Source organism: Schistocerca americana, chromosome 3, assembly GCF_021461395.2.
Source record: "Schistocerca americana isolate TAMUIC-IGC-003095 chromosome 3, iqSchAmer2.1, whole genome shotgun sequence".
In the NCBI taxonomy this organism is placed as follows: Eukaryota; Metazoa; Arthropoda; class Insecta; order Orthoptera; family Acrididae; genus Schistocerca; species Schistocerca americana.
In genome coordinates, this window is record NC_060121.1 from 610,814,907 (window position 1) to 611,103,264 (window position 288,358).

At 42.3% G+C, this 288,358-nt stretch overlaps 2 protein-coding genes across 2 annotated transcripts; one reads left to right on the top strand and one right to left on the bottom strand.

The window, feature by feature from the left end:
* Positions 1–49,544: 49,544 nt before the first annotated feature.
* On the bottom strand, positions 49,545–179,986 carry LOC124607436 (hyaluronan mediated motility receptor-like). The gene is made up of 5 exons (XM_047139765.1): positions 179,846–179,986; positions 121,341–121,513; positions 82,648–85,667; positions 55,331–55,589; positions 49,545–50,979 (listed from the first exon to the last, which is right to left on the bottom strand). The coding sequence occupies exons 1-5, from the start codon at positions 179,883–179,885 to the stop codon at positions 50,650–50,652; spliced, it is 3,822 nt and encodes a 1,273-aa protein (XP_046995721.1). The 5' UTR covers positions 179,886–179,986; the 3' UTR covers positions 49,545–50,649.
* Positions 179,987–180,060: 74 nt separating this feature from the next.
* Positions 180,061–227,772, top strand: LOC124607437 (tumor suppressor candidate 3). The gene is made up of 8 exons (XM_047139766.1): positions 180,061–180,228; positions 182,700–182,872; positions 182,981–183,098; positions 183,179–183,319; positions 201,917–202,057; positions 202,288–202,438; positions 223,741–223,906; positions 227,466–227,772. The coding sequence occupies exons 1-8, from the start codon at positions 180,130–180,132 to the stop codon at positions 227,479–227,481; spliced, it is 1,005 nt and encodes a 334-aa protein (XP_046995722.1). The 5' UTR covers positions 180,061–180,129; the 3' UTR covers positions 227,482–227,772.
* Positions 227,773–288,358: the final 60,586 nt, after the last annotated feature.

Sequence of the window (288,358 nt, forward strand, 5' to 3'; positions counted from 1 at the left end):
AGCAGGCTTCTGGAGACTTGGTCTAATACTCGTCTAGTATAACGGATTCTTTCTCTCACCAGTGCCCTGCTTGCTCGTTGTTTAATTCTCCTGGCCTCCACAGAGTCCACATAATGGGTAAACTTGGCGAAAGTTGGTGTAGTTTGCTGGTCCCGACATCTCAGTAAGAACGCGAGAGAGCACAACAGTCTCTCCCTTTTGTTGCGGAGTTTATCGAGCTCACATACTGCGTTAACCATCTCCTCCCCGTAGAGGTACCAGATGTGCTGTTTGAGGCTTTCCCGGCGCTGCATCTGCTTGATAGGTTCCCGGGACTTGGTCTTCGATGACGTTATGCCCCACTGGCGCCTGCGCTGTTCTAGAAAGCCAGCATATAAATTGGCGCGTTTCTCACTCACTCACGTACTGCGTTAACCATCTCCTCCCCGTAGAGGTACCAGATGTGCTGTTTGAGGCTTTCCCGGCGCTGCATCTGCTTGATAGGTTCCCGGGACTTGGTCTTCGATGACGTTATGCCCCACTGGCGCCTGCGCTGTTCTAGAAAGCCAGCATATAAATTGGCGCATTTCTCAGCGACGCGACAGTAGCACCTGAAGATGGCAGGCAGTTGTCTCGCTGAAATATTGTGCGGTTTCTACAATATTATCCGGCGTAAGTCCCGGGAACCTATCAAGCAAATATATTGATTCACTAACATTCTTAGTTCCATAGATTTGGACAACTAGTGAATAATACATACAGGATTCCAATACTGAGAAGTCCATTCCAAAACATGTGCATAAGAGCATGAGTGCAGCACAGTTTAATGTAATTTCTGTTTCTTGACAATACCACCACTCATTACTGTATCCTGCAAATAACTACTTTGCAGATTGCCCAGAGGGTAACTGATTCAGTTATATAGCACCACACAGATTCTCATCAGGTAGGAAAGAATGTATGCAATTTGAAGCTCCAGGTGTATAAAACAGAATTCATGGAGGAACAGAACTGCAAATTGCTTGAGCTATAGGTGTAAATTTCTGAAACAAAGGTGATAAATTTTCTAAATCTCTTATCAGTATATTTTGACTCATCCACCTTATGACTGAACAAACTGCCTTTACTTTTCTGACCCGTCACCACTGAGGCAGATTGAAAATCCAATGCGCTTTGTACTGGCATTATCATAACCGAATGGTGAGAAGATGCTACTGTTTACCTGCATCAAACAGTCCAGGATTTCTTATCTGGATGCCTTTAGTTGCAATTATGTTTTGTAAGCAAGGCATCTATCAAGTTTGTCTCTGGCATCTCAGTAATCTTCCTAGAATACCTGTTGTACTCTTGGATTTCTGTAGATTTGTGCAGTAAGCTGGCAGGTAAAGAAGATAAATGAAATTATAAATTGACTTGTTACATCCTTTTGATATGGAATGTACTCCTGCACTCCAGATAACTATCTTTGTGGCTCTGGTTATCATTCAAAAACTTTTTTAATTCCTCATAATTCACTAAGCATATTTGGAAGATTATTTAGATATCAGTGTAGTATCATCAAAGACTCTGAAAACAAAAAAAGCTCATCATAATCTGTCTGACAGTGCTGGACATCAAGAACCACTTTCCTTCAGACTGTGACACATCCATATTTGAATGATGGTGGAGAGGAGGTGGCGCAGCACTTGCCAACGTTAAACATACGTCAGTCAAAACGAATGACACATACTGTAAATTTCCAATTCAAGCATACAGAGAGCTTAGTTTTGAAAACCTATTGAGTTTACTGAAAGCACTCCAGGACATTTAAGTCTTCTGTTTCTTTTCTTGCCCCTCTACAATAATGTAGCAACTTTATATTTTCAAATTTGCCATTTGGTTTGGGAAATGAATAGCTGATTAAAGTTCAGTATAGCACAACCTAAACAGACTAGTTTCCTTACTGCAGTTCTACTAACTGCTCAATCTCCACTACCTAAGTTTAAGAGTCAGGTTTATTATCCACCTACACAACAAGGGCCTGCATATCATTTGAATAATAACTGTACAAAGAGTCAAAAATCATTACTTGTAATCATCAGCTCACTTGCTGACACCTCAGTTCTGTTTGCTGGAAAACACTGCCTGCATGCAGTAATCCATAGAACAGTAAGCTTTTCGAGGAATACGGTAAAGCCTGAACTGATAAAATTAACTACAATAAATCTTTTTACATTCACACTCTAAGCAATACAAACAGCAACAAGTGGCACATTTATGATTGGAAAATATGAGACTTTTACAATTTTTGATTCTATTAATTGAAATTATTGTTGGCTGGTTAGCCCAAAAGTAAATCTGCTCATCCTAAAAGAGGAAAGTTCTACAGGATTGCTGCAAGTTTCCCTGATTTCCACACAAGTTTTAACATTTTTCCTTGGCATGTTTTGAGATCTCAAGGGTAAGTCAGGAAATAAGTTGACAATCTGTCTTTGCAGCTATGATACGAGAAGCAATAGTGCAAATAAGGAGATATCTGAAAAAAAACTTGCAAGCAGATGGTGTTTCACTATGTCAGCAAAAATCTTAAGTACTAACGTCAACATCTTTTGTAATGAACTGTTTTTAGATGGAGAAAGCAAGTCAAATGATATATTTGTTTCATTAAGACCATGGATGCTATTTTATTTCAGTAAAACAAAACACATTTGGAGTTGCAAGACGGATTTAAAATACCTTCACTGATTTCAGAAAAAACCTCAGAAAAAAGTAGGCCTCTTGAAAGAAGTGTATAAGGTGATGAAGAATTGTGTAAACCAACACTGTAGGTGACCTCCAATAAAATTTTGGTTCTGCTATATCCATTATTGTAAGTTATATCTATTATTTTACAGGTATTGTGAGATTTTTCTTTCAAGGAATATATGAGTACATGGCATAAAACCTGTCAGCGACTGACAATATTCTTCTTCTTATCGTCCATACTTTCTAACACATAAACTACTTTTGAAGTACCAAAATGTACTAGAACAAATAAAATGTCCACACTGTACAACATACCTGTGGTGAGACAGTCACAGTTCCTGAAATCCTTCACCCATGGTATCTGGCTTGCAGAGGAGCACCATAGTCCTGGGTCCACAGATAATCCATGAAAATCCACTGCATTATGCCATACACAAACAGACCCAGCCTGCAGGCAGATCAGTGAGACTAGATCCAATAGGCAGGGCCTGCACATTAGTGGGAACCATATGGCTTCGTATCAGCAGGCCTGATCCGTTACAGGTACCCACAGAAACGGCCTCCGGTTTTGGCCCATCGTGGAAATACACTCATGTGGCCAGCTATTCACAAGCCACAGACAGCATGTTGATGAAATGAGACAACGGTGATCAATCCATGCAACAGACAGGCATGTAGAAAAGACAATCACACTCTCACAACTAAATTTTCAGCCATAGCCTTTGTCAGAAAACAAGAGCGCACACACTCACACAATCACTCAGACACAACTCATGCACATGTGACCACCGTCACCGGCCGCTGTGTCTACAGTCTATGAGTATCATATCCAAACAAATCACTCCTCATGCCTCCCTGCCTCTTGTCGGCAGCTGCTAGGCTAGAAGCAAGAAGTGGTGGCAGCACTGATTGCAAGCTGAGGGGAGTGGTAGAAAAGGGAGCAGCTGTAGGAATGAGGGAGTAGGGAGGTGGTGCACTTACTCAGCTGCACCCAACCAGCAACGATGCATAATATCGCAGCAAACAAAACATCTCATCTACTGAGACAAATTTCCCTGATATTTCCCTGACATGTTTGAAATTCCCTGACATTCCTTGATTTCCAGAACTTGTGGCAACCTTGTTCTAATACTCCACTTGCCATGAAGTTTCTCATACAGGCAGTGCACAAAAACTTCAAAAACTTTAAAGAAATCTGAGCTACATAAATCTGCAAGTCACTTCTTCTAGTTATAAAAACACCACTTGAAATAATCAATTTCACATAGTCCCTTCCACAATATGACATTTACCAAAGAACAGTCATTCAAGGCATGAATTTGAAAGTTCTGTAATAACAACTTTGTGCACACTAGCATGGATGGATTTCAGGTGTCTGGCATAGTTCGGCCAACTGCTTCAGAATGATTTCAGTGTTGCCCATGGGTGCAGACATGGGACAGAACACTCAATTTTCTTAAAGTAAGCTCTCTACTAGAGGCTAAGAAAGACACTTGCATCATACAAAAATCTAAGTAGATCTCCCAGTTGCAAATATAAGTTCATGCCAAATTTTTTCAGTCGTGTGAGGTTTTCTTGATACCATGAAGGTTTTTATTAGCCTTTATTCCTATAATCTTGGAAGTTAAACTTCTCAATGGAACTGTTGCATTCTTTTACTTCCAAAAGAGCCATTTCAAAAGTCTCACACTATGAAGTTGTGCTGAAAAGTAACGTCCTGAAATTTTTAATGTGAAAACTCTTAAAGCTTTTTAAATAAAACAAATGCTATTAGTGTTTCACAGCTTTAGTCTTCATGTCTTTGTATTCATTTTTCAACAACATTATGAAAAGGATAGAGTGATACTCACCATAAAGATGACACGTTGAGTTGCCACTCGGCATGTCATCTTTACGATGAAGAGCAGTCTATCCTTTTCATAATTTTGTTGATATTCGGAACTGGACTTAAATTGTTTTATTTGTTTCTCAATATAGTCACCCTGGCAATAAAGCATTTTCCCAATGAGAGACCAGTTTGTTGATACCCTCACCATAGAATGTTTGACTTTGTTGACAGAACCACATCACTTCTGCTTGCACCATTCATCAACATCAAACTGAAGTCCTCGAAGGTGTTCTTTAAGTTGGAAACTGATGAAAATCAGATGGGGCCAAGTCAGAACTTATGGAAGATGACTGTTGACAGTGAACCCACGGCATCAAATTGCTGCAAATGTCGCAGCACTCATGTGTGGTCTGGCATTGTCATGCTGAAGGAGTGGGTGCTCCATGTGTGGACAAACTCTTTAAATTCAAAACTCGATTACAGCATGCTGTTTCTCATACCCCAACATAACTATGTTACACACCGCCCTGTTATACGCTACAGTTTGGAACTCTCTAGTGGCAGAGGGTTGCAAATATGTCAACATGAAGAATAAAGATGTAGAATGAAAGTAACATTTGGTTCAATTAAAAAGCTTTAAGAGTTTTTACATAAAAAATTCACAGGAATCACATCACATTTTATAATTATGATTATGAAAATTAGTAAAGATTTCTTGTATTACATAATAACAATAGTACTGAAATTTCTAATCTATACGGTGAGCCAAAATGGCTCATAATCTGTAACCTGCTTTTCCAATTTTCATATTGCACATAGATATTTTACTACAGTAACTTGGAAAATACTAACTGAAAATAATTAATTTTGGTTTCAAAGCTGGTGTTTCCTTGCCAAAAAACACTTTCCATTAAGATTTTCTGTTTGCAGCATCTGTATATTGTCAAAATTTAAAATTATGAAACAAATATTTTTTCTTAAATCATTAGTTATTGTTCTAGCTTCAAACTCGGAATATTTTACATTTGTACACACCTGAACATATTACATTGCATTTTTATATATGTTAATCAACTATAATATGAAGGATGTGGTATTGTGGAATAATTAAATGCCAAACCTGAGCAACATTCATATGGAGATTCCAGCAAATTGGAGGGGAAGGCAGAACCCCACTCTGTCAGCAATAAGGTGAATCATCATACTGACGATGCACTTAAGCACACTTGCTTCCCTACAAACTCCTCTTAAATTCTTCACTTAGTTCTATAACTTCATTGTTAATTCATTCAGTTTAATTAATGTTAAGGCCTAGTTTAAAACTTGCTCTGTTAAGTTTTTCTATTACTCGTTGAAGTATATCTGTATTATAGGAACAAAGTAACTTAGAAGTAGTTATCCATGGTGTAGTGAAGCAGTTTAAAACTTTGATAAAGACAAGTCTTCCGGTCCAGATAGCATACCAATTAGGTTCCTTTTGGAGTATGCTGATGCAATAGCCCCAAGCTTAGCAATCATGGACAACCCGCCACTCTACGAAAGATCCACATCAAAAGTCTGGAAAGTGGCACTGATCACACCAATAAGCAAAAAATGAAATAGGAGTAATCTGCTGAATTACAGATCCATATCATTGACACTGATTTGCAGTAGGATTTTGGAACATATCTTGTGTTCGAACATTATGAATTACCTTACAGGTAATGGTCTATAATTCTTGTGAAACACAACTAGCTCTTTATTCTCATGAAATAATGAATTCCATCAACAGGGGATCTTAAACTGATTCCATACTTCTAGATTCCCAGAAGGCTTTTGACACTGTTTCTCACAAGAGACTTCTAATCAAATTGCATGCTGACGGAGTATCGCTTCAGTTGTGCAATTGGATTCATAAGAGTAATTTCCCGTTGGAAATGTCATATTACATAGTGATAGATGCAAAATCATCACATAAAAGAGAAACAACATCCAGAATTCTCCCAGGGGTTGTGTTATAGGCCCTCTGCTGCTCTAATCTATACTTTTCTAAGCACCACTGTTTAGGATAGGGAAAATTAGCTTTGTGCAATATTCTGAGCACAAGGTGCAGCCAGGTGTGGACCAGATTGCAGTGAGTTACGCATACCAACAGTTGTGAAGTAGAATAGAGGCCATAGGTCAAATTGCTCAAAGAGTATACGTAGCAGTTTTGCACGTCACAAATCACAGGCAGAAGGGGCCCACTGACCTACCTAGTGTGTTATGAGTACATGAAGTGAAGCAGCGCCTATGGCAAAAGACAGGTGCACAGCCACATATAAATAGGTGTGGGTTTCTAATGAGATTCATTCAAGTGTGGCAGTTCTCCTGGACAGTGGGGGGGGTGTCATACCACCAGCCACATGCAGCAGCAGATGGGGCACCAGTGTTCCAGTCCACAGCGGGTCACTGGTCCGACCCTCTGAGGCTGACGAGGGGTTCGTAGCCAGTCAGCGGCGGGCCACTCCACAGCTCACTACTGCGGGCAGTCGTCCTGGCTTCCAACACACACCGGAGGCATCCCAAGGCAAGGGCCACAGATTTGGACACTGGTTGTTGGCGCTTGTTGTCCCCACTATCTCAGCCACGCCGGTGAGAAGGACGCAGCTGGCTACCTGTGGCTCACACCGAGCGACTCTGAGTAGGCAGGGATGCTGAACTCAGAGTCGACTGCCAGCATCCTGATGACGAAGCAACTCCACTGGCATACAAGGCCAACACACAGGGTGTGCACGGGTCGCTGAGACAGCCATTCCACGACAAGCTGTTTTCAAGACAGCGAAGTGGTGCCCTCAGCATTGCGGGATCCGGTGATGCAAACCAAGGGCAACATGGCACTGTAGTTGGAAACAATAAATCACTTGGAAAACTCAGACGAGTCTTAGTACGGTGCCTTCTACCTCTTCCCACTATATTTGGTGTTGCTGTTACATTCGGTGGCAGAAGATGCCACTACAATACTAACGCTTTTAAAGACAATCCGAGCAGCTCTCTCAGATTGCTTGCAGATGATGCTGTCACCTAACATCTAGTAAAGTCATCCGACAACCAAAACCAATTGCAAAATGTCTTTAAAACAATGCCTCTATGGAGCAAAAAAACGACAGTTTTCTCTGAATAAGGGAAAGTGTGAGGTTATCTACATGAGTAAAAAAGAAACATTAAATTTCAGATAGACGATAACACACTCAATCTTAAAGGCTGTCAATTCAACTGAATACCTAGGCTCTACTATTCAAACAACTTAAATTGGAATGATCACACAGACAATGTTGTGGGGAAGGCAAACCAAAGACTGTGTTTTATTGGCAGAACACACAGTGGAAAGTCAAAGTTGGAACATCGACAGTTATGGAAAGGATAGATTCTTACTCACCATGAAGATGACACATTGAGTTGCTGACAGGCACAATAAAAATACTGTTACACATTAAGCTTTTGACCAAAGCCTTCATCACAAAAGAAACACACACACGCACTCACGCAAGCAAGCACATCTCTCACACAACTGTGTGAATGCGTATGTTTTTCTTTTCTGATGATGGCTTTGATCAAAAGCTTAATGTGAAACAGTCTTCTTGTTGTGACTGTCTGCAGCTCAATGTGTCATCTTCACTGTGAGTAGCAATATATCCTTTAAATAATTATTGGCAGAACATTCAGAAGATGCAACAAGCCTACTAAAGCGACTGCGTACACTATGCCTGTTTGTCCTCAACTAGAATGTTGCTGTGGGGTATTGTATTCTTCCCAGATAGGATTAATGGAGGGCATCAAAAAATCCCAAAGAAGGGCAGCTCATTTTGTATTATCATGAAACAAGGGAGATAGTGTCACAGATATAATAAACAAGTTGGGGTGGCAATAATTAAAACAAAGACATTTTTGTTGCAGTGAGATCTTTTTATGAAAAATCAATCACCAACTTTCAAATCTGAATGTGAAAAAGCAGCAAACGGAAATTTTGCAAGGCTGTGTTTATTTAGCTACAAAACAGTACAAACAGATGATAGTAAAGTAGAAACAATGTAATGAATAAAGAACATAAACAACTGCAACATGCATAATGGTAGACAAAATTGTGCTTTGTTTTTTCCAACTTAACAGGCAATAACACACTTTCTTCCTGGAAAGCTGCTCGCGGTTTTGGAGAGTGGTTGGTGGAGGCCGACGTTATGCAAGCTGTTTCCCTAGTGCATCCTAGACATGCTCAATGGGTTTCAAATCAGGAGAGTGAGCAGGCCGCGCCATGCATGCAATAGCTTCCATTCCCAGAAAAACATCAGATACCTGTGCTCTATGACGTTGAGATGTATTGTCTATCAATACAAAGTCTGGGCCCACAGCACCTCACAACACCTGCAAATGAGGTCCCAAGATCTCATCACGATACCTTACAACAGTTAACATTTGCCAAACCACCCATACAATTTCTTGAAGAGCAGTTTGAGTGGTAAACATAATCTCTGCCCACATCATTCGGGATCCTCCTCGATATTGGTCTCTTTCCACAATGTCTGGGTCCCAAAATCAAGTTCCACATTCCCCCCAGATGCAAATCCATTAAGAATCACTCTCCAGACTAAACTGGGACTCATCTGTGAAAAAAACATTGGCCCACTCTTTGACCGTCCATATGGCATATTAATGAACCCACTCTTGATGTTCCCTTCTGTGAAAGCACATCAGAAGTAGACATAGAGCAGTCTCTGACTATAGAGGCCACTCTGCCAAAGCCTTCTGATCACCGTTTGCTTCAATACGACATGTCAAGTGGATGCTGCAAAGTCACATGCCAGTTGCCTAGCAGCACTAAGGTGGTACTGTCATGCCCTTACAGCCTAATAATGGTTCTTTTTTCTGAAGTCACACGTGGTTGGCCCTACCCTGGTCTTCGGGATACATTTCAGTTTCTATACACTGTCACCACATCCGAGAATAGACAGAATGATTCACACTAAACCATCAGGCCACGTCAGTTCATGACTGTCCTGCTTTCTTTCTTTCTTTCTTTCTTTTCTGGCCCTCCATCTCAGAGTCTGGTAGGCATCTTCTCTGTGTCATACTGCACTGTCTGTGATTGTGTGCACTGCAATTGTGGATTTGGGGCTACCCGGCAAACACTATCTTGTCTCTTAGGTGCCCTGATGTCATCGGTGGCATGGTTGTCTGTTGACCGGAATGCCATCTTCCATGCAGAAAATGACCGTATGGACATCTGGTTGACAGTCTGTATGATTACATCATGAATTAGACACAAGATGGGGAAACAGTGGTTTTTTGCTTAAATTTTGGACACCAGTGTATTTTACAGTTTCCAATGTACATAGGGAGAAATGATCACCATAATAAAATAAGAGAAATCAGAGCTCATTCAGAAAGATTTAAGCAATAATTTTTCCCACATACTGTTAGAGAATGGAATTGTAGAGAAATGGTCCCAAAGTGGTTTGAAGAACCCTCTGCCAGGCACTTAAGAGTGAACTGCAGAGTACTGATGTAGATTGAGATGCAATTCTGTCCATAAAATCTAGCCTACTTAGGTAGTTCGTGTCAGTGGCTTGTTTCTTGATTGGTGCTGCTACAGATTTTGTTGAAACTGACTCAAAGGTTTTCTCAAAATCCAAGAACCACATACAAATGGCAGTTAATATTTATTCCTCCAATCCATAATTTCTGTAAAATGGTCCATTATGCTACACTCTGCCTTGTCCTTTCAAAGGAACATCTCAGATAACCTGAACCTGGTTACCCAGACATAGTTCTGAACCACTGTTCTCCTGAATACAAGTCCATTGTCTTAATCACTGTACCATCGTAACATTCTCTTGAGATGTAGAACAGTTACATCACACAGTCTTTCAGTTATTTTTAAGGGACAGTTTACTTTCATAAACATTAGGTTAAGTTTTGCAAGCCCCTTGTGTACTGTTTATCATTTGGATTTAATCATTTCTAATGACTCTCTTCCTTTTTTCACACTTGAAATGGTGTTATACACCTCATCTGGCATTATTTTATGAATGTCAATGTTTTCATTTTTAATTACGTGTGTTCTTGTTCATCTCCTGAAAGAAACTCATATTTAAAGACTTAGCTGAATGCTTGTGTCATTTGTTCATTGTTTTTAGTTACTGTAGCCTGTATCATCTTAAATCATGAAATGTGATTTCTACCCAATATAATTTTTTGTTTTGTTTTCTTCATGATTCAGCCGTTTTCTATCATTCCCCTAATAAAATTTTCAAAATGTTTAAATAGTAAGTTGTGGATCAACACAATGATTGTTAGTATTATAAACCATACAAGCACTGGTACAAGTAATAAATGAACTAAATGATAGCTCTAGAACATATTTTTGTGATACAAGAATAATAAGAAGCCTCAAGGAGCCATTTTGGGCCTCTTCTTTTTCTTCTGTATACAAACAACCTAGATCTAAACTCTGAATCACAAATAAATACCTTGTTTGCAGATGACATTAGCATCCTTCTTATACAGAAAACCCGAAGACAACTATAAGCAAACATAAATAAAGCGGCAGTTCAGCTAATGACTGGTTTGAAGCTAGGCTTCAAAATGATTTTAAATGACACACACACACACACACACAAACACACACACACACACACACACACACACACACACACACACGACACTGAAGAAAGTATGCTACAACCTACATTTACTCACGCTTCCACACTGAACTGCATACTTTGTCGTTCTGCAGTATGGGATTATAATCTGCAGTAGCACAACTGCTAGCTTCGTCATCATCTTGACCCAAAAAAGAGCTATAAGAGCAATGCACCACGCATGACAAGTGAATTCCTGCAGACCCCACTTTTACAAGTTTTCTATTCTCCCATTCTGCTGCATTTTTAGACTAGAAATAGATAAATACATGGAAAGTCCCCCATTCGGATCTCCGGGCGGGGACTACTCAGGAGGACGTCGTTATCAGGAGAAAGAAAATTGGTGTTCTACGGATCGGAGCGTGGAATATCAGATCCCTTAATCGGGCAGGTAGGTTAGAAAATTTAAAAAGAGAAATGGATAGGTTAAAGTTAGATATAGTGGGAATTAGTGAAGTTCGGTGGCAGGAGGAGCAACACTTTTGGTCAGGTGAATACAAGATTATAAATACAAAATCAAATAGGGGTAATGCAGGTGTAGGTTTAATAATGAATAAAAAAATAGGAGTTCAGGTAAGATACTACAAACAGCATAGGGAACTAATTATTGTGGCCAAGATAGACACAAAGCCCACGCCTACTACAGTAGTACCAGTTTGTATGCCAACTAGCTCTGCAGAAGATGAATAAATTGATGTAATGTATGATAAGATGAAAGAAATTATTCAGGTAGTGAAGGGAGACGAAAATTTAATAGTCATGGGTGACTGGAATTCGAGAGTAGGAAAAGGGAGAGAAGGAAACATAGTAGGTGAATATGGATTGGGGGTAAGAAATGAAAGAGGAAGCCGTCTGGTAGAATTTTGCACAAAGCATAAATTAATCATAGCTAACACTTGGCTCAAGGATCATGAAAGAAGGTTGTATGCATGGAAGAACCCTGGAGATACTAATAGGTATCAGATAGATTATAAAATGGTAAGACAGAGATTTAGGAACCAGGTTTTAAATTGTAAGACGTTTCCAGGGGCAGATGTGGACTCTGACCACAATCTATTGGTTATGAACCGTAGATTAAAACTGAAGAAACTGCAAAAAGGTGGGAATTTAAGGAGATGGGACCTTGATAAACTGATTAAACCAGAGGTTGTAGAGAGTTTGAGGGAGAGCATAAGGAAACAATTGACAGGAATGGGGGAAAGAAATACAGTAGAAGAAGAATGGGTAGCTCTGAGGGATGAAGTAGTGAAGGTAGCAGACGATCAAGTAAGTAAAAAGACAAGGGCTGGTAGAATTCCTTGGGTAACAGAAGAAATATTGAATTTAATTGATGAAAGGAGAAAATATAAAAATGCAGTAAATGAAGCAGGCAAAAATGAGATCGACAGGAAGTGCAAAACTGCTAAGCAGGGGTGGCTAGAGGACAAATGTAAGGATGTAGAGGCTTATCTCACTAGGGGTAAGATACATACTGCCTACAGGAAAATTAAAGAGACCTTTGGAGAAAAGAGAACCACTTCTATGAATATCAAGAGCTCAGATGGAAACCCAGTTCTAAGCAAAGTGGGGAAAGCAGAAAGGTGAAAGGAGTATATAGAGGGTCTATACAAGGGCGATGTACTTAAGGACAATATTATGGAAATGGAAGAGGATGTAGATGAAGATGAAATGGGAGATACGATACTGCATGAAGAGTTTGACAGAGTGCTGAAAGACCTGAGTCAAAACAAGGCCCCGGGAGTAGACAACATTCCATTAGAACTACTGACGGCCTTGGGAGAGCCAGTCCTGACAAAACTCTACCATCTGGTGAGCAAGATGTATGAGACAGGCGAAATATCCTCAGACTTCAAGAAGAATATAATAATTCCAATCCCAAAGAAAGCAGGTGTTGACAGATGTGAAAATTACCAAACTATCAGTTTAATAAGTCACAGCTGCAAAACACTAACGCGAATTCTTTATAGATGAATGGAAAAACTGGTAGAAGTCGACCTCGGGGAAGATCAGTTTGGTTTCTGTAGAAATGTTGGAACACGTGAGGCAATACTGACCTTATGCCTTATCTTAGAAGAAAGAGTAAGGAAAGGCAAACCTACGTTTCTAATATTTGTCGACATAGAAAAAGCTTTTGACAATGTTGGCTGGAATACTCTCTTTCAAATTGTTAAGGTGGCAGAGGTAAAATACAGGGTGCAAAAGGCTATTTACAATTTGTACAGAAACCAGATGGCAGTTATAAGAGTCAAGGGGCATGAAAGGGAAGCAGAGGTTGGGAAGGGAGTGAGACAGGGTTGTAGCCTCTCCCCAATGTTATTCAATCTGTATATTGAGCAAGCAGTAAAGGAAACAAAAGAAAAATTTGGAGTAGGTATTAAAACCCATGGAGAAGAAATAAAAACTTTGAGGTTCGCCGATGACATTGTAATTCTGTCAGAGACAGCAAAGGACTTGGAAGAGCAGTTGAACGGAATGGACAGTGTCTTGAAAGGAGGATATAAGATGAACATCAACAAAAGCAAAACGAGGATCATGGAATGTAGTCAAATTAAGTTGGGTGATGCTGAAGGAATTAAATTAGGGAATGAGACGCTTAAAGTAGTAAATGAGTTTTGCTATTTGGGGAGCAAAATAACTGATGATGGTCAAAGTTGAGAGGATATAAAATGTAGACTGGCAATGGCAAGGAAAGCGTTTCTGAAGAAGAGGAATTTGTTAACATCGAGTACAGATTTAAGTGTCAGGAAGTCTTTTCTGAAAGTATTTGTATGGAGTGTAGCCATGTATGGAAGTGAAACGGACAATAAATAGTTTGGACGGGAAGAGAACAGAAGCTTTCAAAATGTGGAGCTACAGGAGAATGCTGAAGATTAGATGGGTAGATCACGTAACAAATGAGGAGGTATTGAATAGAATAGGGGAGAAGAGTAGTTTGTGGCACAACTTGATAAGAAGAAGGGACTGGTTGGTAGGGCATGTTCTGAGGCGTCAAGGGATCACAAATTTAGCATTGGAGGGCAGCGTGGAGGATAAAAATCGTATAGGGAGACCAAGAGATGAATACATTAAGCAGATTCAGAAGGATGTAGGTTGCAGTAAATACTGGGAGATGAAGAAGCTTGCACAGGATAGAGTAGCATGGAGAGCTGCATCAAACCAGTCTCAGGACTGAAGACCACAACAACAACAACATGGAAAGAATTTAAGAGAGATAAATAAAAACTTTAATATACATAAAGATTATACCAGACAAAAAGAAACAATCCATGACTAGCCAATAAAGATATCAGCCTTTAAAACCTCCACTACAAATATTGCTATACAAAGGTACAATGGTCTGCCACATAAAATAATAGTTATTTCTTGTTTCACTGTTTTATAATTCCTTAAGGGCATTTGTTTTAGATCATTGCTTCTATTCAACGGCAGAAACTTTAGACCATGTGAACCATAGCAGACTTAGAGCAAGAATATGCAAGAACTGCTACTGTTCCTAAAGCACCATTTAATAGAATTAATTTATTGCATTATTACAATAAATTTTGATTTTAATTATAAAATTTGTGTGCAAAGGTGGAGAGAGGGATGTGTGTGGGAAGGAGGGGGATGGCCTTCTTCTGGATATAAAGTGTGGATGCGTAGTATTGGTTTTATTGGCTTTTTCCATGAACTTTAAACACCCACAAAGAATAAAAACAAATTATGGAGATGACAAGAGATGACATAGGACAAAAAAAGACACAGACAGAGACCAGCACAAACGTCTGCCTGAGCGGAGTTAGAAGCAGGCAGTCCAACAAGATGTGGACCACCGTCAAAGCTGACCCGCAACAACATAAAGGAGGGTCCTCACGGCACAATAAATAACTGTGCGTCATCCAGGTGTGGCCAATGCGCAGCTGGCAGAGGACAACAGAGTCCTTGCAGGAGGCTCACAAGGAGGAGCGCCACACACCAGTAGCCTTCTTGATGGCCCGAAGTTTGTTGGGTGAAGGCAGGGTGCGCCATTCTTCACCCCAGGTGCCAAGTACCTTCTGCCACAAAACTGACCTGAGGTCACTCTCCAAAAGGCCAATCTCCAAGGCTGGTGCACCAATAGCCTGTTTGGCCAGCGTGTCAACACGTTCATTTCCTGGGATGCCGACATGACCCGGGGTCCACACAAAGACCACGGAGCGGCCACAACGGGCAAGAGTATGGAGGGAGTCCTGGATAGCCATCACCAGATGAGAGCAAGGAAAACATTGGTCAATAGCTCATAAACTGCTCAGGGAGTCATTACAGATAATGAAGGACTCACCTGAGCAGGAGCATATATGCTCTAGAGCACGAGAGATGGCGACCAGCTCAGCAGTGAAAACACTGCAGCCAGCCAGCAACAAGCATTGTTCATAATGATCTCCCAGAGTAAGAGCATAACCGATGCAATGAACAACCATTGAAACATTGGTATAGTCCACGTCACATCCTCAAAACGCGGCAAGTATTGAAAGAAAGTGGTGGCAGGGGGCCTCAGGAGGGACTGACTCCTTCGGGTCCTGTGCCAGTTCGAGCCAAAGGCATGGGCGGGGCACACACCACAGGGGTAGATGTAGAGGGGCCTGGAAAAGAGGTGGAAGAGGGAAAACCTTAAGCTCAGAGAGAAGAGCACTGACACGAACCGTGATTGTACACCTCGACCGGGGCCGCTGTTCCGGAAGAAGGACGATCGAGGTGGGGAACAGCAGACGGTAATTGGGATGCCCGGGCGAGCTACACACGTGGGCAGTGGAAGTGGCGAGTAATCGTTGGCGCCGGATCTGCAATGGAGGGGCATCAGCCTCCATGAGCATGCTGTTGATAGGGTTTGTCTGGAAAGCTCCAGTGGCGAGTCAAATTCTGCTGTGAAGGATGGGTCAAGCAACCACTATGCAGAAGGTGATGCCGAACCGTAAGCCTGGCTCCCATAATCTAGGTGGGACTGAATTAACGCCTGATAAAGACGTGGAAGGGTAGACCGATCGGCACCCCAGCTGGCATGACTCAAGCAACAAAGAGCGTTAAGATGCCACCAGCACATATATTTAATGATGCGTCTCCACCATAGCAAGGGGTTCACTGTCAAGATAACAGGTGAACTGCATGATGCTGGCAGAAATGCATAACGCAGGTCTTGGCAGTCGAAAACTGGAAGCCATGCACTACAGCCCAAGACTGCGACTTGCAGATGGCACCCTGCAGCTGCTGTTCAGCAGCTGCAATGCCAGTGGAGCTATAGTATAGGCAGAAGTCGTCAGCATACAAGGAAGCTGAGACAGACGTTCCCACTACTGCCGCGAGCCCATTAGTGGCAGTTAAAGAAAGACACTTAGGACAGATCCTTGTGGTATCCAATTCTCCTGAACTCAGGAGGAACTAAGGGAGGCCGCAGCTTGCATGCAGAAGGAACGAAGCAACAGAAAATTGTGTATGAGAATCGGGAGCAGACCCCGAAGACCACAACCATGAAGCGTAGAGAGGATGTGATGTCGCCATGTCATATCGTACGCCTTCCACATGTCAAAAAAGACGGCGACCACATGTTGACGGCAGGCAAAGGCCGTATGGATGGCAGACTCCAGGTACACCAGATTATCGGCGGCAGAGCGCCCCTTATGGAACCCACTCTGAGATGGAGCCAGAAGGCTGTGAGACTCAAGTAGCCAGCTCAACCTCTAGCTCACGATGCGTTCGAGCAACTTGCAAAGAACGTTGGTGAGGCTAATAGGGTGGTAGCTGTCCACCTCCAGTGGGTTCTTGCCAGGTTTCAACACAGGGATTATGATGCTTTCCCGCCATTGCAACAGGAACTCATCCTCAACCCAGATATGGTTGAAAAGGTCTAGGAGTTGTTGCTGGCAGTCCACAGAGAGGTGTTTGAGCATCTAACAGTGGGTGTGATCTGGCCCGGGAGCCGTATCAGGGCAAACAGCTAGGGCACTTTGGAATTCCCACTCACTGAACAGAGCATTGTACGATTCAGGGTGGCGCATGTGAAATGAAAGGCTTCAACGTTCCAACTGCTCTTTCAGGGAGCAGAAGGCCAGCGGGTAATTCGCAGAAGTGGAACTCTGAGCAAAATGCTCCGATAAGTGGTTCGCAATTGTGTCGGAGTCAGTACAGACCACTCCATTCGGCGAAAGTGCAGGTGCGCTGATGGGGGTCTGATAGCCATAGAGTCGCCTAATCTTGCCCCAAATCTGCTATGGAGAGGTACGGAGACCAATGGTAGAGACATACCTTTCCCAGCACTCCTGCTTGTGTCGACGAATGAGGCAGTGGACTTGAGCACAGAGCCATTTAAAGGCAATGAGGTGTTCCAATGAGGGATGCCGCTTGTGACACTGGAGAGCCTGCCTGTGATCTTTAATCACCTTTGACCTTAGCGATCACGGGCGACCACCAAGGCACAGTCCGCCGCTGAGGGGACCCAGAAGAACAGGGAATGTCAGATTCTGTGTCAGTAACCATGCCAGTGGTGACTGAGTGAACCACTGCATCAGTGGCGTCATTGGAAAGAGACTCAATAGTGGCAATGGAGGTGAACAAGTCCCAGTCAGCCTTATTCATTGCCCATCTACAGGGGCGCCCAGAAGAGTGATGCTGTGGCAGTGACAGAAAGATTGGAAAGTGGTCACTACCGCACAAGTCATCAGGCACACTCCATTGGACAGATGGTAATAGGCTAGGGCTGCAGATCAAAAGGTTGATAGCTGAGTACATGTTATGCGCCACATTGAAATGTGTGCAGGCACCATTATTTCAAAGAGAAAGGTCCAGCTCTGCCAACACTTGCTAAATGACGCTGCCTCGACCTGTTGCCACTGATCCACCCCAAAGAGGGTTATGGGCATTGAAGTCGCCCAGTAACAGAAAAGGTGTCGGCAACTTGGCTATCAGCGCAGCCAGGACATGCTGCGGGACACCACCATCTAGCGGAAGATATAGACTGCACACAGTAACAGCCTGAGGCATCCACACCCAAACAGCGACAGTCTCTAAAGGTGTTTGTAGAGGGACACACTCGCTGTAAAGAGAGTGAAGGACATAGATGCAGACACCACCAGATACCCCCTCATAAACTGCCCAGTTCTTATAATAACTCCGGTAGCCACGGAGGGTGGGGGTTCGCATAGCCAGAAACAAAGTTTCCTGAAGAGCAATGCAGATGAAAGGGTGAAGGCTGAGAAGTTGGCGGAGCTCAGCAAGATGGTGGAAAAACCGCTGCAGTTCCACAGGAGGATGACATTGTCCATGGCCGAGGAAGGCGTGAAGGGACCGAGGAGCAGATTACACCGCTGGGTCACCTGCTGCCACCGATTGAGGGTCTGAGGGACTAGCTAGATCTAGGTACTCAGCAGATGCCAGAATCTCCACCCCATCCTCAGACGCAGAGCTTGTAGGTAGCAGTGGGGTGGATGCCGCCACAATTTCCTTGTTCTTAGGGATCTTTGACTGCAATTTCTCGTGTCGTTCCTTTGGTTGCCCTAGCTGGGAGGGCTTTTTTGATTCAATCTCCGAGACCGAAGAGGGCTGTGCAGCCCTGTGACCAGCAACCTGTGGCTTCTTCTGCCACTGGTGGGTGTCTGTCACACTGTCACATGTGAAGGGAGTGACCCAAGGAATCCCTTCCTAGTGAGAGAAGCTGAAGAAGACTTACGCTTCTCTGGCTTAGAAGTGGGGACTGGTGTCCCCGATAGTGGTGGTGGTGGTGTTGTGTGTGTGTGTGTGTGTGTGTGTGTGTGTGTGGTGGGGGGAGGGGAGCTGCTCCCCCCCACCCCCACCCCCCACGATCAAGGGGGCAGGTGTAGATTTCCAGTTCTGAGAGGTGATTGTTGGAGGTGGAGCTGATGGAGCTAGAACAGTGGTAGCAGCGGCATAAGTGATAGTCATGCGAACAGGATGGAGGCGTTCAAATTTCTGCTTAGCCTCAGTGTAGGTAAGTCGGTCCAGGGTCTTATATTCCGTGATTTTCCACTCTTTCTGGAGGATCCTGCAGTCTGGCGAGCAAGGTGAATGATGCTCTCCGCAGTAGACACAGATAGGAGGCGGGGCACATGAAGTATTGGGATGTGATGGGCGTCGGCAATCTCTACATATGAGGCTGGAAGTACAGCGGGAAGACATATGGCCGAACTTCCAACACTTAAAGCTCCGCGTCAGGGGAGGGATATAGGGCTTGACGTCACATCAGCAGACCATCACCTTGACCTTCTCAGGTAATTTATCACCCTCAAAGGCCGAGATGAAGGCATCAGTGGTAACCTGATTATCCCGTGGATCCCAATGAACATTCTAGACGAAATGTACGCCTCGCTGCTCTAAATTGGTACGCAGCTCATCATCAGATTGCAAAAGAAGGTCCCTGTCCAGTGTATACTGGACCATATTTAAACTCTTATGGGGCATGATGGTAACTGAAACATCCCCCAACTTATCACATTCGAGTAACCTTCGTGACTGGGCAGAGGAAGCTGTTTTTATCAGAACTGAACCAGAGCGCGTTTTGGACAAGCTCTCCACCTCCCCAAACTTGTCCTCTAAATGCTCTACAAAGAATTGAGGCTTCATGGAAGCAAAGGATTCCTCATCAGCTCTCATACATACTAGATAGTGGGGCGAATAAGCTACACTGTCATCCTTAGACTTGCGCTCCTCCCATGGTAAGGCCAGGGAGGGAAACGATTTGAGGTCATACATGTTCGCATTAAAGTGAGCCCTGGAACGCTTAGAGACTGCTGGCGGCTGGCCACCAGCAGGAGATGATGTACCACACTTCATTGCGTGTCAACCTAATGCCACCCACTCCAACCAAGGGCCCTCCCCACGGATGCTACCTAGCCACAGCAAGGGCCACCTGGCAGGATGGCCATTGCCGGACGTCCCGATGCCCCAGGAAGGTAGGCATCTACTCCTTAACATACATGGGGAGTTAAGAGCGCAGGCATCAGTAGAGCGATCCCCGTGTTGTCAAGGAGCTACAACCAACAGGGTACATGGTGGCCCCACCACAACAGACTGGCTACCGTGCTTGATATTAAGTGCAACAAAGTCCATGGTCGTCGTCTCTGCAGAAAGCAACACTGCACAGTGGATGGTGGAAATCGCACCCAGGAATGTTTCCTCGCCCAAGAGATGGAGAACGAGCGGGACTGCAATGCGATGATGAGAAAGCAGGCTAAAGGTCTCAATGCACTATGGACACAATGCACCATTTAAGGCGCACTTCCCCAATTGGCTTGCTCTTCAGAAGAATTTGGAAATATGGAGGTCAAACTCGAGAGGGGTCCATCACATATAGGCCGAAATGTTTGAGACACCTTTTAGTCATCTCTTACGACAGGCCTATTTTAATCCCTGAACCCACAGGGGGGGGGGGGGGGCTATTGGCATGTCAACTTGTTGATTCTTGGCTAAAAGGAACATGTTCCACTATACATCCAGGCTCTTTGTGCTAGTCATGCACAAAATGGTAATGCAGATCACTCTTCAACTTTCTCCAGGAAAAAAAAAATCTTAGGCTTTTCATAATTTTCAGTGTTTAGGTTGCCAATACTCAACATTGTATTAACCTTACTGGATAAAACCAGATCATCTCATTTTTCTTTTGGTTGTAAGCCACATTATTAATACCTCCAGATTCAATGCAGGAATGTCTTTCCTATCACCAGTACTGTTGGGATGTGGTATGAAAATACAGACACAAAACGTAATCACAAACAACTTTATTCACAACTCACTCTACAGAGAATCACACAGAACTCAGAATCACAGAACAACATATTTGAAAACGTGCATAGTGACATCAATAGACACCAAAGAAATTATGTAATGGTAAAATTTGAATCACAGCACACCCCTTCAGTTTTTACAGACAGGTATAAATTAATAATTGAGTCATAAGTTCACGGCTCTAGGACTGAAGGCCAAATCACATTTCTCATTCTTCAGGGCAGGAAGAGCCTTCATCAGTACATCTGCTATCATATATTCAGTTGGCCGATATACCAGTTTGAGTGAATGCTCTTGTGAAGTTTCATGTATGAAGTGGCATTTTATATGAACGTGCTTTGTGTCTGAGTGAAAAACTAGGCTGTGTGCTAACTACCGAGCTGACTGGTTGTCACTGAACAAGGTTATGTTTGAAAGTTTCCCTAAATCCAGCTCCTTCATGAATATTGACAGGTGAAATGCTTCCTCTGTTGCTTCAATGAGGCTCATGTATTTAGCTTCAATCAATGAAAGAGCAGCATTTCTGTGCTTGCATGAACACCATGAGATTGCTGTTATACATAATGTGAAGTTATATTGTGTATACGACTTCCTATCAGTATCAGAACTCTCCCAATCAGTATCTGTGAAACCGAAGATTCCTCCATTATCCTTGAAGTAGATCAGTTTCTTGTCTATGGTTCCTTTGTGGTACCTAAGGATTTGCTTAGCCACTTGCCAATGAACAAAATTATGGCTGTTTTTGTACTGGTTTAGCTTACTGACTGCATAGCATATATTGGGTAGAGTACCACTGACAATATACATCAGTCCTCCAACCAGTTCTCTGAATGGATAATGAATGCCATCTTTTGCATTCATAGTTGTGCATCCAGTTTGCTCCCAGTTGCCACGGAAGTGCTTAACTTCTTCCAGTCATCCCTACTGAATTGGTGTAAAACTTATGACATAGCCATTTTCACATAATGCAGTCTTGTCAACAGAGTTATTTAGTTCAATATCCATATAGCATCTTGCAGTATTCTTGACAGCAAATATGGCAGACAACTCCTCCTTTATTTGTTTTGTCCTGCTGAAATGATTATAATGTCATCTACATAAATGAGTACAAAGACTAGTCATTTTCCTAAACTGTCTACAAATAAACCGGATCTGCATTTGTGGGTTGCAATCCAATTCACGTTAGCTTTACATTCAACTTGGCATGCAGTGTCAACCAACTTGGCATAGCTCCTAAATGGCTTTTCAAAGTGTATGCACTTTATCATGGATTTCAATGTTAAGAGCATATCACTTGCCTTCTTGCCTACATGATTATCTTTCTCCATATCTTTCATATCTATTCTTGTTAGCCAGTCGACAGTGTCCAAGGTATCATTTTTCACAAGTAACCTGATTTCATCACGTATTGCCTCGAACCACTTTCTATGAACTCAGCCACGTAATGCATACTGACATTGATCTCCACTGCATTTACAATGAAGTTTGTATCATAAATTTAAACATATGATGATTCTACATTCAACACAAGCTGTTGAGCAGGTGGGTGAATGTTTCAAGAATTATTTTGTCTTCATCACATGGTAAGTTATCACACGGAATGAATTATAGGCCTTTAGTGGTTCGAAGCCCATGTTCTTCAAAGCTGCATGAAATTATTCATCACCTGACGATGGCTCTGATTCAGTGTCTGTATCACCACTGAAATCTCCTTCCACAGAATTTTTGTTGGTGCGTCCACTTTGGTGATCATTTGGTTCATCTTCAAAGAAGCCTGCATAACTTTGTTTGGGCCCAAAACTGTTGTGGTCATGGAACCTCACTTCTCTTAAAATGTACTGCCTGTGATTTCTTGGTACCCACACATAATAGAGTTCCAAACAGGGACTAGTCTCCAAAATCCCTTCTTTATCTTGTGGATTGAACTTCCCTTTGACCGTTTACCCAGTACAAGAACCTTTTCGTCAAATACACGATGATTGTTACAGGTCAGGTTCTCTCTTCAGCCACTTCTCATATTGAATTCTATCAGATTGTCCTCTAGTTAACCATAAATTTCAGATCTAGTTAGCTGTGTTGATGACTTCAATCCAAAATGACTGTGGTATTCTGACCCTAGCAGCATGCAATAAGCCACTTCGATGGATGGCTGATTCTTTCATTTGGCAACACCTTTCTGCTGCAGTGCATATGCAACTGTTAGACGCTACTGTATTCTTGTCTGTCTGAGGACGGACCCCATTCTTTCATTGTAATACTCCTTACCACTGCAACAAAGAATTTAATGTTTAATGAGCAGTCTGATTTTAACTAGGTTTTTAAATGCAACAAATTTGTCGACAACTTTTCTTTTATGTTGAATAAAACACACTTGACACCATCTGATGTGGTCATCTACAACATTGCAAAACAAATCTTGCATTACTTTGCAAGCAGGTCCTTTAGATGAATAAATTTGTTCTAGTTTAAATTGTTTCTGATGTGATGTAAAGCTATCTTTTACTTACTTCAGGTCAGTGGGATCTTTTGATAAAAACAAGTCTTTTGCTTTTCTGCCTGTTTCTAGCTGTGCTTTGCACGCAGCTTCTGCAACAGCTAGCACTACACCTTCACTAGTCACTGAACATTGAATTAGGTCTCCAGATATGTGTACCCAAGTGTTTTTCCATGGCAAGTTGCAACTCATGCCCCATTTTGAGAGGGACCTCAACTACCCAGTGGGATCCGAAAGACCTGCTACTTTGTCTCCCTGTGATCATTTATTTGCTCATCTAGAAATTGCGAATGAGGTGCAAGATCTTCAGTAGCAGCAATACGCCACATAATGTATTTAAATTTTTCTTGAAATAACTTTTGCAAGTATTTTGCAGAAATGGCTTATTGATGCGATGGTTTAGTAATATTCACCTCATCAGCACATGCTTTCTTTGAAATTAGGATTATTTCATTCTTCTTGAACCAAAAGAGTATTTCACTTGTCCCAAACTGGAAGGGTTCTGTCATGATTGGTTTTTCAAAGATCTTACTTTTGAGGGCTTGTTGTCTACCTTACATGTCTTCTTGTGAGCTAGGTCTTTCAGTACTCAACTTCTCCTCACAGTATATCACCAACACAACTTCAATTACTTCATGTTCCCTCTCCACAATATCTGTTTCCTTTGTATAGCTCTTTTATGCTGAAGAGCCACGGAAATTGATACACCTGCCTAATATTGTGTAGGGCCCCCATAAGCATGTAGAACTGCCACAACACGATGTGGTATAGACTCAACTAATGTCTCAAGTATGAAATTACAATGAAATCCAGACCATTAACTGCTTAGAGGCATTGATAAATATCGATGAGAGCTGTTGAAAATTTGTGCCCCAACGAGAACTCGAACTCGAGATCATCTGCTTACAAGGCAGATGCTCTATCTGACTGAGCCATTGAGGACACAGAGGATAGTGCGACTGCAGGGACTTATATCTGGCAAGCTCCCCATGAGACCCACATTACAAATGTAGTGTGTGGACAGTAAGTCTGAAGTGCCCCTGCCCACTTTACTCATAACTCATAGCAGTCAATCTACTGATTCCCATAAGAGCTTGAGCAATGTGAATGCATCCGCACTGAAGAAGATCATTGGCTGGTATGCCTTATCTATATGAAGATGATAACTGTTCTTTTGGACATGTCCAAAAGAACAGATACCATCTTCATATAATGTCTGAAGTAGTGCTGGAGGGAATTCACACCATGAATGCCGCAGGGCTGTCCACAAATCTGTAGGAGTACGATTAGGTGGAGATCTCTTCTGAATGGCACACTGCAAGGCATCCCAGATATGCTCAATAATGTTCATGTCTGGGGAGTTCGATGGCCAGCGGAAGTGTTTAAACTCAGAAGTGAGTTCCTGGAGCCAGTCTGTAGCAATTCAGGATGTGTGGTGTGTCACATTGTCCTGCTGGAATTGCCAAGTCCATTGTAATGCACAATGGACATGAATTGACGCAGGTGATCTGACAGGATGCTTCCATATGTGTCACCTGTCAGAGTCTTATCTAAACTTATCAAGGGCCCCATATCACTCCAACTGTGCACGCCCCACACCATTACAGAGCCTGCACCAGCTTGAACAGGCCCCTGTCGACATGCAGGGTCTATTGATTCATCATTTTGTCTCCATACCCGTACACATCCATCCACTTGATACAATTTGAAACGAGACTCATCCGAGCAAGCAAAATGTTTCCAGTCATCAACAGTGTCGGTATTGACCGGCCCAGGCAAGGCGTAAAGCTTTGTGTTGTGCCATCATCAAGGGTACATGAGTGGGCCTTCGGCTCCAAAAGCCCATATCGATGATGTCTCTTTGAATGGTTCCCATGCTGACACTTGTTGATGGCCCAGAATTGAAATATGCAGCAATTTGTAGAGGTTTGAACTTCTGTCATGTTGAATGATTCTCTCGAGTAATCTGCGGTCTCATTCTTACAAGATTTTTTTCCAGCCGCGGCGATGGCTGCGATTGGACGTTTTACCGGATTTCTGATATTCACACGACACTTGTGAAATAGCCGTGCAGGAAAATCCCCACTTCACTGCTACCTCAGAGAAACTGTGTCCCATCACTCATACACTCCTGGAAATGGAAAAAAGAACACATTGACACCGGTGTGTCAGACCCACCATACTTGCTCCGGACACTGCGAGAGGGCTGTACAAGCAATGATCACACGCACGGCACAGCGGACACACCAGGAACCGCGGTGTTGGCCGTCGAATGGCGCTAGCTGCGCAGCATTTGTGCACCGCCGCCGTCAGTGTCAGCCAGTTTGCCGTGGCATACGGAGCTCCATCGCAGTCTTTAACACTGGTAGCATGCCGCGACAGCGTGGACGTGAACCGTATGTGCAGTTGACGGACTTTGAGCGAGGGCGTATAGTGGGCATGCGGGAGGCCGGGTGGACGTACCGCCGAATTGCTCAACACGTGGGGCGTGAGGTCTCCACAGTACATCGATGTTGTCGCCAGTGGTCGGCAGAAGGTGCACGTGCCCGTCGACCTGGGATCGGACCGAGGGGACGCACGGATGCACGCCAAGACCGTAGGATCCTACGCAGTGCCGTAGGGGACCGCACCGCCACTTCCCAGCAAATTAGGGACACTGTTGCTCCTGGGGTATCGGCGAGGACCATTCGCAACCGTCTCCATGAAGCTGGGCTACGGTCCCGCACACCGTTAGGCCGTCTTCCGCTCACGCCCCAACATCGTGCAGCCCGCCTCCAGTTGCGTCGCGACAGGCGTGAATGGAGGGACGAATGGAGACGTGTCGTCTTCAGCAATGAGAGTCGCTTCTGCCTTGGTGCCAATGATGGTCGTATGCGTGTTTGGCGCCGTGCAGGTGAGCGCCACAATCAGGACTGCATACGACCGAGGCACACAGGGCCAACACCCGGCATCGTGGTGTGGGGAGCGATCTCCTACACTGGCCGTACACCACTGGTGATCGTCGAGGGGACACTGAATAGTGCACGGTACATCCAAACCGTCATCGAACCCATCGTTCTACCATTCCTAGACCGGCAAGGGAACTTGCTGTTCCAACAGGACAATGCACGTCCGCATGTATCCCGTGCCACCCAACGTGCTCTAGAAGGTGTAAGTCAACTACCCTGGCCAGCAAGATCTCCGGATCTGTCCCCCATTGAGCATGTTTGGGACTGGATGAAGCGTCGTCTCACGCGGTCTGCAGGTCCAGCACGAACGCTGGTCCAACTGAGGCGCCAGGTGGAAATGGCATGGCAAGCCGTTCCACAGGACTACATCCAGCATCTCTACGATCGTCTCCATGGGAGAATAGCAGCCTGCATTGCTGCGAAAGGTGGATATTCACTGCACTAGTGCCGACATTGTGCATGGTCTGTTGCCTGTGTCTATGTGCCTGTGGTTCTGTCAGTGTGATCATGTGATGTATCTGACCCCAGGAATGTGTCAATAAAGTTTCCCCTTCCTGGGACAATGAATTCACGGTGTTCTTATTTCAATTTCCAGGAGTGTATGTCAACTGTAACACCATGTTCAAATTCCCTTAAATCTTGATAGCCTGCCATTTTAGCAGCAGTAACCGAACTAACTACTGCGCCAGACACTTGTTTTCCTATATAGGCATTGTCAACCGCAGCGCCATATTCTGCCTGTTTACATATCTCTGTATTTGAATACACATGCCTATACCAATTTCTTTGGCACTTCGTTGTACATATTAATTCCACCTTCCAGCCTCTCCTTTTTTACTCAGCAATGGCTTTTCAACGAAACTCTTAATATTCATACAACTGCTTCTCTTTTCTTTAAAAGGTTTCTGTAATTTTCCTGTAAGCGGCATCTGTCTTTCCCCTTGGCAGGAATGCTTTTACAGCTTCCATTGGTTGTTCTTACTTAACGATTTTGCACTTTCGGTCTATCTCATTTTTTAGACATGTGTATTCCATTCACTTGCCTCATCCTTGTACCAATTAAATTCAATATCCCTTGAATTATCCAAGAATTTGTACTGGTCCTTGTCATTTTACCTGTCTGGTCCTCTGGTACCCGCACTATTTCATCTGTCAAATTGATCTATTTGTCTTCTCTTGTATTCCTTTCCCATGTTTCAGTCAACTGTTGCCTCTGAAACTGCCAACTGCTGATTCTTTAGATCTATTCAGGTCCCCTACCTCCTTAATTCCATTTCTTTCTACAGTTATTTTGCAGTTGATAACCAATCAATTACTGACTGATTCCACATCTGCTACTGGAAATGCTTAGCATTTTATAATCTAATTTCCAAATTTGTCTTACCATTACACAGAGCTGGCAAAAAAAAAGTAGCGCAGAAAATATTTATACAACTTGGCATTGACCCTTGTTAATTAACAGGGGAACTGTCCATAACAGAAAATGCTAGACATCATGATTTCAATGCGCTAATTGGTTACTGCCAAGACTGCAAATGCACATGTCTCACATGATTTGTCTCAAAGTGCTTCACTGTGCCATTAAAATTTAAGTGAGAGAGAAAAGCAAATTGTCAGAGATCAGTTGACTGCAACACAATATGGTACTCAAGAATTTGTGTGTTCATTGTCAAGCGTTATGCAAAGCACCATTCATGGTAAATGTGTGGAGAACTTTTTGTGCAAGAGTTTGAGACTGAAAGTGCTTTGCCACAACCTCCACGAAAGTCTGCAATGCGTAACTTAGTGGCAAAATGGTGTGAAATAGGCTCTGTAGCTTAACTATCTGTAAAAAGAGGTCAAACATCAAGAAACATCGGTCAAATGAAGGACAGCCTATAACAAAGTCTGAGATCTCTCCACTATATCTGAGTAAGTGAGAATTAAGAGGTCATCATGTCTAAACATTATCAAAAAGGAATCACATTCATATCTTTACAAATTTATTATTGTGCATGAGGAAAACATCCAGACACACTTTTGCATGACAAGTTGAACTGGTGGTGTCCATGTGAAGTGGAATCAGGACCTTGTTTTCATTAAGAGAGAGACCTCATTAAGCCTGTCAGGGTACAAATGGTTCAAATGGCTCTGAGCACTATGGGACTCAACTGCTGAGGTCATTAGTCCCCTAGAACTTAGAACTAGTTAAACCTAACTAACCTAAGGACATCACAAACATCCATGCCCGAGGCAGGATTCGAACCTGCGACCATAGCGGTCTTGCGGTTCCAGACTGCAGCGCCTTTAACCACACGGCCACTTCGGCCGGCGTCAGGGTACATGAAATAGCATAACATGCACCATTATTCATCAGAAAATAAAACTTTTAATGGTAACTGATATGTCCAGAAACTGCTTGTTCGTATATTGAATAACTGACATAAGGTAAATGACTGTATGGATATTTTAAGCAAGATGAAACAACATCTAAGACTACCTTGACAACCTTGTCAGCAGTGCACACGGTTTTCAGTGAGGAGAGGACAACTGGTGGAGGCAGTGAAGTCTCCCTGTGGGGTGAACTAAAGTATCAAGTGTACTCATATACTCCCCCACATTGGAAGAGCTACAGCAGAACACTGAAAACACTATTGCTGCTAAATGTGTGTCACAGATAAATTGAGCACAGCACCGCATCAACATCAATGGTGGCCATTTCCTGAATCTCCTGTGATTGACAAGGGTCAATCCTTTATCAGCCTTACCGTAAATATTTTCTGGCCATTTTTATTCTCAGCCCTATACACTCTACCTGATTTCCGGTACCTCTATCTGCCAATATTTTTATGAAATTTCAAATGATAATTGTAACCATATGGCAATATGGTCATAACAATACATTTAGTCTTCAAGTAGCTCTTTTCTTCTAGTCTGCCAAGCTCTTTTGACAATATTCTTCATCACCATTTCAGAACTAGAAACAGACATTATCAATCTCCTTCAATAGGTTTTCAGTGAAGCAACCTGCATCATATCTTAGTCGCATAAGAACCCGATTATTCCAGTGCATCACTGAACATTAAGGCATTTGGTTATGGCATGAATGCTAATAGAATCTTCTTTTCACATTTCCCGCAACTTTCATTTCTCAGTATAAAAGGTACATTATTTAGTGAACCTTTGCAGATAGAAAGGTGAAATTTGCTACAGACAGTACATATTGTAAAATATTAACCAAGGGAACAAAATTTTTCAAAGAGCATTACTGCCAAATTTATTTAAATTTTTGTGAAGTAAAAATTCCTATGTATCCTACACACAAATTTAAAAAAGCATTTTGAGAATTGTAAGACTGATAATAAGAAACTGGTACACAGATTTATTTATCTAATTACTAAAAATAACCTATCATGCAGGGAAAGTGATAAAGTATCATTTGAGAAAATGTTACTCATGTGTGTGACTCTAAATGCATTCAGCAATGTCCTTAAAAACCACATTATAGCCAACAACCTAATGAAAACCTGAGCAGATGCTTCTCTGATGGCAGGAAGTAACACAACATTGTAAACAAGAACCAAGCTGTACAGGAAAGAGGGTTTGGCGCTACTACTTGTTATTATAGAGACAGACTTTATGTCATTTGTAGCATGAGTTGTTGTTCTTATTCCTCTTCCTCCTCCTCCCTGTGCCTTTGTCCAGCATCCGCATATGGATAGCAGGGATATTAACAGATTTGGCATGGTTAGTTTAAGGTTTGGCAGGATACCCTTCTTGTCCTATCCCTGGGACAGAATGCATTCCCCAATGTCTCCATGTAGTGTCACTCATGTGGAAGCTAGTGAAAGTTTCCCAAACGTATGTGAATAGTGGAACAGAGACAGGACTTTGGTACCGGCCTGTTACTCACCTAGTGGGTTGTAGGAAACTGCCTAAAAGTTACATTCAGATTGGCCAGCATGCCAACCCCCATTCCAACATCCTTTATCAATTCTACTTACACCCACCCTCAACAACATATTGGCAAAAAGGGGATCATATAAAATGAGACATGACTGTCAGGAGTTTATGGTAGCAGTTTGTGTATTGCCACAGTATTGGGTTCACGTCCTCACCTCTGTGTTTTCTGAAAAATTCCAGGACTTTCTAACTAATTTAATAGAAGTATGTTCTGTGATAATATGTGTTATGTATGTGTAAGAGCTCTCTTGAGAAAGAGTGAGTTTGTTCCATTGTGTAAAAATGCTAGAGAACATAGGCCATATCGCTGATTCGAATGCATTTCAGTACTTACTTATTCATCTAAAAATCACAATCACAGCAAAAGATCCTTGACACCATGGAAACATCACAGCAACAGCATACAAATGCAAATACTGTGCACTGAATACACAAAATTTAAATGTTTACAAAAATTTAGAATTGGAAACATGAAAAACATTAAGCATGCAGCGAAGCTTACACGCAGCATTAAAACTCTCTCTGAAATGCATTTTAGGACAATTTCTAGTCATAAATTGTCCAAAATATGCTAACTATAGATTTCTTTTTCTAGTTAGCTGTTGATGTTATTTTGTAGACTATGAAACAGAAAGAAGATACAATATGTAAACTTTTGGCTAAGTGATACATGGCACTGGAATGAAAGTCACCATTAACTTTCTACTTCACATAATCTGCAAGGATTGGAAAGCAGAATGAGATGCCTACAGCTGATGATGACCCAGTAGCCATGCTAAAATGCATGCGACTGCCAGCCAACTAAGCCACTGTGATGTTAGCAATGCTCCTAGCAACTCAATCCCCTAAGTAGGAAAAGCACCCCCAAATCAGGCAGTTATATTAAGAGATGTATGAGAGCCTAGCTTATAGGGGAACCTCTTCAACCTTGACATAATCCTTCAAATTATCTGTAACATCAGAATATGGCAGAGCAATTTGGATGGTGTCCTAGTTCTTGTGAACTGCCACTCCTCAAAAAGGGGACGGAGAAGAGAATTTATAAAGGAATTTCCTTCTTCAGTTGTTGCATCTCATGACGCTAATCAGTCAATAGATTGTCATGAGCCACTCTAGTTTATAATCCACAGAACATTGTAAACGAGTAAAAAAAGATGTACAGAAATAAGTTATGATTAGTACATTTAGGTACTTCACTGTAAAACTACTCTAGTAGTATTCCCTCTGTTAGTGCATGCTGCTACTTTTCACACATGGGTTGACAGTATTCAACAAACTGATTAGCTGTTTAAGTTTTATATGAGGATTCTGGTATTCTTTCCAGCAAGTGTGAACAATTTGTTTACAATCTAATGATAAACATAACAGCTGTAAACAAGTAAACAACTACATGAAAATTTGATAGTGCAAGCACATAACTGGATATAACTCTGAGATAATTTCTGTTTGGTTCTTTAAGAATGTGTGTATCCTTACTGTTATGACTCGCCGATCATTCAAAGCGCCGCCGCGCAATTACGCGCGTCCTCTACGTGCGGCGCTGTCTTCCAGCCATGCAGCAGCTGCGCCATCTAAGCGGCCAGCCGAGCAGCGGCCGCTAGACTGGAACTCAGTGCTCATTCGAATGTGTACACATGTCTTGCTTGTCAACTTACTCTGTGACTTATATGTGTTGTGTCGTTCTGAAATATATGGGTTAAACTTGACGTTGTAACAATTGGCGACGAGGATGGGATTTTTCCTTTTCACCGTTGACCCACAGGGTTCCATGGCTACTGTCGAGCAACTATTGCAAAATCTCCTTGAAGAGCAAGCGCTTCTAATAGCGGCGATTCGCGATTTCATCGCGGTGTCAAATGCGGGGTGTTTCTCGTCATTGGCTATACCTCCGTTTCCTCCTTACGACGAGATGGCGGAAGACTGGTCTGATTATGAAAACCGTCTTCGACAGCACTTCTTGGCATTTCATGTCACGGCCGAACAACCACGTAAGTCTCTGTTCCTTTCCTGGATTTCATCTCAAATGTATCGGTTGTTGTCACAATTGGCTCCTTTGAAGGATCCTGCGTCTTTGTCCTTTGCTGAAATGTGCTCACTTCTGTCTGTCTATTTTCAAAAGCAAATACATGTGGTAGCCTCTCGTGTTGCCTTTTATCATTGTCAAAAACAGCCACATCAATCCTATCGCGCTTGGGCTGCTGAATTTCACGGCCTCAGTCGAAAGTGTCAATTTGTTACTGACGTTCACAAAGAATCCTATGCCGACTCCATGGTATGCGATGCTATTATCCGGTCGGCGCCCGACAAAGAAGTTCGGCAACGTGCCCTTCAGTTGGTGAATCCGACTCTAGATGAAGTTCTCTCCATTGCACAGCCTTTCGAAATTTCTCGCGCCGCTGGGGCGCAAATAGAGGCGTGGGGTGATGTCGGGGAAATACAACCTTTGTGCGCTGTTGATGACGCGTGTAGCACGTCCCCGCCGGCCGATGTGGCCGCAATGCGCTCCCACGCGCAGCCTCGGCCTAGCTGTAAACAACCCGCTAAGAAACTGCAGCAAAATCCCCAGCAACTTCCTTCATGTCCGCAGTGTTTTACGAAACATTCACGCAAGGTTTGTCCCCAACGTTGGGCTGAGTGTCACAATTGCAAAAAGAAAGGTCATGTGTCTTCCGTTTGCTAATCCGACCGCATACATGATGTTCATGAACATGACGCTGATTCTGATTCTGTGTTGTCTGTCAATTGCACTTCTTCCCTTTCAGAGAAGTTATTCCTCACTGTCCAAATCCTTGGTCGAGATGTTCGCATGCAAGTGGATACCGGTTCTTATGCCACTATAATTAATTCTCAGATGTATCTTCAGTTGGGTTCTCCACTACTGTCACCTGTCACTCAGCAATTACGGACGTACAACAAACAGAAGATTTCTCTCTTGGGACAGTTTAATGCCGAGGTATCTTACAAATCTGTCGTTCCCACTGTACCCATATTTGTGGTCGACCAGAGCAACGCAGAAAATCTTTTTGGTTTCGATGCCTTTCGCGTTTTTCGGTTCTCCATAGATGACTCTGTCATTATTGTCTCTGATGCTATTCCTTATGCTCAACTGGATTCCTTGTCGACGACATTTTCGTCCCTTTTTTCTCCTGGGTTAGGCCGTGCAAATGACTTTGAAGCTCATATCACGCTCAAACCCACTGCTCGGCCTAAGCTTTTTCGGGCTTGGCCCATTCCTGTGGCCCTTGCGCCTCCTTCACCAAGGGCACTGGGGTGTGTCTCGCACAAAATCTCTGGGGTGCCGTCATGTGTACTTGCCTGGCATCGACTCTGAAATAGCACACATGGTCGCTGCCTGCGGCCCTTGTGTGTCACAGGCCGCTCCTCTGAAGTCATCTTTGTCACCGTGGCCTTCGCCTAAGAAGCCCTGGGAGCACATTCATGCTGACTTTGCGGGACCCTTTTTAGGTACTTATTGGCTCCTCGTAATTGATGCCTACTCTAACTTTCCTTTCATTGTCCGTTGCACGTCGCCTACCACTGCGGCAACCACCAGTGGTCTCGCCCGCATTTTTTCTTTGGAAGGCCTCCCCTCTACTCTTGTTACTGATAATGGTCTGCAATTTGTCTCTTCCGAATTTGCGGATTTTTGTGCTTGTCATGGCGTTATGCATGTCACGGCCCCGCCGTTCCAACCACAATCCAGCGGTAAGGCTAAACGACTGGTCCGCACATTTAAGGCTCAGATGCGGAAACTTCTGACTTCTTCTGCTGCTGATGATGCGCTTCTCCAGTTTCTGGCGTCTTACCGTTTCGCCCCCATGGGCGGCCACAGCCCGGCTGAGCTCTTACATGGCCAACAGCCCCGTACGTTACTTCATCTTCTGCGGCCTTCCACCTCACGGCCGCGGGTGCCTTCACTTGGCCGGTTCACCACCGACGACTTCATCTGGGTACGGGGATATGGCAGGCGGCCAAAATGGAGCCCGGGCCGCATCTTAAGACACCCTGGCAGACGCCTGTATGAAATCCAGACAGGTACGGATGTTGCAGTGTGTCATTCGGACCAGCTTCGGCCTCGTGTGCCAGCAACGCCTGTTCCGAATGCCGCTACACCACCTTTGGCTCTACCTGACGGTCGGGATCTTGGCATCTCTCAATACTCACAACGCAGCCCTCTCACCATCATCATCGCGATGCCAGCACAAGAACGGACGCCACCAGGAGACGTGCCCATGCAGGAACCGGATGACCATCCTTTGTCAGAGCAAATCTACTCCCCTCCTCCTCCAACGGACGCCGACACATCGCCCATGTCTCCTGTCATATCAACTGGACTTGCCACAACGGGCAGATTGGTGCATGGGGCCCCAGCAGATTTGACCCCTACGTCTCCTGTCATCTCGACCCGTTATCATCGGGGACACTTCCGTCTGTACGGGAAGCCTCCTCCTCGAGACTTTACGGCAAGTCAAACAACGCCTATGGATGTTACCCATCTTCAGGACACCTCCATCAAGACCAGTGCAACAATTTCAAACAGGGGAAAAGTGTTGTGACTCGCCGATCATTCAAAGTGCCGCTGAGCAATTATGCGCGTCCTCTACATGCGGCGCTGTCTGCCAGCCATGCAGCAGCTGCGCCACCTAAGCAGCCAGCCGAGCAGCGGCTGCTAGACTGGGACTCAGAGCTCATTCGAATGCTAACGTGTACACGTGTCTTGCTTGTCAACTTAGTCTGTGACTTATATGTGTTGTATCATTCTGAAATATATGTGTTAAACTTGACGTTATAACACTTATAGGCCTCAGTTTAAGCATGTGAGGAAAAGACCTTACCAGTAATCTTTTACAGCCTAAGATGAAATGGTCATGGGAAAGGAAATTCATGAGAATATGTAAGTGACATTTCTATTTTCAACAGAATTTTTTCTTCCCAGAGTGGCACTTTCACCTTTCTTGAGTACTGTTGCAAAACATTTTGGGGACAGTACAAACTTATTTCATACTGACTGTATGGACTGACAAAATATACACAGACAATTTTCTTGGTTATACCTACATTTCCAACTTACCACACGAAATTCTCAATTCTCCTTTGCCACAAAGCAAACATACAAATGAAGGTTGTACTTGAATTTCAAGTGCACGTCTAAGCCACTTTCCATAAATCCTAAATGGAACTCCACTTTATATCTACCTAAAAATGAAGTTATTTATTAAAAAAAAAAAAAAAAAAAAAAAAACGAACTATCTCCCTCTGCAGCAGAGTTTACACAGTTACTACAAAGATTCCTAATGAATTAAAATTTAATGCTTCATTGGAACACAAACTGAGATCCGAATCTTTGAGGGCCATGCTCTTACCAAGCTACCCAAATACACTTTACATTGTTGACTTAACACTGTTTCTCAGAGTTTTTTAACTCCGTTTTAACTCCGCTGAGGTTTTGGAGTGAAATCTTGAGCTGTGTTTTGAAAGCCATCAGCAAAAGCATTATCTGCAAAACACTAAGGTTTGGGTTTGAGTCCCAGACCAGTACATAGCTTTTATCTTACATGAAGTGCCACAATGAAGTTTGGAAATTGCTTTGGATCAGAATGATACGCTTTGCACACTGGATACCTTTGCATAAAGGAATACAAAGTTTGATCAGATGTAGTCATTAATGTTACTGCTGCTGATGTTACAGATTTATACTTCAAGGATATGTTGCATACAGTTTCTAATATATACATCTAACAATGACTGTGAGAGCTATGCCTGTTCGCTAATAATGCTGATCATAATGCTTTACATGTCTTTGTCTGGAGAAATTCTAAATAATTAAGCTGTGATAATATAACACCAAAAACAATCAATTATTGAGAAAATTATTTAATTGGACAGATAAAAACATCTACTCACCAAGTGGCAGCAGAACATACACACAAAAAGACTGCTGTGATTGGCAAGCTTTCAGAGTCAAGTGGTTCCTCCTTCAGGCAGAAGGGTTGAAGGGAAAAGAAGAAGGGTGAAGGAAAGGACTGGAGAGGTCAAGGGAAAGGGATAGATTTTGGGAAAGTCACCCAAAACTGCAGGAAATGCTTTCCTTCTCATCCCATATGGTAAGTCTCTCTTGACCCATGGTTCTGGGTGACTTTCCCAAAGTTTATCCCTTTTCCTAGACCTCTCCAGTCCATTTCCTTGACCCTTCTTCCTTCCCCTTCAACCCTTCTGCCTGAAGGAGGATCCACTGGTTCTGAAAGCTTGCCAATCACAACAGTCTTCTATGTGTGTGTTCTGCCACTGCTTGGTGAGTAGATTTTTTTTATCTATCCAATTAAATAATTAAGTTATGAGTTATTTAAAAACAATATGGCATATCACTCATGAGGACAAGTAATTACAAAATAAAATGAGAAAATATTATCTTAGCTTTTCTGCTAGAGGAGTTGATACTTGTCATGGTTTCTTGCTGTGGTATCCCCTTGTGTACGAAGTAAGCATTGATAATACTGCTTCGAAAGAAGGATAAATATATGGATTTCCCAAGCCCTCCCACCTACCTGTTAGTTGTTTTGTCACTTTGCCCCTGTGTACTTAAAGTGTTAGCTTTAACAATCTCTGGATTTTGATGAGGTACCTGAACAATTCCTCCAAAATATTCATTACTACATGACCCAAAGACCAGTCACGAGATCACTGTATCTAAAACAACATGGTCTAAAAGCATTTATAAAGTCACTAGAAAATAACTCTTGTGTAAATGGTAGGACAGCATCAAAGATGGAAACCTGGAAGTAACTACTGTAATTGAAATAAAGCCAAAACATTGTTGCTGAGGGTGTCACATGAGACTTAAATCCTATTCAATATTCAGACCTTAGAACAGGACAGGAAACTGAAAATTTGTGGCATTATGTACCATTGTGCTGACAAACAAGTGGGCAAAATGTATAATACTCTTGTGAAACTTACCACTCTATGTACTAAGCAAGAAAAAGTATATACAGAACAGCACAGAATAGATATACAGCACTAATTACACAGATGAAGTATGAATGAAAAAAATATGATACATTTCCTAATCAATCAGATTATATTAATGCAAACATGTGTAATATTTGCTACTATCAAGTTTTACATGCATGATACAATCTTCTGTACTTTTGCAGATGAATAGTGTGACCTAGAAGATGTATTTCCTAAATTTGTCCTTCAAATTCATAAAAAAATATTAACTGAGAGATGGTGAGGAAGCTGAACTAGATTCTAATACAAGTTTACTTATTAAATGTTATTTGTATACAGGGTGAGTCACCTAACATTACCGCTGGATATATTTCGTAAGCCACATCAAATACTGATGAATTGATTCCACAGACTGAACGCGAGGAGAGGGGCTAGTGTAATTGGTTAATACAAACCATAAAAAAATCCACAGAAGTATGTTTTTTAACACAAACCTACATTTTTTTAAAAATGGAACCCCGTTAGTTTTGTTAGCACATCTGAACATATAAACAAATACATAATCAGTGCCGTTTGTTGCATTGTAAAATGTTAATTACATCCGGAGATATTGTAACCTAAAGTTGATGCTTGAGTACCACTCCTCCGCTGTTCGATCGTGTGTATCGGAGAGCACCGAATTACGTAGGGATCCAAAGAGAAAGGTGATGGACCTTAGGTACAGAAGAAACTGGAACAGCACATTACGTCCACATGCTAACACCTTTTTATTGGTCTTTTTTACTGACGCACATGTACATTACCATGAGGGGTGAGGTACACGTACACACGTGGTTTCCGTTTTCAATTACGGAGTGGAATAGAGTGTGTCCCGACATGTCAGGCTAATAGATGTTCAATGTGGTGGCCATCATTTGCTGCACACAATTGCAATCTCTGGCATGATGAATGTCGTACACGCCGCAGTACATCTGGTGTAATGTCGCCGCAGGCTGCCGCAATATGTTGTTTCATATCCTCTGGGGTTGTAGGCACATCACGGTACACATTCTCCTTTAACGTACCCCACAGAAAGAAGTCCAGAGGTGGAAGATCAGGAGAACGGGCTGGCCAATTGCGGAATGTGCAGGTGCACCATTATGCTGATACCACATACGTCGACGCGTTTCTAGTGGGACATTTTCGAGCAACGTTGCAGATCATTCTGTAGAAACGCAATGTATGTTGCAGCTGTTTGGGCCCCTGCAATGAAGTGAGGACCAATGAGGTGGTCACCAATGATTCCGCACCATACATTTACAGTCCACGGTCGCTGTCGCTCTACCTGTCTGAGCCAGCGAGGATTGTCCACGGACCAGTAATGCATGTTCCGTAGATTCACTGCCCCGTGGTTTGTGAAACCCGCTTCATCGGTAAACAGGTAGAACTGCAACGCATTCTCTGTTAATGCCCATTGACAGAATTGCACTCGATGATTAAAGTCATCACCATGTAATTGCTGATGTAGCGACACATGAAATGGGTGAAAGCGGTGGTGATGCAGTATGCGCATGACATTACTTTGACTCAGTCCACCGGCTCTCGCAATGTCCCGTGTACTCATGTGTGGGTTCATGGCAACAGCAGCTAACACACCAACTGCACCCACTTCTCCTGTGACGGGCCTGTTATGGATCCGTTTGCGCGCTACGACCATACCTGTTGCATACAGTTGGCGGTAGATGTTTTCCAATGTGCGGCACGTTGGATGCTCTCTGTCTGGGTACCGTTCTGCATACACCCTGCAGGCTTCAGCTGCATTTCGTCGGCACTCGCCATAGATGAGTATCATCTCCGCCTTTTCAGAGTTCGAATACACCATGGTCACAGTTCCTACAACACTACACTATCAGAGGCGTCTGGTAACACAGTGTGCTACACTTGGTCTGCGTGCGGAGATGAATGCAGAATAACAATAGCTGCAAGCGCTACATGCGGACACTGCGACAGCTAGACCAAACCACAACAGTGCACTACAGCCACACTCATAAACACGGTCTTCATCGTAAACATGTCCCTGCAGATGATGCTTGCCGACCGTGGCCCATGTTTGTTACAACACGCAACTGAACGTCGGAGGTTTCAAGCGTCAACTTTAGGTTACAATATCTCCGGATGTAATTAACATTTTACAATGAAACAAACGGCACTGATTATGTATTTGTTTAAATGTTCAGACGTGCTAACAAAACTAACGTGGTTCCATTTAAAAAAAAACGTAGGTTTTTGTTAAAAAACATACTTCCGTGCATTTTTGTATGGTTTGTATTACACAATTACACTAGCCCCTCTCCTCACGTTCGGTCTGTGGAATCGGTTCGTCAGTATTTGATGTGGTTTACGAAATATATCCAACGGTAACATTAGGTGACTCACCCTGTATAAATAAATGTAAATTAACATTTTCACTACCATTTCAAATTGTTTTGAGTATATTTCGTCCATTGTTTGTCCCAAACATTATTTATTTAGTCGGCACACTTCTCTTGGCCCACCACTAAAACACTATGTATAATAAATACACTAAAACAAAAAAAAACAAAAAAAGTTAGAATCGTGTATCTTTTTAAGGAACATTGTGATCACCCCTATCAATAGATAGTAGGGAGGGGAAGTTACTGTATGCTTTCAATCACTTGCACATTCAATCTTAGACCGTAAACTAAAGCCCAGATCAATCTAAATTGTTGCATTTCTATCATATAATAATAATAAAATGTTTTTTAGTAACTGCTAACATTTACAGGGTGAAGTGAAATTCGCGCACTCGAGTTTCACAGCATGACTCCTTACATGCCAGCGATAAAAATGCCTCACTCAAAATTTCGTCTGATGCCTACATCTGGAATGAAAAGGACGTTAAAGACTGGCAATCTGGCAACACTGTAACCACATGTATGGTAACTATCTGTCAACATGTATTAGTCATGCTCTACAGTTGGTCCAGAGGATATAGTTTTGGGTTAGCATGCAAGAGGTTGATGGTTCGATCCTGGGTTGAGGCATATGTTTTTTATTTGGTAAATGTAGTCCAGGTGGTACAGTATCTGGCATCCTAATCATCAACAGCGATTGCAGCGAGTCCTCTAGAAAACATTTGCACTTACATACAACAATCATAGAAACGGAAGATTCGTCAGCTTTGACAGAAGCCCTTTCCCCGTCATGAATGTAAATTTATTTGGACCACTTCATCTATGAGATGCAAAACCTGTTTTCTTTGTACCCTCCTTCAACGGTCCCAAAGATTAGTACAAACTATTATTCTTGCCTCATTCAGGTCCATCACATTTCATTGGTGCCTTACATAACCACTGGGACTTGCAATGTGCTTTGCAAATAATGTCCAAACTTGGTTACTATTTGTATGTGTTATCACCATGGTCCCACTAGTTATCCCTTTCAACACTAAGTCTGGTAACTGCATACTATTTAGTACAGGGCGTTTCAAAAAGAAAGAGCAGATTTCAAACATTTATTTCTCAAAAACTACAAATGATAGAAACACAATTCCAACGGTCCTTCACTCAATATGAGTACCAAATGTTACACAACAAATATCAAAACTGTACCTCAATATGAGCACCATTTGTTACACGACAAATATCAAACCGGTATCTCATTTCTTGCCACACACGACGCAACTGGTCTTTAGTTACCGAATTCACGGCCGCAACAATTCGATGTCGTACCTCTTGAAGAGTAGCGGGCATAGGTGGGACATAAACACAGTCCTTTATGTACCCCCACAAATAAAAATCGCAGGGAGTAAGGTCTGGTGACCTGGGAGGCCACAGACGATGACATTGATCTTGTGCTCCTGCTCTTCCAATCCACCGTCCTGGAATGGTGTTATTTAGGTACCGTCGTACAGGTTCAGAGAAGTGTGGTGGGGCGCCATCTTGCATGAAGATGAAGTGATTTGAATCTTCCTGAAGTTGAGGAAATAGCCAGTTTTCTAACATGTCCAGGTAAATGGTTCCTGTGATAGTTTTCTCCATGAAAAAGAAAGGTCCATAAACTTTGTTTACCGAAATTGCACAAAAGACGTTAACCTTTGGTGAGTCTCTTTCATGTTGAATAACGTCCCTCGGAGTTTCACTCGCCCAAATTCGTACGTTATGCCGATTAACTTTACCAGAAATGTGAAACGTTGATTCATCTGAAAAAATTAATCGTTCGGCAAAATTGTCCTCTTCCATGTCCTGTAGAATTGCAGTTGAAAATTCGAACCTTTTGTTGTGGTCGTCAGGACGCAATGCTTGCAATAACTGCAGTTTGTACGGCTTCATGTGCAGACGGTTACTCAGAACGCGCCATACCGTTGTTTTAGACATGTTTAGTTCGTGACTTGCCCGTGCCGTGGATTTTCTAGGGCTCCTTTCGTAAGCTGCACGGACACGCTCGACATTTTCATCCGATGTGCGTGGACGACCCGTGCTTTTTCGCTTGCAGATGCAACCATCTTCTACGAATCTGTGATGCCACTCATAAATTTGCTTATGACGAGGCGGCTGTTTGTTGAATTGACGGCGGAATGCACGTTGCACACCAACAATGGACTCTAACTTTGCAAATTGCAGCACACAAAATGATCGTTCCTGTGGTGTCGTCGCCATTTTCCTACAAACAAACGCCAGCGCCACTGCGGATTTGCATGGAACTTCTGCGCGGACCATTGAAAAACTTTGAACCTTTCTCTGACAAGAAACGTTTGAATTGTGTTTCTATCATTTGTAGTTTTTGAGAAATAAATGTTTGAAATCTGCTCTTTCTTTTTGAAACGCCCTGTATGTAATCTCAATGTTCAATGCATCATCATCATCATCATCATCATTATTATTATGTCTTTCCTTTCTCAGACGTTATGTCTGGTTATAAATGGAAAGTGACGCAGCTGTTGATGAAGCGTGACTTCCTTTTAACTGTACGGTATATGTTACAATGCATTTAGGAACTTTCCGGTAATTGAACATGTATCAATAATTACGGATTTCTGTAGTTGTATGTATAAGTTTGGATGTAGCTGTATTGCATTGATGTACTGGTGGATATTGTGTGGTATGACTCCTGTAGTTGATAGTATAATCGGTATAATGTCAACTTTATCCTGATGCCACATGTCCTTGACTTCCTCAGCCAGTTGGATGTATTTTTCAATATTTTCTCCTGTTTTCTTCTGTATATTTGTTGTATTGGGTATGGATACTTCGATTAGTTGTGTTAATTTCTTCTTTTTATTGGTGAGTATGATGTCAGGTTTGTTATGTGGTGGTGTTTTATCTGTTATAATGGTTCTGTTCCAGTATAATTTGTATTCATCATTCTCCAGTACATTTTGTGGTGCATACTTGTATGTGGGAACGAGTTGTTTTATTAGTTTATGTTGTATGGCAAGTTGTTGATGTATTATTTTTGCTACATTGTCATGACCTCTGGTGTATTCTGTATTTGCTAGTATTGTACATGCGGTTGTGATGTGATCTACTGTTTCTATTTGTTGTTTGCAAAGTCTGCATTTATCTGTTGTGGTACTGGGATCTTTAATAATATGCTTGCTGTAATACCTGGTGTTTATTGTTTGATCCCGTATTGCAATCATGAATCCTTCCGTCTCACTGTATATATTGCCTTTTCTTAGCCATGTGTTGGATGCGTCTTGATCGATGTGTGGCTGTGTTAGATGATATGGGTGCTTGCCATGTAGTGTTTTCTTTTTCCAATTTAATTTCTTCGTATCTGTTGATGTTATGTGATCTAAAGGGTTGTAGAAGTGGTTATGAAATTGCAGTGGTGTAGCCGATGTAGTTATATGAGTGATTGCTTTGTGTATTTTGCTAGTTTCTGCGCGTTCTAGAAAGAATTTTCTTAAATTGTCTACCTGTCCATAATGTAGGTTTTTTTATGTCGATAAATCCCCTTCCTCCTTCCTTTCTGCTTAATGTGAATCTTTCAGTTGCTGAATGTATGTGATGTATTCTATATTTGTGGCACTGTGATCGTGTAAGTGTATTGAGTGCTTCTAGGTCTGTGTTACTCCATTCCACTACTCCAAATGAGTAGGTCAATATTGGTATAGCATAAGTATTTATAGCTTTTGTCTTGTTTCTTGCTGTCAATTCTGTTTTCAGTATTTTTGTTAGTCTTTGTCTATATTTTTCTTTTAGTTCTTCTTTAATATTTGTATTATCTATTCCTATTTTTTGTCTGTATCCTAGATATTTATAGGCATCTGTTTTTTCCATTGCTTCTATGCAGTCGCTGTGGTTATCCATTATGTAATCTTCCTGTTTAGTGTTTTTTCCCTTGACTACGCTACTTTTCTTACATTTGTCTGTTCCAAAAGCCATATTTATATCATTGCTGAATACTTCTGTTATCTTTAGTAATTGGTTGAGTTGTTGATTTGTTGCTGCCAGTAGTTTTAGATCATCCATGTATAGCAAATGTGTGATTTTGTGTTGATATGTTCCAGTAATATTGTATCCATAATTTGTATTATTTAGCATGTTGGATAGTGGGTTCAGAGCAAGACAGAACCAGAAAGGACTTAATGAGTCTCCTTGGTATATTACACGCTTAATCTCTATTGGCTGTGATGTGATATTATTTGAATTTGTTTGGATATTAAGTGTGGTTTTCCAATTTTTCATTACTATGTCTAGGAACTTAATCAATTTACGATCTACTTTGTATATTTCCTATATTTGTAGTAACCATGAGTGGGGTACACTATCAAAAGCTTTTTGGTAATCAACGTATGTGTAGTGTAGCGACCTTGGTTAGTTCTAGCTTGATATGTCACCTTTGCATCTATTATCAGTTACTCTTTACATCCTCATGCTCCTTTGCAGCAGCCTTTTTTGTTCTTCATTTATAATTTTGTTCTGTGTTGTATGTGTCATTAATTTCTGTGTAATGACTGAAGTTAAAATTTTGTATATTGCTGGTAGGTATGTTATGGGGCGATATTTTGCTGGGTTTGCTGTGTCTGCTTGATCTTTAGGTTTCAGATAAGTTATTCCACGTGTAAGTGTATCAGGGAATGTGTGGGTCTGCAATGTAACTGTTAAATAATTTAGTTAGATGTGAATGTGTTGAGGTGAACTTCTTTAGCCAGAAATTTGCTATTTTATCTTTTCCAGGGGCTTTCCAATTGTGAGTACAATTAATTGCTTGGGGGACTTCATGTTGCAAAATTATCACTTCAGGCATTTGTGGAATCATCTTGTATGCGTCTGTTGCTGCTTGTATCCACCGTGCATGCCTGTTATGGTGTATCATCATCATCATCATCATTATTGTTATTATTATTATTCTATTGATGGGGCCATGGAAACATCACGTCTATTACCATTGGGAAAACTGTGTAATTTGAAATGCAACACTTCACAATTAGCGGTGTCAGGATCAATCATGCAGAACAATATCTGTCGGAGGATTAATATGCCTTAGGTGGAACAGCACGTAGGACTGCGTATACTGCATGCGAAGTCCACCAGACGGACTAGTTGCAAGTGGAGTAACACAACTACTACGGACTCCAATGCACATGTGTACACACACAAAATGTACTCACTGTACACCTCTAAACCAGTGTGGCACACACATGGCATACACTAACAATGAATATGTGGATATGTTTCTGGTCCTTGGTGTGTCTGACAACCGGGCTGATGTTGCCGCTCATGAATATGCTGCTAGACATCTTTGTCAAAGTCATGCAGATAAAAATGTGTTTCGTCATCTAGAGCCACGCCTTCAGGCTCAGGTTCTCTTCTTCCACCATCGCATGACAGAAGTCATCCAAGGATTCGTCGTACTCCAGCTACAGAGGAAGCTATTCTGGAGGTCATACACCAAGAACCTCAGCGAAGTACGCAGTGTAGCAAGGCAGCTGTGTGTCTCGCAATGCACAGTCATTAACATGCTGCACGAGCATGGGGTGCACCACTATCATTATGCTTTCACGCAACACCTGCATCCTGCAGATTGCCATCAGGGGATGCAATTCTGTGAATGCTGTGAATGGTTACAACAACAACAACAGGAAGTCAACGATGACTTCATGATCACTGTATTATGGTCGGATGAAGCAGCATTCACTTGTAAGGGTGTCTTCAATATGCACAATGCCGACCATTGGTGTGAAATTAACCTGAACATCACCCGCAACCATGGATATCAAGTTTGCTTTGGTATCAACGCCTGGGCCGGAATATTGGGTGACAGATGTTTGGGCACCTAATTGTTGCCGGACTGCATGAAGGTACCATGCATTCCTCCATAACTATCTGCCTGATGCACTGGAAGATGTTCCACTACATGTTCAGCAGAGGATATGGTTCCAACATGACAGTGCACCTCCACACTCTGGAATTAATGTGCGACAGTATTTGGACAGAAAATTTCCAGACAAATGGCTCAGACATGGAGGTCCAGTTGTATGGCCATTGCATTCATTCGCCTGACCTAAATCCCCTATATTTCTTCCTGTGGGGATACCTAAAGGAGCACATGTACTCTACTCCGCTGACGAATGTGGAAGAATTTGTAGCGCATGTTCATGCTGCTCTTGTTACGTTGGACGCAGCTTTGCTGCGAAGGGTTCAGAGCTGTATGATCTGGCGGGTTGTGCAATGTTTGGACATGCAGGGAGATTGCTTTGAGCATCTGTTATTCTGATGGCAACATATACTGTTGTGAATGTCATGTGATCATTAATATGGACATTATTATTGTCGTCACTGGTTGCTAATGTGTGGCATCCGAGCACTTGTATTACATTTAGTATAAATGACAAGTAGTGTTGTGTTATTGTACTGTGCTATAATCTTTACTATCTCAAAATTGATATTGTTTTTGTAGTCATTCTGTCCTATGACAGGTCATTTGTTTGAAATGTCTTTCATATTCGTCTGACCATGTATTTGTTATGTTCAGCATTACAAAATGTTGTAAAGTTAGAAAACATGTGATGTAAGAAACTGTGTATATCACAGTATGAAATGTCAGAATGAAATTGGGGAAAAAAAAAAAAAGCACCCAAATCCAGGATCTAACCCTCGACCCTCTGCATGCCAACCAAAACTATCTACTGCACCAACTTTACAGCACAACTAACACGAGCTGACAGAGGTAGTTACCATACGTGGTTACAGTAGGTTCATATGAGGAGTTGCCAGCGGGCTCAGGCGCATGCGCAGAGCTGATTTCGCGTATGAGCAGTGCCTCCCGCTTCTGGCTACTTGGAGCGTGGCTGTTTGGTGTATGAGCAGTAGCAGCAACTAGCCAGAAGCTACCCGGAAAAATTTTCCTGGCGCACCCAAGCTGCCAGATTCGCGCATGCGCAGAGCAAGCTGAGTTATAGTGGGGGGGGGGGGGGGGGGGGTCGTTCCCCACGTGACCCATGGCCGTGTATGTGTATGTGTTTCGTGTCTTTGTTTACAGCTCCCATGTCAAATGAAAACAAAACAGATTTCTGCGGCCGGGAGCCATCAAGTGAATTAATATACATTCTCATAACCATGAAAGACCAAAATAAGTTAGTAGTTTCAATTTTCTGATTTTATATTATTTCCACGTTATTAGCAATCAACCATTAATATCTTAATAAAGCTATTTCTGTCTGTTTTATAGAGAAATTTGCTTCAGTTAATTCTTTTTTTCCGCTGAGGCAGTTAGTTTATTTGAAACGAAGTGTTTCATTCCGTGCTATTGCCTACTTTCAACCTCGTTCAATTTAAAGTGCAAATTTTCACTTTCTGGGACGAATGACGTTATACCATAATAAAGAACCAAACATGAGAATACAGTACTGGACCTCCAAGAAAATTGGTATCATGAGAACCACATGAAAAGCTGAATATCATGTACTTCAGAGTCCATCTGGACATAGAAATGAGCAATTAGAGCTGAATGAAGCATTTTAGTATGGTTTATGAAATTCCGATGCTGCTGAAGTAGTCTCTGATTTCGTGTTCCTTTTATGACACTGAAAGCTCTCTTAATGCTATATACGTACGAACATACGTAAACATTGACTTGAAACTACGTAGGCAAATTTTGTCAGTAGTCTTGAACTAAATATTTTGTTTCAAATATAATGACAGCTGTAGCAGAATTTTATAGATCCGCCTTCTGTGAAAGTGTTTTTCGATCACAAGGCACTTGTCTTGTACTTCCTCTGCACCTGAAGGTATTTCTTAATTTGTGTTTACATCTTAAATTTATAGAATGCCATTCTATGCTAAATTTTAGACTGGCAGCATACCATGTTTTATTGTTTTAACTCCCCACTTGGCCTCATATTTATTCCTAGAGTAGAATATAAACTGAATAGAATATAAATGTACAGTTTCTTTGCCTCACAGACAACCATGATAATTTTTTCACATTTTGAAATAGTAATGAAATTTATTGTCCTTTATTCCGGTGTAAGCTACACAAGAAACTGTCTTTTTTTGTTGCAAGTAATTTGTATTCCATCCTAGTAGCTTTTTGCAGTGCCGTGTAGATGTAAACCTGTTGGAAATGTTACATAGCAATAATGCAGAATGCGAATTAAAAAAAAAAAATCTGTCAATTTTATGGTACTTCAAGCTGTGGAGTCTAATTTTGAAATGATATTTTGCCAAGAACTGCATCCTTTATCTGTTTGGGATATGATAAAACAATTGCTGTAAGTACAACTCAGTATGTCCTATCAACAACATGCCGCACGGCTACACATGGTCACGTGATGCCTCACCAGAAATACGACGAAAAGCGTATGAGCAGAGCAAGCACCAAGCACGGGCTGCCTACGTCATCGTAGCTGCGCATGCACACTACAGCCTGTTGTCTGGCGCTTTCTGGTAACTGCTCAAACGAACCTAGTGGTGCCAGACTGCCACTTTTTCCTTTTTCTGCCAGATTTACTCGCCAGTCGAAATTTTGTGACTTTTTTTTTTTATCGCTGGCGTGTGGGGAGTCACACTGTGAAGCCCGAGTGCACAAATTTCACTTCACCCTGTAGATCGCATCAATCAAAGTGTTCTATACACATTAGCCATTAATAGAAGATTTTGATTGATGTGGTCCAAATGTACAACAATTATCTGCTTATACTACAGGAAGCAGTAAACGCTTCTGTTCTCGATTTTTATTTGTCCAGTGAAAAACACTTAAGCCACATACTACAAATAATGTAATAGCAAGCAGACCTCTCACTTGGTTATGAAGTGCTCAGATGTGACAGACTGGAGACTCACAAACCCCATTCACTGTCTGTGATGTACTCCTGAAGAATAAGAAAACGAAGAAGAAGAAGAAGAAGAAGAAGAAGAAGAAGAAGAAGAAGCATTTATCAGAAGGTTAGTGTTTTGCTAAAAAAAACAGCAGTAGTTTTAACGAAGTACATTTATATTCACATTAAATAAGATTAAACCACATCTTTCAAATAAGCAATAAGCTAAATGGAATGCAAGTGTACTTGTGAGAGTTACGCCTGAGAATTATGGAATATCCTCATCTTTCGTCTTTGACGTCTGCTGCAGAATATGCAAAATATAATTACATTTACAACTTTTATGTATCTTACACGTGAAGGGGAAAAGCTAGAAAAAGGTTTTTTAGTAGCATATTTTATAGAACCTTCTCTTACTGATGTTCAGCTATTGCAGGCATATTATAAATATTAAATTAATCACTTCCAATAATAAACAGAACACATTTATTCAAATGGAGAATAGTTAGCTATGTAATGAACAACATCTTTGATAGACCAGCTGGTAGATGTCAATGTCTTAAAAACAAAATACTGAATTTAGTTTGATACTGGAATAAACAAAATTATAAACACCGAGTCTTCCCACAGAGTCCTCATCCAAAGATGCAATAATAAGACTAATTGGGAAAGATTGTGTGTGTGTGAGCTCTTAAGCATGACTTGTCCGAAAGGTTAGCAGTGTCCAATTTGTTTGTGAGCTTGTCCAACAGTTCAGTGCCTCAACTTCACTCACCTAAGTGGTTATCTTGAATATTTCCATTATTTTCCATTGGCTCTAGTGATAAATGGGAGTACTCAAGTAAGTGTGGTTACAGAACACATTGCTGTGGCAATTCCACCTTTTATAAACTGCTGTCATATAAATCTAGTGAAATGATGTAATTCTTTTGCAGCCTCTGACATACTGCTACAATTAAAATGAAATGTGTTGCGAACAGCAGCATTCGTACAGACATTATGTCCCTTCTTCTTTTTCCTTCTTTATTGAAAGCCAAGAAACATTAGCACACATTATGAGAATGGACTGTTATCACAAACCAAATGACCATCACTGTAATGTGACTTAACAAAGGTTTGATTCTCACTCCCAGACCACACACAGAAACAAGATATATCAAATAAAAAATACAAAGACTCAAAAAATTGTATACACTGATGTCACAGCCAATACAGCTGTGCATTCAACAAATTTATTACAATATAAAAATAAAAACTTATCACACTATGCTGGAACTTTTTCTTTGAAAGGGCAGCCTCCAGTAAATGTTACATTTGAACGTCCATGATCACTTAAATGTACAACTATCAATACATACAAATTTACTAAAAACCAACATTGTAGGTTTGTCTGATGCTAAAATCTTAACGCCCATTTACAAGCTTCAAATGACAGCATCAATCTCAGTAAAAATATGTGCCACTATGATTTGGTAAAGACAGCACAATGCAGTCAAGTATTTACACAGAATTCTTACACACTAATTTGGCATATAACAAAACCAGTTGTTACACTGGAATGTAAGGTAAATGACAGAGTAAATTTATGGAAGCAAGTTGTCAGTCTTTTTTCCTTTAAACAAACAAACAAACAAACAAACAAACACACACACACACACACACACACACACACACACACACACACAGTCAGATAATTCTAATATTAAAATTACACCACACTTTAAATATTTTGCAATTGGTGAATTGTGGTAGTTACTCCATTTTTTTATTTTTTTATTGAGTATTTGTTTTCTTCAAAGCAAATTATTCTATTGCTAAGCCAGGACACCTCACTTCTTTTGAAGAATTGAGTCATAAATTTTTGGCAACCAGAGATGTTACAAGAACTGTCACCTGAAAAGTACAAAGACAGCCAATTGCTGAATGAAATCGCTAACGTCTGCCTTCTTTTACAAAAACAAAATCATCCATTAAATTAAATGAAATTTTTAGCACTAAGCCACCACAATTCAACCTCAGCAACTGAATAAAAATTAAAATAAATAACATTTGCGGGCAAAAAAATTTACACATCAAGTGCATGATACAAAATTGATAAGCTCAGATTACTTTTAGGCATTATTTCCTCTGTCTACGAATGCTTTCGGTGTAGACGTTGCAACAGGTGACATGTTTGATGAACCATTTTCTTTACTTCTTACAAAGTTAGTATGAATGGGGCTGTTCTCTTTTCCCACAGGTACATGCCGTGCAGGACTTACATCACCACCATCTTTTCCCTTTGGAGGTTTCTTCCCGGGACTGTTATCCCTATTCTTAAGAATTTGCCTGGCTGCAGTAGTAGTACCCACTTTTTTACGGGCTGAGGCTGTCAATTCAGACTTCAATTTGTCCACTGTAGCCTTCTGAGCACGAGCCTGTGATCTCAGTTTCTCCACTTCCTGTAATTAAAATGATTTGCATATGATACAGTACACAAAAGGAAATGATCTGCTTATGACACTGTTGTATACCTTGAGACAATAAAATATAGCTTAAGCAGCAAGTGAACTTATCTATCTGCACACACCTTCACATTTTCATTGACCTAAATTTGTCGACGCCATTCACTGGAATTTATCACACACTGTGAGCCTGATATTCAGAGCTTCCTTATTCTTTAATTCCCCCATTGTTGGAACTTGCATTCCTCTCTCAACTCCATCTCACATGCATCCTCTCATCAGTCCTATTACACACTACGTACCACTTATTCCCTTTATCTTTAAGTGTTTCAAATTACAGACCAAAAGTTCATAATACAGAGGTTTCATTTTCTGACATTGTCGGATTTCTAATTTTATCTGGTGATGCTGTAGATTGCTGATTATATCCTTCAATGTTTCTACGTGTGTATCTCTACTTACTTAATATAGCTTTGGGATACAACTTCATCTACTAAATTACAGAGAAGTCCTCACAAGAACAGCCACAACTTGCAAAGACATATCAAGTGGCATGTGTTTGCTGTAGACAGAGTCCAGAATGTATGTTCAAACACTGCCCAACAGATTCATAGTCAGTGTGATTCTTAAAAGAGCTCAACAGCAATGAAGGGTAGGGGTCTGCATTGCTGGGAACCTAGTTTCCTGAAGGATCATACAAAAAGTGTGGAAAAAACTGCTACATTTCCACTGGAGGATCACGCTATCAGTATACAGTGAGGGCATGGAGGGACCAAGAAGGCAGGTCATGCCTCAGGGCCACCTGCTGCCACCACCTACAAGGATACAGTGTCAATGCACATTGGTTCTAAACCAAGGCTGTGTGTGTGTGTGTGTGTGTGTGTGTGTGTGTGTGTGTGTGTGTGTGTGTGTGGGGAGGGGGGGGGGACAGGCACCAGTAATGCCATCGCTGGGATGGCGGCAGAACAGGTGGCATAGAGGCCACCGGGACCACCTCTTTCTTTGAGGACTACTACTTGTCCTTCTCATTAGACGATTTCGCTGTTTGCGAGAGCTTGTCTGCCACAGAGGAGGAACATGAAGTTCTATGACCTCCAAACTGTGGCTCCTCCTGCCACTGGCTGGCATGCTGTTGCAGATCAGTAGATTACTGGGAAGGGGGCATCCTGAGGGATCCCTTCCTCATAAGAGATGTTGGAGGAGCCTGTTGCTTCTCTGGCTGGGGTTGGGAATGACATTCCCAGCAGGTGGGGAGTCAACATCGCATCATTCTTATCAAGAAACAAGTCATCTTCAAAGGCGAAGAAAGCTCCAGTATGAACTATTGTCCATTGGCCCCCACTGCACACAATGGACAAAATCCATGCATTACCACTTCAAACTGCCATGTAACTCATCATTGGTCTGTAAAAGGAGATCATGGTTGAAGGTGATAACCTGTATCATACTGGGAATCTTATGGGGAGTTATAGTTACAGGAATGGCAACCAGCTTGTCACAGGCAAGCAGCACCATTCACTCAGCACTCAGCAAGGGAGACTGTTTTAATCAGAATGGAGCCACTTCTCATTTTTGAAATTGCTGCTATGTCCCCAAACCTGTCCGCAAGGCGTTTCTTGAAGAAAAGTGGCTCTGTAGTCAAAAAGGAATCCCTGTCGGTCCTAGAACAAACTAAATATTGGGGACAGTTCCTCAGCCATACGTTCCTTCCATGGAGTAGTCAGAGAAGGAAACATTTTGGGGTCATATACTCCGTGCTACAGTAAGTCTCACCTTCAGAAGAGACTGCTGGTGCCGTGTGGCCACCAAAAAGGAAAGAAGGTTTTATTTGGTTCATGTAAGAGTCTTCCTCTATGGTGACACCCATTCCAAATGAGGGCTCTCCCCACAGGCGCCACCCAGCTACAGCAACAATTACATTGCCCAGGTTCCCCGCACCCCACACACAATGGGCACATACTCCTTGGCATGTGTGGAAAGTTTCCACCTCCGACACCAAAAGGGAGCGGGCACCAGACCTGTATGGTCAGAGGGCTACCACCATGCAGGTACTTGATCACAGCCCCAAACCCCCTTCCCACAATGGAATGGCTACCATGCTGGACACAGTATCTTAACAAGAAAGAAAGGGTGCGAAGAGAGAACAGAACTGAAGGTGAATGAGCTCCTCTGTTAAATATATCTAGTTTAGATCCCTCAAACAAAAAAAATTGTGCCTATTAGTTAGAAGAAAGCACACAACATAACATCTACAAAAAGGGTAGCAGAAGCGATCCACAAAATTACAATCCAATATCACTGGCATCCATGTGCTGTAGAGCCTAAGAATATATTATGAGCTCAAACACAGTGAGGTCTCTCTATGAGTGATTGCTTTGTGTATTTTGCTAGTTTCTGCGCATTCTAGAAAGAATTTTCTTAAATTGTCTACCTGTCCATAATGTAGGTTTTTTATGTCGATAAATCCCCTTCCTCCTTCCTTTCTGCTTAATGTGAATCTTTCAGTTGCTGAATGTATGTGATGTATTCTATATTTGTGGCACTGTGATCGTGTAAGTGTATTGAGTGCTTCTAGGTCTGTGTTACTCCATTCCACTACTCCAAATGAGTAGGTCAATATTGGTATAGCATAAGTATTTATAGCTTTTGTCTTGTTTCTTGCTGTCAATTCTGTTTTCAGTATTTTTGTTAGTCTTTGTCTATATTTTTCTTTTAGTTCTTCTTTAATATTTGTATTATCTATTCCTATTTTTTGTCTGTATCCTAGATATTTAAAGGCATCTGTTTTTTCCATTGCTTCTATGCAGTCGCTGTGGTTATCCATTATGTAATCTTCCTGTTTAGTGTGTTTTCCCTTGACTACGCTACTTTTCTTACATTTGTCTGTTCCAAAAGCCATATTTATATCATTGCTGAATACTTCTGTTATCTTTAGTAATTGGTTGAGTTGTTGATTTGTTGCTGCCAGTAGTTTTAGATCATCCATGTATAGCAAATGTGTGATTTTGTGTGGGTATGTTCCAGTAATATTGTATCCATAATTTGTATTATTTAGCATGTTGGATAGTGGGTTCAGAGCAAGGCAGAACCAGAAAGGACTTAATGAGTCTCCTTGGTATATTCCACGCTTAATCTCTATTGGCTGTGATGTGATATTATTTGAATTTGTTTGGATATTAAGTGTGGTTTTCCAATTTTTCATTACTATGTTTAGGAACTGTATCAATTTAGGATCTACTTTGTACATTTCCAATATTTGTAGTAACCATGAGTGGGGTACACTATCAAAAGCTTTTTTATTATTATTATTATTATTATTATTATTATTATTAATATTATTCTGTTATTCACTATGAGACTTTCCTTTAAGCTGCTGCGGGCACTCTGCAGTACATTCTTTTACACAGTCATTTGGACATAATCTACTGATTATTCTTTCCTTTAAATCTTTCAGTGTAATAGACAGTAACTGATGTTGTCTACATATTTGTATCTTTGTATTCCATATAATCCAGAATTGAAAGCAAAAAGAAATATTTTGCTAGCTACACATTTGCTTAAATGTATCTGCATACACTAGTATGGAGCTTTTATGGATGGTCATTCATTTGTTAAAATAATTGTATTTGAGATTACTATGAATCTTACTTCCTTTTTATTATGGGCACCAGATAAAGAGGGAGGAAACATTAGCCCTTCTCATTCAAGCATTCGAACAATCAGAATGAACGATTTCTTTTTCTCTTCCCTGCACTTGTCCCAGAAGGAATGGTCAACATTCAGATATGTATGGAATGATTAGTCACAGGAAACATGTGTAGTAAATGGACTCAAATGCATACCTTAAAAGAGCTACGAGCACTTGTTGAACAGAAAAGATGCGTTTCACAGCAGCAACAACGAACGAGTGCTCACAGCCCTTGAACGAGTGCTCACAGCCCTTGAACGAGTGCTCACAGCCCTTGAACGAGTGCTCACAGCCCTTGAACGAGTGCTCACAGCCCTTGAACGAGTGCTCACAGCCCTTGAACGAGTGCTCACAGCCCTTGAACGAGTGCTCACAGCCCTTGAACGAGTGCTCACAGCCCTTGAACGAGTGCTCACAGCCCTTGAACGAGTGCTCACAGCCCTTGAACGAGTGCTCACAGCTCTTGACATATGCATTGCAGAGCGCATGTTTACGCCACTTTTTTGCTTTGAATGACACAGCCCTGAAAGCTGATCATTCTTGTTGGGACGCTTTGTGTATTAAGAAGCTGTATATTCATGGATATTTAATATTGAACATTAAAATATACAGTAACATGATGTAGCAACTTTATGAACTCAAGATTAATGATCATCTTACCTCACGAAGTTCCATATTCTTCTCTTGTAACTGAACAACATATTTTACTTTCTGTTTGTGATTCTGATGACCAAGTAGATGAGCGTATTTCAGAGCTAGATTTCGCAGTTCATCCTCTGTTTCATCTTTTCCTCGTAGAATTTCCCCTCGTTCTGCCAGAAAACTCTCCAACTGCTTTCTGAATGGTCCCACTAGAGCTTCTAGCTGACAACACTGTCTCTCTGCACGTAGAGCTCTTTCTTCATATTCTTGCAACTGCCTGAAAAGTTAACACTTATTTTTGAAAAGGAATGAAAACATACAACCAAGAATTTACAATTCTCTGTTGGGAAGTGCATTATTTACAAATATTCTCATTATTCATGGTGACAATATGATACTGGAAAGTCTTGAATAGAATACAAATAATGCAATGAGTAAAGCTATACGCTTTCGAAAACTTTGAGGAACTGAGCAAATAGCCACGGATGTATACAAAATGGAAAACATTGCAGATCCTCAAGACAAAGTGACCCTTCAAAATTAACTGATGCAACAAAGGCATGCAAACATACACATGCTCACGGTATGTTTTCCTGCTGACCTGTTTTTTCAACAGTTAGCTCAGGAGGAAGATATCGAAGCTCAGCAATAATTTTCGGCCTTGCTTGTGCACCGTCAACTGCTCAAAGACTCAATAGTATGGTGACTGGGTATCTTTAATACTTGCATTATCTACGAATAGCACACATAGGTATCATAAAAAAAATCATACGAACATCGAGTCTTTAATTGTAAGTGTCCAAAGCAAACAAAAAAGCATGAAAGTGTCAAAACAAACTTGTTCATCTGACATTTCAAAATTCTAATTAATTTATAATTACACAGAATAAAGTTCAGATACAGGTATGTTGAGTAACACTGATACATTATTGTGCAGTTGTTTGTTTATATCCTCGCTGACTCCCTTTCAGGTTTCTTCAGGGAGCAATTGCATCACCAACGTTACAAGAAAACGTCAAATATTTCAACACAAAAAGAGCATGAGAAACCTTTGAAGACAACATAAAGAGTGAGAGAGAGAGAGAGAGAGAGAGAGAGAGAGAGAGAAATTTTTAGAATGAGCTCCAGGCAATCTACAGGGCAGCATATAGCTAACTCATAATTTAAAGAAGAGAAAAGGAATATCTAGAAAAAGGTAACAATTAGGAGGCAATAGACAGGGAAACAAGTATCAAATGCATGGAAAAGGTGGAAGTAAGATGTAATACAGCTGAAACATGAACATTTAATTTCAAGAAGTTGGCTAAAGTGACATTAATTGCTGTGTGTCCATAACAAAAGTGTATTTCATTTTATCTTTCTCGCTGTTTTAACACAATGACCACCTTCTTGATGTGCCACATATATTACAGAGGGCAACATGACCTAACAATCTTGCCCACCCTCATGTGTAAATCCTGATGTGGAAGCTGCAAAAAGCATATGTAACTGACAAGTTACTCTGGCACTAAAATAGGTATTATACCCACTTTTATATTTATCACAGGTGTTTTCGGATTAGTTACGTAAAATTTAACTAAGCATGTCTTATTTATTTTGACAGAGAGGAAGGCATTTGCAATTTGAATGAAACCACGATGAAGTTTTCTCAGGTTATCAGCAGAGTCAAGGCATCACCCTGCAGCAATTTTTCAACAAGTTTCCTACTCGTCACCTTCAGGGCTGAAGCTGACAAGTAGCAAACTTGTCGAAATGTTTCATCAGAATGATGCCTTGACTTTGCTGATAACCCAAAAAAAATCTCAGATTCGTTGAGAAAGCCTGCATTCTCATTGAATGAAACCAGTAACCACCACACAGACAAATACAACAATAGACCACAATAAAGAACATTAAAATAAAGGTTTACTGCAAAATTTTAGTAGGGGTACCTGGAAGAATGACTCTGTACAGGGAAAAAATCTAAGTTACTGTTACGTACCAAGAATCCCAAACTGATATTCCTGTTTACAACAGGTTTCATGTTTTTATGCTACTGCCTATGATTTGCAGTGACACACACTATCTTTCTTTACGAGCACCAGATATCCAGTTTTGCTTCTGTTTTTCTTGTTTGCTATTGATGATGCATCTGACTGGTTGCCTACAATCCCTTACTTCTGCTGACACTCAAAGCATTCCATGTATTTTAATCATTGAAAATTAAATGGTTTCTTAAAATGAGAGTTTTTTTCCATTTTTATAATCAGAATGGATCTCCTTTTACCAAAACAAGTGCAACAAAGAAATACAACGAACAATCCAACTTGGTCGAACCCCAATGTTTAAACTCACTAAGACCTGGCAGAACCAGGTAATATCCAAAACAATGAAGCTGCACCTGCTGGAATCGGTGTTTCCTGTGTTCTTGTATAGTTGCAGGACTTGGATCATGAAAGCTAGTGACAAGCCAAAATGACCATTAGCAAAGAAGAACAACAGGAGTAAAAATGGAAATGTGGCGCTCATAAAGAAAGGTGGGGAGTGCCTGTGAGAGTAATAGGCAGTACCATAAAAACATGAAAGGTATTGTTAATATTAATATAGGTTTGTGTTGGCAGAAAATTTTACACGTATCACGGACAGAAAGAACCAATGCTTCCACTACAGCAGAACTTAGCATCACAAGAAGTTTATATTTCTGTATCACACTGCCAGTTCCTGTGGCACATTTTGAGAAGACATGGGAATAATTCAGAAGAAACTACCTTGCAACACAAACTCAAAGGCAGAAGACCACAGTGAAGAATGGTATGTAGATGGTTGGATAAAGTGAAGAAGATTACCAGGCTATTACTTCACATCACATTAAAGAGCTGCAGATCACTGGATGGAGATGTCTAGTTGAAAATTCACTTACTTAAGAAATGATTACAGAAATGAGATCACGACACTCAGAAATGAGTTAACCTACAAATGATGAAGATGACGACGATGACTAAAACATTCGACACAAGTAGATGAGTTTTAGCATTAAAAATACTTCGTAAAAAAAAAAGCTCACTCACTGAAGAAACAGATCACAAATCCTGGAAGGGAATACACACATCTGATATCCCAAATAAATACACTGATTATGATGACAGAAAAACTAAGACAAAAACAAGGATCCACCACAAGGGAATTATCCAAATGGGATGGAATTCAATAGATGTGATGTAGATGTGCAGGCAAACAAATGATTATAATTTCAGAAAAAATGGATGGATATTCAGGAGCAAGAACTTCACAAATTGAGCAAGTCAGTAAAGCACTGGTCCCCCTCTGGCCCTTATCCAAGCAATTACCCGACTTGGCATTGATTGATAAAGAGTTGTTGGATGTCCTACTGAGGGATATTGCACCAAATTATGTCCAACTGGCATGTTAGATCATCAAATTCCTGTGTTGGTTGCAGGGCTCTGCCCATAATACTCCAAATGTTCATAATTGGGGAGAGGACTGGCATATTTGATGGCCAAGATACTGTTTGGCAGGCACAAAGACAAGCAGTAGAAACTCTTGCCCTGTGTGAGAGCATTACCTTCCTGAAATGTAAGCCCAGGATGGCTTGCCACGAATGGCCACAAAATGAGGCATTGAATATTGTCAACATACCACTGTGCTATAAGGGTGCTACATACGACAATCAAAGGGTTCTGCCATAAAAAGAAATGGCATCCCAGACCATCACTTCTGATTTTTGGTCCATAGGGCAGACGACAGTCAGATTGGCATCCCACCACTATGCAGAGCGTCTCCAGAAACGCTTTGACCTGGAATCTCTGACTGGAGTAGAACTGTCTTTAGTGATGAGTCCCACTTCGAACTGAGCCACAGTGACCACCAAAGACGTGTGTGGAGAAGTCCCAGACAGTGGTTGGATACCAATATGACTGTTGCTAGCCATACAGCCCAACAATCTGGAGGGGTGGCCAGGGATGCCATTTCTTTTAACAGCAGGACCCTTTGGTAGTCATCCGCAGCACCCTAACAATACTGCGGTATGTCAACAATATTCTACACCCCGTTTTGTTGCCCTCCATGGCAGTCCAAGCACGGCTGACATTTCAGCATGATAAAGCCCAAAACGAAATACACACACACACACACACACACACACACACACACACACACACACAAAGTGAGAGTTTCTGCTGCTTGTATTCATGACTTCATAATTTACAAACCTTACCTTGGCCAGCAAGGTTGCTGGATATCCCCCCCTCCAAATGAGAGCATTTGGTGCATTATGGGAAGGGCCCTCCAACCATCTCGTGATTCTGATGCTCTAATGCGTCAAATTGGACAGAATTTTGCACAGTATCCCTTGGGAGGACATCCAACAACTGTCAGTCAATGGCCAGGCCAGTAAGTGTTTGGATAAGGGCCAGAGGTGAACCAGTGCATTATTGACTTGATCAATCTGTAAAGTTCTTTCTCTTGAATAATCATCCAATTTTTCTAAAATTGAAATCATTTATTTTCTGTACATGCACATCACATTCACTGATTTCCAAAGCATTTGGATAATTCTTTCTCGGTCAGTCTTTTCTTCACTTTTTTTCTTTTTCTTCTCTCTAACAGTGTACTCTAACATTAAATATCAGAGTATACAGTAAACTTCAGTTTCATAGCAGAAATAAGTTCAAAACAAAAATACTTGTGCAGATCACAACTGAGGTTAACCAGTACAATTTTATTTTGATAAAATATTTAAAATACTGTTCCTGCACCAAGTCCAATTCAACAACTTATAAATAAAACTTTGTCAAATCAGTTTTCTCTTATTTTTTATGGTGGTTGGCATTCTCATTTTGTTACCCATTTTTTTCCTGGGAAATCACTTCTGTTTCAATTGTTTCTGAATGCAGGATAGAATATCATTGTCCTACGAAGTTCTATCTGAACCTCACAGAGAGACTTCTTCACCTTCAGCTCACCACTTGCCACATAATCAGTGCGAACAATGAAACAGAAACTCTAACACAAGAAAGTGCCTATTGTTGCATGAATGTTCATAAGGACAAACTCCAACTAGAACTAGGTTTACGTGCCATTAAATTCCTGCTCAAAGAGATTACACAGGGACGTAAAATTGATTGTAAGATACAACACAAAAGTGGTAGGACCTGCAAGTGACATTTTGTGTGTGTGCGGCTTCACAGTTCATGCGTGACATTTGTGCTTGATTTGGCCACTAGAGCCCCCCTGGCCTGCTAGTAGACAGCAGTTATGTGCACAGTTTGTCAGCTGTGCCCCCTGTTGCAACTAGTTACTATATAGGTTGGACTGCAAGGTTCTGCTGGCCACTTTTGTGTTGTCTGTTGTATATACTTTGTCTCTCACGTGTTTTATGATTTTTCGTGTAATAAAGTTAGTGTTATTGGGTTAGGACACTTTGGCGATGGGGACAGGATTCAATTCTGCATGTTCCACTTCCACCATTGGTCCTTTGCATTTAATTTGGAGGCAGTACTTAAATCTCTTCTTGAGAAACAGCAAGCACTGACAGTTGCTATTTCCAGTTTAACAACTACACCAGTACAACATGTAGTGCCACTAACAACATACCTGTCACCATTCCCTGCATATGACTACCATAATAAAACTGACGATGAGCTAAATGTACTTACCGATACCATATTGAAGACAGAAAAACCAAAAAACCACTACTATATAGCTATGTGAAAATGTTGAAATGTCAACTTTTATATACATTTAATGTAATTACAATGATGATTATGGACTTTTAAAAAAAGATAAACAATTTTTCAGTATTTTGTGTATGAAACTTATGTTCGAAAGATCATTTTGCAAAAATAGATCAATATATGATGATAATTTCTTTGCTACTTGTTGTTAGAGGTAAATCTTTGTTTTTTAATTCAGTTGGTTATATAAGTTTGAAGTGCGAGGGTGGAGTACAGGTTGTGCTTGTTTTGCTGATTCGTATTGTGAAGTGAAATGCCTGAAAATATGTGTAATCCTCCAGAAAGTCCACCAGTGTACACACAACTTTCATAAAAGCAACCCAATCATCCTTTTTAAAAAAGAAAAAAAAAGCTAAACCAAAGAAAGGAAATAGATATCGAGCCATCACTCCACAACAAAGAAGAGCAACAAAAAAGATGAGTATTATTAATAAAACCGTCACTATCTCTCACTGCAGTGTCTCACTGTGGCAGTTGCTATGAAAATGAGACCAGCTGCCCAAATTACTAACTTAATTCAAAAATTAATAAATCCATTTTGGGTAACAAGAGGATGGTGATGATCAGACCATGCAGCAGAAGACTGGGATGCTTATGAACAGTGCACGTGACAATGTTTCCAGACATTTAAGGTAACAAATGTAAACTTGTGCAAGGCTGTTTTTTGTCACGCATCTCACCTCGTGTGTATCAGTTGTTGTGTCAGCTCACCCCCTTATAAGAACCTTCAAGTCTCTCTTGATCAGATGTGCAAGTTACCTTCTATCTATCACAAAGTACTCATGTTACTGATGGTCGTGTGGGGTTTTACCATTGCCAAAACAGTCATGCAGGGCACAGGCAGTAGAACTACATGGACTTAGTCATCAACAACATAATCGTAATTTTGTGACAAATGTTCGTAAGGAATCCTACAGAGATCAAATGATTCGAGATGCAATCTTACATCTTTCTCTTGACAGGGAGGTTCTAGAACAACCTCTCGTGTGAAAATCCTATGCTCACGGAGTAGTAAATACAGCTCAGTCATGTGAAGTTTCACGCACTGCAGGTAGTCAGACAGGAGCCTGGTCCACAGTTTCAGAAAACAGTTCATCTGTCCCCTTCCAGCAATGAGTCGGTTCACAAAGGAACAGAGACACCATTGCAGCAGTCCCCGAGACATCTCAGCATCATACAGGTAATCGTCGTCCGCAACAACAACAGTCCGCATCATAACAGCCACAGCCTCGTGCTCCGCTGCCTTCGTACCCATACAGTTTCATTCAACACGAATAGACCACATGAACCAAGCACCAGGGAACTTATAATAGGTGCCATAAAAAAGGGACACATTGCTTCTGTGTGTAACTCTTCCAAACCTGAGTGAGGATGAAACGAACATGGGTGTGAACTGCATGTCAGCAGTGATTGTGTCTCCAAGCAAGTGCAAACTGAAGGGTGTGTGTTTAACAAACCACTAAGAATGCAGGTGGACATTGGTGCGGTAGTAATTTTCATGAATTCTCAAACTTATCTGGTTTCTCCCCCTCTGGCTCCAGTGTCACAGGGCTGGTGAGTTATAACGAACAATAGATTCCCATTCTTGGACAGTTTTCTGCACCTGTGACTTACAAGACTGCAATTCGTTTATTAACATTCCTAGTTGTGGACTATGCTTACACTGAATATCTATTTGGTTTGGACACATTTAAACTTTTTGGGTTCTCCATCAATGACGAAGTGCATCTGGTTTCTGATCAAGTTTTATATTGACATTTAGATGCTCTCTGTGCAGAATCTCCCTCCCTATTTTCTCTAGCACTGGGTTGTGCAACAGAATTTCAGGCTCGTATTACAATTAAATAGTTTGTCCGCCTCACTTTTTTCAGGCATGCCCAATACTAGTAGCTTTATAGGATCAAGTAAAAGCAGAATTAGATCATCAATCCCTTGATGATGATGATGTCCCATACTCTGAGGAGCGTAGGGGACGATGTAGTAGACCCGCAACACTGTACTAGGCAAGGTCCTAGTGGAGGTGGTTTGCCATTGCCTTCCTCCAACCGTAATAGGGATGAATGATGATGATGATTAAGACGACACAACAACACCCAGTCATAACGAGATAGGAAAAAAATCGCTGACCACACTGGGAATCCAACCCGGGACCTCGTGCACGGGAAGCGAGAACGCTACCGCAAGACTACGTCTTTCAAATCCCATTGATGTTATTAGACCCATTTCTTCCAGTGGATGGTACAAAAACCTACGGGTAAATTACACCTCTGTGGAGATTTTTAAAAATCAATTAATGCACAGTCAATCATTGATACATATCCTTTACAGCGCCCTGACAAGCTGCTAGCAATATTATCGGGGTCATTATTTTTCAAAGATTGACTTGGCAGTTGTATATTTACAGCTGCTGCCAGATGAGCAATCTAAACGCCTTCTACTTATCAATACATCATCTGGGCTTTATCAATACTAGCGTTTAACTTTTGGCGTGGCAAGCACACCAGCTTATTGCTTCCATTCCTGGCTGTGTCAACTATTTAGATAACATTGTAGTGTCTGGTGCCCCTACAGCAGAACATTTGCAGCATCTTGTGTTAGCCAGGCATATCTCAGTTCAGTCTTGGCGCCATCCTTGCTAATAAGTATGTGGAATGATCAGAACGCCCTACTGGATACACCTCCAAACCTTAAATTCAATGCAACAAGATAGATAAAGAAGCTTTAGCAATCTAAAAGAATTTCATGTTTGCTATTCGGGTTGAACTTTCACCTGATCACAAGCCACAAACCACTGGTGTCTCTTTTTAACCCTTCTACATCCTTGACAGACAAAGCTGCACATAACCTACAGTGATGGTCTCTCTTATTGTCAGGATACAATATGATGTACATTTTCAACCTATGGTGCAACATGCAAATGATGATGCTTTGTCACATTTGCCAATTGGTCAGGATCGAGAATTTGATAAAGAGGAACTGGGAAGCTCAAAAATGATGGTGAAGGTTTTCCTTTTACTTGCACTAGAATTGTAGCCGTGGATCCAGTTTTAAATGAACTTGTTTCCTTTGTGCAACATGGATGGCTGGTCAAACCTCCAGCAATTGCTTTTGATCTTTTACGAAATGATTTTGTATTACAATATCGTTTTTCTGTTTGGGACGTAGTTCTGCTGCCACCTACAGTGGACACTACTCTCTGGGTTGTATTCCTGTCCGCCCTTTGGCATGAGGTCGTGTGTTTATTACTTTTGGACCTCTGGGGTCACACAGGCATGTTTTTTGGCCAGGAATTAATGATGAAATTGCATGGGATGTTACAGCCTGCCCACAGTGTACCATACGTCAGGTGGCCCCCATGCATCTTTGTCACCATGACCAGCTCCACAGCAGCTTTGGATGCAAATTTATGCAGATTTTATGGATCTTTTTGGAATTTCTGCTAGCTTGTTATAACTGAAGCATATTCTAAATTTATGTATGTGGTGCATTGTCTGTCTATTTCTGCAGCAACAACAATTTCAGCTCTGTTGAAAAATTTTTGCAATGGAATGTCTTCTGTATACATACGTTACAGACAACGACTCCCATTTCGTATCTCAGGAATTTCAAAATTCATGCAAAGAGAGAGAGAGAGAGAGAGAGAGAGAGAGAGAGAGAGAGAGTGTTCATCTTGTCATGGCTCTTGCTTTCCATCATGAATCAAAGAGAGAATCACAACAACTAGTACACACATTTAAGACTCAGATGAAGAAATACATTTTGAATGTGTCACCAGAAGTGGCTCTTTACCACTTCCTCCGTTCTTATAGGTTTACTGCTGCTTGAAATAAAGAGTCCAGCAGAGGTTTGCACAGCTGTCAGCACCGAACTCTGCTACATCTGCTTAACAGGACACAGGGACATCTACCAACATCAGAGCCACAATGCTTTTGGCCTGGCATAACCATTTGGTTCGCAGTTTTGGCTACCAACGGGACCGGGTACTGGCGATGATCAAGAGTCACTGTAGCCTAGAGCCCTGCATCATCCACACAGCTGAGGAGAGGGCATTGTGAAACTTCAACCAGCTATGACCTGGGCAGCTGCATGCCAGGAGCACCCTGCCACCCTCACATCCTCCATCTGCCTGGCCGTCTCCTACATCGTGATTTGGTGCCTTCGCCTTCTCTGCTGCAGGTGCCTTTGCACCTCTCTCCTCTGCCATGGGTGCTCCCTTCAGCTGTTGGGGGCCAAGGTAGGATCCAGCTCCTGTTCCGTCGCAGTGGATGCCTCTTCCACTGCCACCTCCATTGCAGCCTTCTTTGACAGAGTTGGACTAGGACTTGGAAATGGAAGCCGCAACATTATTACCTGTCCTACCATATGGTCTCTCACAGTGGAGCATGTGCCGCACCTGTCCACGCTCATGTCATTTCCAGTCCTACGTATCGATGGCAGCACGTTAGAGAACTCAACAACCAACTTCGACGACAGAAGAATGGCCATGAGCACAGTGCACATTTCTTCACAAAAGAAGAGGACTGCTGTAACTACTAAATTTGGGAGTGTGCCACTTCACAGTTTGTGCGTGAAGGTTGTGCTCAATGCAGCCACTAGACCCCCCCAGCATGCTAGTAGCACAGCAGCTGTCTGCACAGCCTGCCAGCTGCACTCCTTGTTAGAGCTAATGACCACATTTGCTGCAGCAAAGCAAGTCTCTGCTGGACACTTGTGTGTTGCTGTCATATGTACTTTGTTTCTCATGTGTTTTCTGCCGTTTCATGTTATAAAGTTAATGTTCCTGGGTTAGAACAACAAGGTCATGTAACTTTCAGAATCTCACTTACAAAGTGTTTCTTCTGACACATATTCATAGCAACCTATTCTTCCCATTATAAATTTGTGTCATATTTTTCCATTTTCCATCAATCAGTAAAGGATATAGTAATCATTAACAACAGATTGCTGTACCCTTTACTACTTGAAATAAATACATTCCCTGGGCACAACTGTTTCATTATGGAATCAAACCTAATGTTTTTCTATTTCTCCCAAGTTTCCAACTTCAGAAAAAAAGGGTTTTAAAAAAAGAAGGGGGAGGGGGGAGGTGGTCTGGAAGTTCAGGATTAACATGAGGTTGCTGCCAGCCTCGTATTAAATATCTTTTATAAACCCATGTTTTGTGGCCCTTGTTTGGCATTTTGCATTTTGGTAATTTGTATGTGTTAATCTACCAACTCACATGAACATAGTATCTGACATTACTGTTTCAAACTGCAAAGTTGCTTCCCACAAGCTATGCTCTTACTGACTGAGCTGTCGAGAGCTGACTTATTTGCCTCTAACTCGCATAAAATCTCTCTCCTACATTACAAATTTTACAGATTTCTCCTGCAGATCTAAGCCCAGGCTGTGTCTCCTCAAACAAGATTTTGTATTCACTCACAATGTTGATTTCACTAACACTGATTTATATGGATTTTTGTATTTTGTGAGTTGTGTGTTGCTAACATCTGAATAGACTGTTCCCACATAAATGCTATCACATTCACAAACAACAAATAAAAATAAAAAAAATTTAAAAAAAACAGTCAGCAGCTGTGACTGTCCTCATACACAACTATCTCATCTGCTTAGGAAGCAAAGATGTATAAACGTATAACAGACAATGTAGCAGCTGCATGGGACTTTTTACTTTAACTGCATCATTGTTCTGCTAGTGGATCATCAAATACAGAAATCTAAATAATGCAGCAGTGGTCAAACATAGCATCGTATGTAAGTACAAGATCTCATTTGGAGAGACATGTTACATCCAACACTTCAAATTACAGGTACAAGGTGTCATCAAAAGAGGCCATGAAAATTAGATCCAGCCACTGCAACTAACAGATGTGGGGCTACAGAGACAGCAGCACATGGAGGCAGGCGCTTGATACTGGGAGGTTCAAATGGCTCTGAGCACTATGGGACTTAGCCACGCGGGATTAGCTGAGTGGTCTAAGGCGCTGCGCGCGCGCTTGTCCTTAGGATAATTTAGGTTAAGCAGTGTGTAAGCTTAGGGACTGATGACCTTGGCAGTTAAGTCCCATAAGATTTCACACACAGTTGAGCAAACAACACTATGGGACTTAACATCTGAGGTCATCAGTCCACTAGAACTTAGAACTACTTAAACCTAACTGACCTAAGGACATCACACACATCCATGCCCGAGGCAGGATTCGAATCTGTGACCGTAGCAGTCGCGCAGTTCCAGACTGAAGTGTCTAGAACCGCTCGGCCACTCTGGCCAGTGATACTGAGAGGCTACACAGGAGTATATACTTTATTTTATACTTTGATGAGAGCAATGACACTGTTGACAATGTATCATGATTGGTTTGACATCACGAGCAGGTCAGTCTGGGGCCATATTCAGCTGTCTGATCATATGCACTACCCTCTTGGAAATATTATGGAGAAACAGACGAATACTTCCACATTTCCTTTTCAGGTTCCTCACAACAGCAAAATCTTATGCAAACAATATCAAACACTTCTTGCAGCTGTAGCTACTGATTCACCGCGCACAAATCATGCGTGTTCCAACTAAGACAGTACTTCCAGTTGGTCTGAAAGACTTAGCAGGAGTCACACATTTACAGTACAAAGCTGAAATGGTGAAACTCAGTAGCTTTCATCCGTGTGAGCTGCTTGCTATCTGCAACTAAAACATCACTGATTCTTCGCTGCTAAAAAAGCAGTCCTTATAAACAAACAATGGAAAATACACGAAGGAATGTAACAATATTATGAAAAGTATAGTTGCTACTCACCATATAGCGTAGATGCTGGGTTGCAGATAGACACAACAAAAAGACTGTCACAACATAAGGTCATAGTCAACAAGGCCTTTGTCAAAAAAAGACAAAGGTGCACGCAAGGGGGGGGAGGGGGGGGGGGCATCACACACCACACGCGGGGGGGGGGGGGGGGGGGGGGGGGGGGGCACGGCACGTTGGCACAGAGTACTGTCCACAAAAATTTAAGTCTCACAAGTGATGTGCCCACTGTGCCAAATTCACTGACAGAGTAGCAGATGATCAAGTGATTGGACAAGTGGTAAAGACAGCTAGAAAAATTCAGTAAAGTGCACAAAGAGCCCGCACAACAACAGTTTTTGGCAATGAGACAAGGTCATACACTATGAACCTAAAACAACATAAGAATACGTTGTCACACTTTCCTAAGAAAGGCCTGCCCACCAATATTAAACATAATTGCAGCTGTGGGTTCAAAATGGTAAACATCTACTTCCAGAAAACTAGCGACATCTGACCATCATTCCTGAATGAAATTCTGCAAGAAGCTAGGACTGACTGATTCCAAGAGCGATTCCAAAGAATGGAAAAGAGCCTCAGTGTTCTTGGAAATCCTTTTCTCAAGACAGTGTCCAATTTATTTTAACTGGTTCACAAAACAAGCTCCTGTCATGGCCTTCATATCACACCACATACTGCAAGAACACATGGAACAAATGAAATGACTTAAGAAAACATGAATAAACCATTTTCTTAGAAAAACAGTCAAATGTCAGAAGTACCATTCTGTTCATCTTTACATGAAAGAGCAAATGTCACATAGAGAATGCAAAATGCAGTCACAGAGACCTGTTGCTTCACCTCTGTTAAAGTGTAATCTTGCAGCTATTAAGTTTCTAGTTTTGTTGCACTTTAAATTGATTTTTCTTGCTAGTGTTCAGCATGTCATATTGCCTGAAGATATGTTTCGGACCATCCACCATGAGCAATGGAGGATAATTCTTTCGTACTTTGAAATTTCACCCAGTGTCTGGTATTCTCAATCTAAAAGCCAACAGTCTAAGGACACTAAACTAACATCAGCAGTACATCAAGAACTGGCTGTGAAAGTCTCAGTCATTACATAACTTTCAGCTTGAGTCAACTATCGATAATTTGAAGTGTATAAGGACTTTAGAGTAAGTTCAGAAGAGACTGAGAGCTTGATTTAATGAAAGTTTAACTGATCAAGAAGGAATCGTGAGGAATTAATAATATTACTGTAGTTTCAACAACATTCATCCTACTTCACTAAAAAACAAGTAAAATGCACAAGGAAGTTTATTTTTGTGTGTTTTATTCAGTTTTATTTATTTTAACCTTTCAAACGACAGGCATGTACAAATGTCAAAATATATTAAAAAAAACTTCAATTACATTTTGCACAGAATGCTGATCTTTTCCTGCCTTAGTGACTTCCAGTATATTTTGTCAAGCACATTTTCAGTTGCTACCAAATCCAGAAGGCTGCAGACTCGCACATGATTGTCAAAATATATTAAATCATCATGTCACGTTTTCTCCTGAGTCAGGAAGAAGGTCTCAGGTATTGAAACTAGTCCATTTCTCCACCCTCCTTTTCTTGCAGTTGATTGAATGGCTCCATGATGAAGCCGCATTTCGTGAAACAGTTTGAAATCGTCATCTGAGTAACATTCTTACTTGCTTTATCAGGCATGGATATGCACTGCTGAAACTGTTCTGTTAGGCCTCTTAAATGCTATCTATCACGATCACCACAATTTCTTGGCAGTACAAAGTTTTTAAAATTCTATATTACCTCTTGGTCAAGCAGTTATAATTTTGAAGTGATGTTCCCCAGGGTAAAAAAAAAAAAAATATTTTATAAGATTCCACATAAACCAAGCAGTGGGGTATAGCGAATATATTACTGTCCGGAAAAAGTACCCTCTTTACTTTGTTTTTCATGTCTTTTTACAAGTTCAACAGACAGATATGAAACAGTTCTGTTGCCAAACACTTTTTAGTTGCATCATTAAGACCCAGAGGTTGATATACAATCAGGAAGTCACTTGAAAACAGTTCCATTTCTTCAATATTTAAATCATTGTGTGTATTGTAATTTGCCAGCAGGCTTCCTAGTTTCCAAGCCGGATAACTTGGGTCAGCAATGCTCTCACTTTCTCCACAAATATTCTTAAAAAGTAAGTTATGTCTTTCTTTTTTTAAAAAAAAAAAAGAAGAAGAAGAAGAAGAAGAAAGAGAGAGAGAGAGAGAGAGAGAGAGAGAGAGAGAGAGAGAGAATAAGTGTTAATGGCAACAAGTCCATTAACTGAAGAGTCTGTCGCAGGGGAGCCAAAGGAGGACAGCTCACCGAGATACGTGTACAGTGGGGGGCCTGATACTGAATGAATTTAATAGTATAAAATTTGATTTTTATTTTTCGCTTGATGCCTATCAGTGCCTTCTGCCTGGTGGCCAGTTGCCGCAGATCAGTCATGTTCCAAAACTGGACAGAACCACTTTGAAGCTGTGTGTTGAACCATCAGCAGCTAAACTCACGTGTTGCTGATGAGGTAATGCTACCGAACGCGCACCTACAATTTGGCCGACCAATAGGGAGGTTTGGAGGTGGTCGCATGGGGGTGGAATCACGACCAGCCACCGGGAGCGGACACACTGTCTGCTCTCTTCTGCTGGCAGTTTCTGACCCGACCAGATGCTCTCCTCTTCTGCCCTCTTGTGCAGCAGCCCACTCAGTTTCAGCCCCTTCTCTAGGCCTGACTTTCCTTTTTACAGAATTAAACATCCATGCATTTAAAATATGTTTGATTTTTCACCTCAAAGGGTGCCCACTGCTTTCCCTTCCTCGCCAATCCTGACACGTTAACACCTGGTGTCAGGGAGGGAAACAGCTCACCGTTAGGCCCGTCTAACTGCCATACCCAATGGAGCTGCCAGTAGTGCTTCATGCTTGATGCGACAGATGCAATGTGCAATAAGACACGCATACGTGTTTGCCACGCAGTCTTTAGCCGTCTCGGCGTTCTTTCCAAACAGCTGCCGCAGCAAACCTCAGGTCGCTTGCGTGGCCAAGCACTTCGCTGCACCACACAGCCAGCGGGCAGTCGGCGTCCGAGCCGCTCAGATGTAGCGTGGGGGCATGTTCTGGCCACGTGCCACCATTCAGGAAACTTGCATGTTCCGGCTGACTACCTGAGGCACATTACACAGCTGTCGACACTGCCAACATCACCTTCACCGCTGTTTCCTGCCACTGTCATCCAACGATGTGCAACCATAGATGACCTACCACTGCCGCAACTATGGCTCCTGTAAGTTCGTCACTCAGTTTTTCTTCGGCGCTGCCTCCTTGCTGTCGAGTATAGGCCCTTTTTTTTGTGCTCTCATTGTAAAGTATTTGGCGAGCACCACATGTCCTAAAATTGTAACCATGCCTCAAACCCATAGTACCGCCACTAGCAGAGGGAACTCCCCACCTACAGAAAAACCAGACACAGTAGCTACCCTCCAAGCAGAAACAGAGAGATTAATGTTAAGGAAGATAGAATCAACAGAAGAATTTCAAAATTTGGCTCAAACCAAGTTTGCCAATATAAGTCAGAAACACACCCTGCTGCGCCACAAATGATGGCTACAAGCACCTCCAGTAGCATAGTACCCCAGGCATACATTACAACTTTGGCTAACAGTTTCCCTGCAGTCAACTTTATCCCGACGTTTTCCGAGAAACCCAATGAACAAATAAATTCCTTTCTATAAACTGTCCGAGATGGTGGGTGCGCTTGCGCTTGGCTAAACGATTTCCTATTAACTGTACTCCGCCTTAAATTGTCAGGTGACAACCGTACCTATATCGAATCAGTTCACACCCTTAGGGACACCACCTCTTGTCACGTTAGAAGCTGGGTTGAAAGAGAGATATTTGGACAGACGTGACACCCGCTATTACAGGGACAAGTTGTTCATCCTCTGCCAGAAACAAGGGGAGGATGTAGAGGCATTTGCTGACCAAATCCACACTGTGGCTTGCCGCACTTACACTCTGGATTCAGATCCCGTCCATAATGAGGTGTTAATTGAGCAGGCGGAAGCCCACTTGATTGACTTATTTATACATGGAATCGACCCATATGTTGGAGGAGAGGTAAAGATACCATCACCTGCCTCGTTGCATGATGCCACACAACTCGCGAAGTTGCAAGAGGAGGTGGTGCATTTTATTACCAGTTCGGTGCATCCAAACGAACAAACGCATCCAATTTTTTAATATGAGCAGGCATGCCAAGTTGAAAATCGGCCCCTTTTGACATGAATGTAATTCGAAAACAAAGGCGAGATTTTGACGTCATCCTGGGGAGTGATTTCTTCCACCACTATCAGAGTGTAGTAGATTACAGAATGCAAACTATCCGTCTCGATGAGGAAACCCACCATTATCAGGGTGTATACGTGGACAAGGAAAAAAAATTCCCGGATTTCCCGGTTAAAAACACACTTTCTCCCGGGTGAAAATACACTTTTTTCCGTGTTAAGTGACAGTATACTCTTCCCGGAAGGTTTACCAGAAGATAGAATCCTATGAATGTTTATGGTTTTATATACCGACGTAGAATTTCTCGGCACTTTAGAAAACGAAACTCAGGGCGAAAAACACGTTTATACCTTTGATGTGCAGCAACATGTACCCTGCATATTTTCGTATTACAATGGTATAAATTTGAATTCCAACAAACAACGCATGTCACTTTCCGAAGCATTGAAATCGAGACTGCGATGCGCTTTAATAAGCGTCATAGCTCATTTACGTGATCTCACCAGCTGATGACAGCAATAGACACATGATGTAGTCAGCCAATAGCAAGATCACTCTTAAGTAGCGGGAATACACAAATAACTTAATGGCTTAAATTAATATACATAGCATTCACATATAATATTGATCTCAAAGATTAATAAGTTGGAAGAGAAGCTAAGCTTCCACATATAATGTTGATCTTTTTTGCGCATGTTACACTTTAAGATACATCACACAAATGTGCCAGTAAAATTTTTAATAACGACGCAAATGTCTCATCTTCTGGGCTATAAATTCTTCTAAATGGTCGTCCTCAAATAGTTGACTTTTAAATTAGAGTCAAGCACTTTGTGATTTAAGAAATTCATCGTACATTCTCGCACATAGTTCATCTTGCGTAAAAGAAATCTGCATTTAATGCAATGCTTTTCAAACCACCATTCGCAATATCTTCCCACGACCTGTTAGAAATAGGTTCATTTCAGCAGTTGCAAGAAAGCGCCAGATAACTGGCATCACCACGCTTGCGCAGCTACAATGACGCAGGAAGCCCATATGTTCTTATGTGCAGAACATTAGAAGATCTTACATTATGTCATAAAAGAAACAAGACATCAAAGGATACTTCAAGAGCGTCGGGATTTCGCAAACCATACTAAAATGCATAATTTGGCTTAAAATGCACACCCGTATGTAAATTTTCTTGGAGTACCAGTACTCACGTTTGGTTCTTTATTATAGCATAATGCCATACGTGCACTTGAAATGCAGGGAACAGTTGAAACTAGCCAATAGTGTGAAATTAAACACTTCGTTTCAAATAAATTGACTGCCTCAGTAGAAAGGATTAATAAAAGCCAAATCTCTTTAGCAAATAACTTCATTGTTCTGTAAGGCGATTAATGCCTGACTGTCAAAGGTGGAAATAAAATCTGAAACTATTAACAATTTTAGCCTGCCATAATTATATGAATGTATTTTAATTCATTTGATAGCTCCCAGCCACAAAAATCCGTTTTGTTATAATTTAACGTGAGAGCAATAAACGAAAAGGAAACAACAAAATCACTCAACATAAATACAGGTCATGTCGAGACGACCCACCTCCCCACCACAACTCTGACTGTTCTGCGCATTAGCCCCGGATCTACGATATTTCCGAACAGAGGCAATATTAAGAAGCGGCGCCCAGCCACACTATCGCAACCAGAAGCGGGAGAAGGTACTACTCATACGCGACTCAACTGCGCATGTGCAAGAGCCCGCCCGCATCTGCTCAAATGAATCTAATTTAAACAGTTGTCACGTCACGCTCATCGAAGGCAATTTGTTCTTATAAAGCATTGCATAGTGTTCCTAAAGCCTTTCACACATTATACTGTTGGCAGATGATTGTATGAGCACTGTGTTGTATATGGCGCATTTCCATTGGAACTTAAATTTTATTTTCGTTGCCCTCCCCCCCTCCCGTTCATGTTTTGTTGTTGCAGTATTTTTCTGCAGTTGCGGGATACAATAATATCCTCTGTAAGCATACTGGTTCTTACCATTCAAAATCACAAAAATTTAACTGAAAACTAAAACAGTGAAAAATTCCCGGAATTCTAAACAATTCCCGGATTTTTCCCAGTTTTCTCGCGGATGAGAAAATTCCCGGGTTTTTCCTGTATCTCCCGGGTCGTATACATCATGCATTATTGACAGAGAGGAAACACCAATTGGTTACGCATCCTGTCAGCTGAACCAGGCAGAAATAATTACAGTTCTGCGGAGAAAGAATTGCTGTTTGGAGTCAACTATTTTAGATGCTATCTTTATGGGAGAAAGTTTACAATAGTAACAGATCATGCAGCACTTCAGTGGCTATTAAGTTTAAAAGATCCTAGCAGCCCTCTCACCCGCTGGGCTCTGAAACTGAGGGAGTATGATTACCAAGTGCTACACAAAGCTGGAAGATTGCACCAGAATACTGACACCCTTAGTACGAAAGTGAGAGTAGCTCAAACAGGTGATGTGTTAATTGACGAATTAAAAGACTCACTGGAGAATGGCTCAAAATATCACCAGTATCACTCCCACTTGTATTTTGTTACATAGGATGAAATTCTATACTGCAAGACACCCCAAGGGTAAACGTATATTAATACCTAAAGACTTACAATCCAGAATTATTGCCCAATGCCGTAACAGCATCCAAGCTTGCCCTAGTGGACAAAGAGCTACAAACATCCGCATTGCCACAAAGTATTGGTGGGATGGCGATATGTTGCCAAGTATATAAAAAAATTGCCTACCATGCGTCCCGAGAGCACCACCCCCACGAATCAAAATTCCCTTACAATCTCTTCCTGAGGCATCAAAACCCTTTCAGTTTGTAGCTTTGGACATAGTCAGGCCACTTCCCGTAAGTACACAAGGAAGTAAATATATCCTATCCATTATTGATCACTTTTCCCGATACCTTATTTTGGTACCCATCGCTGACATTTCTGCTGAAACAGTAGCACGAGCTTTTGTAGATCATCTTGTCCTTCTTGGAAGCCCTGAAGCCATCATAACCAATCAAGGAACCAATTTTATGTCTGCCTTATTTGTCCAAGTCTGCAAATTGCTGAGAACTAAAAAATGAAGAATCACCCCTTTTCACCCATTGCAATGTGAAACAAAATGGTTTCCTATTACATCAACTCAGTCCAAAGTGACTAGCAAAGATACATTAGGTATGTGGCAAGTGCGTACAACAGCCGTTTCCTTTAAGCCACTGAATGTACCCCTTATGAAATTGTTGAGGCATTCGTGGCCACTTGTTGACAAACTGCCTGTTGGCTTCTGTCTCGGGTTCTTCGGCCGACGTTCATCTAATGATTTTTCTGACGTTTCGCCAGCACGAGTGGCTGGCATTGTCAAAGCTTCACCCTCCATTGCCGGTGGTGAACTGGAGCCGAGCTCGCGGGCGTAGACTATATGTACCTGGCGCGCCAACGTCTGAGGGCTTCTCCACAGTCATTTCCGGTGCGGTTCTCCTCTTGCTACCTGCGACGGTCGTTCGCTGCAGTACGGGCAGCCAGGATCCGTTTACCTTAAGGCTTTCCTCTTTCTTGTTGAAACTGTTCGCGTGTTTTTGGATTTCTACAGCCTCTCTGAACAAGCGCGTGTGATAGTGCTTCTCTACAGCCAGAACTTCCGTGTCGGCGAATTTTATTACGTGGTCGGTCTCACTCAGTGCGTGCTCTGCCACAGCCGATTTCTCCACCTGCCCCAACCTGCAATGTCGCTTATGCTCTTTGATCCTGGTGTTAATTGATCGTCCAGTCATTCCGACAAACTTATCCGCATGTGCATGGTATACGGTATATTCCCGACATTGCAAGTGGGTCTCTTTTCTCCTTCGCCGATCTAAGACACTCTTTGATCTTCCTTGTCGGTTTGAAAATCATCTTTACGCCGTGTTTGCGCAACATACGGCCGATTCTGCCCGTCACTCTGGGAATGTATGGCAGAAAGGCCGTACCCGACATTTCTTTTTCTGGTTCCTTACTTCGCCGATTGTTTGGCTCTGTTACACTTCTAATGTAATTTGTGGAGTACCCATTGCTCCACAGAACAGTTTCCAGGTGTTGCATTTCTCGTTTGAGATGTTGAGGCTCACATATTCGTCCTGCTCTCATTACGAGCGTACTAATCATGCCTCTTTTCTGGCTCGGGTGGTGGTTTGACAGATTGTGCAGGTATCGGTCCGTGTGTGTGTGTCGGTTTCCGATACACGCTGTGTCCCAGGTTTTCGCCGTCCCTTGTGACTAGCACATCTAGAAATGGCAGTTTCTTGTCCTTTTCTACTTCCATGGTAAATGTTATGTTGGCATGGAAGCTGTTCAAATGTCTCAGGAATTCACCGAGCTGTTCTTCACCACGGCTCCACACCACGAAAGTATCATTGATGTACCTGTATCACACCTTAGGTTTGCAAGTCGCCGAGTCCAGTGCCTGTGCTTCGAATTGTTCCATGAAAAAGTTGGCCACCACTGGACTGAGAGGGCTACCCATGGCGACACCTTCCAGCTGTTTGTAGAAATCGCCATTCCACGTGAAATAGCTCGTGGTGAGACATGCATGGAAGAGCTTTTTGATGTCTTGCGGGAACATGGAACCGATGTGCTCCAGAGCGCCACTGAGTGGCACTTTCGTAAATAACGAAACAACATCAAAGCTGACCAGGATGTCGTTTGGTGCAAGTTTCAGTTTCTTCAGCTTCTCAGTGAAATGTCCTGAGTCCTTAATGTATGTGTCGGTCTTCCCCACGTGCGGCTGGAGCAGAGAGGTAATATATAGCAATATTTTTCAAAGTTTACAGAAAAATTCAATAAATTAGCTACATTTTATATGCAGCAACATATGACTTAACACGCACCAAACGCAAATTCATAGCAACCTCTATTTTTCACTGCAAACTTTCCGAACTTCTTGCAGTATTTTACTTAATCCTAAAATATCACAATAAATATGCCCACTAACAAAAATGACAGACAGTTCATCATGAAGCAATGATATGTGGATGAATCAAATTTTTTACCACAGTTTTTTTATTTTTTATTTTTTACAGTAGTTTGAGAAAGACTGCGGTTTGGCCAGATTGGCACCTTACCATTCATGGAGTCACACCAACCAGCAAGCTTCTGCCCCATATCATACACCATGATAGAGATTCAGCATGTGTGAGAGGGTCTTAACTCACCCTCCTACAGATTCATAGCTCATGGTGTTACCTATACCTGGCAATGCTGAAGGAATACTTTTGAACAGATGGACTCACACTCCAGTAAGGCAAGAATAGCAACAGCCAGCCCCAGCCCACCAAACATCGCACAGACTATTATTATTATTATTATTATTATTATTATTATTATTATTATTATTAATATTATTCTTTCTTTTCTCAGGCGTTATGTCTGGTCAAAAATGAAAAGTGACGCGGACCTTGATCAAGCGTGACTTCCTTTTAACTGTACGGTATATGTTATATTGCATTTAGGAACTTTCGGGTAATTGAACATGTATCAATAATTACGGATTTCTGTAGTTGTATGTATAAGTTTGGATGTAGCTGTATTGCATTGATGTACTGGTGGATATTGTGTGGTATGACTCCTGTAGTTAATAGAATAATTGGTATAATGTCAACTTATTATTATTATTATTATTATTGTTATTTACACCAATAAATGCAAGGAACCTTCACTTGCGACCATACACAAAGGGAGGTGAGCGCACTTCAAACAGTTCTGTGATGCTCAATGAAATATGACACACAGGATTGGCAGACTGTCCCTACCACATGTGAAGCTGAAGAGATTCCTTGCCTATAAAACCCTACATTTTTTGAACGGAGTGTAGACTCAGGCAAGTCATGCGAATGTCAAACCAGTGACTATCTCCAATGCAGAACTTTGGATTTCTGCAGCTTTCCTCCCTGCAATTAGGCCTGGTAGCACTACGCCTCTCATAGGACTTTAATCTTTTTGTGGAGTCCCTCTGCACCACCTATACTCTCTTAACAGTTGCTGCACATCTACTTAACTTCAGTGTTTGTTCCTTGGTATTTCCTTTCTCTGAAGGTTCCTTTGATAGCGTAGTTCAACATGTGTCCCCCCACCATAGAACACTTGGCCATCTCAGTTTTCAGCACTAACTTCACAGTAGTTAATAGGTGATTACCACTTGCACTACCTAAAGGTGACATGCAAACTGATTGGTTACAACAGACTGCATCTATTACAACTTCAATGTTAGCAACTGGCCTTCCACATCCATACAAAAATTTCCTTCTAAACAAGCAACAAAACTGAAATACTGTGAAATTTACAGAACATGTCAGCAATAACTCAAAATAAAGTCAGTGCCGAATGGCAGAGAACACTGTCTCATGCTAAAAACATAGCTCTTCTGTCTATTTTCCTGAAACTACTGAAGCCACGAGAAACAAATTTGTTAGACAAACATTTACTGTTATTTTGTGGTAATTTATTTTGTTCCAAGACAACTCTGGCTATTTTGCATGCCATAGTTGCTTATTAGTATAACTGGTGAAAAATAAAATTCATAACCCCTAAAACAATGTTTGTACATATGGTTTGAAATTCCAACTTACCAGTATTATTTGAGAAACAAGAAGTTTCCACATTCTCTCCTTTCAAAATATGTAAACAGGTTCACAAACAGAAATACAATCTTACAAGACACTCAAAGAAGATTTTAACCTAATTAAAATTAAGTGTAAACAATGACATGACAAACTTGTTTGCCCTTTTTGTGAACTACATTGGAGTGTTGCAAAATGCTCCAAACCCAAATCACTGTCAATTGTCTAACGAGTGACGATTTAACTAACGAGATCAGGAACCAGAAGCCAACTTCCACTAGTAAGGTAAGTGGTTAACTTGTTTCAATCATAACTGTGATGAAAACTAGGCATAACTCATCAATAGCTACATTGTCTTTCAGAGACAATGTGAGTATATGAATTAAGCTGTCAGTTGAGACAGTGTCCAGTTTGCTTTCCAAGTAATTCAATCACTGACATATCTTCAAGTTCAATATATTAACTGTGCCCATATCTTAAAACAACAGTAAAAGCTTTAAATCCATGTTCTTTGAACATTTTGTCCTGGGCACTTGCATTAGTCATTAGTAACATTTATATTTTCTGCGATGTATTTGGGTTGTGTTGTGTTGTGTTGGTCCGACATTCTCTGCAATGTCGGTTCACTTTTCGGTGTTGGTCGAAATTCAAGTACAAATACTCTGTGATGGGCACTTCACTCTAGAGGCAAGGCAACTGTGTGAGAAGCTATATGCCTATTGTTACTGGACTTAAGCAAACACTAAATTTAGCTGTTATGAACATAGCAAATACTTCGTAATCTGTTTAGAGGAGAAAAGAAGGGGGAAAAAGGTGTATTTTGCATCCTTGTCAGTGGCTAGTCAAGTGGTCTTGAGAACAAGGGCTCCCCAGGAAGCAGTCAGAGCTGTGCACAAAACAGGTAAGCAAGTGGTTTGTTACTCTAATAAAAGAAAGAATGTACCATTTGGCTTTTACTGAATGACAACTGCTCAATTTCTGCTTGTACTGGATGGTTACAATTAAAATGTAGCAACTCACAGAGGCCCAGTGTGGGCTGTAATTATTGTATGGCAGCAAAACTTGGTATATATGCTAAAGCATTAATGTGCAACTGATTTATGCTGGGAAAAAAGTTAGTCCCAATTTTGGTCACCAGGTGCAAGTCTGGCACTGTACACAGTTTGTATGACAGTACGAAGTCCATGCCGTCATTTTACACACCATAAATGAGTGAACAATATAGCTACTGAGAAGAGAGACTGTGCACTGTTAGTGATACTGTTAAGTGAATGGCAGCAATTACAGTAATGCACTGTTAGAGTATTGCCGACTAATGTTAATAAATAGTTTAAACAAACAATTCTGTTGGAAGAACATACGCAACTGAGCATTATATCAGAGGTTGAAAATACTGCTTCAGTTGTAAATTTCTTTTATAAAAGAAATTTATAACAGAAATTTACAGCTGAAGCAGTATTTTCAACTTCTGAAATAGTTTAAAGAACATGGCAATGAAATTTGAATACCCAGGTGAGCTTCATGAGGCACCTAGAAGAGGAAGGCACCCTATCCTGGTGGAAGTTATTGACGAGGTTGTGTTTCTGTAACTGACTGAAGCATGTGACCTGAGGAGTAATAGTGATTGCACTGTGTCACTAGAATTGTCCATCCCATGGTCAATAGTACAGACAGGTTTATGAGCTATCTTACACTGGTACCTGTACAAAATCCAGACAGTGCAGCAACTGAAATCCCATGAGCTGCAGCAACATTCTGAACTTCCTGTTTGCTTTCTGGTACAGGCTGACGTTAATTACATGCGGCCAAGCAACATTTTATGGACTGACGAAGCACATTTTACGCAACAGGCTGCAATAAGTACACAGAAGTGCCAAATTTGTGGTACTGTTAAAGTGCTTGTTGTGCACAAAGAGCCACTGCACTTGCAGTATGTGACTGTGGTGTGGATTCATAAGCACCTTTATTCTTGGTCCATTCTTCCTTGAGATAATACACCCAGAGCACCTGTCAGGTGTACTGTGACATCTGCACATTATCAAGACCTTACTGTACAGCATATGATTACTGCTTTGGGAAAGTGCAACTGTGTGGAAGCCACCATTTTCATGAGAGATAGGGCAACAGCTCTTGTCAATTGAACAGTGAAAGATCTGCTTAATATAACCTTCCACAAATGTGAGGTTATCCGGTTGCATGGTTGCAAGGTCACCTGATCTGCATTTTCGTGACCTTTCACTCCAGGTAAGTAACAAAGAATGCATTTACCAGGGAACATTCAATCTCTACCTGATCTGAAGGAAAGTATACAGGAACACATTGCTCAGATTCTACCAGAACTGTTGCGAGCAACTGTTGATTACAAACAATGGAAACTCCATGTAGGAATATTAACAATGCAGGAAATGACAGATTGCTACTTACTGCAAAGAAGACATGTTAAGTTGCAGACAGACACAATTAAAAGTAACTTATACAAAACTTCCAGCCACAGCCTTCATCAGCAAAAGAGAAACACACACCATGCATTCTGGCCCGACATGCTGGAGTTGGCAGTTGTGGCATGAGACGTGCTTGCTTATATGTATGAATGGTGTGTGTTTCTCTTTTGCTGATGAAGGCTGTGGCCAAAATTTTTATGTAATTGTCTTAATTGTGACTGTCTGCAACTTAAAAAGTCTTCTGTACAGTAAGTAGCGATCTGTCTTTTGCTACATCGTTGGACCGTTGATTATGTTGTTTTAAGAATAGAGCATCTCATTGACCTCTCTGGTGATCATACTGAACAAACTGGGTAAGTGGCAGTTAATAATAATAAAAAAAAAAAATCAACATTATGCCTTTGTCATTTGTTTGACCTATCCTGCCCACATCCTGTTCCTAATCCATTACATATGGAAACATTGCCATACATCTTTCTTGCATTAACACCACCAGATTTGCACCTGGTGGATAAAATTGGAGCCAATTTTTTTCCAGCCTAAATCAGTTCAGCATTAACACATTAGAATATCTACCATGTTCCACTGGCATATAATAATTACAGCCCTTAATGGAGCTATGTGGATAGCTGCACTTTAATTATAACCACCCATTAGCTGGCAACACGGCTGAGATAGAGTTGCATTGGTAATGAGGGCACATGGGAAGAATCAACGATGAAGGGTGTGACTGTTAGTGCAACACTGTCAGTAATTGCAACCAAATATGAACAAAACCACAAAGTGTTGCTGGCTTTTTTAAAAACATAACAGTAAACCTAAAATGTAAAAATTTTGACTGTCTAACATAGCAACAGTAACCCTACATTAGTGCAGTAAAAAAAAGCCAGTCAAGTGTCGAAATATGTACACAGCTGTGCCTGCATGGAGTAGAAATGAAATTTCCGTATCTCAAAGGAGGCTTTGAACACAACAGTGCTTTACTAGGCCTGGTTCTATGGGAGACTATACCTCACCCTGTCCCCCTGAAAGAGAAATGACTGGCCAAGTGAGTTGTAGGAGTAGGTGTCGATGGGGAGGCAACAGGTCTGTTTAATGCGGTATCGATTTTCATGGTGCATGGTTTTGCCATTGCATTTTGCTATAAGTGAAATCATAACTGCCACAAATATATGTAATCAAACACTTCCTTAAGTAGCAGTCGAGACTCCTTATCTGAAATGATTTATACTGCAAAAATAACTGCCAACCTAGATCCTGTCAGCAACCTTATTTGGCAAGAGTACCAAATTTTGCTTACATACTCCCCTTTCTTTCCTCTGCAATTCAGTAGTCCACGTATGAGTAGTAAGAATTTTTTTGCACAGAGAACAACAACTTTAATGTCTGCAGTGAAGGAAAAACAAGAACAAGTCTCAAAAATACCTGTTAAATTGGTCCTCTGCAGTCGTCAACTTCAATCTCAATTCCACCACAGTGTTTTCAAGCTCAGCAAGTTTACATTTATCAATATTATTTTTTGTTTCTGCTTCAAGTTTCTTAACTGACAATTTCAGAAACTTTATTTCTTGTTCTGCTTTTGCCAACTCTTTGTCAGCCAAAATCTTACACTGCTGGAGGTCATTCTTCTCTTGGCTAAGGCAATCAATTTCATGCTGCTTGTCATTCAAAATATTTTGCATATCTTGAATTGTCAGTTGCAGTTTCTCAAGCTCTTGAGATTTTTCTTCGAGTAGTAACTTGTTTGTTGAAAGCTCTGACAGTGAACCTGAAATTTCATCTTTAAGCTGCTGAATTTGAGACATCAGCTGTGACTTAGTATTTTCTGCTTCAAGAAACTTTTTTTCTGCAGCTTCAAACTTTTCTGGACTGTATCTTTCTTTAAATTCATCCAACTCTGATTTCAGCTCTCTAATTGCCTCATCTTTTGAAGCAACTTCACACTGAAGTCTGACTATATTACTCTCAGCTGCTTCTATTTCCTTTTCTTTGATAATCTTTATATTTTCAAGATTAGATATTTGCTTCAAATGTTCTTCACTGCATTTTTTCAGTGTTGACAAATTTACTGTGATTTCGTCTCTCTCCAGTTTTAATTTATTAAGTTCAGTCTCACACTGGCTTTGTTTTAGTAAGGCACAGTTCAATTGAAGAGTTATGTCCATTATTTCATTACCACTAACTTCCACATTTCTTTTAAGATCCATGTTTTGCACTGACAAATTATCTACACAAGCTTGAATATCTGCATTTAATGCTGTTAAATCAACTATATGCTGTGCTGATTTCTGAGAAAAGTCTCTGTTTTCTTCAAGTTCCTGCATAAGCTGACCAATCTGTTTCTGAGCACATTCTTTGTGGTGGTCCAATTTTTCAGCAATAACATCAATCTCTGCTTCTGACCGCTTCAGTGCATCCTCTAGCTCAGATATGCGTTCTTCGTAGGACTTTGCCTGCAGCTCCAAAGAACTTTGGGTTTGTAAGAGTGCTTTTTCACTTGCCTGCAATCGCATCTGGAGTTCTTGAATGTTTGCATCTTGCTCTTGTGATGCAGTTTCTAATTGTACAACATATTCATTTACTTGATGCAATTTTTCTGTAAACATAGAAAGTTGACCAGCAAATGAATCTACGTCATGTCTCATACTCTGCATATTCTGAGTTTTCAGTACTGATTTACATTTTAAAGTATCTATTTTCTCAAGCAGCTCATTTCGGATTTGTTCTATCTGCCTCAGATTTTCTTTTTCAATCTTTTGTAATTCTTCCTCTTGCGTGATCAGTTTCTCCTTGTAGCCTGCCACTTCTGCAATTAATTCTTCTTTTTCTGCTTCAAGCTGGTCCCTTGTCGCAGTCAGTTGCTCCACATCTTTCTCACTTTCTAAAAGACGAACACCTAGAGCCTGCAAGCTGTCTCTAAGATTTCTATTGCCAACTTCAAATTTACGATTCTGATCCTCGGATGCTTCTAAGGAGCATTTCAGAGTTGCCATCGATTCTTTACACAGGTTGTGCTCCACACTTACAGAATCCAATTTGTCTTTCAGTTCTGCTATTGTTACCTGCTGCTCAACATTTGAAACTCGAAGTTCATCTCGTGTGGCTGTAATCTGACCTATTTCATCCTGTAACACAGCTAAAGCAGCAGATATTCTATGGAGTTCTTCAGTTTTCAAGGCTAACTTGTCCTCAGTATCGACTTTTTCTTTCTTTAACAGCAAAACTGATTCCTCTAAATCAGAAATTGTTTTTTCTGAGTCTCTCTTCATACCTTCTATCTTCAAGTCCATATAATTCTCCAGCTCCTTGACTTTATTCCTATGCAGTTGCAAAATGTGCTTTATCAATGTTTCATACTTTAAACTTATTTCTTTTAGTTTCAGCGCACATTCCTCAGAAAATCTATTTATATACGAAAATGTATCGTTTAAGTTCTGAAACTGCTCTAATAAGATCTTAAAATCTTTATCATGTTTCAGTTTCATGTCGGCATACTCTGCTTTCTGGATTTCACACTCTGCAATCAACTCTGAGACCTCCATTTCCTTGGCACTCAGCACAGCTTCCAAACTAGTTTTTGCCATCTTATATTCTGTGCAATCTGTCTCCAAGTTTCTAAGCTGTTCCTCAAGAGCAAGCTTTTCTACAGAATGCCTGCTTTCTATCTGTTCTATCTGTTTTTCAAGCTTTTCAATATTTTTGCTATATTCACACAGCAATGCAGCCTTTTCTATGTTATGCTCACTGACCATTTTATCACGTTCTGCTTTGCAGTCCTCAAACTCAACTTCCAATGATGAAAGTTCACCCTGTAACATAAGTATCATCTGCTGTTTTTGTGCAACCTTTGATGATAAGTCAGAATTTATAGCTTTCTCTTCCAACACTTGAGATTCCCAGTCACGTTGCAATTTTTCTGAACCCTGTTTAAGATCATTGAAAGTTTCATTAAGTCTCCTGTGGGATTCTTCCAGCATCCTGTACTCTTCATCATGTGAATTCTTGAGTTCCTGATATTTTATCTTTTCGGCTTGCAATGTTTCTTTCATCAGTTCGAGCTCATTATTCAAAACACAACATTTATCTTGACTTATCTGTAGGGACAATTTATTTTTGGATAACTCTTCAGTCATTTCATTTTGAATACTGCTTAAATTCTTTTTGTCAATTTCCAATTGAGAAATTGCAACCTCTAATGACAGACACCTACTTCTACATTCTTTCAATTCTCTTGACAATTCCTCAATTTTTTCACTGGTAAATGATCTGTCCATGCTATCAAATCGCAATCTCCTTTTGCCATCACAGTTGAAGCAGCCATCATCTGACTGTGTGTCAATGTCTTCTGTATCTGTCGCACTGTCCTTTTTACCAGCATGCTGCAATCCAGTGGTTTGGGACCTGGATCTCTGGGAATTCTCTCTTAGTTTCCTTGGTGGTTGTGGCTGAAAATAAAGAATTCAGTTTAGAATAAATGCCTGCACTAAAATACCAGCTGTGATTTATTTCATGTCCAAACACAAATCTTTCAATATTGGTCTGAACAATATGAATAAAATATAGTAACAGTGAAAGCTTGAAGCAGAAATAATAATATGTGATATGTACATAGATGATCAGCTGAGTCTGTCTATAGAGTCTTAATGTATTAGTATTGTATGGTGTGATCCAAGTGAGTCAGATGATTTCCATCATATTTCTCACTATAATATTTCTGACATTGTCTTGTTGATAAATTACAAACAATATTCCCACAAGATGTTAATAAACTGTACCATCAGTAATTCTACTCACAGACCATTGCTTTAAATTGACTGCATTGCAAAGGTTGGGTGTTGAAATATGTGACACTTCTTGCATCATGGATGACTTCAAATTTGGAAGATTAGGCAAGAATTCTGTGAACAGACATATTTCTTAATGTTTGGTGAAGCGAACCCTCATCAAGGCATTACGATACTCTGAGTGCCCCATTGCTTCTTGGGGAAGAGAGAAAACAGACAGTAGCTCAAACTTATAGCAGGGAACACTATTGTTTCTTCTGACGTGCAATCCGAAATCTGCTCAATGAATAAAATCCATTCTTATAAAGTATATTTCAGAGTATGAAGATATTGGCAAAAAATGAAGAAAGAAAAAGCATCCAACCCAGACATTGGCAAAAAATGAAGAAGAAAAAGCATCCAATCACAGTACTGATGCAGACCAGAGGAACATATATTACTCTGGAGCATGAATCTCCAGCACTAAAAAGTTTAAGGATTTACTGACCTAACCAAACATAAATGATGATGATGTTGTTGTTGTTGTTGTTGTTGTTGTTGTTGTTGTCGTCGTCTTCAGTCCTGAGACTGGTTTGATGCAGCTCTCCATGCTACTCTATCCTGTGCAAGCTTTTTCATCTCCCAGTACCTACTGCAACCTACATCCTTCTGAATCTGCTTAGTGTATTCATCTCTTGGTCTCCCTCTACGATTTTTACCCTCCACGCTGCCCTCCAATACTAAATTGGTGATCCCTTGATGCCTCAGAACATGTCCTACCAAGCGATCCCTTCTTCTGGTCAAGTTGTGCCACAAACTTCTCTTCTCCCCAATCCTATTCAATACTTCTTCATTAATCATACAGTAAAGCTGCATGCCCTCGGGAAAAATTACGGCTGTAGTTTCCCCTTGCTTTCAGCCGTTCGCAGTACCAGCACAGCAAGGCCGTTTTGGTTATTGTTACAAGGCCAGATCAGTCAATCATCCAGACTGTTGCCCTTGCAACTACTGAAAAGGCTGCTGCCCCTCTTCAGGAACCACACGTTTGTCTGGCCTCTCAACAGATACCCCTCCGTTGTGGTTGCACCTACGGTACGGCTATCTGTATCGCTGAGGCACGCAAGCCTCCCCACCAACGGCAAGGTCCATGGTTCATGGGGGGGGGGGGGGGGGGGGGGGGGGGGGGACATAAATGATAAATTTATTAAAACTCTCTATTTAAAACTCTTGTTTCGTGTACAAATGCAAGGCTCCATGAAATCCTATAATGCTCAAATCATCCACAAATTAAGTAGCAAGCACAAAGACTGAAATAGTCAACAGAAACTACATAGTTCAACAGGAGGGGTAGTTCCATGAACACAAGGTAAAAAAAAATACTATTTTTCAATTAATAATTATGTTATAAATTGTATTACATTGTTTGTTTTGTATGCGACAACAAACCAAAGTCTGTACAAAAATTTGAGTTCACTGAGAGAAGCTGTTGAGAAAATATCTTAACTGAGACAAGTGTCCATTTTGATTAATAAGGTAGGTGTAATTTCGAAATCTTTAAAATTTCCCGATTGGTTGTGCAATTAGCTGATGTTATTTATAAAGAAACTAGTCTCTAGAATCACCACAAGACCAGCACAGCCAAGATGTTTTAAAATGTCATTGAGATTATCTAAATGATAACGCTTCCATCATATAAAGGAAATAAAATTCAAATGGTGAAAGCATTATCATTTAGATTCCATTTTACTGTGACTCCATATAATATGAAAATCCTCTTCATGGATTTGCCACTGGATCACATTGTGCAAATACCACAATATTTCCTTGGAGCAACTCCCCAACATCTTCAGGTGGTTCAAGCTTGCTGGTGGCTAGGTACGACTGATGGTATTTGCACGTTGATGCCTCGTTTCTAGAACATGCGCACGAAGAATTCACAGGTGCAGAAATCGTGCATGTGCAATGATTTGCAAATAGATGGTGCCATACTTAAATGCCCTCTGCCGAAAATCGCAAAGCGGCTCTCATATACGTGCACTGTACGCTGGGGTTACTAACAGTGTGGCCAGACATTACTAGTCTTGATTTAATAGCAGCCATTGCAGGGTTCCAGGCTGTGATCAGTTGAGATCCTGCATCCCTGTTGACCAGATTATCGGCTGTATGCATATGTATTGCTTCCTTAATAATGCAATCCCAGAAAGCTGATGCCGGGGATAAAACTTCTGCTTTTTCATAAATCATGTGATGTCCTGTACTCAGACGGTGTTCTGAAATTGTTGACTTTCCCAGTTGACAAAGGCGTGTATGACGCTGATGTCATTGCTGTGTTCTTTTACTGTGCGACATGTCTGGCCTATATATGCTGCCCCGCACTGACAAGGAATCTTGTACACACCTCATTTCCTCATGCCAAGATCATCCTTGACCAAACCCAACAGGTTTCTCAGTTTCGCAGATGGTCGAAAAATCCACTTAATGCCATATCTTCCGAGGACTCTTCCGGTTCTTGATGACATGGCACCAAAATATGGCAAAAAGACCAATGTGGTGGGTACAAGATTCCTTGTCAATGTGGGGAAGCATATACAGGCCAGACATTCTGCACAGTACAAGAACACTGCAATGACATCAGCCTGGAACCCTGCATTGGCTGCTATTAAATCACGACGTGAAAAATCAAGATTTTTCAATGAAGACCCATCATTGGTCTAGTACGATTTCTTACTGAGAAACGTCTGGCTGCACTGTCAATATACACAGTGTCAAGTGCACGCACAGGAGAGACGAGAGACGCTCTGCGATTTTCGGCAGAGGGCATTTGAGTACGGCACCATCTATCTGCAAATCATTGCACACGCGTGATTTTTGCACCTGTGCATTCTTCACACACGTGTTCTAGGAACAGGGCATCAACGTGCAGATACCGTCATTCATACCTAGCCACCAGCAAGGTTGAACCACCTGAAGATGTCTGACAGTTTCAGGAAATATTTGCACAAAGTGATCCGGCAGCAAACCCGAGAAGACTATTTACAACATATCCGCCGGGAAAGCTTGAAAAGCCACAATATGAAAATTGTTGAGATTAGTTTTCAATTCGATTTAAACCAGATTGTGAAACATTTTGTCAATTATTTTGGGTGGTTTGACACCTCCAGGAAAGGGCTAAAATATAAGAAACACTTGTTTCAGATTGCTTCTCACTAACAACTGAAGCTCACCTGCAATTTTTGACCTAATTGTTACCAATATGTTAGTGCTGGTAGTACACTGGTGTTTTGATCCTGGCCAATGTTTTAATAACCAACTGTTTGCTTTGAATTTCCTTTCATCAGAGCAAGTAACATAAAAGTGTGAAACTAGAGATTCAGCTGTTTCTATATTTGTAGACTTGCTCACCCTGCTACAATGGTTCTTGTGTCCATCTTGTTTACCTTTGCTTAACGTGGTAAAAGATAGCTAACAGGATGAAAGATTAGAGTTATCATCTCATCGACAATTTTATCATTAGGGAAGTAGCAAAACCACATACTGAAAAATGACGTGAGAAGGAAATTGGTTGTGTCCTTTTCAAAGTAACCATTTAAAGATTCTGAAGTAATTTCAGGAAACCATATAAATAAGGTGCTGAAATTTCTTGACATTATTTCATTTATAGTGACTTAAAACATTGAGAGATGAGAGTTTTGCAAAAGTAATATGTCACAAAAATGCAGTGTGTAGTTACAGAAAGAAATAAACTTTTTATATTTCGATACAATTTAACAACACAGTATAAGAAATTTATTAACAAATGATTCAGAGTCAATAACCAATGCAAGATTGTTCAATATTTTAAGTCAAATACCTTTCAACAAACAGTTACACACAGTTGAAGTATGAAGTTTTAGTGAACGAGAATATAACATTTGTTTTCAAAGCATTATACATTGTAGCATGTTCTACTACTCTCAGAACACACTGAAAATCTGCAGATTCATAATGAGGATAAGTAGAGGACAACTATTTAGGAAATTATTACTCCATCTTTCTCAACATTAAAAACCTGTATCTAAACAATAAATAATCCAAATAAAAATAAAAATTTGTCACAGAATTGTTATAAAATTCAAATTGTGTGTGGTTACAGCTGTATTTTATTAACATTCTATGTCACATAACAGCCTCCGTTTTCCTTGAGTATCATTATTTGACGAAGTAGCAAAGAGTGGAATATTCCACTCTGTAACTGCCTTTAAGTTTCATTTGATCACCAGTGAAGCAGATTCCACCAATTACATCATACTGCTCACAGGCACCAAATCTTCACCATGTCAATTTTTATGACAGTTTACTGCTGTTCTTCTGCAATATAAAACTGCTGCAATAACTATTAACAGCACTCTAGAAGGGCACCAAATTTCCTATCCTCACAGGGCATACTAACCTCTACAATTTCCCAGACTTCCATATACTACTACAATACATATGCCACTTCTGTCTCCTGCAATATCGTCACATACACTCCTGGAAATTGAAATAAGAACACCGTGAATTCATTGTCCCAGGAAGGGGAAACTTTATTGACACATTCCTGGGGTCAGATACATCACATGATCACACTGACAGAACCACAGGCACATAGACACAGGCAACAGAGCATGCACAATGTCGGCACTAGTACAGTGTATATCCACCTTTCGCAGCAATGCAGGCTGCTATTCTCCCATGGAGACGATCGTAGAGATGCTGGATGTAGTCCTGTGGAACGGCTTGCCATGCCATTTCCACCTGGCGCCTCAGTTGGACCAGCGTTCGTGCTGGACGTGCAGACCGCGTGAGACGACGCTTCATCCAGTCCCAAACATGCTCAATGGGGGACAGACCCGGAGATCTTGCTGGCCAGGGTAGTTGACTTACACCTTCTAGAGCACGTTGGGTGGCACGGGATACATGCGGACGTGCATTGTCCTGTTGGAACAGCAAGTTCCCTTGCCGGTCTAGGAATGGTAGAACGATGGGTTCGATGACGGTTTGGATGTACCGTGCACTATTCAGTGTCCCCTCGACGATCACCAGTGGTGTACGGCCAGTGTAGGAGATCGCTCCCCACACCATGATGCCGGGTGTTGGCCCTGTGTGCCTCGGTCGTATGCAGTCCTGATTGTGGCGCTCACCTGCACGGCGCCAAACACGCATACGACCATCATTGGCACCAAGGCAGAAGCGACTCTCATCGCTGAAGACGACACGTCTCCATTCGTCCCTCCATTCACGCCTGTCGCGACACCACTGGAGGCGGGCTGCACGATGTTGGGGCGTGAGCGGAAGACGGCCTAACGGTGTGCGGGACCGTAGCCCAGCTTCATGAAGACGGTTGCTAATGGTCCTCGCCGATACCCCACGAGCAACAGTGTCCCTAATTTGCTGGGAAGTGGCGGTGCGGTCCCCTACGGCACTGCGTGGGATCCTACGGTCTTGGCGTGCATCCGTGCGTCGCTGCGGTCCGGTCCCAGGTCGACGGGCACGTGCACCTTCCGCCGACCACTGGCGACAACATCGATGTACTGTGGAGACCTCACGCCCCACGTGTTGAGCAATTCGGCGGTACGTCCACCCGGCCTCCCGCATGCCCACTATACGCCCTCGCTCAAAGTCCGTCAACTGCACATACGGTTCACGTCCACGCTGTCGCGGCATGCTACCAGTGTCAAAGACTGCGATGGAGCTCCGTATGCCACGGGAAACTGGCTGACACTGACGGCGGCGGTGCACAAATGCTGCGCAGCTAGCGCCATTCGACGGCCAACACCGCGGTTCCTGGTGTGTCCGCTGTGCCGTGCGTGTGATCATTGGTTGTACAGCCCTCTCGCAGTGTCCGGAGCAAGTATGGTGGGTCTGACACACCGGTGTCAATGTGTTCTTTTTTCCATTTCCAGGAGTGTATATTGGCCCTGCCCTCACAACTGTCGCAATATTTACTGAACATCTAAAATATGTGTAGTCCTAGGTCGCAACACTGTGTGTACGCAACCATTCACAAAAGAAAACCCAAGACAAAAAAATCCTGACTTTTCATATCTGTGTACAAGAAATCCATGCAAGACAAAATTCTATTCCGCAAGCAATGGTGAAAGAAAAATTCAAAAAAATGGTTCAAATGGCTCTGAGCACTATGGGATTTAACATCTGAGGTCATCAGTCCCCTAGAACTTAGAACTACTCAAATCTAACCAACCTAAGGACATCACACACATACATGCCCGAGGCAGGATTCGAACCTGCGACAGCAGCAGTCACGCAGGTCCAGACTGTAGTGCTTAGAACTGCTCGGCCACTCCGGCCACCAAGCAAAATTCCTTTGGGCTTTTGGGTGCCAGGGCAACTCAACATTTCTAGGGCAACTCAACATTTCTAAGTCTTCACATCAATTGCATCCATAGGGTGCGGCCTCATGCCATTACTATCTATCTCTCACAGATACACTGATGAGCCAAAACATGATTACTGCCCACAATGAGACTGAATGCTGCCTGATGACACTGCAGGTACATGGCATGGTAAGGAAAGCATGTAAGAGGAGAACATACAGAGAATCATTCTAGTAGTGACATGGTCTGCAAAGAGGGAAATCCACTGGCATACGCAATTCACATATGGCAAAATCAAAAATCATAAAGTCTAGGATGGAAGGACAACAATATTGCGAAATGATAATAAATAAGAATTTTTGCAGCCAAAATTGCATGTCAAAATTTTATTTCCTCAATGACCACTTCTGACAGAGCCTAGCCAATATCTTCAGATCATCTGGAAATAATATTACTGTTGTTTCCAGAAGATCTGAACATGACAAACTGTATTTGACAGTCATTGAGGAAGCAAAGATGTTTCAACATGCAATTCTGGCTTCAAAAATGATATGACTTATTTCCAGAAGACCCAAAGATGACAGCTAGACTGTCAAAACCAGTCATTGAGGAAACAAATATTTTAACATGTGATCCTTACTGCAAAAATTCTTATTTATCATCAAATATCACATTGCACCCAACAACATTTGCAACTTATTACGAAAAGGATATATTGCTAAAACAGGCACAACAGAAAGACTGCTATACATTTAAATTTAAACTTTTGGCCAAAAGAACTTGTTCCAAAGTAGAAACAAACACACACTCACACACACACACACACACACACACACACACACACACACACAACCACTGTTCAAAGTGGCTGGACTACCAGCCCACACGCACACGCGCACAAAAGCACTGTCTCTGGCTGGACTGGAAGTCTGGCCACTTATGTGAATGTGTGTGTTTTCCACTTTGAAATAAGGCCTTTTGGTTGAGAGCTTAAATGTTTACCAATCTTTCCGTTGTGCCTGTCTGCAACCCAACATCTCTTCTGTGAGGTGAGTAGCAATCTGTCCTTTCCATAATATTGTTATTTCAGAGGCCAGACTGTTATGGCCTGACTTCTGGGAACAAGCTTCTCTGAAAATGCAAAGATCATCAGCTGTTCATGGTTCAAATGGCTCTGAGCACTATGGGACTCAACTGCTGAGGTCATTAGTCCCCTAGAACTCAGAACTAGTTAAACCTAACTAACCTAAGGACATCACAAACATCCATGCCCGAGGCAGGATTCGAGCCTGCGACCGTAGCGGTCTTGCGGTTCCAGACTGCAGCGCCTTTAACCGCACGGCCACCTCGGCCGGCAGCTGTTCATGTCCTACTGTCTTGAGCATCTGTGGAAGGTGGTTTAAGAACAGTGAATTTGTGGTAGATGACAAGGTGTTGGATTTCCGCATTTCACCACACAATATGTGCAGTTGGAGGCTTGTCAGCTCTGTAAAGCAAGCCAAGCAGCAAACTGTGGTAGATCTGGTGACAGAACTTGTGCAGACACACGCATTTGGAGTTCACATTGATCAGAACACATTGTTGAACATGAGGCTCCACAGCCTCTACTTGTTCCCTTGTCAATTCAACAACATCTTCAATTATGACTGCAGTGCACTTGGGATCATCAAGGTTGGATGTTAGATCAATGGCAGCATGTCCCCTAGTCAGATAAATCACATTTCTTATTACATTAGATCAATGGTATTGTCCAGATATTCAGTCATCCAACACAACGGCTGCTCAAAACATGCACTGTACTATGGCTGTAGGCCAGTGGAGGAAGTATTACAGTGTGATCAGCATGATATGAAGGACATTTGTCTGACTGTCGGGAGCTGTAGCAGAAATCTAAGGCAACCCAACGGCGGTTAACTATGTGAACATTACTATAGACCATCTGCATCCCTTCATGCTTTATGTCTTTCTCAGTGGTGATGGCACCTTCCAGCAATAGAACTGTCCAGAAATTCTTGTGTACCTGATAGCTGTTTAGCTTTCCTTACAGCTGATGAGTCATGTGACAAAACATCTATTAATCTCCACAGAATCCGAAAATAACAAACAAACATTGCGACTTTCAACCAAGTACCCCATCTAGTAATGGTGGGGTAGGTGGGGAAAAAAATTCTGAAATCTGAATGTACTTTTGTATACTGACAGTAATTTTCATAATTTTCTAAATGGAAGATACAAATTTCTTCACATAGGAATATTTCTCTTTTAATGTTTCAAAATTATGAGTAGGGTGCAAATTGCACATCATGAAATTTCAGTTACAGAACATGCACTTTAAATTGGAAAAAAAACAAGAAACATGCAAGAAGCTGGATCTATATGCTCTGGCTGAACCGATCATATTTTACTCCATCAGGTCACATAGCAAAACATGCACAACCTAAACGTGGGCCCATTGCATGTTTTCAGAAGAAAGTAAGTTAGCAAGTCCATAAAAATGAGTTTTTCTCCATTCAGAGGTCTCACTAAAATATTCAGTAGATACCTGTTCTACCCGTCAGTGCTTTCTTCCAGAGGAAAATACTCTAGGTCATCAGCTACTATTCATCTGATGCAGCACGTTTTCTTTCCACAGTGGCTGAAGTTAGTAAGTTTCTCCAAGTATCCTCACTGCGAACATACTTCTGAGTATATTTCTCAAGATACTATTTCCCAATGGGATTGCTGCATTTGGAAACAGGAATACCAACTGTTTGAAATACCATCACAGTGTCAAAAATTTCATTTCCCCCTTTTTAACAAAAACTCCAGAGCTGCACCAATAAACTGCTGTCTCACTTACAATTGCAAGCTGCCTGTGAGATGGACATCATCTACACCTACATCTACATCTTGCAAACCACTGAGAAGTGCCTGTCAGAGTGTACATCACATCGTACCGGTTATTAGGATTTCATTCACTGATATAATACAGGAAGAATGATTGATTGAATGCCTGTGTGTGTGTGTGTGTGTGTGTGTGTGTGTGTGTGTGTGTGTGTGTGTGTGTATACAGTACTTATTCTAATATTATCCTCACGCTCATTATATGAGCGATACCCAGGAGATTATGTATATTCATAGAGCCATAATTTAATGTCGGTTCTTGAAACTTTGTTAAGAGACTTCCCCACGATAGTTTACGTCTATCTTCGAGAATCTGCCAGTTCAGTTCCTTCAGTATCTCAGAGACTTTCCCACCAATCAAACAAACCAGTGAAAATTCATGCTGCTCTTCTCTGTATACATTCAATATTCCCTGTTAGTCCTATCTCGTATGGCCCCCAGACACTTCAGCAATATTCTAGAACTGGTCGCATGAGTGGTTTGTAAGCAATCTCCTTTGAAGACTATCACCTGCTTTACCCATTACTGAGCCTATTTGATTATTCCATTTCATATCCCTACAAAGTGTTAACCCAGATATTTGCATGAGCTGGTCGATTTCTACAGTGACTCATTGATATTATAGGAGACTGTGCATTTTTTCCTTTTGTGAAGTGCTCAATTTTACATCTCTGAACTTTTAAAGCAAGTTGGCAATCTTTGCACCACTTTGAAATCTTATCAAGAACTTACTAAATATTTATGCAGCTTCTTTCAGTCAGCATTTCATTATAGATAACTGCATCACCTGTAAAACCCTGAAGTGGCTATTATTATTGGCTGCAAGGTCATTAATAAAAATTTACTGGCAGATTAAAATTGTGTGCTGGACTGAGACTCTAAGTCTAGAACTTTGCCTTTTGTGGGCAAGTGCTCTACCATATAAACAAGGTCTGCAGAACAACTTCTGTGAAGTTTGGAATGTAGGAGATGAGGTACTGGCAGAAGTAAAGCTGTGAGGACAGGTCGTGAGTCGTGCTTGTGTAGCTCAGGTGGTAGAACACTTGCCTGCAAGAGCCAAAGGTCCTGAGTTCAAGTCTTTGTCCGGCACACAGTTTTAATCTTCCAGGAAGTTTCATATCAGCGCACACACTGTTGTACAGTGAAAGTTTCATTTGGGTCATTAATATACAGCATGAACAGCAAGTGTACCAACACATTTCCCTGGGACACAACTGAAGTTACTTCTACATCTGACGATGACTCTGCATGCAAGATAATATGCTGTGTCCTTCTTACCAAAAAGTTCTCAGTCCAGTCACAAATTACACTCGATACATCATCTGATCGTACTTTCGACAATAAGCATAGGTGTGGTACTGAGTCAAATGCTTTTCAGAAACCAAGAAGTGGTACATCTACCTGACTGCCTTGATCCAATCAAAACTTTCAGAATGTCACAAGAGAAAAATGCAAGTTGAGTTTCACATGATCAACATTTTCTGAATCAATGCTGGTTGGTACGGAAGAAGTCATTCTGTTTAAGATACCTCATTATGTTTGAACAGACAGTATGTTCTAAGTTCTACAACAAATCAATGTCAAAGATACTGGATCCTAGTTCTGAGGACCACTTCTATCACCCATCTTGTAGATGCGTGTTACCAAGCTTTTTTCCAATTACTGGGCATGGTTTTTTGTTCAAGAGACCTGCAATGGAATATACAGGGCTATTACAAATGATTGAAGCGATTTCATAAATTCACTGTAGCTTCAATCATTGACATATGGTCACGACACACTACAGATACGTAGAAAAACTCAAAGTTTTGTTCGGCTGAAGCCGCACTTCAGGTTTCTGCCGCCAGAGCGCTCGAGAGCGCAGTGAGACAAAATGGCGACAGGAGACGAGAAAGCGTATGTCGTGCTTGAAATGCACTCACGTCAGTCAGTCATAACAATGCAACGACACTTCAGGACGAAGTTCAACAAAGATCCACCAACTGCTAACTCCATTTGGCGATGGTATGTGCAGTTTAAAGCTTCTGGATGCCTCTGGAAGGGGAAATCAACGGGTCGGCCTGCAGTGAGCGAAGAAACGGTTGAACGCGTGCGGGCAAGTTTCACGCATAGCCAGCGGAAGTCGACGAATAAAGCAAGCAGGGAGCTAAACGTACCACAGCCGATGGTTTGGAAAATCTTACGGAAAAGGCTAAAGCAGAAGCGTTACCGTTTACAATTGCTACAAGCCCTGACACCCGATGACAAAGTCAAATGCTTTGAATTTTCGGCGCGGTTGCAACAGCTCATGGAAGAGAATGTGTTCAGTGCGAAACTTGTTTTCAGTGATGAAGCAACATTTTTTCTTAATGGTGAAGTGAACAGACACAATGTGCGAATCTGGGCGGTAGAGAATCCTCACGCATTCGTGCAGCAAATTCGCAATTCACCAAAAGTTAACGTGTTTTGTGCAATCTCACGGTTTAAAGTTTATGCCCCTTTTTCTTCTGCGAAAAAAACGTTACAGGACACGTGTATCTGGACATGCTGGAAAATTGGCTCATGCCACAACTGGAGACCAACAGCGCCGACTTCATCTTTCAACAGGATGGTGCTCCACCGCACTTCCATCATGATGTTCGGCATTTCTTAAACAGGAGATCGGAAAACCGATGGATCGGTCGTGGTGGAGATCATGATCAGCAATTCATGTCATGGCCTCCACGCTCTCCCGACTTAACCCCATGCGATTTCTTTCTGTGGGGTTATGTGAAAGATTCTGTGTTTAAACCTCCTCTACCAAGAAACATGCCAGAACTGTGAGCTCGCATCAACGATGCTTTCGAACTCATTGATGGGGACATGCTGCACCGAGTGTGGGAGGAACTTGATTACCGGCTTGATGTCTGCCAAATCACTAAAGGGGCACATATCGAACATTTGTTAATGCCTAAAAAAAACTTTTTGAGTTTTTGTATGTCTGTGCAAAGCATTGTGAAAATATCTCAAATAATAAAGTAGTTGTAGAGCTGTGAAATCGCTTCAATCATTTGTAATAACCCTGTAGTTACAAGAGGAGCTAACTCAGCCACAAATTCTATACAGAATTTGAGAGGAATTCCACGGGCCCTGGAGCTTTATTCAGTTTTAATGATCCAGCTGTTTCTCAACACTACTGGCACTAATATATATTTCATTCACCATTTCAGTGGTACAAGGTCTAAATTGGGACAATTCTCCTGTGTCGTCCTTTTTATAAGAACATTTGAATGGAGTTAAGCATTTCAGATTTAGCTTTTCTACTCGCAATTTCAGTTCCCATTTCATTAGCTAGGGACCGGACACTAACTTTAGTGCCACTAACAACCTTTACGTACAACCACAATTACTTTGGTTTTTGCGAAAGATCATATGACAACATTCTGCAACAGTAGTTATTGAAGGCATCAGGCATTACTATCTTGATAGCCAAACAAGTTTCATCCAGCATTCCTATCTATAGCACTACACTTTGTTTTATGGCTGTTATTTGGTAGTTTCTGCTTCTTTAGTATTTTTTTATAGTGTGAAAAAAAAACTAAGGTTATATGAGCCCATGTCAGAACTGCAAAACACGAAAACGAAAAAGGTGTTACAGCAACTACACATGAAGCCCAATTGACGGAAGGAAAGACAGCTAAAACCAGGGGCTTTCTCTTGGAAAAACGTCCATAAAATAAGCTGCAGAAAAAACAAAAGTCTGAACTAAAGATTAAATGTCCTTCGCCATATGGCTATGATGGATAAAAAGTAAAATGTGGTCGACAGCCCAAGTGTTGTTCGCTAAAATGGCTCATAACTCAGACAGCAAACATAAGTGGTTAGAAAAATTGCATTCTGTTACGAAATGGTGAACCATCAATGGTTGATGACAATGATCACAAGTAGTGGGGGATCAGCACTTAACAAATTGTGATGGCTACAAAGACAGCACCCAATATGCAATCTAGCTAAAATGACCTCCCATGAAGGGAAGACCAGTGGTGATGCCACGGTGACATCTCCTGACAGACATCAACATAGATAATATCGGAGGGAATGGAAGAAGTAGCAGGCTGAGGTACTAGGACTGCAGCAGCATCAGCAGCCTCGTTTCCAGTCAGACCACTGTGACCAGGGACCCACACTAACATCATAGTTGCTCCATCAAGAGTGAGCAAGTGAAAGCATTCCTGGACCCATTGCACTAAGGGATGGCTGGTGTACATCTCACAGAGGCTGTAAAGGGCATTGAAAGGGTGGGATGACGATGACAATTGAAAAGCCTGTGTTGCCGGATGTTCTGCATGGCCTGATACAGGACAAAGAGAGGTGCTGTAAATACTGAGCAGTGTTCTGGAGGCCGATACCAAAAATTGTTGGTGCCAATGGTGAAGGCACACCCAACAACAGTCAGTCCGAGAGACATCAGTTTACACAAAGGTACTATCGTGAAGTTCTGAGAAGCTTAGGGCGATACGGTGAGTCTGGAGTAGTGTCCTTAGGAAGCAAATGAAGTTCAAGGTGAACAAGGGCCGCCGCACAAAGAGAATGTGGTCAAGGGTTCACGCCCATTGGGAAAGGGGCACATAGTGTACAGTTCTGCTGCCAAAATCAATAGCCAAAAGCAAATTCCAGGAGGTAACAGAGAAGAGGGGCACGCCCCCTCCTGGGAGTTAAAGGACTCACAGGATGGGTGGCCAGGCATGGCAGACAAATGGCATGCGTAATTGCTGACGAGAAAGTCAAGTCAGTATGACAGTGGTATTTGACAGCTTCTGCATACAGACTCAACTGTATTAGTGTACAAGGCGCCAGTGGCCAAGCGGATGCCACAATGGTGGATTGTATTTAGATTGTGTAAGATGGAGAGACGTGCAGATGCACAAACAAAACACCCATAGACTTGTAAGGTAAAGGTGAAGGTGAAGTGTGAGGAACGGAACTTTCTATGATGCTATGGGACCTAGATCATGCTCTCGCTTCCTCATGATCTTCAGCCACAGGGACAAACAATGTTCATATTCAGATTTTATAGAACCTTTCTCTTGTGGGCAAGCATTTTCTCCTTCATACCAGTAAAAAATGGAGCACGGTGGTCCAAACCACTCCCCAGGAAGTACTGCTCAGGATACACAGGACATTGACGGACCATGTACAGAGGACCAAGAAAGTTTCCTATCAAGCATGGGCATAGAAACAGTTTTGTCAGTGGAAAAGAGAAAGCCACTGTTGATTCTCCACAAATAAAGACTATCGAGACATTGCTGAAGATGCCACTCAAGCAGACAAGTGAGTGGAAAACTGCAATAAATCACAAAATTGTGAACAAAAAGGGAACCGGATGCGGGTGACAGGTCTTGATAGGGTTAATGGCGATAGCAAAGTGGATGATGCTCATGACGGAAACCTGAGGCACAACATTTTCCTGGATAAAGGTGTGCGACGAGGAGAACCTACATGTACCTTAAACTCTCTTAAAAATCCCTGAAGAAAATGGGGCAGGCCGCCTCTGAAGCCCTGTGTGTAGAGTGTACAGAGGATACCAGTCCTCCAGCAGTTGTCACAGGCTTTCTGTAAATCAAAAAGCATGGCCACAGTATGGTATTTCTACAGGAAACCATTCGTGACATGGATTGAGAAAGTTATGAAAAGCTCAACTGCAGAACAGTACACTCTGAATCCATGTTGGGCAGTGGTTAGTAGATCATGTGACTCGAGCCACAACACCAGCTGGGTGTATTATGTTCCATCGCCTTGCAAACACAGCTGGTGAGAGAAATGGGGCAGTAGCTAGAAGGAAGGTGTTTGTCCTCACCAGGCTTAGGTATGGGTATGACAGTGGCTTCACACCAGGAGAAAGTGCTTGCCCACAAGAGAAAGATTCTACAACATCTGAATGTGAACGTTGTGGCACTCTCTATTCTGACAAGAAGGGGTATTGCCCGAGCCTCCTATATTCATTTCCAAAGGAGGAAACCAGGGTGATAGTTTGTGGAGCTCGAAATCTCTGCATAACAGCAACCCAAGGTGTTGGACATAGCAATAGGGCCCACTATGACAACATCTGCTATGGTCAGGCCAGAAATTGGGGAACAGACCTTGGTCACAGAGAGCTGTCCGAGGTTTGCCCATACAATGGGAGACAGATTGGAAGTATTAAAAGAACTAATAAATGAAATCCTATTAGCTTTTTTTGCTATCCTAAAGAATGCAACAACACTGCACAGACAACTGTTTATGACGAATGCAGCTCACAATTGTAGGATGACTGATAAAAGCATGGAGAGCACTTCTCCGCACACGAACTGCTTTGCAGTATGCCTCAGTCCACTAAGGCACCAGAACAAGGCACAATAGAGATGAAGTACAAGGAAGGGAATACTCTGCAGCAGTAACCATAACATTGGTAAGGTATTCTACTTGGTCTTCAAAACTGGGGAAAAGCTGTTCCCTGAATGTCGCCCGCGAGGAGTAAAGCCTCCAGTCACCCTTAGAAAGCTGCCATTTGGGTTTGCACGTAGGTGGGGTAGGAGTCAGCAAACTGATAGCACAAGGGAAATGGTCACTCAAGTACATGTCAGGGAGAATAGATCACTAGAGAGAATGGGCAAGCTGGACAGTGCAGAAAAAAAAGAGGTCCAAATGGGACTAGGTGTGTTTGTGGAGTCAGATAAGAATGTGGGTGTTCCAGTGTTAAGGCAGATGAGGTTGAACTGACTGAGGTCAGCCAAGAGGGCATCTGCCCGACAGGTTCTCTGAGAACCCCAAAGGGGATGTTGTGCATTAAAGTCACCAAGCACCAAAAATGGGTGTGGGAGTTGCCCAATAAGCTGGAGAAAGCCTGCCCTGGTGACAACGAATGACAGAGTGATGTAGATGGTACAAAGGGAAAAGGTGAAGTGAGGAAAAGAAATACGGACTGCAACAGCTTGCAGCCGGATGTTCAGCAAGATGGTATGACTATGAACGTCATCCCAGATGAGCAGCATGACTTCCCCAGGACAGGGAATGCCGTCCTCGGGAGGGAAGGTCAAAATGGACCAAAGAGAAATGCAAAAAGTCAAAGTGGTAGTGAGGATGCAATTCTGTTTCCTGGATGCAGAGAACAAATGGATACTGCGATTCCAAGACCAGCTGTAATTCCTCCTGGTTGGATGTAAGGGCACGCATATACCATGGGAGGAGAGCCATGATGAGGAAAGAGGAGAAGGGAAAAAACGAAGGGGGTCACCTCGGTGGCTGCTGAGTGCCGGCCTTCAAAAACACTCTGCTGCAGGGTGCACAGGCCAGAGGATCCTGCTCCACGAGACCTACAGAGGGACCAGCTTTCTTCCTTGGTCAGTCTGCGGATTCCAGGTCGGAAAAACGATTGGCGGTGCACACCGTCGACAAGGATGTTGGCCAGGTGAGGCTATAATGCAGCGACACCGTTTAATAGGATCTCCAAATCAGCAAAATAGACGACCATTTGGCTGTGTTTGATTTCTTGGAGCCTTTGCGGATGGCAGATGAAGAATCTGATATTTGTTGGCTGGAGGTACGTAAAAAGTGTTCGCGGAAGTATTCCCCTCCCCCTCCCCCTTTTTCTTTCCCTTTTCCTTTTCCTTTTCCTTTCCTTTCCAGCCTGCTGGTTGTGTAGTAGGGGATTTTGCTGTCTGTGGCAAAAATTTAGTGGCACGTTGCGCAGCTGGAGGAGGAGAAGCAGGCCGAAATGCTACTGTGACACTGGGAGATTTTACAACCGTGTTGCTGAATTTGAAGTCGCATGTCGGCATGGCCATGTCCTTCATGGAATGAGATGTAGGAAGAACAGTACTGTGTCAAATGGTAAAATGCAGTGTTTCCAACTAGCCAAAAATTTGTGAGCCACTGGGTAAGGCATTTTTTTTTCATCCAGATCTCCTGGATGGCGCACTCATTGAGATACGAGAGACAATCTCGGGAGGAAGTTGTATGGTTGCCATTGCAATTAATGCAGCAGGGAGAAGGACGTCTACAATCACCCTTGTGACCATCCCTACCACAAGTTACATATTTGGCCGAGTGTCAGCATGACATTCGAGTGTGGTTGTAACAATGACACTGGTAGCAGCGCATCAGGTTTGGAATGTATAGTCAGACCATGATAACTTCATAGCCTGCTTTTGTCTTTGATGGAAGCACTACTATATCAAATGTGAGGAAAAGAGTATGTGTGAGCACTAAGGATGCATCTACCTTTTTCATCACCCGATAGACGGCAGCAATGCCATGATCTGAGTAGTAAGTTTGGATTTCTGCCTTGGTCAGACCATCAAGCACCTAAGTGTAAATAACACCACTCAAAGAATTCACTGTTCAATGGACCTTGACACGAACAGGATAGCTGTGGTGGAGTGAAGCTGCCAGCAGTTGTGCTCGAGAATCACAAGTAGTCTCCAAAAGCAAACTGAACTTGCATAAAAGAGAGCAGGATTTTGCAGGGTCTGCAAATGCGTCAACACCTTTCTGAATAATAAACAGACAAACCGTAGCAAAAGACTGACCTCCTTCAATACGTGAAACCACAAGGAACCAAGGTGCAGCTGGGAGATTCTTGGAATCTTTAGCCTCATTCCATTTACATTTAGTAGATGTAGAGTGAGATTGTGATTCATTGTGAGAAAATCCCACATGATTGACAGCATCTCCAGTGGCATGCCCCTTCCAACTGGGGGCTCCCCTCAGAGAGGGGAGCATTTGCCTTAGATGATTGTTCACACATCAAGTCACACCTCCCGAATACCTGAAAGCATGACCAATTGGCAATTTGGGAACGTAAGAGCTCAGGCAATCATCCCTTCCTGGGCCAGGCCTATACTGGGGGTTATGTGCGAACCCTACCTGTCAACCCGAGGCTGGGAATTACAAGTTATACAGTCACATGTTACACGGCAGATGCGTGGGGTGACCTTCAAGAGCGCAGAGAGAGAATGAAGAAAAATACGTACCTCAAATGCCGGTGCGGAGGAAGGATAGAAGAAGGGCAAGAAGAAAGAATAAAGAACAAAAAACAGTGGAGTGACTTTCTAATGTCATGATAGTGTAAATGCAAAAACACATTCCCAGAAACATCCCAGTCATTTTCCCCAAGGGTGGGGAAAAAGAATGGCAAGAGGGGAGACATGCAGCATGGAAAGGAAAAGATGCTGCAAAGGCTGTGGTCCCATGGTAGCCAAGCACAAACTCGCCGAAGAGTGGTGAGCATCTGGTGAGAGGGCGGGGTCCTTTATGGTGCTGTATACCACAGAGGTGCTCTCCCATTATGAATTGTTCTACTGGATCCATCTATCCAGTCCACTGTCAACTATTCTTTTAAATTTGAGCCATAGTTCCACCGACATGTTCCTGCCCTGTGCTGAGATATTTTTTTTATCTCTCTTACTGAACATATTTATCTTTTAGCTGGTTGTAGTTGTCCTTTGTGCTCATTATTGCCATAACTGTGTAATGATCACTGATACCAGTTTCGGAGGCCCTAGCCACACGACATTTCATTTCATTTCATTTCATTTCAATGTCGATCCTCAAAGACATGTTTGAGGGATAGACTAATGTTATTTTGATTCAATGTATACGGAGAGTCAAAAAGCACTTTAGAATGATATAGAAATTTATTGGGGTAATTTACAGAATCGTTGGAGGTGTCCTTTTGTAGCAAAGAACCTTACGTTGCACATAAGTGTCTATGTCAGTTTTGTTCGATGTGAACACCATTTGTGGCATGGCAAACATCCCACTGGTAATCAATTTCTTCCCATAATCGTTGCACCAATTTGGAATAAGACAACAGTCTTAAATGAAACCCCGGAGAAGGAAATCCAGTGTAGTTAAGTCTTTGAAGCAAGGCGGCCATGCGACTGGTCCTTCATGGCCTATCCACTGACCTGGGAAGCGATTATCAAGGTAACCTGGAACTTCCATGAGGAAATGAGCTGGTGCACCATCAATTTCTACCACCTTCATCAATCTGTGGAAATAAAAAGTTTTTGAGCATATCCAGATAGAAAATACAAAATACCAATGCCAGTTTTCTCATGAAGAAGAAAGGGCCATACACACTTTCAATTTACGAAGGATAGAAAACACACTAACTTTGGGGCTCTCACGAACGTTTTCCAGGGTTGCATGTGGATTTTCGCTGCACCAAATTCTGCAGTTGTGGGTGTTCACCATGCCACTGATTTTTGTGGACTGCAGGCAAAGCTCTCCTTAACCTGTCTCAACAAAGTGCTTGTCAGTGCCAATAGTAAATTGTAAAACTACTTTCTTCAAGTTCTTTAGCAAATTCGGTGCAAAATTTACTCCAAACAGTTGTTGCAGAATTAATTACATGAAACAAAAACACATTACCAGCACACTCCGCACCGGTGAAAGTAGCCATTTTAACAATACACTACACTGGCGCTCCTGGTGGAGAAATGGGGTACTGATATACTACATGACTCGAACTTTAGGTTGTCTGTTACAAAATGATGCATCTATCGATTCTGTAAGTTATCTCAATAAATTTCAGTATGATTCAAAATTTGTGAAGTCCTTCCTGACTCAACCTATATACTGTGAGTAGTTATTTTGAAAAGTTTGTTAAAATGTGCAAATTCAATACAAAAATATTTGCAGCATTTTATTCATAGTAATACGTATAACCAAACATGACACTGGATTTTTTCCTTAAAGCAGGAAATGTGCCACAAGATATGCTGTGCCAACGAGAAACATTGACATATCCACAAAGAAGAAGAAGAAGAAGAAGAAGAAGAAAAGCTACGTAGAAAAGAACTATTACAAGTGTTGAGTGTTTTTACCAAGAAACATCTAATTTATCCGCTTTTGTGTTCTCAAAACACTGATGATTTCTTTAGTGAAGCACACATTGTTCCATTGAGGTTTGTGAATCATCACTGTTACCATCAAATTTTACTAGTTTTATGCTAATACAGAAGAGAACATTACAACCTCTAACTGCCCTGGTTATGAAGTGATCACGAAACAGGCACCCTACAAATAGTCAGCATGGCAACCATTGTTAGAAATAACATACTTTAGTAGTATGCCTTACCAGGTTTTTAGTAATTTTCAAACTTTATTCAAGTAGATAGTATGTGTGGGCATATTGTGCTGTTCCATTTGGTTTTATTGTGATTGATTTACTTACAATTTTATTGGTGTTCCATTAATTTTCTCTTGCCCATTCTATTTCAGTTTTTATTCACAGTAATGTGACAATACTATCTTACATTTCCAAATTAGATTTGTTTCTACATTATGCATCAAGTGTCACAACATTTCTGCTTGGAAGCTTAAGGTTTATTTTCTGCTCCTGCTGGATCAATAGCTGAAGTGTACACAATAGGTTTTTCAGTGGAAGTAAATCACTAGAAAGATAAGAATATCCTTAATATCTCTCCTCTTTTTCTGGGAATGAAATGACTTAACAAGAGGGCGATGAAGAGACAGCAAGTGAGTTTTTACGCTTTGGAGTGACGAACAGCGAGCCCAATGAGGCTGAAAATCCTCAGCGGAGATGTACAGACATTTCAAATGAAGAATTTCAAAAGCAAGGATAAAGAGTTAGTCAAAGTGCCTCGAGATATGGTGTCACTTTGAGAATATAATCAAAAAAGAATGTGCTTAACCGCTTAACAAAAAATCCTGAGTATACTCTTTTTTTTTTTTTTTTTTAATTCTGACGAAATAATAAAACACCGAGTATACTCAGGCTTATCATTTCCGACTGGCACAAGTTTTAAAAGGCCGAATTTACTCATTCCATCTCGTGTTTTGGCAGTTCCTTGATATTTTCGGTAGATGTCACTGTGGTGTGTTACTCTGAAGTGTATATTTCTGGCAAGAGATGTCTCTGAATCAGGCAGTTGTACTAGCGGTCACTTTACAATCTGTTCTTGCAGTTTGCCTGTTATTTCCTCACGTTTTATGAAAATGGAGAGTGAAGATGAGTTTCATATTGAATTTAGTGGGTCTGAGAGTTCTGAAGATAGCTATGAAGAGAGTTCGGAAGAAGGAAGTGATGAGTCAGTTTCTTCTGAGTGTGGTACGAGATAGATCCATCTAAGCCACTGCCACCTGCTCCACCACGTTTTCCTTTTACAGGTAAACCTCATATTAATTGTGAACCCTGTATTGAAGATGTCTTGCATTATTTTAGACAGTTCATTGATGATGGATACATGCAAATTTTGGTTACTGAGACCAACGAATATGCAACACAAAAAAACATGCCGGCATGGAAGCCAACAACAATTGATGAGCTGTACATATTTGTTGCTGTAATATTGTTACAAAGCATTGTGAAAAAACCCACATATCAGATGTACTGGACAAAAAGAGCTACATTAGCCACACCAATTTTTAGAGAGGTTCTACCATTCAAGAGGTTTGTCAATTTGAAGAAGAATTTGCATTTTTCAGACACTGCAACCTATAATGCAAAAAGCCATCCACAACCCAAACTGAATGAAGTATGGCCTATTGTGAGCTACCTGTCGGCTAAATTTAGAAACAGCTGTGTTCCAGAAAGAGATGGCACGTAGATGAAAGGCTGTTATATAAAGGGCGACTGGGATGGATCCAATATTTGCCGCTCAAGAGAGCTAGGTTTGGCATAAAAACATTAGTGTTGTGTGAGTCACAGACTGGATATGTTTTGTCCCTAATTATTTACATTGGCAAGGGCACTACATTTGAAGAAGAATACAAGGATCTGCCAATGTCGTCACAAATTGTAACGACACTAATGCAACCCTTGCTAAATATGGGATACTGCTTGACTCTAGATAATTATTACAGTTCTCCCCAGCTTGCTGACCTCCTACTAACAAAAAGAAGAGATATGTATGGCACTGTGCTTCCTACAAGAAAAGAAATACCACCTTCTTTCCGGACCAAGAAACTGAAGAAAGGGGAGGTTGCAGCATTCCAGCGAGGTAAACTGACTGCACTGAAATGGAAAGATAAGAGAGTATTTTTGCATTGTGGATAGTGGACAGCATGCAGACGTCTAACACAGAAAGTAAGAAACAAATATATTGCCAAACCAGTGGCTGTATTTGCTTATAATGACACAGTGGGGGGTGTGGCTTCAGATGGAATACGAGCACCACAGATGCAATAGGGCTCCTATGAATCTTGGGAGAAAGGTTTATTGAAAAAGGAAGAGGCCTACATACGTGCTTCATCGACCTAGAAAAGGCATTTGAAAATGTGGTTTGGGACAAGCTGGCAATTGTAATGAGGGAAAAAGAGAGTGGACTGGAAAACCAAAAGACTTGTAAACTCATTTTATCTTAATCAACAAGCCTCAGTTAAAGTGAGAGGAGAAAGTACAAAATAGATCGGACTAGGAAAAGGAGTAAGACAAGGATGCTGTCTATCACCTACTCTTTCCAACCTCTACTTGGAAAATATGACTGACCAATGCTCATTAGATGACAAAGGAGTAAAAATTGGTGGAGGAAGGAGAGTAGGGTGTTTGAGGTTTGCTGATGACATGGTCCTTCTAGCAACAAGGGAAAAAGAATTACTTGTTTTGGTGGACACCATTTTTTTTTTTATTTTTTTTTTTTTTTTTTGTGGTTTTAGGGCGCACAACTTCAATGGTCATTAGCGCCCTGACTACTCTAAGAATGCACCGCGAGGCACAAGTTGACCACAACAACTAAAAGGGAAAACACGATAAAAGACAGACTGACAGGCATAGGATTAAAAAACAGCATCATCAAATGTCCTTAGCGAGGTGTGTCAAATTGATAAAACGAAGAACACGAGCAGCTGCTCGTGGGTCATCCGCTAAAATGGCATCGAAAGTATTTGGCAGGTTAAGATCGAGGCGCAGTGTGTTAAGATCTGGACAGGACATTAAAATGTGTCTAACCGTCAGCAAGTGCCCACATGGGCAGAACGGCGCCGGCGCAGCCGTCAGCAGATGGCGATGGCTGAACCGGCAGTGTCCAATTCTTAACCGGGCTAAAACGACCTCCTCCCGCCGAGAAGGGCGTGAGGAGGACGTCCAAGCCACGGGAAGAGGTTTTAAGGCCCGAAGCTTGTTGTCGGTAAGTGCAGCCCAATCGGCATGCCACAGAGATAAGATGCGCCGACAAATCACCCTGCTAAAATCGGACGAAGGGACGCAACAAGAAGCTGTTCGAGGCTGGAGGACCGCAGCCTTGGCCGCGGCATCTGCAGCTTCGTTCCCAGGGATACCGACATGGCCCGGAACCCACATAAAGCTAACTGGAGAACCGACGTCCACCAGCTGCTGAAGAGAGCGTTGGATCCGGTGTACGAAAGGGTGAACCGGGTACGGATCACTGAGGCTCTGGATGGCGCTCAGGGAATCTGAGCAGATGACATAAGCAGAATGTCGGTGGCGGCAGATGTAAAGAACAGCCTGGTAGAGGGCAAAGAGCTCAGCTGTGAAGACCGAACAATGGCCATGGAGCCGGTATTTGAAACTTTGTGCCTCGACAATAAAGGAACACCCGACCCCGTCATTGGTCTTAGAGCCATCTGTATAAATGAAAGCCATGTCGATGAACTTCGAACGAAGTTCCAAAAAACGGGAGTGGTAGACCGAACCGGGGGGGGACCTCTTTTGGGAGCGAGCTGAGGTCAAGGTGAACGCGGACCTGAGCCTGGAGCCAAGGTGGCGTGCGGCTCTCGCCCACTCGAAAGGTTGCAGGGAGGGAAAAAGTAAGGTGTTGAAGGAGGCGACGAAAGCGAACGCCAGGGGGTAGCAGGGCAGAGACATACAACCCGTATTGACGGTCAAGAGAGTCGTCAAAAAAGGAACGATAAGACGGATGGTCGGGCATTGACAGTAGCCGACAGGCATACCGACAAAGCAGTATATCGCGCCGGTAGGTGAGTGGCAATTCGCCAGCGTCAGCATGAAGACTCTCTACGGGACTGGCATAAAATGCTCCGATCGCAAGTCGTAAACCCCGATGTTGTATGGAGTTGAGGCGGCGTAAGATGGATGGCCGTGCAGAGGAGTATACGAAGCTCCCATAATCCAGCTTGGAGCGGACGATCGACCGATATAGACGAAGTAGGACGGTTCGATCGGCTCCCCACGACAGACCACTGAGAACACGGAGGACATTTAAAGAACGGGTACAACGGGCGGCCAAATATGACACATGTGGAGACCAGCTAAGTTTCCTGTCAAATGTAAGACCTAAAAATTTTGTCGTCTCCACGAATGGGAGAGCAACGGGACCGAGTCGTAAGGACGGTGGGAGAAACTCTTTGTAGCGCCAGAAGTTAATACAGACCGTCTTCTCGGCAGAAAAACGGAAGCCATTGGCGACACTCCAGGAGTAAAGACGGTCAAGAGAACGCTGAAGACAGCGCTCCAGGACACGTGTACACTGCGCGCTGCAATAGATGGTAAAATCGTCCACGAAAAGGGAGCCTGATACATCAGCTGGGAGGCAATCCATTATTGGATTGATCGCGATGGCGAAGAGAGCGACGCTCAAAACTGAGCCCTGTGGCACCCCATTCTCCTGGCGAAAGGTGTCGGACAGGACAGAACCCACACGTACCCTGAACTGTCGATCCATTAAAAAGGAACGAATAAAAAGAGGGAGGCGACCGTGAAGGCCCCATGTATGCATGGTGCGGAGGATGCCCGCCTTCCAACAGGTGTCGTAAGCCTTCTCCAAATCAAAGAACACAGCCGCGGTCGGGCGCTTCCGCAAGAAGTTATTCATAATGAAGGTCGACAAGGTAACCAGATGGTCAACAGCAGAGCGGCGCCTACGAAATCCACATTGTACATTGGTAAGTAGGCGTCGAGACTCGAGCAGCCAAACCAATCGAGAGTTAACCATTCGCTCCATCACTTTACAGACACAGCTGGTAAGCGAGATAGGTCGATAACTGGAAGGCAAGTGCTTGTCCTTCCCCGGCTTAGGAATCGGGACAACAATAGACTCGCGCCAGCATGCGGGAACATGTCCCTCAATCCAGATGCGATTGTATGTACGAAGAAGAAAACCTTTACCCGCAGGAGAAAGGTTCTTCAGCATCTGAATATGAATAGAATCTGGCCCTGGAGCAGAGGACCGTGATCGGCCAAGTGCGTTTTCGAGTTCCCGCATGGTGAATGGGGCATTATAACTTTCACAATTCGAGGAGCGGAAGTTAGGTGGCCTAGCCTCCTCTGCCTGTTTGCGGGGGAGGAAGGCAGGGTGGTAATGAGCGGAGCTCGAAACCTCTGCGAAAAAGCGGCCGAAGGCATTGGAGACAGCCTCAGGGGCCACAAGGACGTCATTCGCGACCTTCAAGCCAGAAACTGGTGAGTGGACCTTAGTGCCAGATAGCCGGCGCAGGCTACCCCAGACAACAGAAGAAGGAGTAAAACTGTTGAAGGTGCTTGTGAAAGCAGCCCAGCTGGCTTTCTTGCTTTCTTTGATAATACGACGACACTGAGCACGTAATCGTTTATAATTGATACAATTCGCCACTGTAGGGTGGCGTTTAAAAGTGCGTAAAGCACGTCGACGAGCACGTAAAGCGTCTCTACATGCTGCGGTCCACCAGGGGACCGGTACGCGACGTGGAGAAGAAGGAGGGTGAGGGATGGAATATTCAGCAGCAGCGAGAATGACTTCCGTGAGGTGTGCGACCTGACGATCGCAGCTTGTAAAGGTTTGATCCTGGAAGGTCGCCCTGGAAGAGAAGAGCCCCCAGTCTGCCTTGGAGATGGTCCAATTAGAGAAGCACGGAGAGGGGGTATGCTGCAGGAGATGGATAACACACGGGAAGTGGTCGCTCGAATATGTATCAGAAAGTGCATACCACTCAAACCGGCGTGCAAGTTGGGGAGTACATATAGAGAGGTCTAAATGGGAATAGGTGTGAGATGTGTCCGAAAGAAAAGTAGGGTCGCCAGTATTGAGGCAGACAAGATCGAGCTGGTTGTAAAGGTCTGCTAACAAGGAGCCCCTCGGGCAGGATGCTGGAGAGCCCCAAAGGGGATGGTGGGCATTGAAGTCTCCAGTTAACAAAAATGGTGCAGGTAGCTGAGCAATAAGTTGCATCACGTCTGCCCTGGTAACGGCAGATGACGATGGAATGTAAACGGTACAAAAGGAAAACGTAAAAGTGGGGAGAGTAATGCGGATGGCAACTGCCTGCAGGCCGGTGTGCAACGTGATGGGATCGTAGTAAATATCATCCCGGACCAGCAACATAACCCCTCCATGAGCTGGGATACCTACCACAGGGGGTAGGTCAAAACGCACAGAGGTGTAGTGTGCCAAGGCAATTTGATCGCATGGGCGTAGCTTCGTTTCCTGGAGGGCTACGACAAGCGGACGGTGCAAGCGGAGCAGCAACTTCAAGTCCTCTCGGTTGGAGCGAATGCTGCGAATATTCCAGTGAATAAGTGCCATCGTAAGAAAGGAAAGATGAGAGAAGTGGTCACCTCGAAGGCCGCTTAGGGCCTGGCTTCGAGCGAGCACTGCCGCCGCTATCAGTAGGCGGACAGTCATGGTCCATTGGGTCTATAGGGTCATCGGCCATCTCGGGAGGATGGCCGGGAGGGGGAGCTTCCTCCGCCAGTGAACGGCCAGATGTACGGCGACCAGCAGTGCGGCCAGGCGAAACGGATGACGGCCTGGGGCGGCAGCCGCTGGGTGGCGCAAGAGAAGAAATGCGCCGTGGCGGGGAAGGAGAACTGTGCTTCCTATGCGCCTTTTTGGAAGGACGTGTAGTGGAAGTACCGGCCGAAGGCTGGGAGGTCGAGGTACGGAGGAAGTCTGCACGGGATGGTTCCTTCTTGAAGGCCCGTGCATCTGACTTCGGTGTCTTCGTCTTAGCAGAAGCTGAGGAAGGTGCTCGTGTCTGTGGGGTGATGGGACGAAGAGGAGACGTCGACCGCGCGATCTTAGCACTGGCCGAACGGACGACCGTGGTGCTGAAGGTCAGATCGCATGTCTGGGTTGCTACCTCCCGGGTAGTCCGAGGAGAGGCGAGGACAGTACTGTATTTCCCCGCTGGGAGCAGCGTGGGCTTCCTACTAGCCAATAGCTTGCGAGCAGCCGAGGTGGACACTTTCTCTTTGACCCGAATTTCCTGGATACAGCGTTCTTCCTTATAGACAGGACAGTCGCGGGAGGATGCGGCATGGTCACCCTGACAGTTCACACAACGAGGAGACGGAGGTGGACAGTCGCCCTCATGGGCATCCCTGCCACAGGTGACACATTTAGCCGCATTGGAACAAGACTGTCGAGTGTGATTGAAATGCTGACACTGGTAGCAGCGCGTAGGTGTCGGGATATAGGGGCGAACAGAAATAACCTCGTAGCCCGCCTTGATGCGCGATGGCAGCTTAACACTATCGAAGGTCAAGAAAAGTGTCCGGGTCGGTACAAGGTCATTGTTGACCTTTTTCATGACCCTATGGACAGCCGTCACGCCCTGCTCAGCGAGGAATGATTGAAGCTCCTCGTCAGTCAATCCGTCGAGGGAGCCAGTATAGACCACACCACGAGACGAATTCAAAGTTCGGTGTGCCTCCACCCGGACAGGGAACGTGTACAGGAGGGTGGCCCGAAGCAGTTTTTGTGCCTGAAAGGCATTCTCAGTTTCTAGTAATAAGGTGCCGTTACGCAACCTGGTACAGGATTTGACAGATCCGGCTATGGCATCTACGCCCTTCTGAATAACGAAAGGGTTGACAGAGGAAAAATCCTTTCCGTCCTCAGTTCGAGAAACTACGAGGAACTGTGGGGCAGGCGGTAGTACTTTTGTCACTGTTGGCTGGTCACGTTTCCGTTTTTGGGTCGAAGTCGAAAGAGATGGAGTAGAATCCATTGCGGAGGAATCCCCCATGATTGCCAGCGTCTCCGATGGCGCGCTCCTTCCTTGTGGGGACCCTCTCAGAGGGCACTCCCGCCTTAGGTGAATGTTTACACCTCAGGTCACACCTCCCGAGAAACAGACGGAGGGACCAATCGGCATGGTCAGAAGGTATCAGCTCAGGCAATCACCCCTCCCCGGGCCTGGCCTTTACCAGGGGGTACGCGCGTGCCTTACATGTCTACCCAGGGCGGGGACGTACGCGTTACCCCGTCACCGGCTACGCGTGCGAACGCGTGGGTCGGCCTTCAGGCACGCACAGGGAGGAAGGAAGAAGAGGAAAAAGAAGAGAGAGAGGGAGAAAGAGGACAGACTGTCTCAAACGCCGAGGCGGAGACCAGAGAAGGCAAGGAGAGGAAGGCAATGAGAAAGCAAGGGGAAGAAGGCAATGAGAAGGCAAGGAGAAGAAGGCAATGAGAAGGCAAGGAGAAAAAGGCAATGAGAAGGCAAGGAGAAAAAGGCAATGAGAAGGCAAGGAGAAAAAGGCAATGAGAAGGCAAGGAGAAAAAGGCAAGGAGAAGGCAAGGAGAAAAAGGCAAGGAGAAGGCAAGGGAAAGAGTAAGGAAGACAGTGAGGTGGAGAAGAGCAAAGAAAGGAACCAACAAAAGGAAGGAAGAAACGAGAAGTGAAAAAACCAAAAGGACCACGATGATAGGTCGTGGAACCGTCCGTCTCCGGACGCAGGCGCGAACTACCCCCGTGAGGGGGATGGACTCCTTTTAGTCGCCTCTTACGACAGGCAGGAATACCGCGGGCCTATTCTAATCCCCGGACCCGCAGGGGGGGTGGACACCATTGAAGCTAATGGAAAAATTATGGAATGAAAATTAACACAAAGAAAACAAAAGTATTGGCACTAGGAGGAAATAAAGAAATAAAAATTATGCTGAATGGAGAAATACTAGAACAAGTGCAAAATTTTAAATATCTTGGAAGCAGGACAGACACCGACTTGTAGTGCACCACAGAAATTAAAACAAGGATAGCAATGGCAAAAGAGGCGTTTTATATGAAAAGGAGAATTTTCTGCAGCAGTCTGGACAGAGAACTCAAGAAGAGACTCATAAAACATCTTGCACAGAGTGTTCTTCTATATGGTGCTGAAACATAGACTTTGAGGAAGAAAGACAGAGAAAGGCTGGAGGCTTTGGAGATGTGGACATGGCGGAGGGTGGAAAGAATATGTTGGATGGACAGTGTAAAAAATGAAGAGGTATTGAGCAGAGTGGGAGAGAAAAGACAGGTACTAGATGCAATAAAAAGAAAAAAAAGAAATTGGATTGGGCATATATTAAGAAAGAATGACGGACTGATAAAAAAAGTTTTAGAAGGTTATTTAGAAGGGAAAAGGAAGCAAGGCAGGAAGAGATTCCAGATACTGGATGACATGATGGACGTTACAACATACAGCAACCTTAAGAAGGAAGCAATGGATCACAGAAAATGGAGAGGCAAAGGACCTGCTATTATAGCAGATAACTGATGATGATGAGGTACGTAGATCACACACTGCAGCTAATAGGGGTTAACGATGATGTCATCAACAGTACAGTAGCCAAACTTAATAACTTGCATCAAACGACTAAATTTTCATGTGAGACTGAAACAAATAAATCTATCACTTTTCTAGAGCTATCAATTCAGAATGAAAATGGCAGGCACACATTTGATATCTTTCACAAAAAGACTTGCACTGATGGCATTGTGGATTTCACTTCAAACCATCTGGTTATGCTGGCCAAACAGGAAGGAGGCTGGAAATTAGGTTTGGGGAACACATCGCGTTGGGCAGAAAAGATACCACGGAGAAATAGAGTATGGCTGCTCATTTACTTACAATGAAACATAATGTGCCGACTTTGACATCTAATGTGAGGTTGCTGCATAAATGTGAGAAGAGCAGGTTCCTCGACCTCCTAGAAGAGCTGGAGATCTTCTGCCATCACAAGATTGCTGACAATAAGCTGATTAATGATCAGGTTGTTATGAAAAAGGCACTGTTCTGGGAACTGTTTGAAAACTTGTTGCTAGGAAACAGCATAAGGTTTGACCCAGGGGGAACGAAGTAGCTCCTGCCATCATGCCAATAAGTAGCAGCCATTAGCATAAGACTGTACGAGTATGATGGTTATAACACTGAAACTACAGAACTTACTCCATGGTATGTTATGCATGTACATCTTTAATAACAACAATTCAGTATATTGGTTTTATTGTACTTGAGTATTGCTCATCAGTGTGGGATCCGCACCGGGTCGGGTTGACGGAGTAGATAGAGAAGATCCAAGGAAGAGCGGCACGTTTTGTAACAGGGTTATTTGGTAAGCATAGCGTTACAAAGATGTTTAGCAAACTCAAGTGACAAACTCTGCAAGAGAGGCACTCTGCATCGCGGTGTAGCTTGCTGTCCAGGTTTCCAGAGGGTGCATTTCTGGATGAGGTATTGAATATATTGCTTCCCCCTACTTATACCTCCCGAGGAGATCACGAATGTAAAATTAGAGAGATTCGAGCGCGCACGGAGGCTTTCCGGCAGTCGTTCTACCCGCGAACCATATGCGACCGGAACAGGAAAGGGAGGTACTGACAGTGGCACGTAAAGTGCCCTCCGCCACCACCGTTGGGTGGCTTGCGGAGTATAGATGTAGATGTAGAAAAGCATCCACAGTGTTTTGGGCTTTGACATCTAAATGGAAACAACAGTTTCTCTTGACCAAATGCTAGATCAGGGCCTATCAGCAATTGAGGAAGAGCAGCTGTATCAGCTTCTAGTGCTGTGGGTCGGAAATGAATCCAACAGTTATAGCGTGACAAAAACAGAATCCAGTATTGCACGTGATGGGCTGCTTTGTCCAGTAAAGATGCTGAAGGATTGGAAAGAGCAACCAGAGGTTTATGATCAGTAATCACATGGAACTTAGAACCATATAGGGAAAAGTGAAATTTTTTGAGCGCGCACACACACAACAGCAAGGGCTTCTTTTTCTATCTGCAAGTAGCGATGTTATGCCTGATTCAGAGTTTTGGAAGCAAGCGCAATAAGGTGTTCGGAACTGTCCGCATATTTGTGTGCAAGAATGGCCTCAAGGCCATACTGGGAGAAGTGTGAGGCGAAATGAAGATGTTGGCCTGGTTGGAAGATAATCAAGCAAAGTGACTAGTGTAATTTTCATCTTGATGATGTTTGGTTTGTGGGGCACTCAACTGCACGGTTATCAGCACCTGTGATCTTAATAGGGCAAGGGTACACTCACAGGTGGGCTACTAGTGAAAAGAAACATCTTTATGTAAGAGAGCATTAAGTGGGTAGGCCAATGAGGATATACCAGGAGGAAATTTATGGTAGTATGCAATCTTTCCAAGAAAGGCTTGCAATTCTTGACACTGGTAGGACATGACAAAGCCTCAACATGCTGGCTTAAACGCTTGATGTCAACATATGAGACTCCAAAACCAAGCTACACAGACAGCTAAAAAAAATAAAAATGTGATTTGTCCAAGTTACATTTCAAACCAGCAGCCTACAGCACCATGAACAAGGCACTACAGTTCTACAAATGTTCATCTACTGAGGAACCTGAGATCACAGTATCCACCCAGGTAGTTAATGCATTCCCACACATGTGAGTTGCTCCAAAAGTTGCTTAATACATTGCATAGGTGCTAACCACACTAAAAAGCAGGTGCTGTTATTAATATAACCCAATGGGAGTGCTCATTATGAGGTCACATTTGGAATTATCACCCAAACACAGTCTTAAGCAGACTTCTGACAAGTTATTTTGGAAAAATGTTGACCCCCAGAAAGCCATGCTAAGAGTTCATCTGGACGGGGTAAGAGATATCGACAACAGACTGTGAATTTACAAGCACTTTAAAATCACCAAAGAGCCGAAGGTTGCCGTCAGATTTTTTGACAACTATCAGTGGAGTAGAACATTCACTCAACAGGACAGGCATGATAGGACCCTAAGACGCAAGTCGATCTAGTTCCAACATGACTTACTCCCATAAAGCCACTGGGCCTGGGCAAGCATGAAAAAAATGGGGCTGTGCCGTCGGTTGCATGGTGATGTGAGCCTCGAAATCAGTAGCACCCCCAAAAGCTTCCAAAATTAGGGAGGAATATTCTGAGCTGACCATGTCCAGTTGTTGGTATAAAATTAAGCAAATACCAGATGCATTTTGTCATTAGTAGAGAAACCAAAAATTATGAAGGTTAGGCACCTTCATAATTTTTGTTCTCAAATAAATTTTCAGTGTTGGAATCATGCACTGCGAGAAAGGTCAAAAGTTGAACCACTGTTTTGTACATTATGGAAGTATGAAACTGTCACAATATTAGTATTTAATGTCTGTTGTAACTCATCAACTAATGAGCAACAGGTACAAAACCAGTAAGCCCAGATTCACATAGGTTTGAGACTTTAACAAAGTAACAGCTGCCCTCTTGTCCACTAGCAATTTTGACATCTTGTCCATAACATGTACTTCAATGTAGGGTTAGTTTGGGGTTACCATCACTTGGGAAACATTGATCACATCCACGTTCACGTCTGGTGAAGGATGACCGAGCTTTGCACACAGTCGCAGCATTGTCCCTTTTTTTTAAAAAAATAATGGTTATTCACTGCCCAACACTTTGGGCATGCGGTCCACTCATATTGAACAAAACAAAAGGCCGCATTAACATAGCCGCAACATCGTGTTACCCACCATGAGCTTACTGATAATGGTCAAAGAGGAGGAGAAGCAACAGTGGCTACTTTACACCACACTTCTACTTGATTTCCTGTTGTCCTAGATACTTCAAAATGCTTATCAATGTTCAGAACATCTGTCAGAGAGGGATTTTCACATTGTGAATGGTGGGCTCCATGTGGTTCCCAAGTCGTGCAGCGACCATAAACCATAAAATTACCAAATATGCAGCAACCAGTCACAAAATCATGTTTTATTTATTCACTTTTGCAAATCGATTTCAACTGATTAACAGTCATCATTGGTGCTTTCAACCAATATGTGCCCTGATTTGCAAAAATGAATAAATAAAACATGATTTTGCGACTGGTTGCTGAATATTTGGTGATTTTCATATTGAAAAGCATGTTCACAAATTTCCCTATCTGGGGCTAGGTGTACTATATCATCATGAACCCTAGAATCAGCATGTGTCCCAGTGGGTCTCATAACAAACTAGGAACAACAGCTAAGTTCATGAAGTTTCGCTGCCAAAGCTCTGTACGACTGTTGCAGCCATTTTTAACAACGGTACAACTCACCACAAGCAGCAATTACTTTTGTACATTTGCAATGAAAATTGGAGAACAACCGACACATTTCATCAAAAGAGAGACTGGCAGGTTCCTGAAGAGGAGCTAGCTGACACAGAAGATGATAAACACAAGGAGAAACCCTTGACAAAAATAAAAATCTTACCCAAGTTGGTGTCAGTGATCGAAAAAGCTTGAAAATGTTGCCAATGGTGTTCTTCATATGAATCCCAACCTCCCGCAGAATAATCATATAGAGGAAATGGTGGGGGTTGTGTCAATGATGGTGGAACCTGGAACATTGATGAGGCTGACAAAGTGTATAGTGCCATAGAAACAGCTTACTGCTGGTCGGAGAGAGCTCATTGTTGTTAAACAAGAGATTGAAGAATTTTTTCCACTGACTTGCTGACTGTATATTGAACCAAGAAATGAAACATGAGGAGAATAACACACTTGTCACCAAGTATTTTGTATCATTTTACAGATACAATATCAGAAGTACACATACAAGTTTTATTCTGCTTCCACATGAAGAGATTCACAATAACGCTGAACGAAGTGTGAAACAGTACAAAGTCTCAAATTTAGAACACGTCAATATACAGTCTTGTAGGTGAACATACGATAAGTAAGTAAACGTAACACCAGGCTCATACTGGGCTTTTGTGCACACGACACATCACTTATTATGCCGTCTGTCCAGGTTGTAAGGAAATGTCTCTAGGCCAGCCATTGAGGCACATTTATCACCTTTGATTAAGTGTACTCACACTATAGGGTTAGAACAATTTACCTGTGAAATTGTCATTTATGCCTGTCATTGAATACAGGCCAAACATGCTGGTGAATATTATAACCACCTGAGGTTTTAAAAATACTATGGAAAGGAAAGTTGCTATTCACCATACAGCAGAGATGCTGAGTCGCAGATAGGCACAACAAAAAGACACACACAATTGTGATAGTCTTTTTGTTGTGCCTATCTGCATCTCAGCATCTCCACTATATGGCGAGTAATGACTGTCCTTTTCATAATATTGTTACATTCCATTCTGGATTTTCCATTGTTTGAGCTTTTAAAAAGTAATAGGTACACACAACACTTTTGCAAATCATCTCATAAAAAATCACCATACAAATATTAAGACTTATTGAAGATCCTCAGAGAACAATAGTTCTCATCAAAATCTCACAACAGAACAGAACTTCCACTTTACAAAAGGAGTGATAACAAAAAATGTAGGATGACTAAACAAAAGTGTGTAACCAAACATTACTTGTCACACTTTATAAATAATAGACATCTGCAATTCAAATTATCTTCAACATTCTTCACTCTTTTGCCCTCTCCCTCTGCTTATTAGTTCATTTCATGTTATGTGGCTTATTTGCATGATTAATCATAATGATGTGGAATGAGACAATTTACATTCACGTTACACATTCATTTGTAAATATAGGCACATGGTTACCACTGAAATTATTTCCCTCCCTCTTTAACAGAACAAAGACATATTAAAAATGACTTAGTATGTCAGATCAAATGTTGTCAAACTGACTATGTAGTCCAATTAAGAGTGGGCCAATGTAAATGTTGAATATATCACATTCATGAACAGTTTTCTTACCTGACACCACTGTAGAACCTTATGTACCGAATCGCAACCTATTTATTTCTGAAATACATGAACTAGACATTAGTGCCTGTAGACATTTTAACTTCTAGCTCACAGAATGTCAAAAACATTATGAGAGAGAGTTGTTATTCTTAAGAAGTACATATGATGTACTTATTCCATCACCTCCACACTATGATAAGGAAATCGATTTTTGCTTTAAATGAGTATTATGGTATGAGCAACAATAATGTCAAAAAATTCTGCACACAAAAAGCTCTTAACCAGTATTCTCACTTCCATGACATTACTTACAGTACGAAACACAGGCAGTGAGGATGAACTGCAGTTTTTTATTGAAGTGTTGGGATTTTCAGCTCCTGCAACTTGTGGTTTGAGATCAGTAAATCTTTCACTTTTCTCTATGACCAACCCCTTGACTTTAGAATCAAATTTTGGATCATAACTTCCTGGTGGTGGTGCACAACCTGCAAATATATTACAAAGTTATACATAATTCTCCCATAGCTATGCTAATGTGATAATAAATAAGCATTTAAGGAAAAACAAAACCACTCAGAAATAAGACATTAAACAAAATAAAATTAATGGAAGTGAAAAAAAAACCTGTCAGGAGATCTTTATGGAGATAAAGCAATACAACACATGACAAATAGAAAAATAGCAGGAAATGCCAGATAATAGATACAGTTAAAAAGAAAAAGATCTAGTGAACATGAAATAAACAATTATTCACATAACATCTATTAAAGCAAGTAATGCTCAACATTTAGAGCAATATAATTGTTTTAATTCACAAGAATTGGTAAGGTGTAAAGAAGCAATAAAATCAATATCTCACATGAGTAGTCTTCAATAGTTTTCACAAGCTGGCCAATTGAAAAGAGAATAAGAAAAATGCACAAAGCATTAATTTCAACAACAAAAATTAAGTTGGTTTAAAAAGTTAGGTATAATAAGAGAGTATCTAGTTTGTACTAACCGAAGAGGACTAAGAGCAGCAGCAAGTGAGTAGTCTACCAAACAATCCCTTATTACAGGTTTTGTTTTGTTTTGTTTTAGGGGGGCAAAAACAATTAAGCTCATACGTGCCCCTGTCAGAAACTTGGAACCAAAGATGAAAAAGGAGCTAAAAACAACTACATGTAATCCCAATCAACGGGAGGAAAGACAGCTAAAACCAGGGGCATTCTCTCGGAAAAAGTCCATAAAATACGCTGCAGAAAAAACAAAAGTCCTGAACTAAAGATTAAATGTTCTTCGCCATATTGCTACGATGGATAAAAAGTAAAATGTGGTCAACAGCCCACGTGTTGTTCGCTAAAATGGCTCGTAACTCAGACAGCAAAAATAAATTAGAACATAAGTGGTCGGAAAAATTGCATTCTGTTACGAAATGGCGAACCATCAATGGTTGATGACAATGATCACAAAGTGGTGGGGGATCACCACTTAACAAATGGCGACGACTACGAAGACAGCACCCAATATGCAATCTAACTAAAATGACCTCCTCATGGTGAATGGCCCAAGATGAAGTCAGCCAAGCTACTGAGAGAGGTTTAATTCCTTGGATGGTTGTTCCCATGAAGGGAAGACCAGTGGTGATGCCACGGTGACATCTGCTGACAGACAGCAACATAGAGAATATCGGAGGGAATGGAAGAAGTAGCAGGCCGAGGTACTAGGACTGCAGCAGCATCAGCAGCCTCGTTTCCAGTCAGATCACTGTGACCAGGGACCCACACTAATATCACAGTCGCTCCATCAAGAGTGAGCAAGTGAAAGCTTTCCTGGACCCGTTGCACTAAGGGATGGCTGGTGTACAGCTCACAGAGGCTACAAAGGGCAGTGAGAGAGTCAGATGACAATGACAGAATTGAAAAGCCTGACATCAGTGTACACAAAGGTACTATCGTGAAGTTCTGAGAAAGTTATGGGGATACAGTGAGTCTGGAGTGGTGTCCTTAGGAAGCAAATGAAGTTCAGTGTGAACAAGGGCCGTCGCACAAAGAGAATTTGGGCAAGGGTTCACACCCATTGGGAAAGTGGTACATAGCGTACAGTTCTGCTGCCAAAATCAATAGCCAAAAGCAAATTCCAGGAGGTAACAGAGAAGAGGGGCACGCCCCCTCCTGGGAGTTAAAGGACTCATAGGATGGGTGGCCAGGCATGGCAGACAAATGGCATGCGTAATTGCTGACGAGAAAGTCAAGTCAGTATGACAGTGGAATTTGACAGCTTCTGTATACAGACTCTCAACTGTACTAGTGTACAAGGCGCCAGTGGCCAAACGGATGCCACAATGGTGGATTGTATTTAGATTGTGTAAGATGGAGAGATGTGCAGATGCACAAACAAAACACCCATAGTCTTTTAAGGTAAAGGTGAAGTGCAAGGAATGGAACTTTCTATGGTGCTATGGGACCTAGATCATGCTCTCGCTTCCCCATGATCTTCATCCACAGGGGCAAACGATGTTCATATTCAGATTTTATAGAACCTTTCTCTTGTGGGCAAGCACTTTCTCCTTCATACCAGTAAAAAATGGAGCACGGTGGTCCAATTCACTCCCCAGGAAGTACTGCTGGATACATAGGACATTGACGGACCATGTATAGAGGACCAAGAAAGTTTCCTATCAAGCATTATCATAGAAACAGTTTTGTTAGTGGAAAAAGGGAAAGGCACTGTTGATGCTCCACGAATAAAGACGATCGAGACATTGTTGAAGATGCCACTCAAGGAGACAAGTCAGCAAGAACTGCAATATATCGAAAAATCGTGAATGAAAAGGGAGCTGGAGGCGGGTGACAGGTCGTAATAGGGTCCATGGGGATAGCAAAGTGGACGACGCTCAGGACGGAAACCTGAGGCACATCATTTTCTTGCACAAAGGTGTGTGACGTTGAGAACCCACAAGTACCTTGAAAACTGTCTTAAAAATTCCTGAAGGAAATAGGCCAGGCAGCCTCGGGAGACCTGTGTGTAGAGAGTATGGAGGATACCAGTCCTCCAGCAGGTTTTCTTGGCCTTCTACAAATCAAAATACATGGCCAGTCTGGTATTTCCTCAGAAAACCATTCATGACACTGGTTGAGGAAGTGATGAGATGGTCTGCTGCAGAATGGTGCACTCTAAATCCACATTATGCAGTGGTTAGTAGATCGCGCGACTCAAGCCACCACGCAAGCCGGGCAAACACAGCTGGTAAGACAAATGGGCAAGTAGCTAGAAGGAAGGTGTTTGTTCTTACCGGGCTTAGGAATGGGTACGACAGTGGCTCCACACCACCGCCAGGGAAATGAGCCATCTGCCCAGATGTGATTGTACATATGGAGGAGGAAGTGCTTGTGCACAAGAGAAAGATTCTACAACATCTGAATATGAACATCATTCGTCCCTGTGGCTGAAGATCGTGAGTAAGTGAGAGCTGCTCTAGCTCCTGCACTGTAAAGGTGGCATTGTAGCATTCACGATTCGCAGACAAGAAGGGTATCATCCGAGGTACTTCCACTCATTTCCAGCGGGGGAAAGCAGGGCAATAGCGAGTGGAGCTTGAAATCTTTGCAAAATAGCAGCCAAAGGTGTTGGAGATAGGAATAAGATCCATAATGACATAATCTGCTACAGTCAGGCCCGAAACTGGGGATTGGACTTTGGTCCCAGTGAGCCGCTGGAGGTTGGCCCACACTACAGAAGAGTGAATGGAACTGTTAAAAGAACTAGTCAATGAAATAAAGCTAGCTTTTTTGCTATCCTGAAGAATGCGACAACACTGTGCATGCAACTGTTTATAACTGATACAATTTGCCGTCTTAGGATGATGTTTAAAAATGAGGAGAGCATGTCTCCACATGCAAACTGCGTCGTGGCATGACACTGTCCACCAAGAGGCTGGGACACAGTGCGGTGAAGTTGAAGTGCAAGGAATGGAACATTCTATGGTGCTAATGGTAACATTTGTAACGTATTCTACCTGGGATCACAACTAGCGAAATGATGTTTGTCAAAGATTGCCAGGGAGGAGTAAAGCCTCCCGCCAGTCTTACGATACTTTCAGTTGAGTTTACGAGTAGGTGGTATAGGAGTCAGCAAATGGATAGTACAAGGGGCATGTCACTCGAGTACACTTCAGAGAGAATGGATCACTTGAGACAACGTGCAATCCTGCACATTATGTCCAATGGGACTACATGTGCATGGAGTCTGGAAAGAACATGGGTGCTCCAGTGTTAAGGCAAATGAGGTTGAGTTGATTGAGATTGTCAGTCAAGAGGGCACCTCTCTGACAGGTTCTGGGATAGCCCCAAAGGGGATGGCGTGCATAAGTCACCGAGCACCAAAAAGGGGTGTGGGAGTTGCCCAATTAGTTCGAGAAAGACTCCCCTGGTGACAATGAATGACAGAGGGATGTAGATGGTACAAAGAGAAAAGGAAGTGAAGATGGAAAAAGGCGACTGTAACAGCTTGCAGCCAAGTATTCAGTAAGATGGTTTGACTCAATGTCATCCCAGATGAGCAGCCTGACTCCCCTGTGAGATGGAATGCTGCCCTCGGAGGGAAGGTCAAAAAAGACCAGAAAGAAATGCGAGAGGTCAAAGAGGTTGTGAAGACAATTACATTTCCTAGAGGCAGAGAACAAGTGGACCCTGCGATTCCAGGAGCAGCCATAATCCTTCCTTGTTGGATCTAACGCACTGACCATTCAACTGGAAGAGAGTTATGATGGGGAAAGGGGAGGAGGGATATAACGAAGGGGGCATCATGTTGGCAGCTGCCGAGTGCTAGCATTCAAAGACACACTGCTACAGGATGCAGAGGCTACAGGATCCTGCTGCATGAGACTTACTGAGGCATCGGCTTTCTTCCTTGGTTAGTCTGGCGATTCCAGGGCAGGAAAATGGCCAGTGCTGCTCACTGGGAAAATGGCAGTCAACCGGGGAGGCTATCACACGGTGACACCGTTGCACAGGATCTCCAAGTCGTTGATGGAGAAGACCGTTTGCCTTTGAATGATTTCTTGGAGCCTTTGCAGTTGGCAGATGAAATTCAGATGTTTATTGGCTGGAAAGTGTAAAAAGTATTTACACCAGTATTGTGCCTGTCCTCTCCAGCCTGCTGGTTGTGTAGCAAGGGATTTCACAGCACAAGGCAAAAATTTAGTGGCATGTTGCACAGCTGGAGGAGGAGGAGGAGACTGGAATGCTATCGTGACACTGGGAGACTTTCAACCACGGTCAGTTGCAGAAGCCAATCTCCATAAGCGGTTTCCGCATAGCCTGTTTGGCCAGCTTGTCAGCAGGTTCGACGCCTGGGATTCCAATACGACCTGGGCTCCAGACAAACACCACTGAACGACTGGACCGTTCCAAGGCATAGATGGACTCCTGGATGGTCACTACCAAAGGATGATGAGGGTACACTTGTCAATAGCTTGTAGGCTGCTCAAGGAGTCAACAAAGAATAAAATGACTCCCCAGAGCATGAACGGATGTGCTCAAGAGCACGAAATATAGCCACTGGCTCGGCAGTGAAAACACTGCAGCCATCGGGCAATGAATGCTGTTCAATATGTCCTCCATGGGCATAAGCGAAGCAGACGTAATCATCAGCCATCGAGCCATCGGTGTAGACCCCTTCATGGCCTTAGTACTTGTCAACAATCTAGCGGAAGTGGCAGCGGAGAGCCACGGGGTTAACTGAGTCCTCAAGCCATGTGAAAGGTCCAGGTGAAGCCACGGCCTAGGTGTACACCAAGGAGCCTCAAGTATAGGTGGTAAAGGCAAAGACTCCAGTTCGGAAAGAAGGGATCAGACATGAACTGCAACTGGAACCCCTGACCTGGGCCGCCAATGCAGGATATGAACCAGCTGTGGGTGGGAAAAGGAGACCATAATTCGGATGGGCAGGAGAACTATTAACGTGTGCAATGTAACTGGCCAGCAGCTGTGCACGCCTAACCTGCAACGGAGGAACTCCAGCCTCTACCAGGACGCTGGTCACCGGACTCGTCCCAAAAGCTCTTGACATAGGCGAACACCACAGTGGTGCTCTGGTTGGTTGGTTGGCTGGTTTGGGGGATTAAAGGGACCAGACTGCTATGGTCATCGGTCCCTTTTTCCAAAGACAAAGAACACCCACAGAGAATAAAAACGAGGAACAGAAGAGATCACAGACGATACAGAACAAGAGAAACTGAGACAAAGACAAGACAAAACGAACTAAAACCACACAGAGTGTGACGGTGGTTGGCCGACCATAGAAATAAAAAAGGAAAAGCCAACCACTTAGAAACACATTAAAAAAAATCAGTTGAAAATCATAGGCCAAAGGCCAGAATCAACACAAAACAAAATAAAACAGAAACACTCAGATTAAATGATAAAATCCCCCTGCCCGAATAAAACGTAAAACTAAGTCAGCCATAGTGGAGTCGTCTGTTAAAAGGGCAGGGAGCGTATCAGGCAGCGCAAATGTCTGCCTGACCACAGCTAAAAGGGGGCAGGCCAACAGAATGTGGGCCACTGTCAAAGCCGCCCCGCAGCGACATACAGGAGGGTCCTCCCGGCGCAGTAAATAACTGTGTGTTAGCCGGGAGTGGCCAATGCGGACCCGACAAAGGACGACGGAATCCCTGCGGTTGGCTCGCATGGATGACCGCCACACAGTCGTCGTCTCCTTAATGGCACGGAGTTTATTGGGTGTAATCCGATCGCGCCATTCAGCGTCCCAAAGCGCAAAAACTTTTCGGCGGAGGACTGCCCGTAAATCAGTCTCTGGGAGGCCAACATCCAGAGATGGTTTACACGTGGCCTCTTTCGCCAGGCGGTCAACATGTTCATTGCCCGGGATACCGACATGACCGGATGTCCACACAAAGACCACAGAGCGGCCGCAACGCGCAAGAGTATGCTGGGACTCATGGATAGCCATCACCAGACGAGAACGAGGAAAACACTGGTCGAGAGCTCGTAAACCGCTCAGGGAATCGCTACAGATCACGAAGGACTCACCTGAGCAGGAGCGGATATACTCCAGGGCTCGAAAGATGGCGACCAGCTCAGCAGTGTAAACACTGCAGCCATCCGGCAAGGAACGTTGTTCAGAATGGTCCCCTAGAGTTAGCGCATACCCGACACGACCAGCAACCATCGAACCGTCGGTGTAAACAATTCCAGAGCCCTGATACGTGGCAAGGATGGAATAAAAGCGGCGGCGGAAGGCCTCTGGAGGGACCAAGTCCTTCGAGCCCTGTGCCAAGTCGAGCCGAAGGCAAGGGCAAGGAACACACCACGGGGGTGTACGCAGAGGCGCCTGGAAAGGAGGCGGAACAGGGAAAAACCCAAGCCCGCAGAGAAGCTCCTTGACACATACGGCGATCGGACAACCCGACCGGGGCCGACGGTCCGGCAGATGGACGACCGACTGCGGGAACAGGACACGGTAATTTGGATGCCCGGGCAAACTAAAAACATGGGCAGCATAAGCAGCCAGTAATTGTTGGCGTCGTACCCGCAGTGGAGGTACACCTGCCTCCACTAGTACGCTGTCCACAGGGCTGGTGCGGAAAGCACCAGTGGCAAGGCGTATCCCGCTGTGGAGAATTGGGTCCAGCACCCGTAACGCAGATGGGGATGCTGAGCCATAAGCCAGGCTCCCATAATCCAGACGGGACTGGATTAACGCCTGGTAGAGCCGCAACAGGGTAGAGCGGTCGGCGCCCCAGCGGGTGTGGCTCAAGCATCTCGGAGCGTTTAGATGCCGCCAACACGTCTGTTTCAGCTGCCGGATATGAGGCAGCCAAGTCAACCGGGCATCGAAAACCACCCCCAAAAACCTGTGGGTCTCAACCACAGCAAGGAGTTCGTCGGCAAGATAAAGCCGCGGCTCAGGATGGACTGTTCGGCGCCGGCAGAAATGCATAACGCGGGTCTTGGCTGCCGAAAACTGAAACCCATGCGCTACAGCCCAAGACTGTGCCTTACGGATAGCGCCCTGTAGCTGACGTTCAACAGCTGCAATGCCAGTAGAGCTGTAGTAAAGGCAGAAGTCGTCAGCATACAGGGAAGCGGAGACAGAATTTCCCACGGCCGCAGCAAGCCCGTTAATGGCTATTAAAAACAGACAGACACTTAAAACAGAGCCCTGTGGCACACCGTTCTCCTGGACGTGGGAGGAACTATACGAGGCCGCGACTTGCACGCGGAAGGTACGACACGACAGAAAATTGCGGATAAAAATCGGCAGAGGACCCCGAAGACCCCATCCATGAAGCGTAGAAAGAATGTGATGACGCCATGTCGTATCATACGCCTTCCGCATGTCGAAAAAGACAGCGACCAGGTGCTGACGGCGGGCAAAAGCAGTACGGATGGCCGACTCCAGGCTCACCAGATTGTCGGCGGCGGAGCGGCCTTTACAGAACCCACCCTGAGACGGAGCCAGAAGGCCCCGAGACTCCAGTACCCAATGCAAGCGCCGGCTCACCATCCGTTCAAGCAACTTACAAAGAACGTTGGTGAGGCTAATGGGACGGTAGCTGTCCACCTCCAGAGGGGTCTGTCCAGGTTTCAAAACTGGGATGAAAATGCCTTCCCGTCATTGCGACGGAAACTCCCCCTCGACCCAAAGACGGTTGTAAAGATAGAGAAGGCGCCGCTGGCAGTCCACTGAAAGGTGTTTCAGCATCTGACAGTGGATGCCATCTGGCCCAGGAGCGGTATCAGGGCAAGCAGCTAGGGCACTGCGAAATTCCCACTCACTGAATGGAGCATTGTAAGATTCCGGGTGGTTGGTGCGAAACGAAAGGCTCCGACGTTCCAGCCGCTCTTTAATGGAGCGGAAGGCCTGGGGGTAATTCGCAGAAGCGGAACTCATAGCAAAATGCTCTGCTAAGCGATTTGCAATGACGTCAGAGTCAGTACAAACGGCTCCATTCAGTGAGAGCGCAGGGACGCTGGCAGGGGTCCGATAGCCGTAGACGCGTCGAATCTTGGCCCAGACCTGCGAGGGAGTGACATGGAGGCCAATGGTGGACACATACCGCTCCCAGCACTCCTTCTTGCCTTGGCGGATAAGGACGCGGGCCCGCGCACGCAACCGTTTGAAGGCGATAAGGTGGGCTAAGGAGGGATGTCGCTTGTGACGCTGGAGCGCCCACAGGTGATCTTTAATCGCTTCAGCGATCTCAGGCGACCACCAAGGCACAGCCTTCCGCCGAGGGGACCCAGAAGAACGGGGAATGGCAGATTCGGCGGCAGTAACGATTCCGGTGGTGACCGATTGAACCACCGCATCAATGTCTTCAGTAGAGAGAGGCTCAAAAGAGGCAGCGGAGGAGAACAAATCCCAGTCAGCCTTATTCATAGCCCATCTGCTAGGGCTATGAGAAGAGTGACGCTGTGGTAGTGACAAAACGAGCGGAAAGTGGTCACTACCACACAGGTCGTCATGCACACTCCATTGGACAGACAGTAAGAGGCTATGGCTACAGATGGAAAGGTCAATGGCGGAGTAGGTGCCATGCGCCACACTGAAGTGTGTGAAGGCACCATCATTTAACAGCGAGTGATCGAGCTGCGACAATAAATGCTCAACGATGGCGCCTCGACCTGTGGCCACCGACCCACCCCACAGAGGGTTATGGGCGTTTAAGTCGCCCAATAGCAAGAAAGGTGGCGGCAATTGGGCGACCAGTGCAGCCAGGACATGCTGCGAGACATCACCATCCGGTGGACTGTAAAGACTGCAGACGGTAACAGCCTGTGGCGTCCACACGCGTACAGCGACAGCCTCTAAAGGCGTCTGGAGAGGGACAGACTCGCTGTGCAGAGTGTGAAGGACATATATGCAGACGCCACCAGACACCCTTTCATAAGCAGCCCGGTTCTTAAAACAACCCCGATAGCCACGGAGGGCGGGGGTTCGCATTGCTGGAAACCAAGTTTCCTGGAGAGCAATGCAGAAGAAAGGGCGAAGGCTGGTAAGTTGGCGGAGCTCAGCTAGATGGTGGAAAAAACCGCCGCAGTTCCACTGGAGGATGATATTGTCCATGGCTGAGGAAGGCGTGAAAGGACTGGGAAGGCAATTTACGCCGCTTGTTCACTCACTGCCACCGATTCAGTACCCGTACGAGAGGCATCCATGGCGTCTGAGGGACCAGCGAGATCAAGGTCCTCAGCGGACGCTAGAATCTCGACTTCACCCTCAGACGCAGAGCGCGAAAGGTGCGGTGGGGTTGGTGCCACCGCAAGTTCTTTGGCCTTAGAGGTCTTTTTCTTGGACTTCTCTCGCTGAACCTTGGGTTTCACCGGCTGGGAAGGCTTCACCGATTCAGTCTCCGGGAGAGAGGAGGATCGTGAAGCCCTACGCCCGGCCGCAGGTGAGGACTTATGCCACTGGCGGCCGTCATCCTTCCCGCTGGTGGAACCCTGGGAAGGGAGGGTCCCAAGGGAACTCTTACGGGCGAGAGTAGCTGAAGAAGTTAGACGCTTCTCCGGATGAGAAGCGGGGACGGACGTCCCCGACGGGTGGGAGGAGGTTGCTCCTGAGGTAGGTGGTGCAGGAGCAACCGGTTGGGTAAAGCCCCCCACGGGCAAGGGGGCAGGAGGAGTCTTACTGCTTATCGAGCTGGCTGGAAGTCTCGAAACTGATGGGGCTAGCACAGGTGTTGTAGCAGCTGCATAAGAAGATGTCATTCTCACAGGATGGAGTCTGTCATATTTCCTTTTGGCCTCAGTATAGGTCAGCCGGTCCAGGGTCTTATATTCCATGATCTTGCGCTCTTTCTGAAAGACTTTGCAGTCAGGCGAGCAAGGTGAATGGTGCTCCCCGCAGTTGACGCAGATGGGAGGCGGGGCACATGGAGTATCAGGATGAGATGGGCGTCCGCAATCTCGACATGTGAGGCTGGAAGTGCAGCGGGAAGACATATGGCCGAACTTCCAGCACTTGAAGCACCGCATCGGGGGAGGGATATAGGGTTTGACGTCACATCGGTAGACCATCACCTTGACCTTTTCCGGTAACGTATCACCCTTGAAGGCCAAGATGAAGGCACCGGTAGCAACCTGATTGTCCCTCGGACCCCGATGAACGCGCCGGACGAAATGAACACCTCTACGTTCTAAGTTGGCGCGCAGCTCGTCATCAGACTGCAAAAGGAGGTCCCTATGGGAAGTAACACCCTGGACCATATTTAAACTCTTATGTGGTGTAATAGTAACGTTAACATCCCCCAACTTGTCACAAGCAAGTAACCTGCGTGACTGGGCGGAGGATGCCGTTTGTATCAGTACTGACCCAGAGCGCATTTTAGACAAGCCCTCCACCTCCCCAAACTTGTCCTCTAAATGCTCGACGAAGAACTGAGGCTTTGTGGAGAGAAAAGACTCCCCATCAGCTCTCGTACAAACTAAGAATCGGGGCGAATAACTGTTACCTCCATCCTGAGACTTACGCTCTTCCCACGGCGTGGCCAGGGAGGGGAACGTTTTCGGATCGTACTTCTGAGCATTAAATTGAGCCCGAGAACGCTTAGAGACTGCTGGTGGCTGGCCGCCAGCGAGAGATGATGTACCACGCTTCATTGCGGGTCATCCGCCCTGATGCCACCTACTCCGACCAAGGGCCCTCCCCACGGGCGCCACCCAGCCACAGCAAAGGCCACCTGGCAGGATGGTCGTTGCCGGGAGTCCCGATACCCCAGGAGGATAGCCATCTACTCCTTGGCATACGTGGGGAGTTAACGGCGCAGGCATCAGTAGAGCGATCCCTGTGTTGTCAGGGGGCTACAACCAAGAGGGTACATGGCGGCCCCACCACAACGGACTGGCTACCGTGCTGGATCTTAGGTGCAAAAATGTCCAAGGTCGTCGTCGCAGTTAAAAGAGATCGAAAACGAGCGGGACACCATTGCAACGACGAGCAATCCGGCTAAAGGTCTAATTGCACGACGGATACAGTGCACCATGTAAGGCGCCCTTCCCCAATTGGCTCGCTCTTCGGAATAATTTAGAAAGATGGAGGTCAAACCCGAGAGGGGACCATCACATAAGGCCGAAACATTTGAGACTCCTTTTAGTCGCCTCTTACGACAGGCAGGAATACCGCGGGCCTATTCTGATCCCCGAACCCGCAGGGGGGAGTGGTGCTCTGGGTAGAGTAAATGCAATGCTGAGGGCACCACTGAACCATAAACCAGACTCCCATAGTCAAGGCAGAATTGAACAAGGGCTCTGTAGAACTGCAGCAGCATTGAGGTATCTGCACCCCAGTTGGTGCTGCTCAGGCAGCGGAGGGCATTGAGGTGCTGCCACCACTTCCACTTAAGCTGACAAAGGTGAGGAAACCAAGTCAATCGGGTGTCGAAAACCAGTTTTTTAAATCAATAAGTCTCCACTACAGACAGTGGATCATCATTAAGGTATAGTTCTGGTTCCGGATGAACGGTACAATTCTGAAAGAAGTGCACAACACATGACTGTGGCCAAAAACTGGAAAACATGGACTACAGCCCATAACTGCGCCTTGTGGATGGCTTCCTGTAGGCGTCACTCAGCAACAGCAGTACTGGTGGAGCAGTACGAAATGCAGAAGTTGTCTGTATACAGAAAAGGTGACACGGACTGCCCTACAGCTGCTGCTAGATCATTAATGGCCACTAAAAACAGAGATACCCTCAATACAGATCCCTGCAGGATCCCATACTCCTGGATATGGGGGGGGGGGGGGGGGGGGGGGGGGAACTATGGGAGGCACCAAGTTGGGGATAGAAAGTACGAAGCGACAGGAAATTTTGGATAAAAATCAGGAGTGCGCCTCGGAGACCCCACTTGTATAATGTGGCAAGGATAGGATGGTGTCTGGAAAAGGCTGTTCGGATGGCAGACTCGAGGGACACAAGATTATCAGTGGTAGAGCGACCCTGGCAGAAGCCACTCTGACATGGAGCCAGTAGGCCATGTGACTCCAGGACCCAACCCAACTGCTGACAACATACATTCCAGCAGCTTACAAAGAACGTTGGTGAGGCTGATGGGCAGATAGCTATCCACATCAAGCAGGTTTTTATCAGGTTTGAGCACCAGAATGATGGTGCTCTCCTGCCACTGCGATGGAAAGACGCCATCACACCAGATCTGATTGAAGACGACGAGGAGCTGTCGCTTGTAGTCAGATGAGAGATGTTTAATCATGTGACTGTGGATCCGATCTGACCCAGGAGCAGTGTCGGTGCAATGTGCAAGGGCACTGAGTAGCTCCCACTCTGTAAATGGGGCATTATAGGATTCACTGTGGCATGTAGTGAACGAGAGGACTTTCCCTTTCAGCCGCTGTTTGAGAGTGCGAAAGGCTGGGGGGGGGGGGGGGGGTTAATTCCCTGATGGAGAGGCTTGAGCATAATGCTCAGCAAAGTTCTCGGCAATCACGTTTGCATCGGTAGATAACACGCCATTTATGTTAACACCAGGAACCTGGTACCTGAAAACACGTCTGGTCTTTGCCCAGACTTGGGAAGGTGACGTATGGCACCCAATTGTCAAGACATATCTCTCCCAACATTTCTGCTTCCGTCGTTTGACAAGTTGGCGAATGCGGGCACGGAGCCGTTTTAAGGCTATGAGGTGCTCCAGGGAAAGGTGCAGCTTATGCCACTGTAGAGCTTGCCGACACTCCTTAATTGCTTCAGTGACTTCCGGTGACCACCAAGGGACTGCCTTTCACCAGGGGCACCCTGAAGAGCGAAGGATCGCATTTTCTGCCACAGAAAGGATTTTTGTAGTCAACTGCTCAACCATCACATCAATGTTACCATGTGGGGGAGATACAACGGTGACAGCAGATGTGTAAGTTTCCAAGTCTGCTTTGTTTGAAGCCCATCTGGGCAGCCGCCATGTGCCTGACGATGGGGCAGTGACAGGAAGATGGCAAGTGGTCACTACCACACAGGTCGTCATGTGCTCTCCAGTGGATAGAAGTCCTGGGCTGCAAATTGATAAATCAATGGCCGAGTAACTACCATGAGCCACGTGAGATGTGTGGCGGCTCCAGTTTTTAAGAGGTGGAGGTCGAACTGAGACAGTAATGTTCTGACATCTCTGCCTCGGCCAGTAGGCATGGTGCCACCCCACAAGGGGTTATGGGCATTAAAATCTTCCAAAAGTGGGAAAGGTTTAGGAAGTTGATCAATCAGTGCAGCTAATACATTCAGGGGTACTGCACCATCCGGAGGGAAATATACATTGCAGACTGTTACTTCCTGCGTCGTCCTTATTCTGATAGCCACAGCTTCAAGAGGGGTTTGAAGGAGCACAGTTTCACTACAGACTGAGTTTAGGACATAAACGCAAGCTCCACCTGACACTTTATTATAGTCGCTACTGTTCCTGAAATATCCCTTATAGCTGTGGAGGGCAGGGGTCCGCATTGCCAGGAACCAGGTTTCGTGTAGGGCAATGGAGTAAACAGGTAAAGCTTAACAGTTGCCGTAGCTCAGCCCAACGGTGGTAAAAACCACCGCAATTCCACTGGAGGATGACATTGTCATGAGACTGGGAAGGCATGGAACATTCAATGAGGCAGTTTACACCTCAGGGTCACCTGCTGCCACCAAATTATTGCCTGAGCAGTCTATATCCATTGTGTCTTAGGGTCTGGCGAGATCCAGGTCCTCAGCGGACGCCAGAATCTCCACCTCATCTGCAGATGCAGAGCTTGTAGGCAGCGGTAGTGTGGACACCACCACACATTCCTTGGTCTTGGGAATTCTCGTTTTGGATTTCTCTCACTACTCCTTCGGTTTCCCTGACTGGGAGGACTTCACTGATTCAATCTCTGGGACTGAGGATGAGCATGAAGCCCTATGACCAGCTGCTTTTGAGCTCTTCAGCCACTGGCGGGTGTCATCTTTCCCACTAGCAGAAACCTGGGAAGGGAGTGACCCAAAGGACCCCTTCCTACTGAGAGGAGCCGGAAGACTACTTATGCTTCTCCGGCACAGAAATGGCGGCGACTGCTGTTTCCAAAGTAGGTGGTGCAGGAGGTGACTGGGGTCGGTGGAGCCAATGGGGCTAGAATTATTGTAGCGGCGGAGTTAAGACGATGTCTTACGTACAGGATGTGGGCTTTCAACTTTCCTCTTAGCCTCAGTGTAGGTCAGTCAGTCCAGGGTCCTTGTACTCCATTATTTTCCTTTCTGGAGAATCCTGCAAACACGCGAGTGAGGCAAATGGTGCTCTCCGCAGTTGACACAGATGGGAGGCGGGGCACGTGGAGTATTGGGATGTGATGGGCATTCGCAATCTCGACATGTGACGCTGGAAGTACAGCGGCAAGACGTATGGCCGAACTTCCAGCACTTAAAGCACCGCATTGGGGAGGGACATAGGGCTTGACGTCATAGCGGTAGATCACCACCTTGACCTTCTCGGGCAATGTGTCACCCTCGAAGGCCAAGATGAAGGCACCAGTGGCAACCTGATTATCCCTCACTCCCCGGCGGACATGGTGAACGAAATGTACACCTAGCCGCTCTAATTTTACGTGCAACTCATCGTCAGACTGCAAAAGAAGGTCTCTGTGAAATATGGTACCCTGGACCATATTTAAGCTCTTACGGGGTGCAATGGTAACATAAACATCCGCCAGCTTGTCACAAGTGACTAATGCCTGTGACTGGGCAGAAGATGCTGTTTTGATCAAGATAAACCCAGATCTCATTTTGGACAAGCTCTACACCTCCCCAAACTTGTCCTCTAAATGCTCAACAAAAAACTGAGGTTTCATCATCATGAAAGATTTCCCATCAGCTCTCAAACATAGAAGTTACCGGAGCAAATAAGAGCCGCCATCCATAGCGTGACGTTCCTCCCATGGTGTGGCCAGGGAGGGGAACCATTTGGGGTCGTACTTCTGTGCATTGACCACCAGCAAGAGATGATGTACTACGGTTCATCGCGTGTCATCCGCCCTGATGCTACCCACTCCGACGAGGGGACCTCCCCAAGGGTACCACCCAGCCGCAGCAAGGGCCACCTAGCAGGATGGCCATTGCCGGGAGTCCTGATGCCCCAGGGTGACGGGCATCTACTACTTGGCATACGCGGGGAGTTAACAGCGCAGGCATCAGCAGAGCGATCCCTGTGTGGTCAGAGGTCTACAACCAACAGGATACATGGCAGCCCAACCACAACGGACTGGCTACCATTCTGGATATCAAGTGCAATCAAGCGAACAAGTCCTTTATCATCATCAGCGTAGAAAACGATATTGTGCAATTGATGGAAAAACACACACCCAGGAGGGTGACCTCACCCAACAGTTGGAGAATGAGCAGAAGTGCAGATACACGTCGATGAAGGATGAGATAGGTCTCAGCGTATGATGGACACGATGCACCATGTAAGGCGCCCTTCCGCAATTGGCTGACTTTTATTGAAAATTTTGAAAAATGGAGGTCAAACCCTACAAGGGACCATCACAAAGGCCGAAATGTGACAGACTCCTTTTAGTTGCCTCTTACAACAGGCAGGAATACCTTTGGCCTATCCTAAGCCCCGGACCCACAGGGGGAGGTGGTAGAAGTGGTCCACAAAACTAATGTCCAATATCTTTGTCACTGATTTGTTGTAAAATCTTATAACATATTGTCTGTTCAAACATAATGAGGTGTCTTCAACAGAGCAACCTCCTCCATATAAACCTGCATTGATTCAGAAAACAGCCATCATGTGAAACCGAACACTTCCTTTTCTCACATGACATCCTGATGTTTTGAATGGATCAAGGCAGTCAGGTAGATGCAGTATCTCTTTATTTCCAAAAAGCATTTGACTCAGTATCACACCTACACTTACTGTCGAAAGTATGATCATATGGGGTATAAAGGTAATTTGTTACTGGACTGAGGACTTTTTGGTAGGGAGGACACAGCATGTTATCCTGGATGGAGAGTCATCATAAGATGTAGAAGTAACTTCAGGTTTGCCCCAAGGGAAGTGTGCTGGGACCCTCGCTGTTCATGTTGTATATTAATGACCTCACAGACAATATCAGTGGTGCAAATAGTGCTATCCCTAAAATCTAAGATATCAAGCAAGAGAAAAGGGAAAACCACACCTACAGGTAATTAAAATGAAGTAAAAGAGGGATGACCAAGGCAGCTCGCAGAGGAGGTAGAGTCAATAGTCTGCCCAGACCCAGCACACGGCACACGGCAGGAGGCACCCCAACCTTAATCGCCCTGCCCCCAACCTGAAAATATTAAAAAACCTTGTATCTGAGAATAAAAACCACTTTCTTAAAAAAATAAAAAACCATCAGTATGTTTCCTGCCAGTATTAGAAGTGAAGGCCACACTTAACATGCAGAATTATACAGAGGTCCTGGTAGAGAGGCTCAAGGCACATTCCAACTGGTAATTCCACCAATGGGCAGGTATCAGGCTTGATACCCCTTGTATGCAAAAAGAAAAAAAGAAAACCTCAATGAATAGGAAATTATTGTATGGTGATTGACTGAGTGAGTGGAGTTGATACTAACTCAACAGAAGAGGTACGATCCCCACTTCAGCAAGGAGACTACAGGATCAGTCTGGAAATTACCAGTGGCCAGTCTTACTCCACAATATGGACTACATCCAGTAACTTCAAAGGCAAAGGTACCACTGAGCCATAAATGTGGCGACCACAGTCCTGTCATAAGGAGATCAGAATTCAGTAAATATGAAGTACAGTAGCACAATCCAAACACAAGTGGTGTGAACAAGGAAGCAGATTGGGTTCAGGCTTCACACTCAGTTAATTTTGACGAGTGTCATTTCAAAGTTTTGCACATTGTAAGATAGGATTGAAGAAAACTATCTTACAATATGCATTTACAGGCATTCTGTATAATATCCATTCTTGTTTATGACAGCTTCCCAGTATTTTTGCAACTTCTGTATTCCAAAAGGGGCACCTTCATTGCTGGGTTGTCTGATTACTCAGCTCACTTCACTGGAAGCTTCATTAATTTTATCAAAATGTGTTCCATGGAGTAGTTCTTTCAAATTGGGAAAAGTCTGTTGGGCTCACATCAGAACTGTATAGTGAGGGAGGTAAGGGGGGGGGGGGGGGGATGTTTCCCATTCATATTTGTTGAGTCTAGTGCAATATGCAGTCTTGCATTATGATGCAAAATGAGGACACTAGCTGCAAGTATGTCAAGTCTTCTATGATAAATTTTCAGCTCCAAAACATTCGGCAGAAAGAGATTGTAGCATATGCCTGTTACATATGTCCCCTGGGGGCACTATTTGTAGCTATAGCTATGACTCCATTCATGTCATACGCAATGATGATTATTTTCACCTTTCATTGTTGGCAGAATTTATTCTGGCATGAAGAGTCAGAACTTTTCCACTGTGACGACAGATTCCAGTTCTCGCTCAAAATTTTGTGCCCAGGTTTCTATCAAGTGCAACAATCCTTTTCAGAAACTGTCCTCCTCCTGTTCGATAACACTGAAGCAATTCTCGTGAGTTTCTTTTGTGAGCTGCTTTCTGGTCTTCAGTCAGCTCATATGGAATCCATCTGGCAATAGCTTTTCTCATCTTTAATTTTTCAGTTATGATTCTGTCAACCGAAGTGATAGACATTGTGGCCTCATATGCAATTTCCTCATACGTTTCTCATAGATCCTCTCTCAAACCATCAGTAACAATGGCCTGGGAGGCATAGCCTGTTGCAGTTGATGGCCTTCCAATTCATAGAAACAGGGAGCAAACCACCATGATACTGTGTTACGAGCCACTACACTATTCCCACACACCTCTCCAGCACTGAAAATTTCTGTTGGGTTCTTTTCATGTAGGGATTCAATTTTGATGTAGAAAAGCTGGTCACTACATATACTCAAACTTGACGGCTTCAGCTTCCATTTTAAAACTGAATTATTCACGACACAGACATGCAAACCAGCATCCACATATGAGATTGTCACATGTAAGGTCTCACTCACAACTGACATGAATTTCAACTTGATCACGCCACCGTAACAGTTGTGCAAGCGCACTGTGCAGAACTTTTGAAATGACCCTCGTAGTTGACTAATGTGGGGTAGCCGTGTCAGCTTTTCATCAGAGAGTAGTTCCAAAAGTGGAAATTGCACAACAATGTCCAAGAACTGGGTACCCAAGTAGATTTTTTTGACCAAAATATGATGACAGAAATGAAAGCCATGGGAGAGAGCTAAGGCAGAGGTCCTTTGGACGGCATTTTGGAACTGGGGCTGCAGATTGGGAGCTGTACCAAATGCAGTGAAATGATCGACATAAAAAACAGCACAGGCATGATCACTGGTCCGACCAAAGAAACTAGCCCACTGATGGCGATGAGGAAAAGTAACATCAGAATGGAGCAATGAAGCATGCTATTCTCTTGGACCCATGGGATGGGGACTGAGTGATGTACCAACCCTAACCTCTAACAGCAAGTGTGATGAATGCTAACAAAAATTAGTACCGTATTTACTCGAATCTAAGCCACACCTGAAAAATGAGAATCGAAATCAAGGGAAAAAAAAAAATTCCCGAATCTAAGCCGCACCTGAAATTTGAGACTCGAAATTCAAGGGGAGATAAAAGTTTTAGGCCGCACCTCCAAATCGAAACAAAGTTGGTCCATTGTAATATGAGACACAATTTAGGTCGAATGAATGACGATACAGCTACAGTAGTTTGGTTTGAGTAGTAAGCTTAGCAGTTAAGCTTTACCAGGTGGCCATTGCTATGTGTCAGGCGCTCCGTCCGTATTTATACGGGTACCCTTCCTTTTTCATGTGCTGCGTCTGGTTTGAATTGATTGCTTATTTTTCTTCGATAAGTGCCATTCTCTTTATTATAGGTGTTTACGTCACTCTAAGCTGAAAATGCATCATTGTACTGTGTCATGCATTGTTTGTCGCATTCTGATAATGAGTGTTTACGAACTGTCGCCGCTCACGGCATGACTTGCTTATGTGCGCGCTACCGCCGCTTCCAATTTTTAAAAAAGCGAGGAATCGTCTCATTAGCGAAACAATGGCAAGAGACTGCTATTTGTTGTTACTTACACTGCTGCTTTCTTTGATAATGACCAACAAGAACCAAATAATAGACTGCGTGTGATAGAAGATGATGTGAGGGAGAGCTTAGCGAAAATTTTTCCCCGTTTGAAAATCTTGCAGACGCCTCTTTAGTACATTACATTCTGCACAGAAATTAGTCATCTTAGATTTAAAAATCTAGTCAGTTGCTGTGCTTCATTTCTGATTGTATCACTATACAGCATAAGAATAATATGAATATAAACTTGACATGATATGTATATTCTTCTGCATTTGCTGTCGTCTCACTCTAGTTTCTTAGTTTATTAGGCAGACAGGATTTAATGAGATAGCAGCAAACACGAAAGTATATGTGGCAAAATGTTTATATTCGTATTATTCTTATGGCGAAGATAATACTGCATGTGATTCACAATTCATAAAAGTTACTTTTAGCAACCATCTCTTGTCACAGGTAGGAAAAAATTCAGAACGTAAAGTTGGCCATATTGACCAACATCCCAAATAGTCTTGCCAGTCGGATTTTCGTAGTACATTGAAAGGCTGCTACATTCGATGATGAATAATACGGAATTTGTATTTACTTTGTTGGATAATGTATGAAAATGCAGTGGTCAAACCTCGGGGCGGAGAAAAAAAAGCTCGTCTTCCACCTTTTTTTAAATTTATTTACTGACTCAGAGGTTTTGGCGCCATTATTTATCTTTGTGCCTGCAAAGCATGCCTGTGTAGCGCTACATATATTCGACAGCAGAAGTTAGTTGTGGCGGCACCTACCAACATTTTACAAAGCTTCCGCTTACTTTGCACTCGATTCTAAGCCGCAGGCGGTTTTTTGAATTACAAAAACCAGAAAAAAGTGCGGCTTAGATTCGAGTAAATACAGTAAGCAGCCTCTAAAGCACCAGTTGTAGAAGGTAAGCAGTGCCATATGCCTCATGTGGGGAAAAAATGACTGTAATGAGATGTCGGCATTTAGAAAAAGCCTGTCAGATTGCTGTTTCCAGCGTATCAAGATGATTAGTTTTAGACTATCCCTATCACAAAGTGAATTGATAAGGGGACAGAAGGCCCCATGATTTGAGAACCCGGCATAATCGATAGGCCACCCCCCTTTCAAGCAGTTTTCAATGTTTGTTGTTCAGGCTAATTAGTTCCGAACACTGAGTTTTCATCTGGTTTCAAGACTGAGATGAGGATACTATCTTGCCACTGTAAAGGAAAACAGGTACCCAAATAAAGTTGAAGATCCTGAGCACATGCAGTTTTTGAGTAACATTCAGATGTTGGATCATCTGATTATGCGTCCAATTAGGGCCTGGGACCATATCATGTGACGAATTGCAGCGGCGCGTTTCTTTCCCTCCCTTTACGACGAACCTGCACCTACCTGTGAACATTCCCTCAGCATATCATCAGTAGGTAAGCCGAGCAAAACCTACTGTACTTCGACATGAACCAGGCTGCAATTAAAGTCACTAATCTACGTTTCGGGAGAGTTTTCACACGAAATGAAAGGTTGGAAATTTTGTCCTCAATTAATATATTCTGAAACTTAGGTGAACAGGTATCACTGCCAGGCCCGTGCTAGTCTTAACACAGTCACTCACAATCCCTTTCTCTCACATAAGCAAGTTTATGGTGTTTCATTTCCCGAAAACGTAATAGCTACAAAAATACTGATTGTTTTTGATTGATAATGCTCGCCAAATATTAAGTCTGTCGGTACCAAATGCAGTCACAGTTTTCAGCCACCGACCTGCTAAACATGCCACGCGGAATTTATGTCTTTTCTCGTCACAAAATTCACTTAGAAATTCCAAAATTTCTACACGCCCATCGGAATAATTATGCCATCACTTTACCACACTTTTGACGTATGAAACACTGCTAGATCGGGCAACTTGTTGTTTTCATCAGAACTACTACTACACACGTCCGAACTGTTTCATGGCTAGCCTCCCACTCTTCTCTAGAATACTCTAAATTTTCTCTACCACCAGAGAAAGACGCGCGAAGAATATTGCTTTACCATTGGTCTGTTTACTCAACAGCCAATAGCAAAACAACATTCTCCCGCGTCAGTCCGCGCTTTTCATCAATAACCAATCGCAAAATAGTAAACCTAACGACTGCACTTTTTACCGACATAATGATCTAATATGCTGAAGTTTTGTTTACGCATTAAGTTATTTACTATTGTTATTTATACCTGAATTAACTTTCCCTTTACCATAAACTTACTTTACAAATCTAGTCTACAAAAATTCCCTTTGTCCACATCCATACTTCTTCGAAATGTTCCCACATAAAATCCCACTACATAACTCATTAAACAATTATCTTCATATTAACCTTAAACCACACTCACACATCATTCATACTGCTGAAACACATTTATAGCATTTTACATACACAAAAAGACATAACAACACTTTATGAAAATACTAGAACAGTTTATGAAAAATATTCTATTACTTTAGTGCACTCTAGTGGGCACAATTGAAACTAAAATTACAGTCCCCCTATCCAATATTTTCCTCTATCGGCTGATACATAAACTACGTGCGCGTCCAGTCTCGCGTCACCATCTGTCACTATCCAGCTCTGAGACACATCTCCCACTTAACCGCCTCCAAGGCAGGATCGGTATACGGCGCTATGCCCCAGAATCAAGGGCCTGAAGGAGTTTCCAACCAGAGAAAGGTTCATTATATGATTTGGTGTGATGAGGGTAAAGGATAGGGAGACATCAAACTTGTTGTATGTGTTAAAAAAAATAGCCAGGTAAGAAGCGCACACAGACACTGTCACAAAATTGGTCACAATGTATTCGCCAGAACCGACCCAAGGAGGATACCCAGAAGAGTTTTTTGTGCTGTCGTAAGCTGGATCATGCGCGCCTATCAGGCCAAAGACAGACTCGCAAGTAATACAACGCAAATGCCTTCTGAACCACAAGTATTTAGATCAACACCACGGACCAGTGGGCTCAGTCACTGGCGCACTAACTCTAATTCTAGTTTGGCGTTCTTATTTATCGCATAGCAAGGACTTTTACTTCACCAGCAGTGAGGCTAACGCGGACTATCAGTGAAAAGCTTGTACCACAACACATGGACTCAAAGTTAAGTATCTTCCTGTTTCCATAAATAAAGAACCCTGTGTGCAGTTGTGTAGCAGAAAGAGGATACCGGCCACCAAACAGCATTCTCTCCCTCGGTTCCTATGGTACAAGACTCTACAGTGTCAACAAGGACACAACACTGGCAACGAGGATAATTCAGTGCAGATTGAACATTATCAACTTGGCCTAAGATTTTGCTTGCTTCTGTTGTGTTTTAACTTGCAGGGGTGATCATTTTGCTAATTTTTTTGTTGTATTCTTGCACGTATTCCACAAGGGGAGCTGCAGAACTAATCAAATTTCTCTTTTAGAGGCTTTGCTTACCTTTTTGCTGTAACATATTTGTGTAATCCATGATTACCCCACCCCCTCCACCCCCTGCCCTCCACCTCAGCTGCAGCTGGCCACTGTGATGGATCTAACAAAAGCTTTTCAGTTTCAGAACCAACAAATGCTGCTTTACTGATGACAGTACAACAACTATACTGGCTGCACAAGCTGTGTCGACTGCACAACCAACCAACCAACTAACCAGCTGAACTAGTGCCGGCGACCAGCATATCGCCATTCCGGCAATTAGCAACACAGAAGAAGAATGGCTCAAATATATGACTCAGTCCCATGCACGTTGTCAAGTTCATCATGTTCAAGGTAATGTAGAGTTACAACACTTCCTTTCAGTTGCCGGGTCCACAGTGTTCAGGTTAATCCGAAAACCATTTCCAACAGCATCTCCCAACTAACTGAGCTATGACGAAGCAATCGTTGCATTAACTCAGTACTATGACCAGCAAGTTCAAGTAGCTGCAGCCAGGTATCAGTTCTTTTGTTTGCAGAAAAAGCCGGAACAGACATACCGACAATGGTACACAGAATTAACGGCCACGACTAGGAAGTGTAGATTAAAATGTAGTTGTGGCAATTTTTACAGTGATTTAATAATAAGGGATGCAATAATATTCAATGTCCCACACCGTTGAATATGGGAATAAATCTTAAAGTACTCCGATTCATGACTTCCTCAAGTGCAAATCGTAGAGAGAAATATGAATCGGCTGCCATAGCAGCCGAGAAGTTGGACAAGGCCCCGATTTGTCAGGTCGAGTTGCTCCTTGCTCGTGACCGCCCCAAGCAGTCACAACAACGAGCGCATACACAGCCGCACAGATCGCCACATAGACAGATAAACAGACCTGTGAACTTAGTGAAGTCTTGCCCATCACGTAATGCAACATGTTACACGTATGGGAAAATAGGCCACGTAAAAGCAGTTAGTTTGCAGCAGCACAAAAACATCAAGTTTCCCCGCTCCCAGAATAAACAGGGTCGCGCACATGCAATGAACACTGTGTTTTCAAAACCTATGACAGGTTCTGACAAAAGTTAGATTAAGGTTGTGCCACCTCCTTGACCTAGTGCTGTGCAAAACCATTCTAACAAACTATTTGTCTCATTAAGAATTCCTGGCTGTCATGTGAACTTTCAGTTACACACAGGTGCCTCAGTAACTTTGCTTAATCATGCCACATACAAACATTTAGTCTCACCATGCCTTTCTAAATCTAGTAAGCAGCTCACTGCTTACAATGGACAGGAAATTCCAGTGCTTGGACAGTGTAGTTGGCTGCCACTTACAAATCTCACACTAGGAAAGTGAATTTTACTGTGATGAAATTCAGAGACAGTGAGAACATATTCGGTTTAGATGCCTTTGATTGGTCTTAACATCCAAGACAATGTACTTTCAGTATCGGCCTGTTCAAATGGTTCAAATGGCTCTGAGCACTATGGGACTTAACTGCTGAGGTCATCAGTCCCCTAGAACTTAGGACTAATTAAACCTAACTAACCTAAGGACATCACACACGTCCATGCCCGAGGCAGGATTCGAACCTGCGACCGTAGCGGTCGCGCGGTTCCGGACTGAAGTACCAAAAGACACTGTCACTAGCTAGCTTACAAAATTTCCTGAGCTATTTTCAGAAGGCATGGGAAAAGCTAAGAACACTGTAGTGCATCTTACATTAAAAGACAATGCACAACATAAGTTTTTCCGCGCCTGCCCCGTTCCGACTGCTTTAAGAGACTAAGTAGCCTGCGAACGGAAAGAATAGCAAGATAATGGTGTAGTTGCTCCCATTCACACTAGTCAATGGGTAAATCCTCTCATTTTGTTGCCTAAGCCTTCTGGTCGCATTAGCATTTGTGTTGACTTCAAGTCAACAGTCAGTCCACAGACTGTAGTTGACACTTATCCGTTAACTCGCCATGAAGAACTCATGAACAGGTTTGGTGCAGGACGTTACTTTTCTAAGATATATTTACATGGTGCCTACTTGCAAAATCCATTGGATGAAAATGACGGAAAGTGTTGGTGTAACTACATACTTAGGACTGTTCAAGTATTTGCATTTGACCTTTGACAGTGCTTCCGCAACAGCCATTTTTCAATGTTACTTGGAACAGCTGACTGCAAAAGTGCCATTTTGTTCAAATTACCTTGACAATATTGTCGTCTCAGGCCATACACCAGAGGAACACATTGCGAATATGCCTGTTCTTTTTCAAGTGTTCTCAGAAGCAGGATTCAAGTGTTGTCTTGAAAAGTGTGGCTTTTTTCAAAATGAACTACAGTACTTAGATCATGTGATAGACAGGGTGTGCACTCCCTCCAATCTCATTTGTTTTCAATCTGTGAGCTGCCTGTTCCTCGCAATGTGTCTCAACTGCAGTTAGTACAAGGCAAGATGACACACTACATTGGGCTCATACCGAATGTCTACATCTACATCTATACTCCGCGAGCCACCTTACGGTGTGTGGCGGAGGGTACTTATTGTACCACTATCTGATCCCCCCTTCCCTGTTCCATTCACGAATTGTGCGTGGGAAGAACGACTGCTTGTAAGTCTCCGTATTTGCTCTAATTTCTCGGATCTTTTCGTTGTGATCATTACGCGAGATATATGTGGGCGGTAGTAATATGTTGCCCATCTCTTCCCGGAATGTGCTCTCTCGTAATTTCGATAATAAACCTCTCCGTATTGCGTAACGCCTTTCTTGAAGTGTCCGCCACTGGAGCTTGTTCAGCATCTCCGTAACGCTCTCGCGCTGACTAAATGTCCCCATGAGGAATCGCGCTGCTTTTCGCTGGATCATGTCTATCTCTTCTATTAATCCAACCTGGTAAGGGTCCCATACTGATGAGCAATACTCAAGAATCGGACGAACAAGGGTTTTGTAAGCTACTTCTTTCGTCGATGAGTCACATTTTCTTAGAATTCTTCCTATGAATCTCAACCTGGCGCCTGCTTTTCCCACTATTTGTTTTATGTGATCATTCCACTTCAGATCGCTCCGGATAGTAACTCCTAAGTATTTTACGGTCGTTACCGCTTCCAATGATTTACCACCTATGGCATAATCGTACTGGAATGGATTTCTGCCCCTATGTATGCGCATTATATTACATTTATCTACGTTTAGGGAAAGCTGCCAGCTGTCGCACCATGCATTAATCCTCTGCAGGTCCTCCTGGAGTACGTACGAGTCTTCTGATGTTGCTACTTTCTTGTAGACAACCGTGTCATCTGCAAATAGCCTCACGGAGCTACCGATGTTGTCAACTAAGTCATTTATGTATATTGTAAACAATAAAGGTCCTATCACGCTTCCCTGCGGTACTCTCGAAATTACCTCTACATCTGCAGATTTTGAACCGTTAAGAATGACATGTTGTGTTCTTTCTTCTAGGAAATCCTGAATCCAATCACAAACCTGGTCCGATATTCCGTAAGCTCATATTTTTTTCACTAAACGTAAGTGCGGAACCGTATCAAATGCCTTCCTGAAGTCCAGGAATACGGCATCAATCTGCTCGCCAGTGTCTACGGCACTGTGAATTTCTTGGGCAAATAGGGCGAGCTGAGTTTCACATGATCTCTGTTTGCGGAATCCATGTTGGTTATGATGAAGGAGATTTGTATTATCTAAGAACGTCATAATACGAGAACACAAAACATGTTCCATTATTCTACAACAGATTGACGTAAGCGAAATAGGCCTATAATTATTCGCATTTGATTTATGACCCTTCTTGAAAATGGGAACGACCTGCGCTTTCTTCCAGTCGCTAGGTACTTTACGTTCTTCCAGCGATCTACGATAAATTGCTGATAGAAAGGGGGCAAGTTCTTTAGCATAATCACTGTAGAATCTTAAGGGTATCTCGTCTGGTCCGGATGCTTTTCCGCTACTAAGTGATAGCAGTTGTTTTTCAATTCCGATATCGTTTATTTCAATATTTTCCATTTTGGCGTCCGTGCGACGGCTGAAGTCAGGGACCGTGTTACGATTTTCCGCAGTGAAACAGTTTCGAAACACTGAATTCAGTATTTCTGCCTTTCTTCGGTCGTCCTCTGTTTCGGTGCCATCGTGGTCAACGAGTGACTGAATAGGGGATTTAGATCCGCTTACCGATTTTACATATGACCAAAACTTTTTAGGGTTCTTGTTTAGATTGTTTGCCAATGTTTTATGTTCGAATTCGTTGAATGCTTCTCTCATTGCTCTCTTTACGCTCTTTTTCGCTTCGTTCAGCTTTTCCTTATCAGCTATGATTCGACTACTCTTAAACCTATGATGAAGCTTTCTTTGTTTCCGTAGTACCTTTCGTACATGATTGTTATACCACGGTGGATCTTTCCCCTCGCTTTGGACCTTAGTCGGTACGAACTTATCTAAGGCGTACTGGACGATGTTTCTGAATTTTTTCCATTTTTGTTCCACATCCTCTTCCTCAGAAATGAACGTTTGATGGTGGTCACTCAGATATTCTGCGATTTGTGCCCTATCACTCTTGTTAAGCAAATATATTTTCCTTCCTTTCTTGGCATTTCTTATTACACTTGTAGTCATTGATGCAACCACTGACTTATGATCACTGATACCCTCTTCTACATTCACGGAGTCGAAAAGTTCCGGTCTATTTGTTGCTATGAGGTCTAAAACGTTAGCTTCACGAGTTGGTTCTCTAACTATCTGCTCGAAGTAATTCTCGGACAAGGCAGTCAGGATAATGTCACAAGAGTCTCTGTCCCTGGCTCCAGTTCCGATTGTGTGACTATCCCATTCTATACCTGGTAGATTGAAGTCTCCCCCTATTACAACAGTATGATCACGAAACTTCTTCACGACGTTCTGCAGGTTCTCTCTGAGGCGCTCAACTACTACGGTTGCTGATGCAGGTGGTCTATAGAAGCATCCGACTATCATATCTGACCCACCTTTGATACTTAACTTAACCCAGATTATTTCACATTCGCATTCGCTAATAACTTCACTGGATATTATTGAATTCTTTACTGCTATAAATACTCCTCCACCATTGGCGTTTATCCTATCCTTGCGGTATATATTCCATTCTGTGTCTAGGATTTCGTTACTGTTCACTTCCGGTTTTAACCAACTTTCCGTTCCTAATACTATATGCGCACTATTTCCTTCAATAAGAGATACTAATTCAGGAACCTTGCCCTGGATACTCCTGCAGTTTACCAATATTACGTTAACTTTTCCTGTTTTTGGCCTCTGAGGACGGACGTTCTTTATCAACGATGATAATGTCCTCTCTGGTAAGCCGTCAGGTATTTTATCGTTTCGCCCAAGGGGGGGTCCCTCTAACCTAAAAAGCCCCCGTGTGCACGCCACACGTACTCTGCTACCCTAGTAGCTGCTTCTGGTGTGTAGTGCACGCCTGACCTGTCTAGGGGGGCCCTACAGTTCTCCACCCAATAACGGAGGTCGATGAATTTGCAACCATTATAGTCGCAGAGTCGTCTGAGCCTCTGGTTTAGACCCTCCACACGGCTCCAAACCAGAGGACCGCGATCGACTCTGGGCACTATGCTGCAGATATTAAGCTCAGCTTGCACTCCGCGTGCGATGCTGGTTGTCTTCACCAAATCAGCCAGCCGCCGGAAGGAACCAAGGATGGCCTCAGAACCCAAGCGGCAGGCGTCATTCGTTCCGACATGTGCTACTATCTGCAGCCGGTCACACCCAGTGCGTTCAATAGCTGCCGGAAGGGCCTCCTCCACATTACGGACGAGACCCCCCGGCAAGCACACCGAGTGCACACTGGCATTCTTCCCCGACCTACCCGCTATTTTCCTGAGGGGCTCCATAACCCGCCTAACGTTGGAGCTCCCTATAACTAATAGGCCCGCCCTCTGTGACTGTCGGGACCTTGCCGGAGAATCGGCCACTGGCCCAACAGGCGAGGCATCCTGTGGTGGCTCGGAAACGATGTCATCACCACTAGGAAGCACCCCGTACCTGTTGGAAAGGGGTAAGGCAGCTGCCACGCGGCCAGATCCCACCTTCGCCTTTCGGCCAGGCACGCGCGAGCCCACCACTGTCCGCCATTCACCCTGGAGTGATGGCTGACCGGTAAGATGCTCACTGCCGGAAGACGCAGCGACATCAGGGGTTCCATGTGATTCCAAGGCCACCGAAGTAGGCATAGGTCTCACCACAGTTGCCCCAACGCCACTACGAGCCGACGCCTGCGCCTCGAGCTCGATGAGCCTAACAGACAAAGCCTCCACCTGCCCCCGAAGAGTGGCCAATTCTCCTTGCGTCCGCTCACAACAACCACAGTCCCTACACATGACTATGTTTACCCTACTCTATACGGTGACAAATTCCCAAGATAATCTTCTGATGAGCTACTCTGATAATCAAGAAACACTCACTGAAATACGAGACGCGAAAACTACGCTAGGTTTTCCCAGAAAAACTATTTAAAAGTTAAGCGCAGCAAATAAGTACAGAAACGCTTTATACAAACAGTACTCGCTGCTGCTGGTGCTCTCGCTCTGGCTGTCACAAGACAACTGCTGATTCAAGTGACTAGTGGCTAACGGCCGCGAAACAAACAAAAGACGGTTTTAGGGCGCTTTTTGTTCTAAACGATCAAGAAAACACTAAGAAATCTAACACGAAAACTACGTAAAGTTTTATCAAGAACTGTTAGTTACTATGCAGAGCAGATAAACACAAATAGAATCCCTTCCTTAGTGGAAGGTCGTAAACAAAATGCAAAATAAACGCTTTATACAAACAGTACTCGCTGCTGCTGGTGCTCTCGCTCTGGCTGTCACAAGACAACTGTCGCTCAGATCATGGCTCCATTGCATCACTTGCATCACAAAAATGTACCTTTTGTGATGACTAAAGACTGGCAAAATGAATGTCAGAAACTCAGGAATGCTTTGCTCAGTGACCGATGTTTAGTGCATTTTGCCCCTGCCAAGCAGGTAGTTTTCTAAGTTGACACTTCTTCCTACAGAATCAGTACTGTGCTTTCGCACAGAATTTATGCACAAGACAGACCCATTGCTTTTGCCTCAAAGTTGCTCACTCAAACTCAGTGCAATTATTCTCAAATAGAAAACGTGGCTCTCACTATTGTGTATGGTGTGACAAAATTCTATCACTATATGCATGGTCACAAGTTCTTTTTAGTGACAGATCACAAACCTTTGCAGTCCTTGTTTCACCTGTCAAAGGCATATCCTACATGAACTGCTCAATGGTGTGCTTTGTTGCTTTCGCAGTATCAGTATGAAATGCTACGCAGACCTATGGCAAAGCATGTCAATGCAGATGCCCTAGCTCACCTTCCAATTGGGCCAGACTGATTTTTATGCATCTTGTTGCCAAATTGATGGGCAGAACTCTGAATTGCTGGAATCTTTTCCCTTGTACCACAGAAAAATTGTACAGGCCACAGAAGTAGTCCCAGATCTCATGATTTTGCTGCATTACATTGTATATGTAATGGCCTAGTTCATTGAACAGTATCCAGAACTCAGCTGTGCACCGATATTTTGCACGTCAACATAACATTTCCGTTCAACAGGGTATGATTCTAGTTTAAAATGAAAGCGGACAGTCATGTGTGCTTATTACCAAAGTACTGCAAAAGGATGCATTGCGATTGCTCCACCAAGGACACTGGGGAATCGTTCGCACAAAATAGCTAGCGTGACGGCACAGTACTTGGCAGGGCATGGATGCCCATAATGAACACATGACGTCACTGTGTCGCACATGTGCGGAAAACCAATCTGCTCCGCCGCAGACATTTGCAGCTTGGCCTACAATTCAATTGCCATGGCGACAAGTGCACATTGACTTTGCAGGACCATTTTGGAACACTCGTTGGCTCATAGTAGTAGACTCTTCTCGCATATTCCTATTTGCAGTGCCTATGACTTCTACCACATCACGTAGCACCATTCAAGCACTGTCCTCCATGTTTTGCATAGAAGGTTTGCCAGAAATACATGTGTTGGACAATGGACCACAGTCCACTTCATGTAATTTTGAACAGTTTTGTGAACAAAATGGCATTTGTCATCTAACAAGTGCTCTGTTTCACCCCCAGTCCAACAGAGAAGGAGAACACTTTGTACGCACTTTCAAACAACAGATGGCCAAGCTTCACACCACCCACACACAGGAACAGGCGCTGCAACTTTTTGTCACCTCCTATCGCCCCCACCCACGAGACAGACCATCACCAATGGAAATTCTGCATGGCCACCACTATCGGACGCTGCTATACCCACTGCAGCATCCAGCACCGCCAACGGTCCTGAAGTATCACTTTGCGCCGTGCTATGTTGTTTGTTTCAGGTTTTATGGCTACTGCGGTTGTTGGGGAAGAGGTGTGATCCAGGAACACATTGGCACTTACATACTTTTGCATGTCCTGATGATTTGCAGTGCTGCCACCAGAACCAAATTCATGCACGTCATTTGCCCCATGATTCTGCTGCTTTTCTTCCCCCAGATTCACCACCTAACAGGACTGCGTGGCCCTCACAGCTGCTCGGTGGTGCCACCAGGGCATCCCAGATAGAGGGGATTAACGCTGCAGCCTCGCCCCCGCCGTCCTCACTCACCGACCCAATGAACTTGGACCCACCATCACCGTCATTGCCCTTTGACACGCCCTCAGGTCTGGACATGTGCCCTGGCAGCAGTTTTCTGGAGGATGTTCCTGTTGTCTCACTAGCCAGATAGCGGGGTACGGTAGGGAGCAGGCCGTCCTCCACAGTCATGGCTCCCAACTCATCTCTACAACCAGCGTCCTCCCTCCCTGTTGTCGTTCGAATCCTCCCTACAACACATCGGCGCAGCATTTTGAGGAGGGGGGAATGTGCTGGGGTAAGCTGTCGTCGGTACACTGGTCCACAAAGATGTAGCATGAAGATTGATAGTAGGCACTGGAACAAGCACGCCTATCAGGAGAGAGGCCAAAGACAGACTCTCAAGTAATACACCGCAAATGCCCTCTCGCCCACACGTATTAAGATTAATGCCATGGACTAATGGGCTCAGTCTCAGTTCGAAAATGGCTCTAAGCACTATGGGACTTAACATCTGAGGTCATCAGTCCCGTAGACTTAGAACTACTTAAACCTAAGTAACCTATGGACACCACACACATCCTGCCTGAGGCAGGATTCGAACCTGCGACCGTAGCAGCAGTGCGGTTCCGGACTGAAGCGCCTAGAACCGCTCGGCCACAGCAGCCGGCCTCAGTCTCAGTCACTGGGGCATTAACTCGCATTCTAGTTTGGCGTATGTCATTCATCGCATAGCAGGACTTGTACCTCACCAGCTGTGAGGCTAATGCGGATTATTAGTGAACAGCTTGTAGCACAACACATGGACTTGAAGTTAAGTAGCTTCCCGTTCATGTAAATAAAGAACAGTGTGCAGTTTTGTAGGAGGAGGATACAGGCCACCAAAAAACATCATATCCCTTTGTTCCTATGGTACAAGACTCTACCGTGTCAACAAGGACACAACATTTTTTATCTCTAGCAGAATAGTAGACTAAGGAGCTTGGCCTACACCTGTTATGAAGAGGCATTCATTCCCAAGGAGGAGACTTTGCACTCCCAGCATTCACTACTACTGTGTTTAGTTAGATAATGGACCTTAGCATGAAAATGCTTAAAAGTGACAAGGGAAGTCTGCGAAGGATGTCACTTCAGATGTTGCATGGCCCTTCGAAGATCCTGAATAGCTGTCGCAATTTCTTGAGTCCACCATGGCACCAGCTGAGAATGGAGAGCGCCTGTAAGAAGAGTGATAGAAGTTCTAGCAGCAGAGGTGATCAGGTGGTTGCACTGGAGAAGTCTCTCACAAACTTGTCAATTCAGTTGACAGTCATACAGGTGACAGCAGACGTATACAACTCCCAGTTGGCTCTTTGAAGAGCCCAATGTTGTTTGAGAAGGAAGTGACTGGATCGCCGGAAAGTGATCACTGTCACAAATATATTAGTTCAGTGAGCATTTTAATGAAGCCATGAAATTGGGTGGTGAGACCGTATGGTCACTAACCAGAAAGGTGTCATGGGCAGCACTGAAGTGGGTAGGAGTATTGTTACTGAGGAGACAAATCAAAATCAGAAGGAAACTTGTCAATCAAAAGACCCTTACCATATGATGCGTACACTGAAATCCTGAAGGATGAAGAGGAACGGGGAGAAAGGGGGGGGAGGGGGGGGGGGAGATTAGTTGGATTAAGGGTGGTAATCTCATGGTACTTAATTGCCCTGTCTGAAGTTAAACAAATATGTCAAATGGTGATCACTGTGACTGTTCACAGTTGCATTGTATTGCTTCCAGTGTGGTGTGAAGGTGACCTCACTATATGAACCAATGTACAGACCCCATCACACACAATTAGGACCAGTAACATCCTGACGAAGTGCTAGGTAACCTCAAAGACATGGAGAATTATTGTTAGTGAAATGTGTGTGCTGGAGAGCAAAACAGATCTAGCAGAACAGGAGGATAGGTCATGCGTCGGGATCACTGTCACCAGTATCATCATGGCAACATCAATGAACATTGGTTTGGAGACCAATAGCATAGGGGTATCTGGCACCTCCAGGGTCGCCAGAGTAGACTTCTCCCAACATTTCTTCTTTAACTCTTTCACTGCTTTTGGTGGTTGAGAATCTTTTAAGGGCTTATCCACTGTGGGTGCAGGAACGGAAGCAAAGTGGGCAGCCTTGAGAGCTACAGTCAGTGGCTGCTCCAGCCACTGGTTGGTGTTGGCATCATGTCATTTGTCTATAGGTTTCCGCATAGAGGTTTCAAAATTAAGCTGCCACTGGTAGACACTGGAGGAGCAAACTGCTTCTCCAGCCAGATTGAAGATGCCAGGTACTGCAGACAACCTGACCACAGTAGAGGCAAAAGGTGCTATCATGGAGACAGGATATTAACAATAGTATTTTTTCTGAGCTTCGAATTTTGAGAGGCGATCAGAGACTTCTGATCCTGACCTTGTGTTTCTTATTCAGGGTAGCACACTTCGGGTACCAGAGAGGGCAGTCATTCCTGTAATTGACAGATGTTACCACACATGATGAATTTTCATGTAGTGACCAGCCAGTCTTCACAAACTGGTTCATAAGTACACTGGGAAGAGACATGACCAAAGCATTGGCATTGGGAAACACAATTTCAGAACTCAGCAGTTAAACAAGATTTTTACCACTTCTGGATGCCAATCATCCTCAAAAGTCAGGTGAATGCTCTGGTGTCAACATTGTTGCCTGGTGAGTGTCTCTCAATAATTTACCAATACAAAATCTAATTTTAATTTTATAATCCTGTGACCAAATGATTGATATACAACACAGTAACATTGATTTTTGTTTTGACAGTTCTGACACGGTTCATCAACAGATTAAAACCACAATTTGCATACAAACAGCAGAATTGGTAAGTTGTGAAGGACTCCTAACATCATTTAGATGTCTGAATTGTCTATCTAATATACCATCAACATGACTTAAAATTTTCTAAAACTTAATTTGACTCTTAAGACACACCTTATTTTGGACTTAGGGCTTGTTGGATTCCATGAGAATGATGTCACAAGGCAACACAATAAAAGAAGCAGTCTCAACTCAAGGTGGGCAGCAGCAGCTGTTAAGAATCCACGCATGCTGTTGACAGGTAGAACAACTACAGATGTGTGTATTCTTGAAAATTGCACTATATTGTGTGTTCCTAGCATGAAGGTGGCAACACTGATGCATTGAGATACTTCAGTGCATGACTCTTTCTTTCGTACTGAGCAGTAACAAACATTATTCAAAGTTTTTTTTGTTTGTTATTGATGAAGTGAAGATCATATCAAAAAAGGACATGGGGATCTGCAACCCTGGACAATCAACAACCATATGGCCAGTATTTGTGGATTAGGGATACTGATTACTAGTGGGGACTTATATTAGTGTCATTTCAAATATACGTAAATAAATCTTAGTATGCATTCCTACGAAGAAGACATAGATCTTCAAATATCCTTTCTTTTGACTGACTCCATGACACTACGGTCCTTTGAGGACCTTGACCTCCTCAATCACAGATTCCCAATCATCTCTGTCTTCAGCATGCCTGTGCCACCTCCTCACTCCACTGCTCTCAGGTCGGCTTCCACATCTTCCAGCCATTTGAACTGCGGTCGTCCTTTCTTCTATCATCATCAATCATCATCATCAATCATCACCACCACCATCACCACCATCTTCTGGAGCTCTAGACATGTCCCCGGAGCCAAGATAAATAAAGCTATCTACTGTTTCATAGACGTACCCTTCTAACTGTAGATCATCTGTTTCTTCTATCTCTCTCAGTTACCATATACTTAGATTTTGTCTCACTAACTTCAAAACCAAGGTTCTTGGCAGCAGCTTCAAACTCTTTGAAGGCTGATGTGAGCACCTCCGTACTTCTAGCACTTATTACTACATCATCTGCATAGAAGTCTATTGTAAATATTGCCTCCTGGGTTTGTGGTTATTGATCTTCTTGCATTCTCTAATACCAGGTTGAATAGTACTGGAGATAATGGGTCTCCCTGTCTTAATCCTTCTTCCATTGGGAACCATCTCAACAGACATCCCTGAACTTTAACCTGGCTTTTGCTGTTTTCCAGAGTCACCTTAGTTAATTTTACTAGCTTCCTATGAAATTTGAATGTCTGCATTGTTTCCCACAGTGCTGATCTTTTAACTCTGTCATAGGCTTGTTTAAAGTCTATAAACAGATGTTCTAATCTTACAATATATTCGTAAGTCTTCTCCAGCATCATATGTGCTGTAAAGATATGGTCAGCTGTAGATCTCCCAGCTCTAAAACCTGCCTTGTACTTGCCTAGAATTTTTTCTGCTCTTCTACTTTGTTATAGCCGTAGAAAGGATTTTGTAGACAATACTAACCAGAGATATTTCTTGGTAGTTCTTACACTGCATGTGTGATCCTTTCTTATGTATAGGGCAGATGGTTGCTAACTTCCAGACCTCTGGCATTTTCTGTTTCCCAGGCCTTTGTAATTATTTTATGTATCCTCCGTACTTATATTTCACTTACGTGTTTTATCATCTCCGCCGTTACCAGGTCGTGTCCAGGAGCTTTGTTATTCCCAAGTTGCTTTATAATTACTCTTAGCTCTTCTATCGATGGTTCTTCTGTGTCCATTGCATCATCATCTCTCTCCATCTCTCTCCACCTCTCGTTCCTCAGTTTCTTCTCCAGCCCCTCCATTTCTCTCTCCACTTACAATGTGTCTGTTTGACAGTAACATTTCAAAATGTTGTGCCCATGCTTCTATTATTGTTTCCTTTCCAACTATCAAACTGCCTGTCTCATCTTTCAGCATATCCATCCTTGGCTGATATCCTCTCTCTATTTGTCCCACCCCATAAAAGAATTTCCTCCCCTCCTTATTTTCGAAGTTCTTCTGTATTTCATCTATCCTTTCCCTTTCCTGTACTCTTTTTAATCTGCACTAAATTCTTAGCTACCCTTCTCTTCTCTTTAAACATAGCCACATTATTTCGTGTAGGTCTCTGTAACATTCTTTGTCGAGCTTGATTTCTATCATCTAATGCCTTTGACATCTCCTCACCAAACCATCCATTTCTTTTCTGTTTTTCTCTTTCTCCAAGGACATCTTGAGCTGTTGTATTTAAAGCAATCTTAGTTTCATCCCATAGTACATTGATATCCTTTCCCTCCATCCCACTTACCTTTTGCAACTTCTCTTGCACTTTGTTCCTATACACTTCCTTTTTCGTCTGATCTTTGATCATCTCCACATTGTAGATCTTACTTTTCTCCAACCCAGCCCTTCTGGTTTTAAAAGCAATCCTTTCTAAGGTTTTGATTCTTACCAAAATATGATCCGAGTCAATATCCACTCCTCAGCGGCTAATCAAGCTAATTCCGCTTTTTGTCTCCGGCCTTATTTTCATATATTTGTGTAGGCAATATTCCACATTCTTGTACTCTCCATAGTAGTTTAAACAAAAAACAGCGCATTATCTTTTGCTGGGATTTGATATTGCATTCACATGAACTACGAGGCAATCTGTGCCAATGACAGGGGCAATTCAGATGCCAAATCCAGAAGGAGCCAAAACATTATAGTTGATACTGCATTATTTATTTTAACTTAAAAAGGGACTACACTCCCAGGACATGCAAAGCCAGCTGGAGACAAAGCGGAATTTTCCTTCCTGATCTGGATGGAGATGCTCGATGTCTTCTGCAATGTTGCCACCACTCAACTTACCTCCATTGTGTTTCACGAAGAATTGAGATTTGGATGTTATTGAGGTCTCGCCAACCATTCTAGTGTAGACTAAATACTGTAGTGACTAGAGACCCCTGTATCAACATTGTTGTCCTCTTGCATGGCATTGTGAAGAGGCTATACTGGCAAGTATAATACTGAGAGCTCCAACCTGAAGAGACTGCTAGGCCTAGAACTGTAAGTACGTGGCAATTCACCCGACTCTATATGGACTGTCTACCATGATATGTTTTAGCCTTGGCACGTAATGTGCCAAGAACCGAGTGTCAGAGTGGTCACGTCTAGGCAGGTAAGACATGTACTGCATTGGCTGCACCTTTTACAAAATTTGCACTTCGGAGAAATTTGAAAAAGAATCACGGTCAAACCTGGGTGGTGACCAAAAGAAAGCTAATGAAGATAGTAAGTAATGCAAGGAGTCCAAGAACATGCCAAGAAAAGATCCACGTGACTGCTAGGTTGTCACCAGGAGAGTGTCCACCTCGATAGCTCAGTGGTCAGCGCAGCGGAATGCCGTGTGAAGGGACCTGGGTTCGATTCCCGGCTGGGTCGGAGAGTTTCTCCGCTCAGGTACTGGATGTTGTGTTGTCTTCATTATCATACTAAAAAGACTTGCACCAGGCCACCGGTCATCAGGAGTGTGGAAGAAGACAGAGTGAGCCACGGAGTAGACTAAAAGGGTGCGGAAATTACAGTACAGAAAGGAGCACTGTAATGGCTTGGGGCACCAGGATTTCCACACACACATATCCATCAAAGTCATGAACCTGAGGGCCTAGAAACAAGCAGAAGACTGAATCAATTAAGTTCTGGGAAAATGGATTCTGTATTGGAAAGTTAATTCTTAGTTTACAGCAAGAACTGACTTAAGGTATAAATCATAGAAAGGTTTGACGCACAGTGGATGATAGGAACAATTTTTGTCAGAGTAAAGAGAAAAACAGAAGACAATCAAGTAAAAATGATGATAGAATTTGAGTATTGCAAAGCGAATTATGGCATAAGGTGTGGACAGAGAGATGATGTACTGATAATGGACCAAGGAAATTCTCTGTTAGATTCCTCACCTTATGTGAAGTTCTACCTAATGACCTAATATAAAATCTTGCTGAAGTTTAAAGTTTACTGAACCACTGGATGTAGGGTCATTAGAGACTATGCATATGTTCAGTTGTAAAAAGACTGAATGAAATAAGATCTAGTCTATTCAAAGAAACCATCTCAGCATTTGCTGGGAAGTGGTTTAGAGAAATATTAATATGGACACCCAAATAGGGAACAGAATTCTGTCCAATAATGAGTTTACTGTCAACCACTGCATCATCCCCATTCGTAGATTTAGTTTTGCAGACTTGGCGTGCATGTGTATTATTGTACCTACATGAATTTCCAGGTTTTGTAGCTATTCATCCCAATTTATAATACAACATAATCTATATATTACATCCACAAGCTCAACAGCAAAACTGTCTTTTCTTGCAGAATTAGTTGATATCAACACATGCTACCACTTTTTACCACACATATCAGTACTCCAACAGGAACCCCAGTAGAGTTGGGCTCAAAAAATGTGATCATCCACTAATCGAACAACGGAAACTCCAAGTAGCAATATCAACACTGTAGGAAAAGATAGATTACTACTTACTTTAACACATCAAGCTGCAGACAGGCACAATTAAGACACTTACATAAAGCTTTTGGCCACAGCCTTCATCAGTAAAACACACACACACACGCACACACACACACACACACACACACACACACACACAAGTAGGCACATGAATGCCAACTCCATCAGCTTGGGTCTGAATGTAGCTATCAGGTGGGACACAAGCAGCAATCTAGAGGGGGCAGGGAAGGGATAGTAGTGTTTGGGTGGGCGGCCAAGACAAATTGTGTGTGGCAGAATGTGCAGCGATTGGAATGCTAACAAGTGCATTTTCAGTATGTTATGGGGCATGGAGACGGTGAAAAAAAAAAGGAGTGAAAAAGAAGAGGAGAGGGGAGTGGGTGGGCACATTGCCAGAGAGTGACACACAAAGAGCATGGGAGATGAGAATGAGGTGGAGATGAGGACAGAGGGGGTGGAAACTGTTGGATGGAAGGTGTGGGTAGAGTATGTTACCACAGGCTGAGGCTGGGATAATTACTGGAGAGGAGATGTGTTGTATGGAAAACTCCCATCCACATAATCCAGAAAATCTGGTAGTGCAGGGAAGGATCCAGATGGCTCAGATATTGAAGAAGCCACTGAAAGCAAGTGTTTTATGCTCAGCTGCAAGTTGTGCCACTGACTGGTGTACTTTGTTCTCGGCCACAGTTTGACGGTCGCTGTTCATCCTGGTGGATGGCTGGTTGGTAGTCATACCAATTTAAAAAGCTGTGCAATGATTGAAGCAGATCTGGTAAATGTCATGGCTGCTTTCACAGGCAGCCTGGCCCCTGATTTAGGATAAACCTGTGACAGGTCTGGAATAGGAGGTGCTGGGTAGGTGAACTGGGCAAGCTTTGCACCTGGGTCTTCCACAGCAATATGATCCTTGTAGCATTGCTGACTAGGTCTTGGAGATAGTGCCTGTCTCAAGGCCTTTGTTAGACACTCAGTATACTGAGTAAGGGAGTTTCTGTCACTGCAGATACGCCATCCCTGAATGGCCAGGCTGTATGGCGGCAGGGGGGGGGGGGGGGGGATTTTTTAGTGTGGAAAGGATCACAGCTGTCAAAATGCAAGTACTGTTGGTGACTGGTGGGTTTAATGTGGACAGAGGTGCAGATGGAGCCAAGCCATCAGAGAGGAGGTCGACATCCAGAAAGGTGGCACGTTTTGTCAAGGAGGACCACGTCAAGTGGCTGGGAGAGAAGGTGTTGATGTTGTGAAGCACTGACGATAGGGTGTCTTGGTTCCGAGTCCAGATCATCAAGATATCATCAGTGAACCTGTACCAGACAAGGGGCTTTGTATTTTGGGAGACTATGAAGGTCTCCTCTAGAGGGCCCATAAAAACGTTGGCATAGGAGGGTGCCATGCGGGTGCCCACTGCCGTGCCACAGATATGTTAATACACCTTCCCTTCAAATGAGAAGTAGCTGTGGGTTAGAATAAAGTTAGTAAGGTGAATGAGGTAGAGGGTTTTTAGTCTGAAGACAGTGGAAAAGGCAGTGTGCAATGGCGGTAAGACCGTGGGCATGAGGGATGTTGGTGTATAGGGAGGTGGCATCAACCATGGTGAGTAGGGATCCAGGAGGTAAAGCGGTGGGGATGGTGGAGAGTTGGTGAAGGAAGTGGTTGGTGTCTTTGACATGGGAGGTTTGATTAGGGGGGTGTTTGCCAGTAGGAGCCAAAATTCTTTCTGTGGCGGCACAATAACTAGCCACAATGAAATGGGACATCCAGAATTGTTGAGTTTGTGGATTTTGGGAAGCGTGTAGAAGGTGGGTGTGTGGACAGTCATAGGGATGAGGACAGAAATGGATTCGCAGGAGAGGTTCTGGGAAGGGCCTAAGCCTTGAAGCAGGGACTGGAGTTTACATTGAACTTCTGGGATAGGATCAGCATGGCAGGGTTTGTAGGTGGAGGAGCCAGATAAATAGCAGAGCCCCTTTTTGGTTTTATTTTATTTTTTTGTTTTTTTTTTTTTTTTTTTTTTTTTTTGTTTTTTGTTTTTAGGGCGCAAAACTGCTATGGTCATTAGCGCCCAGTCCGTGACTTAGGAAACAGTAAAAAACCGAAAATGGAAACCAGCAGCAATGGGAACGAAAGTCATAAAATTGGAGAAACTAAAAGCAGATGGAAGGCTTAAGATTCCACTACAAAAAGGGGTTGGTTGTCCCCCAACCCCCAAAAAAAAAAAAAAAAAACACTTCAAATGACTGACGTCATTTCACTGGCACTAATAAACTCGAGAACGCGATCGGCTGAGTGCGTGTCATCTGCTAAAATCGACGATATATCAGGCGACAGCTGTAGACGGGAGCATAATGGATTAAAATAGGGGCACTCAATTAAAAGGTGTCTTACCGTCCACAGCTGAGAGCAGTGGGGACAGAGTGGGGGAGGATCGCCGCTTAAAAGATGTCTATGGCTAAAAAGACAGTGCCCTATCCGGAGTCTAGTTAAAATTACCTCCTCCCGACGACGCGTTCGGGAGGTAGAGGTCCAAGCACAAGGAAGAGCTTTCACGTCCCGCAATTTATTATGGGGAAGTGCAACCAATGTGCGTGCCATAAAAAAACAACACGACGCCATAAAACGCTCCGTAGATCGGCGAAGGGAATCGATTGAATAGCTGGCCAAAGAAGAGAGACTGCAGCCTTGGCCGCTATATCGGCCGCCTCATTTCCACAGATACCAATGTGCCCCGGGAGCCAGAGGAACGCAACCGAGATGCCCCCCAGGTGGAGCAAGCGCAGACAGTCCTGAATCCGGTCGACAAGAGGGTGCACAGGGTAAAGAGCTTGGAGACTGAGGAGAGAGCTGAGAGAATCTGAGCAGATAACGTACTGTATCCGCTGATGGCGGCGGATGTAGTGGACAGCCTGGAGAACAGCGTAAAGCTCCGCAGTATAAACCGAACACTGGTCGGGAAGCCGAAAGTGATTTGGGGTGCCGCCAACAATACAGGCACTCCCTACACCTAACGATGTTTTCGAGCCATTGGTGTAAATAAATGTGGCTTCCGTCATTTGTGCACATAGAGCAGCAAATGCCCGACGATAAACAAGTGAAGGGGTACCATCCTTAGGAAAATCGACAAAGGTCACGGAGCAGGCAGATCCGGGGACGGAGTCAAGGCGGTGCTGTACCCCAAGTTGTCAAGAAGGTTTTAGGAAAGCGGAAGGAAAGAGAATGGAGCAGTTGACGGAAGTGGACTCCCGGTGGTAATAGGGAGGAGGGGCGGCCTGCATACCCTACATCAAAGGAGGCGTAGAAAAAAATGTTATGGGCTGGATTAGCAGGCATGGAAGACAGATGGCTAGCATAACGACTCAGAAGGACTGCTCGCCAATTGGACAGCGGAGGTTCAGCAGTCTCAGCATCAAGGCTTTCCACAGGGCTGGTGTAAAAAGCTCCAGACACTAAACGTAATCCACGGTGGTGGATAGAGTCGAGACGCCGAAGAATAGACGGCCGAGCAGAGGAGTAGACTATGCTTCCATAGTCCAATTTCGAGCGCACTAAGGCACAATAGAGGCGGAGAAGGACCACTCGATTCGCTCCCCAGGAGGTACCATTCAGGACACAGAGGGTGTTGAGGGATCGCAGACAGCGAGCCGAAAGATAGGAAACATGGGAGGACCAGCACAGTTTTCTGTCAAACATAAGACCCAAGAATTTAGCGACGTCTGAAAACGGAAGGTTGACAGGTCCTAGATGTAAGGAGGGTGGAAGAAATTCCTTACGTCGCCAAAAATTAACACAAATGGTCTTACTGAGAGAAAAACGGAAGCCGGTTTCGATGCTCCAAGAGTGGAGGCGATCGAGACATCCTTGAAGACGTCGTTCAAGAAGGCCAGTCCGTTGAGAGCTGTAGTAGATCGCAAAATCGTCCACAAAGAGGGAGCCCGAGACATCAGGAAGGAGACAATCCATAATTGGATTTATGGCAATGGCAAACAGTACAACACTCAGCACGGAGCCCTGGGGTACTCCGTTATCTTGGGAGAAAGTACGGGAGAGAGTAGTGTTCACCCGCACCCTAAATGTGCGCTCCGCCATAAATTCGCGAAGAAAAAGGGGCAGCCGACCTCGAAAGCCCCAAGAGAACAGTGTGCGGAGGATGCCTGTCCTCCAACAGGTATCGTATGCTCTCTCCAGATCAAAAAATATTGCTACTGTTTGGCGTTTCCAGAGAAAGTTGTTCATGATATACGTGGAGAGAGCAACAAGATGGTCAACTGCAGAACGATGCTTTCGGAATCCGCATTGGGCAGGTGTTAAAAGACTGCGGATTCCAGCCACCAAGCTAAACGGTAATTCACCATACGCTCCAAAACCTTACAGACACTACTCGTGAGAGAAATGGGGCGATAGCTAGAGGGGAGATGTTTGTCCTTTCCAGGTTTCGGAACAGGAACGACGATAACTTCCCGCCATCGTCTGGGAAAAGTACTGTTGGTCCAAATTCGATTATAAAGGCGAAGGAGGTAACGCAGACTATGGGTTGATAAATGCAGCAACATTTGGACGTGGATACCATCCGGTCCTGGGGTGGAGGAGTGAGAAGAAGAGAGTGCATGTTGGAGTTCCCGCATGGAGAAAACAGTATTGTAGCTTTCGCGATTTTGAGAGGAGAAAGCAAGATGTCGCACTTCCGCTGCACGTTTCTTCGGGAGAAACGCTGGCGGGTAATTTGAAGAGCTCGAAATCTCAGCAAAGTGCTGACCCAATGAGTTAGAAATTGCGAAGGGGTCCACTAATGTATCATGCGCGACAGTGAGCCCAGAGACCGGGGAGAAACTAGGCGCGCCCGAGAACTGTCGAAGCCGACTCCAAACTTCCAAGGAGGGAGTGAAGGTGTTAAATGAGCTAATAAAGAATTTCCAGCTTGCCTTCTTGCTATCGTGGATGACACGATGGCATCGCGCACGGAACTGCTTATAGCGGACACAGTTGGCCAAAGTACGATGGTGGCGGAAAACGCGAAGAGCATGTCGCCGCTCACGTATTGCATCACGGCACGCCTCGTTCCACCAAGGAACTGGGGGGCGCCGGGGCAATTCGGAGGTGCGTGGTATTGAACGTTCCGCAGCTGTAAGAATAACGTCGGAAATATGTGTGACCTCATCGTCAACGCTGGGAAAGTGACGGTCATCGAATGTCGCTAGAGACAAAAAAAGTGTCCAATCGGCTAAGGGCAAACTGCCAGCGTCACGGGCGCATATATGGCAGTTAAGGCTGCAGTCTAAGGACACATGGAAAGTGGTCACTCGAGTGTGTATCATCAAGGGCGAACCATTTGAAGCGCCAAGCTAGCGGAACAGTACCGACCGCAAGGTCCAAATGAGAGAAATTTGTCATGGAGGCAGACAAAAATGTAGGGACCCCAGTGTTGAGGCAAACTAGATCCGCTTGGTGGAAGACGTCTAGCAATAGTGAGCCACGTGGACAAGGATGTGGAGATCCCCAAAGCGGGTGGTGTGCATTGAAGTCCCCAACCAGCAAATAGGGGGGTGGAAGCCGACCAAGAAGATGAAGGAGATCAGCTTGTGCCATTGGTGTGGACGATGGAATGTATACAGTACAAAGAGAGAACGTGTATCCAGAAAGGGAAAGACGGATGGCAACAGCTTGGAAGGAAATGTTTAAGTGGATTGGGTGATAATGGAGAGTATCATGGAGAAGAATCGTGAGTCCTCCATGGGCTGGAGTGCCTTCAACAGAGGGGAGATCATATCGGACGGACTGAAAATGAGGGAGAATAAAGCGGTCATGGGGACGCAGCTTTGTTTCCTGAAGACAGCAGATGACCGGCGAGTAGGATGGTAAAAGGATCGACGATTTATCCCGACTGGCTCGAATGCCGCGGATATTCCAGTGGATAATGGACATAGGGTGAACAGAAAATGGAGGAATGTGACCAAGGTTGCTGTCAACTCAACGACTGCTCAGAGCTTGCGACCAACAGCATGGAATGGCATTCAGCCGAAGGCAGAAGATCCTGATCCATAGGTTGTTCAGGAGCAGCTCCTGCCACCAGCGATCGGCCAGTTGATCAGCCGCCAGCAGTGCGCCTCGGCGACACAGAAGACGGCCAAGGGCGATTTCCGCCAGGTGGTGCTGTAGATGGGACACGCCTTGGTGGAGAAGGAGATGAATTGGGTTTCTTTGTAGCCTTCTTGGAAATATGATGTTTAGAAGAAGGAGGAACCGATGGTTGTGAAGTTGGGGTACGTAAAAAATCTTCACGAGTATGCTCTTTTTTCGAAGTCTTGGTGTCTGACTTTTGGGCTCGAGATTTAGCAGAAACCGATGAAGGGTGAGCCATAGAGTGGGCAGGCGAAAGTGGTGAGGTTGAACGGGCGATCTCTGCACTGGCCGATCTGACGACCGTGGCACTAAAGATGAGGTCGCAAGTCTGCGTGGCCGCCTCCTTTGTTGGCCGAGGAAAAGCAAGGACAGTGCTGTATTTTCCTGTCTGAGGCACGGTGGGCTGTCGACTGGCGAATAATTTTCGAGCAGCAAAGGTCGACACCTTTTCCTTCACTCTGATTTCCTGGATGAGCTTTTCGTCCTTAAAAACAGGGCAATCTCGAGAGGAAGCAGCGTGGTCACCCATACAGTTGATGCAGCGAGGGGATGGAGGTGGACAAGCACCCTCATGGGCATCCTTGCCACACGTAACACATTTGGCCGATTGGAACAGGACTGGCTGGTGTGAGTGAACCGCTGACACCGATAGCAACGCGTAGGGTTTGGGACGTAAGGGCGAACGGAAATTATCTCATAGCCTGCTTTGATTTTCGATGGGAGTTGAACTTTGTCAAATGTCAAGAAGACAGTGCGGGTTGGAATGATGTTCGTGTCAACCCTTTTCATAACTCTATGAACAGCCGTTACGCCCTGGTCAGACAGGTAGTGCTGAATTTCTTCGTCAGACAATCCATCGAGGGAGCGTGTATAAACGACTCCACGCGAGGAATTTAAAGTGCGGTGCGCTTCAACCCAGACAGGGAAGGTGTGGAGCAGTGAAGTACGCAGCAATTTTTGTGCCTGGAGGGCACTGACTGTTTCCAACAAGGTGCCATTCCATAATCTGGAACAAGACTTTACAGGACCTGCAATTGCGTCGACACCTTTCTGAATAATGAAAGGGTTGACCGTGGAGAAGTCGTGACCTTCGTCAGACCGAGAAATAACAAGGAACTGTGGCAACGATGATAGAACTGTCTGTGGCTGAGACTCTGTGAACTTACACTTGTGAGCAGACACAGTGGAAGGTGAGGAAACCATTGCGGAAGAATCCCCCATGATTACCGGCGTCTCCGATAGCGCGCTCCTCCCTTGTGGGGACCCTCTCTGAGGGCACTCCCGCCTTAGGTGATTGTTCACACCTCAGGTCACACCTGCCGACAAACGGACGGAGGGACCAATCGGCACTTTCGGAAGGTATCAGGTCGGGTAATCACCCCTCCCTGGGCCTGGCTGTTACCAGGGGGTACGTACGTGTCCTACCTGTCTACCCGGGGCGGGGAATTACGCGTTATCCCGTCACCAGCTACGCACAAAAATGCGTGGGTTGGCCTTCAGACACGCACAGGGAGGAAGAAAGAGAAAGGGAAAAACAAAGAAAGAGAAAGGAAAGAGGAGAGGTCTCCAACGCCGCAGTGGAGAAAAGGGTAAAGAGAAGAGGTAAGGAAAAGAGAAGGACAAAGGAAGGATGAAGACATACAAGCAGAGAAGGCGAAGAATGCGGTACATATACGAGCGTCCGTCTCCGGACGTAGGCACAAACCATACTCCCAGAGGGGGAGAAAGGGAAGGAAAGAGCCAGAGGTGAGGGGAGGAGGGGCGAAGATGGGGGAGAGGGAAGGATGCGGAAAAGGCAGGTATGCAGCCCGGAAAGGAAGGAGGGCCACATTAGCTCGGGGTCCCGTGCTCGCTACGCACGTATCCACAAAAGAGTTGTGGACCCCCCTGGGGGTCAGAGGCCTTCTGCCAGGTAGTCACTGCAGTTCATAACAAGTAGGATGATTAAGTCAGGACTTGAGGTTACGTATGGCTGTTCTTTCTTCTACAGAAAGGTTGGTGATTTGAAAAAGGGACCTGGGGAAGGATGGTGAGGCTAAGCTGGAGGTAAGGAATTCCTGGAAGGTGACCAGTGGGTGGTTATGGGGGAAGTGGTGCTGGTGGGAGGGGTAGGGGGGGGGGGGGGGGGGGAGAGAGATCATGGTTGGATAGTGATACAAACTGGAAGACAGGGTTCAGTCCTGAAATTGGTCTGGTTTTGATTGGAGGGATTGGCAGCAAATAAGTGCTTCCATTGCAGGGATCAGGAGAAGGAGAGTAGGGCTTTGACAAGTCCAGTGAGGTTAAATTTGGGTGCAGAGCTAAAGGTGAGGCCTTTGGATAGGAGCCTCCGTGGAGCTGAGGGTTTTGGTGAAGAGGTTAACAACAGTGTTTCAGGAATATTTTGGCTATGGATTTGGTGGAGAGTTGGTAGAGAGTTTTGGAGGATTTGGCAACTTGAAAAGGTCAGTTAGGTAGGGTTTTGCTGCCATGAGGGGTGGACAAAGAGGAACAGTGTGGGTACGATAGGTGATGGACATAGGTGCCCTGAGATGGCAGTAGGATGTCAGCAGGTTGGATAACTTATGGAGTTGGTGTCTAGAATGCTCCTCCAAGTGCTGGAGAGCAAGGGATTCAGTTTCAGAGATGTGATGTATGGAATACACATTGCAGAGTAGTAGTATCTTGGGGAGAGAGCAGAGGTGGTTCTGAGATGCCTGTGCCATGAAGATGTGTTTTTGCAGTACCAGGTTTCTGAGGACCAGCCAACCTCCACTACATCCTAATCCAACCTTATGCCACTTCCAATCCCAACTCCTTGCCACAGGAATCAAACTCTGTGGAAGTCCAAGGTGCAAGACCTGCCTAGTCCAACCACCCAGCACTTCTGTTCCCGTCCTCTCACAGGTTTATCCTACCCCATCATAGGCCATGCCACCTGTGAAAGCAGCCATGTCCTTTATCATCTCTGCTGCAATCATTGCACATCTTTTTATACTGGTACGACGACCTAACAGCTGTCCACCCGGATAAACAGCCACTGCCAAACTGTAGCCAAGAGCAAAGTAGACCACCCTGTGGCACAACAGGCAGCTGAACATAACATTTTTGATTTCAAAGGCTGCGTCGCTACGCAAGCCATCTGAATCCTCTGCCCCAACCACCAGATTTTCTGAATTGCGTAGATGGGAATTTTCCTTACAACACATTCTCCACTCCTCTAATTACCCCAGCCCCAACCTATGGTAACATTGTCCCCACACCCTCCACCCAACAGTTTTCACCCACTCGATCCTATCACCACCTTCCCATTCTCACCTCCCATGCTCTTTGTTTGCAACCCTCTCCAATGGAACTGCCCATCTTTCCCTGCTCCTCTCCCTTTTCGCTCCCTCCTCCCCCCACCCCAACTCCCTGCCCACAATCTCCCTAATGCTGCACCTGTGTGCATTCCAGTCTCTGCATATTCTGCAACACAGAGTTCACCTCGTCCCCCACCCATACACTACTATCCTTTCCACTTCCTCTTCCTCGCCCTCTCCTGATTGCTGCCTGCTTCCCACATGATAGTTGCATTCCGGCTCGAGCTGCTGGAGTTGGCGGTCATATGTGCTCAAGATGTGCTTGCCTGTGTGTGTGAAAAGTGTGTTTTTTCCTTTTACTGACGAAGGCTGTGGCTGAAAGCTTTATGTAAGTGTCCTAATCGTGCCTGTCTGCAGCTTGACACATCTTCTTTACAGTAAGTAACAATCTCTGTTTTTCTACATTGTTGATCATACACTACATTCAGTTCATCACAGTCCTCCGGAATTCTGAGCCTCCATAAACACAAACTGACATTTTTCGACTAAGATTTCTGCCATGAGCTAAAACATGGACCAACACACAAGCTCAGTATATTCTCCAATCGACAATCCCACTTTATAGCACCATAATGGAGAAAGGATGTCACTAATCTCTGCAGTGATAGACAAAAAACATCTAGAAATGGACATATCAAGATCACCTGTTCCTTCCGCAAGGACATTCAAATTGAAACTCATTTCTTAAAAAATTGCACTGGTCCGTAAAAAGATTTGAAAAGTTTAACAGTGGAACTTCCTGAGTGATTAAAAATATGGACTGGACCATAATTCAAAACCAGGACCTTTGCCTTTCACGGGCAAGTGCTCTACCGACTGAGCACCCCAAGCACAACTCATCACAGACCCTAGAGCTTGGGTTGGTTGAGAGTCAAGCTTGGATATATCAGTCGTTAGAACATTTGCCCGTGAAAGGCGAAGGACCCAGGTTCTACTCCCATTCTGGCACACAGTTTCAGTTTGCCAGGAAGATTCAAATCAGTGAACACTCCACTGCAGAGTGAAAATTTGTTCAGTCTTTCACAACATAAATAAAAACAGTCACAAAATTGTGATAATCCTGTAATCATTAATAGACAAATCTTGTGTGTTGCTTCGAAGCCATAAGTTAACCCTTCTGGAGATTGGAGGTCCATAAACCATATTCACGAACCACTGCACCTGTCAGCAGAATGCTGCTGAGCTATCTGAACATGCAATCAGTCTTATATACAGGATGTACAGAAATGTAAAATAGTTTGGATTCAGACAAATCCCTAGTTATACATGGGTTTAGCAGCGGTGTCACTGAAGGCCATTTTTCTGCTAAGCAACCTTTTACGTACATGAAGTTTCTCTGCATTCAGTATCACACAGGTTACAGCACACTGTGTCAAACATTTGAGCAGGTTATCCAAGATATGACAGGTTCATGATAGCACCAAGCTGTCACACAAATGGTGACCTGTCTCCAATTATTTCAAGGGAAATGCTAGGATGGTACTGATCAATATCTCTTGAGAACCCATTTCTAGTTTGCTGCAACTCAACTTACCTGGGCACTTTGATTTAGTTAACCCCTCAACACTTCGTACTAGGTACATCATTAATAACTTAATTAACCACTCTCAATAATAATCTACACCACATACACACTCTGCAACACAGAATAAATCTCTGCTTAAGCAGCACATTTGTTAGATATTTTAATTCCTGACATGGTAGCACATGTGCACAGTTCTGCTAAGCACATTAGTTTCATTGATAATAGAGATGTTTAATTAAATAAGGTGTCCTACCAGATGAGGAATTCACACAGGCAGCTTGCGATGTTACATTGTTGTGGACAGTTTACAGTCAATCATCATATCTCTCTCTCTCTCTCTCTCTCTCTCTCTCTCTCTCTCTCTCTCTCTCTCTCTCTCTCTCTCTGTGTGTGTGTGTGTGTGTGTGTGTGTGTGTGTGTGTGTGTGTGTGTGTGTGTGATATAAAGACAGGAAGGGAAAAAGGACTTCAAGTGATGTAGGCGAAAATTAATTGGTGAAGAAAACTGCATAACCTAGTGTATTCTCATGTAGGTTACTTTGGAACATGATGCAGTTTGTGACATGGTAAGTGGTATTTTAAGCCAACCAGAAGCAAATGTCGAAAATCACATTGCAAAATTAGCTACATGAATGCAAGCAAATGCCAAAGTGAAAAACTGTCTCTTTTGCCACTAGATACAAAACCATCACTTTGATTTGCCACACACGAAACTGCGAAATATGTATAGGATAATTTGCACCAGATCAATGATAGTCAATCTGTGTGTTCCATAATACTGAATGGTGTGCAAAGTGATTCAGCAAAATTTGATAAAAGTCTAAACAAAGATGTCTATGCTAAATAAACCAACAGATGAAGGTGATTTGTGTACACATTTACTTCAGACATTGTCAAAAGGATTTGATCACATTTACGTGATTTAGCTTGGTATTTCACTAGATCTGCTAAATACATAACCTTTTGACCAAAAGCCCTTCTGAACTAGAAAACATACATACAACGTTTACACAACTGCAACTCTCACAGACAATGTGTGTGTGAGTTGTGTTAGCATGAATGACTGTATATGTATGTTAGCTGATTCAGAAGAAGGCCTTTTGGCAGAAAGCTTACTTGTTGACAGGTCTTTTTGTTGGGCCTATGCCTGCGACTCAACATCTCCACTACATGGTGATTAGCACACTATCCTTTATGAATGTTGTCATTATTCCATCCTGGATTTTCCATTGTTTGTAGAAAATATGTCTGAATTGCAAGTTGTGAATACAAGGGAGAGAATTAAACAAATGTAGCATCTGCAGTGTTTCTAAAATCCAAGGGAAGTATACCATCAAAGCATTGGAGCAAAAATAAAATAGTGTTTTGTGTCTTTTAAACGCAAATGTAATGGTCGATTTATCCACAAACAGTCCTAGTCATGGTGGTTCTGCAATGTTATTGAGGATGAAAATATTAGAATTCAGTCCAAGAAAGATGTTGTCCATAATGTCTGATTTAGCTACAAGTGTAGGTATATCAGTGTACGACAAACGGTCTATTAACAGACATGCTATACATCATGCAACTAACTGTTGCGATTGGTATGTTTTGTAGAATCCGTTTGATGCACTAATGGAAATGTCGTGTGGCTAGGGCCTCCCATCGGGTAGACAGTTCGCCTGGTGCAGGTCTTTTGATTTGACGCCACTTCGGCGACCTGCGCGTCGATGGGGATGAAATGATGATGATCAGGACAACACAACACCCAGTCCCTGAGCGGAGAAAATCTCCGACCCAGCCGGGAATCGAACCCGGGCCCGTAGGATTGACAGTCTGTCACGCTGACCACTCAGCTATCGGGGCGGACGTTTGATGCACTAAATAAAATAGTCAGCACTAAGAATAATGTGCACATCAAAGAATTTGGAAGTGGTCATACTGATACTGAAACTTTTGTTGGGGATAGTGGACTAGGCAATATTTCAAAGATCTGTGGTGCTGTCCAGATGATGCTTGTAATTTACTCTCTGTTAGAAAGGCTGCAAAAAAAGTATTGATGAAAGTATCAAAACACTAGTAAGATATGTGGTTATACAGGGTCAACATACCAATTGCTGTAGCTCTATCTGAAAGCAAGAATGAACTTTACTGTTTAGCAGTGACAGTTATTTGGTCAAAATGCACATTGGCAGTTTTTGCACAATGTGTAGATGAATTCCAAGAAATAAAGATGGCCAATCATGAGTGAACTGTTGACACCCAATGAGAATGTCGATTAATGCATAACTTGTGGGACATCCTTCAATGATTTCTTTTAAAGGATAAGGTCTTTCAGGAACATAATAGCACAGCTTCAATCATATTTACGTTGAAGTGCACTTAAAGTGTCTGGTATTACAATCTTGCTGAAAGAATAGCTAGAATGTGCATTTATTTACACAGAAAAACAAATGAAGCAGAATCTTATTTGGCTATCTGCATCTGACTCCTGACTGGCTGTCTTCACTTCCTGATTAATTATCACACCATTAACATCTACATGTCATGCAAAAACAAACCAACAATGTAAAAACATTTACCAGCGTTTCAGCATGAAAAGTCTTGTTGTAAAAGGAGCTACTGATATTCTTCAAATGTAGCATGAGAGATTTGGGCATCAGAATAAATGTCATGTACAATCACTAGTGTCAGCATATAGTAGTGATGAAAAAGTCAATGGTGAATTTTGTGAGGATTGTGTGCTAGGTAAACAATGTCTACTAGTTTTCAGTAACAGACCGTAAATCAACTAGCCCAGGAGATTTAGTCTTTGCCGAAGTCTGTGGTCCAATGGAAGAAAAGGATTTCGCAAGCTATGATATTTTCTTGTTTTTAAGGATCAAGTTCCTGGTTTAAGGGTGACATCTTTTGTGGCAAAAAGATGACATAAGTTACCAATATTCATTCAGACAATAAAAACAGAAGCTCAAGTGAATATTAAAGAACTGCAAACTGATGGTGGCAATGAGGCTGATAACTATGATGTAAAAAGATATACCGAATCAATCAAGTTGAAACATTCTCTGCCTGTGCCGTATACACCACAGCAAAATTTAGTAGCTGAAAACAAGAACAGGATTCTGTGTGAGATGGTACATTCATGACTTCAGTCAGCAAGGTATACTCCAAAAGCCTTGTGGGGTGAAGCTGTGCTTGTTGCATCTCATACTCTTAACCTAACGGGTCATCGAGTGTTTAAGGGAAAGTTTAGTTTTGAGAAAGAAGAGACAGCCTGATCATCTGAAAGTATTTGGGACAGAATGTTTTGTCTGGATTGCAGCACAGGATTGGAAGAAATTAGATGCCAAATCTTTGGCTATAACGACTGTGGCTGTCTTATATACCTTCCTGACAGACATTCAGACATTGTCAGTCAAGACGTAAGATTTACAACCACCACTGAAGAATGATATTGCTAAGTTAATTGACATCTCAACTGTGGATGATTTTACAAGTATGACACCATCTAATATCATCATGATCATAATGAAGTGACTGAAGATGTAAATGACCTCCAAGTGGAGCTGAAAATACAGATGGATGTCAAATTTTGCAAAACAGTCAAATGATTAGAAGGCCAATACATTACCAAGATGAATCTGAGCAACCAAAGGTGCTGATATTGAGGAAAGATACAAATGATTACGACAAAGCAGTGAACCCTTCAGATGCAGAAAATAGGAAAGCTGCAATGGATGAAGAAATGCACTCACATTAAAAGTTTTGCATCTGGAAACTAGTCAGCTGGGTTGATGAGTGTTTGCAACAAAATTGGATAACAACAATAGCTTCATCTGCTACAAGGCAAGATCAGTTGCAAAAGGGTTTAGTCAGGAGTCTATTTTTCTGAAACATTTAGCCTTGAGGTTAGGTATGAAACAATGACAGCCCTTTGATGTGTCGCTGTTCACCAAAATTGGAACATTATGATAAAGTGTCAAGTATTCCAGATATTATAAATATCATCTCTTTCACTGCGTCAAAATGGCATTCCAGAATGGTTCTTTGGAGAAAGAAATTTACATGTAACAGATACAGGGTATGATGATGGTACAGGTCGTCTGTGAAGATTGCTTTAACACTTTTACAGATTGAAAATCAGTAAAATATAGGTATAAGTGTGTGATAGAATATCTTACGAAATCAAATTTACAGGAGAGCAGTGCTGATCCATGTATGTGTTTCAATGAAAATCTTATCTTTTTATTTCATGTGGATGATGGGATCTGACGAAATGATTCATAATTGCACCAAACAATTACAAGAGTAGTTTGATAATGTGGTAAACAAAATGGACTGCTATCTAGTTTTTCAAAGGCAAAGATTTGGAAATTGTGCGGCGATTAATCAAACTGCATATCCAAAAGACAATGATGCAGGGATTATTGGTAGTCTCCTGTATTTTACACTGGAAACATTCAGATTTAACTTGCGCTATCAATGTTGCTTAACAAGCACAAGATTCACATACTGAACACCACCTTTTCTCTTTTTTCCCCTTTCTTCTTTCTTTCTTTCGAGCCAATAGTCTTCCAACTGGTTTGATGTGGCCTGCCATAAATTCCTCTCCTGTACCAACCTCTTCATCTCAGAGTAGCACTTGCAAACTGTGACCTCAATTATTTACTGGATGTATTCCAGTCTCTGCCTTTCTCTACAGTTTTTACCCTCTACAGCTCTCTGTAGTACAACAGAAGTTATTCCCTGATATCTTAACGAATGTTCTACTATCCTGTTCCTTGATATTTTCAGTGTTTTCCATATACTCTTTTCTCGTAAATTCCTCCTCACCCCTTATCGGTCCACATAATTTTCAACATTCTTCTGTAGCACCACATCTCAAATGATTTGATTCTCTTCTTTTCCAGTTTTCCCACAGACAATGTTTCACTATCATGCAATGCTGTGCTCCAAAAGTACATTCTCAGAAATTTCTTCCTCAAATAAAGGCCTATGTTTAAACTAGTAGACTTCTCTTGGCCAGGGATGCCCTATTTGGGAGTGCTTGTCTGCTTTTGACATCTTCATTGCTCCGTCCATCATTGGTTTTTTTGCTGCCTCAGTAGCAGAATTCCTTAACTACTTCTACTTCATGACCATCAGTCCTGATGTTAAGACCCTCTCCATTTCATTTTTGCTGCTTGTCATTACTTTTGTCTTTCTTTGACTTACTCTCAATCCGTATTTTGTGCTCATTAGACTCTTCATTCAATTCAGAAAATCTTGTAATTCTTCTTCACTTTCACTGAGGATAGCAATGTCATCACCGAATCTTATCATTGATATCCTCTCATCTTTAATTTTAATTCCACTCTTGAACCTTTCTTTTATTTCTGTTGCTGCTTCTTCAGTGTATAGATCAAACAGTACAGGTGAAAGAATACATCCTTGTCTTATACCCATTTTAATCCAAATAGTTCGTTTCTGGTCTTGCGCTCTTTTTCTTCCCTCTTAGCTCTTGTACATATTGTAGAATTTTGGAACATGTATTATGTTCGAGTATAATGACTTTTCTGGAGACTAGAAATCTACTCTGTAGGAATCAGCATGGGCTTTGAAAAAGACAATCGTGTGAAACCCAGCTTGCGCTCTGCGTCCACGAGACTCAGAGGACCAAAGACACGGGTTCCCAGGTAGATGCTGTGTTTCTTGACTTCCACAAGGTGTTCGATACTGTTCCCCCACAGTCGTTTAATGAACAAAGTAAGAGCATATGGACTATCAGACCAATTGTGTGATTGAATTAAAGAGTTCCAAGATAACAGAATGCAGCATGTCATTCTCAATGGAGAGAAGTCTTCCGAAGTAAGAGTGATTTCAGGTGTGCCGCAGGGGAGTGTTGTAGGACTGTTGCTATTCACAATATACATAAACAACCTTGTGGATAACATAGGGAGTTCACTGAAGCTTTTTGCGGATGATGCTGTGGTATATCAAGAGGTTGTAACAATGGAAAATTGTACTGAAATGCAAGAGGATCTGCAACGAATTGACGCATGGTGCAGGGAATGGCAATTGAATCTCAATGTAGACAAGTGTAATGTGCTGTGAATACATAGAAAGAAAGATCCTTTATCATTTAGCTACAATATAGCAACTGGAAGCAGTTAATTCCATAAATTATCTGGGAGTAGGCATTAAGAGTGATTTAAAATGGAATGATCATATAAAGTTGATCATCGGTAAAGCAGATGCCAGACAGATTCGCTGGAAGAATCCTAAGGAAATGCAATCCGAAAACAAAGGAAGTAGGTTACAGTACACTTGTTCGCCCACTGCTTGAATATTGCTCAGCAGTGTGGGATCTGAACCAGAAAGGGTTGGTAGAAGTGATAGACAAGATCCAATGGAGAGCAGCACACTTCGTTACCGGATCATTTAGTAATCGCGAAAGCATTACGGAGATGATAAACTCCGGTGGAAGATTCTGCAGGAGAGACGCTCAGTAGCTCAGTACGAGCTTTTGTTGAAGTTTCGAGAACATACTTTCACCGAGGAGTCAAGCAGTATATTGCGCCCTCCTACATATATCTCATGATGAGTCCATGAGGATAAAATCAGAGAGATTAGAGCCCACACAGAGGCATACCGACACTCTTTCTCTCCACGAACAATATGAGACTGGAATAGAAGGGAGAACCGATAGAGGTACTCAAAGTACCCTCCGCGGAGTATGGATGTAGATCACCCGTCTTTCCTTACAGCTTATCCCTATTTTTCTCAGAATTTCAACCATCTTGTACCATCCGACACTGCTAAATGCTCTTCTGGTTATTTGGTGTGTGCACGGGTGTATGTTGTGAAGAACAACACATTGTTGATTTTTATAACACCCAACAAATCTTTGTTCAAGCAATGTGTGTCAGGTGTTTTAATTCCTGATGGTTTTATTACACAGAAGTTGCATAATATTAGAATTTACGTTCCAAGGTTCTCTACGACATCCCTGGAATCTACTGTAGGTTCATGAGACTCTTAAGATAAGTCACAAGTGATCACCTGGAATTATTTACTTTAGTAGCTAAGAATACCAGTAGCTACTTCTAGACATTCTTCTAGAATGAGATGACATTAAATTACTAGTCTTTAAAGCATTTAAATATTATCTTACGTGCACACTGACAAAATATGGTCAGCCTGAAAGTCAGGCTACATGTCAGGAAGGTGAGAAGTTCTTTTATAGTCATTATCCATCCTTTGCTGAGCAGCGAAGCCCATTTTACTATGCACAGTGTCTCTACTACTAAGTACCAGTATTCTAGAACAAGTAAAACATAGTTCACATCTTCCTTCTTAACTGTGTCTTAGTAGTTTTTCAGGATGAGTGGGTGAAGTGCAACAAACGACAGTTAATCACTATGCACTTGGGAAGTGTCAGAAGTAAATGAAAGTTTGCCCATTATTCAAGTTGTAGCTCTTAAGAAAACCATTCCCGAGTGCACAAGAATAATATTTCATTTTGTTTGCCTGTTCACCACATGTTCAAAATAGGCGATTCTTTATTGATTTTTTTTTTTTTTTTTTCTTTAATATGAGTCTCCTAAACTTTTTAGGTGCGACTACAGAAATAAGTGGACTTCCTGAAAACCAAATGTGACGCTTCACTCATCTGGTATACCCAATTTTTGTATACCCAATTTTCTGTTGATAAATACTACTAGGTTACCCTACTCTATTTTCGTTCGGTATCCGTAGGTTTGTCAACTTATGAGTATCACAAGTTGTTTATTTCTTGCGCGTATTCATATGTCAGGCGAAAATCCATATGTTGAAATTGTTTTTCATAATACAAGAATTCATTTGCGGCAAGAAACGCGGTTGCGATGTACCGCAGTACAGTAACATGAATTGTAAATAACACGCTGTGGAGTGATAAACGTATACGTAGCAAACATAGAAATAGGCAATTCACAACATATTATTTGTCTGGGGAAATAACCGCAGCTGATACTCAAAAAATAAAAAGAATAAAAATGGATGGCTTAGTAGACAACTGAGAAGGTGAATACCTAGTGCCTCGTCAAAGTGTCCTTTAAAGAAATCGACAACTTTGCTGACAGCTGTCAAGAACAGGCTTTTCCCATAAAACACACTTTGAACTGTCTTACAAAAAACAATTTGTCTGATACACACTTTCGGTAAAGTTCATGAGATGTAATAACACAGATGATATATCATTATTTGTGAATTCAATTGCTGCATGTTTTGAGATACGTGGCAATACACAATTGAATTAAAAACTTACTTGGTTTTTCTGTAAATCGTTTCGCTCGCGGAAAAGACATTTCCTGCTCTCAACTCTCCGTCAACGCACAATTAAACACGATTATTCACTAGCTCGCTCTCCGTCTTCAACGGCCTGCTTTCAAACTTAAATGCTTTTACCACTTCCATCCATCCAGTACTTTGGCGGCACGCATCTGCGCGTAGTTGTGGCCAATCGAAACGATGGTAGCTTTGCATTGGCTCGCAAAAGATAAATATGGCGACCATCAGCTGTTAGTTTCACGCCGGACACGTAAACAAAGTATGGGAAACATGAAGTGTTCAAAAATAATAGTAATAGTATGTGTTATAGGGGCAATATGTGTTGTTCATTCGGTAGAGGCTCAAGCACGGAAAAAAGAGGTATGTATAACAGAACACAAAAGCTATGCTTCACCCAAGCTGACATTGTCACCTTCGATCCATGTCCTCGTTTCCTTCGGGAGATATTTTTGTGTGTTATTTGAACTTCATCGAAGATTAGATTAAGTGGTTGGGAACGTGACCAGAATCACAGAGTGTGCCCTTTAATACACATACTACATGGATTCACGTAGACACAGTCGAATCCTGAGATCAAAATATGTCGATATCCTTTCAGTCTTTGCTATCTCGGTTGCTAAATTACCAAATTCAGTGGTTTTGTAGTGTTAATGCAGTTAATGCGCATGGTCATTCGATGCTGTAACGTAGATATACTTGACGCTCCGTTGCTCTGTGTGGTTATAATCGTAGGTACGTAAATTGCAATGACCCGGGTGGGCATCCAAGTTATCTCATTTAGATGACAGATTATGCAGAACGAACAACTATACAGAAAACGCAAGACTCTAATCTCCAATACCAACATCAAACATGCAGCCAGTATATGACAATCACAAAAGAATTTAGAGATTATGATAAAGTATCAAGTATTCCAGATATTATAAATATCATCTCTTTCACTGCGCCATCATTAATGTAATAGGAAAAACATCCTATAGGTTTGATGCGTACTAGGCAAAGATGTACCCTGTTGGGGGCATGGGAGAGCTGTTACCACTCCCCCCCCCCCCCCCCCCCCCCCTCCTCCTCCTCACTAATCTTTGTTAAGTCCAGTGTGCCCACATTAGTATGTTCAATAACAAATAAATGTCAGTTTTCAGTAGGTCTTGTTTTATTTTATAAGATAATGTGCTTTGTCTCCACACCCTCCTCCTTTCCACAAGTCTGATAAGAGTTCCTCCTTCACCAGCTCTGTTATTGGTACCCTCTTGCTACTAGATGGTACAGCAAGCCAGTATTGATTGATTTCAGAGAGGGACTAAACAGAGAGGTCATCAGTCCCTTTGGGTTAGGGAAGGATGGGGAAGAAAGGAACCATCACAGCATTTGCCTGAAGTGCCTTAGGGAAATCACTGAAAACCTAAATCAGGATGGTTGACCGTGGGTTTGAACCATTGTCCTCTCGAATCCGAGTCCTGTGTTTTAACCACTGGACCACCTCGCTCTGTCGGTCAATGTGTAATACGTTTGTATACTAGGTGTATATATAAAGAAGCAGGCCTACTATCACCTTTTGATAAGTTCTGTGGAATAGGTGATAGCCTCAACTTTTTTGTAGTAGGAATCCTATAGGCCTACTGCGAGTTGTGTGTCTTCCATATATGGAGGTAGCTAGAACATTACACCTAACTCTGTACTGGAGTGTACACCGTAATTAAACATTCAACCAAGCTCAAAATCTGCGCGGAAGTGGGTCTCAAACCTAGATCTTAACATTTTGTCGGTAATGTTTGTTACAACTGAGCCATCTGTACATGAACCTAACTCAAAGCCTCAATCCATCTGTAACTCGACACATTCAATTCCCACATAAGTTCTTCAACTTATTTTGTTGGACTTGCATTCTTGGAAGGAAAAAATATAGCAGGAAACAACTTAGCAGCAGCCGAGGAGTTGTTTCCAAAATGAACCTTCTACTATACTGTGGGTTGTACACTGTCATGAAATTTCGTGATAGATTAATACAGTGTTAGGGACAGGGTGGCAAGTCTTCTGGAAAACTGGGAATTATGTTTTGCCTGGAAAAATCAGGGAAATCTCAGGGAATTTTGTAAAACCTCAGGGAATTCTGTGTTTTCAACCTAGTATTGAAATTTAATGTCATTGAGTTTTATATAAATTACAAAATTTAAAACACTTAGTATTTCAAAGTAGCCCGATATTAATTATATGAATATTATTCCACATAAATTATCGATGCTCACCCGTCCTCCCTATCCCTCACACTTACCATAAATATCAGGAACGTCTTATGATGCCATCTTTCTCCTCATACCTGGAACTCTCAAGGATTTATTTATTTTTTCCCCGAAGTTGGACGAGTCACCCTGCAAGACTACAATTAACACCAGAACTGTCGTTACCAAAGTTTTGTGATGCATAATGTTAGGAAGTACTCCTAACATCGTGCGTTTCAACAGCTGCGGTTGCCCAGAATATAGTTTCGTTTTGTGATGTGTTTGTGTGTTTCATTGTGCATGTTACATGCGAAAGACAAAGGTCAGATTAGAATCCCAGCTCAACTCGTAGTTTTAACCTTTTACAAATTTCAGTGGAAAGTAATCTATTACTCAGAGTTGTGAGAGATACTATAGACAATGGGTACAGGGTGTCGCAAAGTTCTGAAAGAGGAGTGATATATCATCCAGTCAATATGCTTCTACTTGTACATACACACAAAACAGTAGGAGATTTTCAAAAAAGGTTGGTATTATTTCTAAGTATGTGTGAGTACCTACATATTAAATTATTTGTGGCAGCTTCAGTGTTCAACTCCTTTCATTTTACAGGCTCTCAGTCTGGGAGAGAGGGTTCAACAACTGACTGATATGAATCTCAAGAGATCTGTCATACGATTCAATGGAAACAGATTTCGAGATTTTGTTAAAGCAACGCCTCGAAATTATTCTGTAATTGTCATGTTTACAGCAATGGCACCACAAAGACAATGTGCAATTTGCAGGTAGTTAAATTTTTTTCTGCAGTTACTTCCTTTGACATCATTATATTTAATGTAATATAGTACTCAACATAATCATAAAATTTTGTTGCATGTTCTTGTGTGTTTCAGGCACGCCAATGATGAATTCCAAATTGTTGCAAACTCTTTCCGTTATTCACAGATCTATTCGAATAAGCTGTTCTTTGCCTTAGTAGATTTTGATGAAGGTCCAGATGTGTTTCAAATGGTAAAAATTGTAGCTATATGCCTGTCTTATTGTTTTAAACTATCTGACAGATTCCTAACTGAGTTGCTCTCATTTTTCAGCTTCGTCTGAATACAGCTCCTGTATTTATGCATTTTCCACCCAAAGGCAAACCTAAGCAGAGTGATACAATGGATATTCAACGAGTTGGTTTTGCTGCAGAAGCAATAGCTAAGTGGATTGGTGAAAGGACAGATATTCAGGTTGTCTTCATTTTCTTTCATTAAAATTACCTGTTTTAATGACAATAACACTACAGTACTCACATTGCTGTTCAAATAGACATCAATATGAAAATCAAAATTTATAACAAAAAGTAAAGCATCCAGAAGACATGGTCAGGTATTGACGTAATTGTGTACACATAGATACCATCACCTTGTATGTAAATGATTGGAGTTCCAGTTCTACGTGCAACGTAGAACAGCCACCAGAGTGCATTAGTGTTGTTCAAGTTTAGTATTGTTAGCAGGTCTGGTATGTTACATATGGGGTTGAACAGTGACAGATGTTGAGTGATCACTGTGGGGGACACAGAGATGCTGCATAGTGATGTGAGATATTTTTATTAGCACCTGACAGTATTTGAAAGAGGCCTAATTGTAGGATTCCACTTGGTCTGCTGATTGGATGCTGCAGTGCCCAGATTTGTGAGGCACTAAGCTGTGACAGTGGTTGACTATTGGACTGCACGAGTCCAAGAGTGAAGGGTCAAGGTTCTTGTTGACCACGTCTAACCACCGCAAGGGAGGTCACCACATCATGCACAAAACACACCATAACCCCTTCACACCTGCATCTTACATCTGAGAACAAGTAATGGACTCTGTTCACCATTCTGCATCTTCCTGTGCTATTGTTCAGAGATTAGCAGATGTTCAGAGTTGGGAATTTCCCTCCCATAATGCAAAGATCTGCATCTGGAGTGGAGCCTTGACGAGAAAGCAGGGACTGCTTACATGTGTCCTGGTGTTGTATTTAGCCATGAATCCCTGTTCTGCATTACCTTGAATGACCTTCGTCAGCCAGTTGACTGCAACCTGGGAAAATGTCCCATTCCTCCAATGTTTTGGAGAGGCACTGTGATGTTACTCCTGTTCTCACAGTGTGGGGAGTCATCGAGTATGATTTCAGATTATGGCTGGTAGTGGTTGAGGGTACTCTGAGAGCGAGGGAAAAACAACTGCCTATATCCCTCTGTACAAGCCCTAATCTCTCTTATCATGTTGTTATGGTCCTAATCTTTCTTATCTTATCTTCGTGGTCCTTAGCAAAATGTACACTGGTGCCAATAGAATCATTCTGAGGTCAGTTTCAAGTGTCAGTTCTGTTAATTTTCTCAGCAGTGTTCCTCGAGAAGAATGTCACCTTCCTTCCAAGGATTACCATTTGAGTTCCCAAAGCTTCTCCATAATACGTGCATGTTGTTCATACCTACCAGCAACGAATCTAGCAGCCTGCCTCTGAATTGCTTCGATGTCTTCATTTAATCTGACCTGTTGTGGATAAGTCATCTTGCATCCTTCTGCAGTCACTCAGTGACAAAACCTTCCTGTACACCACAGCATCATCAGCAAACAGCTGCAGATAGCTGTTCACACTGGCCACCAGATCATTTATGTATACAGAAAATAACAGCAGTTCTATCTCACCTCCCGGGGCACTCCTGTCAATACTCCTGTCTCTGATAAACACTCACCATCGAGGACAATGTACTAGCTTCTTTACTTAAGAAGTCTTAAAGCCACTTGGATACCTGAGAACCTATTCCGTACACCCGTACCTTTGTTAACAGTCTGCAGTGGGGTACCGTGTCAAATGATTTTTTTTTTAATAGGAATATGGAATCCGCGTGTTGCCATTCATGCATAGTTCACGGGATATCACATGACAAAAGAACAAGCTGAGTTTCGCATGAGCAGTGCTTTCCAAGACCCTGCTGATTTGACAGAAGCTTTTTCGTCTCAAAGAAATTTAGTATGTTCAGCCTGAAAACACGTTGAATAATTCTAGTGCAAACTGGTATTAAGGATATTGATCTGTAATTTTGCGGGTCTGTTCTTTTATCCTTCTTATATACAGGAATCACCTGCATTTCTTTCCAGTTACTTGGGTCTTTGCACCGCTTTGTGTTAAAAGCAAGCTTGCAACCAAAATAAGGAGCCAATGCCATAGAGTACTCTCTAAGACCGAACTGGGATTCGATCTGGACATGACAACTTATTTGCTTTCAACTCTTTCAGTTGTTTCTCTACGCCAGGGATGCTTATACTAAGTCATCCACACGGGAGTCTGTGTAATGATCAAATGATGGTATGTTTGTTTGACTTTTGTTCACAAACAATTTATTAAATGCGAAATTTAAAACTTTGTCTTTCCTTGTACTATGTTCTGCTGCCACGCGAGACTGGTCAACAGTGACTGGATAGAAGTCTTAGACCCACTTAGCGATTTTACGTAAGACCACAATTTTTTTATGTTCTCAGCAAGATATTTTGCTAAGGTGTGACAGTGGTAGTTGCTATATGCTTTACACATCAATATTTTTTACAGATGCATGAATTTCTATTAACTTTTGCCTATCATCATTTGCGTGTTCTCTTTTGAATCGAGAGTGGAACAGCCTTTGCTCCTCCAGCATTTTCTAAATTTCGTTGTTAAACCATGGTTAGTCTTTTCTGTCCTTAATCCATTTACTTGGCACATACTTCACCAGAGCACAATTTACAATCCCTTTACACACCACAGAGTTCTTGCCTCTCATGCAACAGTATTGTTGTGCCATTTTTCAATAGAACTTTGCTCATTGGCATGTGTCACTTGTCTCTATGAACTGTCTGTGTCATGTTGAGGTACTCTTGTGACCAACAAGCTCCCCAGATCTGTCACCGAGAGAACATGTGTGGGAACAACTCAGGTGTCAACTCCAACCCTTTGCTAGTATCTGGTATGCTGAGGATCAGTTACAACAGTTGTGCACCAGCTTGACTCAGGAGAGGATACAACAGATTTATGACACCCTTCGCAACTGAATCAGTGTATGTATCCAGGTTACAGGAAGTGTAATATTTTGCTGGTAAGTGCAGTCATACTTGAAAATTTGTATAAAGAAGTTTCTTTCTGTCTCCTCCTTCCCTTCTGGGTGCTTCACATTTTTGTCAGGGAATGCATTAAGTTAATCTTGATACCAGGACATAATGACCCTCGCCAGATTGAATTCGTCTGCCGGATTAACGGTGATGGGTCGGTGTGCCAGTCAGCTTGGATATTGCTTTTAGGCAGTTCCCACATTCCACTAGATGAACAGGCTGGTTCCCATGTTCTGCCTCAGATACGTGCTACTCAAATATATAGGAACACGTTTTCACACTTGCACATGGAATTTTCTGTGTACACGGGTAGACTGGGTACACTGCTACTGCTGTGGGAGGGGGGCAGGGGTAGGGGCAAGGAGGTTGACTAGGAGACTGCAACCTTCACTCTTTGGTCTCCTTAAACAGTCAACTAGCATTAGCCTGTGGCACGTCTTACAAGTTATGTAACTTTGTATTTTGATATACTCATACATCTGTCCTCAGATGTCTGTTACTTGAATGCTCGATTAATCATTTACTGCTGAGGCTTCTCATGCTGTTACTCAGTGGTGAGGAAGAAAAGGGAATGCATGGTCCATCACCAGACACATCATCAAGTCTTCATTCACTCATTCATATGTTTATTCAAACATTGTCTGTAGACACCATGATGAAGAACAATCAAATCACAATGGTCTGTACCTCTCTTTCTCTTCATAGGATAACACAGAACTGGAACTCCCTTGTATTCTCACTTGTGTGAATATCTAAGGAGCATCCCAACCAGTTTGGAAAAGAGACTCCTAAGCATATCTTACAAGTTATTTCTGAAAGTACCATCTCCGTCACAAGTGCATTATTTGAAGCATTGAGTTTTATATTAAAATTCTTAGTGAATTAATGTGTGTGACACATTGAAATGGATGAATAGTTAGCTGTGTAATGAATAGTCTCCATTACATCAGCTGGTTGGATGGAATGCAAATAATGAAAGGAGTGAAGGTAACCACCAGTTGTATGTATGGGACATGAAGCCATCAACAAGCACATAAAATAAAAAATAAAAACAGAAGACATTATTGAGTTTTCACACAAGTGTCTTCATCCAAACCTGCAGCTTTAAGACTGTTTAATTGTTGGGGTTTATGTGTGTGAGCTGTGAAAGATAACATTGCCTGAAAGGTCAACAGTGACAATAATTTGTTTACGTGCTTGTCAACAAAAGTGCCTCAACTGAACTTACTGCTTCCATTATTTTTATTGAAACCAGCTGTAAAAGGGTATATCCTTTATCAGAGTGGTTATGGAATACGAATTGCTACTAACAGCAGCATTCATATAGCTAAGACATCATGTCTGTTGGTGGCTTGTGAGTATACAGTCTGGATGTTCACAAATTTTTAGATTCAGATAAATATGAAGAGTGTGAGATTAATATAGCATTTGCTGTATAACAGTTACGCTTGTCAACATATTTATACAACTACAGCCACTGCCAAAAATAATAATAATAAACATTACGTGTCTCAAAAAAGAAAGAATTGTTTTGGGGGAATTTTGTTGTTTTGTACATAACTAAGTGCAGTTTAGGACAAGAATGAAATAACGTTTGGGCTTTCATTGCTTTCCATTTTACATTTTCGTGTAAGTGGTAGTTTTTGTGCTTTTATATTTTTTTGGACAAATGTACAAGACCCATAACACATGTATTAGTTAATGAATTAACTTGTAGGCTGAAAGTCAGGTATTCTTACATTTCACTCACACAACTACTTAGGCTTATTATATACTTCTTTATTTACTTGTAGTCATGCTTATTTGATTTTAGCACTTTCTCTGTCAGTGGATCAGATCTGGGAGGCCCTAGTTCCTTTGCAGATAACTTTTCCTGATAATTTTCTTTTCTGTTAGCACTTAAAACAGAATCAACAGATGTCGTGTTGACACTACACATGAAAGCAGATTCCTGCACGGTAAACAACCAACTCCAAATACAAACTGCCATTTGATTAAATGATTAAATTCAAGTCTGGACTAGAATAAAAATAAGGTACTGAGAACCAAAGGGGCCAAAAGCACATCGTTGTCGTTCCCACATTTAAGTCAACATCAAAGAAACAAGCGGGACAGCTTTTCGTAAATGTTCATATATACAGTGTGGGCCTCAGCACAAATAAACCTGACCCACCATAAGATAAACAGATATCAGAAACATGAATAAATGCTGCAGTCTCACAATCGTCGATGATGTACTTTGATTCTTAGTGCCTCAAATGGATTACTATATGATAAAATCTAACACTTAATATACTATCCCATTCAGAGCCCAACAAAATAGGTTTTTCTTTCAGTATAACTATAACATATGTTGATGTTCAATCTAATTTTACTATATAATGAGTGAACTGACAACGGAGGAGTGTGCTACTGTCTAGCAGGATTTATGCCAAGCAAATGGGATAAAAATCTGCTGCAGTGTGCTTCCACCTGGTGACATTGATATATCTTGTAGTTGGGTGGTAAGGGCTAGCTGTGCACACCATGAACCGTGCATGCTGTGTATCATATCCATATGTATTTGGCTCTTAAGACAATAATGTCATGCCAGTTGCGTATGCGCAAGAGCTCCTAAAAATGTGCACAACTGAAGATGTGCCCATGACCCTGATGCCAAGTTTCACAGAATCTAGAGGAGTAACAATGTAGCATAGCACAGTAGATTTAGTGCCATGGATTTCAGATTACTTGATCTGTGTTACATTTAACGGTGCTGAAAGAAAAATAGGCAATAAATCTGCAGTGTGTCAAAAGTTAGGGTATTTGTGTGCTGTAGTGCTCTTACACCACAGCCGCGTCTGATCATGTCCCTTCTCCTTTCTCTTCCCTGTTTTGAAAGCCAAGGAATATTAACACAAATTATAAGAACAGATTGGTATCGCAAAAGAAACCATAACTGCAATGTCACCAAGCAACAAAACTTCAAATCTCACAAAGACACAAAAACTGTGTTCGCAGATGTTACAGTCAATAGTGTTGCACATTCAACATAACCGTTATGATATAAAAATAACAATTTATCACAGTATGCTGGAACTTTTTCTGTAAATGGGCAGCCCCCAATAAAAGCTGCATATAATATCCTGTAAAGGTGCAACTGTCAATCCATACAAATTGAATAAAAACATTGGTGTAGGTTCATCTCATCATAAATTTTGAATGTCCATGTACAATCTTCAAATTTCAGCATCAGTCTCAGTAAAAATACAAGCCATTCTAATTTGACAAAAGCAGCACAATGCAACCAAATATTTACAGACTTCTTACAAACAGATGTGGCATACGACAAAGCAAGTTGTTATACTGCATCGGAAGAGGGGAGCTTACCTGTTTTTCACATGTCTGCTTCATTCTTTCATAAGTTTTCCTTATATGTGATGTCGCCTCCTGATTGTGATGCAGTCATATACTGTAAGAACTTGGAGCAGAAGTTCTTTCAAGAGAGCAATCTATACTGTGCGAACTAAAATATGCTGACTGTGTCACACTATTGGGCAGTCAATAAAAAGGATAAACTTTTCATATTTATACAGGAAAATAATAGGACAGATGAAATTTCAGCAGAATAGAAGTTAATATCATACTTGTGTAGAAACAAATTGAAAAAAGCTGCAGCATCTATAAATGCAAGAAATGGTCCCACAGTCATAGACAATTTGTTTTTCACCCCAGCAGTATGCAATGATTTAGCTGTAAAATCAATAAAATATACCACTCAGTTAGCTGCACATTGTAGAACAAAAGTACTATACCTTAGGATCATAAACAATCTCACAGTAACAGTGTTTAGGGAGAAATTATAGGGGGAATGGTGTGGAGAAATTTGTAAAGCAGACAGTGTAGATGGAAAATTTAACTCTTTCTTAAACACATACAATTTGAAATATTTATAAACAAGAAACAAATCAAAATAGTGGCCCAAATGAATTTGAGACCCCTAGAAAATAGCTCCAACAGCGACACTTTCAAATCTGCTGACCAGCAAATCCAACAGTTACTTCCTCACAGTGTCGGCAAACTTTTATATATCATAGTGAGCCAAAATTTACCTCAGGAGGAGATCAAGCAGTTACAACACACATAAAATATGAGTAACTGGAGTAAAACACTTCAATCCCTAATACATAACTTGAATGAAGTCCTTGTCCACTAGAACGACATTTCATATTTATTACTTTCACTGGGTAAAAGAATACCAGTTATACTTGACTAGCACTGAAGGACAGTCACCTATTAATTTAACTTTAAACTTTGATACTCGCTTATGGCTAATAATGCTAGCTGTGCCGGATTTGAGATATGTTGATGCTGTTACCTTCTTTGACGATCACAGACTGAACGAGCAGTGCTGTGCTCTGACGTAGGTAGTCTTCCAGCAGCAGCGTATGGACCTTGTGAGAGCCTGTCAGAACCATCATTTGTGGCTGCATCTGCCAGCAACTGTCTGCAGCTTGTGGTGCCATTGTGAGGTACCAACTATGGATGGCTGTTATCCCTGAAACAACCGTTTTTCAGTTCTGTCATCCCCCCCCCCCCCCCCCCCCCCCCCACACACACACACACACACACATGTTTACCTTTGCTGTTAAAACCACTGAAAATAACCAGTTTCTTAAATAACCATTTTCTAGTTTTTTATTCCCTTTATTTCCTGTAATAAATGTACAAAATGAACAAAGACTGAAAGACTTCGACTGTCTTAGTTTCAAGATTTAAAGATCCAAAATATTAAGTTATATCTAAAAACAAAGATGATGTGACTTACCAAACGAAAGCGCTGGCACGTCGATAGACACACAAACAAACACAAACATACACACAAAATTCAAGCTTTCACAACAAACTGTTGCCTCATCAGGAAAGAGGGAAGGAGAGGGAAAGACGAAAGGAAGTGGGTTTTAAGGGAGAGGGTAAGGAGTCATTCCAATCCCGGGAGCGGAAATACTTACCTTAGGGGGAAAAAAGGACGGGTATACACTCGCGCACACACACACACATATCCATCCACACATATACAGACACAAGCAGACCAATTATTCAGAATTAAAATATTGGTATCAGTTTTAAACGGTCATTTTTTCAACACCACACAAACTTTGCACCCTCTAATAAGCAAATGAATCGAGATGCATTATATTTAGTTGTGCAGAAACTACATGTACCACCAAGAGACATTAGTCTTAAAAATACAGATCTTAAAGAAGTTAAAAATATCATCAGAACACTAAAAAGCGGTAAATGTGCTGGCGATGATGGAGCTCATAGTACACTATTAAAATCTTATAACGACTTGATTGGATTACCTTAAGCTGTCTTTGTAATCCTTTAACTGTGAACACATTTCATGACCGACTTAAATAATTGTAATAACTCCAGATTGTCAAACATTTTTAGACCTATTTCACTGTAACCAGTCTCTTCGAAAGTCTTTCAGAAAGTAGTCTACTGATTCATTTAACTTGGTAGGTGTTATCTTATTAGTTTGAGCACTGTATTCTCCACAGGAAAAAAACCATACAAGTCTGCACAAATAAAGTGTTGGTAAAGCTAAATAAGAAACAAATCTCCTTTTGATATATTTTGTAGCCGTGTTCATTTTATATATTTTATGGTATAATTAGTTATTCAGAAGCGATGGATAGGCATATACTACATCGGTAGAAAATGTACACAATACAAAGAAGAGGTATTTGTGGAGTAAAGAGCATCCAGTCATCTCTAACATAATTATAACTTATATTCAGTAGTGGAAACAAGAACTATTGGCCAATGCTTCCAGTACCATACAAATGGCTGCTGTATATACAAAAGTCAGCCTTGCCACAGTAGAGTGCCTCAGAAAGAAGTGTGAAAATAAACGTATGGTTTACTCGAATTGCCAAGAAAGAGTGTGAAGCATTTTGGGAGGAAACCCATTATTATAGACAGCTATAAAAATTGGAAATTCAGCAAATGATAGAAAACTTTTGTATCATTTAAAAAAAAAGGTAATGTCAACATTACAAAAATTACTTATTGCACTAAAGCAAAAAAAAAAAAAAATTGTTTTCCTTGGCAGAAAGTTGTTTTGTGCAAGACTTGGTATGAAATGGGATTTCTTTGGAGGAGATGTGTAAGTAAAAGAAAGATTCTGCTAGAAAGAACTGATGAAATTGACTGGCTTTGTATAAGTAAGGACATTAAGAGAGTAAAGTGGAAAGTCCTTTTATACTGACAAAATTGGGTGGAAAACAACATTATTTTTAGAAAATGTTATCTGGGTCCTTGCACTGTTGCTGACAATGTTAGTGGAAGCAACATGATTGTTGCGGTGAATATTAGATATAATGCTGGGTTCATTTAGTGGTCTACATCAATAGTATTCTCTTCTAAATATTCCCTGTTACATATTACACACTTATGTCAGCTTTTTCTTTCCAGAACTTGAAACGCTTCTGTAACTCTTATCTTTGGGACAGCTTTTAATCCCCTCAGTGATGCGTTTTTAATCTTATGTATGCTTGTAATAAATTGTGCTTTAAGGTTTCCTTTATTTTTGGGAATAAAAACAGTAATCACATGGAGCAAATATGGTGGTTTGGGCATTATTACAGTATTATTTTTGGGTAAAAATTCACAAACAAGCAACAAAATGCTGTATATCGTGGCGCAAAAACTGTGGGTTCCTCCACCACGCACACAAGCTTTTTTCAGATTACTTCATGCAGACAATGTTTAGCTTGTAAGCGGTACTCCTTATTGTTCGTGTCACCTTGTGACAAGAACTCATTTACACTATATTGTTAAAATCAAAGAACACCATGAGCATAACCACATACCTTCACAGTTGACCACACTCATCAAGCATTTTTTGGTTCTGTCAATCCGGCTTCTGTTGGGATGATCCAGCTTTAATTTCAACATCATAGCCATCAACTCAAGTTTTATTATCTATTGTGCCTCATTTCAATTGGTCAGTATTGCTGTTGACTTAATCTAGTGACTCCTGAGCAACTTGCAATTGCCACTGTATTTGTTCATTATTAAACAATTTCAGAAGTTTTTTTACCCGAAACATCCAAAACAATTTCATGGCACAAGCTACTTGATATGTCAGCATCATCACTGACTCTTTAGATAGTGGTTTGATGATGTTTCATAATCATTTCTCTCACTTTTTCCGTTATTCTATCAGTTGATGTGCTTGGAGTCCAGGGTACTCTTCATCTTCAATGTCCTCACTGCTTTCTTTGAAACACTTATACCACTTGTGAACTCTTATTTTACTCATAGAAGACTCACAGAAAGCAATATTTAACATTTCTAAAACTTTGGTACACTTTATTCTGTTCTTATAACAAAATTTAGTACAAGTTCTCTGACACATTTTTATACAAAATAAATAATTGCTGATACAACCAAAACACTTGCAACCTGTTTGACAGCCGAGAACAGATTAAATATCCAACATGCCTAACATTGTGCAGGTACTTTTAAGGCATTTTAAAATTTTGTACATTGCTGGAGAAGCAACTGTACTATGAAATTTTCTTGAAGAAATAATAAACAGTCAATTGGTCGGCTGCAAGAAGGAAGGGTTTAAATAAACCTTCCATTTTGCAAGCATCTTCACTGGCACAGTGACAAAAAATTGGTGCAAATTGATGCAATAGAATATTCAAATTCCTTGTTACTTTTTAGACACTTCTCATGGTTATTTTTGACAAAGGCCTTGTTGGCCGAAAGGTAACTTTCTGACAATCTTTTTGTTGTGCCTTTCTGCGACTCAGCATCTCTACTTTATGATGAGTAGCAACTGTCCTTTTCATTATATTGTTACAATCCATTGTGCATTTTCCATTGTTTGAAAACAAAAATGCAAATGTTCATTTGTTCAAAATGAATCTCTGAAAGTTCTTCACCAATTGTTCTAAAATTTTGACACAATGTTGCATTAGAATATGTGCGTTTTTATACATCTACTGGAGTACCATCTATTGAATGTAAATATAAATATATAATAGGGAAATGTTGGTAGCAAAGATCTTGAAAAGCTCATGACCAATTTACTTCAAAATTTTACATGCTACTCTAATAAACATTCAGGTGAACATAGGCTACATATTTTTTTAAAATATATATAATATATAAAGGGAAAACATTGTTAGAAAAACCTTGAATAGTTCTTGACAGATTCACACAAATTTTTACATGATATTCTAATATATAATCAGACAGATATAGGGAAAAAAAAACTAAATTCCACCCCAACAATCTGTGAAAGCCCAACAGTATCAACCTGCCACCATGTCATCCTCAGCCCACAGGTGTCAATGGATGCAGATATGGAGGGACATGTAGTTAGCACACTGCTGTCCTGGCCATAGGTCAGTTTTGGACAATGGAGCCACTACATCCCAATCGAGTAGCTCCTCAGTTTATCTCATATGGGCTGAGCGCACCCCACTTGCCAACCAACTGCAAGAAAAAAAAATGCTGTGGTGTGAAGAAGTGCAGGTTTTTTTTTCTGTAGTCAGTTTTAACTGTGATCACAACTCATTTAAACCTTAGACAAATCGTTTCTCCTTTATGTATTTCTTTTACTTACACATAATTTAAAGACAAAACTTTTGTACACAACAATATGCTGTTTTGTTTTTTTCCTTGCAGTTGGTATTAACAGAATACTGAAAAGTGCTGTTTATTGCATATTGGCATTGGATTAGAATACTACCACGGCATCTGAAATGTCCAAAAGTTTATAATCCCAAATGTTTGCAGAATGAACTATACTGTCATTTGAGCTGCTGTCATCACAGAGCTAGCAGTAGGAGAGGTCTCTCTCAAACCCCATATATCAGTGATCCCAACCCATTTGCCAATTCACTCTAATTGACATCAGTTCTCAATCAAAGTTTTGTTTCCAGTAACAGTAAACAGGGATCAAGTTCAGAGAGAGGGAGAATAGGAGATTGACAGAGAATGAGGGCAGGGGAAATAGACATTGAGAGGGGAAAGAAGGAGAGAGTCGGAGGAGTGGTAATGGGGGGGGGGGGAGGATTAGGATGTATATCCAGTTCCCATACATATTTGGCAATTGCAAAGCGTTGCCAGTTTGCTAGTAGACTCATATCAAAGTAAAAGTGACACATTATCCTAGCTTTCAGAACTAGGAAGTCTGTCCCATGGGAGGAGAGGGGGATAAGTAGAGGAAGTTTAAAAGGGAAGTGCAGGTCACAGAGACCTCAGGATGAGTGTGACCCACCTGCAGTGTGGGGTCTGAGTGAGCTGTTTACCATAATTCCGAAAGCTAGGATAGCTTGTCATATTTACTTTTATGTGTGCCTGTTGGTAGTACCACACTTTTGTCTCCTGAAGGTAGTACGTGCCAGCAATTCTGTCTCCTAATTTAAATGATGCATATCTCTGATTTCTAACAAGCAGGAATGTTCTTTTAGCACCAGAAGTAGACAGCTATGGGCATACACACTAAATGAAACACAGATCCCTTGGAGTGCAATTGGGATATGAAATTAAAATGGAGTCAGTGTGTAGACAAACGAAGCAAGTGTTATTTGTCCATAGAAGTATCTCTCTTATGTGTTGTCCTACAGGCAGGAGTTAGCTTATTTTATATATTTTCAGTCCCTGTTTTATGAAGTTATCTTGTGAGGTACTGCACCAAAAAAAAAAAGTCTTTTTAGACGTGTAACATTAGTCAGCCCTGGTCACATTTTCAGTTAACTTTTCAGCACTCTAGGTGTGATATCATTTAGTTCCTGGCCAGTATTAGCATTATGTAATGAATTGTTTACTGAATGCAGCTGGATGGGTCGAATAAAATCACAATTTAAAACATATGTTACTTTATTCCAGTGAGATTCACGTCCAAACTCCAGCACTGCCCCAACAGGAAAGACCCCGAGCAATATATGTCTGGATCCCTCACCACTTGTGCTACTTCCACCATAGTACTGTCAGACAAAGTAGTCTCTTCAAAACTAGAACAATATCCACAACTTTCACACATTCTGACCTTCTAAGATTATTCTTTAATGTGAAATTTTGCTGTTCTTAAGAAAATATCGTTACTTTGTTTTACTTACACAGAAAAATTCATCAAGATGTTGATGTGGGGATACAACATCGAAGAGTACAGATTTCTGGTAAAAACAATCGATATGTAGGAAAAATGTATTTTGAGTTATTTTCAAAGTCTCTCTAGGATGTCGTCTGCCACATACAACATTGTTATTGTAATGCTATAATTACCCCCCAGAGATTTTGGTCAGATCACAAACAAAGGCCGAAATCTGTTAATGGTTAATCTGAAGGACATGAAATTAAAAAATATATATTTACTTACAGTTTACTTAAAACAACCATCGTTGTATACATGTGTTCCGAGTGAATGTTCCACTAACAAATAGACGAATAGTAAATAATACATAAGACATAAAGTAACAAGTAAATAGAACTAAAATATGTACAAAATATGCAATAATCTTAATCTATATTCCAGATATATGGCAGATAGTTAAAGTTACTTTCTATACAATGTTAAATTACCATATGCCAAAAAAGCAAATCTGCCTTTTAAAATGTGTAAGATTTTTAAAAAAATACAATGGATGGGTTTCAAATGAAGTTACTCATATGCTGTTGACAATTTCTCAAAATGATGAATAAGTGACATGTTTGTGTCAATTTTATAAATAGTTTTTTTCTTTGTCCCTATAAAACATACATATTTGAACTTTACACCAATAAATCACATTTATGCCCTTTTGTGTACTCTGCTTTCACTTTCACTATTCACAGCATGAACTTGCAACACTCACTGATTCTTCAGGTTTCATCAGTCTTGATTCTTCCAACAAGTGTGTCAGTATGTCCATCCCAGTGTCCACTTCACTGATGTTCCAAATATCTGCCTCTGCATCCATGAACAAAATGTGACTGCATATCAAAAAATTAACACAGTATCAGTTTCAGTCTGTGGCCAGTTCATCCATCCTTCATACACACTTATTTATACCCCCAAATGTGAAACAAGTTAAGATATTCAACTAAAACTCAGTCACTGAAGTTGTGCTGTGATACTTCATCATGGAAAATGAAAGCTTACCGAATGCACAAGTGAGACCTTTGGTTTTGGATTCAATTCTCGAAGTAACATGAAGAATGCATAATAATTTCAGCTGTAATATTTTAGCTCTCACTTCATCTTCCTCCACAATCCTCATTTCTTGTATGACTTTATCTCGTTTATATTTTCCAGCTCAAGTATTTTGTTTGACTGTTGGCGAACCAAACGGTATGCATTTGGATCCAGAATTGCCATTGCTTCGAAAGGCCCATATATAATTCAAAAAAACTGTCTCCTTGTTGTGCTCACTTGCCTTCGTGTTCTCACCAACACACGATCCCCAAATCTTATTTTTGATACCTTCACCTGTCTATCATGTCTTTGCTTTCTTTGTTTTGCTCTTTTCTTGATATTCTCCGCTACAAATGTTTACAACTCCTCTCTCATCATCTCTTTATGTGACGGGAAATCAACATGTTCTGTGATCAGCTTTGGTGGTTTTGAGTCAAACTCTATCTCCAATGGTGAAAACCTCTTTGAGCTATGCCTCACACAGTTTATTACAGTTTCAAAATCTTTTAGGTGTTGCACCCAAGACTATGTTTATTGCTACAGTATGTGCTGCAGAGCCTTCCCAATTCTCTCCTGTATCACTCTGCCAAATTGCTTGAGGTATGATATCCTTAGATTTATATATGTTTTATCCCCGCAGTGTCTATATAAGTTAAATCCAATCATTACTAGTGAATTGGGATCAACTTTAAACAGATTTTGGTACACAAATCAAAAGAAAATAATGTTGTGTGAACTTGGAGATCAGACTCTTCCTGGTTGCTCATTTAATTGCATACCACTTGCTATATCTACTAAATACGTCCACTATTACAAAAATTTGTTTATATCCATGTCATCCAGTTACCAATGACCCAAAAAGGTCAATTGCTATTGCTACCAGATCTGTGACCTTCTCTGGTATTATATATTGAACATATCAATGACTATGCTGCTCTGACAGGTGTCACAGCTTTCAAGTTGTTTCCGTACTGATCTAACCATATTATCAAACACAGCACTTCCCCTTAGTGTTTCAGTGCATTTTTGAGGTCCATAGTGTCCATAGCTCAAGTGCACATGTTGAATTAAATCACTGACATAGTCCACTGGAAAACCAAACTTCCACTCATCACCGATTTTGTTTGCACTTGTGAATGAAATTCCCTTATGTATTTTGTAATAATTATCAAAATTTTGCTCTCCTATAGTTCCCAGGGCTATTTTGTAATGCTAATCGGCCCTGGTCACTGCAAAAATCACGTTGATGTTTTCAGTTAACTTTTTAGCTCACTAGGGGATGATATCGCTTAGTTCCTTACCACTGTCAGCATTAGGTAATGATTTGTTTACTGAAAGTAGCTAGATGGGCCAAATAAAATAAGTTAAACACATATATTACTTTATCAACAATGTAGGTAAAGACAGATTGGAACTTACTGTAAAGAAGACACGTTAAGTTGCAGACAGGCACAAATAAAAGACACTTACATAAAGCTTTCAGCTACAGCCTTCATCAGCAAAAGAGACACACACACTTTTCATATGCACAAGCAAGCACATCTCATGCACACATGACCGCCACTCCAGAAGCTTGGGCTGGAATGCAACTATCACATGGAACGCAAGCAGCAATCTGGAGGGGACGGGGAAGGGGAAAGGGAAGGGATAGTAGTGTACGGGTGGTGGATGAGACAAATGCTGTATGGCAGAGTGAGAATGCCAACAGGTGCAACGTCAAGAGGGCAGGGAGGTGGGGATTATAGGTAATCAAAGGCCTATTGAATGATATGATTCATTCCCTGAAATGAGGGAAGATCATTCCACCCCTCGTAAAGTGGTGTTCTGTTGCCCACCCAGCCTCCAAGCATCTTAGTCCATCCCTTTGCAACTTCCAATTCCAACCCCTTGCCACAAGGATCAAACCCTGAGGAAGTCCAAGGTGCAAGACCTGCCCAGTCCAATCACCCAGCACTTCTGTTCCATTTCTGTCACAGGGTTATCCTACCCCATCAGGGGCCATGCCACTTGTGAAAGCAGCTAAGTCCTTTATCATCTCTGCTGCAATCATTGCACATCTTTTTGTACTGGTATGATGACCTAACAGCTTTCCACCAGGATGAACAGCCACTGCCAAACTGTGGCCAAGAGCAACGTAGAACACCCTGTGGCACAACAGGCAGCTGAACATAACATCTTTGATTTCAAAGGCTGCATCACTATGCAAGCCATTTGAATCCTCTCCCCCAACCACCATATTTTTTGAACTGCACAGATGAGAGGTATCCTTACAATGCACTCTCTGCTCCTCTAATTATCCCAGCCCCAACCTATGGTAACGTACTGTCACTACACCCTCCACCCATCAGTTTCCACCCTCTCTGTCCTACCATCTCCTCCCCATTCTCATCTCCCATGCTCTTTGTGTGCCACCCTCTGGCAAAGCACCTGCCCATTCCCCACTCCTCTCCTTTTTCACTCCTTTTTCCACCGTCTCCCTGCCCTACAACATCCTGATACTGCACCTGTTGGCAGTCTAGTCCCTGCACATTCTGCCACACAGTGTTAATCTCACCCCCTGCCTGTACACTACTAACCCTGCCCTTCCCCTTCCCCACTGCCTCCAGCCTGCTGCTAATTGCATTCCAGCCCGAGCTGTTGGAGTTGGCAGTCATGTGTGCATGAGATATGCTTGCTTGTGTGTATTAATGATATGTGTTTCCCTTTTGCTGATAAGACTGTGATCAAATGCTTTATGTAAGTGTCTTTTAATTGTGCATTTCTGCAACTTAACACGTCTACCTTATGGTAAGTAGCAATCTTATCTTTTCCTACTTTGTTGGTATTCCTACCAGGAGTTTTCATTGTTTGATATATTACTTTATTCCAGTTAGACTTCACATCCACAGATCAGCACTGCCCCAACAGCAAAGAGTCTGAGCAATGTGTGTCTTAGCCCTTCAACACTCGCATTGCTTCCACCACTTTGCCATCAGTCAAAGTAGTCTCTCCAAAATAATTATAATTTCCCCAACTTTTGCACATTCTGGCATTCTAAGATTAGTGTTTAATGTGAAATTTTGCTTTTGGTACGGAAATATTGTTGCTTTGTTTTACTTAAATGCAAAAATTCTTCAAGACATATTACGCAGGGATACAATATCTAAGAGTGGAGATTTATGGTGAAAACAATTTATATATATGTGTGAATAATATTTTTTATTTATTTTCAAAGAGTCTTAGAATGTTGTCTGCCACATAAATCAATGTTATTGTAATGCCACACATGTAGAGAACCGTATATCTTGCAAAAGCCTTTCTAAGGATCCCAGAATTCTGGCAGTCACTCCCCAAGACATTTACTCCTTAATGATTTTTGTTGCTCACAGTGAAAATCAGTTTCAGTTTACATGTGAGTTTTCACAATCACAACACAAGACACAAAAACCGTTTACATGTAGACTTGGCCTCCTTGTCAAGGGTTCAGAACAGAGATTTCTACTCCAATGGCAAGATTCTCAGCAAGCTCCCAAATAATATATCTCAAGGAATTGGGAATCCCTACTCTTTCAATGAATCACCTGAGTATCTCGATACAGGAATTGAAAAGGTCCGTTTGCTACATGACAAGTAGCAGTGTTTGTTGTAAAGCTGCATGGCAAGTAGTAATGTACTGCACATAGGACATCATTATTTACAGATGTAGATAAATATATTCTTTGATAAATACCATTATAATCAAGTAAATATTAAGCTTCCAATAGCAGATGGCAGATGAAAAACAGCTATCCAAGCAACTGATAGTGCAAAGCTCCCCCCCACCCCACCCAACCCCCTCTGCCCCCCGCCCAAATAAAATACATAAATAAATAAAAAATCTTTCTTTCTAAGTAACTTGATTAAATGGGGCTGTCATAGACACAGGTACAGTTTCAGGTTTCTTTTAAATATTACAGGAATACTTAGTATCTGCTCTTCATTTTCCAGTGTCGTAAACCTGTTGTGTTGCAAGTCATTGGCCAGAATGCTCTGTTGTGTGCAATCTTGGATTTGATTTTCTATGTATATTGTGTCAGGCCTTGCTTCCCATCATACCACATATCAATTTTTTTTTTTTTTTAGGTAAGATAAAATTGGTTTTTTATTATGAATGCCCCCAACTCTGCCCTGTAAGCTTACAAGTTTTGTTGCCAACAATCATCCTTTAGCATGTGATTTGTCTAGAACATCTATTACAGATTTGATGACTATAAACATATAAATTCAACTTGACAGCTACTTTTTCTGTGTTCTCTCGTGTGATTAGTTTGAGTGGTTGTGAACATAATAATGCTCAGATAGTGCTTTCAAAACAAGTGTAACTGTTCCTTGTTTTATTTGTGGTATGTATGTTACTGCATTTCTGTGAAACTGTATAGACATTACACAGTACATGTTTGAAAAGGTAAATCACTTTTAAGTGAACTACTTTTGCTTTTATTCTTGCATTAATGTAAGTATTATTTTTATTAATTGCTTTGTTTTGATGAATTTTGTTTTTCCTTTTCCAGATTCGGGTGTTTAGGCCACCAAATTACTCTGGTACCGTTGCACTGGTATTACTGTCTGCTCTAGTTGCAGGATTTATCTATTTGCGACGTAACAACCTAGACTTCCTTTACAATAAAAACTGTTGGGCAGTTATTGCTGTGGTAAGGGACATACGAAAACAATTAACATTGATAGACTTACAAAAAAAATATTGTATTTTTTTCAGTTAGATATCTGTATGACTAATTTTAAATGTTTATTCTAGTCATCTGAAATACAGTGTCTTTAGCAGTTATGGATTGTTTCACAGTTGTATCTTAAGTAATTCTAGTTGTTATTTTTGTTTTGTTGTGTGTAATAATACCATTGTTTATTAATATTTTTGTTCTAGTCATTTTGTTTCGCAATGGTTTCCGGACAAATGTGGAACCATATACGGGGCCCTCCATTTGTTCATAAAACGTCATCTGGAGGTGTGGCATATATTCATGGCTCTTCCCAGGGACAGTTTGTGCTTGAGACCTACATCGTTATGCTTTTGAGTATCCTTTATAATAAGTATAGTTCTTATTGTGTTGTGTTACATTTTTGTTTTTGCCAAATACATAACAATGATAAAGGTAGTGAAGTAACTGGTAAAACAAATGTGTGGTTCCAACACCAAACATTCCCTCAGAGCTCCTGTAAGACCTTCACAGCTACTGTAATGGTCTCAGGGCACACAGTCCCCACTTTACTTTGCCCTTACAGGCAATCTCCTACTTGATGTCATTGCCCATCTCCCAAGATGTGGACGAGCGGATGGACTAGTGGGAGATGATACGAAAATCATAGCATATGCTGGTTTTGGGAACGAGCAGAAATTGGAAGAACAACTAAATACCTAGCAGAGAGGAACTGAAGAAGCTGGCTTGGAAATCAGCTTAACAGAAAACAAGGTAATGAAAATCAGCAGGAAAAATGAAAAAAAATGAAGGACGCTAGTTATAATTTTTAAAAAAGTAGATGCTTCCCAATATATAGGAAGTGAGTTAACCAAGAAAGGAAACATCAAGGATCAAGTCTCGGAGAGGATAAAAATTGTTCACAATTTTATTATTATGTATTGGATGTAATTAGAAATGGGAACATACATGCCAAGCAAAGATCATGATATTTAAGTCATATTATCTGTCAATTTTGAACTGTGGATCAAATGTTGGATCTGGACAAAGAAAGATGTAAACAGAATACAATTGATAGAGATGCACTTTCTTCAAAGAATGCTGGATAAGGTTGAGAAAGGACAGAATAAGGAACGAAACAGTAAGAGAAACCTTTCAGATCCATCCCCAAAAAGGAACTATGGAGAGAAAGAGGCTTTAATGGTTTGGCTCCATTAAAAGAATAGGACAAGAAGAACTCTAGAATTAACAGAATCTGGAAGGAGACCAGACGGAAGACCGCAAACAGGATGGAGAAACCAGGTGAAAGAGGACGACGGTTCAATCCCGCGTCCGGCCATCCTGATTTAGGTTTTCCGTGATTTCCCTAAATCACTCCAGGCAAATGCCGGGATGGTTCCTTTGAAAGGGCATGGCCGACTTCCTTTCCCTTCTTTGCCTAATCCAATGAGACCAATGACCTCGCTGTCTGGTCTCCTTCCCCAAACAATCCAACAATCCAACCCATCTGACTGCAATGAGAATAAATGCTGAATGATACAGTGTGGTAGAAATGAGGAGCTTGGAAGAGGCTCTGTGAGTGATCTGCATAAGCAGAAACATTTCGGAAAGAAGAAGAAGGCTCACCAGCTTGTATACCGTGGGTGAAGACTATTTTTGGTATACTAATGTTTACTTAAGGTGAACAATATCAATATTTACCTGCTGTGCTGCTGAACTAGTATTTCACATTATACCCATTGTCACTGGTATGATTAAAGGTATTCATACAGATACCATGCATTACCCGTGCATGTTTTATCACGTTCTGTTGTGAATGTATTCAGTTTGTGGTCAGACACAAACATTGCCATGTTCCAGTAAGAAACTCTTCAACTCAAAAAAAATATATATTGAACACATTACTAAGTGCAAAACATGTAGGAAAACCAAACTGAGATGTAATATCAGTGTTAACCTAGTGTACATTCTATGCTGTGAATGCTTGTATGCTGTCATTACGTCATTAGAAACACATTTGATTCCAGTTGCAAAGTCTTCACACGTGACAGCTTCCACATAGCAGAGGCAGTATGCAAGCAGACCTTGCAAGCAATTGAGTAACACTACACACAGCTGTGTATGATGTGTACATATAAGCAAGTGTCACACAAAACAATCTTTGAAAAGGCACAAACAACAATGACATCTTACGAACCAGAAGTGTATACAGAGCTATGTAAGTATACCTGCTGATCTCTGTACTATAGCCATCTCATTTGCAGGAGGTAACTAAAGGATTTAAGCAACACTCCTCACCAGTAGTTAACAGTCTTCTTTGGGTTAACAGATATCCTGAGTTAACACTGACATTAAGTCTCATGTTCATTTCTTCATGTTGTGCACTTCAGTATTTTTCAAGTTGAGAATTTTCTTACTAGGTCATGCCTCTGTCTGAACCCACTACAAACATATTTTTGATGGAACATGGTAAAGCACACATCAGTAATGCATTCTAGGCAGTTATCACAACACTACAGATCGACATTTTTAATTCTGACACCAGTTTGATAATACTGTACAGGGCTATTACAAATGATTGAAGCGATTTCATAAATTCACTGTAGCTCCATTCATTGACATATGGTCACGATACACTACAGATACGTAGAAAAACTCATAAAGTTTTGTTCGGCTGAAGCCGCACTTCAGGTTTCTGCCACCAGAGCGCTCGAGAGTGCAGTGAGACAAAATGGCGACAGGAGCCGAGAAAGCGTATGTCATGCTTGAAATGCACTCACATCAGTCAGTCATAATAGTGCAACGACACTTCAGGACGAAGTTCAACAAAGATCCACCAACTGCTAACTCCATTTGGCGATGGTATGCGCAGTTTAAAGCTTCTGGATGCCTCTGTAAGGGGAAATCAACGGGTCGGCCTGCAGTGAGAGAAGAAACGGTTGAACGCGTGCGGGCAAGTTTCACGCGTAGCCCGCGGAAGTCGACGAAGCAGGGAGCTAAACGTACCACAGCCGACGGTTTGGAAAATCTTACGGAAAAGGCTAAAGCAGAAGCCTTACCGTTTACAATTGCTTCAAGCCCTGACACCCGATGACAAAGTCAAACACTTTGAATTTTCGGCGCGGTTGCAACAGCTCATGGAAGAGGATGCGTTCAGTGCAAAACTTGTTTTCAGTGATGAAGCAACATTTTTTCTTAATGGTGAAGTGAACAGACACAATGTGTGAATCTGGGCGGTAGAGAATCCTCACGCATTTGTGCAGAAAATTCGCAATTCACCAAAAGTTAACGTGTTGTGTGCAATCTCACGGTTTAAAGTTTACGGCCCCTTTTTCTTCTGCGAAAAAAAAGGTTACAGGACACGTGTATCTGGACATGCTGGAAAATTGGCTCATGCCACAACTGGAGACCAACAGCGCCGACTTCATCTTTCAACAGGATGGTGCTCCACCGCACTTCCATCATGATGTTCGGCATTTCTTAAACAGGAGATCGGAAAACCGATGGATCGGTCGTGGTGGAGATCATGATCAGCAATTCATGTCATGGCCTCCACGCTCTCCCGACTTAACCCCATGCGATTTCTTTCTGTGGGGTTATGTGAAAGATTCTGTGTTTAAACCTCCTCTACCAAGAAACATGCCAGAACTGTGAGCTCGCATCAACGATGCTTTCGAACTCATTGATGGGGACATGCTGCGCCGGCCGAGTGTGGGAGGAACTTGATTATCAGCTTGATGTCTGCCGAATCACTAAAGGGGCACATATCGAACATTTGTGAATGCCTAAAAAAACTTTTTGAGTTTTTGTATGTGTGTGCAAAGCATTGTGAAAATATCTCAAATAATAAAGTTATTGTAGAGCTGTGAAATCGCTCCAATCATTTGTAATAACCCTGTAAATATTCACATTAAGCAGCTTCAGTCAGTATCATTATATCAAAAATGACTCCCATCCACAAGACATTTAACTCGACTGAAAACTTGAGACAAAAGAACACTAAAAAAATTTGATGTGATACCAACCTCAAGAAATGGAATAAAATGTTAGGGAGGAGAAGGCAGGAAGGTAGTGAAATGGGGAAAAAATATAGATTAACCAAACAATGGAATAAATGAGAAATATTCAAGTGACACCAATGTAAAATATTAATATAGTTTGAATGTAGATGGATGGGAGAATAAGTTGATAAATAAGTTTTCTTCTGTAGGGTCATAAGAGTGAGGTATCTGGAGAGAACGTACATTGTATTGAAAAAACGTGTATTTGTAATAATTAATGTTTAGTGTTAGTTTCATACAAATCTAATTTGTGTTACCCACGAAAATTATTTTAGACAGAACAATATGTAATGGAATGGATTTTGGATATGTTCTATGAAATATGTTGTTTGCTGTTTGACAATATCAGACTTACTCTCTCCTATTGTCAGTTGGCTCTCCTTCGTGTTTCTCATTTTCTTCACTTCATATTTTTATTTGGTTTGCCTCCTCCTTCTCTCCTTAGTTACAGACTTTGCCTCATCCATCTCTTCTGTATCCTATATTATATCCTTACCTAAAACTACAATATTTATGTGACGATAAGCAACCCTAAATATGAGACAACCTTCTAATTCAAAGAGGTCTAATGGTTTTTGGGCAATTCTGACTACTTTGAATTATAGACTGATATGGGATATCTTAAGATCAGCCAGAAAAGATTTAACACTCGCTTGTGTGAGCATATATTATTTTTTAACTGTTCCTGTTTTGGTAATAGAAATTGAAGTATAATTTTTTGAAAAAAGGTCACAAGCATTCTCGCTTTAACATTTTTGCTTACTATCTAAGAGAATAAACTTTTATTTGTAAGCCTGCTGCCATTTCATCTTCTTTCTTAGCAGTCCTCCCACATTATACCATCTTCTGTACTGTCCATGACTTCTGAAATGTAACACTTTTAAAAAAAGCCTTCCTTTATGGATTCACTTGAGATTCTTTTCTGGGTGATAATGATCAATTGCCTGATCCATTTTGAAGTGAAGATATGGTCTTAGAGTAGTCACCCTCTGTAAACCTGTAGCGGGTGAGCCTTGGAAAGTCTAGTCATAACAGCATTCAAAAAGTTATGGCGTCATGCCCCAGAATGATTTCTAGATCTGTGTTATTCTTTGATATCAGATCCTTAACATCATGGTCGAGGTGTCCTCTGTCAGAATTCTCCTTCTGTTAAGAAAATAGCCCAGTATTTTCTTCCAAACAACCTTCATCCATTTTAGTGCCATGTAATTAATCAGCCTGCAAGAAATTTCTGTTTTGGTATAGTTATCCTGCCAAGGACCATATTGTTGTGACTCGCCGATCTTTCAAAGTGCCGCCACGCAGTTACGCGCATCCTCTACATGCGGCGCTGTCTGCCAGCCATGCAGCAGCAGCGGCACCTAAGCGGCCAGCCAGCCAGCGGCCGCTAGACTTGGACTCAGTGCTGATTTGATTGTTACAGTGTACACTTGTCTTACTTTGTTTACTTGCTCTTACATGTATTGTGTTGTCCTAGAAATATATTTGTTCAACTTGACGTTACAACAATTGGCAACGAGGTAGTGGATGTTTCTTTTCCGTCATTGACCCACTGGTTTTCATGGCTACTTTAGAGCAACTATTGCAAGGTCTCATTGAACAGCAAACGCTTCTCACATCTGCGATTCATGATTTCGTCACGGCATCAAATGCGATGTCTCATCGTTGTCTATACCTCCTTTTCCTCCTTACGACGAGACAGCGGAAGAATGGTCTGATTACGAAAAACATCTTCGACAGCACTTCTTGGCATTTAATGTCGCGGACAAACAAACATGTAAGTCTCTGTTCCTGTCATGGATTTCACCTCAAATGTATCGGTTGTTGTCGCAATTTGCTCCTTTGAAAGATCCTGCGTCTTTGTCCTTTGCTGAAATGTGCTCACTTCTGTCCGTCTATTTTCAAAAGCTAACGCATGTGGTAGCCTCTCGTGTTGCCTTTTATCGTTGTCAAAAACAACCGAATCAATCCTATCGCGCTTGGGCTGCTGAACTTCACGGCCTCAGTAGAAAGTGTCAATTTGTTACTGAAGTTCACAAAGAATCCTACGCCGATTCCATGGTATGGGATGCTATTATCCGATCGGCGCCCGACAAAGAATTTAGGCAACGTGCCTTCAGTTGGCAAATCCGACTCTAGATGAAGTCCTATCCATCGCTCAGTCTTTTGAAATTTCACGCGTCGCTGGGGCGCAAATAGAGGCATGGGGTGACGTCGGGGAAGTAAAACCTCTGTGCACTGTTGACGAAGCGTGCAGCGTGTCCCCGCCGGCCGACGTGGCCGCAGTACACTCCCAAGTGCAGCCTCGGCCTAACCGTAAACAAACCTCTAAGAAACTGCAGCAAAACCCACAGCAACTCTTTCATGTCCACAGTGTTTTACGTAACATTCACGAGAAGATTGTCCACAATGTTGGGCCGTGTGTTACAAATGCAAAAGGAAGGGTCATGTGTCGTCCGTTTGCAAATCTGACCGCATACCTGATGTTCATGAACGTGACACTGATTCTGCTTCTGTGTTGTCTGTCAATGGTACTTCTTCCCTTTCAGGGAAGTTATTCCTCACTATCATCAATTCTCAGACGTATCTTCAGTTGGGTTCTCCAATCCTGTCACCTGTCACTCAGCAATTAGACGTACAATAAACAGAAGATTTCTCGCTTGGGACAATTTAATCCTGAGGTATCTTACAAATCCATCGCTCGCACTGTTCCCGTATTTGTGGTCGACCAGAGTAACGCAGAGAATCCTTTTGGTTTCAATGCCTTTCACGTTTTTGGGTTCTCCATAGATGACTCTGTCAATATCTCTGATGCTATTCCTTATGCTCAATTGGATTCCTTGTCGATGACATCTTCGTCCCTTTTTTCTCCTGGGTTAGGCCGGGCAAACGACTTTGAAGCTCATATCACTCTCAAACCCACTGCTCGGCCAAAGTTTTTTTGGGCTCAGCCCATTCCTGTGGCCCTTCGTGATTGGGTCAAACGAGAGCTGGATCGTGTCACTGCTTCAGGGGTCTTGCTTCCTGTCACTTCCAATGAATGGTCCTCTCCTGTCGTTGTCGTTGCTAAGCCGAATGGTGATGTTTGTTTCTGTGGCAATCTCAAAGCCACTGTAAATGCTCAATGCCTCATCGACACTTACCCTATGCCCCGTCCTGAAGAATTGTTCACTAAACTTGCTGGAGGCCAGTATTTTTCTAAACTTGACCTGTCAGAAGCTTATCATCAACTTCCTCTCAACGCTGCTTCCTGGCAGAGTCTGGTCCTTAACACATCTTTCGGCCTCTATCAATACCAACGATTGCCATTCAGGGTTACCAATGCCCCTGCTCTCTTCCAGCGATTCTTGGAACAATTATTGCTCCCTGTCCCTGGGTGTATCAATTACATGGACTACGTTGTTGTCACTGGCTCCACCGCTGAAGAACATCTTCAGAATCTCTGCACACCTTTTGATATCTTACAGACTGCCGGTCTTGAGTGTAATCTTCAGAAAACAAAATTTTTTCAGGCATCTATCACGTACTTGGGGTTTCAACTCTCTCGGGATGGTATTTGTCTGCTTCAGCAAACTGTCGCTTCGATCGGTCCCTTCCTCGCCCTACATCTGTTAAGGAACTGCAGGCCTTCTTGGGGAAAATAGCATACTATTACAGGTTTTTACTGTCTGCGGCTTCGGTGGCTCAGCCGTTGCATCGCCTGTTGCATAAAAACGTGCCCTTTCACTGGTCCACGTCATGTGATGTGGCATTCCGGAACTTGAAGACTATGCTGAAACTGGCTACTTATTGACCTGGCCAACATCTTGTTCTTGCCACAGACGCCTCTCAATACGGGGTTGGTGCAGTCCTTGTGCACCGTTTTTCTGACGGTTCTGAACAACCCATAGCTTATGCCTCCAAAATGCTCACGGATGCCCAACGAAAATATTCTCAAATTTAAAAAGAAGCTTTGGCCATTATTTATGCTCTTCATAAGTTTGGTGTTTTTCTTTATGGAACCAAATTTCATCTTGTTACGGATCACAAACCACTTGTTTCCTTGTTTCATGCATCAACGTCGCTTCCCGACAAGGCTGCACACCGCCTCCAGCGTTGGGCTCTTTACTTGTCTCATTTCAATTATGAGATTCATTTCAAGCCGACAGCTCAACATGCGAATGCTGTTGCACTGTCTCGTCTTCCCATGGGTACTGATCTGGCATTCGATAGGGACGAACTTTTGTGTTTTCACCTGGATGTTGCTGAGCAGCGGGTTGTGGATGGGTTCCCCATCACCAGGGACCGACTGGCGGCTGCTACGGGTTCTGATCCTACCCTCTCCCGGGTTTTACGCTGTATTCAGAAGGGTTGGCCAGATTGTCCATCCGCTAAGACTTCTCATCCGTTGTGGAACTACTATGCTTTGCGCTACCGCTTCACGGCTAGGGATGGTGTTATCCTCCTTTCCACCGACAATGCTTTGCGGCGTGTTGTGGTACCTGTGTCTTTGCGTGCTTCGGTCTTGCGCGTCCTTCACCAAGGGCACTGGGGTGTCTCTCGCACAAAATCTCTGGCGCGCCGTCATGTGTACTGGCCCGGCATCGACTCTGAAATCGCACACGTGGTCACTGCCTGCGGCCCTTGTGCGTCACAGGCCGCTGCCCCGAAGTCATCTTTGTCACCGTGGTCTTCGCCTGAGAAGCCCTGGGAGCGTATTCATGCTGACTTCGCAGGACCTTTTTTAGGTACTTATTGACTACTCGTAATTGACGCCTACTCTAACTTTCCTTTCATTGTCCGTTGCACGTTGCCTACCACCACGGCAACCACCAATGCTCTAGCTCGCATATTCTCTTCGGAAGGCCTTCCCTCTACTCTTGTTACTGATAGTGGTCCGCAATTTGCCTCTTCCGAATTTGCGGATTTTTGTGCCCGTTACGGCGTCATGCATGTCACGGTCCCTCCGTTCCATCCACAGTCAAACGGTGAGGCTGAATGACTGCTCCACACATTTAAGGCTCAGATGAGGAAACTCTTGACTTCTTATGCTGCTGATGAAGCATTTCTCCAATTTCTGGCTTCTTACCGTTTCACCCCCATGGGCGACCACAGCCTGGCTAAGCTCTTACATGGCCGACAGCCCCGCACGCTACTTCATGTTCTGCGGCCTTCCACCTCACGGCTGCGGGTGCCTTCGCTTGGCTGGTTCACCGCCGGCGACCTTGTATGGGTATGGGGATATGACAGGTGGCCAAAATGGCCGCATCTTACGACACCGTGGCCAACACCTGTATGAAATCCAGACAGACACGGGTGTTGCAGTGCGCCATTCGAGCCAGCTTCGGCCTTCTGTGCCGGCAACGCCCGTTCCAAATGCTGCTACACCACCTTCGGCTCTACCTGACGCTCGGGATTTTGGCATCTCTCATTACTCACAACGCAGCCCTCTCACCATCATCTCGGTGCCAGCACAAGAACGGACGCCACCAGGAGACGTGCCCATGTAGGAACCAGAAGACCATCATCTGTCGGAGCAACTCTACTCGCCTCCTTCTCCTACGGATGCCGACACATCACCCATGTCTCCTGTTATAACAACCGGACTTGCCGCAACGGGCAGATTGGTGCACGGAGCCCCAGCAGATTCGACCCCTACGTCTCCTGTCATCTCGACCCGTTATCATCGGGGACACTTCTGTCCGTACGGGAAGCCTCCTCCTTGAGACTTTATGGCCAGTCAAACAACACCTATGGACGTTAGTAATCTACAGGCCACCTCCATCAAGACCAGTGCAAAAAGAGGGGAAAAGTGTTGCGACTCGCCGATCTTTCAAAGTGCCGCCGCGCAGTTACGCGCGTCCTCTACATGCGGCGCTGTGTGCCAGCCATGCGGCAGCCACGCCACCTAAGCGGCCAGCCAGCCAGCCAGCAGCCGCTAGACTTGGACTCAGCGCTGATTTGACTGTTACAGTGTACACTTGTCTTACGTTGTTTACATGCTCTGTGACTTACATGTATTGTGTAGTCCTAGAAATATATTTGTTCAGCTTGACGTTACAACACATATATGGAGTCAGCTTCCTGCAACCTGTCTCAGCATTCAGAATGACTGTTATTCTGGCCTTTTTGTTTGCAGAACTTGTTAAGAACACTTTAGATGCCCTTTACATCAGTTGTAACAGTTAATAGCATATTAAAATTAACCACCATAATTAGCATTGCTCATATGGCCTAGCAAATATTGGTGAGACTCATTACAGGATGCTGAAATGAAAACAACTGTTTATCCTGTGCTGCAAGAAGACACTGGGCTAGGATTGTTCTTTGGTGTAACTTATCCTCATGTCCCAGCCCATGCTCTCTTTGGATTCTGTGGCTCATGATGCACGGAGCCCCAGCAGATTCGACTCTTCTTTCTTTATCTTCAGCACCATCATTTACATCTGCATGTACATCTACAACTGTTAACTTCTCAAGTAATTGCGAATTCTTTTCTCTCATGTACCATGCAACATGCTGTTCCAATTCCTGGAACCTTCCCTGCTTTGGTCTCCTGAAAGTTATATGTGTAGATCTGGTGCTTGTGAATTTATTCTTCATCTGAAGTTACCTACAAATATTTGCGCCTGGGAAACCGAAACTTCTTTGTAAATACAATTGTTCATGACCTGTGCTTCATGTATCACCATTAACTTAAAATTAACACCTGTATGAGTTAATTAGGAACTGTGAATTTGGAGATTCATGCATCAAAACAGAATTCTATCCATGATTTTCATTCATTGTCGATTGCTACAGTTTACTATCATTACACTGCTGACAATCGAAGCAAAGGGAATGCATTTGTTACTTTTAAGATAGCAAAATTCGTGTGTTAACAAAAAGTTATGGAAATTGCAGTTAATTTAAAACTGGACCAACAGTGCATTGCTAGCACTGATTGGCGGAAATGAGAATACTGTGGGCCACCAGTGTGCTTGTTTTATTTGTATGAAGATGGTATTTTCATATATATAAGGCTTACTGGCCAATAATCTTACTAAGTGCGGATGCACTCACATTGTTCAAACTCTTATGGGAATCGGTAGATTGACTGCTGCGAGTAATGATTATAGTGGGCAGGGACACTACAAATGTAGTGTGCGGACAGTAAGTTAGAAGTGTGGGTTTCATGGGGAGCATGCCAGAGATAAGTCTCTGCAGTCCCACTATCCTGTGTCCCCACGGTGGCTCAGTCAGGTAGAGCATTTGCCATGTAAGCAGGAGATCCCGGGTTCAAATGTGGTCGGGGCACACATTTTCAACTGTCCCCGTTGATATTTATCAACAGCTGTAAGCAGCTATGTTCTGGATTTCATTGTAATTTCATGTTTTATTTGTTGTTGAACATGAAAATCAACAGTTCTGTGGAGCAGTAGTAGCCTTGTTTTAATTTTGTTGTTTCAGTTGTTGTACCACATTAAAAATGTTACAGTAAAATGACTTTGGCTTCTATAGAAATTGGTACTGTTGTTGTATGTCTGATGGTTATTGGTAACGCTGGTTCAGTTCCACTATACAGTGGATCAGGGAATGTATGTTAAATGTTTCTATAAGAATGGGATGAAATGCAGAAAATTTTAAGAATGTTAAATTTTGGTTTTATTGAGTCTGCTATGAGTAAAACAAAGTTTATGAGTGCTGCAAATCTTTTGATGAAGCTCATGAAGACATTGGAGATGACAAGCACCCTGCAATGTCCCAGCACATCAATCACTGAAATCGTGGAAAACTGAAAGGAATGATTGTGAAATCACAATCAGAGAAGTTGCTGATGTTATTGGCATATCAGTTGGCTCATACCATGATTTTGTGTGCGTGCGTGCGTGCGTGCGTGCGTGCGTGTGTGTGTGTGTGTGTGTGTGTGTGTGTGTGTGTGTGTGTGTTTGTGTGTGTATGTGTGTGTTTGTTTGTTTGTTTGTTTGTTTGTTTTGGATGTGAAACCTGTGACAGCAAAATTTTGATGAACTGGGAACAAAAACAGCAGTGCATGGAAGTTGCTCAAGAGACACAAGATGAAGTCAACACTCTTGCAGAACTATTGAAACGTGTCATAACAGGTGACAGAATATGAGGTTACAAATAAGACATGAGAATTAAGTCTCAATTTTCCCTGTGGAAGAATTCAGGGTCCCGAGACCAAAAAAAACAGCTCAACAAATGGGAGCAGATGTGAAGGTTATGCTTACTGTGTTCTTCAATTTTAACGGCTGTAGTGCTCCAGGAGCTCTTGCCATAAAATCAAATTATCACTGAGAAATCCTACATACAAATTCAATGCTGTTTGCCTGAAGCAATCTGAAAACAATGCCCAGATTTGTGGTGAAATAATTCACCACGATAATACACCTGCTCTCAGTTTGTTGCTTGTTCATGAATTTTTGGCCAAAAAAATACTGTAATGATGGTACAGCCTCCATATTCACCAGATGTGGTCCTATATGATACTTTTCTGTTTGCAAAAATAAAGAATAGACTAAAAGGCTTAATTTTTCAAACCTAAATAAAACTAAAAACGCATTGCTGAGGGAGCTAAAAGCTATCTCAAAGACCTAGTTCTACAACTGTTTGGGGGACTGGAAAAAGTGTTGGCATAAGTTTATGATAAGACCAACAAATACAGAATGAATCAAAAAGAACTTTGCAACTTTGGAACAATATAGACATTTATTGAGATAACTTACAGGATTGGTAGATTGTCATTTTGCAGCAAACAACCACAAGTTTCACATAAAAGTCTCATGTATTTCCTTGGTTTGATGTGACTACTACTTGCAAAGCGACAAACATCCCACCATTAATCAGTTTCTTCCCACACTAATTTCAGAAAATCTGGCATAACTTGTGCAACGGCTGCATAGATTCAATTTTGCAGGTGAGCTAAATTGTAGGCCTGCTTGGAGTTTCTTTATTGTATTCAATGTGAAATTTATGCCAACCAGTTGTTGCAGAGTTTGTTTCATGAAACCAAAACACACAATGAGCAAGCTCCACACCACTGAAAGTAACCGTTTTAAGTGTGCACTACACTGGTGATCTTGATGCTGGAATGGGGGTACTGATGCACTGCATGAGTGAGACATGAGGTTGTTTGTTGCAAAATGACACATCTGTCGATTCTCTAAGTTATCTCAATAAATATCTATGTTTCCAAAGTTCTAAAGTTCTTTTTGACTCACCCTGCATAATTATTTTCAAAAATCAAAAGTTCCCCTTCTTTTGTAATACATCTCGTATGCCAACCTGTTTGTACGTCACATTAATGGAATGTTCTAAGCCTTCAAGATCTTGAACTCCTTGTCTCATACAGGTTCATTGATGGTGTAGTAATGACCTGTAATTATAGCCAGTACATTCTATTCTCAGTTTTCAACAGACTCGACACCTTTTCTATTATCGGTCTCACCTGATACTCTTGTAACTGTATGCTACTTTACTGAGCCATGAACTTTACCTCTGTGATAGCTCTGTAAAAACCTCTGTACAGCTAACCATCCACAGAACCTAAAATTTGATAGCTGTAATTCATTCCACATCAAAACAAGTGGCCACCTGTGGATGTCACATCAGCTGTGGCGAGCAGTCCCTTGCACAGTATTCCTACACAAACTACCCTCCAATCCTAGTCCACAAATAGATCCCCTGTGGCATATCTGCGTATGCCCCAAATTCTCTAACAACCACTAAACCAGCTGCAAAGGACCACCCCCAGTACCCAATATCACCATGAACTGGAACAACTTAACCAAATGCTCAGCAAGAGCTTCAATTACCAAATACCCTAAGGTGAGGAACAACCTTCCCACTTCACCTGAAGTGGTATTCCAGTGCCCATCCAGTGAACAAAATATCTTGCTCCTACCTGCTGGCACATATAAGCCCCTCCCCTATCAGTTGTATCACTATGCAACACATCTCCTATGCATCCATCCAGCATACCTTCTCTGTCCCTGAACTAGCATATTCTTCCCTATCAGATTCTAGGCCACTAGTGAATCATTGATGAATACCAACTCTGCTGTAACTTCTACAAAGCCTTTTATGTGAGCATGACCACCATCTACATCTACGTGATTACTCTGCTATTCACAATAAAGTGCCTGGCAGAGGGTTCAGTGAACCACCTTCAAGCTGACTCTCTATTGTTCCATTCTCGAACGGCACGCAGGAAAAATGAGCACTTAAATTTTTCTGCACGAGCCCTAATTTTGCTTATTTTATCGTGATGATCATTTCTCCCTATGTTGGTGGGTGCCAACAGAATGTTTTCGCATTCAGAGGAGAACTGAAATTTCATGAGATGATCCCGTCCCAACGAAAAACGCCTTTGTTTTAATGATTGCCACTCCAATTCACGTATCATGTCTGTGACACTATCTCTCCTATTTCGCCAGAATACAAAATGAGCTGCCCTTCTTTGTACTTTTTCGATGTCATCTGTCAGTCCCACCTGATGCAGATCCCACACTGCACAGAAATACTCCAGAATAGGGCGGACAAGCATGGTGTAAGCAGTCTCTTTAGTAAACCTGGTGCACCTTCTAAGTGCTCTGCTGATGAATCTCAGTCTTTGGTTTGCTCTACCTACAATATTATCTATGTGATTGTTCCAATTTATGTTATTTGTAATTGTAATCCCTGAGTATTTAGTTGAATTTACAGCCTTCAGATTTGTGTGACTTATCACGTATTCAAATTTAGCTGATTTCTTTTAGTACTCATGTGGGTAACTTCACACTTTTCCTTATTCACAGTCGATTGCAACTTTTCGCACCATACAGATATCTTATCTAAATCATTTTGCAAGTTGTTTTGATCATCTAATGACCTTACAAGACGGTAAATGACAGCATCATCTGCAAACAATCTAAGATGGCTCCTCAGATTGTATCCTATGTCGTTAATACAGATCAGGAACAATAGAGGGCCAGTAACATTTCCTTGGGGAACCCGGGATATTACTTCTGTTTTACTCAATGACTTTCTGTCTATTACTACGAACTGTGACCTTTCTGACAGGAAATCACGAATCCAGTCGTACAACTGAGGCGATACTACGTAGGCACGCAGTTTGGTTAGAAAACGCTTGTGAGGTACGGTGTCGAAAGCCTTCTGGAAATCTAAACATATGGAATCAATTTGACATCCCCTGTGGATAGCACTTATTACTTCATGAGTATAAAGAGCTAGTTGTATTTCACAAGAACAATATTTTCTGTGAAACCGTGCTGACTATGTGTCAATAAATCGTTTTCTTCGAGGTACTTCATAATATTCAAATGCAGTATATGTTCCAAAACCCTAGTGCAAATCAACATTTGTGATATAGGCCTGTAATTCAGCAGATTACTCCTACTTCCCTTTTTGGGTATTGGTGTGACTTTGAGCAATTTTCTAGTCTTTGGGTACAGATCTTTCTGTGAGTGAGTGGTTGTATATAATTGCTAAATATAGAGCTATTTAACAGCATATTCTGAGAGGAACCTGACTGGTACACAATCTGGACCGAAGGCCTTGCTTTTATTAAGTGATTTAAGCTGCTTCATTACACTGAGAATATCTACTTCTATGTTTCTCATCTAGACATTTCTTGATTGGAATTCAGGAATATTTACTTTATCTTTGGTGAATGAGTTTCGGAAAACTGTGTTTAATAACTGTGCTTTAGTGGCACTGCCATCAGTGACTTCACCGTTGTTATCAGGCAGTGAAGGTATTGACTGCTTCTTGTCACTGATGTGCTGTATGTATGACCAGATTCTCTTTGGGTTCTCTGCCAGATTTCGAGACAGAATTTCATTGTGGAAATTATTAAAAGCATCTCGCATTGAAGTACGCGCTATATTTCGAACTTCTCTAAAACTTTGCCAATCTTGGGGATTTTGCGTTCTTTTAAATTTGGCATGCTTTTTTCGTTGCTTCTGCAGCAACCATCTGACCCATTTTGTGTACTATGGGGGATCAGTATCATCACTTATTAATTTATGTAGTATGTATCTCTCAATTGCTGTCGATGCTATCTCTTTGAAAACATTCCACAGCTTTTCTGCACTTACATGATCAGATCGGAAGGAGCGAAGACTGTCTCTTAAAAAGGCGTTAAGAGCATTTTTATCAGCTTCTTTAAATAGATATACTTTGCGTTTCTTTTTTATGGTTGTAGGTGTTTCAGTATTCAGCCTAGCAGCAACTGCCTTGTGGTCGCTAATCCCTGTATTCCTCACAATACTCACTATTTGTCCAGGATTATTTGTTGCTAAAAGGTCAAGTATGCTTTCGCAGCCATTTACGCTTCGAGTGGGCTCATGAACTAATTGTTCAAAATAATTTTCTGAGAAAGCATTCAGTACAATTTCGGATGACGTTTTACGCCTGCCACCAGCTTTAAATGTATAATTTTTCTAGCATATCAAGGGTAGATTGAAGTCACCACCAACTATAATTATATGAGTGGGGGTACCTATTTGAAATGAGGCTCAAGTTTTCTTTGACCTGTGCAGCAACTATATCTTCTGAGTCAGGGGGTCGTTAAAATGATCCAATTAATAGTTTAATCCGATTGTCAGGTATAACGTCTACCCACACTATTTCACATAAGCTATCTACTTCAATTTCGCTACAAGGCAAACTACCTCTGACAGCAATAAATACTCCACCACCAACTGTATTTAATCTATCCTTTCTGAACACTGTTAGATTGTTTGAAAAAATTTTGGCTGACTTATTTCTGGCTTTGCCAGCTCACTGTACCTACAACTATTTGAGCTTCAGTTCTTTCTATTAGGGCTTGGAGCTTTGATTCTTTCCCAACACAGCTACAACAATTTACAACTACAATACCAATCGTTTCTACAGCTAGCTTACTGTGTTTTATCTGCCCACTTTTAGACGGACATCCCTTCTGTGGTCCCCTGAGATCCTCTAACCTAAAAAACCGCCCAGTCCCTCCCACACAGCCCCCACTACCCGTGTAGCTGCCTCCTGTGTGTAGTGGACTCCTGACCATGTAGTTGTCCACCAGAATACATGGCCACTGCCAACTATAACCAGAAACAAAGTTGACTAGCCAGTGACAGGTCATTCTGTTGACCACAACATGCTTTCTTTAGTGTTTGCTTCACATCCCTTACTATCTGGAGCCCCAGTACCCAATCCCTGCCCCATACCAACCTCTCAAAATTACATACATTGGAACATCATTCCAACATATCTTTTAGCCCTTCATTCTCCGCTAGCACCTGTCCCACACCTGCTTCTACCTTTTGTTTCCATACCTCCACTGAACTTCCTTGTCTCTTTCTTCCTCTGTTTTATATCCACCCCTATCCCCCCTCACCAAAAAAATTTAATGTTTGCCACACTGAACTTCATACGCTTGCACCTTGGTGGGCCATCTGCACTCCCCTCTCCTCCCAATCCTTCCAAGCTTCCTTGCTCTTCTAACCCATTCTACATTCCACCTAAAAATCTCTCTCAGAAGGTACACAGCAGGGAATGGACATTGTGTGTGTGTGTGTGTGTGTGTGTGTGTGTGTGTGTGTGCGCGTGTGTGTGTGCGTGCGTGTGAGTGAGAGAGAGAGAGAGAGAGAGAGAAGAAGGTGGTGGTGGTGGTGGTGGTGGTTGTTAGTGTTTAATGTCCCGTCGACAACGAGGTCATTAGAGACGGAGCACAAGCTCGGGTTAGGGAAGGATTGGGAAGGAAATCGGCCGTGCCCTTTCAAAGGAACCATCTCAGCATTCGCCTGAAACGATTTAGGGAAATCACGGAAAACCTAAATCAGGATGGCCGGAGACGGGATTGAACCGTCATCCTCCCGAATGCGAGTCCAGTGAGAGAGAGAAGAAGGATCTTGTCTGAAAGCAGAACACAGAACAACATCAGTCTTCTTTATGCGCCTGTTGACCACCCAACACCTCATCTTTACAGTGAGTGGTTGCTTTTACTCCTTCCATTTTGCGATTTCTTATTGGGGAAAGAGGAAAATCAACTCTGTGTTGAACTTTTACTTAGATACTTTACATATTGTTATTTTGTAATTATTTAACATATTGGAAGCATGTTGCATCTTTTTTTGTGACAGTTGCGATAATTGACAGCAAGTCACTTCTGCATAAAGGCGTTTTGTGACTGATTTCTATGCTTATATTGCAAAATAACAACTTGCAGCATTTTACACTTTGCACTTGAATAATAGTGTACCTTATCACGTGATCAAGTTTAGTTGCTAAAGTGACTAGCTACTCTCTCTGAGCTGTTGAATAATATTTGTCATAATTGTAATGTATGTTCAAATTTTATTTGTCAGTTTTGCCTTGAATATCATACACTTAATTCGTACTTCACCAGTAAGTTAGCTTATTTTGTTCTGGGACCAGTGTTTTTTCATATATAAGTGTCAAGGATAAAAAAATTCACCCACTTGGACTTCACAGTGCGATTCCTCACATACTAACCGTACAAAAATATCTCTCACAAAATTCCATCCTGCACATATTTCCAGCAGCAAATGGATGTTAAAGTTAGGCAATCTGGCAACACGGTAATCACATGTACAATATGTGCCTCTGTCAGCATATATGCAAAGTGCTCTGCAGTTTGTGCAGTGGATAGTATTTTGGGTTAGCATGCAGAAGGTTGGGGGTTCGATTCTGGGCCATGTCATGTTTGTTTTTATTTGCTAGTTCTGCCATATAATACTATGCACCATTTCTTAAGCCACCTGTACCTGACATTTACATAATACAATATTGTGTAATGGTGAACATAACAGAAATGTGCTCAGACAAGTCAAAAATACACAGTTGAAACAAATGACCTGTCATAGTACAGAACAACTACAAAAACAATATCAATTTCAAGATGCTAAAAAGGTATCACAGTTAAATAACTCAACATCTACTAATCATTTATACTACATGCAGTACGTCATTTCAGATGTGACAACCAGTGACAATACTAATTTCCGTATTAATGATCGCAAGAAGTTTACAAAAGAATAAATTGTCCTCAGAGCAAATGCTCAAAGTGACCCCCCTTCACTTCCAAACAATCAAACATTGTGTGACCTGTTGGATCATACAGCTCTGGACTCTTTGCATCAAGGCTGCACCCACACATACAAGAGCAGCATGAACACATGCTATTAGTTCTACCATATGTCAGTGGAGTAGAATATATGTGCTCCTTCAAGTGTCCCCATAGGAAGAAATCAAGGGGATTTAGGTCAGGCGAGTGCAGAGGCAATACAACTGAATCTCCCTATCTGAGCCATTTCTCTGGAAATTTTCTGCCTAAACATTGTTGCTAACCTCTGCCGACCAAGATGTGGAACATCTTTCATTGTGTCAGGTGAATAGTTTGAGAGGAATGCATGATACCTTTGTGCAGTCAACTGGTCAAGCAACAACTAGGAACCCAAACTCCTGCATCCCAGTATTCCAACCCGGACATTGATGCCAAAGTGAACTTGATATCCATGGTCGCGGGTGACATGCAGGTTAACATCACACCAGTGATGGGCATTGTGCGTATTGAAGACATCTTCATTAGTGAATGCTGCTTCAGCTGATCATATTACAGTTTTTATGAAGTCATCATTGGCTTACTGTTGTTGTTAGAACCATTCATAGAATTGCATTGGCAGAAGGCGGTCTGTAGGATGTAGGTGTTGCATTAAAGAATAATGGTACAGGTGCAGACCACACTCATGCAGACGTCAGTGACAGTGCTGCCTCGCTACACTACGTGTACTTCACTAGGGTCATGGTGTATGACCTCCAGAACAGCTTCCTCGGTAGCTGGAGCTGACCAGTCTGTAGGACTTCCCGAAGGCAAAGCTCCAGATGACGAAACACATTTTTATCTGGATGATGTCAACAAGGATCTAGCAGTGTATTCATGAGTGGCAACACCAGCCTTGTTACCCGATGTACCTTGAACCAGGAGCTTATCCACATATTCACTGCTTGTCTATGCCATATTTCTGCCACACTGTTTTAGTATACCACAAGAAGAAAATGCGATATGTGTACAAATGTACATTGAGTCTGTCACTGGCACATTACTCCACTAGCAGCTAGTCCCTGTCTGGTGAACAGCGCATGCAGTAAAACCACATCATTATCCGCAGCAGGCTGGTCCGCCTACCATGCACCACTTCTCTTACAGCTTTTGTTCTGTACAAATCATCCCAACACTGCTAATTTTGAAATGTTTGTTTAGAATTATACTTTTTCCCTAATGGTAATGGACGTGTTGTTTCCACATTTCAGTCAATGATACTAATGACAATAATAATAGTAATGCATAAAGATGATACTTACTAAACAGCATGCAATTATCTGACTCAGTGCCAAAAGTCGTAATTGGTGGTTCCAAGGTGATAATACATACAGATGGTAACAGAGTTTGGAAATTATTTGCAGAGCACATTGCTAGCCCTACTGGTGACACAAGGCCCTAATGAAATGTAATGGACCTGAATGTATAAAGAATAATAGTTTGTACTAATCAATGGGACCATTGGGGGATGATACACGGAAAACAGGTTTGGAATCTAGTAGATGTAGTGGTGTGGAACAATTCATGTCCATGACATGTAAAAGGTGTCTTTAAAATCTGATTGGCAAAAACAATTGTATTTCTGTGTTCGTAGAATGTAAGTGCAAATTTTTTGTAGAGGACACACTGTAGTCGCTATATGACGATTAAGATGCCAGATACAGTACCATGCAGACTACATTTAAAAAATAAAAACAAATATGCTTCGACCCAGGATCGAACCCTCAACCTCCAGCATGCTATACACTGCACCAACTGCACAACACCATTGCTGTCTGCAGACAGAGGTTGTTACTGTACATGCTATTACAGCGTTGCCAGATTGCCAGTTATTAACGTCCATTTTCTGCTGGAAATACGTGTTGGAAAGATTTTATGACAGACATTTTTGTATTGCAAGTATGTGACAAATCATGCTGTGAAGTTCGAGTGCATGAATTTTTCTTCACCCTGTATATGAAATAAAAATTCCAAAATAACTGGTTAAATATTTGTATAAGGCAGCTAGAATTTTTATTTGTTATGTCTTTCTTATTTTTATCAGTGAAGATTTAACAAACTACAGATTAAACCTACCTATATTACAAAGAATATGATGGTGTCAAATAACGTGTAAGAAAAACAGCTTAAGCTCAGTTACAGTAATTTATACATAAATTCATCCAAATATACTCTAAGTTAAAATAAAATAATGATTTGAAATTTTGAAGTCACATTTCTCAAAAAAAAAGTTGTCAAAAAAGTACCTTGCCATTCGAAGCCCAAAAACTTTGGGTTCTCTATAGTGCCTCATACTTCAAGGTTAGCATAAGTTTAGAGATTAAGCATCTTGATTGGTCGGGTAGTTAAGTTGTATGAAGTACCATTGCGACAGACAGGAAATTAAATTTCTGTGAGAAGGAAAGTGGCACGGAAAAATGACGAGGAAGATAGGAAGAGCCAAATAATTCATTTTAACTGAATGTATAGTAGAGTACTATCTTGTATGTTTACAAGAACAGTGTTACAAGATTGTCTTCATCCTTAGCTGTGTTCAGATGCATTTGTGGTCTTAGGCATGGTGCTCATAACAGAAGCAGCAGTGCAGAAAGGAGATGTTCGAAAACGAAGAATTATTGCAATAGGTGGTCTCGTTATTGTTGCAGCTTTCTTCAGTTTAATTTTGTCTATGTTTAGATCAAAGGCTCATGGATACCCATACAGGTAAATATGTGAATTCCATCAATCTTTTTTATTTTAGCAAAATGTTATTGAAACTCGTATTTCATGTTTTACAATCACATAGTTTCAAGTTAAAGTAGCGAATTGTGAATCTCTTCAGGTACATAGTATAAACTTTAGTCATGATTTTTCTAGGTACTGTGGTCTATTGTATTCATGGATTATACCCATTGATAATTCAGGATTACTTACTAACGGAAATAATTGTCAGAAAAATACTGCTCTTATGCAGGAATTAATATATTTCCATTTCATTTTTATCTATGATATACTCCCCAATGTGCTATTGGAAGTACTTGAAACAAATCAGTGTGTTAGGAATACTTGTCTTTGGTTGTAATCTATCTTTCCTTATATTACATTGGCTACTTTATTACTTGTGGAATATAAAATTCGAAGCTTAAGGATGTGAAACTGACGAAGCTAAAAATTCTTCAAACATTTCCGTACGACATGTCACAACCTTGGAACATCATTCTCATTTGTTTTTCCCCTACTAAAGCAACAGGTTGATATCTGTAATCTAGGTGTCCTATCACTGGATCAGTAGCACCATATTGTAATTAATGGTGACTCATTGTCGACTCCACTTGCAATTGGTGCAAACCATTTCTCCTTTGTTCCATAGCAATATTTTTATGAATTGCAGCAGTATCACTGAAGAACACAGCTACAAAGAAAGTATAGAAATTTTTCTCTTTACATCCAGTTGGTGCTCCCAAAGAAATATCCATAGATTACTTATTTTTGCCAACAGTGACAATCTTCAGATCTGTTGTACAATGACAGAAAAAACAAAACTGATAATGAGTTGTGTAGCTTAACACATACTGAACACAGTAATAGTGTATGGATATTTGTATAGAGATTTGAAATACCTGTAAAGGATCAATGCAGTAAAGCCTAAAAACAAACTGAGATATACCAATAAAGTGATGTTAAAGAACAGCTCATTGAACGTGTCAAGATAGTAGCAAACATGATGTGTATTGTGGAACCTTTAAACATCAAACTGTGGTGCAGTTGTAGTGCAAAAAGAACATACATTACATCATCTACAAGGTATCAGAACTGCAACCACAGTTTACAGGAGGAGTCTGACTATCATAGCCAAGAGTATGGTTTTGGTAACAGAGGTATAATGAAAAGAAATAATACTGACTGATGCATAAATTACTTAAAAAAAACAGTATTTCAATTGCAGGGAAGAGTTACTTGTGTGGACCTAAGGTAGGTAGACAGCAGCGTTAAATCAGAAAGACATTTATTATAGGACGAGATAATTAGATAGCAACAGTAAATCAGAAAGAGATGAGAGTCTGATACCTGGCACAATTAGAATACATATTGTGTGCAACTTCTAAATTATATCTATTACACAGTGACATAGTATTATTTATTTGGGAATTGCTAATAATAGTAGATTTCTTAAAACATTTTATCAATTTTGTACCATTTAATTTATTTCCTCACAGACCAAGGCTTGACTGTATCATCAGTGCAATAACTGTTGCTACTGCTGTTTATTTCCTATGTATTTTACTAACACTTAATGACCCACGACTGGTTCTGAGATGTTCAGCCTCATTATCATAATGTTCTGTAGATCATTATGTTGCATGGCAATGACATTCGATTAGAAAATCAGGCCAATGTATACTGTATCGATAAAATGTTGTTGTTGTTGTTGTCGTTGTCGTTGTTGTTGTTGTTGTCTTCAGTCCTGATACTGGTTTGATGCAGCTCTCCATGCCATACTGTAAAGTTTGTACATGAATAGTTCAGTATGGCTTTTGGAAGGAAAATTATTGACATTTCAGATTAAGTCACTAAGTTACTTATGAGCTGTTAATGTTTTTACTTGACTGCCTTATTTGCTGCAAATCAAGCCGTAGATCATTAGTCATTATGTAAGAATATGTAGGATACATCAGGAGAAAATGTTACAAAGAGAATAATTTATGCTTTAGGTTTGGGGAAGAAATTTTGCATGACAAGAAGGTAATGTAAATCGATGAAAATACACAGGTGTCCAAAATTAATGCAGCACATCACTATTTCCCCATCCTGTGTCTAATTCATGATATAATCTTACAAACTGTCAACAGATGTCCACACGACATGTTTACACGGAAGATGGCATTCTGGGCAACAAACAACCGTGCCAGTGATGATGTCAGATCACCTGTCAAATGGGGTAGTATTCACCGGGTAGTCACATATCCAAAATCGCTGTGTACACAGTCGTAGATGGTGTTGCATGGTACAGTGAAGACGCCTACCAGACTCTTGTAGAGGGACATACGAAGGATGGAAGCAAGACAGTCGCAAACTGATGTGACCCGATGGCTTAACGTGAATTGTTCTGCTCTTTTTTTGGATGTGATGACAGTTCATAGAGACCGAAACTGTATCCTGAAGAGCAGAGCAGGGCTGACCATGTGTAACATCAGAAAGAGAGGATCTTTATTTGGGTGCAAGGGGACAATGGTACTGCCTTAGTACTGCACGACAACTGGCTTCTGACCTCACAGCTTCCACTGGACATGTTGTATGGTGTACAGAAGCCTTAGGCAGAGTGGCCTTTATTGTTGGAGACCTTCTGTACGTGTACCTCTGTCGTGCCTCCACAGAAGGGAACATCTAGAGTGGAACCGTCAACATGTCACCTAGACGGTCGAACAGTGGGCCAATGTTCTTTTCACAGATGAGTCCCAATTTGGTTTAGAGAGCGATTCTTGACTGATTCGCATCTAGATGAAATGTGGAACATGATTTTGGGACCCAAACATTGTGGAAAGAGACCGGTGTGAGCGGGGATTATGTAGACCAATCAGAAACCTGTTCATGAACTTGTACGGTTGAATTGGCAAGATTCAAATGCTATCATGTATCGTGACGCGATCTTGGCACCTCAATTTGGGTTGCTTGTGAGATGCTATGGTACCAGACATCGTATTGATGGACGATAATGCTCGAACACATAGAGCACAGCTAGTTGATATTTTCTTGGAAACGGAAGAATTTGTATGAATGGCGTGGCCTGCCGATTTGAATCCCATGGAGCAAGTTTGGGATGCACTAGGGACACAGTTGCATCACGTCAGCATCTACTAACCCCTTTCCAAGATCTGTGAGCAGCTCTTTAGGAAGAATGGGCACTATTGCCTCAACATGATATTGATGACATCATTTACAATATTCTCCATCATTGTCATGCCTGTACTGCTGCCAGAGGTGGTCCCATCCCATATTGGGCACATTAACCAGTTGTCTGAATGTGTTGCTGAATCTGTTAATTTGGAAAAAATGAACTTTCTTTTCTACTGTTATGCATGTTGCAGTTGTTTATGTTCCGTATTTTTTACATTCTTTCTACTTTACTATCATCTGTTTATGCTGTTTTTTGACAAAGTAAACACAACTTTGCAAATTTTCTGTTTGTTGCTTTAATTTTGGAAACCAGTGTATCAATAAATATGTATGTCTATGTTATCATAAAGTAACAGCAAAAATGTATATACTTTCTGTGCTGTTCCAGCTTCCTCTTCAAGTGAAAGCTGCAAGCGGATTTTTTCAAAATAATTAACTGGGCACCTACACAACTTACCTTGCATGTGACAAATTAAGTGACAGTACATGATAACACTGGCCTAAATTAAGCTGAAATGTATAAATTCTGGATACGATGGAGTTTTCACCACACAACCATATTACTACTATTGTGACATACATGGTTATATGGGATTTTTTGTTATGCATTTTTAAGTATTACTGAAGTCTTTCATTGTTAAGTTATTTAAAAAATCTTTGTGAAAGCCAATAAACTGTATACCTGTTGACAGAGACCCAATTTTTAGTGTATATTCCAAACATTATGATATATTCTGTGTTACATATAGATTTTACAGCTGAAGTTAATCTTAAAAGTTTTTTATGCTCCATTGGTTTTGGCTACAATAGCAGGCATTAAATTAAAAGAAAAGGTCATACGTGCACATTTAAGTAATTTCGTCTTAGTGAAATGGATTGTTTTCTGCTGTTCTCATTTCATTGCTTTAGACTGTACCATCCACCATGCCGAAACTTCATTTTTATTTGTGTATATCATAAAAAATTCCTCTAGCTTCTAATTTCTGATTCCCCAACCTTTAGTGTATTTTGTGTTTAGAATAGACAATAGGGCTACATCCATTAAATCAAAAACAGTCTTCCAAGTGATTTATACTGTTCTGTGACTGCAGAATATCTGACAACAGTTGTACATGTAAAACTTGGGTATGTAACTTCCAACCTGAAACAAAGACATTTCTAGTTTTGATGAGTAGTGGAAGGCTACTTGAGAAGTGTTTCAAACAAGGCGTTGCTTGAAGCAGCTATGGTCATCACCTCAAAGAGATTTATTTGTCTCCAGCCCAGGACAGCGTTCATTGTTGAGGCAACTGCTGTTTTAATGTGTAAATGAAACATCAAATGAGGTATGATTGGTTGTAAAATCCTTATGGAAAGAAATAAAATTATATAATCCATTAAGATGGATAATCTTAGGAATTAATATGTGGGCTTATTAATATTTAGCGCAGAAGACTCAAAATAATACGTGTGCCAACTGCTAACAAAGGCCATGGGCTCGAACATTCAACAGACTATACCTTTTACCTGCCAACCAGGCTAATTTGTCTTCTGCTGCATGCATTTTTAATAATTTAAGAAAGTGTTTCTATGTACAAGGTGTATAACTTTGGTTCCGCCGTTTTTTCCCCAACATTTGAGGCTTTAAAGAAAGAAATTGGTTACACACGTATCATTCAAAGTATTTTCCATCACTGGCCACTACTTTCTCCCGCATCGAAAAAATTGTTCATCTTTTGAAACAATCCACGAATTGATCCAATTTGTGACTTCTTCATGAGATTGGAAGTGTTGATCGGCCAGGCCATGCGCCATTGATCTAAACAGGTGATAGAGGGAGCAATCTCTGGAGAATATGGCGGGTGGGGTAGGACTTGCCATTTTAACGTTTCCAAGTGTGATTTGACCTCTTTTTGCAACGTGGGGTCGAGCGTTGTCATGCTGCAAAACCACTTTATCGTGCCTCTCACTGTTTTGTGGCTGTTTGTCTTTTAATGCTCTGTTCAAACACATTAATTGCATTCGATAACGAGCACCTGTGATTGTTTCACTTGGTTTTAACACCTCATAGTACACGGTGCTGAGTTGGTCCCACCAAATCCAGAGCATGATCTTGGAGCCGTGAATATTCGGTTTGGCCCTCGATGTGGAAGCATGGCCAGGTTGTCGCCATGATTTTTTGCATTTAGGGTTATCGTAATGAACCCATTTTTCATGCCCGGTCACAGTGCGATGCACAAATCCCTTCCGTTTTTGCCTTTGAAGCAATTGTTGACAAACACACAAACACTGTTCTGTGTTTCTTGGTTTCAGTTCACACGGGACCCAAGTTCCTTCTTTCTGAATCATGCCCGTAGCCTTGAGATATTTTGAAATGGCTTGCTGTGTCACTCGCACTAATCATGCCAATTTTTCTTGAGTTTGATGTGAGTGTTCACTCAGTAATGTCTCCAATTCTGCATCTTTGAAAACATTCTCACTTCCACCACTATGCCGGCCTATGACAATAAAATCGCCATTTTTGAAGCGTTGAAACCACTCACGAAACATTCTTTCACTGACAACATCCTTAACATATGTACTTGAGAGCGGTTTACGAGACTCAGCTGCTGTTTTCTTCATATTGAAACAAAACAGTAACACCTCCCACAAATGATGAGAATTAGGCTCGTAAACTGACATTTTCAATCAAGACCACCTTTATGATGCAGACACAAATCGACTAATGTTTGAATGAGGTTATATTGACCGAGGTCCAAGCTAACTGCCTGACGTCTGCGATCTGTTTCTTTCGACCGCTACGTACCATTGTCGCTACCTAAAGGCAAACGGCGGAAGCAAAGTTGTACACCTTATAATTTCTGATCAACAGTTTAGCCTATATTGTTCTTGGATTTTTCTACAAATATAAAGAATTTGCTGGACTACAGTATGTGTTTCATAATTAATGGAGATAGCTCATTTATAAAGAAATGCATATGTCAGGATAGCAATGTTGCCAAGTGCAGTTTACCACTCTTGACTCTGTCATGTGTACATAGCCTCTTGTAGTTAAGTTGCTCTCTCTCTCTCTCTCTCTCTCTATATATATATATATATATATATATATATATATATATATATACACACAAAGATGATGTGACTTACCAAACGAAAGTGCTGGCAGGTCGATAGACAAACAAACAAATACAGACATACACACAAAAAATTTTGTGTGCATGTCTGTGTTTGTTTGTTTGTTTGTTTGTCTATCGACCTGCCAGCACTTTCGTTTGGTAAGTCACATCATCTTTGTTTTTAGATATATTTTTCCCACGTATATATAAACAAAGAAGATGTGACTTACCAAATGAAAGCGCTGGCAGGTTGATAGACACACAAACAAACATAAACATACACACAAAATTCTAGCTTTCGCAACCATTGGCTGCTTCGTCAGGAAAGAGGGAAGGAGAGGGAAAGACGAAAGGATGTGGGTTTTGATATATATATATATATATATATATATATATATATATATATATATATATGATGTAACTTACCAAACGAAATCGTTGGTATGTTGATAGACACACAAACACACACACAAAATTCAAGCTTTCACAACCAACGGTTGCTTCATCAGGAAAGAAGGAAGGAGAGGGAAAGACAAAAGGATGTGGGTTTTAAGGAAGAGGGTAAGGAGTCATTCCAATCCCGGGACTGGAATGACTCCTTACCCTCTTCCTTAAAACTCACATCCTTTTGTCTTTCCCTCTCCTTCCTTCTTTCCTGATGAAGCAACCGTTGGTTGTGAAAGCTTGAATTTTGTGTGTGTGTTTGTGTGTCTATCAACATACCAACGCTTTCGTTTGGTAAGTTACATCATCTTTGTTTTTAGATATATTTTTCCCACGTGGAATATATATATATATATATACACACACACACAAAGATGATGTGACTTAGCAAACACCGAGCGAGGTGGCGCAGTGGTTAGCACACCGGACTCGCATTCGGGAGGACGACGGTTCAATCCCGTCTCCGGCCATCCTGATTTAGGTTTTCCGTGATTTTCCTAAATCGTTTCAGGCAAATGCCGGGATGGTTCCTTTGAAAGGGCACGGCCGATTTCCTTCCCAATCCTTCCCTAACCCGAGCTTGCGCTCCGTTTCTAATGACCTCGTTATCGACGGGACGTTAAACACTAACCACCACTTACCAAACGAAAGCGCTGGCATGTCGATAGACACACAAACATACACATAAATTTCAAGCTTTCACAACAAACTGTTGCCTCATCAGGAAAGAGGGAAGGAGAGGGAAAGACGAAAGGATGTGGGTTTTAAGGGAGAGGGTAAGGAGTCATTCCAATCCCAGGAGCGGAAAGACTTACCTTAGGGGGAAAAAAGGATGGGTATACACTCGCACACACACACATATCCATCCACACATATACAGACACAAGCAGGTGTGGATGGATATGTGTGTGTGTGCAAGTGTATACCCGCCCTTTTTTCCCCCTAAGGTAAGTCTTTCCGCTCCCGGGATTGGAATGACTCCTTACCCTCTCCCTTAAAACCCACATCCTTTCGTCATTCCCTCTTTCCTGATGAGGCAACAGTTTGTTGCGAAAGCTTGAAATTTGTGTGTTTGTTTGTGTGTCTATCGACGTGCCAGCGCTTTCGTTTGGTAAGTCACATCATCTTTGTTTTTAGATATCTTTTTCCCACGTGGAATGTTTCCCTCTACATATATATACACTCCTGGAAATTGAAATAAGAACACCGTGAATTCATTGTCCCAGGAAGGGGAAACTTTATTGACACATTCCTGGGGTCAGATACATCACATGATCACACTGACAGAACCACAGGCACATAGACACAGGCAACAGAGCATGCACAATGTCGGCACTAGTACAGTGTATATCCACCTTTCGCAGCAATGCAGGCTGCTATTCTCCCATGGAGACGATCGTAGAGATGCTGGATGTAGTCCTGTGGAACGGCTTGCCATGCCATTTCCACCTGGCGCCTCAGTTGGACCAGCGTTCGTGCTGGACGTGCAGACCGCGTGAGACGACGCTTCATCCAGTCCCAAACATGCTCAATGGGGGACAGATCCGGAGATCTTGCTGGCCAGGGTAGTTGACTTACACCTTCTAGAGCACGTTGGGTGGCACGGGATACATGCGGACGTGCATTGTCCTGTTGGAACAGCAAGTTCCCTTGCCGGTCTAGGAATGGTAGAACGATGGGTTCGATGACGGTTTGGATGTACCGTGCACTATTCAGTGTCCCCTCGACGATCACCAGTGGTGTACGGCCAGTGTAGGAGATCGCTCCCCACTCCATGATGCCGGGTGTTGGCCCTGTGTGCCTCGGTCGTATGCAGTCCTGATTGTGGCGCTCACCTGCACGGCGCCAAACACGCATACGACCATCATTGGCACCAAGGCAGAAGCGACTCTCATCGCTGAAGACGACACGTCTCCATTCGTCCCTCCATTCACGCCTGTCGTGACACCACTGGAGGCGGGCTGCACGATGTTGGGGCGTGAGCGGAAGACGGCCTAACGGTGTGCGGGACCGTGGCCCAGCTTCATGGAGACGGTTGCGAATGGTCCTTGCCAATACCCCAGGAGCAACAGTGTCCCTAATTTGCTGGGAAGTGGCGGTGCGGTCCCCTACGGCACTGCGTAGGATCCTACGGTCTTGGCGTGCATCCGTGCGTCGCTGCGGTCCGGTCCCAGGTCGACGGGCACGTGCACCTTCCGCCGACCACTGGCGACAACATCGATGTACTGTGGAGACCTCACGCCCCACGTGTTGAGCAATTCGGCGGTACGTCCACCCGGCCTCCCGCATGCCCACTATACGCCCTCGCTCAAAGTCCGTCAACTGCACATACGGTTCACATCCACGCTGTCGCGGCATGCTACCAGTGTTAAAGACTGCGATGGAGCTCCGTATGCCACGGCAAACTGGCTGACACTGACGGCGGCGGTGCACAAATGCTGCGCAGCTAGCGCCATTCAACGGCCAACACCGCGGTTCCTGGTGTGTCCGCTGTGCCGTGCGTGTGATCATTGCTTGTATAGCCCTCTCGCAGTGTCCGGAGCAAGTATGGTGGGTCTGACACACCGGTGTCAGTGTGTTCTTTTTTCCATTTCCAGGAGTGTATATAAACAAAGATGATGTGACTTACCAAATGAAAGTGCTGGCAGGTCGACAAACACACAAACAAATACAAACATACATACAAAATTCAAGCTTTCCCAACAAACTGTTGCCTCATCAGGAAAGAGGGAAGGAGAGGGAAAGACGAAAGGATGTGGTTTTTAAGGGAGAGGGTAAGGAGTCATTCCAATCCCGGGAGCGGAAAGACTTACCTTAGGGGGAAAAAAGGACGGGTATACACTCGCACACACACACACACACACACACACATATACAGACACAAGCAGATATATATATATATATATATATATATATATATATATATATATATATAAGTTTGCTTCCACTGTTGTGGCAGGATCGGTGTGGACAGAAAATGTTCTTCCTTCAGGTGGATATTTGACGTATTTTATTGCTAAGCACTGAGAAGTTTTCTGTCATAAGTTGAATAATTCTTCTGGGCAAGGGAAACATTCTTCAAAAAGGATGTAAGAGGCTTCCAGATTCCATCTTGCTTCTGTTATAGGGCTGCTTCTGTGGCGAAATTTTATGCAGCCATAAACAATACAAGGTCATGTTTCACAGTTGGGAAAGTCAGTTCAAATCTGATTTTCCATGCATTTTTCAAATTGTTCTGTTGCATGTGGAATCCAGTCAATACTCTTTTTGCCATTTTTCTTACTTCATTTCAGACATTCAAAAGAGTTTGGTTTTATGCAAAATGTTCTAGAAGATGATTGCAATAGAAGTTGTGCATGTTAACAAATGCTCACAGTTGTTTCATTGTTCGTGGGCGAGATGTATTTTCACTCATTTTTACTCTCTCCAGATCTGGTTTGGTGTGTTCTGGCATAATGATGTGCCCCAAAAAGCTTATTTTGTGAGTGCCAAACATTGACTTTCCAGGATTAATCCTCAGACTTATCAAGGCATTTGGAAAGTGTGGTTAGGCATTGTAGGTGTTGTTCTTCTGTACTAGATCATGAATGTACAGGGCCAGTTTAAGGACTAAATGAGACTAGTACTCACTTGGGGCACCAAACTGAGAGGGGTGCCAGAGGTGCACAAATGGAAATTTGTCTGCAGAGTGCTCCAAGTATTCACATCAAATACATTTATACTACCAAGGACAATATTTCTGACTGAATTCATTGGGGGCTTGTAACCATGCATTCACAATTAGATAGAAAATGGCTCATTTGTGAATCTATATCCACTGGAACGTATTTGCTTCTATTACACTCTACCTTCATATGTGCCAGATTTTTATATTAATTGTGATTTGTCCCCTGCATGTATAACAAAAAAGTCTTTATTATAATTTTTATAGATAAATAATAAGTGTTGATCACAGTGTCAGATTCAGTCCTGTCCAGGTCATCCTAGCGGCAGACTATCGCGACCTTTTTTGTTTTTAAAGAGAATATTCTGATAATTGAATGAAATTTTTTGTTAGAAATTCTTTTTTATGTTTGTTAAAAGCAACGTCTAAATTTTCTCAGTGCACTATCGCTAGGAATATCATACATATTCCAACGTGAAGACATACGTCTTACGATGGATTAAAAAAGAAATCTTTCTTTGATATTACGCAATAAGCCAATTAAACACAATGCTTAATTATTTTTTCTGTGAGGCTTGATGTTCCAGGATAGCTGCCTATGTGCAATGGCAGCATACACATTTATAGAAATTAGTCGTAATAAAACTGTACCTCTGGCCAAAACTGAACTGGAAAACGTCACAAGATGTCGTTTTGTATTTATTGAGATTATTCTTTTTAATGCCTTTAGCATTAAATGGCTATTAAAATAGATTATATCATTTTTATCATTAATGGTGTCACTACAACAATGAGCCTATACAAAATGGCCAGGGCAACATTTATTTATTACGTAACTAAATCATGGAAAGGAAAGGTACTTGCTACTGACAAAAACACAGTTTTTATAAGCAGTAGTATATATTCAAAATATTACTAGTATTAGTTACAGACCATGAACAATAAGTGTCTGTCAGCTAGAACATCAGAACGAAGAAGACAATGAAACAAAAAACGTTCATCCCTTTTGTACCAAATGACAAATATACTGCAAATTACTATTCTGAGAGTGCATATAGCACTTCCTTTGTTGAGTATTGATAATTTAATTTATACCCTTTTTTCTGGAGGCTGTGCTATAAGTAAAGGCGGTGCAACGGTACTGCTATGATCTGTTGACTACTGGCAGAAGATTGAGATCCTTTTACAAGATCCAGCTTACAGACCACTGAAAAAGGATCCTACATCAGCTGTGATGAGGAAGACCATCTCAGCTAAACAACTGAAGAATGGACAAGGATACGGTTAGACGGCTGTACCCCAGAGCATGGATACCATCACGCCTGTACTGACTTCCAGAGGTACACAAGAAGGGAGTTCCGTTATGTCCAATAGCGTAAACAATAAATTCACCAACTTATGAAATAGTCAAACACCTGGTGCAGCTATTGAAGCTCTCATGGGTCATTGTCCTCACCATGTCAAAAACACGATGGAGTTTGAGGAACACGTCTGGACAAAGGTGACATACTGGTCAGCTTCGATGTCACATCCCTCTTCAACACGGGTGCCTCTTAAGGACTCCTTGACATTATTAAGGGGCCACTTTGATGAAGCCAAAGTGGAGGTGTTCTGCAATGCACTCACTACCACATACTTCCAGTGTGGTCGTAAATACTACAGACACACACATGGAGTGGCCATGGGTGTCCCCCCCCCCCCCCCCCCCCCCCTGGTGCCATGTATCACAAACCTATACATGGAATACTTCAGAGGTGTTGTACCACTCTGTGGATGACACATTCATGGTTTGGTGAAGGAAATCTACAAGAATTTCTTAACCACCTGAAAAGCATACATGACAGTATTAAATTCACCGTGGAGATAGAAAAAAACAAATGTCTGCCTTTCCTCGACATCATGATAAAGCAGACAGGAAGAAGACACGCACTGACCTGTACCTTAACGCCAATAGCTGCTGCTATCCAACACAGTGCAAATCCGTGCTCATCACATTGGTGCACAGAGTGCAATACATATGCGACAAGGGGAGTCTACCTTCTGAACTGCAGCACTTGAGAAAAACCTTTTGTGAAAACAGCTATTCTAAGCTGCAGATACAATGTACTTTCCATCTGAGCAAGAAGAAGAGAGATGATGTATTTGAAGAAGATACTAAGCATGTGGCATTCCTTCTGCATGCTGGGCCACCCATTGAAAAGATTGCCACAATATTAGAAAGCAGCAACATTAAAACCACCTTTCACCCTTCATCCAAAATCAAGAATATGCTCGGTTCAGTGAAGGATAAACTAGAAATAGACACACCTGGAGTCTGCAACATTGGCTGCAAGTATGGCAAACAATACATCAGCCAAATGCAGCAATGTGTATCACAGTGCTGCTCACAATACATAAGAAGCATTCGTCTAGGCCAAGTGGAGAAATCTGCAGAGGCAGGACACAATTTCAACAAAAATCGTATGTTTTATTTTGAACAAACAAAGCTGCTGTTGAGGGTGAACGGGTTCTGAGACTCGATCTTTAAAGAGGCTGTGGAGATATGAGTCCACAATAATCTCGTTAACCGAGGCAGCAGTTTCCAACTTAGCACTCCATGGAATACAGCAGTGACAAAAATAAAACATGAATGCTCCAATGCAAAACCAGCTAAGGCAGCGTATGGTTTGGACATGCCTGCCAGCATGCAGGGTGCCCCCACCACACTGGCCACAACCACCCCCATCATGAAAAATTACACCCCTTCCGGAGCTGCGAGATTGGTGCTGCCGATGCACATGAGGCACAGGAGCCTGCAGTCCAGCAGCTATAAAGACCCGGACAGGACACGAACTCGACACTTCACCTTAAGATGACAAATATGAAACTTGTAGAAACGTTGCTGCAGACCAACACCTTGACTCGATTGATAACCCAAGATGATTTCATCAAACTCAACTTCCTTTGCTAGACAAGCCAACTGATGATAGTGACTTTTATACGTGATTTTTGCAAACTTTGCCGAAAGAACATCTTGTTATGCACTGGTCAACAGCATATACAAATTTTACGAAATGCGCAACAATGTGCTATGTGTGACAATGTTACTTATTCTGCTACCAGTTTCGGTCTTAAACCATCTTCAATGGCAGCTGTACAACATACAAGAGTGAACAATGTGATAACGCAAAATGAAATAAGACCAACACCTTGACTCGATCGATAACCCAAGATGATTTCATCAAACTCAACTTCCTTTGCTAGACAAGCCAACTGATGATAGTGACTTTTATACATGATTTTTGCAAACTTTGCCGAAAGAACATCTTGTTGTGCACTGGTCAACAGCATATACAAATTTTACGAAATGCGCAACACTGTGCTATGTGTGACAATGTTACTTATTCTGCTACCAGTTTCGGTCTTAAACCATCTTCAATGGCAGCTGTACAACATACAAGAGTGAACAATGTGATAACGCAAAATGAAATAAGACCAAAACAGAAAAAAAAAACATTGAATCAATGGAAATACTCAAAAAATGTATCACATGTCATACATGCTTTGACATAAGTTACTACTGAAAACCATCACTGTCAATAATGAAAAATTGTAGCAAGATTACAATACGATGGCTTGACAACAAAAGGACAACAAGTGATGTATAGCAATACAAGTCAAAGATGACAGTCTTGAGCAAATCGAAAGATGTTGCCATTAAAAACTTCTGTGATAATCAGATTACAAAATTGAAATATTAACAATTCTACTCTTTTTTGATATTACATAAAAACATTAACAAAATAAAGTAAAAGAATAACAGGTTTGATGAGTGTAAGAATATACAGGGTGCAGCAGTGTCCATAGTAAGATATTAAAAACACACCATCAGGCAGTAACTGTAATTTGTTTATTACCTCTTATGTCAAATAATAGTTAAAGGTATGCCATTTACCAATGTGTAAGTCATTGTCCATTGCGTCGATTACTTTTTGAATATGACTCCTGTCAAATGATGCCCCCTCTGCACAAAACATTCATCTAGGCAGTATTGGAAGCTTTCCATAAATCAGTGTAACGTATTCCCTGCAACATTTCTGACAGCAGTTCTGATGGGATTCTTCAACTCGGGAATGGTGGCATGTGTTCGGAACACTTCATGCTTCAGGTAGCCCCATAGGAAAAAGCCTGCACATGAAAGGTCAGGTGAGCGAGACGGCTAGGAATTGTCTCCAAAACAGGAAATTACTCTACAGGAAAATGTCTGTCACAAGAAATCCATGCAAATTCTGGCTGTATGGGAGGTCGCTCCATCTTGTTGAAACCGTAATTCTTCCACATCTACATCGACCGTACCTAACTGGTGAAGAATGAAGTCTTGCAGCATCTTTAGGTAGCATCCACTGGTGACAGTTGCAGCCACACCGCTGTCATCCTCAAAGAAGTAAGGGCCAATAATCCCAAAGGAAGCAACTCCACACCACACTGTGACACAAGAACCGTGAAAGGGCTCGATGTGCAGTTCATGTGGGTTTACATCGCTCCAATAATGCATATTCTTTTTATTCCCTGAACCACATAATTCGAAATGAGCTTCATCTGACATCAGGATGGTGCACAACATTTGTGGATTTTGGCAAAGGAGATCACAAATGGTTAAGCAGAATGTTTCACGTGAAACCCAATCGCGAGGCCTAATTTCCTGAATAATCTGCAGCTTATATGGGTGGAAATGGAGATCTTCGTGCAATAGTCTCCTGAATGAGCGATCGGACGTATGCACAGCTTGTGCATGGCGACGAGCGGATCTTTTTGGGCTTTGCAATTGTGCAGCACGAAAATTTTCCACAGCTTCTGGTGTCTGCACAATGCTTTCATTTCTTCCTGGTTTGCCACTGCAAACAGAACCTGTTGTTCGAAATGACATACCCACCTCACAATGGTCCATCCATCTTTAACTTCCCCATGATGTCCCAAGTTGAAATGTTGCCGAAATAGATGCTGGGTAGCAATAAAAGAGTCATTATTCTTGAAATAACTTTCAACAGCAAAGGCACGATGCTGTGCACTCCACTGCTCCATATCACTGTCGCATTCGAAATGGCAGCTCATTAGTACATGAATGCAGCATGAGCTGGCGCTCATTCCGGCAGTATGTCATTGTACTACGCAAGTCAAATTACGCTATGAATGCTGTCGCACCCTGTATAATGTTTTACAATCCAGCCAAAAAAGTTAGCATGTAAAACTTAGGCTAAATAGCAGTCCAAGAAATTACAATCAGTCAAGCTCAGTCTGATGAAAATACACATTCAGGTAAATTAATATCAAAGAAATACAATTTTTAAGAGTGAAGGAAAACAAAAGGAATGTAGAATATGATGCATATGCCACAGTCTCACATTTTTTTATGACACATGGTATACATCTAAACTGTTACAAATTAGTTACAAGAGTATGTCATCCAGTGTCTACACAATCACAAAATGTAATTGATAACCCACTTTCTTGTCTCTTAATGTACAGGACTTATTTACATATGTTTTACTTGACTTTTCATCATACCATATCTCTCTATTGATTTTTATCCATATGATAAATGGAATTTCAATCACGTTTTATGACTGTGTATACATTGTATGACATATTCTTCTAACTAATAACAGTTTAGATGTATACCATGTTTCGTAAATAATTATAATAATTGTTGTTGTTGTGGTCTTCAGTCCTGAGACTGGTTTGATGCAGCTCTCCATGCTACTCTATCCTGTGCAAGCTTCTTCATCTCCCAGTACCTACTGCAACCTACATCCTTCTGAATCTGCTTAGTGTATTCATCTCTTGGTCTCCCCCTACGATTTTTACCCTCCACGCTGCCCTCCAATACTAAATTGGTGATCCCTTGATGCCTCAGAACATGTCCTACCAACCGATCCCTTCTTCTGGTCAAGTTGTGCCATAAACACCTCTTCTCCCCAATCCTATTCAGTACCTCCTCATTAGTTATGTGATATACCCATCTAATCTTCAGCATTCTTCTGTAGCACCACATTTCGAAAGCTTCTATTCTCTTCTTGTCCAAACTATTTACCGTCCATGTTTCACTTCCATACATGGCTACACTCCATACAAATACTTTCAGAAACGACTTCCTGACACTTAATTAAATCTATATTCGATGTTAACAAATTTCTCTTCTTCAGAAATACTTTCCTTGCCATTGCCAGTCTACATTTTATATCCTCTCTACTTCGACCATCATCAGTTATTTTGCTCCCCAAATAGCAAAACTCCTTTACTACTTTAAGTGCCTCATTTCCTAATCTAATACCCTCAACATCACCCGACTTAATTCGACTACATTCTGTTATCCTCATTTTGCTTTTGTTGATGTTCATCTTATATCCTTCCTTCAAGACACCATCCATTCCGTTCAACTGCTCTTCCAAGTCCTTTGCTGTCTCTGACAGAATTACAATGTCATCAGCGAACCTCAAAGTTTTTATTTCTTCTCCATGGATTTTAATACCTACTCCAAATTTTTCTTTTGTTTCCTTTACTGCTTGGTCAATATACAGATTGAATAACATCGGGGAGAGGCTACAACCCTGTCTTACTCCCTTCCCAACCACTGCTTCCCTTTCATGTCCCTCGACTCTTATAACTGCCATCTGGTTTCTGTACAAATTGTAAATAGCCTTTCGCTCCCTGTATTTTACCCCTGCCACCTTTAGAATTTGAAAGAGAGTATTCCAGTCAACATTGTCAAAAGCTTTCTCTAAGTCTACAAATGCTAGAAACGTAGGTTTGCCTTTCCTTAATCTTTCTTCTAAGATAAGTCGTAGTGTCAGTATTGCCTCACATGTTCCAGTATTTCTACGGAATCCAAACTGATCTTCCCCGAGGTCGGCTTGTACTGGTTTTTCCATTCGTCTGTAAAGAATTCGTGTTAGTATTTTGCAGCTGTGGCTTATTAATCTGATTGTTCGGTAATTCTCACATCTGTCAACTCCTGCTTTCTTTGGGATTGGAATTATTATATTCTTCTTGAAGTCTGAGGGTATTTCGCCTGTTTCATACATCTTGCTCACCAGATGGTAGAGTTTTGTCAGGACTGGCTCTCCCAATGGCGTCAGTAGTTCCAATGGAATGTTGTCTACTCCGGGGGCCTTGTTTCGACTCAGGTCTTTCAGTGCTCTGTCAAATTCTTCACGCAGTATCGTATCTCCCATTTCATCTTCATCTACATCCTCTTCCATTTCCATAATATTGTCCTCAAGTACATCGCCCTTGTATAGACCCTCTATATACTCCTTCCACCTTTCTGCTTTCCCTTCTTTGCTTAGAACTGGGTTTCCATCTGAGCTCTTGATGTTCATACAAGTGGTTCTCTTATCTCCAAAGGTCTCTTTAATTTTCCTGTAGGCAGTATCTATCTTACCCCTAGTGAGATAAGCCTCTACATCCGTACATTTGTCCTCTAGCCATCCCTGCTTAGCCATTTTGCACTTCCTGTCGATCTCATTTTTGAGACGTTTGTATTCCTTTTTGGCTGCTTCATTTACTGCATTTTTATATTTTCTCCTTTCATCAATTAAATTCAATATTTCTTCTGTTACCCAAGGATTTCTACTAGCCCTCGTCTTTTTACCTACTTGATCCTCTGCTGCCTTCACTACTACATCCCTCAAAGCTACCCATTCTTCTTCTACTGTATTTCTTTCCCCCATTCCTGTCAATTGTTCCCTTATGCTCTCCCTGAAACTCTGTACAACCTCTGGTTCTTTCAGTTTATCCAGGTCCCATCTCCTTAAATTCCCACCTTTTTGCAGCTGCTTCAGTTTTAATCTACATGTCATAATCAACAGATTGTGGTCAGAGTCCGTATCTGCCCCTGGAAATGTCTTACAATTTAAAACCTGGTTCCTAAATCTCTGTCTTACCATTATATAATCTATCTGATACCTTTTAGTATCTCCAGGATTCTTCCATGTATACAACCTTCTATCATGATTCTTGAACCAAGTGTTAGCTATGATTAAGTTGTGCTCTGTGCAAAATTCTACCAGTCGGCTTCCTCTTTCATTTCTTAGCCCCAATCCATATTCACCTACTACGTTTCCTTCTCTCCCTTTTCCTACAATCGAATTCCAGTCACCCATGACTATTAAATTTTCGTCTCCCTTCACGACCTGAATAATTTCTTTTATTTCATCATACATTTCTTCAATTTCTTCGTCATCTGCAGAGCTAGTTGGCATATAAACTTGTACTACTGTAGTAGGTGTGGGCTTCGTATCTATCTTGGCCACAATAATGCGTTCACTAAGCTGTTTGTAGTAGCTTACCCGCGTTCCTATTTTCCTATTCATTATTAAACCTACTCCTGCATTACCCCTATTTGACTTTGTGTTTATAACCCTGTAGTCACCTGACCAGATGGCTTGTTCCTCCTGCCACCGAACTTCACTAATTCCCACTATATCTAACTTTAACCTATCCATTTCCCTTTTCAAATTTTCTAACCTACCTGCCCGATTAAGGGACCTGACATTCCACGCTCCGATCCGTAGAACGCCAGTTTTTTTTCTCCTGATAACGACATCCTCTTGAGTAGTCCCCGCCCGGAGATCCGAATGGGGGACTATTTTACCTCCGGAATATTTTACCCAAGAGGACGCCATCATCATTTAATCATACAGTAAAGCTGCATGCCCTCGGGAAAAATTACGGCCGTAGTTTCCCCTTGCTTTCAGCCGTTCGCAGTACCAGCACAGCAAGGCCGTTTTGGTTATTGTTACAAGGCCAGATCAGTCAGTCATCCAGACTGTTGCCCTTGAAACTACTGAAAAGGCTGCTGCCCCTCTTCAGGAACCACACATTTGTCTGGTCTCTCAACAGATACCCCTCCGTTGTGGTTGTACCTACGGTACGGCTCTCTGTATCGCTGAGGCACGCAAGCCTCCCCACCAACGTCAAGGTCCATGGTTCATGGGGGGGATTATAATAATAATAATTGTTTAATTGTGGCATATGCATAAATTTTTTTTTGTTTTCCTTCACTCCTGAAAATTGTATATCCTTAATATTAATTTACTTTAATGTGTTTTCGTCCGATATGGCTTGGCTGATGGTAGTTTCTAGGATTGCTCTGTGGCTTGTATTTTACATGGTTACATTTGTAACTGGATTGTAAAATATTGTATATTCTTACATTCATTAATCCTGTTATTCTTTTACTTTACTTTATTAATGTTTGTTTGTAATATCATTCAAGTGTAGAATTGTTAATATTTCAATTTTGTAATCTGATTACCACAGAAGTGTTTAATGACAACTCTTTGGATTTTGTCAAGACTGTCATCTTTGACTTTGAAGTTCTTTGACTTATATTGCTATGCATTGCATATTGTCCTTTTGTCAAGGGGCTATCATACTGTAATCTTGCTATAATTTTTCATTTTTATTGGCAATAGTAACCTGTGTCAAAGGATGTAAGACATGTGATAAATCTATGATAATTTTTATGAGTATTTCTAATGATTCAATGGCTTTTTTCTGTTCTGATTTTATTTTATTTTTATTGGAATTTGCGCAGCTGAATAAGTATTAAGGAGAAAAAAAAGGACATTTTACTAATAACTATATTTGCACATTCAAGAACAAAAAGAAATTTACAGCGAACACAACAGAATAATTAGCGCACACAAAGAGTGTTAGACAATGCCAAAGAGGTCTATTTTACACAGTGCACTTTGCGCCGTCACACACGAAGTATATTGTTCACACAATTCCAACAATTTTGCATTGTCACATTGTTCACTCTTGTATGTTGTACAGGTTTCTCTGAAGCTGGTTTAAGACCGAAACTGGTAGCAGAATAAATAACATTATCACAGACAGTGCAGTGTTATAAATTTTGTAAAATTTGCGCATAGAGTTAAGTTATATTTGTGTTGCATGGCGTGCTTTATCTGTTGAAGTTACAAAAACATTGTTTAAACTCTGAATTGAGAATAACAGATCAAGTTGGTGTAAGTGTTGCTATAGCAATGATGAAAATGAGAGTTAACTAAGGCACTATCAAACTACATCTGAAGCATTATAAAAGGAATAAAGATAGAAAGTCTTTTTCATGCAGCAAAGAAGGTCATTCATCAGAAAAGCATATCACAGGGTTTGTTTGTTGACTTCTAGTAGAAGTAGAAAAAGTGCCATCAGTCAGATGAGTATCTTAGCATGGACAAAAGAAAATACTGTGCCGGGCTATCAACTGGCATAACATGAATGGTAAGTTCAAAAAATTGTAGCCATGCAGATACTTTGAAGGTAGAGGAGAAAGTTTTATTGGTGAGGCAAAGCGGTTTTTCTGTGGAGACAAACAAACTCGACTTTGATAACTCTATATTAACAGTAGTGCAGTACATCATATTACAAATTGTGATTTGTGCTCTATGTGTAAGTCATTTGAAAGGCCAAGAAAGATGGATAGTGTACTAATTGGAGCATTTTGTGTGGGTTAAACTGGTGTGCATGCATTCATTAGACAGAGTGATATTTTGAAGTTGTTTGGTTTTGTCCAAATGGATGTTGAAACTTATTTTCAGGTAACAAATCTGCGCAACAAAGAAGAGATTTAATAATTGAGAATTATTGCAAATCCATGGTAATTTGGACACTGTACAAAAATGGTATGAAAATCTGGGTCATGAAAAATGCTGTATCCACAAGTTTTTGAAGGATCATTGTACCGAGACAATGATTCACAGCAGCTTTATACTTGCCAAACTGAGTTGAAATATTGTAATGCACTACAATGTAACAAATAAATCCATGTTATTTTTAAATAGGCATTATTGTACCTTATAATATTATATCTCTATTTTAAGGAAGTCCCCCAAAATTCTTATTCAGATTATTTACAATTTTACATGCTGTCTGTCTCTTCCGGATAAGCCGTGTCCACTCTTTACTTGTCACTCACACACACGCTAAGTATTCTGCTGGAATCTTCCCGTGATGGTTCTTACTGACATGCATCAGATCCGTTCTAGTAAGACATTTTTTAATTGTTTTTCATCTCTTTACCATTCTTTTATTCATTCTACTTTTATTCCACAGCCCCTTTTTTGTGTTTTCCAGTACATCTTGTCTTTTTAATGTGACTTCTAATTAATATTTCTGTTCATCTTTAAAACCCTTTTCATGGTTTTACAACTTTATTTTTCTGTTTAGAGCTGACCTGCTATTATTGCCATTTTCTTCATTCCTCTTGTTTTAAATTTGAATGGCCATCACTATTTCGAAGAATTTATCTTAACATGGCTGGGAAGTATGGGATATCCATTGCATTCCAGTGTTGATGTAAATGATCTGAAAATAACTAAGTTGACTTCTTTACTTAGTTTTGTTTTTGTCAGTTGCGTATTGTATACCAAGCTATATTTTCTTTTCCCTAGATTCTTACCATTTCATAATTTTTTATAATTTCAAAATCTCTCATGTGCTTGTCTTCTTTATTTAGATGTACCTGAAGATGCAACTCTAGTGTTGTGAAACTGGTAGTGCTATTGAAGTATCATATAAGAGCTGTTTGCGGTTTATTTTCAAGAATGCTATTCATACTGATTTTCCTGATACGGTCTCCAAAATTTTCTACTGATTCTCTTTGTTTTTGTTCTGTACCATTGAGTTATTCAAGATAAATCCTAGAACTATTCTTTCTTCTGTATTGATCTACTAACCCCTCCTAAAATTCTGCAACACACTGGGCATCCCGGTACCTTTTATTGCACATTATATATGTGTGATGGTAGATTCCACGTCTAGTTGCTTGCAAGTGGAAGGACTGGGAAGGGATGGAATTGAACATTGACAAGTTCCAGAACAATATTTATTAACGTCCAAAGACATTTAATAAAACACAGATCAAGGTATGAAAGTAATTTAACCAAAGTATTTGGGCCATTTCATTTAAAAAGGAAACATTTTATTGCTCACTAAAGCATGAAGCTTGTCTGCCAAGATTAACAAATTTAATAATATCAAGACCTGAGATTCAGTAAGTTCACTAGGGAGTCCAAAAGAAAACTTATTAACATTAGGACTTGGGAATTAATGCCATCAGTACTAAAGCTGTTCACCAAATCATATTTAAAACAGGATATATAGACATTTGATCCACAGTGCCTGCCACTGCTGGCCCGAACTCAGGACAGTTAACAAGTCAAATAGTTCAGAATTCTAGCTGTCACCTTCTACAAAACATGTAGGAAACATATGTGACTATATGTAGATATATAATATAACTAACAATTAGACAAGTTGAAATCAGAGCTGAGACTGAGGTGCCCATCTCTGACACCACTGTAACACAAAAGGCAATTATATCTGGAAACTGACATGATAATTGCAGAATTGCATACCAGTTATAGAACCATTGCTAGACACTATTCTTACACTGTACAGTCATTGAACACCATTAGGAAAATCAATAATAGATCAACTGACAGCAATAAAATCAGAGTAATTTCTAGATACGATAACCTTTTCAACTGGTATCACAAATTTAGCAGGTTGGAAAAGACCCTACTCACATGGTCCCTGTAGACCGGAGTAAGTTCAAACACTAACAGTTAATTAAATTTTCATGGAAAGGAAACAAATCTGCGTGTCTCCATGTGGAATAGAATTCAGCATGTATAGGTGGTGAATACTAGCAAAAGGACTGCTAGAGAACTTCCTCCAGGCTGTGCCAGAAAGCTTTCATTACTGGGTGGTAGTAATTAGTGGTTAATGAAAATTATAAGAAAGCCACAACACTTAAATTTTGCCGCACAGGGTAGCTTAACGGATTGAAGCGTCTTGTCATGGTCTGCGTGGCTTCCCCAGTCGGAGGTTCGAGTCTTCCCTCGGGCATGCGTATGTGTGTCGTCCTTAGCATAAGTTAGATTACATTAGAGTAAGTAGTGTGTAAGCTTAGGGACTGATGACCTCAGCAGTTTGGTCCCATAAGACCTTACCACAAATTTCCAAAAACTTAAATTTCAAGAAATGTGTCAGCCCTCAGCTGGAAAGCAGTCCAACACTTCAATAATAATAATAATAATAATAATAATAATAATAATATGAAACATAAGTAGACATGAAAAGAATAAAATTTCTCCGCAATAACTTATTAAACTTTAAGGCAAATGCAGCATCAATGTGACCCACTGGAAAGTGGTTATAAATGGTTCGTGCAGTAACACAGACTGTTACAGTCAAGTTAGGAGACAGTACGCAGACAGCAACCACAAAATTCTGAATCGAGAGGCTGAGCTGAATCACGAACTAGGACACAACTTATCTTGCCACGTTAAGTCACAGACCAAAACAGAATGACTGGAGTAGGAACCTCCAACATATAGTGCAGCTGCACAAAGTATGGTGTCAGCTTCCTCAATGCCTTTCCCGCGTGGTCCCAACTACCAAAGTCCTTCACAAAAACGATATCTCTGTCCTCAATGTTGCCTGGATATTGACTGTTGTCATACCATGCCGCTTCCCTTTTGTGCAGGCACTCAATATTGACTGTAGCCATGTGCCAATGGTTCTTATGATCTCCGGACTAATTTCATTGGACAGGAGTTCCTGGATCAATCAAATGTTGGACAAGGGTGAATTGAGGGAATATGTGAACATATGGGATGCCAGGGTCGCCTTATCAGCCTCATGTTTCTCAGTATTAAAGGCAAAGTTTGACCAGGGTAAGAAACTGTTCCATATAGCTTGGACCTCAGCTTGAAATAAAATGAGGGCGGAATTTAAATTCTGATTTTCCCACTTGGAAAAGAGGGTTCAAGGTAGTAAGGTGTCAAGGCGACATGTTTACCCCCAACTGCAAACAGGATTTTCAAAACTCCTTCAATACAAACACTGGGGCATTATCACTAATGATCACCCTTGAGGGCCCAAACAAGAAAAAAATTGTGGTCAGATGTTTAATACTTTGCTTGGCCATTGCTCCCCCCACCAGGTACCAAACAGCTAAACCTAGAAAACCAATCCACTAACATAAAAATATATTGTTTCCTACCCTGGATTGTGGCAGAGGCCTCACGTAGTCAATGAACAGACACTCCGTCAGCCTCTCCACCCAACTTGATTGAAGTAACATCAGAGTTAGACTTGGCCATCTTATACTACTGACACTGGTTTAACATTTTCCAAATGATGTGGCACAGTGATGGCTAGCTCAAGGATTCCTGGATCTTATGAATGGTCTGAAATACTCCTAGGTGCCCACGCATCACCAAACTGTGGAAGTATTAAAAACTGCCAGTACCAGCACCTTGGGCAGACGGATCTTAACTTTCTCATCTTGGCTCATATGGTGGCAGCGAATCCCCCTCCACAGTTCATACCTTGATACCTCTTCAACAGACCTCAATTGCTCCCTAATGGGGCCTAAATCTGGATCTCCCTCCTGTTGCTCATGAAGGTTTCCAAACGAGGCCTGCACCTCAGTGAGCTCAGCCTTCACCAACTCTCCTACCCTCTGGGGCCCTTCGGAACACAGCTCACCTCATCCTCCATGAACATCCTACTCAGTGTGTTGGCCATGACGTTATCCTGCCCCCATATGCCATCCATAGAGAACCTGTTCACCAAGATGCGCATAGCCTAATAGGTAATACTAAGTTTTGCCTGGGCATGTCAAGACCCAGCTGAGCGGTTGCTTATCTGTTCCAATGTAAATTCAACATGTTCAAGATGGTATTTGAACTTCTCAGTGGTGAATAGTAAGACCAGAGCTTCCATCTCAATATTTCCTTTCTGCTGGAAACAGAGGCCTAGACCCAAACGCTAAGGGCCTGCACCCACCAACCTGCTCCTGGAGTAATATGGTAGTCACATCTGAGTTGGAGGCATCCATCTGCACTACGAATGGTTGATTGAAATCGAGGTCTGCCAGCATGAGGCATACTCAAGGCAGTCATTAGGGTGTCAAAAGCTACCTGCTCTTCTTCAGTCCGTACAAATGGCACCCCTTTTTTTGCACAACTCATTTAAAGTTGTAGCCAGCTCAGCAAACCTGGGCACAAACTTAGGAAAAAAATTTCATCATGCTGGTAAATGGGGCTACCCCCTTCTTGGTCTTGGGTGGGCAAAAGTTCTAAATGGCCTGCGTTCCAAATTGATCAGTCATGACTCCCTGAGCAGACACCAAATGACCCAAAAAGGAGATCTCCCGATACACTAGAGGAACTTTAGGTGGCATAATAATTAAACCTGCCTCCCTCAGAAGTTCCAAAACCTGCCACAAATCTTTCAATTTCTCAGCAAACAAAACACTGCATATTAAGATGTCATCTGGGCATTTATACATGAAATTAAATTTTATGCCTCTGAGCACCAAACTGAGCAACCTGCAGAGCACAGCCAGTCTAGCAAACAGACCAAAGGGCACGCCATTGAACTCATGTCACCTCAGAGGAAACCTCTCAGCCTGCAAGATCTGGACAATCACAGAGGGTAGGATTATTGATAGTTGGAAGCTCCAACGTCAGGCACATTATGGGGCCCCTTAGGGACATGGCTACCAAGAATGGAAAGAAAACCAATGTGCACTCTGTGTGGATTCATTCCAGATGTGGAATGGGTCCTCCTGGATGGCACGAAGAGCACAGGGTGCAGCCAACTGCAGGTGGTTGCTCACGTCAGTACCAATGATGTGTGTCACTTTGGATTAGAAGAGATGGGAGTGTCTCCCGACAGTACGCACTTGGCTGTTTTGACGTTTGGCTGCCGGAAGTTACGTGACTGTCCCTTCAGTAAACACTTGGCTGCGAGGACGGTTTTCATACAGTTGCACCCGTGAAGACTGAAGGAATGAGTTAAGCTTGAAGTAATTTCTATCTTATATTTTAGTCCTTCATGTTCAATAAACAGAATAGTGTAAAAGTTCCGCAGTAGGCCCATATTGAAATTTACGTAATTGATATATGTGCGTACAGATACGCCGAAATATTCAGTCGATTAGTGTCGGTTTTTTTTCTGTGGATCTTAGTTGTTATAACGAAATGTGCGTTAAATATGGAAAATAAATGTGGTTAAAAAGTTAACACAAGGCTATACTGCTCCTAAGTTTGCTACCTCGGTTTATTTCGCATTCACATGTAGGGTGACCAAACCGGGGAATATCAAGAATTTTTAATATTTTGGACGACGAAAAGCGGCTTTTAAGTAGCCATAGTATAGTTCCAGCCCTGTTGAGAACCTGCACAAGGAATGCTGTATGGTGAAAAAAGATCATGACTACACCTGAACAGAGTCATAATTTGTACAACTCTATAAAACGTCATTAGCTTCCAGCAAAACAAAAAAAAAAAACTTCCCTAAACATAACAACTTGACAGCTGAAAAGCTTTAAAGTGTTTATCTGAGCTTAGATATAACGTAATGGATAATGCTACATGGCCCAAAAATACTGTGATGTATCGTTTTTTTATTCCAGAGAGTCGCCAATATTCCTGTGAAATAATCTTTTCTGTGACAAACAGAAAGAAGAATTAAGTGTAAACGGATCACATACTGCTCAGAAAGTTACTCCCATAATCCCAAGCAGTGCCTGTGTCTTAGAACTAAACTTAGTGTGTTATCACTCTTTATAGAAGTGAAGCCAATTTTACTGTGTCTGTGTAAACATTGGTTATCAGCACAATAAACATCAACATGAATGGCGTCTTCGAACAGGATGCCTCGTCACGTGAGACCAACTTCCGGTCAGTAAACGTCAAAACAGCCAAGTGCGTACTGTCGGGAGACTCTCCCCAGAAGAGATTCCCTCTGGTTTCGAGTGGCTAACAGAAGTGGTAAAGGCTGCCAGTCTTGCTTGCAAGATGAAAGTAGAGCTGACCATTTGCAGCATAGTCAACAGGATCGATTGTGGACCTCTGGTACAGAGGCGAGTGGAGGGTCTGAATCAGAGGCTCAGACGGTTCTGCGACTGCGTAGGCTGCAGATTCCTCGACTTGCGCTAAAGGGTGGTTGGGTTTCAGGTTCCGGTGAATAGGTCAGGAGGCCACTAGACACAGGAGGCGGCTGCACGGGTAGCAGGGGTGTGTGGAATAGACTGGGCGGTTTTTCAGATTAGAGTATCTTGGGAAAACACAAGAAGGGTTTCAGTCACAAAGGGTGCAGGCCAAACACAGGAAGAACGTAGATACAGGAATCATCGGTATAACAGTTGTAAATTGCCGTAGCTGTGTTGGGAAAGTACCAGAGCTCCAAGCGCTAATAGAAAGTACTGATTCTCAAATCGTTATAGGCACTGAAAGCTGGCTGAAGCCAGAGATAAGCTCAGCCGAAATTTTTGCGAAAAACCTAACGGTGTTCCGAAAGGATAGGCTAAACATGGCAGTGGTATGTTTGTTTCTTGCTGTTAGAAGTAGTTTATCTTGTCACGAAATTGAAGTAGATAGTTCCTGAGGGTTAGTGTAGGCAGTGGTCACTGTTAGCAACCGGAATAAAATAATAATTGTATCCTTTCACCAACCTCTAAATTCAGATGATACAGTTTGTGAAAGGTTCAAAGAAAACTTGAGTTTGATTTCAAACATGTACCTGACTCATACGATTATAGCTGGTGGTGACTTTAATTTACCCTCGATAAGTTAGCGAAAATACATACACAATTCCGGAGGTACACACAAAACATCATCCGAAATTGTGCTAAACGCATTCTCTGAAAATTATTTCGAGCAGTTAGTTCAAGAGACCACGCGAATAGCAAACGGTTGTGAAAACACACTTGACCTCTTAGCAACAAATAATCCTGACTTAATAACGAGCATCAAAACGGATAAAGGGATTAGTGAGCACAGGGTTGTCGTAGCAAGACCGAATTTTGTAACCCCCAAATCCTCCAAAAATAAACGAAAAATATACCTATTCAAACAAGCAGATAAAAATCCACTTGACGCCTTCCTGAGAGACAATCTCCACTCCTTCCAAATCAACAGTATACGTGTAGACAAGGTGTGGCTTGATTCAAAGAAAAAGTATCGGCAGCAATAGAGAGAGTTATACGAAATAAATTAACAAACTACGAAGTTGATTCTTCTTGTTACACAAAGCGGGTCAGAATACTGTTGCAGAAGCAACGAAAAAAACATGCCAAATTTAAATGGACACAAAAGGCCCGAGATTGGCGATATTTCACAAAAGCTCTAAATTTAGTGTGGACTTCATTGCGAGACGCTTATAACAGTTTCCACAACGAAACTTTGTCTCGAAACCTAGCATAAAATCCAAAGAGATTTTGGTCGTATGTGAAGTATGTTAGCGCCAAGACGCAATCAACGCCTTCTCTGCGCGATAACAATGGAGATACTATCGAAGACAGTGCTGCCAAAGGAGAGGTACTAAACACAACCTTCCGAAATTCCTTCCAAGAGCTGCTGCCAACATGAGTAACTTAGAAATAGATATACTCGGAATAGCAAAGCAACTTAAATCACTTAACAAAAGCGTCTTCCGGTCCAGATTGTATACTAGTTAGGTTCCTTTCAGAGTATGCTGACACAGTAGCTCCATACTTAATAATCATATATTGTACAACCGCTCGCTCGACGAAAGATCAGCAGCCTAGACTAAAGTTGCACAGGTCACACCAATTTTCAAGAAAGGTAGTAGGTGTAATCCACTTAGTTACAGGCCCATGTCACTAACGTCAATTTTCAGCAAGATTCCGGAACATATATATAGTGTTCGAACATAATGAATTATCTCGAAGAAAACGGTATATTGACACACAGTCAACATGGGTTTAGAAAACATCGTTCTTGTCAAACACAACTAGCTCTTTATTCACATGAAGTGTTGAGTCCTATTGACAGGGGATTTCAGGTCGATTCTGGATTTCCGGAAGGCTTTTGGTATTGTACCACACAAGCGGCTTGTAATGAAATTGCGTGCTTATGGAATATCGTCTCAGTTATGTGACTGGATTTGTGACTCCATGACAGACAGTTCACAGTTCGAAGTAATTGACGGAAAGTCATTGAGTAAAACAGAAGTGATTTCTGATGTTCCCCAATGTAGTGTTATAGGCCCCTTGCTGTTCCTTATCTATATGAACGATTTGGGAGACAATCTGAGCAGCTGTCTTAGGTTGTTCGCAGATGACGCTGTCGTTTATCGACTAATGAAGTCATCAGAAGATCAAAACAAATTGTAAAACGATTTAGAAAAGATATCTGTAGGGTGCGAAAATTGGCAGTTAATCCTAAATATCGAAAAGTGTGTGGTCATCCACATGACTGCTAAAAGGAATTCGTTAAACTTATGTTACACTGTAAATCAGTCTAATCTAAAGGCCGTGAATTCAACTAAATACCTAGGAATTACAATTACGAACAACTTAAATTGAAAGGAACCCAAAGAACATGTTGTGGGGAAGGCCAATGAAAGTCTACATTTTATTGGCAGGACACTTAGAAAATATAACAGGTCTACTTAAGAGACTGCCTTCACTACACTTGTCTGTCGTCTTTCAGAATACTGCTGAGTGGTATGGTCTCCTTACCAGATAGGATTGACAGAGTACATCGAAAAAGTTCAAAGAAGGGCAGCACGTTTTGTATTATCGCAAAATATGGGGATAGAGTGTCACTGAAATGATACAGGATTTGGGCTGGAAATCATTAAAAGAAAGGCGTTTTTTGTTTTGACGGAATCTTCTCAGGAATTTCTGTTTACCAAGTTTCTCCTTCGGTTGCGAAAATATTTTGTTGCCACTGACCTACATAGGGAGAAACAATCACCTCGATAAAAGAAGGGAAATCAGAGCTCGTACAGAAAGATATAGGTGTTCATTCTTTCCACATGCTAAACGAGTTTGGAATAAGAGAGAATTGTGAAGGTGGTTCGATGATCGCTCTACCAAGCACTTAAATGTTTTTTGTAGAGAATCCATGCAGATGTAGATGTAAGTTCCAGTGAGTAGTAGATGTGGTGGCCATCTTGGATTCTTTGGCCAGAGGAACGTGGTAGGGCAGAGAATAGATCACCCCAAAAAAGCAGTGATGCAAGTCAGAAAGAGGAAGAGACCCCAGAACTACCTTATGGTTGAGTAGCCCGTAATCAACTATTGGTCTGATACATCCCCCTCCCCTATTGCCCTAAAGACCAAAAATATCAGTGATGAATATGAGGATATCGATGATCTAATGATTCCTTCATCCAACATCTTGTTCACTAGCTTATGCAGATCCTTCATCTCAGAGGCAATAGATGGTACATGGACTGTCTGACAGGCACCAGATCAAAGAGTAGAATCCAATACTCTGTTCAATTGGACATTCGCAGATTTTCAGTCAATACTTTGTGGAAGCTCTGTAAATCATCAAGGAGAGCTTGGGCTTCATCAGATGATAAATACCCCACTTCAAATGCTCTGCCCCCGAAATCAACATTACAAACTCTGGACCACATAGAATGTTGACACAGTCTACACTTTAACTCAGGTTGAAACCCAAAAAGTCTTACCACCAGTGTAATCCAAAATCAGCCCTATGTCACATCCCAACAGAAGATCCACAATCAATCCCTCAGCCATCAACACCTCCACTGGCTCAGGAAAACTCCCCAGTGTGAAGAAAAACATTCACCAATCTCACCAAGGGAAGAGCCTGTCTGTTCACAGTCTTGCAAGTTCTATGCACAAGTTTTAAATCAGGGAATTTGCAAATTTTCCTGTATCTAGAATACCAACTACGGCTTAGTAATGAAACACTGCTGTCAGAATCCAATAAAGCACACATTGGCTCTTGATTAATGCTGGTGCAGGTAGTGAGAGGATTGCTGGTTACTTCCGTCACTCTGATATGCCCACTTGGCAGCACTAAACTTACATGCTGCTGCTGGCTTCTCTGGTGTCAGCTGTTTGAGCATGTCTTTCTGTCAGACCAGTACTGATGAACAAAATGACCCTGCCGTCCACAGCAGTAGCAACCACATTTAGCAAAACTAGTAATTCCACCTGACCTCGCACCTTGAGTGGGACCTGCACCTGATTACAGAAGCATCTCTCTGTGCCCTCTCCTCTGACTGGCTTGCTTAACCTCCTCTATGTTTATGACTAATCTGAGCAAATTGCTGGTTGGCTTTTCAACAAATAGCACTCACAAACAGTCCTCTGGCTTTATCCCCTGTAAAATGGTGCCCAGAAGCTCACCCTCAGACAAATCCAGAAAAATGTGACAGCTACCATACGCACTTCACAAATGTGCTCGACCAAAGTCTCGTCACCCTGTTCGATCCAAAAGAAATATTGGTTTACCAAATCACTCTTAACCCTGGCAGACAACCATTCTCTTAACACATGCATATGTAATTCCCATAACTGCCCTCTCTCCACTAAAACAACACCTATGATCTAGGCCAGACAGTCATGACACAATGGATATATCAACTGAAAAAAACATTTCCCACAATGCCTTGAAGATGTTAACATGCCTTTCCAAATCTGTGGTAATCCACATGAAACTGATCAATTGCTGTTGGGTATCAATGGCAACAAGAACTATTCTGTGCAACACATTCAACTTGCCTAATCTGGATGGCACATCCTTCTTATTCAACTCCTTGCCCCAGAGGAAGCTCTGACATTTTCAAAGATGCCCAAATTTCCTAACTCAGTAGCTCCCACTCCAAGGCACTCAGCCTAATCGGTAAATTCATGACCCTATTCTAGAGTTGATCAACATTAATATCAGTTGGGATTAGTCGTTACCAAATTTAAATCCTTGACACAGCAAAACCAGTGAGCAATTTGCACCTGCATGAGGTATGCCTGAGTGCACAATGGACCACTACCTTCCAGCTAACTGATATGCTGCTGTAAATTGGGCAGGGAAGCAACATAGTGCTCTGCACAGTGCTCATCTGACCAATATGCATCACTGTTATCTCCACCAGAGCCCTATGGCTGTGTTCAGCCACCCAGAAAGCTCCATGATATACCCTTCTGCTGATTGGCCGTAAATACAATTTTCGTATTGGGTCTGCCCCTTGCGTCGGTAGCCACCCCCATCACAGCTTGTCATTCCATAATGCAACCAGGTACACCTGAAAATTCAACTCGAACAGATTCTGCCAAGCCAATAATAACACAAATTAACACAAGTCCATTAAATTTTACAGAATAACAATTTCAATTTTAAAATTACTTAAGATTGTGTTACGGATTATTTTCACTACGAATATCAATCCCCCAATTTCCAAAGAAAACCACGCTCTGCTACAAATTGTAATGCTAGGTTCCATATCCCGTCGGTTGCAACTGGAAAGACTGGAATGGGCGGGACTGATCATCACCCACAATGTTGACAAGTTCCAGAACAGTATTTATTAACATATCCAGATATATATATATATATATATATATATATATATATATATATATATATATATATATATAATAAAACACAGATCAAGGTTTTTATTTATTTATTCGTATGGCTAGGGCCCCCATTGGGCAGACCGTTCACCAGGTGCTGGTCTTTCAATTTGATACCACTTCGGCGTCCTGCAGTCCTTGAGGATGATAGGATGATGATGAGGACAGCACAACACCCAGTCCGTGGGCAAAGAAAATTCTCCGACCCAGCCGGGAATCGAACCTGGGCCTAGAGGATTGACAATCCGTCACGCTGACCGTTCAGCTACTGGGGGCGGACACAGATCAAGGTATGAAGTCGAGTAGAACCAAATAAGAAACACGAAAGTAAGTGAAGCAAACTGTTTAAGCCAGTTAATTTAAAAAGGAAACATTTCATTGCTTATTGAAACATTAAACTGGTCTGCCAAGATTAATAACATGCAATAATTTCAACCTGAGAGCCAATAATTGCACTAGCGAGTCAAGAAAGAAAAGAAGCAAACATTAAGAACTGGCAATTAACGCCATCAGTACTAAATCCTATTTAAAACACGGCATAAAGACAATTGATCCACAGTGCCCATGCCACTGGCCCAAACTAAGGACAGTTTACAAATCAAACAGCTCAGAATTCTGGCTCTCACCTTCGAAAATGCATGTAAGAAACACGTGTGACTACATGTAGGTACATAATATAATTAACAACTAGACAAGTTGAAATCAGTGGATGGAAGTAGAAGAGGCTGTGTCAGGCAGCTCTGTAACACCGAAGGCAATTATATCAGGAGACTAACATGTACAGTCATTGAACACCACTGGGAATAATAATAATAATAATAATAAATAAATAAAATGACAGCAATGCACTCACAGTAATTTATAATAAGGAAACCTCTCAAACTCATGTCACAAATGTAGCTGGTTGGAAAGGACCATGCTCACTTGGTGCCTGTAGACCAGAATATATTCAAACACCTTTGGCACAGAACCGAAACAGATCCCTGTGTCAGCAAGCAGGAGAGAACTCAGCTCGTGTAGGTAAATACTAGAAAAAGGCTTGTTAGAGAATTTTCTCCTAGTTTTGCCAGAAAGCTTTTATTGCCTGGAGGTAGTAATTATGGTTCACAAAAATTGATAAGAATTCTGTAAGACTTAAATTTCAAGAGACATGTCAGCCCCCGTCTGGGAATGAAGCTGGCAGTTCAATAATAATACATAAAACATTAGGGGACATGAAAGCAATAAAATTTAACAAACTTCATGACAATAACCTATTAAACTTTAAGGTAAATGTGGCACCAGTGAGACACATTGGTAAGGGGTTAGAAACAGTGCTTACAGTGATGCAGACTTTTATATTCAAATTTGGAAACAGTAAGTTGGCGGCAACCACAAAATTCCAAATCAGGAGGCTGAGCTGAAGTATGAACCAGGAGGCAATGCATCTTGCTAAGTGAAGTCACAGAGTAATGACCAAAACGGAGGCTACTACTGCAATAATAGATGACCCTTGCTCTATTAAAGTTGGCCTCGAGAAATATGAGACTTCCCAAACGTGCTCACAAGGAAGATCTTTTGAGGTATCAGCTGAAGAATAAATCCTGGTGTTGTCTGAAGATCAGGCGGTGCACTGAATGGTGTTCTCCCACTTGTTCCCTCAGAGTGTGTCCATATAGATGCACTGGCTTCACCATTTCTTCCTCGGAAACATGCCTAGTGTGTTCAGGAGACAAATCAACAATGAAACATAGAATTCGCAACACAGGTCTCCATGACCAGCATTCACACCATACTCGAGCCTAACACTTCCCACTCACCTCATTGTGACCTCTGTCCTCACCACTGCTCACGTCAACCTTCCAATACAAGGATCTCACCTCATCGGTTCTCAAGCCACGTGGCCATGCTCCAGAAATAAGCCTCCATGGGGCATGGCGCGATCTATCGATTTGTACAATGACTCAATATGTTCTTGCCATACGTAACAACTGTACTCCAGATCCCTAACTTCGAGTATGAATGTAAACTATCAAAAAGGACAAAAATGTCTTCCCCAAATTTACCCGAAAATGGGTCACCAAAGAGACAGTACCATCATTGAGAGTGAGTGGAGACACACTAAAAATTGACTGTTCACTTCTTTCACCCTTCAGACCGTCTATTCTGTTGTGCAAAGCCTCATCATCGGCAAGAACGTTAGAGGCGTCATCCGCCAAACACTGAAGCCCCATCTGGGTTGTTACTTTCCCACCAACAGACACTTTCGCTTACTATGGACCATCATGTACAATAAACCCAAGCAAAAAAGAAAGGAAAGGAAAAAAGCGCAACCTGACAGACCTAACCAAATCTAAAAGTCGGCACTTACTTGAAAACTTGAGTTGATTGCCACTGCTGCTGCATGCTCTTCGTTTCTGTCCTCCATTGATCTACCACAGCAGCCTCCAACAGTTGTTCTGACGCAAAGTGTAATAGGCCATATGTCATAGTAAGACACACCTGTGCCCACTTCTGACACCAAATTTAATAGGTTGTTGCCATGGGATGGTGTGGTTGGGGCATGCAGTTACCAGCTGTAGGTTGATGGAGATGCTGACAATGTAGACAGCCAATCTGTTGTCAAAATCCTTCATTAAGAATCGGACATGAGCACAGACTGGTGCATCTGCAGCAGGCAGACAGTAGATGACAGACGGCAGTGAGCCAGGTGGTAGCTATGGCTAGGCAGCCAAGCCTAGCAGGACTACCCAGTTGGTGAACTCGGAACTGCAGTCCAAAGAGCAGCAGTACATAGTTACTATTGCTGGAATGTCCACAAATCACAGCTCAAGCTGGATCATGTAGACAGCAGCAGTGTTCTGGTGGCTAGGACGCCAGCAGGCAGATGGCAATTGTTGGTTCACGGTCAGGTTATGACAGCCAAAGCTGTGCATAGGCACAATGATGACTGGCTTGGGCCATACATCATAAGAGAACCTGGCTGTGCCAGCGAGGACAAGCTAGAGCTGGGGGTTTTAATACTGTGGCCCACTGCTGAGTTTGCAGAAAAGTCCACAAAGAAACTGCTGGAGTGGATGCCGATTAACAGTGTCAGGCTATTAATACTGCAGGCAGACAAACTGCCGAAGCTTCCTGGAAGCTATTCTACCCCCAGGTCATTGTAGCAGGAGCTCAGTTATATGGTAGTGTCAGCATCTGCTGAACTGCAGCAGGGGTCATGTCCAATGAGCATACCATTGCTGCAGCCTGGTTTTAGGTCTGGGCTGTCTTCGATGCTGCTAGAGTTCAAAGCTGCTACACTACTTATTTTAATCATATATATCATGAATCCTATGCTTGCAGGTATACACTCCTGGAAATTGAAATAAGAACACCGTGAATTCATTGTCCCAGGAAGGGGAAACTTTATTGACACATTCCTGGGGTCAGATACATCACATGATCACACTGACAGAACCACAGCCACATAGACACAGGCAACAGAGCATGCACAATGTCGGCACTAGTACAGTGTATATCCACCTTTCGCAGCAATGCAGGCTGCTATTCTCCCATGGAGACGATCGTAGAGATGCTGGATGTAGTCCTGTGGAACGGCTTGCCATGCCATTTCCACCTGGCGCCTCAGTTGGACCAGCATTCGTGCTGGACGTGCAGACCGCGTGAGACGACGCTTCATCCAGTCCCAAACATGCTCAATGGGGGACAGATCCGGAGATCTTGCTGGCCAGGGTAGATGACTTACACCTTCTAGAGCACGTTGGGTGGCACAGGATACATGCGGACGTGCATTGTCCTGTTGGAACAGCAAGTTCCCTTGCCGGTCTAGGAATGGTAGAACGATGGGTTCGATGACGGTTTGGATGTACCGTGCACTATTCAGTGTCCCCTCGATGATCACCAGTGGTGTACGGCCAGTGTAGGAGATCGCTCCCCACACCATGATGCAGGGTGTTGGCCCTGTGTGCCTCGGTCGTATGCAGTCCTGATTGTGGCGCTCACCTGCACGGCGCCAAACACGCATACGACCATCATTGGCACCAAGGCAGAAGCGACTCTCATCGCTGAAGACGACACGTCTCCATTCGTCCCTCCATTCACGCCTGTCGCGACACCACTGGAGGCGGGCTGCACGATGTTGGGGCGTGAGCGGAAGACGGCCTAACGGTGTGCGGGACAGTAGCCCAGCTTCATGGACATGGTTGCGAATGGTCCTCGCCGATACCCCAGGAGCAACAGTGTCCCTAATTTGCTGGGAAGTGGCGGTGCGGTCCCCTACGGCACTGCGTAGGATCCTACGGTCTTGGCGTGCATCCGTGCGTCGCTGCGGTCCGGTCCCAGGTCGACGGGCACGTGCACCTTCCGCCGACCACTGGCGACAACATCGATGTACTGTGGAGACCTCACGCCCCACGTGTTGAGCAATTCGGCGGTACGTCCACCCGGCCTCCCGCATGCCCACTATACGCCCTCGCTCAAAGTCCGTCAACTGCACATACGGTTCACGTCCACGCTGTCGCGGCATGCTACCAGTGTTAAAGACTGCGATGGAGCTCCGTATGCCACGGCAAACTGGCTGACACTGACGGCGGCGGTGCACAAATGCTGCGCAGCTAGCGCCATTCGACGGCCAACACCGCGGTTCCTGGTGTGTCCGCTGTGCCGTGCGTGTGATCATTGCTTGTACAGCCCTCTCGCAGTGTCCGGAGCAAGTATGGTGGGTCTGACACACCGGTGTCAATGTGTTCTTTTTTCCATTTCCAGGAGTGTATATTAGTCATAAATCACCTTCAGAAAATGTTTATAACGAGTACATCGTTCTACCAGGAGGGAAAATCGTTACCTGTATTTTATTTGTGTTGGCAAGTTTTATAGTTGAATTCCTAGATAAACAGGGCTACTTTTGTGAAGGAAGGTTTCTGTTGTGTGAATATAGTGATTCATTTTTTATCTTGTTCTTTGAGCATGGTCATTTAATTTTTTTGCTATTAGTTCAAGCAGACTCAAATTATCTCGATATGTAAACACTGCAAGATGTGAAACAGATGAATACTGAGATAAAGAGGTCTTCTACTTCGTCTCTTGTCTTTGTGCTACTCACTGCTCTTTTCTGAGTGAGAGCAACGTCTGAGCTAGATGGAGAGAGCAACCACAACATTTATTATGCTATTAAACCAGACAAAGAAAAGTGTCATCTGTGGTCTTGTGTTACATACTAAAGCACAGTTAATTTTTGTTCTGTGGTACTGAAGTTGAGGAAAGTGGTTCTACATACACACATCAAAAAAGGTTTTGCATCACCCTGGTTCCCAGAACTCCTGAGGATAGACGTTGACTGTGGATATTGTATCGCAGACACAGTCCCTTTGGCTGTTCAGAGATGTATCTAAACCCGCCCAAAGATGTAAACAACCATGCATGAGCAGCGCCTATTAGACGGAGGGGGTCCGACAACCGATCAGTTCCAATTCCACCAGGAAAGAGGCACACAGCTCGTGTTGTCAGTAGTTCAACCAAGCCTAGACGATCAATACCGTGGTTCGATTGCGTCCGCATTGTTACTTTGTGCCAGGAAGCGCTCTTAACAAGGGAAGTGTCCAAGTGTCTCAGAATGAACCGAAACGATGTTGTTCAGGCAGGGAGGAAATACAGAGAGACAGGAACTGTCGAAGACACGCCTCGCTCTGGCCACCCAAGGGCTACTACTGCAGTGGATGACCGCTACCTATGGATTATGTCTCGGAGGAACCCTGACAGCAGTGACACATTGTTGAATAATGCTTGTCGTGCAGCCACAGGACGTCGTGTTACAAATCAAACTGTGTGCAATAGGCTGCATGATGCACAACTTCACTCCCGACGTCCATGGCGATGTCTATCTTTGCAACCACGAAACCACGCAGCACGGTACAGATGGGACCTGAAACATACCGAATGGACCGCTCAGGACTGGCATCACGTTCTCTTCACTGATGAGTGTCGCATATGCCTTCAACCAGACAACTGTCAGAGACGTGTCAGGCTGAACGCCTTAGACACACTGTCCAGTGAGTGCAGCAAGGTACAGGTTCCCTGCTGTTTTGGGGTGGCATTATGTGGGGCCGACGTACGCCACTGGTGGTCATGGAAGGCGCTGTAATGGCTGTATGATACGTCTACACCATCCTCCGACTAATAGTGCAACCATATCGGCAGCATATTGGCGAAGCATTCGTCTTCATGGACGACAATTCACATCTCCATCATGCACAACTTGTGAATGACTTCCTTCAGGATAACGACATCGGTCGACTAGAGTGGCCAGCATGTTCTCCGGACATGAACCCTATCGAACATGCCTGGGATGGATTGAAAAGGGTTGTTTATTGACGACGTGACCCACCAACCACTCTGAGGGATCTACGCCGAATCGCCGTTGAGGAGTGGGACAATCTGGACTAACAGTGTCTTGATGAACTTATGGATAGTATGCCATGACGAATACAGGCATGCATCAATGTAAGAGGACATGCTACTGGGTATTAGAATTACTGGTGTGTACAGCAAAGTGGACCACCACCTCTGAAGGACTCACTGTATAGTGGTACAACATGCAATGTGTGGTTTTCATGAGCAATAAAAAGGACAGAAATGATGTTTATGTTGATTTCTATTCCAATTTTCTGTACAGGTCCCGGAACTCTCGGAACTGAGGTGATGCAAAACTCTTTTTGCTGTGTGTAATTTCAAGCTGAAATTAATATGCTGCATCATCAAATTTTCAGCGTTCCTATATAGGTTTAATGTTAACATATTAAGCAGAGTAACACAGTCACCTTCAAGTTTACATCTACGGATATCCATATGTATACCTACAACAGATATTACATTGTGCCATAAAAGAAACAAAACATCTGAGAATACACCACGAGCATCAGTCTTTCATAAACCACACTAAAAGTATAATTTGCCTTATAAGTGTACATTCGATTGTCCAGATTCACTCTGAAGTATCTGGTATTAAGCTTTTCAGCGTGGTTTCAGTATGCCAATTATGTTGGAGTATGCCCTTCTGTCGTTGATTTTTTTTAAAAAAGCCAAATTTCTTTAGCTAGCCGACAAAAATATCTTCAACGTTTAGCAAGACAATAAATGTGTTATTAACGTGGAAATAAAATTAAATAATAAAAATGAACCTAAAAACATATTGTCTTAGTCTTTCACGGTTATGTGAACCTATTTTCATTCACTTGATAGATCCCAGTCACAGAAATCAGTTTTGCTTTCATTTGACGTGAGAGGTGTACATGAAATAATAGGCAGGAAACGTCAAAAGAATGAAACAAACACAGATCACGTGGAGACTAGCCCAACCACAACTCAGTGAGCTGTGCACAGTCTATTATGTTAGACTGTGGAGCTGTGCATGCTGGAATGTGGAAGCTTGAGAGCACCAGAAAAAATTTTACGAGTAGACTCCGGCTGCCTACTATTACTGCTTAAACAGCTTACAGCCGAACTCCAGGTAGCCAGAACTGACAGAGGGCGCTGCTCAAACACAACTTAAGCTCTGAGCTTCCAAGCAGGTTAATTGACTTCAAGACTGTATTCTGTTTTTCGTATGAGTTCACAACATTACGACAATGCCTCACACCCATTCCTTTGTGCTTCAGCGCCAGTCATGTAGGAGCCAACCGGCTGGTACACACGACAAGAATTTCGAGTGCTCTCTCTCACCTGCATTTGATCAATGGGCTTCTGTACAATGACATCCTGGGGTCACATATCCGAATACTAAACAGACACGTTTCCCATGATGTCTCGGCACCACGACAGACTCATTCTAATTTACTTCCATTTCAGTCGGAACATTAACGGACATGGGTTGCTATTGTGGCTAGCCATGACATCGTAAATGATACAGTGAAGTTTTCTAGGTTATGTGGTGACTACACATTTCAAATTAGTGACATGATTCAGTCACCTTCAGTCTTGAGCAGATTTGATGCAGGAACGACTTCTGTCCACATCACCTGAGAAACAGGTACAGTGGGTGATTTATTCTGAAAAGCTAGGCAGTAGAACGCCATTACAGTTCTGGAGGCATCTAGGCGACTTAATTGATCCAACACTAGTGAGGGATGACATACTATGGTCCATATGGTCAAATAAATTGCATCCACAAATACAAGTTTCCATGATTTCTCATGAAGCCATACGTGAGAGGACATGTTGCTCATGGCTAATCGGAATTTTGCACTCACACAACAGCGCCATTACAACAATGATGGTGGTGATAGCTTACAGTGACAGCAGCCATTAATCTCTTGGAAAAGAGCAGAACTTGGGACATGACATTGCCATGGCAGGCAAAGAACAGGCAATTGAAGCCATTCTGACAATTTTTCAACCGTGACTGTCTCAAAAAATATGTTAAGGTTTTTTAAATTAGCGCTACCAGCCAGAAATTTTGTTGTCTAATGTATTACTTATTTATTTAGCGACATGTTTCGAGGGAATACCTCATCTTCAGGCTAAATGGCATTACAAAAACAATTTTACAATAAGGTCATACTGACGTTACATAGTCTTTTCGTAAATGCTATGGTTATTCAGTGGAAGAAGGGAAAAAATAGTAAGAAGCGATGTCACTTTGGAAGCTGGACTGATGTTTGCATGAAAATGTTTTGTAAAGGTCACTCACTTTGTTCTTCTGGCGTGGCAGTCTCGTTGAGAAGCGCTGAGGTGTTTCCATTTCCGTTGTTCTCTTGGCTTTCTTTGTCACTGTTCACAAATTTTCATTAATTGTGAACAGTGACCAAGAAAGCCAAGGGAGCCACGGGAATGGAAACACCTCAGCACATACAACCACCTGGTGCAGAAAAAGTATGGTTTCTGCAGATCATGCAAAGATTATCAGCCCCTGAACGCTTTTACAGTGCCAGATACGATGGTAAGTCAATTATTATCCGCAATTTGTTTATATTTTTGTTTATTTTGGTAGTACTGTTGTTTTACGTTGATGACACATGCTCTGTTTATTTGTTGTTATATCTTTGCAATTTTCAAGCTGCTAGGTTAGTTTCGTTATCGCTGCCGTGCTGTTAATAATGGTTGCTCCGCTGTTTATTTGCACCAAAGAAGAGCAACGTTCAGTGATCCGTTTTTTGTGGTCGAAAGGCGTATCAGGAGCCGAAATTCACCGAAGACTTTCGGTACAGTACGCAAACAGTGTTTTACCACAAGGAGTGTCTACGAATGGATTGAAAAGTTCGTAAATGGTCGCAAAAGTGTTACGCACAATGAAGTAATTGGACGACCGTTTACCGCCACAAATTCAAGAAACCATTGAGCGTTCACGTGGAATGATTCTCTTAGACAGGTGGTTAACTGTTGACGAAGTGGCACATCGTCTGCAAATTAGTCACGGTTCTGCCTACGAAATCATTTATAACAGACTTGGGTTTCATAAAGTTTGTGCAAAATGGGTCACAAAACAACTCACACAGTTGCACAAACAAACGTGCTTGGACATCTGCAAAAACATTTGGATCGCTATGGTAACGAAGGGGACAGCTTCTAAGACAGGATCATTACTGTTTTGGTGGATCCATCATTACGATCCGGAGAGTAAATGACAGAATATGGAATGGAAACATCCAAATTCGCCGTGCAAGAAAAAGTTCAAGACCCAACAGTCCATAGGAAAACTGATACCTGCAGTTTTTTGGGACACAAAAGATCCAGTACTGGAACATTATGGGGAAAGAGGTACAACAATAAACAGTAAACGCTACAATGAGATGCTTACTGCCGGGGTAAGGCCTGCAAATCGAAGCAAACGCCGAGGATTCCTGTCAAAAGGTACTGTGTTGTTGCACGACAATGCCCGTCCACAAAATGCTGCACACACCGCTGAAACGCTCCAGAAAATCAAATTTGAAGTACTGGATCATCCTCCATATAGTCCTGATCTTGCCCCTTCTGACTATCACTTGCTCCACTCAAACAGGCATTAAGGGGCCGTCGATATGCCTCGGACGAAGCAGTGAGAGAAGCGGTGCATTCCTATCTCACAGCTCAACCGAGAAGCTTCTTTTGAGAGGGCATCAGGAAGCTTGTACAACGATATAGTCGAAAAATGATGTTCTTGTAAGTTTCCTATTTGATTATAATAAAATTTTATAACTACTTTACGCATAATAATTGACTTACCCTCATAGATACCCCACACCCAACGCAGGTGCAGTCTGACGTGAGAAAAGTGCTGTGAGTAGAATCAGATTGATTAGTAAGTGGAATGTATTTTAACATCAGGAACATGTAGACTTGTTAAAGAATTGGACTAAAACCTTCAGACACTGCAAGTTGTTTGTTTAAATATGTGTTTGTGGAACGCTTTCTGGATTGTATGTGCAACAGTTTCGCAAGCATTGGTGGTGAATATTTATGTGGTTACACTACTTAACCGCAGAACAAATAAGGCACTTGAACTATTAAAAGCCAAATGTTGTTGTTGTTGTGGTCGTCAGTCATGAGACTGGATTGATCCAGCTCTCCATGCTACTCTATCCTGTGCAAGCTGCTTCATCTCTCAGTACCTACTGCAACTTACATCCCTCTGAGTCTGCTTAGTGTATCCATCTCTTGGTCTCCCTCTATAATTTTTACCCTCCACGCTGCCCCCCAATACTAAATTGGTGATCCCTTGATGCCTCAGAACATGTCCTACCAATCGATCCCTTCTTCTAGTCAAATTGTGCCACAAACTTCTCTTCTCCCAAATTCTATTCAATACCTCCTCATTAGTTATATGATCTACCCATCTAATCTTCAGCATTCTGCCGTAGCACCACATTTCGAAAGCTTCTATTCTCTTCTTGTCCAAACTATTTATCGTCCATGTTTCACTTCCATACATGGCTACACTCCATACAAATACTTTCAGAAACGACTTCCTGACACTTAAATCTATACTCGAAGTTAAAAAATTTCTCTTCATAGAAACGCTTTCCTTGCCATTGCCAGTCTACATTTTATATCCTCTCTACTTCGACCATCATCCCCAAATACCAAAACTCCTATACTACTTTAAGTGTCTCATTTCCTAATCTAATTCCCTCAGCATCACCCGACTTAATTCAACTACATTCGATTATCCTCGTTTTGCTTTTGTTGATGTTCATCTTATATCCTCCTTTCAAGACACTATCCATTCCGTTCAACTGCTCTTCCAAGTCCTTTGCTGTCTCTGACAGAATTACAATGTCATCAGCGAACCTCAAAGTTTTTATTTCTTCTCCATGGATTTTAATACCTACTCCAAATTTTTCTTTTGTTTCCTTCACTGCATGCTCAATATACAGATTGAATAATATTGGGGAGAGGCTACAACCCTGTCTCACTCCCTTCCCAACCACTGCTTCCCTTTCATGTCCCTCGACTCTTATGACTGCCATCTGGTTTCTGTACAAATTGTAAATAGCCTTTCGCTCCCTGTATTTTACCCCTGCCACCTTCAGAATTTGAAAGTGAGTATTCCAGTCAACATTGTCAAAAGCTTTCTCTAAGTCTACAAATGCTAGAAACGTAGGTTTGCCTTTCCTTAATCTAGCTTCTAAGATAAGTCGTAGGGTTAGTATTGCCTCACGTGTTCCAATATTTCTACGGAATCCAAACTGATCTTCCCCGAGGTCGGCTTCTACTACTTTTTCCATTCGTCTGTAAAGAATTCGCGTTAGTATTTTGCAGAAAAAAAGCCAAATACAAGACGTAAAGAAAACCTATAAATATTGAAGGGAAAGGTAATGAAGGAGATATGACTATTGCACAGAGATTTGCACTGGGGTAGCATCCAAACTTAACTTAGAACAAACCATTTTTCATGGGATACTATGCTAGCTAATAACCTGTGTTTCTTTTGGTAATACTAGGCGCAACTTGACGTAACGAATGAGGTAACTGGCGCTTCGACTTTCTAAAATATAAACTGCAGATTCATCTTCCTTGAGCCCCTTGCATGGTGCGTGAAATTTCGTGTTGTCTTACACTCCTGTCTTCCTTTTCAATTTACAAGCTATCCCTGCAAGCTGCAAACTATTTGAGTGCAATAAATATCATTTTCGTACAAATGTAGATTCCAGCATCCACGCATATAAGCTACCGCATTGTGTATGTGCACGTCCACCATAAAAACAGTTGAAAATCGCCTTGCGAAGATCGCAATATCCGCGAAAAAAACAGTTGAGGACAGCAATGCGAGTTAAGATTGTGTGACTTTAATTGAGTTGAAGTGCCGCGACATGACGGACAGTGTAAATACATCTTGATGTGATGGTGCCGTGATGTGATGGTGCTGTGGCGGACAGCGTGAATAGAGCTTAATGAATTATAATATAATTCGCCCATCTACATCCCAAAGAACTGGTCCGCTGCACATAGTAGAAAAGCTGGACGGTCATTGTCCTGTTTGCGGAAACTACCGACGTCAAAGACTGGACCCTTCCTGAGCACTGTCCATTTCCGCAAGTACATTATGTAAATTCCATCCTTGTGGGTAAGGAAATATTTTCTTAAGTCGATCTCCTCAAAGCATATTACCAAATGCCACTAAATGAATGTGATACGGAAAAGAGTGCTGTGATCTCATCAGGAACACACCCAGCACCTTTCAGAGATTGTTGATGACGGTCTGAGTGATTTAGATTTCTGTTTTGCATATTTAGATGATGTATTGATAGCTTATAGATCTCGAGAAAAACATACTCAATGTTTAACTATCCTGTTTGAACGATTGAACAAATTTGGTTTGAGGATTAGGCTAATGCTGGAAAATACGTGTTTGGAGTTCAAGAAAGAAATTTTTTAGCTCATGTGATTACTCTAGAAGGAACCAAACCAAATCCAATACGAGTTCAACTGGTAACTAATCTCAAAGTTCCAGGAATTGTGTCATAATCACGTCGTTTCCTTGGCATACTGGATTTTTACCGAAGGCATTTCGAACATGTCGCACAACATCAAGCTATTCTAAATGATTACTTGAAGAATACCAAGAAAAACGATGAAAGAAGTATACAGCGGACAGAAGACACAATAAAACAGTTTGAGAATTGCTAACGGACCTTGCCAGCGCAGCTCTTTTAACATTTCCGAATGAAAATAATGATGACGCTTTTCAGATTTTGCATCCGTGGAGTGCTGCAACAGAAAGAAGGAGTATGGAAATCAGATGGTTTCTACTGAAAAAGATCTCGCCATCCCGGAAGAAATATACAACATACGACAGGGAACTTCTGAGCATGTACATGGCAATAAGGTATTTTAAGCACCTCCTTGAAGGACGTTCATTTGCAGTGCGTACTGACCATGCTGCTTTGACACATGCTTTTCAACAACTAAAAGATAAAGCAACCCCTATGCAGTTGCGTCACCTACAATTAACATCACAATTTACAACAGATATCAGACACATTTCTGGAAAAGAAAGTAGTGTGGCTGACAACCTATCCAGACTGGAAGAAGCACTGCCAATTAATTACGAGAAGACGGCAGATGCTCAAGTGAGAGAAACTTCGTTCTAGTCTACATCTACATCCACATGCTTACTCTGCAATTTACACTTAAGTGCCTGGCAGAGGGTTCATCGAACCATTTTCATACTACTTCCCTACCATTCCACTCTCGAATGGCGCGTGGGAAAAAGGAACCCCTAAATCTTTCCGTTCGAGCTCTAATTTCTCTAATTTTATTATGACGATCATTTCTCCCTACGTACAAAGTATTTTCGCATTCGAAAGAGAAAATTGGTAATTGAAATTTCGTAAATAGATCTCGCCACAAAGAAAACCGCCTTTGTTTCAGTGACTGCCACCCCAACTCGCGTATCAATCAGTGACACTCTGATCCTCATTGAGCGACAACACGAAACGAGCTGCCATTCTTTGGACTTTTTCGATGTCCTCCGTCAATCCTACCTGGTAAGGATCCCACACAGCGCAGCAATATTCCAACAGATGACGGACAAGTGTAATGTAGGCTGTCTCTTTAGTGGGTTTGTCGCATTTGTAAGTGTTCTACCAACAAAGCGCAGTCTTTGTTTCGCCTTCCCCACAATATTATCTATGTGGTCTTTCCAATTTAAGTTGCTCGTAAGTGTAATTCCTAGGTATTTAGTCAAATTGACAGCCCTTAGATTTGAGCGATTTATCGTATACACAAAATTTATCGGATTTCTTTTAGTACCCATGTGGATGGCCTCGCACTTTTCTTTGTTTAGTGCCAATTGCCACTTTTCGCACCATATCGAAATTCTCTCTAGATAATTTTGTAATGGGAATTGATCGTCTGACAATTTTACTAGATGGTAAATTACAGCGTCATCTACAAACAATGTAAGGGGACTGCGCAGATTATCACCTATATCATTCATGTAAATCGGGAACAGCAGAGGGCCTATGACACTAACTTGCGGAACGCCAGATATCACTTCTGTTCTACTCGATGATTTACCGTCCATCCCTACGAACTGCGACCTCTCTGAGAGGAAATCACGAATCCAGTCACACAACTGAGACAATACTCCTTATGCACGCAATTTGATTAACAGTCGCTTGTGAGGAACGGTATCAAAAGCCTTCTGGAAATCTGGGAATATGGAATCGATCTGAGATCCCTTGACGACAGCATTCATTACTTCATGGGAATAAAGAGCTAGCTGTGTTGCACAAGAACGATATTTTCTGAATCCGTGTTGGTTATGTATCAATAACTCATTTTCTTCAAGGTGATTCATAACATTCGAGTACAGCATATACTCCAGAATCCTACTGCAAATTGAGGTCAGTGATATGGGTCTGTAATTCAATGGGTTACTCCTATTTCCTTTCTTGAATATTGGTGTGATCTGTGCTACTTTCCAGCCTTTAGGAACAGACCTTTCGTCAAGTGAGCGATTGTATATGATCGCTAAGAAAGGCGCTATTGTGTCTGCATACTCTGAAAGGAACGTGATTCGGGTACCATCTGGATCAGAAGACTTGCCTTTCTTAAGTGATTCGTTTCGCAACACCTAATATATCTACTTTTATGTCACTCATGCCAACAGCTGTCCTGGTTTAGAATTCTGGAATATTTACTTTCTCCTTCTTTCGTGAAGGAATTACGGAAAACTGTAATTAGTAACTCCGCTTTAGTGGCACCATCATCGGTTACATTTCCATTGTCGTCGCGCAGTGACGGTACTGACTGTTTCTTGCCAATGGTGTACTTTACATTCGACCAGAATCTCTTTGGGTATTCTACCACATTTTGAGACAATGTTTCACTGTGGAAACTATTAAAAGCATCTCGCATTGACGTCCGCACTAAATTTATAGTTTCTGTGAAACTTAGGCAGTCTTGGGGATTTTGCGTTCTTCTGAATTTGGCATGCTTTTTTCGTTGCTTCTGCAACAGTGTTCTGACGTGTTTTGTGTACCATGGTGGATCAGTCCCGTCTCTTAATAACTTATGTGGTATGAATCTATCTATTGCTGTCAATACTATATCTCTCAATTTGAGCCATATCTGGTCTACATTTACATAATTAGCTTGGAAGGAATGGAGACTCTCTCTTAGGAAGGCATCAAGCGAATTTTTATTTCTGTTTTAAATAGATAAATTCTGCGTTTACTTTTAGTGGTTTTGGTTGATATGTTTTTGAGCCTCGCTACAACGACCTTGTGTTAACTAATCCCTGTATCCGTCATGACGCTCTCTATTAGATCAGGATTATTTGTGGCTAAAAGATCAAGTGTGTTTTCGCAACGATTTACAATTCGTGTGAGCTCATGAACTAGTTCTTCAAAGAAATTCTCAGAGAATGCATTTAGTACAGTTTCGGAAGATGTTTTCTGTCTACCGCCTGTTTTGAACATGTATTGTCGCCAACAAATAGAGGGTAGATTGAAGTCTCCATCAAATACAACTGTATGAGTTGGGTACTTATTTGTAATGAGATTCAAATTTTCTTTGAAGCGTTCAGCTATTATATAATCTGAGTAGGGTGGGGGGGGGGGGGGGGTCGGTAGAAGGAGCCAATTATTATTTTGGTACGGCTATTGAGTATAACCTCTACCCATAGTAATTCACAGGAACTATCTATTTCAACTTCACTACAAGATGAACTACTACCAACAGACACAAAGACACCACCACCTACTTTATTTAATCTATCCTTCGGTTTGCGCCTCTGTAAAAATTTCGGCAGAATGTATCTCCGGCTTTAGCCAGCGTTCTGTTCCTATAACGATTTCAGCTTCAGCGCTTCCTATCAGCGCTTCAAGCTCTGTACTTTTCTAACACAGCTACGACAATTTACAACTACAATACCGTGTAAGGTGACTACAATTTCGCACCTTACAAGCACTCATCCACATACTTTGCCATGATCTACAAACACAATTAGGTATCATGTGATAGGTTGTACATCTTATATATGAATATATAAAGGAGACTGACATTGTCACGTACGTCTTGTAAATAATCGTTAACGCTTATTGCATGAAAGGTGATGGAATGTCTTCATTGTAAAAACGGCGTAATTAATGATTGCCTATACTAGTAGAGGTTGGAACGCCAGTGGAAATGAAACGGCTGGCGGAACTGAAACCCTGGGTGGAAGGTCCACACAGGTGTGTTGGTCCTGCTTAAACACAGGACATTACCAAGACGGACGTCGTAGCATCTAAGCGCTGGAGCACAATAGAATCGCGACCGGCCAATTTTGTAGCCGAACCGGAAGGATTATACTTCGGAAACGCAGAAAATCTTGGACGCAGATGAGAGGAACGAAGGAGCAGTATCTCGGAAACCACGCAAGCTGGGTTATTGCTGAGTTATTTCCAAGGAGTTTTACTCAGAAGCGTACCATTGTACGAGTATAGGTTTTTCCTCGCAAACTTCCGCGCTGGACGAGAAAAGACTAAAATATAGTTGGTCGGCGTTCGGAAGAAACTGTAGAGAGGGAGAATATTCCGTGGTTTCAGGAATATGATTCGTTTTCAGAATTACGAGGGTGGGGAGCCAAGCCTTGATGGGAAGCCAGCACTGAAGAGACACGGTCTTACATTTTGAGCTCCCGTGTGTGACGGTCGCTCAGTATCAGCTTCTTGTTGGTACGGCCGGACTTGCTGTCTTTGCTCTCACGAGATTTTATAGTTAGAACGGTTAGGTACTGCACTGTTGTGAAGTTATACGATTCTGGACTACGCCTCCAGGTTGGAAGTCGTCGTTGAGTACGCAGCGTTTAGTGATTGAGGGCACTTCTTCTGCCTATACTTACGTTGAGTCGTTATCTGAACTCCGTCCTTGTGGCTGGGTGTCCGCCCGCGTTTCTCTGTGAAAAGAATCATGCTAACTCGGATGTGTTTCTTAAAGATTTTCAGGATGTTATAAACGAGCTTCCCCACACTACTACACTGATGCCACCTGTGACGGTACTGAAGAATAGCGACCCTCCAGATAAAATTCGAGGACTGACCGATTTTCCGCAAAGGACGCGCCGACAGCGGAGGACAGTGGAGGAGGCTTTGCGCAATATTCGGGTCGCTGGTGAGAAGCGCAAGGTGCGCGCAGACCAGAAGGCGCATGTTAGGGAATTTATAATTGGACAAAAGGTCTTACTTAAGTCTTATAGGTTTTCCAACAAACAAATGAAGCTGTGTCAAAAGTTCTTTAAGAGATACAGCGGCCCTGTACGTATAAGAAGGCTAGCGCACGCAAATGCGGTTGAAATTGAGTCTGTGAAAACAGGAAAATCATCGGGACTCCATCATGTGAGCCATTTCAAGCTATTTATGGAATAAGAAGGGAGAATTGAAGGGAGCTTGTATGGCAAAAGTGTAGTATTGTATACAGCGTGGTCCATTGATCGTGACCGGGCCCAATATCTCACGAAATAAGCGTCAAACGAAAAAATTACTAAGAGCGAAACTTGTCTAGCTTGAAGGGGGAAACCAGATGGCGCTATGGTTGGCCCGCTAGGTGGCGCTGCATAGGTCAAACGGATATCAACTGCGTTTTTTAAAATAGGAACCCCCATTTTTTTATTACATATTCGTCTAGTACGTAAAGAAATATGAATGTTTTAGTTGGACCACTTTTTTCGCTTTGTGATAGATGGCGCTGTAATAGTCACAAACATATGGCTCAAAATTTAGATGAACAGTTGTAGGTTTTTTAAATACCACATTAATGCAATAAATGCTCAAAATGATGTCCGTCAACCTCAATGCATTTGGCAATACGTGTAACGACATTCCTCTCAACAGCGAGTAGTTCGCCTTCCGTAATGTTCGCACATGCATTGACAATGCGCTGACGCATGTTGTCAGGCGTTGTCGGTGGATCACGATAGCAAATATCCTTCAACTTTGCCCACAGAAAGAAATCCGGGGACGTCAGATCCGGTGATCGTGCGACGACCAATCCACCTGTCATGAAATATGCTATTCAGTACCGCTTCAGCCGCACGCGAGCTATGTGCCGGACATACATCATGTTGGAAGTACATCGCCATTCTGTCATGCAGTGAAACGTCTTGTAGTAACACCGGTAGAACATTACGTAGGAAATCAGCATACATTGCACCATTTAGATTGCCATCGATAAAATGGAGGCCAATTATCCTTCCTCCCATAATGCCGCACCTTACATTAACCCGCCAAGGTCGCTGATGTTCCACCTGTCGCAGCTATCGTGGATTTTCCGTTGCCCAATAGTGCATATTATGCCGGTTTACGTTACCCTCTTGGTGAATGACGCTGCGTCGCTAAATAGAATGCGTGCAAAAAATCTGTCACCGTCCCGTAATTTCTCTTGTGCTCATTGGCAGAACTGCACACGACGTTCAAAGTCGTCGCCATGCAATTCCTGGTGCATAGAAATATGGTACGGGTGCAATTGATGTTGATGTAGCATTCTCAACACCGACGTTTTTGAGATTCCCGATTCTCGCGCAATTTGTCTGCTATTGATGTGCGGATTAGCTGCAGCTAAAACACCTACTTGAGCATCATCATTTGTTGCAGCTCGTGGTTGACGTTTCACATGGGGCTGAACACTTCCTGTTTCCTTAAATAACGTAACTATGCGGCGAACGGTCCGGACACTTGGATGATGTCGTCCAGGATACCGAGCAGCATACATAGCACACGCCCGTTGGGCATTTTGATCGCAACAGCCATACATCAACACGATATCGACCTTTTCCGCAATTGGTAAACGGTCCATTTTAACACGCTAATGTATCACGAAGCAAATACCGTCCGCACTGGCGGAATGTTATGTGATACCACGTACTTATACGTTTGTGACTATTACAGCGCCATCTATCACAAAGCGAAAAAAGTGGTCCAACTAAACATTCATATTTCTTTACGAATATGTAATAAAAAATGGGGGTTCCTATTTTAAAAAACGCAGTTGATATCCGTTTGACGTATGGAAGCACTAACTAGCGGGCCAACCATAGCGCCATCTGGTTTCCCCCTTCAAGCTAGACGAGTTTCGTTCTTTGTAGTTTTTTCGTTTGATGTTTATTTCATGAGATATTTGGCCCGGCCACTGTCAGTGGACCACCCTGTATAATTAGCAAATCAAGTATTAGACTGAAGGCATCTGTAGAGGTATCAAATTTTCCGTAATATTATCATGTTAAAAGAGGTACTACAGTACATAAAAGGGCAGGATGTCGTGGGTAAGAAAATTAGGGTATATTTCTTGGTAGGTTATAACTATGTGCACAGCAAGCTGAGCGTACAATTTTAAAATTTGTTTAGAGTTTAAGATGTGCTATCTGTCCGTGATGGAATAAAGCGAAATTGAGAGACGTGTAGCACTGAAAAAATGTTGTAAAGATGTGTGAATTGATAAAAAATTGTTAACCATTTGATGTGGAACGTACCAGGAGAGAAAGTAAGTAAAAAAAAATTAGAAATGAGTGTCTATTTTACATGTTTAGCAATAGGATCCTAAATGAGTGACTTGCTAATAGGGTTTGCGGTGACACGCTGGTGTGTCGTCCAAGTATGATTTGTCTCCATCATTCAGACAAACGGGCGTTCAATAGGTGGCCAGCTCCACGTGTCTACGCGAGAACGCACCGTTATTTGTATTGGAAAGTTGTATTTATTGCTATCCAAAGAGACGGAGTAATTGTGTACATGGTGGCCTGTTCTGCGGAATTCCGTATGATTGCACCGAAATATTATTTGAGTGTTACAGGGACATGAAATGGAAGTGTAATAAGGGGATATATATACGTAAAATGTCATAAAGGAAAAGTACGAAGCTGTATGTTCATAGCACAGGACACAGAGGATAATACAAAGGGCATGGCAGTCGTGTTGATGAACAGTGATTTTATATAATGTACTAAAATGTACTAAAATCTTTATATTTCCAGGTACCACTAATAAAATAAAATGTAACATTATTAAGATGAAAAGAAGAGACCACCAGAGAAAGGCAACAGCAGCAGATCCGAAAAGGGGGACAGAGAAGAGAAGGTATTACTGAGTAAAACCAGGAGAAAAGGTATGTGAAAGCGTGATTAAAATAAAAGATATCAGTAATTGCACTAAACTTGCTACGTAGAATGATTGTCGACAGGAAGCACGCCAGGAGCTTGAAATGAAGAAGTGGCCCACCTAATCATTCATTTGTGTATGTTTGTGTGTGTAGACGTGCACTTTATTGTTCACAGATATTCACGGCGACAGCCGTGACAGAACCAGGAGCCATGAGATTGGACGACCTTGTGATATCCACGACAGTGCAGTGGTTAGACTAGCATAAATATCCAACTGGCCAGTAGTTTAACAAGTAGTTAACAAGTAGCTTAGCAAATAGTTTAGCAGGTAGTATTTGCAACTATTAACATTGGGATTTGGTGAGGATTAATTCTATTATTGTATGAACAACTAATGAACACGTATTTTTATAGGTATACAGGTGCAGACAGATATTAAATAATTCATTGACTTAGGTAGAGGTGTATTACTTTACAAGTAACATTAACTTGATAAATGAAACTGTTATCAAGATAATAATAGTAAATACGTGTCTTGGCTAATAATACAAATAGAGCAATAATAAATGTAAAGGTAAACGACCTCACTAGTGAGTGCATCTTAAGATTTTATATTTCATAAATGTCAATAAATTGTGTTATGTATTGTATAGTATTTGTTGTAAATCGGAAACTAATTGTGGGTATTAGTGAGCACAGGATGCGCAAAAAACTTTGCGAGACTCGCTGGAAGCAACAACATGATGTGCGGATGGAACGGGAGGCAAACGAGACGCCGTCTGTAAACCAAAACCGGATCGCGGACGTGGGCAAACAGCTGGGCTATTCATCGGCGACCCGAAGATCTCGGGAGGCAGACAATGACGGCGCAGGTAACAGGCGGCAGCCACAACAGCCCTGCTCGTTCGGGGCAACATGCGTATTTAAACGGCCACTGATGACTTGTCTCCACTGTTGTACTACACGATGGAGACGAGATAAACCAATTGTACACATAATACAGTCAAGTAAGCCTACAGCAACTGCTAATAGCTGTACGGAACTCTCAACTGTATTTCCTTTCTTCTGCGGTCCTCCGCCGTCTTCTGCAGTCACCTGGCATTGACTTCTGAGGAATCTGAGTCACACACAACGACTCAAGTTCCATGTATAGTGTCACCAAACAGATAACCTACATCTCCACAATTACCGATATTCTTATCTAAAATACAATAGTTATATCAAGAGAAAGAAGCGACATGAAGAACAGAAGAGTAGAAACACAAACATAGTAAAAGAAGACACATGAAGAACTGAAGACTAGGCACAATTACACTTCTCTTAGCCGACGCAGAAGAATTCTAGATGACCTATAACGATCTTACCTGACTCTACCTCTCTCATACTGTGGGCAAATTCAACGAAAACTTGGCTGTTTCAAACCGTACACCCACTTACCTGGCTGTATAATCCGAGGATCCTTCCACATCATCAATTCTGAGAGACTGGAAATCTGATGAGATCAACAATCGGCTGAGGGTCCAAAGACTGACTTGTAAAGGCAACATGTCCGATCTCGAGCAATCTTCGTGTCCTAAACTTCACAAAAAACTGTAGCTTCCATCCCCGTACACAAATGAAGACGAAAGTGTCTTGTGAAATCCGAATCGGTGTGTGACTCTTGATAAAAAAAGGTTCATAATGTAGTGAACACTGAACAGCTACACCCACAAACTAACAGTTTCTGATGTCTACCATTTGTGTAAACACTTTGTAGTTATTTTTCAGGGCAGTCTTAAGAAAATATTTGTGTATGTATTCATGTAAATTGTTTGACATTCTCTTTGATAATGATGTAAAGTCTTTCACTATTTTTACATATTTGCGTATTTCCAGAATTTTATTTGTGCATGCATTTATGTAAAATTATTGTGTATCATTTCCTTGTTAATGACGCTACGAGTTATTAATGTTTTATGTATTACATTTAACAAAATGTGAACAAACACATTAGACAAGTTGGTGGTCGATCCGAACTCTTATTACAAATTTGTCATAATAAATGTAAATGCAGTCGTCAAAGAACGCTTTAGAACATAAGATTTTGGAAATGTTTAAAGAGCATACATGTTAGGGTAACACTAGACTTTGTCAATCAGTTTGTGAAATGATTTTTTTTTGTAATTTAGGCCAAGAGCATAAATATGACCAAGTAAAAATTACGCAGAATGTTTCATAGAATTTTATATATTTGTATAATGAACAATAGATAACCTCTTGAATAATTGACGTATCTGCTTGTCTTGGAAATTAATGGATAAATGAAGCACATGTAATTTATTGGAGACCACTTTGAAAAGATTAGAATTCTTTACTTTAATATTTCTTGCCTAAATCTATGTCTTAGGGATGGATGAATGACAGAGAATGTGGACCTTAAGTCTAAAGAAAGATGGGAACTGCCATTTTTGAAAGAGCATAAAAAACTTATGTTAGATAATTTCTTTTGATATTGTATATTCCAGTTGTCACATACGGAAAAATGTCCCAAACATAAAGGGTAGACAGATTATAATAATCATGTAATGAGTAAATTTATGGCAGTAAACCCATGAATGAATGCAGAATGACTGTAGAAGGACATATCATGATTCAAGTATTCCTCTGCCCTCATATTCTTATTAGTTCGCTTGTACAAACAATTGATGGTCATATGAATTTGTACTGGATGAGATAATACTATAAGAATTACCCCATGCTAGTACAAAATAGTTCGGTCAAGGTATTGTAAGGTGGCTACAGTTTCCATCTTACAAGCATTCTTCCACATACTTTGCCCTGATTTAAAAACACAATTAGGTATCATGTGATATGTTGAATATCGTATATATGAATATATAAAGGAGACTTACATTGTCACATACGTCTTGTAAATAATTGTTAACGCTTATTGCATGAAAGGTGACGGAGTGTCTTTATTGTAAAAACGGCGTAATGAATGATTGCCTATACTAGTAGAGGTTGGAACGCCAGTGGAAATGAAACGGCTGTCAGAACTGAAGCCCTGGGAGGAAGGCCCACACAGGTGTGCTGAGACGCGGCCTTCCATTTTGAACTCCCGTGTGTGACGGTCGCTCAGTATCAGCTTCTTGTTGGACAGCCGGACTTGAGCTGTCTTTGCTCTCACGAGATTTTATAGTTAGAACGGTTAGGCACTGTATTGTTGTGAACTTACACGATTCTGGAATTCGCCTCCGGGTTGGAAGTCGTCACTGAGTGTGCACCGTTCAGTGATTCAGAGCACTTCTTCTGCCTATACTTACGTTGAGACGTTATCTGAACTCCGTCCTTGTGGCTGTGAGATCGCGCTTCTCGTCTGTAGACCACAGAGAGGAGAATGCACTATTAGATTACAGTAGTCAGAGGACCGCCTTCAGCCGTCCTACTGTTTGAAACAGTTTATTTTGTGGCTGGAGTTCTTCCAGCAGACGTGTACGAGAACCATCACTCCGACGCACCGGACTCAGTACATGCGGTGATATTGCTAATTGATTTGGCTTATTAGGGGCTATAAGGCTAAACAGCTGTGATCACGTAGGATTTATTTCCACTGACGTTGCACTCCATTTTAGATCATCTTTAAAAGTAGTGTCTTCTTGTGCTTGGTACGTAGATGATGTCAGTCATTTCGCGTTATTTAAATTAGATCGCGCAGTCATAATAAAAGGGCAGAGTTGTCCTATGGATCAGTAATTTTAGTTAGGAAATATAAACATTTGTAATAAAGATTGTTTTTAATATACAATAAATGTATAATCAGCAACAACGTTTATCATTTATTATAATTAGTTCCCTTAATCATTAATTTCTGTTTATGTTGGAATTTATATGTTCAAGAGCATTAAGAGATCCTAAGATCTGCTTCAGGTGGTAGTCATACAGGGCCAAATCTTCATTTTAGCGTTTATAATTTTCCGTTGTGCACAGTCATTTAAAACTCACCTGGAATAGTAGCCTGGAACCGACTGTTGCTTGGCCGATTCTCGTTGTTTCTTTGCCCTGTACCCTTTGAGACTGGAGCCCTTTTTGTTCTTTCCCGAGACTGTCTGACCGAAAAAACCGGCCAGTCCACGCCACACAGCCACTGCTACCCATGTAGCCGCCTCCTGTGTGTAGTGGACACCTGACATATTTAGCGGAACCCGAAACCCCACCACCCTATGGCGTGAGTTGAGGAATCTGCAGTCTACACGGTCGCATAACCGTCTAGGCCTCTGAATCAGACACTCCATTCGGCTCTGTACCAAAGGTCCGCAATCTGTCCTGTCGACGATGTTGCAGATGGTGTGCTCTGCCTTCATCTCGCTTGCAAGACTGGTAGTCTTCAACAACTCAGATAGCCGCCGGAAACCAGAGAGAATCTCTTCCAATCCACAGCGACACACATCATTAGTGCCAACATGAGCCACCACCTGCAGTTGGCTGCACCCTGTACCCTTCATGGCATCCGGAAGGACCCTTTCCACATCTTGGATGACTCCGCCCTGGTATGCACATGGAGTGCACATTGGCTTTCTTCCCGTCCTTAGCTGCCATATCCCTAAGGGGCTCCATCACCTGCCTAACATTGGAGCTCCCAATGACATCCTCTGCTCTTGTCTGGACCTCTCAGGTAGACCGGCCACTGCCGCAACAGGCGAGGCCGCCCTTGCTGGCTAAGAAGTACTTTCAGCAGTGGGCAGCACCTCAAACCTGTTACGGAGGTGTAAGGGTATAGCCTTGTGGCCAGCACCAACTTTCGCCTGCCGCCGAGGAATTCACGACCCCGTCACGGTTCGCCAATCACCGTCAGGCAAGTGTCGGCCGGCAGGGACGTCCAAATCCGAGAGCGCAATGGCATCAGAGATCCCAGGCGATGACACAGGTTCCAAAGCCGCCAAAGCGCTCGCCTCGGGTGTCCCAGTGTCACTGCAGCCAAGGTCAACAGCCTGGAGCCTGTCGACCACAGCCAACACAGCTTTAAGCTGTTCACGGACGGTGGCCGATTCCCCCTGAATCCATACACAACAGGCGCAGTCCCTATCCACCCCAAACAATTTTTTTCCTCTCTTTTATCTCTCAAGCTGTTCGAAACAAACAGATGACTGACGACTACGCGAATTTACACTATATGAGTACTAAAACGCGATGCTACAACTCTCGGATACTATAACACGCCAAAATTTGTGAATTAAACTATCCAAGTACCCGAAAACACGCAAAGAAATTAAGAATTAAACTATAAAACAAATAAGTGAGCTAAGAGTGCGACTTGCTGCTGGCTGCTGCTTATCCTCACACCTTACTGAAATTTAAACAGTATGAAACCTCTGGTGGAAAATAATTACTCTGTGATGTAACAGCGAGTAAGTCCGTTCTTATATTCCTCAACAATTCAGATATTCCGTTTTTCAGCGCTACCACAGTATGGCACATCCCGGAATTAAGTCTTCAGTGACGTTACTCATGTGCAGATTTATTTGGTCAAATAAAAATCGAGATATCCAAAGCTGGTTGAAATCGTGCGTACCACGCCGAAAGAAAAAAATGACTAGGCATATAAATCTGGTATTGGCCAGTTTCCAAGCACGGATTGACGATTTAAGGTGGTACACATCGATCTAATTGGACCCCTGCCTCCCTCAAATGGTTTCATACAGTGTCTAGCGTGCATTGATCAGTTCAGTAAATGAACGTGATGCTCGAGCAGAAACCATGGCATGAACATTTTATAACTACTGGATCACTACATTTGGAGTACCTAACCAAATACTGACTGACCAAGGAGCATAGTTCCAATCAGAGCTATTCAATGCATTAGCTAACATTTGTTGTTCTGAATGATCCGAGACTATGGCATACCACAAACAATCCAAATGGAACACACAGAGATTCCATCGAACATTGAAAGCAGTCATCAACGAACACTGTAAAAATAAACGGAGTGACATAATTCCAACAATTCTCCTATGACTGCCTTGCCATGTGAGAGAAGAAAATGACAGCTGCAGAGATGTTGTATCGCATAACTCTAACATTGCCTGGTGATTTCATTGTAAGGTTGGAAAACAAACTAGAACTAGATTATCAGCATTCACTTCTCAGTTATGCCAACTTATGGTCAAACTAGGGCTTTCAGAATGTCCAAGAAACGCCATTTGTTAGTAAATATCATTCCAAACTAGGGCCTCCCTATGTAGTTCACTATGAAGTCTAGGAACATATATATATATATATATATATATATATATATATCACTCTAAAAATTAAGGATGTGCCAACAAACACCTCACTTGTGAGAGTGAAACGAGCCTGCATTCTTATGTCCTCAAACACCAGTGGTCTACAGGGTAATGTACAGAGCACTTGACCAGTGAATGTGTTACCCACACCTCCAACAGTCTCACCAAAGAAAATTACCACTTAGTCGAGTTGTGAAATTCCCCAAAACGTTCAAATAATAGACTTACTAACTGAGGTGGAATTGATGTAGGGCTATATTTATCTTCATAAAATACTGTTCTGTAAATAACTGTTCTTTATATTAACTTTATTTTTCTTTTCAAAACAAATAACAATACACAGTGTAAAAGATCTAGCGTTCAGTTTTGTTGTTTTTGTTGTGTGATATTGGTTCTGTAACAAAAAGTAAGTTTGAAAATAATAATTTAATATCTAAAATACTAAGTTTTTGTGATTTAATTGTACAAGAAGTCGTACACACTTTTTAATGTCAGATTGTATCTAGCTGAAATAACTTAAATTCCAATATCTTATATTCTGCTTGTGTGCAGTACCATTTTTCTGAAATCGATGGCTTATTATGATTGTTTAATGTAACATAAAGTTCAATAATACACAGATGTCCCACGTTCACTCAGCCACATCAAGGCAGAAAACAATATTCACCCCTATCGCCCAATGGGACGACTTCCCGTATTCTACTGAATGCTTCAGAGCAACAAAATTGTCCACAATTTAGCATTATTCCCACAAACATATAAATTATTTGTGCTTAATCATGCAAAGTTTATCATAATAAATTTAATATGAAAATCATATCTAAAAACAAAGATGATGTGACTTACCAAACGAAAGCGCTGGCAGGTCGATAGATACACAAAGAAACACAAACATACACACAAAATTCAAGTTTTCGCAAGCCACGGTTGCTTCGTCAGGAAAGAGGGAAGGAGAGGGAAAGATGAAAGGATGTGGGTTTTAAGGGAGAGGCATTACAAATGTCTGCTTGTGTCTGTGTATGTGCGGTTGGTTGTGTGTGTGAGTGTATACCTGTTCTTTTTTCCCCCTAAGGTAAGTCTTTCCGCTCCCGGGACTGGAATGACTCCTTACCCTCTCCCTTAAAACACACATCCTTTCATCTTTCCCTCTCCTTCCCTCTTTCCTGGCGAAGCAACAGTGGGTTGCGAAAGCTTGAATTTTGTGTGTATGTTTGTGTTTGTTTGTGTGTCTATCGACCTGCCAGCGCTTTCGTTTGGTAAGTCACATCATCTTTGTTTTTAGATATATTTTTCCCACATGGAATGTTTCCCTCAATTACACTCCTGGAAATGGAAAAAAGAACACATTGACACCGGTGTGTCAGACCCACCATACTTGCTCCAGACACTGCGAGAGGGCTGTACAAGCAATGATCACACGCACGGCACAGCGGACACACCAGAAACCGCGGTGTTGGCCGTCGAATGGCGCTAGCTGCGTAGCATTTGTGCACCGCCGCCGTCAGTGTCAGCCAGTTTGCCGTGGCATACGGAGCTCCATCGCAGTCTTTAACACTGGTAGCATGCCGCGACAGCGTGGACGTGAACCGTATGTGCAGTTGACGGACTTTGAGCGAGGGCGTATAGTGGGTATGCGGGAGGCCGGGTGGACGTACCGCCGAATTGCTCAACACGTGGGGCGTGAGGTCTCCACAGTACATCGATGTTGTCGCCAGTGGTCGGCGGAAGGTGCACGTGCCCATCGACCTGGGACCGGACCGCAGCGACGCACGGATGCACGCCAAGACCGTAGGATCCTACGCAGTGCCGTAGGGGACCGCACCGCCACTTCCCAGCAAATTAGGGACACTGTTGCTCCTGGGGTATCGGCGAGGACCATTCGCAACCGTCTCCATGAAGCTGGGCTACGGTCCCGCACACCGTTAGGCCGTCTACCGCTCACGCCCCAACATCGTGCAGCCCGCCTCCAGTGGTGTCGCGACAGGCGTGAATGGAGGGACGAATGGAGACGTGTCGTCTTCAGCGATGAGAGTCGCTTCTGCCTTGGTGCCAATGATGGTCGTATGCGTGTTTGGCGCCGTGCAGGTGAGCGCCACAATCAGGACTGCATACGACCGAGGCACACAGGGCCAACACCCGGCATCATGGTGTGGGGAGCGATCTCCTACACTGGCCGTATACCACTGGTGATCGTCGAGGGGACACTGAATAGTGCACGGTACATCCAAACCGTCATCGAACCCATCGTTCTACCATTCCTAGACCGGCAAGGGAACTTGCTGTTCCAACAGGACAATGCACGTCCGCATGTATCCCGTGCCACCCAACGTGCTCTAGAAGGTGTAAGTCAACTACCCTGGCCAGCAAGATCTCCGGATCTGTCCCCCATTGAGCATGTTTGGGACTGGATGAAGCGTCGTCTCACGCGGTCTGCACGTCCAGCACGAACGCTGGTCCAACTGAGGCGGCAGGTGGAAATGGCATGGCAAGCCGTTCCACAGGACTACATCCAGCATCTCTACGATCGTCTCCATGGGAGAATAGCAGCCTGCATTGCTGCGAAAGGTGGATATACACTGTACTAGTGCCGACATTGTGCATGCTCTGTTGCCTGTGTCTATGTGCCTGTGGTTCTGTCAGTGTGATCATGTGATGTATCTGACCCCAGGAATGTGTCAATAAAGTTTCCCCTTCCTGGGACAATGAATTCACGGTGTTCTTATTTCAATTTCCAGGAGTGTAGAAACAGACGTTGAATTCTCCTTAATTATCTTAACAGACTATAACCTATTGATACTGAATGTATATAGAGCTCCTGCTGGGAACATCCAAACCGTCAAACACTCCCTCAAAGCACTACTCACAAAAATTCACTCACTAAAAAAAAATCTATTAATAAGTGGAGATTTTAATATTGACTTCCTCACACCTGGAAAAAAACAACACCAACCAGGATCACAAAAAATCCAAAAACAGCTCTAGATTAGATTTTCATAAACGCAGACAAACTACACCACTCAATCGAAGTCATCAGCACAGGTTACAGTAACCATGAAGCCCAAATACTAACGGCGAATTTAAATTACATAGGACAATATCCCACAATAACTAAAATGCAAAGGCAATTTAATGATGATAATACAAGGTTTTTTAACTATCTGTTAAGGACTGAAAACTGGGCAGAGGTCTATAAAGAAAATGATGTAAACTACACATTTAATTCCTTCCACGAAACATTTCTCCACCACTTCAATACTGCATTTCCACTGAAATCCAGGAAAATCGGAAACAAACACACAAACTCATGGGTAACAAAAGGGATAAGGATTTCCAGCCAAAAAAACCGTGACTTAAAAAATCACATGAAACACCATGAAGTCGATGATCAGTTTAGGTCATATTGTAAGACCTATTTTGCAATCTACAGAAAAGTAATCCAACAAGCAAAAAATTATACAATGATAAATTTATAAAGGAATTTAACAATAAAATAAAAGGCTTGTGGACAGTTGTAAAAAATGAAACAGTAAGCAGCATGTTATAAACAAAACATTAAAACTAAACCTAAATGATGAAGTCACATCAGATCCCCAAAATATAGTAAATGGTTTTAATGACTATTTTAGCAAAATAGCAGAAAACCTGATAAAGAACAACTGCCATAGACCAAATACTCAACACCAAACACTAATAGAAACCATACCAGTACAGGCATCAATGTTTCTTCACAAAGTCTCCAATACTGAAGTACTTACAGGTTTAAAAGGACTAAAGAATAAGTACTCCAGAGGTAGTGACAACATTCCTTATTTAATTGTAAATAAATATGGAGAATTCATTGTAGAACCCCTAACCCACATAATAAATGCATCCTTTACAAATGGAGTTTTTCCTGACCTGCTAAAGACTTCTAAAATTACCCCACTTCATAAAAAGGGCCCAAAAAATGATGTAGCCAATTACAGGCCCATAGCACAACTCAGCTCATTCTGAAAAATATTTGAAAAATTATTTTATACCAGATTGGAAGACTTTACCAATAAACTATCCTTATCAACAAAACACCAGAATGGTTTTAGAAAGCAAAAGACAACTACCACAGCTATTTATGAGTATCTCAACAAAACCTTAAAAGCACTGGATAATAAGGAAATCACTACTGGTATCTTTTTAGATTTACCCAAAGCCTTTGATGTAATTGACCATACCATACTCCTTAAGAAGTTAGCAAATAAAGGTGTAAGAGGAATTGCAAACAAATGGTTAGAATCTTACCTATCAAACAGATTTAAAAAGTTGAAATTAATTTTGAAAAAAAGAATACAACCACCCATCAATCTACGGTCCACTCCTCTGACACAATGCCTATTAGATATGGTGTGCCACAAGGCTCAATCCTGGGACCCACACTGTTTCTGCTACACATTGATGATATAAGCACGAAGCTTGCTACAGGACATACCATACTATTCGCCAATGACACGAGTATACTAATAACAGGTACTGACACAGAGGACCACAACCAAAAAATTAAACCGCTTATGTCATCACTCAGCAAATGGTTCAACGAGAACAAACTGATTATAAATATACAGAAAACAACGTACATCAACTTCAGACTCTCATCCCAAAAACAAGAAATGCCTGATGTGATTCTGAATAACCAAGAGCTTATGTGTGTGGACTCTGTCAAGTTTCTTGGCATATGGCTTGAAGATAATCTCTATCACGTTTCTTGGCATATGGCTTGAAGAAAATCTTAAGTGGGAGACACACAAATTATATCTCAAAAAAAAACCTATCAACTGTGTGTTACATTTTATGGATACTCAAAAAATCAGTCACAAAATCTGTTCTCATAC

Coding starts and splice junctions, on each gene's coding strand:
- LOC124607436 (XM_047139765.1), bottom strand. CDS start 179,885: ATGTCTTTTCCGCGAGCGAAACGATTTACAGAAAAACCAA. Junction 121,514..179,845: donor ACGATTTACAGAAAAACCAA/GTAAGTTTTTAA, acceptor ATATATTTGCAG/GTTGTGCACCACCACCAGGA. Junction 55,590..82,647: donor GCAGAGGACCAATTTAACAG/GTATTTTTGAGA, acceptor TTAACTTTTCAG/GCAGTTGCAAGAATATGAAG.
- LOC124607437 (XM_047139766.1), top strand. CDS start 180,130: ATGGGAAACATGAAGTGTTCAAAAATAATAGTAATAGTATGTGTTATA. Junction 183,099..183,178: donor GTCCAGATGTGTTTCAAATG/GTAAAAATTGTA, acceptor CTCATTTTTCAG/CTTCGTCTGAATACAGCTCC. Junction 202,439..223,740: donor CTACATCGTTATGCTTTTGA/GTATCCTTTATA, acceptor AGCTGTGTTCAG/ATGCATTTGTGGTCTTAGGC.